The 288358-nt window shown below is 40.1% G+C and overlaps 12 protein-coding genes across 20 annotated transcripts in view; 4 read left to right on the plus strand and 8 right to left on the minus strand.

The window, feature by feature from the left end:
* Positions 1-2075: 2075 nt before the first annotated feature.
* Positions 2076-6095, minus strand: LOC124135422. The gene is made up of 6 exons (XM_046500736.2): positions 5750-6095; positions 5401-5561; positions 4920-4994; positions 3721-3808; positions 2852-3168; positions 2076-2314 (listed from the first exon to the last, which is right to left on the minus strand). Exons 1-6 carry the CDS (start codon positions 5895-5897, stop codon positions 2177-2179), a joined length of 927 nt encoding a protein of 308 aa, XP_046356692.2. The 5' UTR covers positions 5898-6095; the 3' UTR covers positions 2076-2176.
* Positions 6096-12487: 6392 nt separating this feature from the next.
* On the minus strand, positions 12488-14344 carry LOC124135420 (beta-1,4-galactosyltransferase 7-like). The gene has a single exon (XM_046500735.2). It carries the CDS (start codon positions 13935-13937, stop codon positions 12984-12986), a length of 954 nt encoding a protein of 317 aa, XP_046356691.1. The 5' UTR covers positions 13938-14344; the 3' UTR covers positions 12488-12983.
* An 8420-nt stretch (positions 14345-22764) lies between these two features.
* On the minus strand, positions 22765-45780 carry LOC124135419 (protein lin-9 homolog). Of its 3 annotated transcripts, XM_048386422.1 has the most exons (17): positions 45729-45767; positions 43148-43180; positions 37675-37715; positions 37151-37267; positions 35821-35957; positions 34319-34444; positions 33823-33980; positions 32412-32545; positions 31161-31280; positions 29479-29580; positions 28521-28601; positions 27797-27922; positions 26836-26934; positions 26430-26444; positions 24942-25028; positions 23775-23869; positions 22765-23259 (listed from the first exon to the last, which is right to left on the minus strand). In XM_048386422.1, the coding sequence occupies exons 1-17, from the start codon at positions 45751-45753 to the stop codon at positions 23157-23159; spliced, it is 1599 nt and encodes a 532-aa protein (XP_048242379.1). In that variant the 5' UTR covers positions 45754-45767; the 3' UTR covers positions 22765-23156. The 3 variants fall into 3 exon arrangements, with proteins under 3 accessions (XP_048242379.1, XP_048242381.1, XP_048242380.1); XM_048386424.1 differs by lacking the exon at positions 43148-43180 and having other exon boundaries at positions 45729-45780; XM_048386423.1 differs by lacking the exon at positions 26430-26444 and having other exon boundaries at positions 22766-23259.
* A 2934-nt stretch (positions 45781-48714) lies between these two features.
* Positions 48715-79412, plus strand: LOC124140587. The gene is made up of 15 exons (XM_046508236.2): positions 48715-48844; positions 49766-49831; positions 51045-51143; positions 57650-57773; positions 58964-59136; positions 62460-62591; positions 64057-64089; positions 68175-68228; positions 69518-69604; positions 71702-71884; positions 71966-72049; positions 73346-73412; positions 74102-74286; positions 78174-78200; positions 79047-79412. The coding sequence occupies exons 1-15, from the start codon at positions 48796-48798 to the stop codon at positions 79337-79339; spliced, it is 1656 nt and encodes a 551-aa protein (XP_046364192.2). The 5' UTR covers positions 48715-48795; the 3' UTR covers positions 79340-79412.
* A 7585-nt stretch (positions 79413-86997) lies between these two features.
* LOC124140586 (CD82 antigen-like) lies at positions 86998-116932 on the plus strand. 2 transcript variants are annotated; one of them, XM_046508235.2, is made up of 9 exons: positions 86998-87081; positions 102100-102185; positions 103488-103697; positions 104205-104279; positions 106016-106120; positions 107298-107363; positions 108783-108878; positions 110273-110356; positions 111849-116932. In XM_046508235.2, exons 2-9 carry the CDS (start codon positions 102117-102119, stop codon positions 111909-111911), a joined length of 768 nt encoding a protein of 255 aa, XP_046364191.2. In that variant the 5' UTR covers positions 86998-87081; positions 102100-102116; the 3' UTR covers positions 111912-116932. The 2 variants fall into 2 exon arrangements, with proteins under 2 accessions (XP_046364191.2, XP_046364190.2); XM_046508234.2 differs by having other exon boundaries at positions 87016-87141.
* Positions 116933-122358: 5426 nt separating this feature from the next.
* LOC124140585 (zinc finger protein ztf-16-like) lies at positions 122359-126139 on the plus strand. 3 transcript variants are annotated; one of them, XM_046508231.2, is made up of 2 exons: positions 122359-122426; positions 124434-126139. In XM_046508231.2, the coding sequence occupies exon 2, from the start codon at positions 124782-124784 to the stop codon at positions 125958-125960; it is 1179 nt and encodes a 392-aa protein (XP_046364187.1). In that variant the 5' UTR covers positions 122359-122426; positions 124434-124781; the 3' UTR covers positions 125961-126139. The 3 variants fall into 3 exon arrangements, with proteins under 3 accessions (XP_046364187.1, XP_046364189.1, XP_046364188.1); XM_046508233.2 differs by having other exon boundaries at positions 122374-122426; positions 124757-126139; XM_046508232.2 differs by having other exon boundaries at positions 122377-122513.
* A 9237-nt stretch (positions 126140-135376) lies between these two features.
* LOC124140584 (mediator of RNA polymerase II transcription subunit 18-like) lies at positions 135377-144781 on the minus strand. Its single transcript, XM_048385666.1, has 7 exons — positions 144634-144781; positions 142317-142506; positions 140435-140510; positions 139105-139227; positions 138452-138530; positions 137100-137239; positions 135377-136292 (listed from the first exon to the last, which is right to left on the minus strand). The coding sequence occupies exons 2-7, from the start codon at positions 142495-142497 to the stop codon at positions 136238-136240; spliced, it is 654 nt and encodes a 217-aa protein (XP_048241623.1). The 5' UTR covers positions 142498-142506; positions 144634-144781; the 3' UTR covers positions 135377-136237.
* Positions 144782-147597: 2816 nt separating this feature from the next.
* On the minus strand, positions 147598-153226 carry LOC124140597. Its single transcript, XM_046508245.2, has 6 exons — positions 153063-153226; positions 152804-152909; positions 152057-152412; positions 150623-150749; positions 149020-149135; positions 147598-147766 (listed from the first exon to the last, which is right to left on the minus strand). The coding sequence occupies exons 1-6, from the start codon at positions 153106-153108 to the stop codon at positions 147696-147698; spliced, it is 822 nt and encodes a 273-aa protein (XP_046364201.2). The 5' UTR covers positions 153109-153226; the 3' UTR covers positions 147598-147695.
* Positions 153227-158869: 5643 nt separating this feature from the next.
* LOC124140582 (zinc finger protein 501-like) lies at positions 158870-163274 on the minus strand. Of its 2 annotated transcripts, none has more exons than XM_046508227.2 (2): positions 163201-163274; positions 158870-160598 (listed from the first exon to the last, which is right to left on the minus strand). In XM_046508227.2, exon 2 carries the CDS (start codon positions 160453-160455, stop codon positions 159169-159171), a length of 1287 nt encoding a protein of 428 aa, XP_046364183.1. In that variant the 5' UTR covers positions 160456-160598; positions 163201-163274; the 3' UTR covers positions 158870-159168. The 2 variants fall into 2 exon arrangements, with proteins under 2 accessions (XP_046364183.1, XP_048241621.1); XM_048385664.1 differs by having other exon boundaries at positions 163216-163244.
* A 15690-nt stretch (positions 163275-178964) lies between these two features.
* On the minus strand, positions 178965-189497 carry LOC124140581. Its single transcript, XM_046508225.2, has 3 exons — positions 189196-189497; positions 184901-185757; positions 178965-180481 (listed from the first exon to the last, which is right to left on the minus strand). Exons 2-3 carry the CDS (start codon positions 185661-185663, stop codon positions 179925-179927), a joined length of 1320 nt encoding a protein of 439 aa, XP_046364181.2. The 5' UTR covers positions 185664-185757; positions 189196-189497; the 3' UTR covers positions 178965-179924.
* Positions 189498-198765: 9268 nt separating this feature from the next.
* On the minus strand, positions 198766-210807 carry LOC124140579 (zinc finger protein 808-like). 2 transcript variants are annotated; one of them, XM_046508223.2, is made up of 2 exons: positions 210758-210807; positions 198766-204310 (listed from the first exon to the last, which is right to left on the minus strand). In XM_046508223.2, exon 2 carries the CDS (start codon positions 204202-204204, stop codon positions 200506-200508), a length of 3699 nt encoding a protein of 1232 aa, XP_046364179.2. In that variant the 5' UTR covers positions 204205-204310; positions 210758-210807; the 3' UTR covers positions 198766-200505. The 2 variants fall into 2 exon arrangements, with proteins under 2 accessions (XP_046364179.2, XP_046364177.2); XM_046508221.2 differs by having other exon boundaries at positions 210733-210807.
* Positions 210808-286502: 75695 nt separating this feature from the next.
* Positions 286503-288358, plus strand: part of LOC124140596 — a 6724-nt gene continuing 4868 nt past the window's right edge. For both annotated transcript variants that reach the window (XM_046508243.2, XM_046508244.2), the window contains exon 1: positions 286503-286837. In XM_046508243.2, the coding sequence (XP_046364199.2) occupies positions 286519-286837 (319 nt within the window). In that variant the 5' untranslated portion in view covers positions 286503-286518. The remainder of the gene's footprint in view (positions 286838-288358) is intronic.

Here is a 288358-nt window from a genome sequence, read left to right on the forward strand (position 1 = left end):
ATGTAGGTAGATGTAATTTTTGCTGCAAGTCGGGTATGCGGCGCTAAACAACAAACAAACAAAACTTGTAAATTAGTAACTGCGGTTTCCTTGAAAATAAAAGTACATTAGAGTATGGTAATATTAACCGAAAACTGATATTATATACTTTTTGGGGGGATAAATATAGCATGGTAGTTTGGTGTCGTAATAACAAGGTCAGGGTTTCGGTTTCAAGTCATGCATACAGGTTCCGTCTTATTGGGCCGTTTTAGCTATAACCCTTATTCCTGTTACATATGGGACCCGTGAGGTGAGGTGAGGTGAAATGGGGTTTAACGTCGCGTCCAAGATTATTGCACTTATATAGCGACGTGCATGTGTGTGTGGCTGCTTGTTCTAGTCCGGACTGATGCCGATTTATAGTGCTAGCTCACTGAGATACCATGCCACAGTTTGACATGAATACCCCACTCAGACACAGTATACTGACTCCGAGCCGACCAGTCCTTGTTGTAGCCCCTAAATGCCGAGCGCCAGACAGGGTAACAACAAGTACCAAGTAGTAATGAGATCTGTGACATCAGCACCGTCATCCATTGTGGTATTTTAACATTATGTTTTTTATCTTTATATATGTCAAAGTAAAACACAGTGCTTGTTTATTTTTTATATTTTGGACCTTTTGTTCGTTTGTTCGTGTTGGACTACAGTTTACAATATGTGCCGTCTCGGTACAAGTGCGAGTACCTGGCCTGTGAAGATCGGGGCGACTATAGTTGTTGTAAGAGGCGTCTAACGGATCGGGTGGTCAGACTCACTGACTTGGTTCATGCCTGTCATCGACACCATTTGCGTGGATCGATGCTCATGTTGTCAGTCACTGGATTGTTTGGTCCAGACTCTTTTACTTACAGACTGCCATCATATAGCTGGAATATTGCTGAGTGCGACGTTAAACAACAAACAAAACCTCTATCAAGCTAGCTTACCCAGTTGCAGATCACTTGCTTGATAAAGGTGCAGTAAAAGCCACTATGCTTGTCGTAAGTGGCGAACGGGATCAGGTGGTCAGGCTCAGTGACTTGGTTGATGCATGTCATCATGTCTCAATTGCGTAGATCAATGCTCATGATGTCAATCATTGGATTGTCTGGTCCAGACTCCATTATTTACAGACTGCCGTAATATAGCTGGAGCGTTAACATGGTGATTAACAGTCTGATTTGAGCCTTTGGTTCTTATTGATCGTTAGTCGGGATTAAGTAAGTTACAGTACATGAGCAATATTTCAGCCATATTATGACAAAGAACTGAACCGGGTCTACTCGCAGCCATGGCAACAAAGATGAAGAGATATTGGACCACGTCTCTGTGATGGATCATATTCCAGTGGATGTCAACATTGCCATATCAATCCCTGCATTTCTCATAACAAGGTGAGTCCGTCTTGCAGGTGAAGTGAAATGGAGTTTAACGCCATGTTCAAGAGTATAGCACTTCTACAGCTATATGTGTGTGTGTGTGTGTGTGGCTGCTTGTACTAATGCCGGTCTTGTAGTACGAGAGACCACTGAGATAACACCGACACCCTACTCAGACATAGTATACAGAGTCGGAACAATCTGTTCTCATCAGCTGGACACATCACAGCTTTGTTTCTGTCCAAAGTAGGCAGTAAATGCATTAAAGAGTAATGCAGGAAAAGTAAAAAATGTAATAATTAGTTTAGCCATGCTATATACCGGTATAGAGTTGGTTGGATGGTTTGTTGTTTAACGCTGTACTCAGCAATATTCCAGCTATATGATGGCGGTCTGTAAATAACCAAGTCTGGACCAGACAATCCAGTGATTGATAATCATATCATGAGCATCGACCCACGCAATAGGGATCGATGACATGTATCAACCAAGTCAGCGAGCCTGAGAAACCCGATCCCCTTAGTCGCCTTTTACGACAAGCATAGTCGCCTTTAACGGCAAGCATGGGTTGCTGAAGACCTGTTCTACCCCAGAATCTTCACGGGTCCCGGTATAGAGATTCCCTTGTTGTCTGTGAGATAAACATGAGTGTATACACAAAAATCAACTGAAAATAAAACATGATTTATTAAACAAATGTACACATGATTTTTACTGCTCTTTCTACATGAATATTTACACACTTATTGCAATTCTTAGTCAATCTCTAGCTATCAGCTGGGTTTACTATCTGTAGGTATGAAAGTCTGTAGATACTGCCACTCTTGAGGTGTAAACTTGGGGGTCAGCTTGACATTGTCGTAGTCGAAGTCCTCGTCCAGACAGAAGGCCTCCACCTGGTCCGAACACACCTGTCACAGCAAACATGTCCACTCAGCATATTAAACACAGCGTATATTCAGAAAAGATTGAGCTCTACATTTTTTGCGTTTAGGAAGGTATAAATGTAAAAAACGGCATGCATGCTGTGTGAATCCGCAAAACGTATTTATGTTGCAAAGTGTGCACATTGGTTTTTTGCAAAGTGGATTTACTCAAAGTTGCAAAAACATATTGAAGTCAATTTTGATAAACAAATATGAACTGTTTGATTGGCATTTTTAGAAGTTAAGTAACAGTAAAGGCAAGATTTTTTTATGGATGACAACTACTCAATCTGCTTCCAGCATGTCCAGATGCAGTTTCTCTCCCAGCATGCAACATGCTTGTTTGAAAAGTGGAGATGTGAGTTGTCTCCCCTAGTTGGGTACTCCTGTCCCTGCATAGACCTAGAGTCCATCTAAACCCTCCTTGAGTCCTCAAGTACCCATCAGAGTTATAACAAGACAAAACCCTGGATGAAAAATAAACAAAGGTAAAAAGACAGGAGAAGTTAAGAATGTAGCTACCTGATCCTCTGACTCGGTCATTTGTGGTGTGTCCTCGCTGCTGGTTTTCCGTGTCGTGGTCAGCTCTAGACTTGTGACCCGAAGCAGGTCCAACTCCGTGGGAACATTGTCAGGGAGGACGTCAACCTCACCAGGGTTAAGCTGAGCAGAAACATCATCATCATCATTATCAACACTGTCTGCATCGTACTGCTGATCCACCAACATACTGAGGTCACACTCAGCAGCTGGCTGTGTTGCATGGGGCAACTGCTGCTCCTTCAACAAGAACTCTTCCTTAGACTGGGTTATCTCCCCTCCTTCACTGCCACATTTACCTGAATATTGTACAGAAAGCACATCAGATATTTGCCATTCCATTAATAACAAAATGCTGAATTCAAGAATGTTGGTATCATTAGAAGGAACATGCATGCCAAGTTTCATCTTCCCATAGTCCGGCTAATTCAGGGGGAAGGTTTGCAGAGCTAACACAACAGATACAATACACCAATATCTTGCAAAATATTTTTCAGAGGAAAATAAGATGGACCCAGTGTCAGGTGAGGTGAGGTGAAATTGGGTTTAACGTCGCATCGAAGATTATTGCACTTATATAGCGACGTGCATGGATGCGTGTGTGTGTGTGGTTGCTTGTACTAGTCTGGACTGATACCAATTTATAGTGCTAGCTCACTGAGATTCCATGCCGCAGCTTAACATGAATACCCCACTCAAACACAGTGTACTGACTCCGAGCCGACCAGTCCTTGTTTTAGCCCCTTAATGCTGAGTGCCAGACAGGATAACAACAAGTACCATCTGTTAGTTTCTACCATTTCTATCTCTATTTGTGACAATGAAAGTCAGAGAGAATACATCCCACTGACCTGTCTCTGCAAAGCTTGCACTGTATCCTCCAACTGATACATCATCATCACCATCATCACTACCAACATCATCAACAAAGTTGTCAAACTGCAACAGAACAATCACAAAGCTATCACCCTCTCTGAACATTCTCATTGACATGTAAATTACTAGGAAATACACAAAGAATAAGAAACTGATCACATATTAATGACATCCAACACAATTACTGAACACTGATATGATGGTCTCTATAGTTGTTGGTTGGTTTGTTGTTTAACGCCGCACTCAGCAATATTCCAGCTATATGATGGTGGTCTGTAAATAATCGAGTCTGGACCAGACAATCCAGTGATTGACATCATGAGCATCGATCCACCCTATTGGGATCGATGACATGCATCAACCAAGTTAGCGAGCCTGACCACCCGATCCCGTTAGCCGCCTTTTACGACAAGTATAGTCACTTTTTACGGCAAGCATGGGTTGCTGAAGACCTATTCTACCCCGGAATCTTCACGGGATGGTCTCTATAGACAAATACTTACCAGTGAAAGGAGCATCTACATCAACAGGCCTGAAGTAGGAGATCCACATACACCAGGCAATAAATATCAGTTACCATCCCATGGTTGTTTGTTTATTTGCTGTTTTACGCCGCACTCAGCAATATTCCAGCTATATGACGGCGGTCTGTAAATAATCGAGCCTGGACCAGACAATCCAGTGATGGACATCATGAGCTTTGATCCACGCAGTTGGAATACGATGACATGCATCAACTTAGTCAGCGAGCCTGACCACCCCTTCCCATTAATCACCTTTTAGGACAAGCATAGTCGCCTTTTACGACAAGCATGGGTTGCTGAAGACCTTTTCTACCCCCGGATCTTCATGGGTTTGAGATATATGTACTCATTCCTTGCCATATAGGCTACAGGATCTTCACAGATCTACCCTCCCATGCCCCACATTACATACATAATATAAAATCTATGGACAACTGATTTGATGTAATCTGAAAATTGTATGACACAGGTTAAGTTATAACACCAAATGTCTGTTATTATTGCACTTCTAGGAATTGAGAAAGCCCTAAGCATAACACTTTTTACTATGATATATCAATAAGTAATAAATCATGTAGTTCCAATACAAATATCAAATTGACATAAATTTATCACATCACACAATGTTGAAGAAGAAATATGAACTGCACTTTTCTCTGTGGTCTGCTGCCTCGGTGCACAGCTCCAGCAGTCATCGTGCCAGACTTGGTTCCCTCATCCAGAGCCTAAAACAAAGGAGTGTCACTACATCACATTCTCTTCAGGGTACTGTCAAACTCTTGGTTGGCTGTGCCTCTCAGGAAATCAACATATCTATAGTTTCTTGAAAACATTTTTTTTCGTGAAATTTGAATGCGATCATTCAAAGGTTTCAAAAGCACTATTTTGTCTGCTACAGTGTTGTGAGTCATTTGGTATGAATGCTGCTGGGAGCAGTATTACAGGTCTGTTATGGTTATCATGTGATGTGTGACGGACATTTTGGGAACTCATGGTGCCAACCTCTGTAATGTCTATGGGTAATCGTGTCCCCTCTCTTGTCAGGCATCTGAATATAGTGGCTTATGTCAGAATGGACGCTACTCTGCTACATGATCTACCGTAGTTCAGTTACACTCTCCTTCCCCTCACCTGTTCTTCTACACCGTCGTCATCTGTCTGAGTATAATGTTTTGTTGATGGAGTCGCCTCTGTTATCTCCTTCACTGAGGAAAGGCAGACAGGTTTCTCCATATTGCTTACAACAGGAGAGACAGTTGCCTTCTTCTTGGATTCAGCTTCAAGTACATGATCTGCAAAGAAATAACATCTATCATCACCACGTAGTAACTTAGAGTATTTATTGTATGGATGAAAATAATCCAAGAATTTCTGAGATTTTCATTTCAAAGGAACATTACCGATAGTCATTGTTAGACACAGACACTAGTCTGCTAGTCTTGCTTTCCGCTATCATAAATTTACAATAGGACATAATTACCGATTGTGAGATATGTAAACGAGTTGACCAGCGCTTCGGTTGTCTCCTGTGACTTGTTCACGAAGCTGTCAATCACCTGCCGAACCCCCTCATCTATACTTCGGTTGATTGCATTTTGTCTTTCAGGACTTGGCTCGTTCATATTCATGCTGTTCTTATTTCCCTTCTTCTTTTTTGTCTTACCGATACATACATGTGTTGGGGCGAATACTCCTACGTATATGTATTCAGATAACACATATCGAGAATCTAAAACATGTAACCGTATTGAAAGAAGTATTGCTTGCTTTCGTTTCAATGCGTCTTTGACGACAGAGCGGAAGAAGGAATGTTCAACCGGAAGTGGTTAAAAAGTTGAATCCACATACGGAATAGGATTAGATTTATATGGAACATTTTTTACGATTGTAATCAAGATTAAATGAAGTTAGATATTGGATGCAGATATTCACACAAAACGTCAAAATAATTAGATGTATATATTTCAAATAATTAATATGTATAACAGGCCTGTTATATTACGTAACAATACCATTGAGTGTACATGGCATCTGCTACCACAAATGGCTATCTGTTTCAATAATGAGATCACATCATTCCCGCACGTATGAGCAGTGAAGGTTTTCAGTCACAAGGTATGCTAGTATATTGTCCTTGACACTGATAATATGGGACAATAGGACATGAACATGGACCTTCTCTTCCCCTCACTCCCACCCACCCCCGCGCCGGACTACAAATATGTATAATTCACGCTACAACTATATCAATGTACCGTTGTCGACAAGAACCCACCTGAGCGCGAACGCTGCAGTAGGATGACACGCGATACACCGAGTATTGAGCGTTCATCTGCAACACTGGTAAGCCGATTGCACAACAAGATAGACACTATTGAGTTACGTTTCATTACTGTAGATAACGACTGGAATGTGAAATTTCTTACGTCAAAAATAACTCGTGAGATACAGAATTCCCTCTGCAACACGAAGAGCCCAAGCCTGGATACTGCTTGAACGGAAAAGGAGGGTTGAAATTTGTGTTTTTGTCAATTCGCGTTTAGTAATCGCGTAACTGTTTTATAACATATATTACCAAATGAGTCATTGTGTTGTTTCATGTTTACTATCAGTGTTCATGGTCACCTTTAAAACTGTCCAATGTGAGTATGGTTTTACGCCGCTTTTAGCAATATTCCAGCATTATCACGGCGGGGGACACCAGAAATGGGCTTCACACGTTGCACCTATGTCGGAAATCGAACCCGGGTCTTCGGCGTAACCACTAGGCTAAACCCCCACCCCCCAACCCCCAACCCCGCCGCCACACGACGGCTGTCTGAAAACAAAACCGAGTTTGGACTAGACAACCCAATGACTGACATCATACGCATCGATCTGCGCAAAAGGGACACGATGACATGCATCAACCAAGTCAGCGAGCCTGACCACCCGGTCCCGTTAGTCGCCTCTTACGACAAGCATTGATTGCTGAAGATTAGTTCTAACCCGGATCTTCATGGGGCATTTTAGGTACAAATTGGTATTGAAATGCATCAACAATGCAAAAATTACACATTGTGTAATACCAAAACGCGTGCTTATGTACTCTCGGAACACGTTTCACGAACAAATATTGAAAGCTCTCAACATCCCATGGCTTATTCGACGACATTGCGTGTGGAGATGATAAATCACTGAGAGGAGCTTTTGCACACTCGATGACCCCCGCAACCTTGTTGCTAGGCTGGCGTCACATGGCATTGTTTCGCCGATGGATCTTGCAACAAAATTCCACCAATAAAGTCATCGGGTATTGTGACGTGATTGTAAACTTTGAGCTGCAAGGCCCCGTTCCACAAGCCGATCGTATTGTAGCGCAACTACAGTCGTTAGTCTAAGTAAAAGTATGTGACTTGCGATAACCTCAGCGCTACGATAATTTTGTGGAACGGACGCATGAATTCTAAAGGAAAACCGTTGTATGGTATTAAATTCATACGTTTCAACTTTTGACGTGTTTGAAGTATTACTCAATATTGGATTATGCCGTGGGTCGTGTAGGTCTCAGCCTATTCACACTCAACAGTATAATTCGAAAAACGGTATTAATGGCAAGTAATAAATAAGATACTAAATTCGCTCCCGTGTAAAACCAATTTTATGAAACTCGCTCGTCAGATACCAGAACTATTCACTCGTTTTTATACCCCGACAGGGTGGATCGTTGTTAGTGCGTGCGAGCTGTCACACCCTGCCTTTAATCTTGCAATCAACCGCTATAACGCCGGAATACTGCTCACTAGCGCATAAAACTGAATTGTCCATAGACAAATCAAATACTATTTTCGGTGGAAATATCTCTTTATTGGCTTGCCAACAGCTTGTACAAATATACCGTACTCGCCGTGATAAGCGCCCTTGAAGCTTAGAAACTTGGCAAAGGGGTGGTTACATAATACACGAGATAAATTTGTGTTCAGAGATTGGGCGGATAATAAGCACCTGCGTTCAAACGTTCATGAAACTTCAAATAAGTCGATAACAGGGGACCAGACAACGGTAAGCGTTATATACAGTTTACCCTGTAATCAGTATTGTTTATTTTCTCGTACGATAACCCGGTTATACTGCAGTCACGTTGGAGCTTAGTAAACAGTAAATTTACTGCCCTGTAGATTGCACGAAGATGCTGAAAATGAGTAAATATCAGTCATGAAATTAGTGAGGTGAGGTGAAATGGGGTTTAACGTCGCGTCCAAGGTTATTGCACTTATATAGCGACGTGCATGTACGTGTTTGTGTTTGTGTGGCTGCTTGTACTAGTCCGGACTGATGCCGATTTATAGTGCTAGCTCACTGAGATACCATGCCGCAATTTAACATGAATATCCCACTCAGACACTGACTCCCAGCCGACCAGTCCTTGTTTTAGCCCCTTAATGCCGAGCGCGAGACAGGGTAACAACAATACCATCTTTTAACGTCTTTTGGTGTGACGCGGCCGGGGATCGAACCCCGGACCTTCCGCTCTCCGGGCGGACGCTCTACCACTAGACCACGGGATGGTTCAAAGAACCAAGAAATGAATCTGGAACTGTTATTGTACTACAAATAAAACTTTCCGACGTGTCGTCATTCCAGTTGCCTTTTTTTATGATATGTATCGCAAGTATAGCATTGATATATCATCGGGTAGGGTTTTTAACAGAGCTGTGTTTCTGTAAAAAAAATGCGTATTATAAACAGGAAAATATGGACGTCGTGTACACTTGCGGGCTTGGCACGGAGCGTTTATAAAGATAATTTGCAGATGGGTCTAAATTTTGTCGGGGGCGATTATTGGAGCGATGTTTCAGCAAATACGGTAACTTTACATTTATGCCAGTTCATTGTCATTATCTACAGCCTGATCAACATTGGATGGTATTATTTGCCAATCATAATTGTTCCGAGTTATGGTGTCTAGCAGTAGCATGATTTCATTGAAAACGTATAGGCCTCATATCTCACACGGGGTTGGAGAGTGGGGAAATGTGCTTAAAAAGCCAAGCTGGTGGTTAATGCATGTTTGAGACTAAAGCCAACTGAGGTGAGTTCAATATTCCATGAATCTGCTGTGGAGGAATCGATTTTAGAATTCATTACCAGTTATAGATTATTAAATCCTTTAAATGACAACTAAATAATTCAGATTGATTACTTTCCTGTGATCTTTCAGTTTTATGGCAGTCACATGATATTCATGATATACATCTGTATTCATACATGGAGAGACATCTTTTCCCCAAAATGTGTAAGAAAGTAAAAATATTATATATCTATATAGGATTTATTTAAGGGGCTGGATGGGGTGTCTCACAGTTTGAATTCTAAGAATTGGGGGTGGGGGTGTATCAGACAAGGATGGGGCAGATACTGATGTGTTTGTTTTTATTTCAATAAAACCAATGTCATGTTTCAGAAAAAACATTGCCACCGCACTTTAGCTCACCTGGATACGTAGTCTACAGTGTAAAATGTCAATAAAGACAGGCACAAAGGTTGCTATCAGCATTGATATTGGAATATGTTCTTCATAAATACTGAGAACTAAAAACTAACACTGAAGTCTAATGATTTGAACAAACTATGATGTCCCAAGGAGAGAGATACACACTCAAGTTCAACTCCCTCAAGTTTTCAGAGGCAAATATGACTTTTGAGAGAATTTAAGAGCATGTTCAAAAACTTAAAATATTGCACACACATAAAAACTCAAAATATGTGTTGGATCCTTCAACTAAGAAATATAAAATTTCATTACTTTTGGAACCAAAATGGCAGCGTAATGGCAATAAAAAAAAATTCAATATGGCTGCTACAGCAGGTTCGAACTTCTTTAACAAATTGGGGTGTCTTCATAAAAGATAACCCCATCAATGATCATGGTCAAAGTACAAAGATTAAAAAATTGCAACAAACAGGAAGCCAGAGTACTAACTATACCAGTACTCGGTGGCTGAGTGGGTTAGACTTTGTGTGCTGGCGATTAGGTGCCTCACTCAGGCAAGTGTGGGGTCGAATCCAGGATGGGACTCAACCCCAAAAAAGTATGAGAATCTGTACTTTACTAAGAAAGTGTTATCCCAAATATAACATTTGTTACATTTGACCACTTTCTAAATGGCATTGTGTATTCATAATTATACACTACTCCGTTATCATTGGATATATAATATATATCATATATTTAACCTTAAATTTACCATCACACACAACACCGATTCTCATGCGTCAAATGTATAATTAAACAGAATGACATATCTGATTATCTCTATCAAAAGCAAAGTAGTATAATAATATTATGTTATTATATATGTTATTAAATAGTTTTTATTGTCACAATATCATTAACCTGTATAATTCCTATGCTTCTAGGTGAAAACAATGACTATAATTTGTATGATTGAATGTTTAAGTTCTCTTCGAATCCTTCAAAGATGGAGATGAATGAGCTGGTTTGACAGTATTCCTGTTATGTCATGTCAGCTTAATGTGGAAGGAAAGCCCGAAGTGATGCTGGTCTGACATTCACCACTTTGGTGAGTGAGTGAGTGAGTTGGGTTTGACGCCGCTTTTAAAAGGCTACCAGTTATAACACGGTGTGTCAGCCTAATGTGTGAGGAAAGCCCGAAGTGAAGCAGGTCTCAGACGTTTACCACTTTGGTGAAACCCACGAGCACGGGTATGGTGCTGACAAACCTAGAAACATAATCGGGGCGAACCGGGATTCGAACCCACAATCATAGCTTTCTGGCATGCCCAAGGGACGCAACACTGCACAGCAAATCGAGGCGCCTTAGACGACTGGGCCACCCGTGCCCCCACAAGAGCATGGAATGGTGCTGACAAACCTACAAACAAAATGGGGGTGAACCAGGATTCAAACTCACAATCATAGGTTCCTGGTGCGCCCAAGGGATACAATTCTGCAGAGTGAATTGTGGCGTCTAAGACAACTGGGCTGATAATGCCCCCTTTGAAGATGGAGAAGTCCGACAAATAATATTAAAACAACATTACCAACAAACATGACAAACCGGGGCATTTTATAAAACATGTTTATTACCAGTCTCATAAAATATACCATCACTCGTAAAACATGTCAAAATTGGAAGATTCATTAAAGCTCTTAAACATGATAATTTGATAAAAAACTGTTAATATGTTGTTTTTTTGTAAAATGATCTTAATGACATTTATGTTCACACTGTAAAATAGTTTTGAGTTTGCTACTCCTGACCTATGTTTTGTTCACATGAAATGAAAGATCACACAAAACGTGGTACTATGATTCAAATACACTACACAACAATACAAGGTCAAGCAGAAGCACAAAAGTTTGGTTAGGCTTAAAAAATATCCTTGTTCAGAGCTCCAGATAAGCTGTGTAAAATACGCATCAGAAATGCAGATATACGCAGGAAAATAAAACCCAAGCGTATCAAATACGCAACGAACATTACCATGATTACAGATAAGTTACAAATATAAAACATGTGCGTATCATCAAAATATTGTGAAGTAACCCTGCGTATTCGATTAGCAAATCAGCAACTTATTTTGAAATTATAAACGGGCATTCCGTTAACCTTGCCAAACTCCACGATGACAGTTACATCACGATCATTTGCCATCACACTTTCTTGTGGAAGCATCGTGGTATTTTTGAGTCCTATAAAGCTCTCGAACCCACACGACACCAGTTTGCAGGGACTAGATGAACAGAGTTTTTAAATATTTAACTTAAATACCCACATGTGTAAAAACTAGTGGGTAACAGAAATTTGAATACCCAGATAGAATTACTGATACCCAATGATTTTAAAATGCATGGGTAAAATACCCACAACACCAAAAGCTTATCTGGAGCTCTGTTGTTTGATGACCAACTGACCCCTAAAATTACACATGCCCCTAATATAACATGAAAAATATTTAAGCACTAGTAACATAATTAAGAAACTGTTGTTTTTTTAACTCAATCTTGTTTTTACACAAGATCATAAAGTTTTGAACATGCTATTCGTCATGTTCATAGTGAGTGAGATTCACAGGGAGAACCTAAACATGGTCAATGGACCTGTCTCTTCATACATTATTAATATTTGTATAGTGCACTTTCCAATAATTCATAACTGGTCACATGTGTTTAGCCCATGACAGATGGATCAGCACGGACTTGATTTTGATTTTGATTCTCACTCCCTGGGAAGTATACATCAAGCTGAAGGGGGCATGTCAAAAAGAGGTCAAATGGTACACTAAAATCAAGTTCACTTTAATAGATTTGTGACCTAATAAGGAATTAAAATAACAAAATAGATTTCTACATCCCCGTCCGTCACTAAACAAACTATTTTTAACCGACCTTACATTATCTTTTCGACAAGGAATCTGCATACATCCACGACTGAGCTATAACCATAAAAGTGAGATAAATGGTGTAACTATTTTTAACAAGGTTAATATATGTAAGCTGTATTGAGGATAACATTGGAGATGTGCTATATACAGGTCTGAAACTTAGTATTGATTAACAATATTAAAACTTGATATATTCATATTCTGCACAGCCAAGTTACATGAGGCATAAGGTTGATAAATATGATTAATGTTGCCCTTGGAGACATTTCCACAAGTATGACCATCATAACACCAACAAAACATAACATTTAACGTACAAACATAACTTAGTGAACATTGTTCTGTGAATAGTTTTGTAAATACCACTCATGATCTTCAGGCTGCAAGCACCATGGGGTTGACTGGACGTCACACATTAATTTCACATTTAGTATTGTCACTGGGGCGTTGTCTATTGCTAATTCTCTCCTACTGGCAACCTCATATTGCACTGTGGACATTCCAGTGTCCCTGTCCAGTCTTCTCGTCTTGTTCCTCTGGTCAAAGTAACGCTTGTTATCCCTTGGCCTTCTCTTTCTGTCATGGACATGTCTGAAGGTTCTATTTCCAGTCGTAATATTCTGAGGTCTTTGAACAATGATCCCCGCTTTCCTCATTCTGACATAGAATTCATCATCCTCGCGACCCCAACCCCAATATCGGTTGGATAAACCATTCAGCAATTTGAAATCGGATGACCTCAAGAGGAGTATTCCACCAACGAAAGTCTTATAGTGATAAAGAGGATGAAGATTTGGTGCAGCAATATGAAATGGTCCATTTTCAGGATAGGAATAGCTGAGGGCAGGGTTCAGTGGTAACAGATCCACATCATGCATGGCGATGTAATCACACTCTTCACTGCTCTCTCGAAACCCAACATTGATAAGGGATGCTCGGTTAAACCTGTAATTGTCCACTTGGTTAACCACATAAATCTTGTGACGAACACTTTGATTGTTAAGGAAAGAATGCATGTGAGGTACAAATTCCATCAACTCTTCAAACCTGTCTCTCAAAGGCACTACAATTGCTAGGGTGTGGTTGGTTTTGTACCGGTCAGCTATAGCTGGTGTCTGGACAGTTCGAACATCCTGCTCGGACTCGCTCTCGCCCCTTGGGCACGCGCATGGTGTAGACTCTTGTAGAGGAAATCGGGCAAGATAGAAACAAAACACCAACGTTAGACCTAAGCACACTAGAAGAATGCGCGAGGTTGATAACAGCCTCCTGTTGGCCATCCATTAAGTTTAAAACAAAAGTCAACAAATTGTATGGCATCCACTTATTCCATGTCTGCGGCGTGTGTTCGTGTGTGAGACAATCGGCTACTGTTCACCTCAACTCCAAACCGACAAACGTCATCGTTTCGGACTTCTGACATATGGCTCACACATGGGCTGGTCGACCACAAGCCTAAATGAATGCTACCGACTGTAATGTACCGGGCAGGCTGATGACAAAATGGGGAAGACGTTTCTGTTCTGACTGTCTACGTCAGCTATATGACACACGCAGCCATAAAGAATGTCTTTGGAAATGCTTCTTTTTCATTTTTTAGCAACGACCACTGACTGTTCCTCTCCCCAAAAAATTGACTGACCCATGACAGGTCGTACTCAGCTCCCAACAGCCTAACCTCCGTAAACGCGCTGCTGTTGAGCTTACTTATATAAATTGCGGAATGTGTATAGCAAATACGAAAATGGAGTCTAACTGTGCCTACGTTACAAAATTGCTCCACATTTTAAGCATTGCACATTAGACAAAAATGGAGTGTTTTACAAAGCAACAAATCAAGTATCAATGTACCTGGGTAAGAATCGGGGCCATTGACAGCGCCATTCCCGACCAACTCGTGTTATTCCGGGACAAGCCGAATCTTCTTGCAGGTTACGGAAAGGGGCGTGGTGACGAATGTGACAGCCCTAGAATTAGTTTTGAAATAAATAAATTGTCAAATGCCGCATGATTTTGAGCACAAATTCATGTGTATACATGCTCATATCAGCAAAGGCGAAAAACGGCACCACATTTACCGAAAACGGCGTCTGTATTTTAAATATCGATAAGAACGATTTATGTGGTAAAGTTTTCGCTTTAGGCCAGGTTCCGTTTTCGCCAATCAATGCAGTTTTGCTGAGGTGACGATTTAGCTATAACCCCTTTGTTTCAGGGTGACCCGACCCAGTACGTTCCTCTAACAACCAGCATTAGACTTACACAAGTCTCATTTAACTTCTTCCAAACTGTTTTTTTTCATACCATGACTAAATAACGCCACTTTGATTTGTTAGTTTGTTGTGTAACGCAGCAACCATTAATATTCCAGCTATACGACAGCGGACTGCAACTAATAACGAGTCTGGACCAAGCAATTCTGTGATCGATATTGTATGAGGAATGATCCACGCCATCGATCCAACATCGTGATTCGAGTGAGGAGGGGGTTGGCACCCTCATTAACAGCACTTTAGTATAATTAATACACGAACACAATTAGAATTGTAGAATACACTTTAGTATCATTCTCCCGGGCGTTATTCAGTGGGACCGCACACAATCAACCAAGTATCCGGCTAACGTATTTGTGCGAAATATGCATAAAGTGGGAAAGCGCACGTAAAATCTCCAACTATAAGTTATGATAAAAAGTAAGTATTCGACCATGTCACCAAGTCTTACCACGCGATCCATTCGGTCGCCTCTGACGGTTGGTTGGTTGGTTTGTTGTTTAACGCCGCACTCAGCACTATTCGAGCTACATGACGGCGGTCTGTAAATCATGTAAATAATCGAGTCTGGACCAGACAATCCAGTGATTGACATCATGAGCATCGACCCACGCAATTGGGTCGCCTCTTACCACCAGTATAGGTTGCTGGGGACCTATTCTAACCAAGGATCCACACAAGCTTGGCCAATTTGAACATTATCCCTCCACACGAAGTGGGGCGGGGGACACAGGAGCGGAGTTCGTCCGCCCGTCCTTTTTGAGTTATGGTCCTTGCTCTGTGTTTTTTTTTTAACTTATTGCACACCACCTTAAATAGGGAAGCCATTTCTTGTTTCAGTTATGTATCAGCTAAATGGGACCCATACTCCACTGTCTGGAGCCTATTTTCAGTCTGTGTCTAGATGCTGTAAAACGTGTGATGTGTGAAACTAAAACATTGTCTGTGTAATTGAGTTACCCTTAGTTGCTGTAAATGATACATGTTAAGACTGCCTGTTTAACAACAAGGGGCACAACTCTGCATAGAAAGGACAGATTTTTTAAACACTTGTTTACAAATTAGTCCACTCAAAAAAACTTGAAATCTGAAATAAAATTAAAATAATGAAAAGCAGTGTTCTTTGTTTCACAGACCAGGAAGTAAAATGTATAAATAAATCATTTACTGTCCCTATCTATATAAATAACTTAAATTACTATAAACAAAATCTTAAAAACTTAAAAATTGAACAAATTATGACAAATCCCTATTCCTCCTGCCCCCACCTTCTTAACATTTTGAGGACATGAAAATATATATTTGAATTTGGAATTCATATTTTTTTATTTCTTCCACCGATCAACATGAAGATTGTGGCCAAAAATCTGTAAACCATAAAAAATAGACATGTTTGGCCTCAACTACAGCACATCTAATAGACCACTTGACTACCCATGCCTCGGTTTTCTTAAAAGAATTGGAATCTCATTCTTCTGGGTTAGAGTACAGTGCTGATTGAGTGAATGTTGTGTGAGGTGAGGTGAAATGGGGTTTGACGTCAAACAAGATAATTGCACTTATAGCATGCACACTTGTGTGTGTGGCTGCTTGTACTAGTCTAGACTGATGCCGATATATAGTGCTAGTCCACTGAGATACCATGCCGCAGTTTAACATGAATACCCCACTCAGACACAGTATACTGACTCTGAGCCAACCAATCCTTGTTTTAGCCCCTTTATGCTGAGTGCCAGGCAGGGTAAGAATAAGTACCATGTTTTAATGTGTTTTTGTATGCTCTACCCCTCAACCATGGAGCTTTGAGGTGGTCAAATGTTGTTTTAGACCAAAACTATTCCAGTTATATCATTGCATCCTGGACCAGTCAAACCAGTGGTGAGTTGCATGAGCAACCTTCCAGGCTGTCAAGTTCAATGAAACCCGATCGAACAAGCTACCAATCCTACCAATCCCGACCAGTTGATTCATATTAGTCAATTACAAGATAAGTTTCTGTTGATCAGCTCTAACCCAGAATCCCGAGGTGAGGTGAGGTGAGGTGAGGTGAGGTAAAATCGAGCTTAACCTCACATTCAAGAAATGCCAGTTTCCTACTGTTAGTCCACTGAGATACCATGTGGCAGGTTAAAATGAATACCCCACTCAGACACAATATACTGACACTGCGCTGACCAGTCCTAGTTTTAGCCCTTAATGACATGCGCTGGGCAGGGTAACATCTACTCTATTTTTACATCTTTTGGTATGACACGGCCGGGGATTGAACCACCGACCTTCTGCTCTCCAAATCCCCTAAGGGTATGCTAGAAACAGTAAGAAAGCATTAATGAACAGTAGGTAAGTTTCCACTGATCTGATGTTGAGGCAAAACATAAGACAGGTGAGGACTATGTACATGTTTATTTAAAGTCACACATGATGATATTGTGACGCCCTATGCAGTATGTACACTTTAGACACACACTCAAGTACACATTTACATACCAGTGTATTCATTAACATAACAGAGTACAAGAGAAAAATCCTTTTCACTGGCGTTACAAACCTGTTAGAATAGAAACAAAACATGATCATCAAGTTTCACTTATAGTGTGACCTTAAAATAATATAAGATCTCGTTATTTAGCTTACAAGAAAAAGACAAACAGAATAAATTATGAAAAAAAGGAACAGATTTATCAAGGTAGATGAGAAAAGAGACTTTCAAGATAGATGAGAAACCCGGCTTGTCATGATGATAAACAGGCTTTCCATGACAGATGGGGAAAAAAAGGCTTATCAAGATAGATGACAAAACAGATTTGTCTTGATTAGTGAAAAAGAAAATGGAGTGAACTCGCTCCAATTAGCCCATAAGACACTACCCCCCTGTCCGAGACATCTACATATGACACAATGTCACCACACTCATTGTCTAGGACAACATTACAGAATGTACACACAGTCTCAGCACTGTAGTTCCATCACTTGAGTAACAGCAGGCCAGCTGATGAAATGATACATACACATATTTCTGGTAACATGTTATATCTTGACTATGAGATAAATGAATAACAGTAACATTACACTTAACAAAATAAGGATTCATGTTGTCTGAACACATCCTTAGAGGTAATAGTTAAAAGGTTTCGTCAGTACCTGTATTTGTCATTCATACCTTCTTTCTCACACACATTCCTCCATGACACCAACAAATGGCTACCACTGGATCTTACAGAGTCATTCTCTCAAAGTAGGAGTGAGAGAGTGAGTTGGGTTTAACGCCACTTTTAACAGTATTCCAGTTATATCGCAGTGTGTCAGCTTAATGTTGGAGGAAAGCCCGAAGTGATGCAGGTCTTCGACGTTTACCACTTCAGTGAAACCCACGAGCACGGGTATGGTGCTGACAAACCTAGAAACATAATCGGGGCGAACCGGGATTTGAACCCACAATCATAGGTTTCTGGCGTGCCCAAGGGGCGCAACTCTGCACAGCAAATCGCGGCGCCTTAGACGACTGGGCCACCCATGCCCCCCTCAAAGTAGGACTTCAGTAAGTGGAACAATGATGTCAGCCAAACACCAGGAACAGTTGTACTGTTGCAGTTAAGAGTTATATTAGCTACATCATGAACTGTCATATTTCTGTAGCTAGGATCTGAAAGTTAGCTACACATCAGGAACAGTTGTAATCTGTTGTAGCTAGGATCTGACTGTTAGCTAAACATCAGGAACAGTTGTAATCTGTTGTAGCTAGGATCTGAATGATGTTAGCTGCATCAGGAACAGTTGTAGCTAGGACCCGTATGATGTTGTAGCTTTGAGCTTTGTCCCATTGATACACTTAATCCTCCCTACTGGCTACTCAGAAGCTTTGTGACAATTTATCTTATTACCGATAGGGTTAGAAATAACTGAGTTCATAAAAATTGAATGTGCACTAGTGCAAATATCACTTCATGTGCACCAGAGTACTGTTTACGTCATCCGGATGGCTTTGTTGAATCTGATAATTTGACCTAGCTTCGGATTGATGTCACATTAGAAATGATGTCACGGCAGAAGATTGTTTGACGTCATTCGACAATTGTTGTTTTCTAAGAAGGCAGTCATGATCAGTGCATTTTCCTAGAGGGGAGCTCAAAATGAAACAACGGGTAATAAAGAAATTCATTACACTTGCATGTGTGTCATACTGATTTTACAAAACTCATGTTTAACACGTTTCACCCTCGCTTTCGGTCGGGAAATACAAGAATTCAGACAACCATTTTGTAAAATCAGTATGACACATAATTATGCTCGCATAATAATCTCTATGTATGGAACATACAGTAAAGAGTGTATCACAAACAGCTACTCCAGGGAAATGTCCCTGCCGACATGCTTGTACCCCTTAATTTGGCATTTAGTTTACAATATCTTATGGCATGTTTCTTGGCTATAAAACATTGTTTGGTTGTGTTTGTGCAGACAAGCTCCTTTCACTGAAATTGCAATTAATTTTAAAAACAATCCACTGTCAATGATTTAAATTACTCTTATTGTCCAACAATTGTCCCTTATTGGGTGAGTGAGTGAGTTGGGTTTTACACCGCTTTTAACAGTATTCCAGTTATATCGCGGCGTGTCAGCTTAATGTGGGAGGAAAGCCCGAAGTGATGCAGGTCTTAGACGTTTACCACTTCGGTGAAACCCACGAGCACGGGTATGGTGCTGACAAACCTAGAAACATAATCGGGGCGAACCGGGATTCGAACCCACAATCATAGGTTTCTGGCGTGCCCAAGGGACGCAACTCTGCACAGCGAATCGCGGCGCCTTAGACGACTGGGCCCCCCGTGCCCCCCGTGCCCCCCTGTCCCTTATTGAATATTGTGATTAACACTTCCTATGATAATTCAAAATCAGTTTCAGTACCTCTCCAATAAACCTTGCTTTACAAACATGTTGCCATCAACTATCTCTGACTTTGCCATTAGTACAAATCCATAGTCTAGTAAATTTTGTTCAGTCGAGTAAGCTTAGAAAATAATAGTCCATGTGATAACACTAAAATCTACTGACAATGATGTCTAGAGAAAAGTTCAGGCTAATGGACAAAAAAGGTTTTGGCACAGTCAATATGGTTTGTATTTTAGTCTGGTTCGGTCTTCTGATGAACTACGGTATGACACAACTGATTTAAGCCATCTGCAGCTGTTAGAACCTAGCTCCTGTCTGTTGACAGCCACACAATCACATCACCGTCAATACTTCACGGTTCCTCCATCATAAGTTAACTACATACAGACACTATAGTTGTCAGGGATTTACATGAGATTCCAAATAAGAGCCCTTGGGCAAGCAAATTGTTCCTATGTTCTTAAGGCCTTTAACATTGTCATCCTTTAACATTGTATAAAAACTACATTCAATAATATAAAACCAAGCAGTATAGCCTCTACCTCTTTATTGGTCCTGATATTAATAAAATACTAGTCGACCGACCAAGCCATCACATTACGTGTAACTATAGTAACATGAATTGGGAACAATTAATTCCAATTGGAGTACTTTTACAGTCATTGCTTCAGACTACGCCCGACTACCAGCTTCTGAGCAAGTCTAGATATATCCCTGGTTGTAAGGGTGCTCAGATTAATGAGCTCAGCCATCATCACACAAACAGCAATGTCTCTCGCTGTGTGTGTGTGTGTGTGTGCGTGCTTTGTGTGTGCGTGCGTGCGTGCGTGCGTGCGTGCGTGCGTGCGTGCGTGCGTGCGTGTGTGTGTGTGACTACTTAAAAAAAGCTGTCAGGCTGCCATCACGGATCCACAGATCTAAGAAGCTGCAGGCCCCGACTAATCTCTTCGGGCCCTTGTTTATAAAATGCAGCTTACTGTTAAAATAAATCAATACATATATTTACTGCAGGTCATAAGGACCCATACAAATTTTAATCTACGGGCCCAACACGAGATCAGCCTGACACAGGCCTGCAGGCAGGCGCTTATTTCGAACAGTGGTCACATGTATTTGTGGTTGATGGAGGAACTTATCCCTGTCAGAACTTTAGAAAAAACCTGACCCTAAAGTCACAAATGTTGTATACGGGTTGAGGGGGAAATAAGCACACACCACGGTCAGCTTCCTGTAATGACACTGTATAAACATCCTTGTGTGATGAATATGACCCCATATTGACATCCTCGTGTGATGAATATGACCCCATATTGACATCCTCGTGTGATGAATATGACCCCATATTGACATCCTCGTGTGATGAATATGACCCAATATTGACATCCTGGTGTGATGAATATGACCCCATATTGACATCCGTGTGTGATGAATATGACCCCATATAAGACAATGAAAGTGGCCATGTCTCGCATGCATTACACCATCTGCAACATATGAGTCCTGTAACTGATCTGGGTCCTGTACATTTCTCTCTTCACACTCTAGAAGACCACCTCCCCATGCCTCAGTGGGTTCTTCCACACTCAGTATCACACTCACTGTCATGGTATATAAAATTATATCACATTTGCCAACGTTGAGAAATTTGTATTGTCATAAGACAAGATTGTTATTATTTCTTTGTTTAGAATTTGCAGATACAAATGACATTTCACATGAGATCAGATTTGGTTTCATCTTAAAAGAAATCTCTGAATTTGTTTACATGTGGAAGAGTTTTTTAGCTGGTTTTGCCTTTTTTGCAGTATGGGGGAGAAAAACAAGTGCTTTAATGATACTTTTGGAGGGTCAGCAGATCAGTAAATCAATCAAGAAACAAATGCCATGGGAAACTACTTCCAGTGGTACTAGAATGAGATCAGTGAGTGAGTTGGGTTTTACGCCGCTTTTAACATTATTACAGTTAAATGGCGGCGTGTCAGCTTAATGTGGGAGGAAAGTCCGAAGTGATGCAGGTCTCAGACGTTTACCACTTGAGTGAAACCCACGAGCACGGGTATCGTGCTGACAAACCTAGAAACATAATCGGGGCGAACCGAGATTCGAACCCACAATCATAGGTTTCTGGCGTGGCCAAGGGACGCAACTCTGCACAGGGAATTGCGGCGCCTTAGATGACTGGGCCTCCCGTGCCCCCAGAATGAGATGAGATGTTTCCCTTAAGAAACAAAAGATGTCGGACTCTGGAGATCGAGATATTGTACTTTCCCCATTATTTAAATTAACATACAAGGGATTTATCTCGGGCCATTCAGAGGCCGATATATTCGTCCCCAAGTCTGCAGCAGATGTCAGTTAATATTCCCAAAATGGAATTACAAATTTCCCAATTCATGTTACATAGTAACAACTAATGCTAATATTAACTCTTTGTTCAGGTGACTTGAATACCACTGACCAATTTGAGCAAAATAACAATTTCCCCCCAAACTGCCTGCCAAGGGCACATAGCACGGAATCCTGGATAAAACCCTGCCTACATTACAGTGGCTAGGGACTGAAAAAGGGTAAACTATCTTTTTCCATGAAAGCAAATGGAAGCTGATACATTTTCAAAGCAGTCTTGATGACGTATTTAGATTTCAAAGCAATCCAAATATATATATATATATATATTTACTACTCAAATAATGAGCTAAATCCACCCCATTCTTTCATATCACAATAACTGTTCAGAGTTGCTTCCCTTTGGGTACACGAGCAATATGAAAGAATGAGTGAGTGAGTGAGTTGGGTTGGGTTTAACGCCGCTTTTAACAGTATTCCAGTTATATCACAGCGTGTCAGCTTAATGTGGGAGGAAAGCCAGAAGTGATGACGGTCTCAGACGTTTACCACTTTGGTGAAACCCACGAGCACGGGTATGGTGCTGACAAACCTAGAAACATAATCGGGGTGAACCGGGATTCGAACCCACAATCATAGGTTTCTGGCGTGCCCAAGGGACGTAACTCTGCACAGCGAATCGCGGCGCCTTAGACGACTGGGCCACCCGTGCCCCCCTCAATATGAAAGAATCCGGTGGTGCTTAATTTGTTTTGAGTAGTATAGATATGAAAATCCATTCAACAATGCACCATGATCACAATCTGCATCTGAGACAATCCACTTCCACGTGATGATGTCTAACCAAGGCCAATCCATCCAGCAACCAGGTCCTTCACTACCTGTCAACAGTGGCTCCAGCAGGGGTAGCCAAGGCCACCTGGATGACCGATGTCCAGCAAGAGCACCATGTGTGTGTGAGGTGAGGGGGCGGGGCGGGGCAGGGCAGGCTCATGTTGGGTAGGACGTAGCAGCGAAGCGATGCAGATTGCCCATCTGTGACAGCCCACTCTGGATGTGGTTGATGTGGATCTCGACGTTGTTCTGGAAGGAGCTGCAAAGTTAGGGTGGTGGATGAAGTGATGGGCCACAACCTTGGGAACATTTCAGTTAAAGAGTCTGATATTTCACATTATTCGTTCGTTCGTTCGTTCGTTCGTTCGTTCGTGAGTATGGTTTTACGCCGCTTTTAGCAATATTCCAGCAATATCACGGTGGGGGACACCAGAAATGGGCTTCACACATTGTACCCATGTCAGGATTCAAACCCGGGTCTTCAGCGTGACGAGCAAACACTTTAACCGCTAGGCTACCTGACCGCCCCCCACTAGTATGAAGCCCAAATATGGTAAAAGTATGTTCGGTCAAGTACTATCACATAAAAAATGTAGGTAATATGGAGAATAACCAACTCTCCACTTGGAATAATGGAGTATCAGTCCCCCCTGAAAACTTTGATGAACATTGAAAGTCCTTCATGGACTTACAAAATGAAAAAACTTTGGGACAGAGAATCCATGAATCCTCGTACTTGTAGGTTATTCTCTAAATGTCTTCAACAGGACTTACTTGATGTTGTTTCCGTCCAGGGTAACCTTGATATCCTGTAAGCTGTCTTGAAGTGATTTGAACTCAAATGAGTTGAAATCGTTCTCTGAGAATGTCTGCAAGGCCACAATAGATTAATGATCAGATTTGAATCAAAGTTTGTGACAAAGGTGAGGGAGGGAGCCTTTACAGTTTTTACATGTATAATACTTAATGGACCATTCCAGGCATCTGTGTACAGTTAACCCCTGCTTATCTGGACACTTTTGTTTCTCAAGGAATCGTCTGGATAAACCAAATTCTGGATATGAGAATTACATAGTAAACTGATAACAGTGACCTCCCCTCCACTATCCCAACATATATAAGTGAGTGAGTGAGTTGGGTTTAACGCCGCTTTTAACAGTATTCCAGTTATATCGCGGCATGTCAGCTTAATGTGGGAGGAAAGCCCGAAGTGATGCAGGTCTCAGACGTTTACCACTTCGGTGAAACCCACGAGCACGGGTATGGTCCTGAAAAATCTAGAAACATAATCGGGGCGAACCGGGATTCGAACCCACAATCATAGGTTTCTGGCGTGCCCAAGGGACGCAACTCTGCACAGCGAATTGCGCCGACTGGGCCACCTGTGCCACCCCCCCCAACATATATAAGAAAAAGCTCACACACGCACACAGACACACTCTTTATTCAAGAAAAAGAAATAATAGGTTAAAATGCTGATAATCAATACACATTCTTGAATTTTCAAATAGATTCCATGTCCAGCCATTTTTATTTACACTTATTCTCTAATAATCTCAACTACTGTAACAGTCGTAACAAGTATATAACAATGTCATTCAAAGAATAGGAATTACACAATGTGCATCCGGTGAGTTATCACTGCCTGGGTCAAGAGTTCTTCCCACTCATGTCAAGGTTGTTGACACCTACTCCGCATACAAACTGTTGTTGGTTTAATTATTTTATTGCCCTATTTTATTCCTTAATGCCAGTCAACAGAGTAAACATAGGAAAACACTGTTCATTGTTTTTTACGGAAGTGCTCTACTCATTGCTAATAAGCGGTGCTATTTGCTGTTTGATTGGATTAAGCAGTCATATTAATTTGGAGACACATTAATGTCCAGATTTCCAGTAGTTAAATCAAGCCATGCTGACGTTGTTACACTTAGAACTCACCCTCACTTGTAACATGAGTGCGGTCAGGTTGGCCACCAAACTCAGTATCCTCTCATTCTTGGCCGTCTTCTTATTGTGAAACATAGTCTGAAAACATCACGTTACATTGCTGAAGAATCACATTGAGTTTCGTTATCTTCAGATGATCATATAGATCAAATACAAACATCAAATGGATTATTATGGTTCATGAAGTGAGCTATTTAAAATATTTGGTCCAATTTGGGATACATTTGCCAAATTACGGAGTGAGTTGGGTTTTAACATCGCTTTTGAACAGTATTTCAGTTGTACCACGGCATGTCAGCTTGATGTGGGAGGAAAGCCCGAAGAGATGCAGGTCTTAGCCGTTAAACACTTTGGTGAAACTCACGAGCACGGGTATGGTGCTCACAAACCTTGAAACATAATCGGGTGAACATTTTCCAAATTAAGTTTATATGGTTTGTAATTTACTCTCAAAATCATCATGATAGACAATCTTGGAATTGACGACAACAGTAACAGACAAATATGAAATGGTAAACATAAACTTGTAAAAGAACATGACAGCATGACAAACATTGGCCTAAATGACATGAACAAATGTTTCAACTTTTTCAGCAGGTTACCATATAGGAGCAATCTCAATCACCTGATGTATGGTTGTCACAGGTAACACTGCAGACATTGATTAATGATTCCCTCAATAGCTGGGAAGAAACCACTTCAGATAAGCCATCCACTCTGAGGAATGTCATGATTACTTGGTATACCCAAAGTTTTATATATATTGAAATGGACAGTCTTATATATTTCCTGCATTTCCTGCCAAGTCTATTAACTTATTTCAGTAACTAAACAGACTGTAAAGACTGTTTACACTTGTCAGAGGGGTACTCAAAGTAAGTGATCTAGACTACCAGTTGTCGGACTTTCATTTTTTGTGGAAGCCTCGGTGGCTGAATGGGTTAGATCGCTGACTTTGTGTGCTGGCGATTAGGTGCCTCACTCTGGCAAGTGTGGGTTCGGATCCCGGACGGGACTCAACCCAAAAAAGTACGAGAATCTGTACTTTACTAAGAAAGTGTTATCCCAAATATAACATTTGTTATGTTAGACTGTAAAGTGTTCACCATAGGAGGTAAAGTAACCCACTGACTTCATACTTGACTTAGTTGATGAATGACATCAATCCCAATTGCGTTGATCGATGCTCATGATATCAATCACTGGATTGTCTGGTCCAGACTCGATTATTTACACATCATACGGAACTGTCGAAGAGTTACTTCCCTTACTATCAACATGCAGCTGCTTGCTGTGAATGTGAGCATCAGAAAACACACAGCACTATTTCAAAGATGAAAACAATTTGTTTTAATTGATTGTGCCTTGTAACAAGGAAGATTTCATATTGTGTGGCCACATATATTTGCATTGAAATTGCTCTTATATGATAACGAACCTGCAGAACAGAAAATAACATTTCACCTGTGACGAACATACCGCAGAAGTCTGTGTCTGGAAATACATTGGCCTTCGTCATGCAAGGAAGGTACGAGTATCATCAATGAGCTTGACAGTGGTGGGACAGTCATCACAGCTCAAGAGCCATGGCAACAATCACACCAGCTTTCAAATCCACAATGTTAGTTAGCTATGTCATCATATTCAATATGTGAATCTGCACAGTGCTAAGTCCATCCCTAAGCATCCTCAAAGCACTAACACTATGACCCCAGTCATTTGATCAGTGTGCACTCCAATTTTTCATTCTCAGCTCCCTGGGGAGTATACATCTCAAGCTGCCTTGTGAGACGGACTAAGGTCAACAGTCAAAATACCATCTCATCCTACTGGGTACCCATGGCTACAGACAGGGTAAACAAGTGAATGCTAGCCTCCCACTGACCTGGCAAATCCTGCTGACCATAGATTGTGCCTCTTCTTCGCTCTTCTTTCTTATCTCGGACGGTTGGTCAATCGGCGTCATCCCAGATCCAGGGGCAAGCTGTAGATTTTGTCCATTATTATTTCGTAAGATAAATGTGAGTAACATTTCATCTTCCAGTAAGTGCTTACTATTATGTTGAGCATAAATTTTGTTCTGTTTTAAGTCATGCCACCCCAAGGTACGTATCTCCTGACAGAACTGCTGTACCCCCAGGTACGTACCTCCTGACAGAACTGCTGTACCCCCAGGTACGTACCTCCTGACAGAACTGCTGCATCCCACACCCCAGGTACGTACCTCCTGACAGAACTGCTGCACCCCCAGGTACGTATCTTTTGATAGAACTGCTGCACCCCCAGGTACGTACCTCCTGACAGAACTGCTGCACCCCCAGGTACGTACCTCCTGACAGAACTGCTGTACCCCCGGACAGAACTGCTGCACCCCCAGGTACGTACCTCCTGACAGAACTGCTGTACCCCCAGGTACGTACCTCCTGACAGAACTGCTGTACCCCCAGGTACGTACCTCCGGACAGAACTGCTGCACCCCCAGCTACGTACCTCCTGACAGAACTGCTGCATCCCACACCCCAGGTACGTATCTTTTGATAGAACTGCTGCACCCCCAGGTACGTACCTCCTGACAGAACTGCTGCACCCCAAGGTACGTACCTCCTGACAGAACTGCTGCACCCCCAGGTACGTACCTCCTGACAGAACTGCTGCACCCCAAGGTACATACCTCCTGACAGAACTGCTGTACCCCCAGGTACATATGTTTTGATAGAACTGCTGCACCCCCAGGTACGTACCTCCTGACAGAACTGCTGCACCCCCAGGTACGTACCTCCTGACAGAACTGCTGCACCCCCAGGTACATATCTTTTGATAGAACTGCTGCATCCCCAGGTACGTACCTCCTGACAGAACTGCTGCACCCCGACCAGGTACTCCGTCAAATCCTTGTTGAGTTTCTCCAGCTCCAGCACAATGTTGGCATACTTCCGCTGGAACTCCACCGTGATGGGCTGCTGGTACGACTTCTGAAACACACAGCAACTGTGAGGGGATGTTCCACAGTTGGGAGTCCGTACTGGGACTGGAGTCAGGAGACAAAGTTTAATCCAAGCCTTATTGATGCAAGTAAATACCAGGAACGAATTGGCATGAGATCATCCTCCTTCACAGACAATCACTATTTAGACATTTTCATGCAATCGAACTTGCAACTTCAAACAACAATAAAGTGGAATGTTTTGAATTTTTAAATAAACATCAGTCATCTTTTATGTTCTAGAGGCATAACTGCTGACACTACTCAAACATGACATTTCTCTCCTTCTTGACACATGTTAATTAATGCTAAAGAATATTAGACAAGTGCCCTCTTTGTGTTTAGGCAAGAGTGAATTAGTGAGTACAGTTTTTACGCCGCTTTTAGCAATATTCCAGCAATATCACGGCGGGGGATACCAGAAATGGGCTTCACACATTGTACCCATGTCGGGAATCGAACCCGAGTCTTCGGCGTGACGAGCGAACGCTTTAACCACTAGGCTACCCGACCGCCCCGTTTAGGCAAGAAACATCATGAGTGTTTAGGTTCTCAATGTGAAACATGCAGTTACTCAACAGACTCACCAGTTTTTCAGCTTGCGTGTTCATATCCTGCAGCTGCCTAATCCAGTCTTTTTTAATCATCAAAATTTTAGACAAACGCGTCTGAAACACAACACATGGAAAATCAGACCAGGCATTCCAGTTAATGCTTTGTTGACGAGCGCTTTATACATGAAACAGCCAGTCCTTAACTGTTGGTGACCATGGTGACAGGTTTAGTGAGCAGTGTATCATAAATACACTGATGAAATCTCTGAAGTTTGTTGTTTAACGCCGCACTCAGCAATATTCCAGCTATACATACAATCCAGTGATTGACATCATGAGCATCAATTCACACAATTGGGATACGATGGCATGCATCAACCAAGTCAGCGAGCCTGACCACCCGATATTGTTATTCGCCTCTCATGACAAGCATAGTCCCCTTTTACAGCAAGCAAGGGTTGCTGAAGACCTATTCTACCCCGGATCTTCACGGATATAAAAGTTGAAGAGTCAGCAAAAGAAATTTGTTCTTTCACTTGTCGTCCGAGTTTGTAGCTAGTTCTGCTTTGTCGAAACACAAAAGGGTTACCATGTTTACATTTTCTGTCAGTTTTATTCAGTTCAAATTTGTAGCAAAATTGATCCAATGAAAACTGGTCAGAATGATAGCTCTCAAATGGTCTTTAACTTATCTTCAGCACAATTTAGTAGTCTCAGGCAAGTGGACTAGTGTAATTTCAAAGGTTAAGAGTCTGATGCTTTGTATCTTTGGAAACTGAAATGAACCACAAGGGTTTTGTAACCTAGTACATGCCACCAGTCCTCTGAAAATGTCACTGTCATAGGCCAGCATGCTTTTGCTTATTAATAACAACGCCTGATATAAGATTATGAATTATATCTCAAACATAGACATGTTTACGATATAACACTTTCCAGCAGTGAGTTATCTCCCCTTTGTACAGAAAGCGATTGACATCTTTCTACTCACCACTAAGACTAAAAACTTGATAGGAAAACCACCATATGTTCCTCCGTCCAAACTCATCAGCCGACCCTTGAATGGTGAGCCACTCAGCAAAGGATCATCGTTCTGTAACCATGGTAACATGATTAATGTAATCTCATTGGATAATCTCAACAAAAAGCTACCAGGGCTCACTTTGTTGTGTGTATGTAATGACAGTAACGTTAGTGGCGGTAGAAACGGTTGTAAATATGTTGCAGAAATTATCAGTGACAGCAAATGATTGGAGTACAAGTGAAAGTGCGGTCGTGGCCAGATTTGAACAGCAGCTGACTGAGCCTTCCTGAATGGTTTTGTTCCAGAACTAGAGTTATCCCCCCTTGTTGTGTATACGAACATGACAGGTTTCTGGATGAGAGCGTTACTAGAATACTGGTTCAGAGCTCCAGATAACTTTTTGAGCAATTGAGTTTTTCCTACAGGTTTTCTATTTTAATTGGGTTATTACATTTTTCATTGGGTAACCAATATTTTTTAACTCATCTATTCTTCACACTATTGGGTTTTTCCTAAAATTAGTGAACATTTTAAGATTTAAAAAAAATAATGAAATAATGTTTAAGATGTTCTAAATATATTGGCTTGACTCGGAAAGTAAATTAGCTCAAAATTGTGTTTCAGAATGAATTAGCTCCTTTGTACGAATGCTGAAAAAGCTTCATTGGATATTTAAGCGAGCTGTTTTATACATTTCTTTTTTACATTTAATGCATTTGTTTCTGTAAGCAAGTTAATTGAAAGTAATTGGGTTTTAAATATTTTTTGGGGGTATTTTACCCAAATACGCTGCTTATCTGCAGCTCTGCTGGCTGTACCTATACAAGAGTGACATTCAAGGCCATTTTGACCTGACTTTTCTTAAGAAAATTCACACAACTTTATGAAGAACAATGTTTTGATGCAGATTCTTACATCTTGATAATGGTGTAAGAATATCCACATTAAAACGTCACTCAATGCAATAAACCAGAAGTTGTTCTTCATAAAGTTGTATGCTTTCCCATTTACCGTATTCGACATAATAAGCACCCCGCTCTAATAAGTGCCCATATTTGCTAATATATTGAATAGCTAGTGAACAATCCTAATTAGCACCCCTTCCGATTGATCAATGTTCACAAGACTTATTTATTCGTGTATAATATGCACTCGTGTGTTATATGCACCCTTAATTATGGGCAATGAAATTATTGAAAAAATATCTGTCGTGTATAATACGCACAGACTTTTCTTTTGTATCATTTCAGGCTGTTAGCATAAACACCCAATTCCTGCCAGTTTCCAACACTTGATTCAAGCCTGGAGACAGGTCTCTTTCAAGACATTCAACAGTAACAATAATTCTATTTAATACTATCTGCATAAATATCCTAAGAAATGCCTAAAGTTAGTTCACAATAATTTTTTATATTTTTTTTAAAGTGAATGTGTTCCCTGGAGTATTGGTGAAGGACAAAAGGACACGTTGTATCATTTATTCTACCATGATATGGAAGGTGTGATGGTTAATGAGCGATAACTACTTCTGATCGCATCACTGCACTGAATACATGCACAAGAAAAAGAGTCTGTTTTTCAGAACACATTTAGTCAATGTTTAATCAAAGATGTGATAAAGAGGTGGAGGAACACATTGCCCAACTCACCAGCTGCTGGCCGGGGGATCCAAGTCCTGGGACGAACCTTGGCGGAGAAAATATCCCATGTCGGGGTCGATGTTTTTGCTGAAACGCTGTGATTGGTATTGTTTCAGCTTCTTCGTTACTCTGGAAGATAAAATCATGAACTGTTACTTTTTCACATCAAACAATAGGAAGACCTGAGGGATTGCATCTTCCAATGGTAAGGGATTTAACCGACTTCAAAAGTCCAGTTTCCACCCTTGTCGAACTATGCTGGAATTCCCCCCCCCCCCCCCCCACACTGACCAATTAAATCCCCCGACCCATCACTTGCATTAGCTTCAAACAAAATGGCAGCCAAATCAAGAAGATTTTATGGATAATAAAGATCTTTACTAAACATGTTTTACCCCATGAAGTGCATCACATCACTTGTGCACCCTGATTAAAAACATGAACACATTTGGAAAATATCTGTCAATGCCAAGTTGACGGTACACAAGTTCTGCAAATCCTGCAATCGAATGAATTCGGCATGGCAGTTGCCATGTTGTTTATGAACTAGATGTCAATTTCGCTACAGGATTTTGATTGGTCTATGCATAGACTTTCAGTCAGGTAATGCCCTTGTCTCAGGAAGATGGAGTGATTGCTTCACCTGTATAATGTGACGGACCATTCATTACTGATCATGTGACTGACTTGTATATTACAGACCAAGGAGACAACGGACAATAAACCTCCAGATCAAAATGTGCTATGGTGAGTTGAAGTGAAATGGGGTTTAATGTTGCGTTCGAGATATTGCACTCATAGCGACGTACATGCATGTGTGTGGCTGCTTGTACTTGTCTGGACTTATGCTGGGTTTACAGTGCTAGTTCTCGGGGATACCATGCCGCAAGGGGTAACAACAACTACCATCTTTTAACATCTTTTGATACAACACGGCCAGTGGATTGAACCAGTGGACTTTTCTCCATGCAGTATATGAGCTATTGACAAGTTAGACAACTCACAGTGCAGTGTTTGAAGTTAAGGGGGGTCCTTGTGGTTTGCCCCTATGTAATTGAAATCTACAGACCCCCTAAATCTTTAACTGTCAAAATTAGGATTATGACAAGGACCCTATAAAACATTTAGAACACTGTAGTGTATGCCTATGCTGTAGCACTGTCATCTGGCATCAAAGGCTATGATAAACGTAATAAATAATTAACTTGTATAAAGATGAAAATTGACGTGTATTTATATGCAAAAAGACTTGTGACTTACTAAGACTTCATAGTCGGGTATTGATTGCGTCTCGAGGCCAGGTCGGTCAAATGTGATTCTGTACGTGCTGTCCACCGTGTCCAAGGCTTCGACCGTACCCGTGAACAAACCATCCTGGGGCTTGCGGAGTCGAGCTGGACACAAGCCAATATCTCAATAACAAATCTGCTTACAAAGTGAGTGAGTGAGTGAGTGAGTGAGTGAGTGAGTGAGTACGGTTTTTTGCAGCTTTCATTAATATTCCAGCAATCTCACGGCGGGGGAAAATGGGCGTCACACATTGTACCCATGAGGGGAATCGAACCCAGGCATTTGGCGTGACAAGCCAAAGCTTTAGCCACTATTCCTCTCCCACTACAAATAATAGTTAATGAAAATATGCTCTTCCTAAATCAGAGTCATATTCCAGAATAATCACAGCAGCATATAGATTACATAACCCAGGCCATGGAAACCAGAGTGAGTGAGTGAGTATGGTTTTACGCCGATTTTAGCAATATTCCAGCAATATCACGGCGGGGGACACCAGAAATGGGTTTCACACATTGTACCCATGTCGGGAATCGAACCCGGGTCTTCAGCGTGACAAGCGAACGCTTTAACCACTAGGCTACCCGACCGCCCCCATGGAAACCAGAGGTTAATAGCTTGAGTAAAATCCTTTCAATCAGAGCACAGTTACAAACGAGTTAGTGAGTATGGTTTTACGCCACCTTCAGCAACATTATGGCCAGGGACACCATAAATGAGCTTCGAATCATGTTCTTTGGTGTGACAAGCGAAAGCTTCAACCACAAAGCTACCCCAGTATCCATTAGTGGATAATGAACCAGGTCACATGTTGTAACCACCCAACTCTCTACTCAGCTTTACTACAAGTATACTGGAACCAATTCTGCCTTGGGAGGTCAACAGGATAAGGGAGAGGTGAGGTGAGGTGAGGTGAGGTGAGGTGAGGCGAGGTGAGGTGAGGTGAGGTGAGGTGAGGTGAGGTGAGGCGAGGTGAAATGGGGTTTAACTCGCGTCCAAGATTATTGCACTTATATAGTGACGTGCATGTACGTGTGTGTGTCTGCTTGTACTAGACCTGACTGATGCAGATTTATAGTGCTAGCTCACTGAGATACCATGCCGCAGTTTAACATGAATATCCCACTCAGACACAGTATACTGACTCCGAGCCGACCAGTCCTTGTTTTGTGCCCCTTAATGCCGAGCGCCAGACAGGGTAACAACAAGTACCATCTTTAAACGTCTTTTGGTATGACGCGGCCGGGCATCGAACTCCGGACCTTCCGCTCTCTGGGCAGACGCTCTACAACTAGACCACGGAGGCAGTCGGATAAGGCAGAGATGTTGTACTTTACTAAATACATTTATAGGAAAATTGTCCAGCTTTTGAGTGACCAACCTGTGACTTTGGTTCCTATGACTAGATGTAGAGGTATTTCATCGGGAAGATCTTTGAGGCTGCTAAATTCATTCAGCTTCCTCTGCTGTAAAAGTCGTATCTTTTCTCTCCGCTCTGCCAGGGCTGCTCTCTCCTCCGTGAAGAATGCCGGGGAGCACCTGTCAGGGAATACATTGAGTGAGTTAGTGAGTGGGTTTAAAGACGCTTTGGACAGCATCTCAGTAATACATGACAACATGTCAGCTTTATGACAGCTCAACGTTATGCAGATCTTAGACATTGATCCCTAACCCATGAGTATGATGCTGACAAACCCAGAAACATAATCAGGTCAAACCGTGGATTTGAACCAACAATGAAAGGTTTTGGGCTTGACTAAGGGACGCAACTATGCACAGTGAATTCTGTCACCTTAGATGACAGGAAAAGACTGCGGACTGGTCATCGTAAGTCCCCCTTTAACTCCAAACAGCCTTTGTATATCTGACCAACTCACCTACGAGGCTTGCCCATTAGACGTCTGATCTTACACCACTCGACTCTCCGTAACTTCTTGGTCTTCAGCTGAGGAAAGGACTCTCGGAGGCAGATGCAGAAATCATTCTCTCCCAGGAACAAGGGGCTGATAACACACAGTGGAACTGTCATTAGGACACATATTACTTAAATTATGTTCATCCATTTCTCGTGAGGCACTTCATTTATATCTTACTTCTTAAACAGAAGGCAAATATGTGTATGAACTGTTGACTGATCAATGTAATTCACATCTTGACAAATACCAACAAGCACATGTATTTGGAATGGCAAGCACTGACGAGTCATATGTAATGGCCGCCTGTGACTGTTCTCATGCCTGACTGCATTTTACTATTTTAAGAAAAAAGACAAGATGCTTATGAAGTATAAAGAGCTGGGTGATTAACAATCACGATAATGACATCTAATTACCATCTTCCTGAGGCAGGGGAGTTTACTGACTATTAAAGTCCAGTTTCCACCTTGGGCTGGAATTTCTAGGCTTAATCGTAGCTATTAAGAGTTATGTCCCTTCTATGTTCCTCCTATTGATCAATCAGATTCTACTCTTATATCACTTGTATTTGCTTCAAACAAAATGGAGCTGCCCAGAGAATGCAATCTGATCGATAATTAAGATCTATATTGTAATAAAATGGGTCTTACTTCACAAAGTGCATCAAATAATGTGAGCACCTTGATTAAAAACATGAAAACTGCTGTCAACTGAACGCAATTTTGATTGGACAATGCATAGACTCTTTATCTTTAGTCCAGCCAAAATATAGCTCCATAACTCCAGCCTAGTTCGACAAGGGTGAGAGCTGGACTTTGAAAGTCCCTGGCCTCGGGGAGATGCCTAATTACATGGAAATACTTTGAAAACATGAAAAAGAGGTTGAAAGTTAATCTATTCAAGGTGCAGGTTTGTCTTTTAATCCATCTCATTAAAATCAGATCTTAGTTCTCGCTACCGCTAAACAAAGATCTGAGGACATCCCATTAGGGGTCACGTCAGACCGACCTTTCATCCGACCAATCGAGCGTCACTTACCAGATCATGAAAGTGACAGTCGGAATGTGATTTCTCATCATGCAACCTCAAAAACTTTTAAATGGGGTATTCCGAAAGATAATTACGGGCTTAACGAATGAATCTATATAATCTAGACCATATATTAGCCATTCGAGAATGTTCTTTTGTTAATTTTTTTAAGCGAGAACTATGTTTCGAAGCGTAGTCGCCAATTTTAAATTAGTGCCGTAAAGCACAAGAAAGCTGTCTCTGATTGGCTAATGTCGACTTCTTGTCAGTAATTCCATTGGTCAGTCAGAGTTCGCGAAAGGTTGGCCTGACGTGACCCATAATGGGATGTCCTCAGATCTTTGTTAAGCGGCAGCGAGAACTAAGATCTGATTTTAATGAGATTGTCTTTTAATAAACCGAACAGCCGAGTGATTTGGAAGAAGGAAACTTACATGTCTAAATTTGAGTAGAAGTATTCATAGCAGACCCATTTATGTGCTTTGGGAAGTTTGAGCAAGTTTCTTAGCCTGACACCGATGGCCTGTGCTGCCCGCTTGTCAGGCGTTGTAAGGGTGGATCGGCCAACTGACTGGAAGACAAGAAAACTAAAAATGAACACACTAAATCATGTAAATTAGACTTATTCAACATCATAACAAAACATATACATGCAATACACACAAGAAAACATCAACATGACACCAAAGCAAACCTTTGTTCAAATTAAATTTACAAAAACATATTTTTCTCAAATTTTTAATCAACACAGCATGTTTAAAACAATATGAACAATATTGGTTTCAATTAATTCCGTTACGTCTTATACCACATTTTTGACTACTATGCGACTACCTCCCTTACATATTTAATTTGATAAAAAGTAACTGTCCACAGTTAATGAGAAGCTGTAAGCTTACAAGGCCAAACAGAATTGGACTAAGAGTCGGGCTTCAGAAGATGAGGATGACTTAGGTGAAAAGATATGCTGGCCACACACAAGCGTGACTGTTGCCGATAGAGGTGAAGGTTATACTAGTTAACTGTCTATAGGCGTCACAGTAACATGTAGTGCTCGTATCGCGCATATCACATACGATGTCACTTTAAGGTTGGACCTTCCGGGTTAGCACACCTAGCGGGTAAGTGAAGGGAAGATAAATTGAAAAATGTTGCCCATTAAAATCACAAAATGAAATCAACATCCGGTTCGTAAACTACTGTGTAGATTTTGGTCAATTGCAGGATTTGCAAAACATGTGTAGCGTCAACAGATATTTGCCAAATCTTTTTTAATTAAAGTGCTCACATGATTTGATGCACTTTACGAAGAAAGACCTGTTTTATTACAATATAGATCTTAGTAATCGGGAAGATGTGTTCCACAAAGTGAGTGAGTTAGGGTTATTGCTGCTTTGAACAGTATTCACAGTGTGTCAGCTTAATGTGGACAGAAAAGGCCAGACCGCTTTGGTGAAACCCACGAGGTGCTGGCATACCTAGACACATAACCCTGGCGAATCTGGATTCAAACCTACAATCATTGGTTTCTGGCGTCCCCAATGTGGGGAATCGAACTCAGGTCTTCGGCATGATGAGCGAACGCTTAAATCACTAAGCTACCCCACTTGCCCCTTTAAAAAATGCTTCTGCAATGCAAATTATTGAATCACTCACAAGAGCAAATGACAGAAAATGCACAAAGTTTAGTATATTTGGGAAACAATGTCTCTCATATGTTAACTGTGACTTCATGTTCTCTCTTTTGTCTATCGGAATACTCACTCCGGCTGAATTGGAAGATGTGGTGCGTGATTGTTTCTTTGGTGATCGTACAGGGGAATAGTCTGTCTCTTCATCCTCATTGTAAAACCGCTGGTTCTTCTTCCGTAACCGAGGAGGCTGAAACAAAACAACAGCTATCAGTGTTAATAACTCAAATACTACCACTTTTACATCATTGCCCTAAATCCTGTATTTTGGTTGTCATCACACTATGAAAAGCTCAGATTTTCAACAGAGGTCCCCTTCACAGTCAGCTATTCATAATAAGTTGTGCAAGTAATAGTACCATGCTACCCAGACTTCATGCACATGCTTGAGGTGAGAAAACCTCACCTCCTTTCAAAATCTGATATCTAGATGAGAAAAATTGGGTAGGTGGGAAGGATTACTCCTGATTCATAGAGGTAATATTTGCAAGAACTATTCAAGTTTGAATTGTTTTTATGTTCTACAAATATCTGCTAATGATAATTGAATTTCATGTTCATGATACCAATGTTTAAAACACAAGATCTAAGCCTTACATTTCCTCTTCTGGGAGGTGTCTTGTAGGAGTTGCCTTTTCCTGAAAACAAGAAAAAGGAATCAGCGTTTGACATGGAACATTGACAGACTTGTGGATCAACAATTGCCCCATAAGGTCAAACAATTACAATTTCAGCTTTGGGGAGACATATTTTTTATTGCAACGAACATAACCTCAAAGCAGGTACAACGCTTGACATTTTTTAAAGGTCAATCAACATGGTCAAGTATAAAATAAAGTTAAACAATCTGTTTCTACAAAATAATTAACTTTTTAATGGCAATGGTATACAGTGGCAATCAGTAGCAGTGAGTTGGAAATAAAATCTTATGACAATGTTTTGTTTGTTCTTTAACGCCGGAGGAGGCAACTTAAGGGATCGGGTTGTCAGGCTTGGCTGGTTGATCGATGCATCATCACATCCTAATTGGATAGATCAAAGTGCATGATGTCAACCACTGGATTGTCTGGTCCAGAGTCGATTATTTACAGACCAACGTCACATAGATGGAATATTGCTGAGTGCGCCATTAAACAACAAACAAAACTGTGCAAATTTGTTGTCCTTCACTATACATGCTATAGGTAGACCAATCACACACACACGCAAAACCAATTAGGATGGGCAGAAACAAGACACATCTAAATAAACTTGTGTGGAATCCTAGTTTAGAATAGGTCTACTGCGGTAAGGCCCTTGACCAGAGTAAGTGAGTGAGTGAGTGAGTTTGGTTTTACGCCGCTTTTAGCAATATTCCAGCAATATCACGGCGGGGGACACCAGAAATGGGCTTCACACATTGTACCCATGTCGGGAATCGAACCCGGGTCTTCGGCGTGACGAGCGAACGCTTTAACCACTAGGCTACCCGACCGCCCCTGACCAAAGTAAGAAGGCATGTCATCAATGCATGTGGATCACTGCTCATGGATCACTGCCTTGTCTGTTTCAGAGTTGAATATTAACAGGCTCTATAACATAGCTGGAATATCGATGACTGCAGAGAAAACCAACATTCAGTCTCTGTTTAACGCTGCACTCAGCAATGTTCCAGCTGTTTGACTGCAGTCTGTAAATAATTAAGTCTGGACAAGAGAATCCAGTGATTATGCAACGATCCACACCATCGCAGTACGATGCCACAAAATCAACCAAGTCACTGAGCCTGACCACCCGTTCCATCTGCCAACATAGGTTCCTGAGGAACTTTTACATCCTGAAATCCACACGGGGTAAATTGATATGGAAACTGCAGCATTAAACAACATTCATTCATTGCACACAGCCATAGTGTGTAGAAAACAACTGCCTGCCTGTGGCTGGTAACTTCCCTGTTGGGCTGCATGAAATTTTCCTCTACCTGCCAAACTGTCTGGCCGATAATTTTAAGCCAATTTACATATTCAGTTATATTCTAACTTCTTGCAGATTCTCAAGTAATTGTAAGCATTATTTCAAATGAATCAAGACGTAATTCTCTTATTTTTCGCGATTATCAATATTTATAATCTCTGAATGCAGGCAGGCAGCTTTGAAGATGGGCAGGCAACGTTTTTGGTCACCTGTCCGACTGTCTTGTTGGGTTTTAAAATTATTTCAAACACTGAACAAAACATGCTGTTGATTATTTCTGAAGCATGTTTTCGATTTAAAAATGTTGAAATCAATAACATGATAAACTAGTCCATTTAGACAATACTGACATACTGGTACATGTGTATTCCCTTTCATTATCTGATGTGTATCTATGCTTGTCATGAATTCAACAAGTATAACATGCATATCACCATGACGAGCGGTTGTTCATAGTTTACAAAGCAGTACAGACAATATGTTCGATGAAGGCAGACAGGCAACATTGTAAAATACAAAAATACAAAACAGTAACTTGTTCAAGTGCATGGGATGTGGTTTTCTTATCAATCTATCTTGGAAGGAGATCAAAAAAGACAAACTTAACATCAGGGGCTAACAACGGCAAAGATTTTTCAAGCCTTAAAATAAAAAAAACATTGCAAATGACAAACAAAAATGCAAATATGTTTAAAACATGGATGTCTCTAACATTATTATGCTCTAAAATAAAGTCTATTATCAAAACTCAAATAATCAGCTTCATGTATTCACCATGTTTAAAATCGTTTGAAATAAAAGTATTTTTGTAGAGATAATTCTTAATTTCAAAATTCTGTTCAGAAACATGATTTGCCATGGTGACTCATCCCTTAATTTCATGTTAATATATAAACACACATCTATTAAAACGTGACGGACATGTGACACATTTCAAAAGCTATGTAGATCTGCATACATGATACAAACATGCACACATAATCAGTTCACTTATGTGAAGTCTGTGCCTTCAGCTACTTGTCTGAAGCCCAAGTCTAGTAGTTCTGTTCAGTCTAGTGGACTCAAAGGTTTCTACCACCAACTGAATGTGATCAAAAGCTAAAATCTCTCCCAGAATATGACTTTGTAATAAAATACTAGTGAATAGTGTCTAAGCTTAAATTAAGCTAAAATGTACCCAAATAAGTTTGATGAAAGAGACTTCTTTTATAATGTTACAGATTTTTTAAAGTAAATTAGACCTGAGGTAAATACATCTTGCGTACATGGTGTACCCAAATACTTATTTCATCATGTAAAATTGTTTCAACCTGGCATGACCCCGCAGTTGCATAGGTCAGTTGGCTTAGCTGGGAAAACAAGAAATACAACTACAAGGCTGGGCCCCGTCCCACAAAGCAATCTTAGCACTGAGACAATCGTAACTCCCATACTTTAACACAATCTCATGAAAATCAGATCTTAGTTCTCGCTACCGCTAAACAAAGATCTGAGGACATCCCATTACGGGTCACGTCAGACCGACCTTTCGCGAACATTGACCGACCAATGGAATGACTGACAAGAAGTCGACATTTGCCAATCAGAAGGCAGCTTTCTCGTGCTTTACGGCACTAATTTCAAATTGGCGACTACGCTTCGAAATATATTTTGACAAATTCTCGATTAAAAATTTGAACAAAAGAACATTCTGGAGTGGCCAATATCTAGATTGTGTGGATTCAGTCGTTTAGCCTGTAACTATCGTTTGGAATACCTACACTATGAAAGGTCGTTCTGACGTGACGCCTAATGAGATGTCCTCAGATCTTTTTTTTGTGGTAGTGAGAACTAAGATCTTATTTTAATGAGATTGACCTTAACACGGTTGCAGTGCGGTCGTAGCTCTAAGATCACTGTGTGGGATGAGGCGCTGGACTCGTTTCAAGCAGAAATGGCAGATGAAATGCTATTTAAATCAGAGGCCCTAAGGTCTAATGGATATTTGCACCATATATATCAGAGCTCCAGATAAGCTGCGTATCTGCGTAAAATTTGCAGAAATACGCAGTAAAATAAAATCCAAGCGTATCAAATACGCAACGAATATTACAGATACACTACAAAAATAAAACTTGTGAGTATCATCAAAATATTGTGAAGTAACCCTGCGTATTCGATTAGCAAATCAGCAACTTATTTTGAAATTATAAACGGGCATTCCGTCAACCTTGCCAAACTCCATGATGACAGTTACATCAGGATCATTTGCCATCACACTTTCTTGTGGAAGTATCGTGGTATATTTGAGTCCTATAAAGCTCTCGAACCCACACGACACCAGTTTGCAGGGACTAGGTGAATAGTGTTTTTAAATATTTAACTTAAATACCCACATGTGTAAAAACTAGTGGGTAACAGAAATTTGAATACCCAGATAGAATTACTGATACCCAATGATTTTAAAATGCATGGGTAAAATACCCACAACACCAAAAGGTGCTCTGTATATGGTAGCTGCCTTGTGAATGTTTGGCAGGGAATAACCATGATAACAGTTTTTTTCAACATCAGCTGGCCATTAGATAATTTTCTTTCTTACATCTTAAGTTGCCTGTAACGCTGCTTGAAACAGTATTTCATTGATAGAACAGGATGTCAGCCAAATGTGCAAGGAAAGCCCCAAGCAAAGCATGTCTTTCGTTTTCACCACTTCAGCAGAACCCATAAGAAGACAAACCAAGAAACATATAAATCAAGGCGAAGCAGGGATTCACAGCCATGATCATAGGATTCTGGCACACCTAAGGGATGCTACTCTGCACTGCAACCAGAGACCATATAAGTATACTTTTGATCAATTACTACTGCATTGCTAATAATATAACAGGTATCATATTGCCCTTAATATTCTGATCTTATATTTCAATCCTTTCAAAATGGAACAGGTGCATGTGCACCCTAAGAATAAAATCATTTCTATATGTTTGAGGCGATGGGGAGACAAAAGTGCTGGTATACTTTAACGTCACAACAGTAAAAATAAGAAAGTCTTCATCCATATGGGTTGTCATAGTTACCAACTGCTTGTGATAGCAATAACAAAGATAATGCCTTACCCAAATCAAAGAACACAGCATAAAAAGGATCTGAATGTCTGACCATTAAAGTTTTATACACCTGATGATACAGCCTTCGATATTCACACTGGTCCCCTAGCCCAAGACAACTTAATTATGCTGAGGACAAATAAAAATACACTGATGGTAGTCCTCACTGAATAGTAGCCATTGAGAACTATAATTCTGAACCAGTTCTCAAAGCTTCAAATTAGCTACAAATTGGAACCAGAGCTCCAGATAAGCTGCGTATCTGCGTAAAATAGGCATCAGAAATGCAGAAATACGCAGTAAAATAAAATCCAAGCGTATCAAATACGCAACGAACATTACAAATACGCTACAAAAATAAAACTTGTGAGTATCATCAAAATATTGTGAAGTAACCCTGGGTATTCGATTAGCAAATCAGCAACTTATTTTGAAATTATAAACGGGCATTCCGTCAACCTTGCCAAACTCCATGATGACAGTTACATCAGGATCATTCGCCATCACACTTTCTTGTGGAAGTATGGTGGTATTTTTTAGTCCTATAAAGCTCTCGAACCCACACGACACAAGTTTGCAGGGACTAGGTGAATAGTGTTTTTAAATATTTAACTTAAATACCCACATGTGTAAAAACTGGTGGGTAACAGAAATTTGAATACCCAGATAGAATTACTGATACCCTATGATTTTAAAATGCATGGGTAAAATACCCACAACACCAAAAGCTTATCTGGAGCTCTGTGGAACGGAATAAAAGACACAAAATGTAAACATTATTGTCATGTTCAAACAGGACTAGCGACAAACACTGAGGATTAGTGAAATAAGGTTTGCACTAGACCTCTGGACTAGTCTGAAACAAAAAGAATTTCTAAAGCTGCAAATTTATAAATCTCAAGGCAGGATGATGAAACTAAAAACATGAATACAACAAAATCAGTTGACACAAATCATAAGTCCTGTCGACGGTGAAGGCATTACAAAGCTGTGATTGTGAGGGTGGCTAAGTGGATAGATATACATACCCTCTTTCAGACTCACAAGAGCATTGGCTGAGCCTACAAATCAACATGTACAAATACACTACGACATACTGGAAATTAGGTGAGTCAGTCAGCTGAGCTTAACACCGCTTTAAACAGTATTACAGTCATATCCATCAGCTTAAAGTGGGACGAAAGGCAGATGAAGCAGGTCTGAAACATTTTCTATTTTGGTGCAATGGATGAGCACGGGTAAGGAGCTGCCAAACCAAGAATCATTATGAGAGTGAAACTGGGATTTGAACCCAGAATCATAGGTTGGTTGGTTGGTTGGTTTCTTGTTTAACGCCGCACTCAGCAATACTCCAGCTATATGACGGCGGTCTGTAAAATAATCGAGTCTGGACCAGACAATCCATTGATTGATATCATGAGCATCGATCCACGCAATTGGGATCAATGACATGCATCAACCAAATCAGCGAGCCTGACCACCCGATCCCGTTAGTCGCCTTTTACGACAAGCATAGTCGCAAGCATGGGTTGCTGAAGACCTATTCTACCCCGGATCTTCACGGGTCCAGAATCATAGGACACTGGCATCCTGTAGATGCACAAGGTGATCAGCTGGTGATGACTTGGTCGCCCGTGTCTCTCAGAATATTGTAACTAGGCACACATAGGGACTCAGATTCAAACCATACATCTTTGGTAATCTGATGAAAAACAAATCTATCTGCCATTGTTGTTTTTTACATAGTTCTCATTATCATCATCATGAATATTTACCAGGGTAGGTTCCTCATAAGAAGGTAGGTCTCCGGCAACATATGCTTGTCATAATAGGTTACTACATGACTTTCATGGTCAGGCTCAGTGACTTGGTCGACTGCATGTCATCATATCCCAATTACATAGATCCATGCTCATGTTAATCACTGGATTGTCTGATCCAGACATGATTATTTTACAGACCGCCATCATTTAGCTGGAATATATCTGGGTACGGCATTCAACAACAAACAATGTTATTATACCTCTTATTAAGCTGATTCTAGTGACTTCGAAACATAACAAAGACGGAGTGGAGCCTTAATATCACCATGATCACCAGCATCTCAGCATATTATGCTTTCAAGTACTTGAGTTGGTTCATTATGGGTTTATTCTTTGTCTGAAATATTGATATGCATCTACATGTCATGTTATCAGTAATGAGTGAGTGAGTTGGGTAAAACGCCGCTTTTAACAGTATTAGAGTTATATCGCAGCGTGTCAGCTTAATGTGGGAGGAATCCCAAGGTGATTCAGGTCTTAGACGTTTACCACCTCGGTGAAACCTACGAGCATGGGTATGATGCAGACAAACCTATAAACACAGGTACTACAGAAATGTACCCTAGCCAAATTCAAAATAAAGAAACGTATCCTAGGATATGAGTCCATTCCACCGCAGGGCGCAATGCACGTAAACAGTAAACAGTTAAATTCATCATAGCAGTAGATCTACGTGTCCGCCAGGAAGAATATTTGGATTATTATTTTGTATTCCAGCGTATCATATAGGAACGATCATACACAGTGACGTGCATACATTAATATAATATTCCCCAATGCACGCATGCACTCGTAGTCGGGTGAAACAGGACTACAACATTACATGAACCAGTTTTGGATTGGGGAATATGGACGCGTCCGCCGTTTAGGGTACCAGATATGTTTCTGAATTTTGATTTTGGCAAGGGTACATTTCTATATACAGAAACGTACCTGGGTATACTTCTGTAGTACCTGTGCCAACAACGACCCCTTCAGCCAAACTGATTGACTACTAGCAAGTTTTCATTCACTTCCTTGAATCAGCAATTGTTGGATAGGCTACATGGTATAATATGCATGAACATGGTAAAACATCCAAATATAGCTTAGTTGACATTAGCATGATAAAGATATTTAGTTTTAGGGTGTTACTGAAATTGTTCCAATAAACTATTAACATGTTTACAAATAGATCTAAACAGTGAATAACATTTCGAAAATTGATTCATTCAACAATGTGAATTTTCTAAGCTTACTTCAAACACAAAATGTTGTTAATGATATGTTTATCTCAGGGAATAAAACTAATTTGTTTCGCACGTTTATTAAATTTGCTCCCGGTAAGCTCTAGCCTATCTGTATGGGGAAAACAATATATCTTAGTGGTGTCATGTTTATCATATACTGGGGCCCTGGTAAGGTTTTAAAACCCAATGTTGACAAATTAAGTCCTTCAAATCATGGAATGCGAAACATTTTAGTCAAAAATTATTCACATATAGTAAAGACATGTTTAGTGACCAAACCAAAACTTTTAATTGTCCGCACAAAATAAGAAAGTATCCATAAGAAAAAATAAAAAACATTCTGAAACGTATTTCATCATCACACCTCGAAACCTCAATAGGGCCCTTCCATTGACACTGTTGATATCGAAACACTATGCCGGTTCCAATAAACAACTGCTGCGAAAGGTATCAGTATGTATTACATGAAATTGTTACGATCATCACACTAATGATCCCAATTCACTCCAATCAGACACAGGGTCGAAATATACACCCACTTCGGTATTTTCACTTACTTTCGACAGTCTCATCTGCCGCCATTTTGCTGGCGCCTCTTTTTCAAACCGGTCTCTACGTCATACTTCCATTTCTGGATACTACACGTGCGGGATTCCCACTAGGGGGATTCCCAGCTTGACAACAGTGGAAAATATTTTCGGAAACATTTTTGTCATTTTATCCGTCTTTGTTTACTTTCCAGGTATTATTTTAAGTTAATATCTAGGGGTTTCGGCGAGTGTGAATTTATCAAGCAGCATTGTAATTATTGAAATATAATAACAAATTACACGAATCTGGGTTCAAATCCCCCCACCCCCCACTGAAGTTATAAATGGTCCAAGTGGACACCCCCTTTTATTGATTTCTTCTTCTTCTTTTTTTCAATATTATCATTTCAATTCAGTAGACATATATCTGTAACATAGGTACATGAGGTATATAAGTGCAGTTCATAGGATCATAAAAGATGACCAAGACGTGTTTAATATACATATATTGGATTGACTGATAAATTATAAGTAGGCTGATAATGCTTTCCATTTTCTGTCAAATTTATTATTACTACTATTTTTCATTTTAATATTCTTTGTTTCTATTTTACATACATCTTTCAATATTTTTATTAAGAAAGGAAAGTATAATTGGGTTTTCTTAATGCTGGATTGGTGAGTGTATATTTTTGCAAGAATTATATGGTTGAAAAGAGAATTATTTTTGTTGTAGCAAAATAATTTATATAGACTGGTAATATGAATATCACATCCTTTATTAGTATCCTTGATCCGCCCTGTATTTAGTCGTGTGCATTATTCAATATCAAAATAGTGTTTCCTCCCACTTCAATCATTAGGCATTGCACTATTGTACTGTCGGGAATAGAAATATATTGTTTGGGACCTCAGTGTTAAAGTTTTAAATACCAATCATGAACGTAACTAATACACAAAGTTATTACGATCTTTGGCTGAACAGGCTAGACAAAGAAAAAATAGAAAAACGGAACCCCCTGAAACGCTTTTACTCCTAAAGGAACAATTCTGAACCAGGCTATAACAATATATGCGCAAACGATAATTGATACATGAAACCAAATAAATTTGAGTTTGAAATATTATTGAATGAACAAGACATCAATCAAAATGCAACTGTAGTTTTGTGTTAATAAGTAATAAATATTGATATTTTTTCTTGTTGTCACTGTACCGATTTACCAATGAATCCTATTGTTAATGTGTTTTAAGGCCGACCTGCTGTGATCACTATTTCACATCTGTTAGGAGTGACACAATGCGCATCATGTACAACGCACACTACATGTATGGCCTGTTTCATATTTCGTGTCTCCGGAGAGGTATTTTTAGAGCACTTTTATGCCACTTCGAAATTAGTAGTATAGTTGTTATTTTGATATATGGTCTTATCCAATCGTGAAAACCGGGTATCCATCCCAGGAATCCAACACAACTTCGCGACCCTAAATTGATTCTCCTGGAACCCGTGAGGCTTTTTGAGAGTGATCACCCCCCTTTACTACACCGGATGCCATGTTGAGTTGTATTCCGGATGCCATGTTGAGTTGTATTCCGGATGCCATGTTGAGTTGTATTCCGGATGCCATGTTGAGTTGTATTCCGGATGCCATGTTGAGTTGTATTCCGGATGTCATGTTGAGTTGTATTCCGGATGCCATGTTGAGTTGTATTCCGGATGCCATGAAATTTTTGTCTGGTACGTGAATGTCAATATTCAGTGTTGAAAGACATTTTGCATCTAATTTTCTTGCAAAGGGTGATAAATCAATAAAATCTTTAACACTCAGCTTATGAGCGCGCACAGTCATGCTTTGTTTTCTTTGTTTGTTGTTTAAGGCTGCAATATTCAAGCTATATGACGGCGGTCTGTAAATAATCGAGTCTGGGCCACACAATACAGTGATTGACATCATGAGCACCGACTCACACAATTTGGGATACGTTGACATGCATCAACCCGATCCCGTTAGTCGCCTCTTACGACAAGCGTGGGTGGCTGAAGGCCAGTTCTAGACTGGATCTTCACGGGTTGCATAGTCATGCATTCCACGTGAAACTCCCAGTCTAAAAAAGTGCTTGTACATTATCATCGGTGGTGTCAATGTGTGAGCTGGCTAATAGGGTCATCGATCGTAGACCGACAGTGTTGGTCGCTGCTTCTGCTGTCAACCATGGTTTGTCTGGTCCTGATTCGATTGAATACGGCTGTCGTGGTTGGTTGTTGGTTGGTTTGTTGTTTACGCCGCACTCAGCAATATACCAGCTATATGACGGCGGTCTGTAAATAGTCGAGTCTGGACCAGACAATCCAGTGATTAATATCATGGGAATCGATCCACGCAATTGGGATCGATGACATGCATCAACCAAGTCAGCCAGCCTGACCACCCGATCCCGTTAGTCGCCTCTTACGACAAGCATGGTCACCTTTTAAGGCAAGCATGGGTTGCTGAAGACCTATTCTACCCCGGAATCTTCACGGGTCCTGAGTTAGCATGGTTTTACGCAGTTTTTAGCAATATTCCAGTGATATCACGGAGGGGGGACTTAAAAAATGGCTCTCTACCCATGTCTTGTATCGAACCCAGGCCTTTGGCGATCGCTTTAACCACTAATTTAAACTACCCCCAGGACCCAGGTGTCGTGATGTAGCAGCGGGGAAATTAACTTGACCTCGATCTCTGTCGATTCCCAGGATATTGATAACGTCATACGCACAGTCTATATTAGAGGGAAAGCAGTTCCTTTTTCCAAAATACATTTTTAAAATTATATACAAATTTTGAAGTATTTCCTATTTCGTAAAATTGGCCGATGGACTAGGAGACGAGTTTTGGTTTTGTCTGTAACTGTTTATCGTACAAGTACAACTTTCGTAATGCCGATGTCGCCTAAATGACCCAATGAATGTGCGAATGAGGCTGCGTTACGTCACTATATGTGTGACGTCACGTAACTATTGCGTCACCGTGGACACAGCACAGAAACAAATGCAAATGGCTGCCATGAACATGTGTAGAGAAGGATCGATTAGCGGTCTCTCACTGGAATGATTTTATTTGTACAATGTTTTCTGTTTGCGAGCATTTGGTGTCAGGGTAAGTTGTTTATGATGTGGAATTTCAAGTGCTCAGTCATGTTGTTTCATAATCCTTATCTGTTTATCGGCCATATCAGAATGGTTTCTAAAGTATTAGCACTACCAGTACCCACTGTCAGAAATTCCGTGTCTGGTGTCCTCACCCACCCATTCATTCACCCTCCAGGGTTAGAAACTAACAGTTTTTGTCCACTTGTCCTTATAATGATAACATATAGCAAAACCATTAAAATGGACCAATTTCTACTAGTCCTTGGCATACCTTTAGTATTGGGCAGTTTGGTAAGGACTACAGGACTAGTGCCAATTTCTAACGCTGCCCTCCAAACAAAATCGCAGTGGACACTGCCATTCTAAATAACAGAGGAAGTTATAGGGTTCATAACTTCTTTTTGTCCCTTCTGTTTGTTGTTCAACAATATTCCAGCTAGATTCTATATGACGTCAGTCTGTAAATAATCGAGTCTGGACCAGTGATTGACATCATGAGCATTGATCCACGTAATTGGGATACGATGACATGCATCAACCAAGTCAGCGAGCCTGATTTCCCGACCCCTTTAGTTGCCTCTTATGACAAGCATAGTCGCTTTTTACGACAAGCATGGATTGCTGAAGACCTATTCTACAGTTGCGAGCGTAAACTATCGAATGGGAACCTTTTTCTTGAATATAAACCCCTTTGAATCTACTGCAAATCTTACAGTCATAAAACTATTTTACTTTGAAGAAAAAGGAAATGAACATTTCACATATTTCCACAAGAAGCAGTGACACATTTGGTCATCGCTGTTACATATTTCCTGTATCGTTATCATACGAGAAAATGGTGCCTAGATATCTCGATTCAGTAGGCCTCCTTCACCGTGACTCTATCAACAGCATGTTATAGATGTACAAAGGCTCTGATCTGCTGCAGGTGTGGAATCTTACAGGATTGTCTTCACGTCGACTATCGATCACGATCGACTGCAGGATGATAAAGGTAATTTGTCTTTTACTGTGATTAGATGAATAAAAACGTTGTGGTTTTGATGATCGTACTTTGAAGTCGGTGTGAGCATTTTTCAGGGCTTATTTTTCAATCCCCGAGCACATGTGATAGAATCGATTGGGAAGTGGAACTATAGGGATTAGGGAATACAGCATAAAGATACGGAAACGTATCTGGGTATAACGGAACATTCTGAACATTCTGGTTTTTTTCAAAGATATAGGTATTTTTTACAATATCTTCCCTGAAATCTTGTATTTGGTATGTCTTGACTGAACTTAATGGAACAGGTGTGTCCTAAACCTCATGAAGTAACCTAGTAGTGCAAGCGTTTTTTCGCCACGCCCAAAGTCTGATATACCGTATTCGACGTAATAAGTGCAACGCTCTTATAAGCGCCCACGGCGATATTTGCTAATATATTGGCTAGTGGACAATCCCAATTAGCACCCCTTCCGATTGATCAATGTACACAAGACTCAATTATTCGCGTATAATACGCACTCGTGTGTTATATGCACCCTTAATTATGGGCAATTAAATTCTGGAAAAATATATCTGTCGTAGATAAACATTTCAGGCTGTCAGCATAAACCACGAAATTTATCTTTCAGCTCTGTTTTTTTAACCAAAATAATATTCTAATAAGAGCCCCCTATTTCTAATTTTGAGAGCGCCCTGTGCGCTTATTACGTCGAATACGGTATATATACAAACAGTAAGCCAACATCACTGATAGTGTTGTTTGTACTATATTACTATAACAAGCGGCGCAAAATGCTATTTACTCTACAATTAACGCTGATATACATGTAGTTGAGTTATAAGACCTTTGGGGCGGTGGGGTAGCCTAGCGGTTAAAGCGTTCGCTCGTCACGCATCCACATGGGTCAATGTGTGAAGCCCACTTCATTTATCATTTTTGGTGTCCCCCGTCGTGATATTGCTGGAATTTTGCTAAAAGCGGCGTAAACCATTCTCACTCACTCATTAGACCTTTAACACGGGCGGTTTTCCATCCATAAAAGACGTTGTATGTACTACTAAATCGATGTGTCATTTGCATATTATTTTACCCTCTTTTTATACAGTATATCTCAACTTGACACAAATATAGCCTAGGCATCACAACTTGTCCGGCATCTTATGACGAAAAACATGTCATTCAAAATTAATAATATCATCGAACGATATTTATTTTCAGATAATTGGTTGTCTGAAACAGAGATAGAGAGAAGATCAGAGAAAGGAGGAGGACATGAGAGGAGGAGACGGAAGAGCGGGAGACAAGAGATCAGTTTTGGTGAGGAAAGGATGTACACAATTAGCCTATATAATAGTCCCGACCAGCCGCCGGGGTTTTTCCCACCCCCTGCAGCCTCCAGCCCCTGTGTAGTGGATTATCACTGAACTACTCCACAGACGAGGGAAGGTGATGACGTCAGTGATTACTGTTTTTGCCGACATCACTATAAATGGACTTGTTTCTGATGTATTTATGACCAAGATGTGGTCATCAGCCACCAAGTTTGGTTCACCCTTGTCCCTGACGACTGTGTCCTTGTGCTGTTGCCTTGTTACATCAGTGACCGGCAACTTATTAGCTGCACTTATAAGTAATAGGTTAACATGTTTCCCTCAGCGTTTGCAAGGAACTTTCTGCTCATACTTTCATGTACTACTACTACTACTACTACTACCACTACTACTACTACTAGCTGCACTTATAAGTAATAGGTTAACATGTTTCCCCTCAGCTTTTGCAAGGAACTTTCTGCTCATACTTTCATGTACTACTACTACTACTACTACTACTACTACTTATTAGCTGCACTTATAAGTAATAGGTTAACATGTTTCCCTCAGCGTTTGCAAGGAACTTTCTGCTCATAATTTCATGTATCACTACTACTACTACTACTACTACTACTACTACTACTACTACCACTACTACTACTATCACTACTACTACTTATTAGCTGCACTTATAAGTAATAGGTTAACATGTTTCCCTCAGCGTTTGCAAGGAACTTTCTGCTCATACTTTCATGTATCACCACTACTACTACTACTACTACTACTACTACTACTACTACTGCTACTACTACTACTGCTACTAATTGTAGAGTAATATTATTATCATTATTATTATTATCATTATTATTTGTGGGGGCACGGGTGGCCCAGTCGTCTAAGGCGCCGCGATTCGCTGTGCAGAGTTGCGTCCCTTGAACACGCCAGAAACCTATGATTGTGGGTTCGAATCCCGGTTCGCCCCAATTATGTTTCTAGGTTTGTCAGCACCATACCCGTGCTCGTGGGTCCCACCAAAGTGGTAAACGTCTGAGACGTGCATCACTTCGGGCTTTCCTCCCACATTAAGCTGACACGCCGTGATATAACTGGAATACTGATAAAAGCGGCGTTAAACCAACTCACTCACTCATTATTATTTGTGATATTGGCGGTAGTAGTTGTAGTAGACTTGGTTGATGCATGTCATCGTATCCCAATTGCGTAGATCGATGCTCATGACATCAATCACCGTCATATAGCTGGAATATTGCTGAGTGCGGCGTTAAACAACAAACAAAAAGGCGAAACCGCATTATCGGTGGTTCGAGAAGGGAGCTAACTCCGTTTGCCTAATCGAAAGTTCGAGGTGGGCCCACATTCGAAACTAAACGCACTTGTTGTTGAGAATATATACTACGCAAACAAACCCGCATAACGAACTCATAATTTGTCTATTTAGAATAAGTATTATGACTTATAATTGGATTAAAATGTACAAATAAGATGGCAATACAGCAGAACTCACTTCTACGAACATCGCCAAACTAGGTCGTGGGGTCATTAATATTCATGAGTTATTCCTTTTATGGAACAAGTTCTCGGAAACGTCTGAGGCTTGTATCATGTCAGAGATCAATTCAAGTGTAGACATATGTTCAGGTTTATATCGCCACCAACACTTATGATTAGATTGATGTGTTATATTGGAAAAAGTAGAATGAGTGGTATTGCCTCATTAAATTTAATTTGAAGTAGATTTAAGTTTCTTGCTTGGTAGCTATTTTTGTAAAACTAGTGTGGTCAGCTATGACGCAGTTATTCAAACTTCAAAGACTTTTGTGCCTTTTATGGAATAAATGTCACACGAAATGATTTATAAAGATATTTCCCATCAATATTACAAAATATGAATAATATAAAATGTCACATAATGACAAACGTGAGCCCAATATAGCCTAAATGACTTCGTCAACCTAATGAAACCCAGCGATTTAAAAATGTGGGCCCACCTGTTTCGATCACTATAAGACGGGAACAATGTGGGCCCACATTTTAGAAAATGGTTATAAGTAAGCCAAGCTAATGAAGCTAGCGATTTTTTAATGTGGTCCCTCCTTTGGCAATCACTATGACGGAAGAACGTCTACCCACTACGGCCACTAGGCGATATACAAATGTGGGCCCACTTGTTTCGATCACCATATATGACGGGAACAATGTGGGCCCACATTTGAGAAAATGATTATCAATATTTAAGTAGAATTTCGCGATTAATAAATGTGGTCCCTCCTGTTGCAATCAATATGACGGAAGAACGTCTGCCCACATTTAGGGATTGATTATCAGAACTAACGAAACAACCTAACGAAGCTAGGCGAAATACAAATGTGGGCCCACTTGTTTCGATCACCATAGATGACGGGAAAGATGTGGGCCCACATGTTAGAAAATGGTTATCACCACTAAACCAATCTTAGAAGATGTACTGATGGAAACATAAATATATAATGCATTCAAACATTTAATTACCTTACGTTTTACCTCAGGGATAAGCTGGGCATTTAATAGCTGGACCAACAACGTGCAGCGTGGGTGACGCCATTTCTCGCAAATACGAAAACAACGGTGATAGCTCCCGTTTGAAATTAGAGTGACCTCCCTTTCCCAATATGAACCACTGATAATGCGGTTTCGCCAACAAAAAAGTAAAAAATACTGGTAGTAATAATAATAGTAGTAGTAGTAATAGTTATTTGTTTGTTTTTGGCCGCACTCAGCAACATTCCAGCTAATTGAGGGCGGTCTGTAAATAATCGAGTCTGGACCAGACAATCCTGTGTCTGGTTCCATGAGCATCGATCCACGCAAGTAGTAGTAGGAGTAGCGGTGGTGGTGTTAGACATCGGATGACGTTCACCTTTCCATGTGTATTCGTGTGTGTATCTCGAGTGGCCAAAAACATCGTCAAACCATGACCTCTTCAGATCTGGACTGACTACCCAAGTAGTTTGTGAAATTTCACGTAACTTGTTAATATCTACTTGGGTGTCTCACTTCTGCGGCATGAGAACGGTGATGGAGCATCTGTATCCGGCTGTTACGTTTATATCTCCGTAACCGTTAAAAATGTTTTGAGTTCTTTCTTATACATATGATACATAAATACATATGACCCATGTGCCAGGTCAGCACATAGTGGTAGTAGTGGCTGTGGTGTGGCCCGGAGCAACTAGCCAACCCCTCCTTAGGCTAATGGTAGCTTCAATACCATGGCATCGACCTTTGTGATGTTATATAACAAAGGGGTGATGCATATAAGGATTGTCGGGCTGGCTGCCTTTTCAGAACAAAAGAAGTTTAATGTGATTACAAGCATTTGAGTAAATACAAATTAGGAAATGAAAAATAGACGAAATAGGCGCATGTCATGTTTATTCATATATAACAATCTTTAACAATTTGTGTCACAGTTTGAACACATTTTTATTACAGTTGTCACAGTTCATAATAATATAAGCAGGTGGGAGGCAGCATCTGCATAAAAAGAAGACATCCATGTCAGCAGTCTGTGTTTAAGTAGATTCAGGCTTCTGCAAATCCCTGTATTGCTTTTTCTTTGGTGGCAATTTTTGCCGGGGCTGTATTGAATCAGAGTTCAAGGTTGTCGGCTGTGCTGAAACCCACGATATAGCGGGGGTCAACAGACACGGAGTAATATATCAAATATACAGCATAGTAATTAATAGCAATTAGAAGTGAAATAGTAACAGAGCTCGGTCATGTTCGCTGACAGGAAATGTGCCCACAGGGATTAACATTTGGGATTAGCGTCTTTCAATTAATGGCAGTTAAGTGGGTATAGAGTGTGTTGGGTTTAAGGCCGCTTGTAACAGTATTCCAGTTATATCACAGCGTGTCAGCTTAATGTGGGAGGAAAGCCCGAAGTAATGTAGGTCTCAGTCGTTTACCACGTTGGATAAACCCACGACTACGGGTATGGCGCTGACAACGCTGTAAAGTTAAACGGGGTGAACCAGGGTTCGCAGAGTGATTCTAGACATATACATGTCATGACTGTGGTAAACCCCTGAAGATCCGGGGTAGAATAGGTCTTCAGCAACCCATGCTTGCCGTAAAAGGCGACTATGCTTGTCGTAAGAGGCGACTAACGGGAACGGGTAGTCAGGCTCGCTGGCATGTCATCGTATCTTAATTGCGTGTATCGATGCTCATGATGTCAATGAATAGATTGTCTGGTCCAGACTTGATGATTTACAGACCGCCGTCATACAGCTGGGATATTGCTGGCCATTGCTGAGTACGGCGTTAAACAACAAGCAAACAAACAAACACAACTGCATAATATTTAGCCATTGGAAGTAAATGTTCTTTCCGACATTTCACAAAGATTGACATGAATAGGTTGCTATGGCGGGTGTATCACCTTCGCCATCAGTCAGCCGTAAAAAGTTCATCGATTTCAGACTTTTATAAAATATATAAATATCCTGACACCATTCACAGACCATCTTATTGTTTTGTAGAAATGTTGCGTATCTCGATCATTAAAAGCCCGGTATATATCGACCTGATATAATCAATCATTTCTGACAATGCTACAGAGTTACATGAATATTTCATCGTGTTCTAGTTGTTAACATAGCGAAGAGCACCATCAAGCGCATGGCTACATTCAGAGCCTCGGTGAATATTACTCCAGTAATGTTCACACACCGCGGCTTCAACCGCCAGTCTGTATGTGGGGCAAGACTTGTGATTGCCCTCGCTGAACCTGACATTAAACTCCGTGGAGATTCCTCGTTATAAATGGTCCACAACAACCTTTGCTGGTCTCAAGAGGCGACCAAACGGATTGGGTGGCCAGGCTCGGTGACTTGGTTGAATGCGTGTCATCATAACCCGATGGCGTGGATCGTAGCTCCCAATATCGATTACTGGATTGTCTGGTCATTGGTCTTGTTCTACAAAAGGATCTTAGTGTTACGATTATCTTTAGCCTATGTTAAAGTATGGGAGTTACGATCATCTTAGCGCTAAGATCGCTTGTGGAACCGGGCTCATTCAGACTCGAATATTTACATTATGTTGCTGAGTGCGGCGTTTTATATAACAATTATCACACATTGACCATTCGTGAGGGCAATATCATGTTTTATATTGTGGTCAATAATTGTTTTATTACATAATAAAACAAAAGAAAAAGAATATTTCGAATTCTACAATAATTGAATCAGATGTTACGGAAAGTCACAGAATGTCACAAAAATAAAATCTTCATCATAATCTGAAAAAACAAACAAAGATAACATGTACTTGTATAAAATGTTCGTAATCGCTGCTGATAGATCGAATAATATATCCCGTGATACCATAACGTGTGAGTATCGTGTGCTGTTATTCCCACGATTTCGTGCATATTAGGGTAAATGTTTCATTATTTACACGATATATCGTGCATATTATGGTTAAAGTTCTGTTATTTACACGATGTCGTGCATATTGTGATAAATTGTCTGTTATTTACACGATGTCGTGCATATTGTGATAAATTGTCTGTTATTTACACGATATCGTGCATATTGTGATAAATTGTCTGTTATTTACACGATATCGTGCATATTGTGATAAATTGTCTGTTATTTACACGATATCGTGTACATTGTGGAATATGTTCTCTTTATGTACACGATATCGTGCGAATAGACACAGCTCACAGGAGATGATGCACAACAAGCGTTGCGTTACGCACTATCTCATTGGCTAATTTTTTTCTCTTCTGTGAGTCCATTGGCTTAATCACGCAGGGCAATATCACTTGTGATCGCTGCACAGCAAGGTGTGTCTCGGGCAATACCATGTTTTAAGGAAGGTCATTTGACCCTTTCTCGTCCAATGAAAATACAGATATAATATGTAAATGTAATAACAGACCTTGTTTCACGCGTAAATATTGCTTTTAGACCTCGTCAGGACTATTGTAGATATTTTACCGTATAATCAACCCTAAACTTGGTAAAAAATGAGAAAAGAACGAACTTTTAATTCAGTTTTAGGAAATAACTAAGTAGGCAGATACAGTGAAACCTCTTTTGACTGTCCAGCAACCTACAAAATAGACATACATTTTAATACCAATGTACCCTTCCCAGTGACATTGTTTGTTTGTTTGTTTGTTGTTTAACGCCATCATCAGTAGTAATCCAACTATATGACGGCAATCTGTAAATAATCGAATCTGGACCAGACAATCCAGTGATTATCATCAGCAGCATCAATCTACGCATTTGGGAAGCGATGACATGCATGAACCAAGTCAGCGAACCTGACCACCCGATCCTGTAAGTCGCCTCTGACTCCAAGCATAGTCGCTTTTTACAGCAAGCATGGGTTGCTTAAGACCTATTCTAACCCGGATCTTCACAGGTCTCCCAGTGACATTCCCAGATTGACTTGTTTAATGAAAAATGAGTTTCGTGGACTTTTCTTCTGCAGAGAGAAAACAACCAAGATGTCTTAGGAATATCCAAATGATGAGACGAGGTGCTAATAACCTGCCCATACAGTTGGTCAGCATGGTGGAGGAAGGGGAGGCCACTCAGTTCACCTGCCACTATTGGTAAGGACGGTGGGGCAGTTTATTGGTCAAAACGGATTTGCCCCGGGGTACGGGCAAATGTTTGGTATTCATCATCAATTGAAATATCAAGAATGATGGTCATAATATCATTGACTATAATCGTTTTGTTCTAAATCAATCATTGATGTTCCAAATGAATCATTGATGTTCCTTGATAGTATAGATTTCATACTTTTTATGTATTTTCCAGAAATTTGCATTTTAAAGTAAGTTCCTGTTTGTATAGTGAATGATGGTAAAATATATATGATTCATGATGGATAAATATCTGATTGGTGACTATAATGTGTAATAATGTTATGTTTTTAATAATTGTTTAAAGAAAGTATTGAAAGTAAACAAACGTACATGTATATATTATTCGATTATTGAACTGAGCAATAGTGACATCAGTACACGTGGCAACTGAACCACAGATTATAAATGTGAGTCAGAAAGTGAGACGACGACGTGGATCATTGCGTATTATATCAATCACTGATTGTCTTGTCCAGTTATAGCTGGAAAAATGCTGAGTGTGGCGTTAAACAACAAATATTACTAGACCATTATTAGAATATTATTTTGGTGGGAAAAACAGAGTTAAAAGATAAAATTCGTGGTCTATGCTGACAGCCTGAAATGTTTATATACGACAGACATATTTTTCCAGAATTTAATTGCCCATAATTAAGGGTGCATATAACACACGAGTGCGTATTATGCGCGAATAAATAAGTCTTGTGTACATTGATCAATCGGAAGGGGTGCTTATTGGGAGTGTTCACTAGCCAATATATTAGCAAATATCGCCGTGGGCGCTTATTAGAGCGGGGCGCTTATTAAGTCGAATAAGGTAACAGTGTTTATTGAATAAGCCTAAACAAATTCAACCATTCCAGCCTTCCGGAAAGATGCTAGTGGCAGAAGGGAATTTTGACTGACACCTAATCTCGGAAATGAACACCTTATACTGATAAAAACAGTTGTTAAATTATAGTTATGAAATATAATAAAATCTCTTCATTTTCAGATACTGATACTGCTGTAATCTAGACTTGCTCAAAATTATAGACTTGCATGGGCTGTATTGGATATATTTGTTTCAGGGTCTGTATGACAGACTAAAGGGAATAGAAAACTATATAAAACGGTTCTTTGTCATGATAATGGATAATCTATGGTTTCAGTGGTGACAAAACAACAAAATTTGTGTCTATGGCATGGTATCGCTTGACTCGACAGAGGACATCAGGAAAGTACGCTCTCAAGGAGGTTGAACTGGATATGCATGACGACGAGTCGAAGAACCGAGTTTACATCGGCGCTGACCACACTCTCTACATCAAGCAGGCTAGGAAAGGTTAGCAGAACCGTATTGAGTTGGTGAAAATTGTACACTGCGGTCAGCACATAGTGTACATGTAACGACCGCTTCAAGACTTTTGTAGCTCAAAAGGCAGGAGTGACTCAGTGGTTTCAGGCGCCGGCAAAATCCGCTAATCGTGTTTTAGTCTGAAGACTCGGCTCGATTATGACCCTTGGTATGCCAGCAGAGTTGCGCCCAATACGCGTGCCAGAATCCTAGTTGACATGAGTTCGAATCCAAGATTCTTTGTTGATCAAGACCATATGTGTACTTTCGTGGTTTCAACAAATTTAAAGTGTAAACGTCTAGGCCTGCATGACGTCGAGCTTCCCTCGCATATCAAGCTGCCACTGTTGCACTATTGTGTTGCTGGAATACTGCGTTCCTGTGTTGCTGCATTACCGTGTTGCTGCGTTGCTATGTTGCTGTATAGCTGTGCTACTGTGTTCCTGCGTTACCGTGTTGCTGCTTTACTGTGTTGTTGCGTTACTGTGTTGCACTATTGTGTCGTAGGATTACTGCGTGACTGTGTTGCTGCATTACTGTATTTCTTCATTGCTGCGCTGCGTTACTGTGTTGCACTTCTGTTTTGCTGGTTACTGCGTGATTGTGTTGCTGCATTACTGTATTTCTTCATTACTGCGTGACTGTGTTGTTGCGTTACTGTGGTGCACTATTGTGTTGCTGGAATACTGCGTGAGTGTGTTGCTGCATTACTGTATTTCTTCATTACTGCGTGACTGTGTTGCTGCGTTACTGTGTTGCACTTCTGTTTTGCTGCATTACTGCGTGAGTGTGTTGCTGCATTACTGTATTTCTTCATTACTGCGTGACACTGTTGCTGCGTTACTGTGTTGCACTTCTGTTTTGCTGCATTACTGCGTGACAGTGTTGCTGCATTACTGTATTTCTTCATTACTGCCCTGCGTTACTGTGTTTCACTTCTGTTTTGCTGCATTACTGCGTGACTGTGTTGCTGCATTACTGTATTTCTTCATTACTGCGCTGCGTTACTGTGTTGCACTTCTGTTTTGCTGCATTACTGCGTGACTGTGTTGCTGCATTACTGTATTTCTTCATTGCTGCGCTGCGTTACACTTCTGTTTTGCTGCATTACTGCGCGACTGTGTTGCTGCATTACTGTATTTCTTCATTACTGCGCTGCGTTACTGTGTTGCACTTCTGTTTTGCTGCATTACTGCGTGACAGTGTTGCTGCATTTCTTCATGACTGCGCGACTGTGTTGCTGCATTACTGTGTTCTCGTTACTGTGTTCCTGTTGCTTTATTACTGTGTCGCTGCGCTACTGTGTTCCTACGTTACTGTGTTGTTACTTTGCTTTGTTGCTTCGTTACTGCTTTCCCGTTTTGTTGTTACTGTGTTTCTGCGTTCCTGCTGTGACACCCACTACTTTGGTGAGGGTACTACGTGATTGAAAATGAACCCCGGAAGAACCACCGGAAGAGATTTTAATGAGCCACATATCCGATTCATCAAAATCTTTTGAAATGATCTCGGTCATCTATAAATACAGCCTCTGGACAAATAAACCGTCAGAGGCCACCTGACCAGAGACAGTAAATTGACTCAAGGTCATTACCTTACTTTAAGCCATTACATCGGATCAAAAGATGTGGAAGAAATACTCCTCTGATCGATGCGGTGCAACCACTTTGCCGGCAAAAATACTCAAATTAGCGTTCTCTGTACTAACGAAGCATTTAGTGTTAAAAGTACAATTACTTTGTTCCACAATGTGAATGTCAATCCCTGAAGGAATCCGACGGCAGATAAAATAGCAGAAAGTGCCCAGGTTTCGGTATATGGAAACAAACATGTATTGTATAAAGCATTTACAGAGTCAGAGACATTTGCCTCGGAATTCGAAAGATTGTGTGTGTGTGTTTGTGCGCGCTACTATGTTTGTCTCTCTCTCTCTCTCTCTCTCTCTCTCTCTCTCTCTCTCTCTCTCTGTGGATCTTTGTTTGTGAGTGAGTGAGTTCAGTTTACGCCCCTTTGAACAGTATTGCAACTATCACGGTGCTTCAGTTTGATGTGGGAGGAAAGCACGAGGTGATGCAGGTCTTGCACACTGACCACTTTGGTGAAACCCTCGAGCATGATCAATATTCTTTTAGTTTCACTGAAACATTGTACTATTGTCACTACGTTGTCCCTATAATGATATATGAGAACTTTATTTATCCTATGTTTATTATGCTCATTGAATGAATAAGTGAATGTGTGTTTGTTTGTTTCGTGTTTAAAGCCGCACTCAGCAATATTCCAGCTAAATGACGGCACTCTGTAAATAATCGAGTCTGGACCATACAGCCAAGTGATTGATATCGTGAGCATCAATCCACGCAATTGTGATACGATGGCATGCATCAACCAAGTCAGCAAGCCTGACCACCCGATCCCGCCAGTCGCCTCTTGCGACAAGCATAGTCGCCTCTTACGACAAGAATGGGATGCTGAAGACGTATTCACGGTTGTATGAGTGATTGTTGCGCCGCTTTGGTGAATATTTCAGTTGTGTCAAGTGGGAGGAAAGCGCGAAGTGATGCAGGTTTTAGACGTTGACCACTGCAGTGACACTGACTGACCATTGGCCATTGGTTTGGCTCTGCGAACCTGAGACCACTTGCCAACCCGTATCTCCTTATGTATATTCAGCCTTGGGCTGTTCATCATGATTGCTCTGGTTGTGTGAACAGTGGCAGAGAGACTGTATACCCACGTTGGGTACCCGATTAGATTAGGTCCCCACTAACCTATGCTTGAAGGAGGCGACAAATGGACCCGGAGGTCATGATCAGTTGGATTTGTGACATGGCATCCCCACGACATGGATCATTTCTCATAACAACAGTCACTCTAGGGCGGATCCAAAATAGGGAGGATCCAAAATATCGAAATCCTCCCTCAGTCACCTTTACTGCCTACAAAATACTACATTTGGTTTTCAAAGGGGAGTCGCCCCCCTCTGGATCCACCTAAGCAGTCACTGGTTTGTCTAGTCCAGACTCGAATACTTACAGGTCGAAGTCGTACAGCTAGAATATTGGCGCTAAACAATAAACAAAAAAACGTGTGTCAGTTATGGACAATGTAGCATGTTAGTAAGTTAGAGTGATATAGTCAAGTTCACTACTTCCATACCCCACCGCAATCACATCAACACCGGAAACACACTTCCCAGATTTTAACGATTCGTGTTTTTCTTTCATCGTTCTTGACTCTGTCTGAGAACATGTTAACACAGATGGACACTTACAAGATTCGTTTTTTAAAGAATCCATGTTTTTCTCAAGGTGACATGGGCACCTATTTCTGCCGAGACTATACGAAGAAGGACGAGAAGATCCAGATGTCTATGGCTGACGAAAGTATTTACAGCTTCCTCTCTGACAATGGGACGTTCCGGTTCATGTATCATTTTGATGGTGGGTATATGCGGAGAATTGTTATACAGTAAAGTACGGTTATAACGAACTCAAAGGGACTACTAATTTTAGTTCGTTATAACCGAAGTTCGTTATAAGCATATATACAGCATAACTACAGCAAATAGTCGGGACCAAAAACTAAGTTCGTTATATCCGTCAGTTCGTTATAAGCGTGTTCGTTATAACCGTAGTTTACTGTATAAAGGTCATTGGAAGACAGACAGACAGACACATCATGTACAGCTATATATACATAAAATAATATACATCTATGATAAAACTACACAAGCCATTCTAAAACAATTGCAAGAGACCATATATAAACAGGTTATACATAATATATTTAAAAATGCATTCCCTGAAATAAAACAGAAATACATAATAAAATCAGAAACATAAAAGCGCTCCTCGTCGGGTTATTATTAATTACAAGGTATTGGCCGAATTTTGGAATGTGCCTCACAGTAAAAAACAAGGTTCGTTGATGGAAACGTAAACAAAGGCTGGTGGATTGGTTTATGAATAGTCGTTAAATAAATAATTGACTGGTTTATGAAATGTCGCTATATATATACTATTATTAATGGACTGGTTTATGAATAGTGTGCCGGTTTATGAATAGCTGAATATATAAAATGCCTCTCAAGTTACAATCCGTTAACATATGAATGAAGATCACGCGACGCAACACACACGACCAGTTATATACCCGTTTGTAAGCATTTCAGGATTTGAATATGTTTTGTGCTAAATGTGCGTATAGGTGGTACATAATTAATAAGAGGCTTTGCTCCGACTAGTAATATCCATCTGATTTACTCTACCCGAATACCGACTCTTTGCTATGTACTGTAAAGGCGTCATTCGTTTCCCTTTCTGAACTAACGAGATGGTCAGGCTCGCTGATTGGTTGATACGTGTCATCGATCCAAATTGCGTGGATCGATGCTCATGATATCAATCACTGGATTGTCTGGTCCAGACTCGATTATTTACAGACCGCCGTCATATAGCTGAAATATTGGCTGAGTGCGGCGTAAAACAACAAACTAACCAACCAACCGTTTCTGAACTGATATCTTTAGACTCGTACCTACACACACCGATGATAGTTTACGTATACAGTATTTTAATTAATTTTATTTTTGACTAGATCGTGACTGAAAGGAAACGCTAGGATATGAATATCATTTTATGAAGTCGCTACAAGATTTGTGAAAACACTACTCGAATAGAATAACCGAGTTTTCTATTTTGATTCTGGGGAGTGCATCATAGCACTGAACCTTATTAATAATACATTTATCAGTACTATGTTTCCCTTATTCCTTGTGCTTTCTTAATACACCACAATAAACAGTAATTGGCCGTTACCATAGCAAATCGTGACAAACGGGACTCCATAACTGTTTAAAGTGTATGTAAGATTCCACCTGACTCTGAGCATTGGTGTGTGTTGCAGTGTTGCTGACGTCGCAGATGGCTGTGAGGGAAAGTGAGTGGACAACTGATGCCGAGAGCGGCGTCAATGACGTACTAGTAATGAGAATCAATATACAATCAATGTATACAATCACGTCTTTGAGAATAACTGCGTCAAAACGTGACGAAAGTATTGGAATATACTGCAAACCGTTATCTTTAACACCCACACAGAGTTTAGTCTATTCTACATACATAATATACACAGGTATTTAATGGTAGATGTCAAATAGTGTTAGAGGTGGCGCCATATTTCAGTGACGTAGCCAGGCAACGGTAGGTCTCCAGGGACACTGGAATCAGTACGTACGTTTCATTAGTAAAAGCATAACTAAGGGCAGTACGCGAATTAAACCGCAGAATTAGAAATACAAAAAGGCTGCCACGAGATGGAGAAACACTCCAGCCATTTGTATTGCTATAACACAACTACAGGAGGTCAACGTGTGCTAGCTGCTATTGTATCTTTTCTATTTAATGCATGTAAAAAGATTATTTTTAATTTATTTATTTATTTATTTTTGCATGTAAAAGAATACGGTAGTTCTAACCAACGCGTAGACGATCAGAGATGCAAAGTCTCCATTAAAGTTGTATGATTGACTCTCAGGTATTTTTATCATCAGCCCAAAGTTAAATTTTCCTGACGCGTATCAGAATACATACACTGTAAAAAAATGTGATTAGACTGTAAACACAGACAAGACCTGTTTATATCTAAACATGATTAGGAATGTCCTAAACGGAATACACATATGATGTGTTCTATCTAAATGCATTTAGGTTGAAACACATGAAATGTTTCGTCCCGCAGTCTAAACAAAACAAACACAATGTTCAGGATTTAAACACGTTAACACATGTTTAGATTCTAAATATGTTTGAACATGTTAAGATTTAAACGTGTTTCCAATTTTAGGATTTAAGCATCTTTCAATAAAGTGCATATCATTAGGAAAAAAATCAAATATGGCTAAGATGCATAATATATATTGAAATTAGATGTGCAAATCAGATTCACATGTACTTGCATAACACATACACCAGCAGAAAGTAACATTAATTATGGTCTACAACTTAACCCAACTCGGTTAATGACTAGGAAAACTGACTCGTGTCTACAGTCTCCGTAGCACAGTTGTCACCTAGAAGGACTACAAATCAATAAGTTGCAGGTTCGTATCCCGCCGAAGTGTAAAAATCTATGCTTTCATAAATATGTTGTTGCAGTATGACTGGTAGTATTTCTTTCATACAGGAAGCTGACGATGAAAGTGTATCTGATTACGACAGACCCTTGAGTTAGCAGTTACCACCACTCATCCACAAGTTAATCCAAATTAAATTTATACTGCTAAAATTGCTTCCCAACCCAACCCCACCCAACCCAGCACACACACTAACACACACACACACACACTCACTCACTCACTCACTCACTCACTCACTCACACTTCTGTATCCCCATTAAATGCAATCCTAAACATGTCCAAATTTAGGGAGCAGTACCGTGTTTAAGTTTGTGTTTAGGATCTAAACACATTTTTACAGTGTACATACTATTAATTTCTAGTTGATCATATTCATCAAAATGCTTTTATTCATGACTATCAATAAATGAAACCCACGATGTCGTCGTTAGGAGTACCCTATACCTTACTGGTTCAGTAGGTATGGGCGACTTTGGTCAACGGAAGTTTGACGTTGGTCGAATAACAGAAGGGATTTTTCTTTTTTTTTAGTTTGTCACTAACGACAAATGAAATTTCATTTGTCACATTTGTTAGAATACATGTATCAATATCAAGTAGCCTCCAGCCATACATACCTGAGAGACACAAACAGCTGTATCAATCACATATAATCATACGGAACATCTTGTTAACGTTGGTCAACCAAACCTAAATTGGGTCATACCTTGCTAAGGCAGGTCGCTCAGGGGTTTGACACCGGACGCGAGCAGTGTATCGGCTAGGCACGCGGCAGGCAGACAAGCTGTAGGGATGACTGCACAGCTGAGTTCTTGGATGTCACATAAGAATCAAAGTATGGTCTACAAGTTGAAAAGAACAAGGCTATGGGGACAAATTAGATGATTTAAGTTTGTATTGGAACTTGGCAAAATATTTGATATAATTTGCATGCATTAGGGTTATTCTTATAAAGAACATGTTGGTAGGCACTATCAAATGTTTAGTTTGATATAAATGTAACAAACACACTGTAAAAATGTGTTTTGGTGTACAAGACATGCTAGATAGGCATAGGATTGTTAATAAATCTTAAACGGAGCAAAGCCTTACTACCCACAGTATTCCCCCAAATCAAACGTGTTTAGGACTTTTACGTTTTTATAATAAAAAGTGGGGAAGATATACTTAATAGTTTCATTCAAAACACGAGTGGCCCAGTCGTCAAGGCTGTTTTGCTGTGCAGAGTTGCGTCCCCTGAGGGCGCCAAAAATCTATGTTCGTGGGTTCGAATCCCGGTCCACGATTATGTTTCTAGGTTTGTCAGCACCATACCCGTGCTCGCCGGTTTCACCAGAGTGATAAACATCTGAGACCTGCATCACTTTCATCCCACACGCCGTGATAGAACTGGAATACTGTTCAAAGCGGCGTTAAAAAAACCTCACTCACTCGTATAGATACAGGCCAAGCGTATGTCTGTTTACAGAGTGAGTGAGTGAGTGAGTTGGGTTTATAACGCCGTTTTTAACAGTACACGGCGTGTCAGCCAGAAGTTATGCAGGTCTCGGACGTTTACCACTTCGGTGAAACCCATGAGCGCGGTTACGGTGCTGACAAACCTAGAAACATAATCGGGCCGAACCGGGATTCGAACCCACAATCATAGGTTTCTGGTGTGCCCAAGGGACGCAACCCTGCACAGCGAATCGCGGCGCCTTAGACGACTGGGCCACCCGTGCCCCCCTGTATGCAGAGAAGAACCCAGCCTCTATTCTACCATTTTAGGTAGGTTTATCTTATATTGGTGAAAACAGCAGTGTTATGAAGCGATTCTCTGGCAAATGGTGAGTGTCTACTATGGTAAAACAATCTATCTTGTCGAATCAAACTAGAGCCCGACCGGGCGAAGTGGCGCGGTAATACTAGCAGTGACAATCAGGGCAGTTGTTGAACAGGCTGAGAGGTTATTACCCGGATATCAGACGGGTAAACATTCCTGTCAGTGTTGAATCACTTGGTTTTTTTTGGAAATGTCCTATTGATTGATGGTGTGTAGGCATTATCGCCTAAGACGATGAACGGGTTGATTTGAATTTAATACGACGACCTTGCCCTCTGAACCAACGGTTTAACTCGAAGGACAAGGAAACGATTGCAGCAGTAAATATTTATTCGCTTGACAAAGAATGACTGTGTGACAAAATGACATGGTTCTGTTTGGTTGTATCATGCCTAAATACACAGAACAACTCAATTTGATTTTTGCGGCTGTTTTGTCAATTATTTATAAAAATTGGAATATGCATTTTTTTATTAGTATACAATTTAATTACAATGTTATACTATACGAGCACTGTTGGAATAATGCAATTGTTCTCATATTCACATCTAAAAAACTACCAATATACAGCTTGTCTCGTATTAAACTGTTAGGAGTTGTCTTTTGTATATATTATATATCTGTACATAAAATTTGACATTTAAGTCTACAGATAAGCGTGGGTGGTTTAATAATATTCTCAAACCGAGTTTCAGATGAGCCGTCAACCATTATTTGGAACTAACATATTGTACTAAATAATTTATTTTCGGTAGATATTAGATGGAAGTAACTTGAACTTGATTGTGTCTAAGCTGTCTTAGCGTTGATACACACTGGGTAAACGTACGTCAGTGATGGTTTAATATTTTAGGAACTTCACTTATTTTCATCCAAAATGTCCCAACTTTTTCTTTTCATAAATGGTTTTGATAAGGAAGAATTTCCTGTCGAAAGTTTATGTGCTCATGAAAATTTCCTAACGCCTCTCGCAAAAGCATTGTCGGTGTAAAGGTATACAAGACATGTATATTTTGACGAACGGTTGCATAATGACGGACTTGAAATGTCATTGTCATGTTTCAGTATCTAGGTCATCCAAGGACCCTGCGATGGTTCCAGCAAAACCAAGAAACTACGGTAAGTCAGAGAAACCATGAGAATCTGTTGATTCCGGATTCAAGTGATTTCTGCCTCTTAAACACTGTTATGGTTGATATATAGTTTCTCTATAACTTTGCGTAATGACCTACAGTTGCATCCTTTGTACAGCACAAAGCACGTTCAGAATCCATTGCCTTTAAATCTATGGCTCAGTATAAACTACAACAATAATAGTGTGACGTCATCATAATGGTATAATAATATAAAACAGGTTTGATATTAGATATCACCAACAAAGCCAAAGACCTACGGTAAGTAAAAACGTTAGGTATTACATGTACATTATCAGAAAAAGCAAGGACCTACGGTAAGTCAAAACATTAGGTATTACATGTACATTACCAACAAAGCCAAGGACCTACGGTAAGTCAAAACATTAGGTATTACATGTACATTACCAACAAAGCCAAGGACCTACGGTAAGTCAAAACATTAGGTATTACATGTACATTACCAACAAAGCCAAGGACCTACGGTAAGTCAAAACATTAGGTATTACATGTACATTACCAACAAAGCCAAGGACCTACGGTAAGTCAAAACATTAGTATTACATGTACATTATCAGAAAAAGCAAGGACCTACGGTAAGTCAAAACATAAGGCATTACATGTATTTTGTCAGAAAAAGGAAGGTCCTACGGTAAGTCAAACATTAATGAAGTACTTTGGTCAACAATGTTGAATGTCAGTAAGGTCCAATGAAGCACCCCAGTATCTGTGGATGGATGGAGTGGTCAGTTTTAGGGAAAAATATCTACTTTCTGAAAAGACGCTATCTAAAGACCATTTTCAAAACTCTACACCTATGACAATGACGTTAATCAGTGTGCCGCATCTATGGAAGCAAGCGAGCATCACTTAAAGGGGTTATATTTGGCTATTTGCCTATTTGCTTCTAAACGTTTAACACGATGTTATTTTGTCAACGCAAAAAGGAAGTAATCTGTTAGTGGAATCGCGCTGAAACAAACTGTTGTCCTACATTTTGACTCGGACATTGATATCTCACCTAGAGCGTAATTGTCGTTGCATAGTGTTGTATTGTCTGTACTAGTCTGGATTCATTGGAGGCATCACCACCATGTACACAGTGCTCTTCATCACTTGTAAAAAACATACTCAGTCACTCACTCACTGTTCATCACTGGGTGGTGGGAGAGGGGCAACATGGCTATCAACCTTGAAGCCCATTTCAGGTGTTTATTGCTGGAATAGTGCTAAACGCGGCTTAAAGCCATACTCACTCATTCATTCACCTTTCAGCCAATCACAACCTGGTGATGACCACATCCTGGGAGAAGTGGGGCGTGTGCAACGTGTGTGGTCGTGTCGGGAAGAAGAAGAGACTAGGTTGGTGGCAGCGCTTCACGCACCTGATTTCAGTACGCTGGAACCCTAGACAGTTCACTAACCTGTCATGCTGGTCCAGTCGTTGACATAACCGAGTAATCCAGACATACACCAGCCATATTCACATACGTCTCTTCTGTCAGCTAAACACGCTACTCCAACCTCCCTTGTCAACTACAACTCATGCATCCTTAGTTTTAAAATTACTGACTGACACTGAGTTACCCTTTCATCATATCTTCCTACTTCCTACCTGCACAAGTAGCTTTGATATTTGGTAATTTAATATTTGTTTCTTTGTTTGTTGTTTAACGCCGCACTCAGCAATATTCCAGCTATATGACGGCGGTCTGTAAATAATCGAGTCTGGAGCAGACAATTCAGTGAATGACATCATGAGCATCGATCCAAACAATTGGGATCAATGACATGCATCAACCAAGTCAGCGAGCCTGACCACCCGATCCCGTTAGTCGCCTCTTACGACAAGCATAGTCACCTTTTACGGCAAGCATGGGTTGCTGAAGACCTATTCTACCCCGGATCTTCACGGATCTGGTAATCTAATAACTGGAAAGTATTGTGCCAGTGGTTTACAATAGCCTTAACTGCATCTGGAACGTTTTGCGACACCCTGGTAATCTAACAACAGGGTGTCGCAAAACGTTCCAGATGCAGTTAAGGCTATCAAGGCAGTAACTTCACGGCGCAATACTTTCCAGATCTACAGTATACTACTCAAAAGAAGTTAAAGAACACCCGATTCTTAATTAAACTGTAGTTAATGCGGTATCATGCTATGGCAGTTTAACTATAGTAATTATGTTCTTTAACTTATTTTGAGTAGTATATCATTTTATTAAACAGTCGCTAAATAATGCCGATGTTAAAACTTAACTCACTCACTAAATGTAAACAAATGTAAAATCAGCCGTGGAACAGATAACCATTATCCCAACCTCCTAACAGACAAGATAACTTTGATCCAGAGGATCAACACGGCGCGAAGAACTCTTGTAGCATACCTACCTACTGATGCAAGTATCTGTACTGTCATGGAGCGCACGTGTGTATCCCAGAAGGTGGAAACATATTGTAATTTGCATGTGGTACCTTTAGAATCAGGAATGAGAACATGACACATTTGAGTTTAAATACATATGTAATATAAAAATAGAAAACAAACATATCTTTACATAAAATTGGTAATTTGTTTTCATAGCAAAGACTTCCTGAAACATGTTATTGTTTAAAGGAACAAGAGGTACTGAGTTGACACAATCATAGTGGTATACATGATAAATGTTTGAACTGAAAGGAATGGCATAAAACCATCTGTTGCATTGTCTAGAATTGAACGAACAGTTATGGCAGTGATACAATGGCTGGACGGAATGGCATAAAAATATTTTGTATGTCTACACTGGTAAAGTATTCAATAATTTTTCATAATTAATATTTTTAAAGTAATAGTTACATCGTGGTAATATTATTTTATAATTAACTAGATGAATGGAGACACGAAGTGGGTGCGTAGTTTTTAAATAACCATGAATCATACTTACCTCCCTGTTAATGAGCGACCTGTGTGTTTACTCCAGTAGGCTGACACGTCAACTATTCACGCTGTACAAAGGTGATCATACCTTCCACAAAACAGGGTCAACGTTTGCCGCCTGTCCCCGTGGCAGAGACTGAGAATGTGTTTTGTGTTCTGCAATCTGCAGTTAAAAATGTTTTAAAAAATATTTTCATAATGATTTATGCATTTCGTATGTACACATATCATTACACAGGTGTGAGACAAAGATATGGCATTAAAAAAAACACACACAAAAACTGTTCACATCTATCTAACAATTACTCATATCATATATTTTGTTTCCAATTGATCATTGTGCTCGAATAACACAAACATGTTTCGTCTAATATTTTACATCTAGGAATGTTTTAAAAAATATTTAAAAATTATTTATGTATTTCGTATTTACACATATCATTATACATGTGCGAGATAAAGATTTAAAAAAAAAATGTTTGTTTACATCTTTTAGACTATGATGTTGAATTCTAAAATGACACTAACCTGTTTTACAGGTATTTGCTACATCAAGAAGATCGATCAACAGAGGAAGTGCAAGCCGTGGTATATCAACGCCGTAATGACGTCATATCCTGTCGGTGTTCCGTGTCGATCATCACTGTTTCACGGACATCAGGCAATCAAACCGAGGCCAGATGAAATCGAAGCTGAGTTCTGCGAAGTACCCTGCGTTGCAGGTACTTACTTACTTACCTACTTACCATTAACAGAAGACTAAATCTATTTCAACTATGGTGTAATCAAGCGTTCTTTTTCAGGCTTGATGGGGTTGAATAACACAAACAAGGGTGCAATTTCTCCCGATGGAATCAAAACAACACTCTCCTTTGGAAAAGGCAAAGGTAATCCTGTAATAGATATATTGTCAAATTCGAAATAATAGTATGCACCTAGTTTGGGTTGCAAATAAGGACATTACCCAAGCCTGCCCTAGACTAGTGCTAATTGTGAAAATACCTGCCACAATGAGTTTCATTTTGTAAAACTACATGCTTAAGTTTTAGGCTGCCTGTCCGCAGATAAAAACACGATTGCCACTTTGCACAATATAAACAACTAAAATGAAAACAAATACGTGATCAATCAACCCCTCATGAGTTAAATCCAACACAGTCATAGTGGCTTATGTGATATATCTAGAATTAGGGAGAAAAGAAGTGGTCCAATAAGAGCTTCACAGGCCTTGGGACTGCAGGACAAATGGCTGTATCTGGGCCAATGACACACGAAATAGTCAGACACTTTAAATGTGTCAAATACTAGATAATAGATATGATATTGCCTGATAGTGTAAGTCGATTGAACATGTTTTTTAAGAGTTCTGGAAAAGAAAGAAGTTCGTTAGTAACCATCTTCTCGGGGCAAGAGAGTTAACCGACTTAAAAAGTCCAGTTTTCACCCTTGCCGAACTAGGCTGTAATTACTGGGCTCGACTGTAGCGCCACCAGTGGCTATTACCAGTTAGGTCCCCTATGGACCAATGAGATTCCACCTCTCTATCACTGCGTTTGCTTCACACAAAATGGTGGCGCCAAATAAGGACGATCTGATCGATAATCAAGATCTATATTGTGATAAAACGGGTCTTACATCGCGAAATGCATCAAATCACGTGAGCACCTTGATTAAAAACATGAAAAGATTTGGAAAATATCTGCTGACAACGAGTTGGCGGTGCACATGCTTTGCAAATCCTGCAATCGACCAAAATCTGCATGACAGTTTACGAACCGGATTTCGATTTCGGTGCGCGATTTTGATTGGACTATGCATAGACTCGTTAGTCCAGCCAAAATGTAACTCCATAATACCAGCCTAGTTCGGCAAATCTGGAAACTGGACTTTTATAGTAAGTTAAATCACTTGCCTCGGGAAGATGGTTAGTAACATACCTTCGTGGGGATTCTGGGTTAGAACTGGTCCCGGGCAACCCATGTTTGCCGTAAGAGGCGACCAAATGGATCGGGTGGTCAAGCTTGGTGACTTGGTTCATTGAGTGTCATCGTACCCGACAGCGTGGATCGTTGCTCACAATATCAATCCAACCTACCATCCTAGCCACATACATATTGGTATATTAGTTGCTATCAATGCCAGATTGACGAATAGTTATCACGGATACTGCTCTCTGTTTGAAGCCAAGGTGAAGAAGTGGCGGGCAATGACGAAGGACGAAGGCTCTTCAGTGAACCTAACTTGTCATGAGTGAGTGGTACCCAGAACGTTCCTACTTCTCAATCTTATTCTCAACCATGATGAATCGATGACAGGCAAATATAGCTTTTGTAGATATATAGATTATACTGCTAATTATGTCACATATGGTTGAAATCCACACGACTAGTTGTGGAATGCTTACACAGATGTTGGACAAAATAGGCTGTGGTTAAAGTTATCTGAGACTGGGGGCCAGTGGTAATTAATGCCAATGTGTCAGGTTTCTTTAAACGATCTAACCCTTGGACTTGGTAACGCCATACCTCAACAGAAACTAACGACACTCGAAGTGCTTTGCTCGCTTCTTTTAAACAATTATAACGTCACAGTAGTGTTCTTGTTCATTCTGAGGCAGTAATTCACTAGACATTGTGAACGTTAAAATGTTTGTGGTTGGATTGATTGCGTGCCATCATACACTGACGGCGTCATTTGTCACAACCCGCCACTTTCCGTAACATGCTTTCGGCTTGTTCCGGAATGACACGAGTTGGTCACCAATACGACGGCGGGGAACCATGCTCATACTATCAATCACTGGTTTGTCTGGTCCAAAGTCGAGTATTTACAGGTCGCCGTCATGTTGTTCGTGTATTGGAGTGCGGCGTTAAATAGATAACAAGAGATCCATTCCCTCCCTCACCGACTGTAACGGGGAATAACATTAATGTCTGCAGCGTTCCCGTGGATACCCCGGTGGTGTGGCTGAACAACTCCCGAGTTATTGACGTCAACAGCACTGATGACAGAGTCCTGTTCCACGCCGACAACGTTCTACAGATCTCCCCCATCGCTCTGCACGACACCGCTACGTACCACTGTTTGGCTGGTGGAAAGGTCAAGGCTAAGATCAAGTTGACAGGTCAGCAACGCGCACGTGAAACTGGATATTAAGTGAACTTATTTTATTCCGCAATATATAAAACCAGTGTGTACAGAACACACTTAGCAAAGTCCACAAGCAAAGTGATCACTGGTTCCTGTATATTGTATAGCTGAGTTCATGCGATCATGTTCCATTTTCGCTCACCTGACCTGAAAGTCAAGTGAGATTATGTCATGGCCTGGTTGTCCAGTGTCTGTAGATACCTTCTCCTCAGACACCACGAAACCAGTAAACCACTTCACACGCGTGTTTCCACCAATGATGACTTGACCAAGGAATCGAATCCGCGACTATCCAGACTATCTCAAAGATCTTATATCTCTGTACACTCTAGAGCGTGCTCTCCGATCCTCTGGTGGAACTCTACTGTATCAGCCTCTGTCTACTTCTGCTATGTCTGACCGTGCCTTCTCCTTTTGCAGTCCACAGTTATGGAACGCTTTGCCTTTGAATCTGAGAAACTCTGCTTCTAAGGAAACATTTAAGTCTCTCCTCAAAACCCACTTCTTCACCTCAGCTTTTCAATAGATCTCCTAATTGTTGGCATATGTACATAGATATTACTTTTTAACCTTGTCACAGCGCCAGTGAGCAAATGTCGATGGATATTAGGCGCTTTACAAATCAATTATTATTATTATATGTATATAAACACCTGTTAATTGCCATTGCTCAAACTGTTGTGAATTTCTCTGTAAGTGTAGTAAGCAGTGGGGCTCCAGATGTATGTTTCGGGTTTTTTTTTAACTTTGGACCCTGATTTGAGCTGGCTGCTCTCTTCCAATGAGCTCCGGGCTCTGCAAACAGAGTTTCTTCAGAATACACTTAAGCTGAAACCTGAAACTTCACATGCTTTTCACTCCTGGGCCCACTTGCACAAAGTGATCTTAGCGCTAAGATGATCTTAAGTCCCATACTTTAACATAGGCTTACAATAGTCTTAGCGCTAAGATCGTTTTGTGCAAGTGGGCCCTGATGATGATACCTAAGTTTGTTCAAGAGGTCCGAATCCGATTTTCAATATGGCCAATCCACGCATTCTGTTGTCGTTTGGGAGAAAGACGGATGCGAGGTAGGCGGATTAATTGAAAGCTTTAAGTTTAGAGACTTAAGATGCAATCTCGCTCGGAGAGCGATTAGTATCATTTACATAACAATATTTGTTAATTCCGAACCAAGGAGGAGAAATGCCGATTGTTTCAAAGTGAAAATGCACACAGAATGTATGTATATATAATAACCCACTTATATATTTGCCCCGCATTGGGATTCCTGGTTAGAATTGGTCCCCAGCGTAAGGTCGTAAGTTGCTACAAAAAGGATCGGGTGGAAAGGCTATCTGACTTGATGCATGTCATCGAATCCCAATCTTCATAGATGCTAAAGGTGTCAATCATTGGATTGTCTGGTTCTGACTCAATTATTTACAGACCGTCGCCATATAGCTGGAATATTGCTGAGTGAGGGGTTAAACAACAAACAAAATGTAACATATATCACGTTCAATTCAAGAAGTTTCAACTAGGGCTAAAGGACAGACCAATTATCTTCCAAGCAAAAGGATTTTGTTTCACTGGGGAAAAAACCCAATGAACTGCCACATGTTATAACAGAACGATAACCTGAATGTCAGCAGTTATGAAATATGAAAAACATGAAGAGTAATGTCGCTTATCAGGACTTGGTGAATATTTCTCATTATCTATCCATAGAAGCTGGTATGTAATTATATAGAATAATGACGAAATCAGCCACTTGAGGCAGTGCGAGAATTATGTGTGCTATTACATGCGGTACAAGTGAAGCGGGACTTTGATGATGAGGTCGTGGCTGGACGCCCTACTTCGTGAAATGTCAGAACTAATGGCATGTGCTGTACTGTGAAGTGCTGAGAAATACAAAGTCCAGCCCAACAAATGTATGCAAAGCATCGCCGCTGTCGAATCGTAGAATATAACAATTATAATCTAAAAGTTCAACTTTGGAAAACTTGCAATATGGCTGCGTTTACTGGTGTGTGTGTGTTGTTTTGCGCCGCACATGACACGTGCCTGTAAATGATCAAGTCTTGGCCGCTGTCGAACCGTAGAATATAACAATATTAATCTAAAAGTTCAACTTGGGAAAACTTGCAATATGGCTGCGTTTACTGGTGTGTGTGTGTGTGTGTGTGTGTTGTTTTACGCCGCACATAACACGTGCCTGTAAATGATCAAGTCTTGGCCGCTGTCGAATCGTAGAATGTAACAAAAATAATCTAAAAGTTCAACTTTGGAAAACTTGCAATATGGCTGCGTTTACTGGTGTGTGTGTGTTGTTTTGCGCCGCACATGACACGTGCCTGTAAATGATCAAGTCTTGGCCGCTGTCGAACCGTAGAATATAACAATATTAATCTAAAAGTTCAACTTGGGAAAACTTGCAATATGGCTGCGTTTACTGGTGTGTGTGTGTGTGTGTGTGTTGTTTTACGCCGCACATAACACGTGCCTGTAAATGATCAAGTCTTGGCCGCTGTCGAATCGTAGAATGTAACAAAAATAATCTAAAAGTTCAACTTTGGAAAACTTGCAATATGGCTGCGTTTACTGGTGTGTGTGTGTTGTTTTGCGCCGCACATGACACGTGCCTGTAAATGATCAAGTCTTGGGCCAGACAAACCGTGCTGGTAATTTCCAATGACCAGGATTGAATGAAAAAAATTCAAGGAATTGCCTAATGGTGAAATCGTTGATCTCATAGGGGCATACACACAAAACACTTGCGTCAATTGAGTAAAATAAGAAGGGGTCTATTAGCTTTGGAAACATGACAAACTTGAGGCTTTTTAATTTATACTGCCTGTGTATCTCGTAACATTGGCCAAGCGTCTATATGAATACACGAACATCACCTACAAGCCATGCATCGTGACATGGGGAATCCTTCTGATCACTCGATCTTCTCCGGTGTATATGGGCTTCTTGTGACGTCACTCATGAGGGTATCGGTACAGTGTGTGCCCTTGGTGTCACTGTACTGGTGGCGTGAAGTGGAATGGTGATGACTCTGCCACAAACAACATTCACTCAAGGACATAAATAATCATGATCATAAATTATAATAGTGAGTGAGTGAGCTGGGTTTAACACCGCTTTTAACAGTATTCCAGTTATACCACGGCGTGTCAGCCTAATGTGGGAGGAAAGCCCGAAGTGATGACGGTCTCAGACATTTACCACTTCGGTAAAACCTACGAGCACGGCATGGTGCTGGCAAACCTAGAAACATAATCGGGGCGAACCGGGATTCGAACCCACTTTCATAGGTTTCTGGCGTGCCCAAGGGGCGCAACTCTGCTCAGCGAATCGCGGCGCCTTAGATGACTGGGTCACCCGTGCCCCCAATCACATTATGAAACACAATCAGCAGAATGAAGGCTTTGACGTCCGAATCCAGTGATGTACTACATCTGCATTTCACGGAATTGTCAAAACCTTCTGTAATAGGCCAGTTCAATTGTATACAATCTCAATAACCATGGGGGGGGGGGGGGGGGGGGGGGCGCGCTGGCGTCTAAGGCAGAAACCTATGATTGTAGGTTCGAATCCCGGTTCGCCCTGATTATGTTTCTAGGTTTGTCAGCACCATACCCGTGCTCGTGGGTTTCACCGAAGTGGTAAACGTCTGAGACCTGCATCACTTCGGGCTTTCCTCCCATATTAAGCTGACACACCGCGATATAACTGGAATACTGTTAAAGGCGGCGTTAAACCCAACTCATTCACTCACTCACTCACTCAATTACCATGTAAATGATACCATCAAAAGATATGAAGAGGCGAGATGAAGGCGTCACTAATCTCAAGTGTTTTATCTTTCAGTGGTCCCCCGTGTGCATCTTGATACAGGTACAGTATGCCGCTTTCTTCATCCGGCATCATTGCCCTTTTAACTGATCAGTTTCTGAAACCAGACTTACCTTGCACGAAACCCGATGGTTCGGATGTCCCGGAAGGATCAAAGACGTCACCTTGCATTTGACTTCATTTGAACCACAAAAACCTTCACGGTCTTTTCGCATCACATACGATGTGTTCGAACTTGCCGCAAGATATATACACGGTATAAGTTTCTCTTTTTAATTTCTTGAATTTCTGTATCATATGCCATCATGTGGACTGAGATTACGAGATTTTTTAAAATGTCAAATATTATCTTACCATGTCCTGTACACAGTTGCACGGCAGCGCTTTGCCTCGCTGTAGCCTGTGTAGGTTTACTACGAAGACAACTTGACTTATGACGTTCCTCGGTACTTAATGATTGTCGTTAGAGCCGGCCAAAGCTATGTATCAACTTGGCTGTGTGTCATCGTTCCCTGAAGGCGTTGGTCATACTATCAACCACTGGTTTTCCTTGTGAAGACTCGATTATTTCCAGCCGCAGTGATAAAGAATATTACTAGCAGCGTTGAAACAAAGAAAGAAACAAACAAACAATATATTATTACCGAAATCTTTTCATGAAACACCTTTTTGGATGTGTGTCATTGTTCCCAGAATGCGTTGGTCATACTATCAGCCACTGGCTTTACTGGTGAAGACTCGATTATTTTCAGCCGCAGTGACGTAGAAGATTACTGGCAGCGTAGAAACAAAGAAACAAACAAACGATATATGATTACCGAAAACCCGTCATAATACACTTTCTTGTGGATTCAGTCATTACATGACCCTGCGATGTGTTTGTTGTAGCCTCCTGGACGCACGCCCTGCTGACCTCGCTAACCTATCCCGCTGACCTGGTCTTGTTCCTGCTTCTGATGGTGATCAAGCACCGACATCGCCAGACAGGTCAACGCCTGACCAGGAAGCAACTTCGGGAAGTGGAATCTGCATCCAGTCGGGTCTCCAGTCGGGTCTCCAGTCGGGACCCCATCCTGGTCTTCGAGGCCGTCCCTACAGAGGACTCCAGCAGCAGCAATGGACACACTCCCAGCTCCTCAGGAAGTGGGACTTCTTCCTCAACATCATCTGGCAGTTCCTAGCAGATACGAATATGCTATATTGAAATGTTGTTTTCTCTATAGATGCCAAGGAGAATACACCCAAGTCACGAGACTTGATGAAATCATACACTCTTTCAGGCAACACTGATTAGATTTTGAAAGGAAAGGAAAGGGAAGCAAATACAGATCAGATGTAATTTTCCCACCCATTTCACATGTAAATTAATAAATATTTTGTAGAGCTAAGGAGTAATTCATTCCTACTTATCAATCTGAAAGTGACTAAAACCACATCATTATCAAGTTTATGTTTTTGCATGTTTAACTTTGGACTGCATCTCATATTATTGTAATATATAAATTTGGTTACAACTTCTCACACTGTCCCCAAGTTTACTATATGGTATTCCCGGTTTTGACATAAAAAAAACAATAACGTATAATAACAATTCACAAGAGAGAAAAAAGAACTTTTCACAGAAAAAAGGTTAATTGTTTTACAAACTCACGATAACTGGACTGTTGATAACTAAGGTATCACAGCTAATTGTACCCCCGACCTTTTAGGTCGGGGGTATATAGTTATACCAAGGTTCCATCAGTCCGTCCGGCCGAAAACTTTGTCCGCGCAATTTCTCTTAAACATTTAGTGGATTCATCTCAAACTTAGTACATATAATCTGTGTCATATGAAGGGGTGCAGTCAAAAAATTGTTTTTATTAATTTTCCATCTTTTTATGCATTTTTCAAACCCTAACCCTATCCTAGCTATTTAATTTGAAACTACTGACACACTAGGCGGGTCGGGGGTATTAGTGAGCCACGCTCACTTTTGCTCTTGTTTCTTTGAAAATATCGAATCACGGCAAATTAAAAGAGCCAGATACATCTAACGAAATAGGTATTCCCTTCCCGCTTCAAAGTAAATAGAGGGCCCTGTACTATTCCAACAAGGGCCACAGACATGTCATATAATATCCCCACGCCTTAATCTTTCTTTACCCTTTCATTCATTCAACAGTCACTTTAAGTCCAATGAAATATTCATGGGTCTTGACTTGTCAGGTTCAGTATCCTCTATACATTGCTTATGTTATCCTTAACTCTGCATTTGGTGTTGTCACCCAACTAGATGTATGCATTGAAAGAAAGAGTGTCTGTGTTCGGTTTAACAACCCCTTGGGCAGTATTCCAGTCATATCACTGGTGTATGCTTAATGTGGGAGGGAAGCCTGAAGTGATGCAGGTCTCAGACGTTTATCTCTTTGGTGAAATCAACGAGCACGAGTATGGTGCTGACAAGCCTAGAAGCATAATCGGGGCGAAACGTGATTCGAACCAACGAGCATAGGTTTCTGGCGTGCCTAGGGGACGCAACTCTGCACAGTGAATAGCGGCGTCTCAAGACAATTCACTCGTCACAATTCTTCTGAAAAGAAGAAAGCATCAATGCTTGCATGTGTATGGACACTTCTGACAACTTTCATAAAGAGTTCAAAAATGAGACTTTTTACTTGCGTTGTACAGAAATTGCTAGCCAAAAATGACCTGATCATACCTTGTTCTTTAATCTGGAGTAAATCAATGTGTTTGTATTTATACACTTGTGCATCTCCTGAATAATGTACCGCATCTGCGGAGTGTTCGATCTAATTTTCCGTGAACAGTATTTACGTAACAGTCCCGCGACAAATGACATGGCAGATGTTAAGCAGAACACCAGCAAACCATCGAATATACATTCTCGTACGAGACCCGTGAAGATTCCGGGGTAGAATAGGTCTTCAGCAACCCATGCTTGCCGTAAAAGGTGACTATGCTTGTCGTAAAAGGCGACTAACGGGATCGGGTGGTCAGGCTCGCTGACTTGGTTGATGCATGTCATTGATCCCAATTGCGTGGATCGATGCTCATGATATTAATCACTGGATTGTCTGGTCCAGACTCGATTATTTACAGACCGCCGTCATATAGCTGGAATATTGCTGAGTGCGGCGTTAAACAACAAACAAATCAACCAAAAGTGTTTTGTTTTTCTTTTGTTTCTCTGAAGAATGAACCAGGATACTCCAGGACATTGGCTGCACGTGATGGAAAGAAGTCATCGATATAAAACGGACACACACACAACTCAGTCCCACAGCGCCCATCCTCGTTTATCCAGTGGATCATATATCCATGATGTCGTGACATTATTAACGCATCTTGTAACAGAATGGAGATATAATTATCTGTGTAATCGGGGGAGTGGAGCACCAGAAAGATTTGAATAAACGTGTCAAGAACACTGTGTGAGAATGAACGCTGGTTGGGGGCATTCAGGTTGGGGGCATGGCAGACCCAAAGACTAGTGGTGTCGCGTGGTGTGTCATGATCATGTACCCAGATAACATGAAATTGCAGTGTCCAGAACAACACAACGCTGTGGTATGGATGAATTCGTGGTTTGTTTGTTGTTTAACGCCGCAATCAGCAATAGTCCAGCTATATGACAGCGGTCTGTAAATAATCGAATCTGGACAAGACAATCCAGTGATTGACATAATGAACATCGATCCACGTAATTGGGATACGCCGACATGCATCAACCAAATCAGCGAGCCTGACCACCCGATCCGGTTAGTCGCCTCTTAGGACAAGCATAGTCGCCTCTTAGGCAAGCATAGTCGTCTTCGTGGTTAAGAAAGTGCCAATTTGATGCATGTTTCCAAGTAAATGAAAAGTAGATTTCCGTAGATTTAAAATATAGACATAGGTCAGTACCGTGTATATAGCTCGCTGACTTTTGATACTAGCAAGCTTTCTGCTATTTCTGCTTTCCGAGGAAAACCAGAATGACCACCAGTAAAGTAGTGTATGGCGCAAGGGACTTGTAACACCAACCTATCGATTTACGAAATTTGTAAAAAAGGACAGTATATATCTTGCCATTATGTGCCTTTAAACCGATTAGTCTACTTTGGGCGTATGTACATTACACAGGGCGTGTATGTAGAAATGTGGTATGAATCATACCTAATCGTTCACTTTGCTTACCGTGTATGTATACAAATACATCGAAGAACATACTTGTTGTTTCAGATTGCGTCATTTAACGCGAATGTGTGGGCACATTTCAGTTGATTGTGAGTGATAACATTACTTGCATCGAGTAACCCCAAGCTTGTTAGACCCTACGCCACGGGGATCGATCTTGCAACACATGCACAGCTGATCAAACACTGGAGCATGTTGAGGTCTCTTGGGTCGATACGCAGAACAATGTACACGGACATTTTGTCAGTACTCGCACAAATACATGCAAGTGTATGCGTAAGCCGTTAAAGCTTTGATTTTGGGGGAACATGTATTAGTTTTCTGGGATATAATCTTAGTAATAAATATGTATATGTGTATAGAATGTGGTCATAAACATAAAGTACACATATATGTGTAAATATGGTAAAATAATTACGTTATCATATTAAATTAGGATACGTAGGCTGTGCCTCGAAAGTAACTCGTTCGCATTTATTGGATTGCTTCTTTGGATGTTTGTTGTTTAACGCCCTACTCAGCAATATTCCAGCTGTATGACAGCGGTCTGTACATAGTCGAGTCTGGGACAGACTATCCATTGATCGACATCATGAGCCTCGATCCACGCAATTGGGATAAGATGACATGCATCAACCAAGTCAGGGCCCGTTTGCAATGAGCATGGTATGGCATGCTCAGCGTCTGCAATTGTTCCAGTGCCGTAGCCAGCTGCCCCCCCCTGGATTTTTTTTTTATAGAAAACAGTTTTATTTGAATCATGAAAATACAAGTTGGGGACAAGTGATACTTGTACAAATATTTGCTGTTGTGTAAACTTGACACAGTCCATAAAACAGATTTCATTGTCAATCTTTAGTACTTGCTTTTACAATGCTCAAGTTTGTGACTTTGTCCAAAGACGTATATATACGTCTTTGCTTTGTCTTACTGCAGTATACCTACCTGAAATGTTACTTGTATTTTAGGGGAATTAATATCTGTCCTAAGTGGCTCATCCAATGAACGTACTTAATGTATATGACTATTTATGCCAGGCTTGAATTTGGGCGCTTCTACGTAGCATCAGTTTTCAGTATTACTTTTTGTTTTGTTTACGCTGTTTTCAAGTCGCTGGGTTCAAGTCACGTTCGCTGGGTTCAGATTTCAGAAGAATGAAATAGGTCGGCTACTTATAGGTGAATCATCTGCATAAAACGTGTCATGGTGTAAGGAGATAAGGTCGCGACCTCTAACCTTGAAATACTGTAGGAACAAACCACAGGAGCAGTTCAAGGTCGTCTGTGGCTGTATGAAGATGCGTTAACATTTAGTGTTTTCTAGTTATATATCGTCTTTGAAATGCAGGTTGTGGTGAAGGTAGTGCATACATGAGAAGGTATTAATGATGCGTATCCAAATAGGCTTCAAATGTAAAGGAGGCGCGTCTTTGATTAAGTATAGGCTCATGTACATATATTATTGCCTGTCAACCACATAACCTGCTAAGCTTTAGAAATTTCCGATGGACAAGCACATCATCTTAACATCTGACAAAAAGGAAGAATTAAATCTGATTGTCTTCCTTGAATTCAATGTTATTTTTGCATGGAGCGTTTTCAATGCGCTGAGCAAATGTTTAACTGCACAGTACATGCAATTTCGAGATATACCACGGCGGTTAGTACAGATAATCGCATCTGGGCATTACAAACCAGTGGTTGATATAATGAACAACGTCCCACTCCGTCGGGGTATTCAAAGACACGCAATCCCCCTATAACCTATATAGTCACCGAGCCTGACATCCCTTTCCATTAAGTCGCCTCTTACGACAAATCTTAGAGTGCTGTGGACCTACACTCTAACCCGGTGCCTACCAGTTTCTCCTCGTGAAAATGAACTGAAGATTGTTTTTACTTTTGTAATTGATAATTTATTACTAAAACCCTGATACAACTGTCACGTGTCAAGAAAAAACCGTCTAATCTAAAAAAAAAACGGAAGTGTTCAAGAACAGGTAACTAAAGACAGTAGCTGCATGTTGTAAACAGCGACTGCAGTTAACTATTTATAACGAACACGCTTATCACAAACTGACGAATATAAGGAACGTTTTTTTTTGTCCAGGCCATTTGCTGTATAATGAGCTACTGTTAATACAAACTAACATTTGTGGTACCTTTGAGTTAGTTATAACCGTAGTTTACTGTATATGGTATAAAGAATGCAGAATGGCGGTAAATGTACACAAACTCTGAATGGGTGAGTTTGTATTACCTAAGTCAGCAATATTCGATGTACAGGGAATCTCTAGGTAAATAGGATGAACAACGATCCACTTCGTCAAGGTAGCAGGTCAGCCACGTGATCACACAATATTACAATGTCATCATTATTTAGGAAAAAACATGTGGCACTGGGGACCTATATTCTACCCGGGACAGCACCTATGTGGCCTAAAACATTCCGGATTCAGTTTCGAACCGTGAAAATCCAGGGTAGAATACGTCTTCAGCAACCCATGCTTGTCTTAAAAGGCGACTAACGGGATTGGGTGGTCAGGCTCACCGAATTGGTTGATGCATGTTATCGTATCCCAAATGCGAGGATCGATGCTCATGATGCCAATCCCTGGATTGTCTGGTCAGGACTCGACTATTTACAGATAGCCGTCATATAGCTGGAATATTTTAAAGTGTGGCGTTAAACAGACAAATAAAATTTGTCTTGACCCTCCGAAAGAACATCTCTTCATATAACCAACACCTGAATCTCTTCGAGTTCTGCGCCTCTCCGACACTGTGATCTGCATTCAAAACAGATGGGTAACTGCATGATAATATTCATATAGCTATATAACGCACATTCGTGAGTAAAATAAGGATCCCCCTGATGACTACGGAGGTCTCGGGTCAACTGGAATTCAGTGTGAATCCAGTCATTCCGAAACAACTGTTTGTATGTTTGTTGAACCCGAAGGCCTTTCATTTCTTATAAGTTGTCTTAAAAAAGAAATTGCCCGAAAATTCAATGTACGAGTCGGGGAAATAAAATTACCAACTTCAAGATTAGTACTCAACTAATGAATGAAAAACAAACATAGCAAGATACAGAAAAATAATTGTTTTGTTTGATTTTTGTTAGAATATTGATTTTTATACCATGTTTACAACAAATAACAGATTGTTAAAAAATTCATGTTACTTTTGTTCATTTCGTCTAATTGTAAAACAGTAGGACATACTCTTTTTGGTCAAAAGTCATTTTAATTTATTTTCTAATTTCAGTTGTTTTTATGGTCCGTCTCGGAACCAACTAAAACAATATACATATGTATGAGGCCTTATAGATGCATAATATATACATCTAGCAGTTAACGACTTGCCTAATCACACAGAGATGGCGCCCGTGTTTCACAGGGGGCACTATTTACTACGTCTCGATCTTGAATGGAAATAGACACATACCGTGAAACATAATCACTCGAAATCACAAGAGGATGGGAGTTCGTATAACGACAGCAATCTGAAGCTCTGGTGAAAACAAAACCACAACCTTGGATTCGTGTGGCGTAACAGGTGCTCACATCGGCAGTCCTTACACATGTTCCTATGTGCTTTTGTAATACCATTAATCATGTGTGTATAATCCTATATGTGAGATGCAGCGGTAGAAACTAACATTTTTGGTCCAGTAGTCCTTATATGATAATATATAGCAAAACCCTTAAAAATGGCAAATATCTACTAGTCCTTATGATACTTTAACTATTGGGCAGTTTGGCAAGTACTACAGGACTAGTGCCAATTTCTAACTCTGGAGATGAATGTCAGATCTAAACATTACACATTTGGAGACTCGTCATTTTTAGGGGGACTGCTTCACCTTTATAGGAATGTTATCCCAGGTGCAAAGATATTCCTCGGCGAAGGAAATTCTTCACCATGTTTACCTTGGTCTAGACAAGTTGATGCAAATTAGATAAAAATTACGGGTCATAAATGTCAAAGATAGGGAATAATCCGCGCTAAGTTTACATCATATAGTCACTGTACTATAAACATTTATCAGATAACGTGTTACAATTCTTTTTACATCAATAATATTAATGTCTTTCTTGTATCAGAGGCAAGCGATCCTATTTCAAATTAGGCACCTATATGTTTGTCATCAAATGAATTCTAATAGTGTAAGGTTATATTTATAAATAGCCCCGCGAAAAGGGCAAACGCTTAAGCTATGTGGAATTATGTTAAATCCCCTTTCGCTTAAGAAAAATGACACTTTTTTCTTTGATGAGCGAAGAGAAAAAAATATTCAAACACCTTGTAACAGGAATGTATTAATTTGCTCAGTGTAGTCTAACAATACGTATACTCCCTTAAACAACGGATTAGCCTGTAGAACAACCTGCCCTTCCCTGCTACGCGCTTCTCTGTTGACAACAAGTGCCTGACAGTTCTCGCCTGTTTGCGAACGAAAGTGGAAACAGTTTCCCAAACAACTATTTCTATTCGCCAGACAATATAACTATTATTCTGAGGAGCATGTTATTACCAACATATCGAAATAATAAGTGTATATGTGGGCATCTCTTATTTTAAAATTAGTTCCGGGAAAAGTAACAATTCGGGTAATATTACTTGAAATGAACTTGTGGAATGTTAAAATGTTCTCCACCAAGCAGTCTCCGAATTGATTACTGAATCGTCCACTGGAGGTCGCTGTAGCGAAGACGCCGTTTTCATTTATCTATCTACAGGTGTGGTGTTGTGATTTTACTAATTTGGGGAAAGTAAGAAGCTTGTCGGCTTGACGTAAGGTATGGCTGTGTAATAGATGTATCGAAGAAGCTGTTTGCGTAATTTGCAGAGCAGCTACTCGGATGAGTTCCGTGCAAACTTGTTGCTTGGGGACGGCGTCCTTGCAGACAGGCAGTACATTAGCAACATTGAAAAGCTGACAGTTAGCCTGTCTATATACCAGATACTGATTGTGTTATGTGTCAGTCATGTAATCAATGGTATGTTTTTGACAAGTTATACTTTATGTGAAGGGCCTTGATTAATCAAATGTACATGTCAGTGTCTATAGTGCTAGTTGTAGAGAAATGCCATGAATACAAGGGTTGTATCGGTTTGTATACAATTGGCATTCGGTATGAGATCGTTGATATTCACCATTATGTGTTTGAGCATATTGATAGCATCATGCCATTGTCACTGTAATTTCATGTGTTTTTGATATTTTGTATTATTAGAATGTTATGGTAATATCTATGTGTGATTACATTATAATTTAAACGGGTATGCCTCTGAAAAATTACAGAGCCTGATTGTGTACTTTTTTTTCCATTAATTTGCAAAAGATATTATGGTATTTCACCTTGTCATCTGTTTATTTTGACACCCTTTCTGCCAGGTCTGATTCAAATATATCGTTGTCATTGTCAGTCAACATTATCTTCATCCTGATAATGATCAACTTACGAATTATGGTCGTGTGTGTTCATTCATAATCATATTATTTAATGTTAACACTAAGCATTAAATCCTTTAATACATTGTAATGAACATATTGTGGCTATTGATGATACCAAAAATAATTTTTTATGTACACCTTCATTCAGCCCTCTAAGTCGCAACCATTTCGGTTGCCAATACGACTTAAATCTATGATTGGCAGCCTAAATCTACTGTTGGCAACTTGGCTTCCTAAACATATACATGTACAATACAGGTGATATTAATTATTTCTGGTATGAATAATGTTGACTTGCGTAATATTGCACATGTACTTGTTCTGGGGAATTTTGTACCCTGTGGAAATTCCATCTCCATCAATTTAAGCCTTACAAAAAATATCTTATGATTCAGGTTACCCAACTGACCCGATCAAATGCTTCCGATCCTAATGTTTTTTCACCATTAATTAACTTTATTGACATTTGCTCTGACATTTTCGCAATTGCCAGTTTCATGATTGCAATGACATAACCGCACTTATTGTCTGTGTCAGTGAACAGTTTGATGGCTCCATGCATTGGTGCGAGGATTCAGTTACGCTAAACATGCTAAATGATCATGCTGTTTGCAGTGCATTGAGTTTGCAAACTTCTGACATACGTACACCATTTTGCATTACTTGACAACATCCTGTACTTTTCCATCTTTGCACAGCAAAAACACAATTGTTCCACAGAAAGTTGTGAATGAAAACGACAATGACAGTTACGTTTGAATTAATAATAGTGATGGTGGACAGAATTCCAAGCCGATTGATGCAAATGAAAACAGCAAGAAACCGTCCACCCAAGTGACAGTCAAAAGAAAATTTAAGAAAAAGTAACAGCTAACAAAGTATGCGTGGCTGAAATATGATTCCTGAACTAATGCTATGACTTGCACATATTGTTCTACACAACCTGCATATGCTGGCAAGACAAACTTCAAAGTTTGTAGATTTACTTGCCTATACTCATTTACTATTAATACATTATATAAATGACAAAAAGGAAAGAAGAGAAATAGAGAATCATATGTACATTAACGTAAACAATTGCTCACTCAAACCTTGTCATGAACTTCAGGAAGGTCCATTGACATTTCCTTGTGGACTGGCACTTTTACTAGTTTACCAGGATGTGCATTGCAACTCTGTAGCAAATTATTTTTGCACACTAATGAATTTATTTTTTTCTGACAAAGTAACATGATACGTATTGGATCACACAGTTGGTGTATTGTCCCATCCCCTATTAACCATTAGGCTACCTCAGTGTCCCCACTGCCCATACTTAATCAGAAGGCAATGAAGATGATTCATAGTCACTGCTCTGTTAAGTGACAATGAACGTATGAAATCTATGGTTTTGATAGTAATGAAAATTTTGAAGTCAAATACTTTTAAATGCACCTCAAAATGACTGTGGTTTGAAACTTGTTGACTATGACCATGATGACTTATTTTTAAGTTTATAACAGCAGTGTTAGAAGTTGAGGGTGGGGTGGGGGTGTCCTGCGATCCTTAAGGATCCCTGTCTTAGCATTTCAGTATAGGGACAGCACTGAATCTTACTGTATAACCATGATCACTTCATTAGTTATCATGGTTCTGCCATTGACCTGGATCCCATGACTTTATTCTTAATTTCACACCTTGCAACCATGGTAGTATTAACTAGGACTGGGACGGGTAACTCGGGTACTTGGGTCGGGTTGGTACTGAGTAGGACCTGGGTACCCACAAGACTACCCGGACCCATAGTTAGTCACGGGATATATTGTTTAATGACAAAACATATCTATGTTATCTTATGTTTAAACTATAAGTCACTAATTTCCGCAGTTCTTTCTGACTACTACACCCATACATTCTGACTTTTGTATTTTTGGATAAAAATAAAACTTCAGTCAACTTCAGTGTATACACCAGATCAAGTGCAATGATAAAGTGCTCCTGTCACTGGGTTGACTTTATATGTAATCTGCAACTTTTGTTGTAACTTTGTCATATTCACTTTGACAATGATACAATACACTGAATAATTCCGGATGTTAATGGTAATATATATGTCATGACGTTGTTTGTCAGTCAGGAGTGACAATCATGGACAATGCTTCACTCCTCAGGAATGTCTACTATGTCTAATTAGGCTACAGTTCATACTCAGCTGTCTGTGATAAAGGGGGTAATTCTGTGTTTGTGTTAACAGTAAACACTGTCCCAGCTTTTGATCGAGTTTACGTTTAGTACTGCCTTGAACGAGTTGTGTAACATGCATGAATACAGAATGTCATCCTTGATCATGCTTAAGGTATCCTACTCACTAATGCTAAGACACTAGCCAATATGATCAAGCTGTGGCCATCACGTTAGTATTGATGTGGTGTTTGAAAACTTGCCTGCGAACGTGGAAAAGGCAGCCAGCTGTGAAGTGTACTCTTACGAATGTCTGACAGAAGTTGATTGCCTGGTCATAGATTTTAGTTAAAACACATCAAGGATGATTTTAAACTTTGTCTTGAACATGTTGAGCAGTTTTCTAAACAACTTTTTTTTATGATTTAACTGTATATCATGTCAACATGGTCAATATGGTGTTGTTTTTTTTGTTTTTTTTTGGGGGGGGGTACAATGTTATAAAGCAGAGTTAGTGATGATATTATTAATGGTCATATCTCTCACAGTTGTGTCATCATGGTCCTTGTACAGAAACCTAAGTGAGTGAGTGAGTTGGGTGTAACGCCACTTAGAACAGTATTCCAGTTGTATCACTGCTTGTCAGCTTAATGTGGGAGGAAAGCCTGAGTGACGCAGGTCTTGGACGTTTACCACTTCGGTGAAACCCATGAGCAAGGGTATAGTGCTGACAGATCTAGAAACATAATCGGGGCAAACTGGGAATCGAACCCACAATCATAGGTTTCTGGTGTGCCCAAGGGACGCACCTCTGCACAGCGAATCGTGGCGCCTTAGACAACTGGGCCACCTGTGCCCCCACAGAAACCTAAGCCTCTGCTAACATGGTTATGTTAGGAATTTTCATATATACTTCAAAACTAGTTAACTTGTTCAGGTATGAATAATTCACAGTTTGATTACCAGGTAACCATGGTAACATTACTCTCATTGTATATTCTTTGCAAAAATAGATCAGTCATTTTATGAACATTGTAGTTACTGAGAAATAATTCAGTGTCATTCAGAATGTTTAGATATTTACATGATTTTGATTTGCTATAGTGGTGGTATGTGTAAATTTAATGAAAGCATATGATAATCTCTGATGATATGGTGATTATTATACACTGTAGGAGAAAACTGTGAAGAATGTGGGTCTTGTAACTATGCAAGACGTGAAGTAAATACATACATATATTATTAGCCCTGTCAGCTGCAGTCATCGTTTTTGACTGGGTTTAGCATTTTCAGACTTACTTATTTACAGATTTACAAGCACGATGCTCTATACTTGCATTATCATGTTACCTTTTTACTGGAACATGTTGACTGCGTTACCATGGTAGTGCATAAATATTCTCTGGCAGCTGAGACTACTGTTGGTGATCCTTGTGTAAAATGATCCCTCAGATATGTAAACATTGTAAAGGTAAACATAAAGGGGATGAAAGAGGCTGGTCTGCCACGGATGCAAATTGGAACAAACTAGTCGCCATCATATGTCTCATGTTAAAGGTATCCTGAGGGCTAGTAGAATTTCAAGCTTTTTCCGTTGTGTCCTTGTGTTATGTCATTTTTTGGCCTGGTAAATGTTTCATTTTAACATGTTTTAGGTTCAGTGTTCCCCCCAACTTCTATTCAACACCCGACAATTTTCTGTCTGACATATGCTTTTTTCACTGTGTCTGCTTTAATCAATTTTCATGTGTTTCTATTTTAGGGGTCATACCGATAAAGTGCATCTTTTTTCATGTTTGCTGTTTTCCATTGATAAACTCTGTATTGGGTTAGAGAGAAATGCCTTCACCATGTTCACTGTCAGACAACTTGTTTTTTGGCTTGTAATGTCCTGTGACTGGCATGATTTCATTACTTTCGTATTCACTGATGTTGCATCTATGTACACGTTTGATATGGTGAAAGTCTTGTATTTCACAGTAGGAAGAAGTTAGAGGTGTTACTGTGCATGTTGTCAGTATTTCATCTCAGTTTACATCTGTTTTCCAGACTTAGTAGTAAGTAGTACCAGTGTCAATGACATTATATTGCACCAGGAGTTATCCAACTATTACACATTTGCCTGGCATTTTGAAACTGATATTAGATCGTTAATTTACCAGGTTTTCTCATGGGTTTTTTAATTGACACATCATGCTAATGAATTGACCATGTCTGAAGAACAGAACTGGCTCTGTAAATATTTAACATCTGTTTATCTGTTATCATGTTAAGCTTGTTAAGACCAGAGCTTGTTTTCCTTAACATCCAACATCCAGTCATGTGATTAAATAGCCTAATCCTTCTCAGGTTTGTAATTAGCATGGCTGGTATGTGTCCTCTTAGGCGGCCCTTATTCTGTTATGGCCAGTAGGTTAGGATGGACAATTTTGATGAATGCCAGTTATTTGGTTGTATGAAATTAGTTTATATAACCTAGTCTGTGGTCGACAGTACAGCATTCAGTGACCACATCAGGGACCTCCCCGCACATATGTTTAGCAGTGATGTGGACTGTTTGATAATAATACTTGAATGGGTAATATATCTTGACTGATCGCCATGATCACTTCAAGTTTGCTGTCCAGTCGATGACCTTTCCTTATCCGGATATAGATCTGTTCTAGTGCTTGTTTCCTGTCTGTTGATGATAGGGTAAACAGAGCATGCAGAGTGGATTTTAAATATATTTTTCTTTTCTTTTCATTTTTTAACTTTGATGGACATTGGTCAGATGATTTTTCATCAAGCTGGTGATGCTTTCCTCCATTTTTTTTTGTGTAACTATAAACATAAAAATTGTTTTATTTTTATTTTCAATCTGTTATACAAATGACTCCTAAAGTGATGCTAATGTGAGTGTTGGGTTTTTTTTAAACGTAAAAACTGTTTCATTTTTATTTTCAATCTGTTATGCAAATGACTCCCAAAGTGATGCTAATGTGAGTATTTGGGGGGGGGGGGGGGGCTGTTATTTGGGGGGGGGGGGGGGCCAAAATTAGTTCAGGATGGTCGGTCGAAATCCAGTTCCCCCCACATTTTGTTTTATATTTCCTCAAAATGTTAAGTAGGTAGGAACATTTTTTAAGATAGATTTTCAACAGTTTTTAATACAGTATTTTTAATAATTTATATTTGTAGTGACAGTAAATGAGTTGGGTTTTTTTTAATTGTTTTTTATTTTTCTGCTCGGCAGAATGAAAAAGTCATCTACTTTTCATATTTTTATTTTCCACGTTTATATTTTTGGGAGTCTGCGGATTCGTAAACCAAGTTTTATAAAAATCTTTTTTGAAACTAAAAGCATAACATTTGACATACAGGCCTGAGCATTGCATCAACATATTGATGTTACTTGGTGATGGAGTAAACAACAAACAAACAAGCAAACAAGTGCACTCTGTTTGAAGTTTATATAGAAATGTCTATTCTCTTATTAGCTTTTCATGCATATCATGGTTTGATGGAAATATGGAGGCTTTCTTATGAGTGCTTATTGTGGTTAGCATGGTTAGGTAGACACATTTGAAACTATCAAATTCCTATTCTCACTGTTAACATGTTTTTGCAAGTTAATCTATTGAGCACATAGAACCACTGATGCTTCAATAGTACATTCTAAGCCTGGGTTTTTCTTCAAGGAAATCAATTTTCTGATATCAGTGTAATTTGAGTTGCCATTTTGAATTTTCTTTCCTTGGCAAATAATTGCACTACACATGTCACAAAGAATGATAAGTGTGTAGTAATAAGCAACACAGGATATACACGATGTGGTGTCTGAAAAATTAAAGCCAGGATTACTATTGACACATATTTTCACAGAAAATTTCAATCTACTGGAGGTGGTTTGAGTGCATGCTGCAGATTTTATGAGTGTGACACTTGCAGCAGGCTGGGATGAGATTATGTAGTGAAGCAGCCACGGGCTACAGGCAACGTGATGGGCAGATTACTGTACTGCTAGTTCTCCCACTCAGGATATGGATAAAGGTTGCTCATTTAGCAATATGCTAGCTGTTACACTGTGTATTGTATACGGCAAGGGATATTTGCTGGGCAGCTGGTATATTTCAAGTTACGCTTACATGATAACAGCTGGTAGTTGTTGCCTTGTGGTGATTAGCAGCTGGAGGTGGCACAGATGGTCGTTTTTGTAAAAACATGCAGATATTGCAGATATGTGATGATAGAGTGGTTGATCAAATTAATTTGGAATATTGGATTTTGGATAAAATATCCTTTCATCATTGTTGACATATATGCCAGAAAAGATTTTGAAAATTAACATTTATCATGTTTATTACCAATTATAAGGTTTCTTGCACATGATATATTAGTAATCATTATTGTTAATTTATAACTTGATTTAGTATTGTCATGTTTATAGTGTCATAGAATGGAGGGTACTATTAAATTCTTTTCTTTGATAGAACTCTTTGTAGACTTGCATGCAGCAGTGTGCACAAAATTATTATTGAGGTTCACGTAGTTACCATATATTCAATATTACTCCTCATTGAATCTGGCTAGTTGTTTGGCCAGTCACTGTTTTGTACATGTTGTAAGAACACAATACAAGTTGAGTGGCCATGTTATGGTCTATTATGTATTTCATCATGATCGTGTAGTATGAGTAGATTGTTGGCTGCCATAATTATTGTCAGTGCTGGGCTAGACTATTTCACTGAACAGTGCTGAAAGTGAGTGTTATCGCCTTTGGGTATTCTGGGTTGGTCCCCAGCAACCTCATGATGCTGGTCGTAAGATTTGACAAAATGGATCCATGGTACCCTGATCACATGGATTGTTGCTGACAGTATCAATCACTGGATCGTCTTTCCAGACATGCTTATTGAAAGGCTGCCATCAGCATGATCAGATGGCTTTAATACTGCTGAGTGAGCCGTTAAACAACAAACACAACCAGCATGACTAGTGGTTTGTGAAAAATTCTTTACATGCAACTTTCACATCGCAGAGCTACAGATAAGCAGCGTATTTGCGTAAAATACCCCCCCAAAATATTCAAAACCCAATTAAATTAACTTGCGTACAGAAACACATGCATTAAATGAAAAGCTCAAATTATGAAAACAGCTCGCGTAAATACCCAATGAAGCTTTTTCAGCATGCATACAAAGGAGCTAATTTCCGAAACACAATTACGAGCTAATTTTCTTTCCGAGTCAAGCCTATATATTTAGAACAGTTATATGCATCTGAAACATTTCATTTTTTTTTTTTTAAATCTTAAAATGTTCACTAATTTTGGGAAAAACCCAATGGAGTGATGAATAGATCAGTGAAAGAATTTTGGTTACCCAATGAAAAATCTAATAACCCAATTAACATAGAAACCCTAAAGTCCCCAGTTGCTCAAAAAGTTATCTCTCTGCATTGTTTTCCTTCAGTAGTTCAGCTGGTAAAACTCTCTGACCATGTAGCTCCTAATCTTGTTATCATTTGTGTGTGGAAATGAACTTTTAAAGCTCTCATAACACGATAAGGCCCAGCTAATTGTAATGAATGTCAAGAAGTTCTTCTGAAATCAATAATTCAACTAAAAGTAGGTTATGTATATATACACACAGGTACTAATGAATATGCGTGTAGCATTGCACAGCTAGTGAGTGCCACCTGTTCAGTGTGGGAAAACCGTGACATATGATGCAACAGTGAACATGGTGGTAGCAGCTGATACAGGCCTCCAGTACAACATCCATAACCCACTCACAATGAATCATGTTGCATTGTGCAATACGGACAGATCACTTTGATGAGCTTTGTTGAGTCACTGACAGTAATTACTTATTAGCAGTTTAACCATGTTAATGTCCATGGTCACATGATATATGGCTTATGTGTATTTATGTTTTATTGTAGATATTACCTGGTAATATAAACAGGGTCAACATGGTCAGCGTTAGAATTTAGTTGAAAAGCTTTGCCTATTTTTGCAAAGGCTTCTAACATATCTAAAAGCTTAACCCTAATATCTAAACCCAGAGAAGCCTAAAACATGACAAGGCTGGATCTTTAATTATCCTGTTACTTATCATGCTTGTGGTGTCTCTCAAATGTCACTTTCTTTTCTTTCCATTTCATGTACATAATCATAATGTGAACGGTCATGATATCAATCACAGGATTGTCTGGTTCAGATACAATTATTGGATGTCATGTTGCTGCAATATTGCTGAGTGTGGTGTTAAACAACATACAAACAACTTTATAGCATGATATGACGGATGTATTGGGGTTTGGCTAGTGAATCATAGGTAGATTCTGTACATGATGTAGATAACATAAGTTTTCTTAATTATTTTTCTTTTGTGTTTTTTCCACTAAAACCAATAGAGCAGTATTCACATTGAAAAATTATGTTTTTGTCATTTGCCCTCAATTTTCATGTTTAACCATGTATACTCCCACAATCTGTATGTTCTAGACTGTGTATTATGTAGGTAATGTTCTGGTTACATACAAGTACTATTTGAAGCATGTGGATACTATTTATTTTAACAATTTAAGTTCCTTCGTCATGATAAATTGCAACCATAAGCTCTTTATTTGTTTTTATTGAATACATTTCACATCAGGTTTAGGTCACTGACAGTATGATGGATGATTTATCAATAGACATTGTAAAGATCAGGAGTTAAATACCTGTTTCCTAGCATTCATTTCTGATTTGTCTAAAACTTTAGCTCCAAGCAATTCAGTCCTGTGGCATCATTTATAAAAAAAACAAGTATAGCTTGTGTCTGTTACTAGTGTTAGTGTTACATTGCAAAACTGTTATGCCAGATACAGTGGTTTGATGTATGAATTCAGTTTTAGTTTTAGGAACAGGTGATAAAAGAGAGAAAGGTACCTATAAATTATCATGATTATGTTTGCTTCATGTCTCCACATTCAATCAACAATGAATCTACACCTCTCTATGATCTCACTTAGTTCAGTTTCTGACTCCACTGAGGCATAGTGGAGCTGTCTGCTACTGTTGAACAATGACAGGCCACGATGGTATCTTTTAAATAAGAAATAGAATGTAGATGGGAAATTGTTCACAGTTGACAAAAGATCTATGTTCTGTGATCGATAGTTCACCTTCCAGTGATGCAAGAATCATGTCCAAACTTGCAGTCTTCAACTGAGTACCTGGTTCCAAAAAGATTGCGTTCAACATGTTCAACTGAGTATGTACACCAAATCCTTCGGCTTGTGTTCAAAGCTTTAATCCCTTGGTTAGTTAAAAGAAGGGCTGTGACCCAAGTTATCTTAAAACTGGTTCGTTTATTATTGATTACCTATCAGGAGTTCTGTTTGACCGACATATTTGCAGTCAAGTGGGATATTGACCTACATTTGAACATGTCTGATCACTGTGCATTGGATGACTTCCAGCATCTGCTAGTTGCATTTGTAGTCACGCCCCACTGGTGATATGCACCCAGCTGGGAGAGCACTGCTGGCTTCTGATTCCTTTCTTCATCTTTCTGAGAGTAGGACTCCTGGAGTGTTCTTGAATACTTCTCATAAAAAGCATGTACCCCGGTATTATTTTGTTCCAAATAACCCACAAATCATTGAGAAGGTGTTTCAGCTAAAAATATCAGTCTAAATATGGTTTGGAGGTATTTGAGTGCTGGGAAATATAATCGTGACTAGATATATTGGACTGGAAAGTGTCCTAGTGAATTATACACATGGCTGGTGTACATTGTACTTTGCATTCTTGCATAATGGATGCATTTGTGGCTCATCTGCTATAGTCCTGGCTGTTTTATTGATTCTGATTCAGTGTTGCCAGGAAAAGCAGTTAAGTTCCTTTTCATCCATGTTATTAATGATACTGGGGGTGAATGCATTGTACTGAGTCAACATAGGCGTTAGACATGATGGTCTTGATGGAGTCTTACAGAGTCTTGCTTAATTCCGTTGGATACAGTCACACGACCCATATTGATTACCATGATTACACAGTGTCCTACAGGACAAAACATTCATTATGTCATATGTTATACACAACTCTGACTACACAGTTATTACTTTGATGGTAGACATAATTGAATGCATGAAAAAATGTTCCTGATGCAGTCAAAGACTTAATGATTAAGCAGTTCATGCTTCAGGCATGGGACTTGTTTTAGACTAGCATTAGACTTTGTTTTTTTCCGAACCAGAAGTGGTATCATTAAGACTGAAGTTCCTATAGGCTCTTGAGATGCATGTTGAGGTTGCAAACAACAGCCGTCTAGTTTATTCTAGGTGTGTGATAAATGATAAGGGGTGTGTCATGTCACGGTTCAGCATGTTCATTGGTAAGAATATGAAAATACTGGTTAACAGTTTGGGGAGTGAGTAGACAAATAAGACAATTGTTTTTTATTCTGTTTTTGCCTGTCCTTGTTATGGTAAATGATTTGGTGATACCAGGTCTGTGAACATGGTGAGTCATGAAATAGAGTGATAGATGATAGACATCAGCAGGAGAGGGTTGAGAAATACACATAGCCAGAGGAGATGTCATCAGTTAAGTGCATGATCATGATAATAGGTGTCAGGAGAAACAATTGGTCTTTCCAGATTCACTTATTTTGGGACTAGTAACCGTTGCCATGATGGAATTAGAATGTATTGGCAGGATTGGAGAGAGTGTTATTTTTTATTTACACTTCTTAAATATCTTGAGTGTGTTCAGCATATTTTCAGCCCAGGTAATCATGGCCATTCTTTGTTTTATTATGTACTTCATATTTCAGGGATTTATGAAGTGTCTTTAGAAAGCAAATTTGGAAACAATCCATATTTTGTTCAAAATTGGAATCAGGCCTTGAAATTCTAGCCTAGTTTGGCAAGGATGGAATCTGGTCAGTTAACGCCCTTGCCTCTGGAAGATGGATTATCCATGATTAACATGTATAACTATGCAGTATACTTTAACATGAAATTGCAACTATTTAGTTCTTTATTTAGGAATTTTTACTGACATTTGCTGCAGATTTGGGGACAAATATCGGCCTTGAAGCAGATAAATCACTGTGTATAAAAAATAATGACCCTTTTTGTACACATGGGCAGGAATCATTTGAGGATCCATAGATTTTGTGTTTCTTTTATGGGAGAAACATTTCCAGGCAAAGGGTTTATGACTGCACCAGCTGAGCCAGCAGCAGCTGACGAACTGATATTGACTATCGTCAATCATGTGTCAATATCAGTGTTGTCCATGTTGCACTGCTGGTGTTGACTTCCAGTGCCGGATCAGACACTGGTGGAATGTTGTGTGATGTTATCATGCTTTCAAACATTCAACAGGATCGTTGATTGCAATTGTAACTAAATTATTAGGTTGTTGATTGAGGAAATGATAAACAGTTTACAACTGATTGTTGTGTTTTTTGTGTTTTGTTGTGTGTTTGGATGCTCAAAATGAAAGAGGACTTATGGATTGCAAGAGAGAGTATTTTCCCGCAGATCTGATAGTTTGTCATGCCATTGGAGATCTATAACTTTCTCATCATATGTCACAATGTTTGAAATTTCATTAAATTAAGAATATCATAATAAATCTATTTGAAAACAGCAGTCCTGTTGAAAAGTAGGATCATTTCCTTGGGAACGTCTTGAAACGAAACAATGTATAAACATGATAAAAGCCTTAAATTTGGTTAACTGGGATAGAGAACTTTAAGCATAGTAAATTATTTTAAGCCTATCTACACAGTGTTTTGTGTGAAATGGTATGTGTAGTGTATCATATTGCAATCAGTGCATCCTTTTCAAAGCTCCTAACCATGCTAAATGTGGTCATACCTCATCATGCTCATCTGCGTTATGACCTGTGACGTTTAGGAAGATGTCATGCAATGGGATGGAATTGGCTTCGTAGCATGTCATATGTTGACTTCTAATTTTCAATGATAAATAATATCAAGAGGAGTAGGTGGAGAATTTTTGTCATGTTATGCTTATGATATTGTGTAGTTAAACCATTCTTGTGTCGAAATTAAAGAACCACGCTACAGAATATGTATTTACTAGAACAGCCAATCGAGAGGGTGTAGTTGCTGGTAATATCAACAATGAAATTCCACTGGAACTTCAGTGGAAGTAACACCTTTGTAACCATGTCAACTCTCGCTTAAGTAATACATGAGCTCATGTTGAATGAAATTTTGAATAAAGTTTATAAATATGCTACAAACATAAGTCCAGATAAACAACGAACATGTTTTTATAACCATATATCATCAACAGTGTAATGATAGGACAAAATTGTCTAAATAGACTTCAGTTCGGATTTATTAATTGACATTTCCGGTGTTGCATGCTCGCAGTGATCAGCTGGTAATGTTTTATGTGATGTAGAAAAGACATCATGTTATTGCAAAACTTGAGTTTACAAAAAATGTTCATAAATTTAGGGAGCCAAGCGTTACCTCGCTCTATATTGAAGGGCGCAATAGCGAGGGATCACTTTACTGAACATGAATAAATAAGACAAATGGGTCAGTTGCATTCTTTTATTACAGAAAAAATCCATGGAGGACAGGTGTATCTCTGATTGTCAGTTCTGTAAATGTAACATTTTACTGAATTTATCAGCTTGATTTTGGGCAGGTGCATTTTAAAATAGTCATACTTGCCCTTGGTCAAGTAACATTTTTCATAAATTTCAACAATGATACAACCAGGCAATTAAAAGGTATGACAATGTTTGTTTAGATCAGACATTGGGGAACCACATTCACTGAACATTTTATGTAAAAAAAACAGTCAGACTTGGTGATTTGTTTGATGCATGTCATCGTATCCCAATTGCGTAATTCAATGCTCATGATTTTTATCACTGGATTGTCTTGTCCAGAGTCGAATATTGGAATAATGGCTGCAGCATTTAACAACAAACAAAATATGATAAATATTCTTTTGCTGATGACTTTAACAATAAAACTAAACTGCAGGGTTAAAAATTTACACTGGCCTGCTAACTCGGCACTAGCACAAATTCCTGCGGGCTTGTACAAAATTCCCAATTTCCCCATTGTTTTAACATTCCTAGGGCAATTCATCTTTACCTGGCCTAGTAAAACTTTTAGGTCTAGTTCTAACCCTGAACTATAATGCATGTTGTGTTCAATGACATGTGTTGCCCCCACAAGACGTAAATCAATATTCTGAAATGTCAAAGTAATCATTATGATACGGTGGTTGAGTATGGCTGTTAGTACTGCATATATAATAATGTTCATTCCTGGCTTGACCAATGTTATTGCATGGGCATTTCTGAGATTCTGATCAATGTCATCAATGATAAATAAACCCACTCCTGCAAATTCATTGCTACATCTTTTTTCTTCTTTCGGGATAATAAAACATGATAAAACATGTCATACATTTTGTGTCTGATTTGAGTCAGACCCGTGAATGAACTTTTACACAAATCAATTCATACAGCATGTCCAGTGTTCTCAGATGAATATTGTGACCTGATTCTGCAGCACTAGTTGAAGGTTGACCTATTGTGGGGATGGTGAGAGAAGATCTTTGGTTTATTAATCTCTTTTGATGACTCTCACTTCCAGAGCTGTTACATTTTTGGTTGGTGGCGAAATCGGAACCTCAGTTTATATTTGATGCCTTAATTGTTAATGTCTCTACTGTTTGCAGCTGTATTAACATGGTTATAATATGACCAGACACACATGGAGTCTTGAATGATAGGGGGGGCACGGGTGGCCCAGTCATCTAAGGTGCCGCGATTTGCTGTGCAGAGTTGCGTCACTTGGCCATGCCAGAAACCTATGATTGTGGGTTCAATTCCCAGTTTGCCCCGATTATGTTTCTAGATCTGTCAGCACTATACCCTTGCTCATTGGTTTCACCGAAGTGGTAAACGTCTGAGACCTGCATCACTTCGGGCTTTCCTCCCACATTAAGCTGACAAGCGGTGATATAACTGGAATACTGTTAAAAGCGGCGTTAAACCCAACTCACTCACTCACTCACTCACTCACTCACTCACTTGAATGATAGCATGTCAAGCTACTCACTTAACTCATTCACTCACACGGCTTCACTGTTGTTTCAGAATACTGCCACTGAATCATGGGCTGCGGAGACTGTCTAGCCGGCTGTGCCAGAGTGTTACTCATTGTCTTTAACTTCATCTTCTGGGTAAGTCATTGCCCTGTGTTGGGCAGGAATTTGTATGTTAAGAGATATATATCATTTCAAGGCTTGATGGAAGCCTGTGTATTTAAGGGTGGGTTATGTCTATGACTTTCTGTGTTCACAAATACTTTCCAGTGTGTATTCAACCCCCTGACAAGTCAGATGTTGCCATAACTACACATGCTAATATCTGACATTGTTCAATATGTTCAAAGGAAATATGCACAAATGTTTCTTTATTTTGTCAGAACAAGAATAATGAGATACTGTAATTTATCATCCAAAACTGGCTCCCATAGGAGATATGGATATCTAGATTTTGTTACTTGCCCGTGAAGAGATCACTTGTTTAATAAACATACAGCTGTATTACACTGTGTGTAGTTCCAAAGCATGTGCTAATATACTGTGGGAACAAGTTTCACGAACAAATATTGAAAACTCTCAACATCCCTGGGCTTATTCAACGACATTGCGTATAGAGATGATAGATCACTAAAAGATGCTTATGCACCCTCGATGACCCAGGCAACGCTGTTGCTAGGCTGACATCACATGGCATTGTTCCGCCGGAGGATCTTGCAACACCAATTCACAAATTACGTCATCAGGTCATAGGGTATTGTGACGTGATTGTAAACATGGTGCAGGACCCCGTTCCACAACGCGATCATAGCATCATGACAATTGTACGCCTAGGTTTATGGGAGTTATTGACAACCTTAGCACTACGATAACTTTCTGGAAGGAATCCTGAATTCTAGAGGTAGGCGGTTGCATGGTATTAAATTAATATGTGTCAACTTTTGACGAGTTTGAAGTATTGTTTTGTTAAACTCAATTGGATTATGCTGTGAATCGTGAAGATGTCTGCCTTTATTCACACACTGCATTGAAATTATTAAAAAAAAGTTTTAAACGGCAAGTAATAAATAAAAGTAATAATGCAACTCTTGAATAGTTCTGGTATTTGACGAGCGAAAACTCATCAGATACCAGAACTATTCACTCGTTTCATAAAATTGGTATTACACAGGACTCTTCTACTGAAGCTGTAAGCAGTACTTTTTGCACTTAAGACACTGCTTTTTACTATATCTACAATAATTAATCAATTAAAAAGTTGGACAAATGATGTTGGATGATAAATCTCACCCTCGTGTCTTTTTATATCAAATATATCAACACAAGTTGCTAAAAGTGGAAAAACTCCAAGGTTTTTAGAAATTAAGATTGTCATCCATATCATCGATCTATATGATCCTGCATAGTAGCTTTCAGTATATGTTGTTTTCTGCTCCTCAGCTGTCTGGGGCAGCCATCTTGGGTATTGGGATTTGGTTCCTCGTTGACCCCAACATCCAGTCGTACCTGGATGTCATCCAGGTCAAAGGTGAAGGCGAGCTACTTAAATATGCAGCATATATCTTCATCGCATTCGGTGCTTTCGTCTTTGCTGTTGGATTCTGTGGATGCTGTGGGGCCATCAGAAACAGCCAGTGTCTGCTTGGCTTTGTAAGTTTGAAAAGTTCCTTCTTTGAACTTATTCACTCAGGGAGGAAGTACAGTAAACTACGGTTATAACGAACACGCTTATAACGAACTGACGGATATAACGAACTTACTTTTTGGTCCCGACTATTTGCTGTATATATGCTTATAACGAACTACGGTTATAACGAACTAAAATTAGTAGTCCCTTTGAGTTCGTTATAACCGTACTTTACTGTACTTTCAACTCTGTTGTTTTTTTCACCAAAACTTTATTCTAATAAGAGCTCCCTATTTTTAATTTTTAGAGCGCCCTGGGCGCTTATTAGGTCAAATACAGTATATTCAGAGAAATCTTGGTAGCTCAAACTCACTTTCCCATGTTATGTAAATATGTCTTTTCTGACTGTGGAACAAGAGAAAAAAATAGTTGAAAAAATTACCTGTCTTCTTTTAACATGTTTGTAAAGATGAGAATAAAGACATCATGCAGGGAGTTGAAGCCTGATGTCAGTGTGTTTGTTGTTTCAGTACATCTTCTTCCTGGTGGTCGTGTTTGCTGGTGAGCTAGCTGCTGGTATCCTGGTGGCTCTCTACAGAGGAGATGTGAGTTGGCATCACACATTTTCCCTGCTTATATGTTCAACTGTACTCAGAACTTGTTCTTGAAATCATTTGTGTCTATGGCTAAAACCTGGGCTGACCTCTTGCACACTGAATCCAAACAACAATCTGGAAGTACGATATCACTGCTCATTTTGGGTATGGCCATTTCACAGAACCCTGACTTGTCTCAACAAAACAATTTGCTCAAGTGACTCAAATATATGCGTCATCATGTAATGGGGGGCACGGGTGGCCCAGTCGTCTAAGGCACTGCGATTCGCTGTGCAGAGTTGCGTCCCTTGGGCACGCCAGAAACCTATGATTGTGGGTTGGAATCCCGGTTCGCCCCGATTATGTTTCTAGGTTTGTCAGCACCATACCCGTGCTCGTGGGTTTCACCGAAGTGGTAAATGTCTGAGACCTGCATCACTTGGGGCTTTCCTCCCACATTAAGCTGACACGCCATGATATAACTGTAGTACTGTTAAAAGCGGCGCTAAACCCAACTCACTCACTCACTCATCATGTAATGTCGACAACATTGTTTTTTTCCTATTACACAATGACTTCTATGTGAGGCTGAGAACTTGTCAATCAACCCTTGCAAATACTTAGAAGAGACAGGAAATGTTTGTGGAAAGAGAGGGAGAGAGAGGGAAAAAGTTGTTTGAAGGGGGAGAGAAATGCATTGGTTACTACTGTACCAACAGCAAACAAAATAAAATGTTTGTGTGATGCCTTACAGTTATTATGGATGGGTATTTCCTTGTTTGAATTGAAACTTGGCCTCAATTTTCTGTGCAGAGTTACGTCCTTTGGGCACGCAAAAAAACCTGTGATTGTGGGTTCGAATCCCAATGTTTCTAGGTTTGTCAGTACCATAATCATGCTTGTGGGTTTCACCAGAGTGGTAAATGTCTTGAAACCTGCATCACTTTGGGCTGGAATACTGTTCAATATGGTGTTAGAACCAACTCACTCATGCACTTTAGGACCAGTGAAACCCTGGTTGATGTGCTGCACATGTCTGTTGGTTCATGTGAAGTAGACCATTAGGACTATAGCAGTGAACTGGAGACCAATGGAATGGACTAAATGACTTTGCATCTGGACAAGGAAGAATAATAATGAAGTCAAGTAGAGATACTTTATTCTCATCACTATGGTTGGCTGAAATATAGCAGATGTCACATTAAATGTTAAGTTACTCACACTCAATAGCTTTGTATTGTGTATAAGTGGGACTTGTTACCACTGGGATGTGGATCACTGGGATGTGGATCACTGGAAGCCATATCTTTCCTGGTTATGACCTTTTTCAGTAAGAGGACCGTGTGGATCACTCTTCACAATATCAATCACTGGATTGTCTGGTGCAGACTCAATTATTTACAGGACACTGTGATATAGCTAGAATATTGCTGAGTGATTAAACAACAACAAATAAATTAATTCAGTAACTTGTTTATAGCAACCTTCCCAGTAGGGGAAGAAGGCACCCTACAGCTTCAGGGAAAGTTGGCAGAAAATATATGTTCTTACAGGATACGATTGCGTTAAAGTGTTAAATGAGCATTCTAAACTTTCCCTTTTTTATGAGGTTGTGTCATGAATATACATGCAATGTATTTTGATTGACACATTTTCATAATTGAAATTGTGAATAATAAATACAATATTCAGGTAAGTTCACATATTCCACTTGAAGATACTGAACCATATAGTTTTTCTTGTAGCTGGAAACCAAGCTAGAAGCGGAACTGAACAGGAAAATCAAGGAAGAATATGATTTCGCCAACAGGTCTTCAGTTGGAGATGCAATTGACAAGGTGCAGATAGAGGTAAGCCTGTCATTCTATCAGCTTTGTCCTCATCCGAGGTAGAATAGCTCTTCAGCAACCCATGCTTGCCGTAAAAGCAACTATGCTTGTCAGAAGAGGTGACAAACAGGATTGGGTGGTCAGGCTCGCTGACTTGGTTGATGCATGTCATTGTATCCTAATTGCGTGGACCGATGCTCATGATGTCAATCACTGGATTGTCTGGTCCAGACTCGATTATTTACAGACTGCCAACACATAGCTGGAACATTGCTGAGTGCGGCGTTAAACAACAAACAAACATGATTAAAACTGAATCTAAAACTATAACTGACGACTATAAATGTAAATATGTATTGTAGCACTGGTGTTTTACACGGCAACTGGTAATGAAATACACTCGTTCATTGAACAACTAACTGGTAAGACTGCCTGCATGGTCTAGTGGATAGAACATCTGCCCATAGAGCAGAAAGTTGTTGGCTCTATCTCCGGCCATGCAAACCAAAACATGTTAAAAGATGGTGCTTGTTGTTACCCTGCCTGGCGCTCAGCATTAAGTGGATAAAACAAGGACTGGTCGGCTCGAGTATACTGTTTCTGAGTGGGTACCCATTGTAAACTGGCAATGTTTCTCTGGATTAGCACTAAGAAATGACATTAGTGCAGACTAGTACAATCACACGCACTCACACACCTGTTGCTATGTCAGTGCAATAATCTTGAACAAGACATTGAACCCTGTTTTTCCTAACCCCTACTTCTACTCCTACCAGTAAACATGTTAATTTCAGCTATGTCATATTGAGTACAATTGTGCCTGGTTTTCTAGATTCTTGTTGCTTTAGATCCTAGTGGAGGGCTGACAATGTTACTGGGTGGGGGACACAGGTGATGCCGTCGTCTAAGGCACCATAATTCAATGTGCAGGATTTGTGCCACTGGTGTGCCATGATCCTGTGATGCTGTGTTCAAATTCCAGATTTGCCCACGTTTTTAGGTTTGTCAGGACCATACCCATCTTTGTAGGTTTCACCAAACTTGACCCTCATCACTTCAGGTTTTAGTCTCCTCTTACGACAAGTATAGTCGCCTTTTACGGTAAGCATGGCTTGCTGAAGATCTATCTAGAATGCTGACAGCAACTCTAAAATCAGATGACCTTTTTGTTGTCTTCACTGCTATGTTTTTGTTTCAGCTTGTGTGTTGTGGTGGAACAAACTCATCGGATTATGTTAACAGCAAATGGAGCATCACTACAAAGGTAAGTATTTGAGAACCATCATTAAATATCCTTTATATAAACTATGTTGGATGGGTATTATTATGATGACCCTTATTCACATAAGATGGTCAACCAGTCTTCAGTCCTTGGGATAATATGAACTTGAGCATTTTGAGATGAACATGTTATTCTTCTACCACTAGGACAATGTAGTAGTGTAACGGTATAATCATCTATCAGTGTCTTGCAATTGTTTGGTCTATGATTGTACTATATGGACAGGAATGAAAATTGATATTGCCAATAATATGCATAAGAATCGATAGTTTTAATTGTTGCAAATAGTTACAAATAAAAACAATTTTGCTTCAGAAAACTTTTTAACGGTCAAATTTCAAACCTGTCGTTTGTTGATAGCAAGGATTACGCCAACTTTCAATTAGAGTTACTTCTCTTTGGAAGGGTGAAAAAAGGCAAACTTTGAGGTTGGGGGAATTACTTTATTAATTTGTGTTACATTGATTAATATAATTATCAAGAGTTAAAGTTGGTTTAATACCATCTACAACCAAGGAAATTCAGAATTCTTTTCTTTTCCCACCAACAAAAACCTGCATTAGGACACATTTGAACTGATGACCACATAACCACTAAAGAAGGTATTTTTTGAAACCACACATTTCCCAAACACTAGGCAATTCCAAATGCTGATAATTAATATTGTGAAAATATACTTTGTATTTCCCCGAAAATAGAATTTATTTGTGTACTAACATAAAGATCACTCAGTGTTTGAAATTAAGGGATGAGGGTCTGGGGTGGTTCTAGCAGAGACCATATACCGATATATGGTCTCTGGTTCTAGGAATCTGTTCCTAAGTTATTTGAATCGAGGCACCTGCTACATTTTCACCTTTAAGCATTATGGTTATGGGAAATTGTTTGTCCAATGTGAGGTACCGGTACTTATTTTTTAGTTAAAACAGCGTTAGTACTTCAGACCATTTGTAGACTAAGGTGACTAAGGTGTTGGTCATTTTATATTTGAGCAAGAATACAGAATACTGAATACCTTTGGCTGTATTGGTAAAGAATGTGTAGCTCCTTCCTTAGCCTTGCTAAAATAACAGGGGTACCCACCAAAGCAATGAAAAAAAATTTGTGGAAATGTGGCCATCATGGATGTAACTGGTGAGATTGCCGCACGCAATTATGGAACTTCTATTTTCAAGTAATGTTTCCATGTTAATGCCCAATAGATGTTTGTGAATTGCTTTGATATTAAATTTTGAGGTTAAATCATATTAAACCCTACAAATGCATCCATAGTAATTTCTTTCTGCATATTTTGAGTTTCAGCACCCTTTTCTAAAACTAGTCATGCTGCTGCATGCCATAACAAACATGGCAGATAGGTGTCTGGTATTCTGTAGATGTATTGTGTGATGTTGCTTTCAGCTTGTCTACCCTGAATCCTGCTGCACCAGGGGTGTTAACGACGAGGTGGTCGACAAGACTCAATGTCAGGCAGGGGCAAGCTCCTACAATAAAAGGGTTGGTACTTCATGTAGTGCATTGGAAAATGCATAAGAACCTTGAGAACTGATGCACAATGCTATTTGAGAGTAACTCATATTCTGGATCCTCTAAAACGTTGGTGATAAGAAATATATGATTAATTTGGGTTTTAATGCCAAAATCATTTCAACCCTTCTCAACCATGTGAACATCCAAACTACCATCCTTTTTGTTAAAGATATCCCGGCATACATAGAGGATATTTCATGTGTTGAGTGTAATATCATGTTTCTCTCATTGAGTGAGGGGGGGGGGGGGAGAAGATATTTTCACGAGTGGTGTAGCCATGAGTTAAAATATACGGAATTGCAAAAGAAACATCACCATGGATAGATATATGAGAAACTTTATTTGTCCGAACACTGTGAACATGCTTTGAGACATTTTAAAAAGATGAAACTTGGCAAAACTGAACATCAAGGTTGAAAATAAAGTGTCAAATGTTCTTAAAGTGAAACACAACACTAGTCTCTGAGAAAATGGCATCAAAAGTCAGTATCTCATGTGTCCGCCATGTGCATTGATAACTGTCGTGCAAGGTCGATACATGGAATGGATTAGGCGGTTGATGAAGGCCATAGGCACTTGAGCCCACAGTCTGAGGAACGCCTGATGCAGTTCAGCTGCAGTTGTCGGCCTTGGTCGGACATCATTCAGCTGCCTTTGAATCTTGTCCCACAAGTGCTCAATGGGATTTAAATTGGGATCGAGGACAGGCCATTGCATGGTTCTGATGCCATTCTTCTGGAGGAAGTCTCTTGTTGCTCTCGCAGTGTGGGCACGGGCGTTATCATGCTGAAACTCGTGGTTGCGGCGACGTGCCAAATGAGGCATGGCGTGTGGTCTCAAGACTTGATCAATGTACCGAGCTGCTGTGACACCATTTCCTCTCCCTGGACCGATGTTCAGGAAGACCACAGGGCCGACCTTCTGTGCAAGACCAATTCCAGCGGAAGGTTCGGGGTTCGATCCGTGTCATACCAAAAGACGTTAAAAGATGATACTTGTTGTTACACTGTCTTGCGCTTGGCATTAAGGGGCTAAAACAAGGACTGGTTGGCTTGGAGTCAGTATACTGTGTCTGAGTGGGGTATTCATGTTAAACTGCGACATGGTATCTCAGTGTGCTAGCACTATAAATCGGCCTCAGTCCGGTCTAGTACAAGCAGCCACCCACACATACATGTGCATGCACGTCGGAATATAAGTACAATAATCTTAGACGCAATGTTAAACACCATTTCACCTCACCATACTGCTATAGTTAATCTGTCATTCCATGACTGATTAACTATAGTAATATGAAAAATATGTTCTTTAACTTCTTATGAGTAGTATTTTTAAGACATCCTACTATTATTTGTGTACAGGGATGCAAGGCCAAGCTGATTGAATGGATGCAACAACACAGCACCATCATCATTGGTGTCGGATGTGGCATTGCTGGAATACAGGTAACATTACGCACACAAATATTCTAAATCAACTAATTATGTGGCAGGTTTATGCAGAATTATGTTGGTCTTTGAATAGAAACTTAAGTTCTTTCTGCCAAAAGTATCAATAATGCTCTATGCTGGGATTCCAAGTCAAAATAGGTCCCCACTACCGAATGCTTGTACTCGCCAACTATAAAGGGAATCTTGTGGTTCTTCTCTGTGACTTCAATGACTGTGTCGTGCCATGATGGTGTGGATTGTTTGCTCTTTCTTTCAAGACCCGTGAATATTCCGGGGTAGAATAGGTCTTCAGCAATCCATACTTGCCGTAAAAGGCGACTATGCTTGTCGTAAAAGGCGATTTACGGGATCGGGTGGTCAGGCTCTCTAACTTGGTTGATACATGTCATCGATCCCAAATGCGTGGATCGATGCTCATGATTTTAATCACTCGATTGTCTGGTCCAGACTCGATTATTTACAGACTGCAGTCATATAGCTGGAATATTGCTGAGTGCGGCGTTAAACAACAAACCAACCAAACCAACTTTCTTTCAATAACTGCTTTGCATTGTCCAGATGTAGATGTTGCACAATTTTACTCTCTTGGGGTATGATTCTTTTCATTATACATGTATTCATGTGTGGCAGATTAGATCCACAGTTCCATGTTTAGGATGACTAAGATAGGCATCAGGTCACTGATGCTACTGAATGGTGTTCTTTATGTGTGATGCCAAGGCAAGACTACACTTCCTATGTGGCCTGGCTGTTATCCTTCAAAGTATTGTTTGTGTCTTCCTGAATATTGTTTTCCTTACCTTAGACATGGAGGAAATTAATAATATATATTACTTGAATGAACTTTACAATTCTTCCATATTGCTATAGTTAATCTGTCATGGTGGCATGTGGTCCTGAGCACAGCGCACAGGTCACAAGTCAGGTGAAGATAAGCAAAGTCGGTCTCGGAGAGTAGTTGGATGGATCACCGCTTTGGGCAGTGTGGCTCCTAAGAGTTTCTAGGACTTTGATCCTGCCCCACACTGAAGCACATGTAGCACATGTGGTGTCTCCTTAGGAAGTGACTTTGTTCAAAATGTGCCTCTGTTCACTAAGCAGAAAAATGGGTACCCTTTTGGATGAGATGGAAATATGACTTTTGACCTTCTTCTTCTAGCGCCTGACAAGGCAGCTGGGGTTATGGAATGAAAACTGATCCTTTGCCCCGGGGAATAATGTTTGCGCTTTGTGCTTGCACTGCAATATACGTACCCTACATTTTTATGACAGATTAACTGTAGCAATGTGAAAAGTTCAGGTGCTCTTTAAATTCTTTTGGTAGTATATTTGATTAACAGTGAACAGCAAGTGGTAAGATTAATTGACAAGTTGGATACATTTGGTGAAAGTATTTATGTCACATAAGTTTGTATCTTCAGTTCAAAAGACATAGTGATTTACCTGTTCTGTAGGTTATATATACTTCCATATGTTGTCCTTACAGATCATTGGCCTGGTGTTTGCCATCGCACTGTGCAGACAGATCCGCACAGAAGAGAAGTGCTAAATGTCTGTATTAGACTTCACAGTGCAAATCAGCATTGGAGTTGGACAGAGGATTATATCTTTGAGGACACCAGTGAACGACAGTAGAAAATGCCTTAGTAGACAAAACATAGCAAGAAACATAGTGCTCGGCCTGTGACAAGTCAGACATGGAAAGGCCTCACCTCTTTTGTCATAGATTGTAGTTACAGAAAAATGGCATCTGTACATTTTCCATGACAGCTGTTAGAGATTTTTGCAGGTAGAGTCCATTACCTTCAATTAGGACATCACCTATTGTTGTAAGCTTATATTCCGATATTCTTTTTCTGATTTCTGCTTAGCTTGGACTGTTTTGTATGTGTAATTGTTTTGTTTTTTTGTAATTGAAGTCAACATTTACATCTTAACAATATTTCTGTGGCTCAGGTTTATAAAATTGAGTGGTTGCTGTGGTATTTTAGTGAAACTAGGAAAATGATTTAACAACTATTGGATATGATGGAACTAAAAGGCACTGACTGACCAATTTGAATGTAGGGATTTTGGATTTGTTAGGGTTTAAGATGTCCAAGCTATGCAGAGACTATTTCTCTCATCCATTGACTAATCAAGAGAACTGTTTTATTTGTATATTACAGTGGTGTTATTTATATCGATGGTGAATATATAGTGGTGTCTCATTCCATTCCTCAAAATATCCTGACCTCAGTAAACTTACCAAATGCATTCTTTTTCAATTTTATCAATTGATAATTTATGCACTTTGTGTTGTTGGTGCAATTTTCATATGGTTGTTATTTTCCTGCACAAAATGAACTCTCTGAAAGAGACTTTTGCGTAACTGTTATTACTTTCATGATAAACATGCAGTTAAATGGTATTTGGGAATCTAGAGGAATTCACTCACCTAAATACTTCAGCAATTTATCCAGAGACATGGTAGAACTCTATGTGAATCTAGTCCTTCATCTCAGTGTGTACATGTTACCATGGTAACTAGTCCATTTGAAGACAGGCCGTATTCTTGCTGCTGATTGTATTTAATGCTACATTGGTGTTTTTTCTGTACCTAATGACATGTTATTCTGTGACTATCCTAGTTTGCATATTGTTAGGTTGATGTCACTTGTTGACGACAATGGTATTCAAGAGTTATATAATAGATAGTTGTGATAACCATTAATGGTCTGATTGAAAACTTACACAGATCCAGTTTGGATATCTAGATTATCATTCATTATTTTTTAATGATTCTAATCAGATTTTGTTTTAATCTATAAGTTTGAGCCCAAAATATATATATACCTTTTAGTTTATCATATTCAAATATATAGCATTGTTTAGTTCACTTGAAAAAAAAATATCTTTGTATTAATACACAGATTTGGTTCATTTGCTCAAGTGTTTATTTCTTTATCACTGATATGTTTTTTCATCGTGAGATGTGGAGTATTTTCCTTGCTTTTAAGCACTAGTGGTATTACAGTGCTATGACCACTCTTGTTTGATCATCGTATAGAAATATGTGCAATATGCCTGATAAGTATAGATGGATCTATCATGAGCTTGGTTCTTGCTTGTAATTATGTTGATCATGATAATAGGGTAACTGTGGTCCCCAACATACAATTAATCATGTGACACGTTATGCAGTTTGTGTTTCTGGATTTGGTACCTGGATAAATATTTATGATTCAGCTTATATCATGCTTATAGGGTTGTGGCATTGTTTGAACATTTATTCCATGCTATTAGGATTGGGAGCTTGTGAATCCAGTGAATCTCAAATGCTGCAGTTGCTGAGAAAACTTGACATCTATGATTTGGAGCTGGGTTTGAGAAAGACCACCTCATTGTTTAAGTCATATGTTCATCCTTTGATTAAAATGCTTTGGAAAAAATGGAATGTGAAATATGTGAATATTTAGATATTGAGATGAAGTATGGCCTATTTGTGCCCCGTGGTATGGCCATGACAATGGCTTCAGCCTAAATGTTGGACCAAGTTACGATAATCCTGCAAGCATATTTGCAATAACAAAATTGTGAAGTGAACTGAAAAAATGTAGACATGATATTTTTGCTTTATGATAACTTTTTTGTTTGCGTTTACAGCGTAAAAACAGTCATTAATTGTTAAATTTGATGTTTATGACCCAATTGTTAGATTGAAGCTTTTGAAATGGCAGCAGAATGTCTTCTATAATGTTATTGTTGACTGTAATTTGTGGAAGAGTATTCCATGTTTGTTGATTCTTCAGTGTTATTCCTTGTTGGTTTGTGGTCATCATGTCACGAAGTCCCATATCTCAGTTGATGTTCATGTTACTTACACTTGTGGTGAAACAGGACACCTTCATGACATATTTGTAATAGTTCACACAAAGGCACAATTAACTATAAATATGTCAGTTTCTTTCGTAGTTCGAAGCTTAAAAATGTGCCTTATTTTGGTATCAGGTTTCACTGAGAAATTGGAAATGACCAGGAGTCTACAAAACTGGACTTACAAAAACAAGAAATGGCAGAGATGGACGGCTTATGAAAATTTATTAACGTAACCAACATGTGTTTTTTTTCAAGTAATGGCAGTAGGTTTGAACTTGTAGTAAATGGTTCAATAATTCATGTTGTGATCTTGATACTAGCTTGCTCTAGCTTGACCCATTTGTCTGCAAGTTGGATTATTCTAACCTTTTCTCATTGTGAATACTCACTTCACTTTGTTTATGACATTGCTATAAATATTTTTTGTTCATTTCAGAACAAACACATTTAAAGTAGCCTAATCTTCCAAAGCATGATATGTCCTATTTGCAGTATGTCTTTCATTTTCAATGTAACTTTTGCCAGTTCACACTATTTAAATGCAACATTTTTCTCATTGGGAGTCAATATTGGCACTTCTTGTCGGCTTTAGACATGGTAAATGGCTTTATTTATCTGAACACCCATGTCCTTACAATTTGTATCATGTATTTTAGCTATTGTTACATGACAGTCTTGTTAGTGCAGATTATTTAATCTTTTGGAAGTCACAGCTCCACATGACAGCCTTTAAAGAGGCGACTAACAGGATCGGGTTGGGGCATGTCATCGTATCTCAATTGCGTGGATCGATGCTCATGATGTCAATCACTGGATTGTCTGGTCCAGACTCGATTATTTCCAGACCGCCGCCATATAGCTGGAATCTTGCTGAGTGCGGCGATAAACAACAAACAAACAAAAATGTTTCAGGCTAGACTAACATTTTCCATGTTTTTCAGATGGGGCTAATTGTAGTTTAAATGAAAGTACTAAAGTGGCATTTAAGTTTTAAATGTTCTTATCTTAAACATCTACATTTTAGAATGTTGATTGTTTCTTTCTAACAAATGTGTACTAAGAACTGAATTCTAATATTTGCATGGAATGTTGATGTTTTTTTCTGATTGATCACATGCTCAAGTTATCACTTGCCTCCCACACTTCATCATATTGGACAGCTGTGGAATAAGAAATGATATTGGTTTAGCCCTGAGACAAAAATAGTTACAATTCTGAGACAATGGTAGCACTATTGTATACACAAACAAAGATTTCCAAAGACAGAAAGCCTACCTTCAACATACCGTAACAATTGTCTGAATAATCTGAGAATCATGGGCAATTATTTTGGGACAGACCTTTTGGTATTCTGGGGGACAGTCTGGGATGTATATTTCTAAATATAATTTGTTCAGAAAATATTGTAAAATGAGTTGTGAAAAAATAATATACTGTTTTGGCTCTTCCTTTTAGAGAATTTGGTTTTTATGTCTTGAAGCATTGACTGAAAATAATAATGATGGTAGGCCCCTTAGGTCCTTGGGTGTCTTATGCCTCCACATCTCCTATGTCATCTTCCCGAGGCAGGAGAGTTAACTGACTATAAAAGTCCAGTTTCCACCCTTGCCGAACTAGGCTGGTATTATGGAGTTACATTTTGGCTGGACTTAGGAGTCTATGCATAATTCAATCAAAATCGCGCACCGACATCAAAATCCGGTTCATTAGCTGTCGTGCAGATTTGGATCGATTGCAGGATTTGCAAAGCATGTGCACCGCCAATTCGTTGTCAGCAGATATTTTCCAAGTCTGTTCATGTTTTTAATCAAGGTGCTCACGTGATTTGGTTCTGTTTTATCACAATATAGATCCTGATTATCGATCAGATCTTCCTGAAAGGTCGCCACCATTTTGTGTGAAGAAAACAGAAGTGATACGAGAGGTGGAACCTGATTGGTAGGCTTAGAAGGGACACAACTGGTAATAGCCACTGGTGGTGCTACGATCGAGCCCAGTAATTCCAGCTTAGTTTGGCAAGGGTGGAAACTGGACTTTTAAAGTCAGTTAACTCTCTTGCCTCGGGAAGATGCTCCTATGTTGTCCAAATTCCTAAAAAACTTTTACAAGTTCCATTCCTGTTGCATATGCATCATTGTGCTTTGATGTAAAATGTTCAGGCCTAGAAAGGCAGTACCACAACTGATCATATCTATCCTTTTGAAACTACTATTTTGTACTTGAAAAATAGTGTTTGGTACCTTTGCAGCAAACTAACAAAATGTTTTATCAATGGTATGGTTGACAAATTTGATAAAACCTTTTGTATTTATATCTACGTATATCAAAAGGTTTGAAGGAATATTCATCCAAGCATTTAAGCATTGAACTAATCATCTGAGCTTTCAAACATGTCCATTTCTTACAGGTATATATATTTTATCAAAATTTCCAAGGTGAAAAAAATAGATTTTTTGTAGTAGGTTTTGAGCATTTTAGGTATATTTTGAGTGTTATTTTGTTGTCGTATAACAGATACTCATCATATTGTGATGTATTGTATTGTTAGTTGTAGCTGATATTTGGAAGGATCGATCTGTAGCCAAGCAGTTTGTGTGCAGTTTGTGTGCATGTTCTGCCTTGTTTTCTATACTTTTGTGTAACCAATGTTGTAAATTGATATTTTGTAAGATTAAATCATCTTATATTCCGTAATAAAATAATTCAGTGTAACATAGTCTCATGTTCTTAAATATTCAAGAAGGACATGGGGCAGTGTGATAGATATATTGTCAGCTGTCATGCTACTTGTCTGTCTCACCTCTGGGCTGGACTTCAGAAACAAATCTGAAATGAAGAAAGCAGAGCTATTAGGGTACTTACTCCTGCTTCCCCCGCAAGGCACAGGTGGTTTAGTACCAAATTTGGTCCAGTTACTGCTAAATGTCCCAGACTCTAGACGTATCGCATGTATGAACACCCACAACATTCCCTTTCGAAAAGGCATACCCATGAGGGCACCTGAGCTGATTTCCTGCCAGATCCCATGTCTGTGGTCTAGTGGTAGAGCATCCACCTGGAGAGCGGAAGGTCTGTGGTTCGAACACTGGCTGCAAAATACTAAAAGCCATTAAAAGATGGTACTTGTTGTTACCCTGGCTGGCGCTTGGCATTTAGAGGATGAAACAAGGACTGGTCGTCTCGGAGTCTGTTAGACTGTGTGGGAGTGGGATGTATAGTCCAGACTGGTACAAGCAGCTACAGATTAGTGACCAAGTAGGTGACTTTTATCTCTCAGTACCAAAACTGTTTTATCAGTCTGATGTGACGTAACATTACACATGTCTATATTAGTTTGTGGTTGATGTTTGGGCGAAGTCTTGTATAGGGAACTTGAAAGATTATACCCAAAATAGTCTATATTATATATTAGTTTGGGAAATCTATACAGATTTCAGGACGAACAATGAGTGAATCTCTGTCCATTTGAAATTGGACAAAACTTGTTCAGTGCTGGAAATGGTAGGTTGGTGATGCCCCACACATTCTTTAAAGGGGGGAGATCGGGGATCAGCGCTGGCAATGGTAGGGTGGTGATGTCCCACACATTCTTAAAGGGGGAGAGATCGAGGCTCATGGTGATGGGGGAGGGGGAGGGTTCGGGGCTCAGCGCTAGCAGTGGTAAGAAGGTGATGCCCAACACATTCTTAAAGGGGGAGAGATCGGGGCTCAGCGCTGGCGATGGTAAGATGGTGATGTCCCACACATTCTGAAAAGGGGAGAGATCGGGGCTCATCGCTGGCAATGGTACTGTGGTGATGTCCCACACATGCTTAAAGGGGAAGAGATCGGGGCTCATGGTGATGTCCCACACAATCTTAAAGGGGGGATATCGGGGCTCAGCGCTAGCAGTGGTAAGATGGTGATGCCCCATACATTCTTAAAGAGGGAGAGATCGAGGCTCATGGTGATGTCCCTCACAATTTTAAAGGGGGGAGATCGGGGCTCAGAGCTAGCAGTGGGAAGATGGTGATGTCCCACAAAATCTTAAAGGGGGGAGATCGGGGCTCAGCGCTAGCAGTGGGAAGATGGTGATGTCCCACACAATCTTAAAGGGGGGAGATTGGGGCTCAGCGCTAGCAGTGGGAAGATGGTGATGTCCCACACAATCTTAAAGGGGGGAGATCGGGGCTCAGCGCTAGCAGTTGGAAGATGGTGATGTCCCACACAATCTTAAAGGGGAGAGATCGGGGCTCATGGTGATGTCCCACAAAATCTTAAAGGGGGAGAAATCGGGGCTCAGCGCTAGCAGTGGGAAGATGGTGATGTCCCACACAATCTTAAAGGGGAGAGATCGGGGCTCATGGTGATGTCCCACACAATCTTAAAGGGGGAATATCGGGGCTCAGCGCTAGCAGTGGTAAGATGGTGATGTCCCACACATTCATAAAAGGGGAAGAGATCGGGGCTCATCGCTGGCAATGGTATTGTGGTGATGTCCCACACATTCTTAAAGGGGGAGAGACCGGGGCTCATCGCTGGCAATAGTATTGTGGTGATGTCCCACACATTCTTATAGGAGGAGAGATCGGGGCTCATGGTGATGCCCCACACAATCTTAAAGGGGAGAGATCGGGGCTCAGCGCTAGCAGTGGTAAGATGGTGATGTCCCACACAATCTTAAATGGGGAGAGGACGGGGCTCAGCGCTGGCAATGGTGGGATGGTGATGTCCCACACATTCTTAAAGGGGGAAGGATCGGGAATCAGTGCTGACACAGGTGTAGTTGCATGCAGGGCGCACATCGTGGTAGGCGTTGTCGCGGTAGTACTGTCCTGTGACCCTCAGATGGTCAATGCGTACTGGCGTCTTGACCATCAGGGGATCCCACCCTATACCATCACTGAACCACCAATATACCCGTCATGCAGGTGGACATTGAGGCCGACGTTACGTCCACTGGTACACCTCCAGACACAACCATACACCTGTCAAGGAAGTCGAGGGTACATCTATTTTCGTCTGAGAACATAACATGCATCATCCTCTACTCACCCACATGCAGTCGACTTTGAATTATCTGCTCGGAAACCCCATTAGCCCTGCACATGCAGTTGACGATCAGACCCCTTGTGATTCTGCATGTGTAGAAAACTATACATGGCCTCCGCAACCTATGCTTGTCGTAAGACCCCAGTAAATGACTCGATGACTTTGTTTGTTGCTTGCCATCTTATCCGAAATTCTGTAGATTAGTGCTCGTTATGTCAATCACTGGATTGTCTGTAACAGACGCAAATATTCACATGCTGCCGTCATTCAGCTGGAATATTGCTGAGTGCGGCGTTAAAGAGTGAGTGAGTGAGTTGGGCTTAACGCTGCTTTTAACAGTATTATCACGGCGTGTCAGCTTAATATCGGAGGAAAACCCGAAGTGATGCAGGTCTCAGACGTTTACCACTTCGGTGAAACCCACAAGCACGGGTATGGTGCTGACAACCTAAAAACATAATCGGGGCGAACCGGGATTCGAACCCACAATCATAGGTTTCTGGCGTGCCCAAGGGGCGCAACTCTGCACAGCGAATCGCGGCGCCTTAGACGAATGGGACAAACAGACAAAGAACAAACAAAACAGATACAAAGAGTTTGTCCCGAGCTTGGAGTGAGTGAGTGAGTCAGTATGGTTTTAGGCCGCTTCTAGCAATATTCCAGCAATATCACGGCGGGGGACACAAGAAATGGGCTTCGCACATTGTACCAATGTCGGGAATCGAACCCGGGTCTTCGGCGTTACGAGCGAACGCTTTAACCACTAGGCTACCCGACCGCCCCTCCTGAGCTTGGAACACCGATGAGACGATCATGAGACTTTTGGATCTAAGCACGGATGTATATACGTCTTTGATCTAAGGCATCTTGATTGTCAACGTTTTGTGTTTGACGGAATCTGTTCGTTTTCTGGTGTCTCTCACCGTGATATTGCTGGAATACTGCTAAAAGCGGCGAAAAGCAATACTAACTAAGTCACTCACTCCTTCTGAAGTGGAGACATATTGAGCTAGCCCACACTCCGTCGCAGTGGTGACTCAGCATAACACCACTGCCACAGGCTAATTTGCATATCACGTGACAGGACTTTTCTCTTGTTTGTAAACAAACGCGCTTTTTCAGAAATCAGTATAGAACGGACTAATGCAAGTATTTGGGGGCGCTTTACATATTGTTTTGCATAACTATATAGATATGCTACTACAACTGCGACAGTGAGTTGCATGACAATATATATTTATGCATCAAAGTGACCGTGTCGCTAGCTCTCCGTTGGGCTTCGATGACAGCACGTGGAGCTGTACAACCAATGTAAACATAGGATAACTACGCAAAAACAAGTAGATTTTTACGCATTTGCATACTTTCTCAATGAAAGTTAACCATTCTTTGACCTTTTTTATGAAAATGTGTAGACTTGTCAAACAAGAAACGGATTTAAAGCATATGCAATATCTTGAATGGACTGTGAAAGATGTGACGAATCGTCACATGGCGCTGGCCTGTGGCAGAGGTACTATGCTAGCTGGCTGCCGGCCGCTTGGAACTCTGGGTAGGAGAGTGGAGCTAGACGTTGATGACAAATATCACCATCTTGGTGTGCTACTGACAGAACACCAAGACGGCAGCTAAAGCCGCCAACAGGTCAATGGGACTTCTTATGTCCAAGTTCCGAGGCTAGGTTGGATGCTGTATAATGATGCACTAGACTGTATGGCACCATAGTGTGGTCCGTGTTAAGCTATGGAACGCCAAAATGGGGCACTGCAGACACTTAGCAGTGAATGATGCTGATCATACAGCAATACGCTTCTACCTTCGGCATGGAAAGTACACCCCAAACACAGCAATCAATAGAGAAGTAGGATGGTAGCCTCCCCTTGTCCGAAATTGGACAAGAATAATGAACACGACGGATTCGAGAAATCGTATCTACAGAAAATTGGCTTCGGTCATTTAACCGAAATAAATACAACATTGGAATTAAGGCTGTTTTCATTTCATGTGCAGGAAGTGATGACGACAGAGAATATATCTGGCTGGAAAAAGAGACTGAATACAGTCGATGGAAAATGAGGGAGAAACAAGTTTAAGGAACTATACATTGTTTAAAGACAAGACTGTCAATTCTTACCCGGATTGCAACCACGTTATCAAAACCATTTCTATTTTTTATTCACATGATACTCACACCATGGTAAACATAACCATTCAAATCCGCCTGGTCAGGGGCTACTGGTCTTCCAAATTATACATTTAACAAAGTCTTAAATGTGCAGATCAGTTAATAACTTGTCAAGGTAGTGATATTGTTTCTTTTATATTTTATCAGTACGGTGGCGCGTACCCACCACTGGTGAGATCATTTTTCACTCTATATTTTATCTGGCTCAATGTATGAAAGCTCAATCTTACGGATACAATCTCCAACCTGTTAATTGCCAGGGCACTGATCTGGAAGTAATTATGGTCACGCGTGAAATGCCAACTTGAAACGAAAAGTATCTGGCAAAATATAGAGGCACACAGTGAAAAATTATCTCACCAGTGGAAGTATCTGACGGCCGCCAGATAAAATATAGAGGTAGAACTATACAGGGAAAATGATCTCACCAGTGGAAGTATCTGGCGGCCGCCAGATAAAATATAGAGATATACAGGGGAAAATGATCTCACCAGTGGCGGGTATGGGCCACCGTTAATCTCATTAAAATCAGGTCCTAGTTCTCGCTATCGGTTAACAAAGATTTGAGGACATCCCATTAAGGGTCACGTCAGACAGATTGGGGCCACCGTATATCAGTGACATTATCCCTATATAATTATTCTACCGACAACTTGGTATTTGCATAGTCAATGATGATGTTCATCGCTGAAAAAACTGACGTTTCTTGAAAAAGGCACTTTGCAATTTTTATCATTGCTTTAAATAATATTGCTTATTAGTGGAATGGCTTGTTTTCACTTTATAAGTATTAGCACACATGCAGCTATCTTCGTTAAGTAATCATCGCGAAATTTCGTTATTCTATTTCAGGTGGCGGAGGACTAATAGATATAGTCTTCGGCTGCTTTCCGATCCGACATTTACATCCTACTGTAAAGGGGGGTAACTCTGAATTATGATTGGCTCGGGAAGAGGAAGGGTCATGATAGTTTTGGTTTCTGAATACAGGTGATTCTAAACTGACGCTTAAATAATTAGGCAATTTTAAACATATAAATGAAAAGGTCGGGTCAATTGTGCTTTCGCAACTGTAAGGTAAAAGAGACGTTTTCAGTCACAATTTCGTATCAGAATATTGTGTTGCCTTTCTCTCGGGTTGCTAGTAAATATCACTTTGTCTTGCAAACTGAATGAGAGGGTCTCACGAATGCTGACTATGAAACTTGTAGTGTGAGATGCAGTCACGTGATCTGTAACTAATGACTAGTCCACGTGCATTTTTATTTCATTTTCCCGAACCAATAAAAGTTAGTATGGTCCAACTCACCAAATAATACTAGCTTGAATCGTATTGGCGTGGACTGAAATTTTGGAATTCGGGTGAAAATAATAATAGAAATCTGAGATATATTAGAATCTATTATTTTCTTCATCCCTGATGACAATGTTTCAGGATGTATAATTTAAATAAAAAGGAATTGGCACTTTGTTTGTGTGATTGTTTAATTTGATTAGGTTGTGCGAGACATTATTTTCATTTATTGATATCATCCTGACGTACCCTATTTTCGAACAGTTTTGATGGCATTGCTGATATTTCGAGGGATGAGGGAATTCACCTACTTTTCAAAAGAGTAAAGAGTCCTTGATAAAAGGTGTAACCTCCATTGCCTTGTCTGAATTTCCACTACACTTGAGTGACGTCACATATTTTCGAACACCTGATTGGTTTGGTACTTAAGCGCGGTTTCCATGAATGAACAGATGTGTTTTGGCACTGTTCTCATCATAACTCTTTGCAGGTTGGTTTTTAAACTCAAAAAGCAATTGAAAGTTTGAAACCTATTCACAAAATATGAATATTTGTCAAATTATCATGATTATAGTGTTCACACTTCCTTTATTACTTGGCCGTGAAGAGAGCACCCGTTTAATAAACATACTGCTGTATTACACATTGTGTAATACCAAAACGCGTGCTTATGTACTCTCGGAACACGTTTCACGAACAAATGTTGAAAGCTCTCAACATCCCTTGGCTTATTCAACGACATTGCGTGTGGAGTTGATAGATCACTGAGAGAAGCTTATGCACACTCGATGACTTCCAGCAACCTTGTTGCTAGGCTTACGTCACATGGCATTGTTTCGCCGATGGATCTTGCAACAAAATTCCACAAATTACGTCATCGGGTATTGTGACGTTATTGTAAACTTTGAGGTGCAAGGCCCATTCCACAAGGCGATCGTATTGTAGCGCAACGACAGTCGTTAGTCTTTTTAAGTATGTGAGTTGCGATAGTCTTAGCCCTACGATAATTTTGTGGATTCTAAAGGTGGACCTTGTATGGTATTAAATTCATACGTTTCAACTTTTGACGTGTTTGAAGTATTATTCTGTTAAACTCAATTGGACTATGCCGTGGATCATGTAGGTGTCAGCCTGTTCATACTCAACAGTATAATTCTAAAAACGTCATAAATGGCAGGTAATAAATAAAAGACTAAACTCGCTCCCGTATAAAACCAATTTTATGAAACTCGTGAATAGTTGTGGTATCTGACTCGCTTTCGCTCGTCAGAAACCACAACTATTCACTTAATTTATATAATTGGTATTACACGGGAGCTCGTTTAGTATACTATATTTTCATCATGACAAGGGCACCAACTTTCGAAATGACGACAGAATGTTCTGACAGGTGTAAACTACTTCACATGAACCCAATAGTGACAGGCCAAACATGTGCATTGTCATGTCAGCAGTCTTGATGACGCCACACCTCTCGTTATAATGCAACAAATCACGTTCAATGGGGGCTGTTCGAAAATAGGTGTTGTTCAAAAATAGTGTACTCGACGATACACTCATATATTGACTGCTCCAGTCTTCATGTCCAAGCTTGATGTGAACTATGTTTTATCTGGGGTTTACTGAAATAAAAGCAACATGATCATCATGTATATGTATAAATACAACATTCTCACAATACTGAACATTATTCCTGATTTCAGGTGATGTTTTACTAGCCAACAGCTATAAGACCCTCCCAGCTCCCACCAAGAACCTTTCTGGCTTCACTGTACAATTCTACTCCTACAGGTTCCTTGTCCCTACAGTATCCACACTCACTGTCTGCATCCATTGTTCATCATCTTTGAGGGGCGGTTAGGAAAAGTGTTCACCCGAAGGCCTGGATTCAAATCTCCACATGGGGCCACTGTGAAGCCCATTTCTGGTGTCTGCTCCATGATATTGTTGGAATTATTTGGAATATTGCTACGGGTGGTGTAAACCCCACACTCACACTCACTCATCATCTTGGATGTTATTGCAGGTGATGATCAAATTAAGGTTCCCCGATGGAGGCTGATACAGCACATAACCCAGGTCCGTCAGATCTGCCCATCAGAGAGCTAGCCTCCCCTCTGAAGGGATGGGAGTGTGAGCTGTGCGGCTTCCAGTCCTCCTTCAGAACAAGCCTCATCAACCATCAGGCAGTCCATTCTGATGCCAGGCCCTTTGAATGCCAGATGTGTGACTATGCAGCCAAACGCAAATATGATCTCAAGAAGCACGTCATGCTGAAGCATAGGAGAGATGAATCATTCCTTGGCGCCAGCGTGTTTGACCATTCCTCTCAGCTGGAGAATGTAAGTGGGGACATGTTCAACATGGGCAGGTCATTGTCGCCATACCAGGCACAGGATCACTGTCAGCCGGGGGTTCAGCTTTCCTCAAAATACAGTATCTCTCCCATTGAGAAAAGGGAAAAGTTCAGTTTTTCCCCAACTGAGAAAAGGGAAAAGTTGCATCAGATTGAGATAAAATTGGAACCTTCTGATGTGGAGGATGATGAAAACGTTAGCAGGACTTTCCCATCCACTCACCACATGAAACAGATGTCTTCTGAAAAAGAGTTTTTAAGCAGAATTGACAGCCAAGGCTTTGGGGGTGTTCAGCCCAAACAGCTAAAAACGACACTTGTTGTCAACAAGAAATGTGATTTGTTGCATCTTGGAACTCATGGTGCTCAACCCAACAAACAAGATTCTCACACTACCTCAGTTCTGTCACGGTTGGAACATACTCAGGCAAAACGCTCACTAGAACAATTAGATGCAGAAAGTGATGGCAGCAGACGTAAACACAGACAACCTTCTTTACCTTCAAGCGAAACACCTGGAAAGTCGGCTGTAGACAATGTAGGTGGCATCCCTCAACAACAGTTATGGAAACCGTCCAATCCAAGTGCTCGTCTCTTTGAAGAAGCCCCCTCCAGCCAATCAGAGATTCCGACACATTCTGAAGTTAGCTGTAGCTCAGTGAAGGAAGACAAGTCATGTGAGACCAAGAAGTCATTTTTGTGTGGTCATTGTACGATCCTTTATTTTGACCATGCTCTGTACCTGATGCACATGGGCCTGCACGGGCGGGGGAACCCCTGGATGTGTGCTGTGTGTGGGGAAGAGTTCGGGGAGAAGTACAGCTTTACTTCCCATTTCATCAACCAGCACAGCCAGGCCTCTTCTGGGGAGTAGCTGGAACACAGCGAGTCGCCAGGGACCATTCAGTGAGGCGAAGATGAGGAGATGTCTATCTATGCCTTGGGGACCAGTCATTTACCATGTTTCTGTGGATACAGAACTATGTTTGCCATCATGTTAACTTGGCAAGAATAGGGAAGTAATATACACTGATATATACTACTCAAAAGAAGTTAAGGATCATCTGATTCTTTCATATTACTATAGTTAATATCTCATGTCATGACAGATTAACTTTACCATTATGAAAGAATCGGGTGATCCTTAACTTCTTTTGAGTAGTATATATCAGTGTATATTACTTCCCTATTCTTGCAGCAGCAATAATAATAATAATAATAATAATAATAGGTGACAAATGTGGGTGCTCCTGAACATGTTGATAATATTATGTACTGTGATCAATAATAATAGCTTAATTAGTAATAGTGAGGATGATAATACTATCAAGTGTGGGTAGAGTTACTCCTGATAAACATATTGACAATAACATCTACAATAGGATAATAATAATAATGTTATTGTGATGTAGTGGTGAAACGGTGCAACATCTGTGAATCAACTTCAGTGTTGGATGAGATTCAGCATGAATCGTCGAGCAAACATCTGTTTGATAAATCAATTATTCAACACCTCATCCCATACAACGATTAATAATTTGATCTTAATGAAGTTGTTACAATTGTTGTTAATTTGATTTTCACGAGGCCATAGCCTGATAACCTTTCCCCTCTTTTTGATGTGGATATTTAGTTTTTAACTATTTCAGATGCATTAGAAATACTAGATTCTGTCTCAAGCGAAAGTTTACTCAGGTGTAGACTTTGGTTCGGAGTAATGAGATCATGGCCGGTGTTGTCTCCGTTGCTGTCACGATATGAACACAATTTTGTTAGATACAAGAGTCAGTCCCCTGTATATTGTTTCAGAGCTCCAGAAAACCTGCGTATCTGCGTAAAATACGCATCAGAAATGCAGAAATACGCAGTAAAATAAAATCAAAGCGTATCAAATACGCAACGAACATTACAGATACGCTACAAAAATAAAACTTGTGCGTATCATCAAAATATTGTGAAGTAACCCTGGGTATTCGATTAGCAAATCAGCAACTTATTTTGAAATTATGAACGGGCATTCCGTCAACCTTGCCAAACTCCACGATGACAGTTACATCATTATCATTTGCCATCACACTTTCGTGTGGATGTATTGTGGTATTTTTGAGTCCTAATAAAGCTCTCGAACCCACACGACACCAGTTTGCAGGGACTAGATGAATAGTGTTTTTAAATATTTAACTTAAATACCCACATGTGTAAAAACTAGTGGGTAACAGAAATTTGAATACCCAGATAGAATTACTGATACCCAATGATTTTAAAATGCATGGGTAAAATACCCACAACACCAAAAGCTTATCTGGAGCTCTGTTGTTTACAAGTTAATTAAAAGAAATATCCTTACAAACCAGTGATAAAGCATCATACGTATGATATAACTCCCACAGTGTGAAGAACATGAGCATGACACTGGAGTGTCTTAGTGTAAGCAGAATGGTGGGATAGCCTAGTGGTTAAAGCGTTTGCTCTATCACACATGACCCGGGTTCCATTCCCCACATGGGTACAACGTGTGAGGCCCATTTCTGGTGTCCCCTGCCACAGTACAGCTGGCATATTGCTAAAAAGCAATGTTAAACCATACTCACTCACTTAGTTGTAAATTACAATAGAAACTAAGTACTTAGCTGTGTGTTTGCGTCCCTTGGGCAGGCCAGAAACCTATGATTGTGGGTTCGAATCCCGGTTCGCACCGATTATGTTTCTAGGTTTGTTAGCAGCATACCAGTGTTCGTGGGTTTCACTGAAGTGGTAACCGTCTGAGACCTGCATCACTTCGGGTTTTCCTCCCACATTAAGCTGACACGCCGTGATATACCCCGGGTAACTGGAATACTGTTAAAAGCAGCGTTAAACCCAACTCACTCACTCACGTAGCTGTGTTTGTTGTGGAGCATTGATTATAAACGCTGAATTATTGGATTAAAGATATGGTGGAAAGAATTTTGGAGCGGTATTTTAAGTGATCCAGATTAGCCAGGGTCTGGTTTTGACCGATTCCATTGTTCCTATTACCATGATCGCCTTGCTGAGAAATCAGCTGGCGGGACTGAATTGGATCACAACACAGGCTATGGCACCAAAAGAAATACAATAAGTATCGTCATTAGAAACCCAGCACTTCATGAAATGCCAAGCTAGAGAATATTTCAACATAAATCAGGATGAAACTTAGTCTGCTGTATATTTTTTGGAAAATTATGTATGATAAACAGAACACTTTTCCCACAGGCATGTTGGGGATGGTAATATTGTTGTGCACTTGCGTTAATAACTAACAATCTTTAAAAAAAACAAGGTTCAAAATGTTTTAGTTATGCATAATAGACATTTTTTTTGTTAATGTTTATGAAAAGGTATAATCTCTGGCCTCGTTTTTGTCTCTGCCTACCCTTTAAAATTGAAAAGTGGAAGAATAAGATCTGAAAAGCATTATTTTCTTAAACACAAACTGTGTGTTCACAAGAGAAATTGTACATAAAATGGCGGAAACTGACGTACTAGCTTAACCAACACAAAATATTCTGATATCTTTTCAGTCTTGTTTCATGTAGTGTTATTTCCCAGTTAACAGGGTTAGCAACCAGGATTGTAAAAAAAACATCTGTGAGCCAAGAAATAAATTGTTTTCCAAATGAAGCAAACAAACAAACAAACAAAACCTCCCACAGAAGGGAAACATTGTTCCTGTATATATTTTTGATCAACATTTTATAGTTTACACCCCAAGTATATGGTTAGCATTTATTTTTCCTGCTAACCGCACTAACCACGCCAACTTGTACGGCCAGCAAAGTGACATGCCATATGAAACAAAAAACATCATCAGGTACATGAGTTCATACTTATTATATTTTGGATCTTACATTATCATGGTCATGTGTGGCATCAAATGTCTGTCATATTCAGGGTATATAAAATAAGCCTAAAAACTATAAAAAACCCTCCTCATTTAGAAGTTCATTTCACACATTGATCAGTCATGTGAAAGGTCAAGGTCATAAGGTCGTAGCCTATAAAAACCCTCAAAAACTCCAGAAGGATTTACAGTTGATCACTGAAACTTAGTACATGCAATCCATGTCTTGGTCAAGATAGGAAAAGGCTGAGAGTGACCTACGTATGTCCAGGTCACAGTGAAAGTCATTTCAGGTGTATGTAATATGCCTTTTCCTGCAGATATTGTGAATTCTTATGCATGCATTTGTTATGTATTGGAGAAAACACGCTCACAAGGTTTTTCCCTCTCCCCAGGGCATGCTCTGTCTACCAAAACCGAGGGAAAGTGTTTTTCCATGTTATAAACCGAAAAAAGAAACTTAAAACAACATTTATCAACATTTTTATGTTTCGAACATACTTTCCATGAACCTTAGGAAATGCGGGTAAAATATCTGTTGCTGGCGTACGGATCTTGAAAAGGACATTCTAAAAACCAGTGAGGCTTATCAACACCTCTGTAACCTCATGGTACACTCACTGGGCTACAGATATGAAGGTTGTGAGTTCGATCCTCGGGAATATAAAGAAAACATTTGTCATTTGATTTTACATTTCATTACATGTTACAATATGAATGGAAGTTATATTAATAAAATACCCAGGACATTATATAAAATCCCAGGGACAGGTTTTAATGCCTATAGAAAGAAGTCTCTTACTTAATAGCGATCCCAATGAATAGGTTTATAAATGATTTGAATGGTAATGTATGCCATGTGATAACAATCTTATGAGAATATTAGTAGGTCATTGTTGCCAAATGCGATATTTTTTGTTACACTGTATTCCACCGGGCGTATCAAGGTATTCTACCTGCACAGTTGTAAGATTTCTGGGGCCTTCTGGACACTCTTCAAGTAAAATAGCACATTTCAATGTGCCCATGTTTTCTATTAAAACATGTTCAGAATACATGAATGGGTTCTATTTTTTTAATTCCTTCTCAAGAATATAATGAAATTAAACCAGTGTACTGTCTTACAATGGCTATTGAACTATGTGCGCCAGAGAAAGTTTTGTTTTCTCAAGTACCTTAATGTTAATGTGAGTTTATTTTTTCTTATTTCCGCTACTCAGTCTAACGGACAAATCAAAATGAGAGTTACAAACAAGCCTCAATGTTGGGTTGTGATATCAACAACATGGTGGCCATTCCCGTTGATTAGAATAGAGAGAACACAGAAAAATTGACTGACACGTAAAAGCAAGCCGTCAAAAGTCTTTTTGATTGAAAGGATGACTTCATGACCATTATGTCAAGTCCTCCCTTACCCCTTTGGGGGCGGTCAGGTAGCCTAGTGGTTAAAGCGTTCGCTCTTCACACCAAAGACTCGGGTTCGATTCCCGACATGGGTACAATGTGTGAAGCCCATTTCTGGTGTCCCTCGCCGTGATAAGACTGGACAATATTTCTAAAAGTGGCGGAAAACCATACTCACTCACTCACTCACCTTAACCCTTTTCCTTTTCCTTATTGATTGGTCGCTGAAATGTTGAAAGTCAAGGGCGGATAATTTGATATCGCGAGAACAACAGGAATGGATCGAGGGGTTACTGTAGTGGTTATCTTGTTCTTGAACAATGCTGAAACAGATTGTATATTTGTGAACATCTTTTTTGGAATAATAGTCAGATTGAAAATTATTTATATACCTTGAGATACACCAGATTAGCATTACTACATGAGTGTTTTAGGACTGTTAGACTAATAAATAGATGAAATTGTTTTTCAATGATTCTAGCAGTTGGTTTCTTTCTATTTGTATATTTTCTGTCAACTAACCTTCATTGCTCCTACAAAGAAGTGGCATGATATTAATTCGTGTATTATCAAAGGTTGTCATTGAGCATTATTGGACGACTTCCAGACCTAACATACCATTCAGTGTAAATATATATTACAATGAACCCGTGAAAACCCAGGTTTGAACTGATCTTCATGAAACCATGCTTGTCATAAGAGGCGACTATCAGGATCCGGTGGTCAGGCTAAATGAATTTCCTTCTTGCACACAACTCACTACTTAAGATGAGGCTGAACAATATTTATTTTTCATTTCATGGGCCCACCACCCCTACTGAAAAGTAACCGGTCCAAGAAATGAATTAAACATAATAAAATATTAATGTTTGTTTTGTCTCCTGATAGTAATATAGAACCTCTTATTCAATCAAAAATGTTATATATATAATTTCTATGTCAATAAGGGTCAGTCGTGTAGCTTAGTGGTTAAAGCGTTCGCTCGTCATGCTGAAGACCCGGGTTCGATTCCCGACATGGGTACAATGTGTACTTTCAGTGAATCAAAAGTCAGTTGGAGTTTTAACTCTGCGGCAGAATGACTTTCATATAAATTAATGATTGATTGACGTAGCTATTTATTTTTACTTTTATTTTGATTGGCCTTGTGTGGAAAAGCAGGAATAAATCCGTGAAACATAAAATGAAAAAAGTGTGGCCTGAGTAACTTCTAAGAAACATGTACCAGGGGTATGCTGTACTTAGCTACATGATCTACAAGACTCGTGCTTGGACACTGATGACTTCATTTCTGGATACTGTAGTTTGTGCAGAGTTGACTCCCTTAGTTTCCCTGATCTCCTGCTTGTGGGTTTGACCTGCGTCGCCAAGGGCTTGCAAATATACATGTACTTTGTTTTATGTATACAGAGCTACAGATAAGCCGCGTATTTGCGTAAAATACCCCACAAAACTATTCCAAACCCAATAACTTTCAATTAACTTGTGTACAGAAACGCATGCATTAAATGAAAAACTCAATTGTTTGAAAACAACATGCATAAATGAAGCTTTTTCAGCATGCATACAACAGAGCTAATTTTCGAAACACAATTACGAGCTAATTTACTTTCCAAGTCAAGCCTATATTTAGAACCATTATATACATCTAAACCATATTTTTCTCAAAATGCTTACTCATTTTGGGGAAAAACAATAGAGTAATGAATAGATGGGTGAATAAATATTGGCTACCCAATGAAAAATGTAACAACCAAATTTCAATAGAAACCTTTGTGTAAAAACTCAATTGCTCAAAAGGTTATCTGGAGCTCTTTGTATATAAGCAATAACTTCACTTAAAGAAAATATGTTTTCAATTAGCTCGCTTCTCTATCTGAAGAGTGGGGCGGTCGCGTAGCCTAGTGGTTAAAGCGTTCGCTCGTAACGCCGAAGACCCGGGTTCAATTCCCGACATGGGTACAATGTGTGAAGCCCATTTCTGGTGTCCCCCGTCGTGATATTGCTGGAATATTGCTAAAACCGGGGTAAAACCATACTCACTCACTCACTATATCACACTGTGTCAATGTAATGTTGGAGGAAAGCCCAATGTGATGCAGGTCTTGGATGTTTAGACTTTGGTGAAACCCACAAGCATTGGTTTGTGGTGACAAATCTAGAAGTAATCGGGGAGAAACAATGATCACAGGTTTCTGGGGCACCAAAGGGATGCAACTCTGCTCAACAAAGTGTGGTGCCACCCTAAGAATAGCCAAACCAGGCCTTTGAATTTAAAAATAACGGAACATAGAACCCACCTGACATTCTTTATATTTTTAGAAAACCTATGTTTTCGCTGGGCAAAATATTGCTTTGTCATTTTGCCCTTTTTATGGCATTGAGTCTAGTCGTAGAACATACACAATTTGGGATTTTCCTTGTTTTATTCCTGCATACATATTTGGAAGATGTTTATTACTGAATATTGCATGTATACAGATGAAGATTGTTTTTGTTATGAAATAAATTTCACAGTAAAACAAAATGTCCTAGAGTTACGTATATTTTATTTACACATTGTTGTACCATTGTTACCATGCCGACCACTGGAAGTGAGATGAGGTGAAATTGGGTTTACATCTCGTCCAAGATTATCGCACTTATATAGTGACTTGCATGCAAGTGTGTTTGTTTGTTTGTTTGTTGTTTAACGCTGCACTCAGCCATATTCCAGCTATGACGGCGGTCTGTAAATATTCAAGCGATTAAAACCAGTGATTGACATCATGAGCATCGATCCACGTAATTGGGATACAATGACATGCATCAACCAAGTCAGCGAGTCTGACCACACGATCCCGGGAGTTGTCTCTTACGACAAGCAAAATCGCCATTTATGTCGTGCACGTGTGTGCGTGTGTGGCTGCTTGTGCTAGTATGGACTTGCAGATTTATAGTGCTAGTTCACTGAGATACCATGCCGCAGTTTAACACGAATACCCCACTCAAGCACAGGATACAGACTCCGAGCCGACCAGTCCTTGTTTTAGCCCCTTAATCCCCAATGCCAGACACGGTAAGAACAAGTACCACCTTTTAACATCTTTTGGTATGACGCTCTACCGCTAGACCACAGAGGCGGTCTACCACAGGAAGTGGCGAAACCTATCAGTAAATGCATTCTCTGAGTGTCAAACATTTTATTTTTGTTTCGTTATTGAATGCAGCCCTCAGCAATATTCCAGCTGTATGACGGTGGCATGTAAACAATCATCTCTGGATCAGACCAACCAGTGGTTGATATTATGAGTAACAACCCATGCTGTTGGGGTATGTTGACATGTTATCAACCAAGTCAACAGGCCTGCCCACCCAATACATTAAGTGGACAAGCATAGGTTGCTGGGGACCTATTGTAACACAAAATTCCATTTTGTTTGTGATAAACGTAAAAACCATGTTTACTCACTGATAACCACTGTGTCTGTGGAAACCAGTGTTAAGTTTCACTGGCAGTACAATGCAGTGATAGTTTATTTCAGTTATATCAGCTGCACTTCGAACAGTATTTCAGTTATATTAATTTGTTCCACGTCTGTAAGAACCATGATGAGTGAGTGAGTGAGGTTTTACGCCGCTTTTAGCAATATTCCAGCAATATCACAGCAGGGTACACCAGAAATGGGCTTCACACATTGAACCCATGTCGGGAATCGAACTCGGGTCGGGGCGGTCGGGTAGCCTCGTGGTTAAAGCGTTCGCTCGTCACGCCGAAGACCAGGGTTCGATTCCCGACATAGGTACAATGTGTGAAGCCCATTTCTGGTGTCCCCCGCCGTGTTATTGCTGGAATATTGCTAAAAGCGGCGTAAAACCATACTCACTCACTCACGAACCCGGGTCTTTCGGTGCGACGAGCGAACGCTTTAACCACCAGGCTACCTGATCGCCTGATGAAATACAAAATAACATATTCTTGGTCACAAAAAATGATGTGCCTTGTACGTCTATAGTTCCCAGGTCCAAGATTTAAAGAGCAGGATTTATTGTTGAAATTGTCACTCTGTGAGTATCTGTATCATGACAACCTCAGACTCCCAGTTAGAGCTGATCCCCAGTAGCAAAGTAGGTTGTCGGCATGTCATATAGTACCCTTATCCCGGGTAGAATAGGTCTTCAGCAACCCATGCTTGCAGTAAAAGGCGACTAACAGGATCGGGTGATCAGGCTCCTGACTTGGTTGATGCATGTCATCGTATCCCAATTGCATGGATCGATGCTCATGATGACAATCACTGGATTGTCAGGTCCAGACCCCATTATTTACAGACCGCCGTCATATAGCTGGAATATTGCAGAGTGTTGTGCTAAAGAAACAGGATGGCTTATAAAAGGTGTACATAGGGATATTCCAAGGTGCCCATGGGGTCCGGACACCCATCCCCCATCTTTTGGAAACAAATTTTAGAATGTAGGATTTTGATATTTTGGACCTCTCCCTTTTATAAATGCTGGATCCGAACCATCGTATATATGCGTTTTGAGTGGGATTTCCCTTGCCAAGATCAAAAGTTTCGCATTTACATAAATTTGTTCTAAAAGCTGCATTGGGTCCAGAACCCATTATCCGTAGACTGGTGATGGAAATTCCCTGTGGTCACCTGACACAACCTTCTATGCAGGTGTCGGCAGGTCTTGATACAGAGAGGTATCATATTGGTGTAAAAGATGAAGACGTGCGACGGCATAAACTTATATGGACTTTTATAGGTATATACGTCCGTGGGTGAGGTAACAAGTCCACTCTAATAGTGAGTGAGTGAGTGAGTGAGTGAGTGAGTGAGTGAGTGAGTGAGTATGGTTTTACGCCGCTTTTAGCAATATTCCAGCAATATCACGGCGGGGGACACCAGAAATGGGCTTCACGCATTGTACCCATGTCGGGAATCGAACCCGGGTCTTCGGCATGACGAGCGAACGCTTTAACCACGAGGCTACCCGACCGCCCCTCCACTCTAATAAATAACAATAGAACACACGACTATGAATACTGGAAAAATCCCTTTATTACAACATCAGGAGTCCAACACATCAGGAACTGCTCTTGGGAGCAGTAGGTGGGAAACAGGTATGTTCCTGATCAGGTTTCTTTATGACACAGTGAGTGAGTGAGTTGGGTTTAACGCCGCTTTAAACAGTATTATAGTTATATTGCGGCGTGTCAGCTTAATGTGGGAGGAAAGCCTGAAGTGATGCAGGTTTCAGACGGTTACCACTTTGGTGAAACCCACGAGCACAAATATGGTGCTGACAAACCTAGAAACATAATTGGGGTGAACCGGGATTCGAACCCACAATCATAGGTTTCTGGTGTGCCTAAGGGACGCAACTCTGTACAGCGAATCGAGGCGCCTTAGACGACTGGGCCACCCATGACACAGAAGACACTGACGAACTAGCACAAATCTCCCGCTCCATGTCATTAGATGAGAGGTGTGTCATCTGAAAAGTTCTTGAAAAACTATTAATTGTTTACCATGTCAATATTTCACAGGAATGATAGATCATGGTGGATTTGATTTCATATTGCTGAACTGTCATCATAAATTTTAGTTTAAACACACTTTCTAGATGTGTGGTGTTGACTGCAGAGAAAAGTGTCTGTTAGCCTTCAAGCACCTCACCGGCTGTTGGGTTGTATACTCCCCATGGAGCTGAGAATTAAAATCGAGTGCACACTGATCCATTGATGAGGTAATAACATAGTCTAAGCACATTTGAGCAGTCATAAATTGGAAAGTGTGTGACACCAATCCACAATTTTATGTAATTTCCATCTTCCTGGATGCAGCATCTTCTTGGGTGGCAGATGTTTTCTGACAGGTGCCCTCGTCCACTTAACATCACTGAGGGGTCTTGGCCAACATTCTGTGGTCTATTTTCTCCAGATGAACTAATCTGAGAAGGTCAAGGTCAATCAAGGACACTGATACCCACGGCATATACATCCTCACCAAAAGCCGTATCAAAGAACTGAAGAAGCATGAATTACCTATATCTCCTGATGTGCGAAGAGATTGAAAAAAATATCTCTTGTTCTTTGAAAATAATATACACACCTGCCAATACATTTTCAACCCAAAAAAGTTTATATTCGCATGATGTTTCCAAGACACATGATGTGGTGACGTCAAAGGATGAAAATTGGTATAGACAAGTATCTCGCAAAAATCAGACAATAAAGACATGTAATAAATAGGGATTGGGTTTAATGTTGAAGTTGTGAAGTCAAATTCAAACTGAGAAAGTATGACTGTATAATTGCCGATTGCATTAATATTCTTCATGGAAATATGACACACTGTAAAGAAGTGATGCAAAACATTTGGAGAGATTTATATGAAAGGGATGTTTGATATAAAGGCCTTATGAGGCCAATGTTTTGGTACCCAACTTATAAAATATAATAGGCCTAAAAAGAGCAAATAGTTTCGTTATTTTTATCAGAACTTCACATTCCTTACCTAAGTGTAACCCTACCCTCAACTTTTGGCTTCACACATCGTACCCATGTCAGGAATCGAACCCGGGTCTTCGGCGTGACAAGCAAACGCTTTCACCACTAGGCTACCCGACCGCCCCCTCAACTTTAAAGTCAATCCTTACAACAAGCCTGCTTGAGACCTTTTCTGACAAAGAGTCCCTTATGGGGTCATATATAAGGGTTTCAACATTTTCACAGGTATGGAAGCATTGGAAGGATACGGTTTAAGTTGTTCTGAAAAGTTCTTCATGTCTTCCCCAATCTGCTCCTGTCCTGCAGGTGCAATTACACTCAGCTCCACCAGCTGCGACTGAGACAGCGGCTCCAGACTGTTGTTTTCTGTATTACCAGACTGCAACATCTGGAAACAGAAGATGGGGGGTTAATGTGACCGAGACAGCCTGTAACATGTTGAAACAGAAGATGGAGGGTTAATGTGACTAAGACAGATTCTAACATTTGGAAACAGAAGATGGAAGGTTAATGTGACCGAGACAGACTGTAACATCTGGAAACAGAAGATGGAGGGTTAATGTGACTGAGACAGACTAACATGTTGAAACAGAAGATGGAGGGTTAATGTGACTGAGACAGACTGTAACATGTAGAAACAGAAGGTGGAGGGTTAATGTGACTGAGACAGCCTGTAACATGTTGAAACAGAAGATGGAGGGTTAATGTGACTAAGACAGATTCTAACATTTGGAAACAGAAGATGGAGGGTAAATGTGACCGAGACAGACTGTAACATCTGGAAACAGAAGATGGAGGGTTAATGTGACTGAGACAGACTGTAACATGTTGAAACAGAAGATTGAGGGTTAATGTGACTGAGACAGACTGTAACATGTAGAAACAGAAGGTGGAGGGTTAATGTGACTAAGACAGACTTTTAATATTTTGAAACAGAAGATGGAGGGTTAATGTGACTAAGACAGAATCTAACATGTTGAAACAGAAGATGGAGGGTTAATGTGACTGAGACAGACTGTAACATGTTGAAACAGAAGATTGAGGGTTAATGTGACTGAGACAGACTGTAACATGTAGAAACAGAAGGTGGAGGGTTAATGTGACTAAGACAGACTTTTAACATTTGGAAACAGAAGATAGAGGGTTAATGTGACTAAGACAGAATCTAACATGTTGAAACAGAAGATGGAGGGTTAATGTGACTAAGACAGACTGTAACATTTGGAAACAGAAGATGGAGGGTTAATGTGACTGAGACAGACTGTAACATGTAGAAACAGAAGATGGAGGGTTAATGTGACTGAGACAGACTGTAACATATAGAAACAGAAGATGGAGGGTTAATGTTACTGAGACAGAATCTAACATCTGGAAACAGAAGATGGAGGGTTAATGTGACGGAGACAGACTAACATTTGCAAACAGAAGATGGAGGGTTAATGTGACTGTTATTGAGAACATGGTCCACATCAGTCTGTTGACTCCAATCCCCAGAAATGGAATTGAGATAAATAGCATGGCAGGTTTTGGGAAAGGAAGTTTATGTTAACTATCCCGGTTAAAGTTTAAACTCAGAGAAAATCAATTTAAGGCCTCTTACTCTGTAGAGTTTGGACACTGTCACCTTCATCCTCCCCTTGTGAAAGAAGCAGCCACGCACGACGTACTCGTGATCCAACCTGCAGCAATGTTCAATACATCCCAGTGATATCAACGGGTAAACAGTAGCAATAAGACAACACAGGTATGTGAATACACTACGCCACGCACAACGTACTCGTGATCCAACCTGCAGCAATGTTAAATACATCCCAGTGATGTCAACAGGTAAACAGTAGCAATAGGACAACACAGGTATGTGAATACACTATGCCACGCACAACGTACTTGTGATCCAACCTGCAGCAATGTTCAATGACGTCCCAGTGAAATCAACGGGTAAACAGTAGCAATAAGTCAACACAGGTATGTGAATACACTACGCCATGCACAACGTACTCGTGATCCAACCTGCAGCAATGTTCATTGACGTCCCAGTGATGTCAACAGGTAAACAGTAGCAATAGGACAACACAGGTATGTGAATACACTATGCCATTTAGAAAGTGGTCAAATTCTCCCTGCAGTGATTTATTGTATGATAAGCAACTCTCACTCGTCATTTATTTCCTAAATACACATATCATACCAAGGTTCTAGTACATTTGTATGTTACAGTTAGTCTTTCTTCAGGTGTAATTTGAGAAGACTTACCTGAATCCCATTTCATTCAGAAACTGAACAACATTTTCAGAGCAAGCCACATCAAAACATGCTCTGACAAGGGTGGGCCTTGTCTTGTCTCCAATCTCTGTCTGACCGCAGTACCGAATATACCTGGTTAAATAAGAATATTTCATGACAAAACACAACCTCTGGTTCACGTGAGATATACATTCATGCATGCAGTACCGAATATACCTGGTTAAATAAGAATAGTTCATGACAAAACACAACCTCTGGTTCACGTGAGATATACATTCATGCATGCAGTACCGAATATACCTGGTTAAATAAGAATATTTCATGACAAAACACAACCTCTGGTTTACTTCAGATATACATTCCTGCATGCAGTACCGAATATACCTGGTTAATTAAGAATAGTTCATGACAAAACACAACCTCTGGTTTACTTCAGATTACATTCATGCATGCAGTACTGAATATACCTGGTTAATTTAGAATAGTTCATGACAAACCAACACCTCTGGTTTACTTCAGATATACATTCATGCATGCAGTACTGAATATACCTGGTTAATTTAGAATAGTTCATGACAAACCAACACCTCTGGTTCATGTGAGATAAACATTCATGCATGCAGTACCGAATATACCTGGTTAATTTAGAATAGTTCATGACAAAACACAACCTCTGGTTTACTTCAGATATACATTCATGCATGCAGTACCGAATATACCTGGTTAATTAAGAATATTTCATGACAAACCAACACCTCTGGTTCATGTGAGATAAACATTCATACATGCACATAAATAGTTGCAAATTCATATAAAAACATGCTTAAAAAAGGGTTTGCTTCTACTATCATAGAGAATGCCATATAAAAATTATTTTTTAGAAATTCTAAAGTTTTACTGCCACTGAACGATGACATACAAATTATTACAATCAGCCATATCACCCATCCCTGACTGGCAAGCTATGTCTTCCCTTCAATCCAGCTGCACAAACCAGCATATACTATCCAGGGAATATTTCTACTAACCTTTAGAAGTGATGAGGCTTTATGCCATAATAATTAAATTACAAATACTTCATGGCAATTGATTGGCTGATCATGCAAATGATTTTGCGTTAACGCTCCCATAAACTGAAAAGAAATAGGCCATGTCCACTAATGGACAACTGTTTCCTTTTGGGCTGATAATAGAACAGATTTCACTTCAGTTTCTCTTTACTAATTAAATGAGCAGCTTGTGTGATCATCTGTTCTTATTTTATGGATCCTTGCAAGAGCTTAACCTTTGTTACCTAGGTTACCATACAACAGATGCCAACAGTAGAATGATGGTTTACCAAGGAGTGTCTGTATGATCTAGTGAGCGTCGAACTCTGAATAACACAAGCTGACTGCTGGGCTGTGCTGACCCTTCTGAAACAATATACCATGTAAAAAATAACAGTCAGACTGTAGGTTCAGAAAGTATGAAGTAACAAAAAAGAGAACCTATATTTCCATGACAAACCCCGGTTGTAGATTATTATGGTTAAAATATACACAAAAAGAATCACGTAGATAAGTTCCATAGAGTGAGTAAGTTGGGTTTAACGCCTCTTTTAACAGTATTCCAGTTATATCACGGCATGTCAGCTTAATGTTGGAGGAAAGCCCGAAGTGATGCAGGTCTCAAACGTTTACCACTTTGGTGAAACCCACGAGCATGGTTATGGTGCTGACACACCTTGAAACACAATCAGGGCGAACCGGGATTCAAACCCATGATCATAGGTTTCTGGCGTGCCCAAGGGATGCAAGTCTGCAAAGCGAATCGTGGAACCTTAGACGACTGGGCCACCCGTGCCCAAAAGTTCTATAAAGGTGATAATACTGGAAATATTACTGATTCCTCTTTCAACAATTTTCTTTTTAAAAGCAAACAATAAATAAATATATGTGTACATCATGGCATATTAATTCTTAAACACAAAAGTTTTCAAATGAATTCTTGACATGCTCATAAATTAGTAATTTCTCAAAGATGTTCTCAAGAAAACTAAAGAAATAAATAATTTATCTTCCTGCCAAAAAACAACAACTACAATATTAGCTATTTAGAATAAGTAGTATCATCGTAAGAATTGTTAATATCGATAAAGTAGGAGCAGTATGTTCATGGTTTTCATGATGTTGGAAGAGAGATTACCACGAAAGTTGTTTTGTTTGTATGTTTGTTTGTTCTTTAATGCCACACTCGGCAATAATACAGCTACATGATAACGGTCTGCAATTAATCTACTCTGGACCAGACAATCTAGTGATTGACATCATGAGCATCACTCCACACAATTAGGACACAATGACATGCATCAACCCAGTCAGCGAGCCTAACCACCCGATCCCGTTAACCGCCTTGTACGACAAGCATAGTCGCCTTTTACAACAAGCTTGGTGTGCTGAAGACCTATTCTGACCTGGATCTTCACGGGTGCCCAGGAAAGTTAATATGCTCCCACCATGCCCAGTAGTGACACATACATAGCAACATCCATATTATGTTCTGAGAATGTTTATGAATGAACAGTGTTTGAAATTAAGGATGAAGATCAAGGGGTCCTTGTGATAAGCCTACTGCAGAGCTCCAGATAAGCTTTTGGTGTTGTGGGTATTTTACCCATTGGGTATCAGTAATTCTATCTGGGTATTCAAATTTCTGTTACCCACTGGTTTTTACACATGTGGGTATTTAAGTTAAATATTTAAAAACACTATTCATCTAGTCCCTGCAAACTGGTGTCGTGTGGGTTCAAGAGCTTTATAGGACTCAAAAATACCACGATACTTCCACAAGAAAGTGTGATGGCAAATGATCATGATATAACTGTCATCGTGGAGTTTGGCAAGGTTGACGGAATGCCCGTTTATAATTTCAAAATATGTTGCTGATTAGCTAATCGAATACCCAGGGTTAATATTTTGATGATACGCACAAGTTTTATTTTTGTAGCGAATCTGTAATGTTCGTTGCGTATTTGATACGCTTGGATTTTATTTTACTGCGTATTTCTGCATTTTTGATGCGTATTTTACGCAGATACGCAGCTTATCTGGAGCTCTGCTTATTTTTAAAGCTAAAGATTTAGAGGTCTTCAGATTCAAGTACCATGTGTCAAGATCTCAAGGACCCTAGGACTCCCTCTTATTTCAAACACTGATGAACTCATGGAAACAACAACGTACTTAGTGCAAATACCAACTCATGATCGAGGAAAGTTTCTGGGGTGGTCTCAGCGTTGTCACACAGTCCTCGTAGTCGATGCAGCAGCATCTCACGATAGTTGTCGCTGATGCTACCTTGTAGAAGGAACTCCTGCTGTGGGGTGATGTGGTATTTCATACCAAGGTTGTATGTGCTTTCCATGACTAGTAACTGAAAAGAAAGCATCATCAATACAAATTTGCAAACAGTATACCATGTTTGGTTTGTTTGTTGTTTAACCCCACACTCAGCGGTCTGTAAGTAATTGAGTTTGGACCAGACAATCCAGTGATTGACAACATGAGCATCGATTCACACAATTGGGATTGATGACATGCACCAAATCAGCGAGCCTGACCATCCGATCCTGTTAGATGCCTCTTTCGACAAGCACCACACAATTGGGATTGATCAATCAAGTCAGCGAGCGTGACCATCCGATCCTGTTAGATGCCTCTTACGACAAGCACCATGTAAACAATAAGCAGTTAGCTCTACACACCAACTTTGGTTGTTTTTCCTAATATTTAAGAGCAGATATTAAAAAAGGTAGATGTGTGAATGAGTGCAATAGTTGGGTTTAATGCTGCTTTTAACTGTACTCCAGTAATATCATGGCATGTCAGCATAATGTGTGTTAACCACTTTGGGACATGGTGCTGACAAACCTAGAATCCTACAAACTGGGATTTTAAAACCACAATCATAAGTTTCTGATGTTGCAAAAGGACACAAACCTGCACAGCTAATAGTGTCACCATAAACATATTGACGACTGGGCCACTCGTGCCCCTCAATGGTGGCTCAAAAAAGTTGATAACTGATCATAATTATTTATCCTCTTTTATCGAAGTAGTCGTTCTAAATATGTGGACCAAAGGTTGTTGTTGTTTTTGGTTTAACGTTGCACTCAGCAATATTCCAGCTACATGACGGCTGTCTGTGAATAATCAAGTCTGAAGCAGACATTCCAATGATTGATATCATGAGTATTGATCCACACAATTAGGATATGATGACATGCATCAACAAAGTCAACGAGCCTGACCACCCGATCCAGTTAGTTGTCTCTCACCCAAACAGGGCGGTCAGGTAGCCTAGAGGTTAAAGCATTCGCTCGTCACGCCGAAGACCCGGGTTCGATTCCCGACATGGGTACAATGTGTGAAGCCCATTTCTGGTGTCCCCCGCCGTGATATTGCTGGAATATTGCTAAAAGCGGCGTAAAACCATACTCACTCACCCACTCACCCAAACATGGGTGTCTGAAGACCCAAGGGTCTGACTCAAGGGCGGGGTGCAGGGTTTATACATGTATACATTATTTAAACAAAATGTAAATGCAATAAAATCAAAATAATTTTAGGGGAGTAGTGCACTTTACCGTAATGTAATCAGTGCTCGTTTAATGATTTATTAGCACCCCATTAACAAACATGCATAATTCAGTAAACAATGAATTGTGCATGCGTGTGACGTCATGGTCTGCTCTCCCATTCATCTTTTCCTGAAACCACACCCGCCATTGTTTATGTCAACATGACCGACCAATCAGATTAACCTGATTAACGCTTGAAAAGGTAAGAATTTATGGCTAACCCTTGCCCAAAGCAAGCTAACCCTAAGGAACGAAAAGGGGTGTTGGATCTTAAAGATGTGTAAGTTTCCCTAAGACCGAAAACGGGTGTTGGATCGTGAAGCGAGAGTCACCGGAGCGTGAGGCACGGTAATGGTATAGCGAGACAGCGGTGGCACTATAGCGCAGTAATTGAGTGGATGGTAGAGCTCGGGCTGTGCGCGATAAACTGCATTATTGCCAATTTTAGGCCTAAATCATTTCAGATGATTCAAAGAAAAATAATATGACCATTAACCACAGACTGCATTTGCATTCATCTAGTATGTTGTATGTTAAGTGCAACTCTCCTGAATCTGCTCTTGACACTAGTTGCAGGCTTGTACTACAAATGAATAGTGCCGGCGGCAACTTGCCCTAATGTAGCCGAAAGACGGGATGCGGTCCTGCACTGGCTACAGTCAAGACATGTCTACTGTAGACTTCGAGGCTATCGGCTAGGCCCACTGTCAATATTGATAAACTCTTTAATTCAACAACATGGGGAGGATGGCATATGTGAAAACAATGCTAACATCTAGAATATATATTAACTGAATTGAGGACCATATAAAGAGAAAAACATTCTGAAAAATTATTGGGGACACTTGTAAGGCACCAACCAAGTAAGAAAGAAAAGTTCGACCACATTGTAATTCCGCTATATATAGCTCATAACTAACCTTTCCTCGACTCCAAAAGACAGATACTTGGGGAAGGCTCACTGGAAGCCGATGTAAAACCAGAAAAACGCATGCAAAACACACACGTTCTGATCTTTTTGTTTATTTTGGTCGGTAGAACGGAAATGAGTGTATGTGTATCTTTTATCGTTGAAGAATTCTGCCAGGGGAGACAACTCTTCATTTCCTCGCAAATACAGACTGAGATGAGGACTACCGGCTTTTATCGGCGTAACATTGGAATCAGTTAATTTAAATAGAGATAATATATTGATATATGTCTCTGATATCAACAAACTTCAAACTTTGACGGTGCGCAGTACCGCTCTTGATAGCAGTTGTTTTCTTTGATACACGATATGACGCCGTATCTTTGATTACGAGAAACGCATCACGACACCACACGTTTATCCGACTCTTCATATACGTTGTAATTATAACAATATATGTGTGTGATTTACCTATTAGGTCTAATTAATCAAGCTTTCACACTTTGTTTATTTAAAAAAAACCCAAAAAAACATGTTCCAGAAATGTTTAAACAAAATAATTTGTCTTCAGATTAAAAATTAATCAAACCGCTTGACATGCCTGATGTCACGCTAAAAGTGGTTTGTGAAAAATAATGAAATTGTTCAGCTTCCTTTATTCACAGGAAAATGCATGTTTAGAATTATCCTCTTGCCCCCATCCCCACCCCTGTGAAGAATGGTCGCCCTTAGTCATAACATGCATGAGATTTGAAAACTGGGACCTTTAAACTGATTTCCCAAATCCCACAACCACCTCACACAAACGACAAAAGATTTTGGGGTAAATAAAACCATTCTCATGCTTTAACATTATTTAAATACGGGTAAATATTTTCAAAGCTTGTAAATTTTATGAAAATCCTTTAAGAGGCTGTACATAATGTTGATATCTCATATAAGAAAGAAACGACTCGTGGTCGATAATTTATCGTACAATACAACACTGCAAGGAAAATAAACCATGAGGGGCTGGTACATATCCAGAATTGTAACAATCTCTTGCACATGGGACAAAAGCGTATTAACTTCTGAGGAATGTTTCTGCTGACAAAAGTACATATGGCCAACTGATCCAGTTTGTTTGTTTGTAGTTTAACGCCGCACTCAGCAATATTCCAGCTATATGGCAGCTGTCGGTAAATAATCAAGTCTGGACAAGACAATCCAGTGATTGACATCATGAGCATCTATCATCTATCCACGAAATTGGGATCAATGACATGCATAAACCAAGTTAGCGAGCCTGACCACCCGATCCAGTTAGTCGCCTTTTACGGCAATCATGGGTTGCTGTTCTACCCCGGATCTTCACGAGTCTCAACTGATCCAGTAAACCAAGGGGTAGTTTGTGCATTTCGTAAGGTGTAATACTGGTACATTTTTGTTTGTGTATATTACTGTTTTCTACGGGCAGTACCTGAACCGATATTGTAGAACCAAATCGTCTCTGTATGTGCATCATTGTCCACGTGGTCTACAACACCATGAACCCCGTGGGTTAGAATTTGTCTTCAGCAGCCCATGCTGAACCCAGGCGACTAACGGGATCGGGTGGTCAGGCTCGTTAAATTGGTTGAAGCATGTCATCGTATCCAAATTGTGTAGATGGATGCCCATGTCAATCACTGGATTGTCTAGTCCAGACTCGATTATTTCGAGGCCGCCCTTATACAGCTTGAATGTTGCAGAGTGAGGCGTTAAACAAGAAACAAACAAGACGTCTTCAATGCTTGAGTGAGTGAGTGAGTATGGTTTTACACCGCTTTTAGCAATATTCCAGCAATATCACGGCGAGGGACACCAGAACTGGGCTTCACACATTGTACCCATGTCGGGAATCGAACCGGGGTCTTCGGCGTGACGAACGAACGCTTTATCCACCAGGCTACCCCACCGCCCCTTCAATGCTTGAGAGTAAGTAATCTGCAATAGAAGTCAGTAGTAGTCTGTCCTGTTGACAGAAGAGACACCTCTCTTGAATTTTCGTGATGATCGACGTGCATAAACAATTTGAACAAGACACATTTGGTGGCGGACAAGTTATGGTTTGGAGAGGAATGAGTTTGAACGAAACTTTATATAATAAGGAATGTAACTTTGATGCCAGACATGGTGATGAGATTGTCAGCCAAATGTGACAACTGCGTGGATGATAATTTCGTCCGAGTCTATATGTGTGTATGTATTAACCTTAATATTCCTTAGACTGAGCGGCTGGGTAGCCCAGTGGTTAAAGCATTGGCTCATCAACCCGAAACCCAGGGTTCGTTTCACCACATGGGTACATAATGTGAAAATGGGTGTCCACCCGCCATGACATGCTCGGAAAACTTTAAACAATGGCGTAAAACATCTGGCCAACACATTAGTGTTAGAAAGTAAATTGATTTAAGCAGTGATGCGGAATTTGATGGTAAGCTTTCCACGACATTCTTAAAGCGTGACCAAGGCCCGTGGAGATCACGAGTCGTGAATTTATTTTTGACAGGGGTTTCAGTATGTGGAATTGTCACCAAGGTCTTTATACCAAATGATAAAGTCCTCAATATGTCCGATAGTTTCATAGTGATTTCAAGCGATTATCCAAACGCCAATCGCACACAGAACTTCGAGGCATTATCATGCACACTGCACTCATCTTGGTTGTGGGGAAGCTAGACAGCCTCAGACAATTATTAATACTTCAGTTCTATGCAGTCACACGTGTAACTCTGTACATCGACCTATACGAAGCCTATGTGTACTGGGCAACCGTGCCCACGGGAAACACGTGTGACTCTGTACATCGACCTATACGAAGCCTATGTGTACTGGGCAACCGTGCCCACGGAAACACGTGTAACTCTGTACATCGACCTATACGAAGCCTATGTGGAATGGGCAACCGTGCCCACGGGAAACACGTGTGCTAGAAACAGAACACAACATGAGGTTTGTCTTGTTTAATCTATTTAATGCAATTCAGGTATGTAAATATTGCACATACAGCTGCCGGGACTACCGGTCATCGTTGATGGATGTCCCGACAACTCACAGGACACTGGCGGACCACAGGGAGACTAGAAGTAAAGTGAGAGGCGTCGTCAGCGTTGAACTGGTACCTGCAAAGACAACATTGTTGGAGTGAGTTGGGTTTTACGCCACTTTTAGCAATATTCCAGCAATACTACGGCGGGGACACCAGAAATGGGCTTTACACATTGTACCAATATGGGCAATCGGATCGGGGCCTTTGGTGGACTAGCTCTGTTTTGTTTGTTTGTTGTTTAACGTCGAGTACCGACCAGACAATCCAGTGATTGACATGAGCATCGATCCACGCAAATGCATGGGATACGATCACATGCATCAACCAAGTCAGCCTGACCACCGGATCCCGTTGGTTGCCTCTTACGACAAGCATATAGCGCCTTTTATCTTCAGGGGATCTTCAGGGGTAGTCAAATGTTCCTCAAACTCGTTCTAGTTATATATGTCTCTAAGATTGTCTTGAATCAAGTGAACAGCAGAGATACAGATAAGCAGCTTATTTGCGTAAAATACCCCCCCTCCAATATTCAAAACCAAATTACTTTAAAAATGCTTGCGTACAGAAACGCATGCATTAAATGAAAAACTGAAAAGTATAAAAACAGTTCGCGTAAAATACCCAAAGAGCTAATTTACTTTCCGAGTCAAGCCTGTATATTTAGAACAGTTATATACATCTAAACCATTATTTCATACTTTTTTTCAAATCTTAAAATGTTCACTAATTTTGAGAAAAAACCAATCGAGTGATGAAAAGATGAGTGAAAACATTTTGGTTACCCAATGAAAATTGTAATAACCCAATTAAAATAGAAACCCAAGAGTAGAAACTCAATTGCTCAAAAAGTTATCTGGAACACATGCAGTACTCTTTTTTATCAACTACCGTATTCGTCGTAATAAGCGCCAGGGCGCTCTCAGAATTAGAAATAGGGGGGCTCTCATTAGATTATTTTGGTGGAAAAAAACAGAGTTGAAAGATAGTAAATTTCGTGGTTTATATTGACAGCCTGAAATATTCATATACGACAGATATATTTTTCCAGGATGTAATTGCCCATAAATAAGGATGCATATAACACATGGGTGCGTATTATACACGAATAAATAAGTCTTGCGTACATTGATCAATCGGAATGGGTGCTGATTGGGATTGTTCACTAGCCAATATATTAGCAAATATCGCCGTGGGCGCTTATTACGTCGAATACGGTATTCTTCTTGCCTCCAGAGCCTACATTTGTCAGTAAAATATCCAATCTGTTAAAACGGGTTACACTCGAGCGAGTTGGGACTTTCGAGATAGCATTCCATATACACTGACCGACTTCGCACTCCTTATCAATGATGTTTACAGATGATGGAAGAGAGGTCAGGTTTCTTAACTCAGGACAGTCGCCTTTATTCAGCTCAAAACAATCTTCAAACTCCAGAAGCGCTCTGAAAAGACAACGTTTTCTGTAAACACTATACATGTAAGGAAGAGAATTTATGGATGTCAACTTCTTTAAGTCCGTAGAGAAAAGGTCTTCAGCAACCTCTCTTCAAAGACTATACGTTTGTTTTTTAATGCCACTCCGCAATATTAGTCTGTAAACAGTCTGATTCTAACCGGATCCTCACGGGGGTCTCGGGTCAATGATACTAAGCGTACTTCCTAATCATACAAAACGATCATGCAGATCCGTTGTCAGGTATATTACCCTGTCAGACGAATCGTGCTATATCCCGGCTGATGTGATGAGCAACGACCCACGGGGCCAATGGCGCAACCAGCCAGGTCACGTGCACATTATTACCATCCGAAACTCACTAACCCACTTACGAAAAAGGCCCAGAACCCAGTCAGTGAGCGAGCCAATGGTATGCTCCCCTGATTGATATACCGCGACACTGTACCAGGGCCCTTTTCCATTAAGCGACCTATGGTAACGGGGCCTGGTTACACTAGAACTCGACACAACAGAACACCAACCTCGGAGTTCACGACAAAACAAATAAATTTGAAGTGATTCCGTGGCACTTGATTGGCTATTCAAGAAATGTATTCATGCGCGTAAGTTTCCGTGAACCGAAAACATAGGCCACGCCCACCAAACGACTACCGCTTCCTGATAATAAAATGGACGCGGCTTGCGTTGCATTATTAGTGAGTGAGAGTATGGTTTTACGCCGCTTTTAGCAATATTCCAGCAATATCACGGCGAGGGACACCAGAAATGGGCTTCACACATTGTACCCATGACGGGAATCGAACCCGGGTTTTCGGCGTGACGAGCGAACGCTTTAACCACTAGGCTACCCGACCGCCCCTGTTGCATTAAACTGAACAATATCACCGATTCCATATTGTCATCTACAGTTGGAGCGTTAATGCTTAAATAAACAGTCTAAAAAGGTATTGGTGTTGTATTTATTTATAAGAATTAACTTCAATGTGTTATTTTTAATCTTTTTACCTTCATAAACGCAGAACTATTATTGACGTATCCCAATGTTATGGGTTTTCGGACGCTTAAGATACATTCGTAGTTTTCTCTCTAATCATATACACAACTGTAAAACATCTCATTCATTTATAATAGATAACTTTCTCTAAAAGAAAACAAGCAATCATCTGAGTATTTACAATGTATATGTGATCCTACATCCCCCGTTATAACCCGAGTAATCGCGATGAATCATTCGTGACCAACTCGTGTTATTCCGGGACATGCCGAATAATTCAATATCTTCTTGCAGGTTACGGAAAGGGGCGAGTGGTGACGAATGCGCGATGAATGTAGCCGTCCGAAAAACCTATGACCCGACGATGTATTCTCAACAAGAACAGCCATAGGTCGCTACTACGATAAACATGATATGCCGGCATCCCATCACCATGTTCATGGACGACGGTCCTAAGAAAAGCGTACAGATGTACTCACGGACATGGGAAGTAGGTCTCAGAAAACTGGGCATAGGGTTTGAGAGCCAGCGAACAGTTCGCCAGTCCGCCACACCCTGTCTGCATACTCAGGTTCTGGCGGAGATACGGGTAGTACTCGAAGCTCGCTGAAACAGAACAAATACTTTTTTTGGTTTGGTTTGTTGTTTAACGCCGCACTCAGCAATATTCCAGCTATATGACGGCGGTCTGTAAATAATTGTGTCTGGACCAGACAATCCAGTGATTGATATCATGAGCATCGATCCACGCAATTGGGATTCGATGACATGCGTCAACCAAGTCAGCGAGCCTGACCACTCGATCCCGTTAGTCGGCTCTTACGACAAGCATGGGTTGCTGAAGACCTATTCTAACACGGATCTTCACGGGTCGAACAAATGCTTAGTTGAATCGCAGTGTATCAGTAATGTTATGCTATATGTTCAACTCCAGATATTAAAGTTATTACCGACTATTGTTTTGACGGCCAGTGAAGTAAACGATGAGTGAGTGAGTTGGGTTTAACGCCGCCTTGAACAGTATTCCAGTCATATCACGGCGTGTCAGCTTAATGTGGGAGGAAATCCCAAAGTGATGCAGGTCTCAGACGTTTACCACTCTGGTGAAACCTACGAGCACGGGTATGGTGCTGACACACCTAGACACATAATCGGGGCGAACCCACAATCACAGGTTTCTGGCGTGCCCAAGGGACGCAATTCTGCAAAGCGACTGGGCCACACATGGCCCGTATTAATAAGATGAACCCGACTCATCATTGGTTGATAGCATGACTTATGTAATACGTCTACTGCTGGTTACCCGATGACACAAACGTAGCCTTTCGACAGTAACCATCCCTTCCCATATTTTAGTCAGCTGCTCATACTGGTTCACTTGGTAGGTTGCGCTTGCGCTCCATCGCACAGCCAACCTAGGGAACCAGGCTGTCCGCTCCTCAGACCAATTTTGTTTGTTGTGTAACGCCGCACTTATCAAAATTCCATCTACCGGGGTATATGACGGCTGTATGTAAATAATCGAATCGATCTACGCAATTGGGATACGATGACATATCAGACATATCAGCCAAATCGGCGAGACTGACAACCCAATGCTGTTAGTCGCCTCTTACGGCAAGCATGGATTGCTGAAGACCTATTCTCTACCCGGATCTTCACGTGTCCCTAAGAAAAGAACGAGACTTCATTCTCGTATGTCGACAGTAGTCATGTGTGATGAATCGGTTCAAAGCCACATGCGTCACATTTTTAAAAATGTTCAAACTTATATCACAGAGTTTTGGAAAGTGTTTGGAAAAGTGAAATTCAGTAAAATATACCCCATTTCCTTTCAAAAAATAGGTGTTGGAGTAATTTCAAAAGACTACAACAACCACCTCTTCCGGTTAGAGCTAGGTATATACAGTTACCATAACGTTCCTTCTTGTTATAAAACTGGTCGAAGAGATTGCTGTAGTTGGCCGGAATGGTTATAACACCAGGCTCCTCCTTTGAACACAGACTTGCACGGGCTGCCTTCATCTTCACCAGTTGTTCCTCGTTACTATCAGGGTGGGTATGCTCAGTCGTATCTGGTGAGGACTGGGTGGGGGATTCAGAAGTTGGCCCTGAGGGAGAAGTTGGCCCTGAGGGAGAAGTTGACTCCGTGTCCGCGGGTGGCCCAGTGGATGTTTCTGTCGAGCTGCTTTGGTCGACAGTGGAGGTCGCAGCCCCATGGCATTCAGTCACCTTGTCCTCAACACATGCCAGATAGCGGGCATATTTCCTGTACACAATAATATATACCAGTGAGTTCCCCATACAATCATCAATGTGACTTCACCAGAAACAAAACGTTTTTATTAAATATATTTCTTTCAAAGGGAATATTGATCAGATGATTTACTTCAATAAGGATACAGGCTGCCCTGTATTTGTGGGAAAATAATCCAAAAGTATATCCCTTATTACGTTGAGAGATCCTTGAAAGTAAATATTTCCCTCGAAATACTACTGTGCACATTGACATTTAGATCTAGTTAAGAATCGGTCTGATCAGTGATCACCTACCTACGGAAGCCTATTGGAGTCAACAACCTGACATTCTGTTTCTTTTCTGAAGCAGGAGATACTAAACTCGTAATAAAGTTTTGACTTTAATAGGCTTTCAGACCTACCCGCAGTTCAGTTTTCGTTCATGTAGCAGTTGCAAAGTCAGCACGAATTTGCCATTGCAGTGATCAACCGCTGGGCATTCTTTGGTCAGTGGGGCGCTATGCAGATCTGTTAACACGAAAACAATAAATAAAAATAAACATTACGGTAAGAAGACGACCATCATGTCATGCTACAACATATGCAGTGTCAAACTATACATTCCGTACAGGGGAAATGCTATTAGCACATTGAAAAGAAAAATGATGTAAGATTTCTTACCTGAGAGTTCTAACAGGAGAAATAAAACTACAATATATGTTGACATATTCTACTGGAATCGGCTACACAATAGTTTCAGTTGATTTGTTTCAGTTTAACCTTTCACGTCCACAAGCCACCAACACTGCTGCCCATGCGCATCCTGCGCACGTGAAACTCGTGCGACATTCAAACTGGCGCGTTTCTACGCCATGTCCATATAAGGTAGGAAAATAGTTCAAGGGTAAATCTATATATTTTTAATCAGGTATGCTCTAAATTGCCCATTTCGGTATCCAACGCGCACTTTAAACAGGTTACACGCTATTCAGGTAATATCGTGTTTTACTGTCGCACACAAAACCTATTTTGTTTGGTTTTACATTGTCCAGTTGAAGGATATTCACGTTAACAAGCTCGGGGGAGGGGAGGGGAGGGGAGGGGGCGCAGTTATGATGGAAAATCTATTTCATTCTTATTTAATTAGTCCGCCTTGGGATTCAGACATGATTGCTATAAAGACAAACGCTCGCATATAACTTGTCTACAGCAGTGCAGATAACTTGTTTTCCAACACAGACACCACGTTGGAAATCCGGGTGAGAATTGGTTCCCAGCAACCTGGGATTGTCTGAGAGGCGTCTTATTAGATCGGGTGGCCAGGCTCGGCGACTTCGTCAGTGGTATCGTGACGGCGTAAGACGGTACTCATAATATCAATCACTATATATTTTATCTGGTACTCACTCGATTGTTTACAAGGCGCCTTGATAAAACTGGAACTTAGCGGCGTTAAACAAAACCTACAATTTAATTAGTGGCAAGCATAACTCAATAGGAAAACAATCAGTTCTTATTCTCTAAAGTATTTGGCGTTGTTAACTTGGGACTATGGGACTTGATTTTTGTTTGTTTGTTTAACGCCGCGCTCAGAATTATTCCAGCTATATATGACGGCGGTCTGTAAATAATTGAACCTGGGCCAGACAATCCAGTGAATGATATCATAAGCATCGATCCACGCATTTGGGATACGATGACATGCATCAACCAAGTCAGCGAGCCTGACCACCCGATCCCGTTACTCTCCTCTTACGACAAGTACAGTCGCCTCTTACAGCAAGCATGGTTATACAGCAATTCAAACAAATTATTGTTTGCGTTTCCAAGGCAACACGTCGAACATAGTTTCAAATAAGAGGTGAACGCATAAGCTGTAAATGTTCAATCATACATGTGCAACTTTGCATAAAAAGTCAAACAAGTGTTGTAGTGTGTAGATATCGCTTGATCTCATCCAAGCGATATCTCCTGTGGGAGCCAGTTTTGGATGATAAATATCGTATTGCTATTTTGTGCCAATCATAGAGCTGCTTAATCTCCGTATTGTTTGGTTGCAATTGCTCCATTTAGCGTTTGATTACACTTGTGAAATCTGTCACTATTTGTTGAAGTTGTTATCAAGAAACAAAATGTATAAATGCACTAATTTACTTGTACCAACTGTCTACACTGATATGACTCACGAGTTCTTAAATTGGATGCGAAGACAAATAAAGTGGTATGCCAAGAAGTGGGGGATTGGCACCCTCAACCAAGTGAGCGAGGGACTGAGAGTGTGTGTGTGTGTGTGTGGGGGGGGGGGGGGGGGGGGGGGGGGGGTGAGGGGGGGGTGAGGGTTGGTTGGTTTGTTGTTTAACGCCGCACTCAGCAATATTCCAGCTATATGACGGCGGTCTGTAAATAATCGAGTCTGGATCAAACAATCCAGTGATTAGTATCATGAGCATCGATCCACGCAATTGGGATCGATGACATGCATCAACCAAGTCAGCGAGCCTGACCACCCGATCCCGTTTGTCGCCTTTTACGGCAAGCATGGGTTGCTGAAGATCTATTCTACCCCGGATCTTCACGGGTCGGGAGAGTGAGTGGAGTGAAGAAAATAATATTTTGGACAATACACCTTTTAAAAGCCCATGCTACAAGGCCTAAAACCTAATTAGTTTTAAATATTTAAAGAGACATACTTTTTGACATCCCAAGGTACATCAGGTAAAACCCTGAGGACACCTGCTCGATTCCAATGTTTGATGCTGCAGTCAAATCTCCTCCTATGGAAAGGTAAGGTCTGCATTAACTCATCGACATTTGTTTTAAGTGATCAGCACAAACCAACCAAATCCTAGACTCTTGGCTTTTCAACAAAGTGCACATGCCTGGAAATCTGTGAAGAAAGTGTTATTTAAACACACACTTGAGAAACATTGGACAGTCCTTATTTCCTGTTTTAACAGGTATGCTACTGGTAGGGAAGGACACGATTACCCCTTTTGCGAACACCTGGTGTCATCGCTGATTTTCAGTGATCCATTCATATAATTTTCCCTTTTATTTCGTCTGTTTCGTGGAATATTCGAAACAAGTTATTCTCTCGCGTTGACCTTATATATTTACAGGCTTCCAATATTCAGTAATATTAAACTAAGTATTAAGATTGTTACAAAGTATTATATATAAATCTAATTTCCAAACCGGAAATTCTTTATTCCAATTTTTAAATTTTAGGTTCTATGTTAATCTTTAGTAATGTCAGTAAATTCTGAACACATGGACTATTGTCAGCTAACTAGATATACTATACATGCTACACCAAGTTGAATTTTACTAGAATAAGGTTCCAGATCTCTTTGCTCTTGAAACCATCTATTGTTGTTGCAGTTGATCCTGAGCCAGGAATTCACTGGCCATGGTGTAGTTATGGCATTATGATGACGTCACTAGTGTTGTTGCAGTTGATCCTGAGCCAGGAATTCACTGGCCATGGTGTAGTTATGGCATTATGATGACGTCACTAGTGTTGTTGCAGTTGATCCTGAGCCAGGAATTCACTGGCCATGGTGTAGTTATGGCATTATGATGACGTCACTAGTGATGTTGCAGTTGATTCTGAGCCAGGAATTCACTGGCCATTGTGTAGTTATAGCATTATGATGACGTCACTAGTGATGTTGCAGTTGATTCTGAGCCAGGAATTCACTGGCCATTGTGTAGTTATAGCATTATGATGACGTCACTAGTGTTGTTGCAGTTGATCCTGAGCCAGGAATTCACTGGCCATGGTGTAGTTATGGCATTATGATGACGTCACTAGTGATGTTGCAGTTGATCCTGAGCCAGGAATTCACTGGCCAGTGTGTAGTTATGGCATTATGATGATGTCACTAGTGTTGTTGCAGTTGATTCTGAGCCAGGAATTCACTGGCCATGGTGTAGTTATGGCATTATGATGATGTCACTAGTGTTGTTGCAGTTGATTCTGAGCCAGGAATTCACTGGCCAATTCATAACATGCATTTTAACAAGTGAACACTACACAACTATAGATGATTATGCAAATTTATAGATGTAACAAATGTTATTATTGGGACAACACTTTCTTAGTAAAGTACAGATTCTAGTACTTTTCTAGGTTGAGTCCCATTCGGGATTCGAACCCACACTTCCAGAGTAAGGCAACTAATCGTCCACACAACAAAAGTCAGCGATCTAACCCAGTCCAAAAACTGGTATCCCAAATATAACATTTGTTACATTTGACCACTTTCTAAATGACATTGTGTTCATAGCTTTTGGCCATGCCAACTTACACTTGTCAGATGGGTACACAATGTATGTTTTTTAGACTACTGGATCTAGCGATTGGGTGCCTCACTCTGGCAGTTTGGGTTCGAATCCTGGATGGGACTCACCCCCCAAAAAGTACTAGAATCTGTACTTTACTAAGAAAGTGTTATCTCAAATATAACATTTGTGTCACATTTGGCCACTTTCAAAATAGTATTGTGTTTTCACAAATTTATAGAGAAATTACATATCAACCAAAACCTGGTTTATGTGGGAGAAATCACTCAAATCTGTTTATTCCGTGTGTAGAAAAAACTTTCGGAATCAATAGTTTTCCGTGAAGATCCAGGTTAGAAGTGGTCTTCAGCAACCCATGCCTGTCATGAGAGGCCCATGGTCAGGCTCGCTGACTTGGTTGATGCATGTCAGTGAAGATCGATGCTCATAGATTGTCTGGTCCACACTCGATTATTTACAAGACCGCCTTGCCTTCATATAGCTGGCATATTGCTGGATGGGGCGTGAAACAAACAAACAAACAAACAAACAAACAAACAGTTATCAATATTGCTCCATTATTACTGAATACTGAAGACCAAGCCATGGTGATCTCAAGCTAGCAATCTGACTTACAAGAAAACAAGCACTGATTTTGTATGTTTATAAAAAAAAGTAATTATGACATGGTCTTGAGACATTTCATTTTTGTTACATATCATTCATGATAAAGTGATCAACACTGCCTACAGTTGTGACATGGACATACAAAGATAAAGAACTACCCGACACCTACAGACTACCTTTTCTACAAATACACAAGCGCAATATTTTACCCTACTGCCTGTACCCATCACTATAATTCCCAGTATGAGTGCCCCCATATTCTTTTCCATGTCATAATAACAAGTTCATTTATGAATTACGAAAAGTATATAAACTCTGTAATATATTATGCGATTTATTCAAGATAACTTTAAAAAAATAATTTTATGTTGAAAACATGAGGACTGATGTCTGGAATACCTGTCTTGAATAAACTCAGCAAAATGTGTAAATGTCCAAAATTTGTAACAAGCACCCAAACCTTGCATCGTTTGACTTCTGACTTAGCAAAATGCTCAAAATTATGTTACAGTATATAAACAAATCTTTTATATTACAGTTTAACACATAGAAGTGAAAAGACAGGTACAGTTGGCAGACTTAGTATGAACCTCTGAGGTAAACATGTGAAACACTACATTGAACTGTAGTGCAAAGCCCTTTAGTTTAATAGGTCAGAGGGGGGACGGGTGGCCCAGTCGTCTAAGGCGCCGCGATTCGCTGTGCAGAGTTGCGTCCCTTGGGCACGCCAGAAACCTATGGTTGTGGCCATCAGTGCCCCCAACATTACCCCCAGTGTTTCAGTATTGAGTTTGGATGAGGAAATAATATTTCAGGTTGGCAGGAAAAATATTAGCATCGGTCTGGGGGCTGTTTATTGGAAAAGAAATGTATTTCAATACATTGGGGTACAGGTATCTGTATTGAGATATGTGTTGTGAATTGTTTGTGAGCAAAAACATTTGACAGTGATTGAAACGGATTGTACATGCAGATCCTATTTTCTACATACTAAAGTAAGTATTATTCATCATGGACACTCCCACCATTTTGTAGGGGACAGGGGAGATAACAATGTGAGAGAAAAATCACATTCATGCTTCCTCTGTTTTGTCAATCTATTTCGGAATGAATTTCTGTGTAGATGATAGGTAAAATGATAATAATTTCAGGGTTCACTCTGCAAATTTTCTGACATGAACCTTTTATGTGAAACTTTCAAATATTCCAGAGGTACACCCACACTTGCCCATACAGCACAATGTTAAAATGTCCCATTGTATTTGAAAATGTGGGCTTTCTTTCAAATTTAGGGGCTAAAAGCACAAGGCCTCACCCTAGAGTTATCCCTGTAATTTGACATATTCTTTTACCCAATATACTGACAAACATCATTTGAAAAAGCTTACTGCGGTATACCAGTCATACTGTGCAATCCTGGGGGCATGGGTGGCCCAGTCGTCTAAGGCGCCGCAATTCTCTGTGCAGAGTTGCGTCCCTTGGGCACGCCAGAAACTTATGATTGTGGGTTCGAATCCCGGTTCACCCCGATTATGTTTCGAGGTTTGTCAGCACCATACCCATGCTCGTGGGTTTCACCGAAGTGGTAAACGTCTGAGACCTGCATCTCTTTGGGCTTTCTTCCCACATTAAGCTGATACGCCGCGATATAACTGGAATACTGTAAAAAGCGGCATTAAACACAACTCACTCACTCACTGTGCAATCCTAGTACTGGGAAACATGAACAACAACAACAACAACAAAAAATCATGATCATGCATACAGATGAACAACTTGTATGGATGATAGTTAAAGACCATCTGGAATAATCCTTGTAGACATACAGTGTAGGGGATTATTAGGGGAAGGTAAGGTGTCATTTCTCATTCATTCATCATCTCTTTCCACTCTTTGTTGTTACATTTTCACTGTTTTCATACCAGTCAATCTTATCCGCAATGTCAACTGTGTAAACATTGTCTTCTTTCACATCATAGTCAACCAACTCATCACTGTCAACCATTTCCTTCTTGTGAGACATGTCATCATAATTATCATCACCACTGTCAACCTCATCATAAATATTACTATCATCACAATCATCATTGTCAACCACATCATTTGGATGGATGTCATCATCATGATCATACATATTACTTTCATCAACATCCACATTCTGGCTTATATTGCCTTTGTTGACAACACAGTTCTCGGAAAAATACTCCTCTACAATCCCCTCTTCATCAACATCAGTGACAACACTGTCAACAACAGCATCATTATGCAGACCACCATCACCATCCACAATATTTCCAATGTCAATATGGCTGCCAGTGATGTCCTTATTGCTTGATACAGCCTTGACCTTGGCTGGTCTTCCCCTGGTGCGCGGTTTGCAAATCCCCAACATGATCCTGGTGTGATCCTTCATATGTTTACGGAAGTCGGAATCCCATTTGAACTTCTTGCCGCATGTCTCACACTTATGTCTCTCTCCTGTGTGTGTCCTCAGATGTTCCTTGAGAATGGACGTGCGTGAAAACTTCTTGCCACATTCCCCACAAATGAAGGGCTTTTCTTGCCTGTGCTTTGCCATGTGCTGGTTGATGCTTGATGAATATGCAAATGACTTGGGGCACAATGTGCACTTGTGAGGGCGTTCCCCCGTATGAACACGCATGTGTTCAGTCAGGTTGCTGGAGTCACTGTAAGCCTTCTCGCAAAGTGAACATTTAAACGGTTTCTCTCCAGTGTGGGACCGAATATGTCTTGCAAGGTTATCTGAAACTGTAAACGCTTTTCCGCAAATTTCGCACTTGTATGGCTGAACCCCGTTATGGTATTTGATATGTCTGGTTAGGTTGCCGGAAGTCGAAAACGCTTTATCACACAGGTGACATTTATATGGCTTCTCCCCCGTGTGCACTCTCATGTGTCTGGTCAGGTGTCCCGACACCGAGAAGCGTTTATCACACACGTCACATGTGAAGGACCCCAGCCCCGTGTGCAGTTTCATATGTCGGTCAAAGTTCGCTGGGGTTGAAAACGTTTTATCACATACAGTACACTGGTGTGCCACCTTCTTCCCATGCTTCTTTAAGTGTTTCTGTAGGCGCTGATTGCTGCTGAAGTCTTCGCTGCAGAAGCTACACGTGTACTGTGTCATGGCGTCAGTCTCCATTCTGGTGCTGTATTGACCCTGGATCTGTGTCGTTAAGCTCTATCACAGAAAGTTCTATACAGGATGACAATCCTCTTTATTACCATTGGTAACGTTGGTGAGTAGAATCCTTGAAGATTTTCCAGAATGAACTCACAGAAGTTCTGAAAAAGATTATGAATATACAAATGAATATTTACGAACATAATTATCATGATCATGGTTTTACGTGACACACAAATGTGTGTCCAGTACACACAAATGTAGAGAATGGACACAGAAAAAAAGAAATACTGTGTCCCGAGAGACGCACAATAACAGGGCATCAAGACCAGTTATGGGTATCTGTTTTTTCATCCTTCAATCCTGACCACTGTCCACATGATCATTGAGTCATTCCAGGCTCTGAAGTAATTATCTAAATGTACAGTACACTACAATAATACATTACTTTACAGGACCCTCATATTGCCTGCAAGGACCCTTAAAATCAATTATAGGAAAGCCCACTTGTGTAAGTCAAGGTAAAAACCCTGCATGATTATACTGGAGGTGAGGTGAAACAGAGTTTAGTTTAATGTCGTGTTCTAGGTTATTGCACCTTGAGTGGGTGAATGAGTGTTAATCTGTGTGTGTGTGTGTGTGCGTGTGCACGAGTGTGTGTGTTTGGACTAATGCCCCAGTTTAACATGGATACCCAACTCAGACACAGTATACTGAATCTGAGCCGATTAGTCCTTGTTTTATTCACTTAATACCCCTCTACAGGCAGACACGCTATCCACTTGACCACGGATGCAGTTTGATTATACTAGAAGTGTACAGGGATGTGAAGATTCCGGGGTAGAATAGGTCTTCAGCAACCCATGCTTGCCGTAATAGGTGACTATGCTTGTTGTAAAAGGCGACTAACGGGATCTGGTGGTCAGGCTCGCTGACTTGGTTGATGCATGTCATCGATCCCAATTGCATGGATCGATGCTCATGATATTAATCACTGGATTGTCTGGTCCAGACTCGATTATTTACAGACCGCCATCACATTGCTGGAATATTGCTGAGTGCTGCGTTAAACAACAAACCAACCAACCAACAGGGAAGTGAGCAGGTTTCCCCCAAAAAAGAGGATAAATCTAGAAATTTGTAAAACAAATGATTGCATTTTAACCAATTATAAACAACATTCACACCAAGAAATGTAATAAGTCAATGACAAAAGTCAAGTGACAAAAACAAAACACCACTGCAAACATAAGACATATATCCCTGTGTTATTGGTTTTCGGACGCTGAAAAAACATTTTCAGTTTTCTCGTTTATCACATGAACAACTGTAAAACATATCATCCACTTATAGGCTAAAAGACAACTTTATCTTAAAAACAAACCATCTTCTGAATATTTACAATTTCTGTGTGATGCCACATCCCACATTATAGTGCAAGTATTTGTGATAGAAAACGTATGATCCGACGATAATAGTATTGTGTCATAAATAACAATAAAGGTATATATGATGCTGAAAGCTCTGATCAAAAACAGCATAAACTGCGAGGGTTGTCCGGAAACATGATAATATATTTTGGAGTATTTTTTTAAAAATCTTTGATTATATTTTTACGAGGAAGATGACTTTTTCCGAGGACTACTGTTTTAAAAAACGTGATTTTCAGCGCTTCCGCCGAGATTTCACATCCCTGAAACTACTACATGCATACCTAGGCATGGCTCCAGGCATCAATGAAAACGAGGATGCTAGAGGTTGTGTACCTATCATCATCCTAAACCACACACGCCTAGGACAGTGAAATGTTTGTTAAGGGGAACAAAAGGGATATATTACTGTGTGTAATCAGGTAGGGTACCAGGTACCTTAAACGGCAGCCGAGTCCATATTCCCCAACCCAAAACCGGAACCGGTTCATGTTGTAGTTCAGGTTCACCTGATTATGAGTGCATGTGTGCATCGCGGAATATTGCAGGAATATTCGATTACTGTACGTACGCCACGAGACATTCAACTTCAGAAGATAATCCAAAGTTCCTCCTGACGAATGTGTACTGCCATGTTGAATTGAACCACGGTTCATCATACAGGAAGTGATGAATACCTAAGGAACAGGATACCCGCATTGCGCCCTGCTACCCTGCAGCGGAATGGATTCATCCTAGGGTACGTTTCCGATTTTGATTTTGGCTAGGGTACATTTCTGTAGTACGTACTTGTGCAGACAACGACCCCTTCCGCGATAGTGGCAGCTTACTAACACAGCATGCATAGGACTTGTACGTTTGTTGATGACATATGATATTGGCAGTCTAAAGTAGTTGTAAAAGAAAAACAACCCAACCCACAAATTAACTCAGCTAAACTTTTCAAAGTCTATTAGTATGAGAATCACTAGTAAGACGCTATCAGACAATGGTAAGCGTTCATCCTCATTAAGCTTTTCTTTTCAATTCTCACATTATAAATAAGCCGAATTGTAATTGTTGAAAGTAAATACATGATTATACTTTTTTTTTCTTCATAATCTTTAATCTAATCAGTGATGTAAATGCCTGATCATTCATTTGCAATATTATTCACTGCTATTTGATGAACGAAAATAGGACAACTAATGATATTGATAGTTAATATGACGACTACGCTTCAGCGGCGCAGTGGTTTGTCAAGGTGCATCCTCCATATAGTGAACAGTAGAGAGATTACTTGTGTTCACATACATCCATTCGCCTAAGGCTTAAATCGATACACAAATCGTACTTAGTCAGTCGTTACCATCCTGCTGCCCTGTCCTGTAATGATGGGGAGACAATTCTGTCAGCACTGTAGTGTTTCAAAATCTGTTGTCATTGCACCGTTTCATCGGTACGCGTAAGTTCGATTCCCATATGCTTTGCGCACTCCTTTTGTGGTTATTGAATTGCGTTTTCCGAATGACATCATTCGCCACAAAGCTTCTTTGATATAAAAATAGTTTTATTTTTTTATGATGCATTTTATATTTGAACAAAATATTTCTTTAAATTGATGCACGTTGAATTTGTATCCAAGAAGGGAGTTAATAAGATCTATTTATCACTGTTGTTGTAACCCTTTATATAACAGATTCCAGGGTGGTTAATCGTCCGTCCAGTCTTGAGATACGCTGTGTTCCTTGCGTAACATAAGTTCGATCACATAAACAATCCCGCGCAGTTCTAGCGGAAAACAAAGCAAGCATAAACAAAGAAAACAAAAGCTCACCTAAATTACTGTTTCTTAGCCTCAATTTTGGCAAAGTTCCATTGAAATCCACTGTCAGATCGATCGATACTTCGCCCGCCATGTTTCCTAATTCTGTGCTTCAAAATCGCTTACCCTCTCTTCCAAACATTACCGAAACATTGCGAGTTTTCCTGGAATGCGTGCATTAATATTTATAACGTCACAGGATGTGTCAGTCGGACAGTGACAATAGCCAATATAGTTCCAACTGAAATCTGTTTCTTATTATCTTATACAGTGCCGTCGTCACGATATGGCTGAAATATTGCCGATGTGACGTAAAGCATTAACTCACTCGCCCACTATACAGTGGCGAAGCAACATATACGCAAAACAACAATTGTTTTTAATTGCCTTTCGCGGCAATCCATCGGTCTGTCCGCTAGAGTAGCTGCCCTTTGTCAAAGGGAAGCTACTCTAACCCTAGTTTATGAGACGTCACGGCCACGGTCCGACGTTGTTGACAGTCGGTCTGTCCTGTCACAACGTTAAGAAGTGTACTTCCCTTTGACAAAGGGCAGTTACTCTAGCGGACAAACCCATGATTGCACTGAAATGCAAGTAGGAACACTTGTTGTTTTGGGTATTTGTTGCTTCGCCAGTGTATAAGAAACAGATTTCAGTTGGAACTATATTGGCCACTGTCACTGTCCGAGTGACACATCACTTACCCTGTGACGTAATAAATATTAATGCGCGCATTCCAGGAAAACTCGCAATGTTTCGATAAGGTGTGAGAGAGGGAAAGCGATTTTCAAGTACAGAATTAAAGAATGACATAAAAGGTTGGCACGCTTGTGTGTTTGGGGATGATAAATATCCTGTATTAGGAATAAACATTATGTATTTAGCTTGCCAAGGCTAGCTAAATACAATGTTTATTCCTAATGCAGGATATTTACCATCCCCGAACACACTCGCGTGATAACCTCTATGTCCGTGAATACATTTTATCAATGTCACATTGTATATTTGCAGGGAGTCAAATTGTCGTATATATTTATCAAACTGCAATGTCTAGGTCGCTTCCTTGATTAATTACACAAATAATTAACAATCACAGATTAAATTGTTAACTGTTTAGGTATGGTCGTTTCAAAGTGATTGATTCTATTACCCAAAATAGCCACCCCCCATGAATGGAATTGATGGCCCCATTGTTAAAGAAGGGAATCGGGAAAGACTTATCATGTGTGATTTACTGTTAAATGCAAAGGTCCTTATAAAGCTTTATGTTTCTCGAATGACACCTGTTAATCCTGCTTTTCGGGTGCCATAGAAAGTCGGCAAGGAAATATCTAAAATCACCTTGAATGAGAAGAAAACTTTCCCTTACACTAAGACCTTATCAGAATATAACATGTATATACATGTTTAGCGTTTTTTATTCATGAACATCGACTCGATGTATACATGACAATGCTCATCCACAGCAGTCAGTATCATGTGATATGGTCCAACCTGGAACCTTTTTATCTTAAACTGTTTCTTAAAGTTGATTAAAATCACATGCAATATTATGTCCCTTGGAGAATGTAGTGGAGCTCATCTGCAATTAACTTACATGACAAGAGCTGTGAAATACACCTAAGCTCAGATAGACTTCCATACCATGCAGTGTTATAAGACGTTAACTGCATAATATGATACTGGCCGGGCCATCTAGACCATCCACATTTAGACTATTCTATGTGACTTTTTATGCTTGTATGGACAACCCAGGATATTGGTGATAAAAGAATCTTTATATCTATGTTCAAATATAGCCTTTTTTGACAACTACAACAAACCCAGTGCAGTAAAGTCAACAAACTAACCAATTCATATTCTTATAAACAATTCAAATGACTTTTAAATTTTGAAACTTATTGAAATGTGTCTGTGCCTGTTCATCTAGGACTGTTCATCTTATCGTCTTCCACCTCACGTGTCCTCTGTCCATCGTATTGTGACAGTATTATCCTTCTGTTGTCATTACTTACTCATGTTATCCCACTCATGTATGCAATTGTTGTTACTGTTAATCCTCCACTGTTAATCCTCCACCTACTATAAACGCTCTGTGCCATGTTCACCATTCAGTCTTGCTTGACAAGGGTATAATGAACTGTCGCCTTTACAGTAATTAAAGAACTTGTTAGCCATAAATTGTGTTTACTTTGTATTAGATATTGTCTTATTTGACCCATTTCATTTTTCTATTTTAATCCCTCACAGTCCAGATGTGAAACAGCATTGTGACAATCGTTCTCTGGTTTCTGTTAGGGAAGACGTTATCTCGTCTCCCTCTGGGGCGGTCGGGTAGCCCAGTGGTTAAAGCGTTCGCTCGTCACGCCGAAGACCCGGGTTCGATTCCCGACATGGGTACAATGTGTGAAGCCCATTTCTGGTGTCCCCCGCCGTGATATTGCTGGAATATTGCTAAAAGCGGCGTAAAACCATACTCACTCACTCGTCTCCCTCTCATGGATATAGCCTTGGTTTCCATACTTCTTCTTCTCCTACGGTGGCATCAAACTATGTGGATTGTGATCACCGTATTATCCTGTCCAACCTGCAGTATCTCAATGAATCTCGACCTGATTTGTGGCGTCGTCTCACCGCTCAGAGATACTGGTATATTATTGTACTTCGTGACAAAGTCATCTTTGCTGTTAATGATGGTTGGTTGAATGCAAGATTGACGTATGGTCTTAAATCGTGAACTTGTACCCTGCAAAAACTAAGTACTCTTAGAATGGTGTGTGTGTGTGTGTGTGTGTGTGTGTGTGTGTGTGTGTGTGTGTTTTTGTGTGTGTGTGTGTGTGTGTGTGTGTGTGTGTGTGTGTGTGTGATTTGTCATTGGAACTCAATCTTAGTTTTTAAAACATTGAAGTTAAAATCAGTTAGAAATATGTAATATTTCATTAATTAACAAACTATTTACTATTTGTTGTTGACCAGCGGGGATAACGGGGTTATGTGAGCTTTGCTCACTTCTTTCTTGTTATTATTCTGTATGATGTGTGTAATTTTCACCAAAGGCTTTTATACTGATTAAAAGGTAATTATTATTCTGTATGATGTATGTAGTTTTGACCAAAGGCCTTTATACTGATTAAAAGGTAATTATTATTTTGTATGTGTGTGTAATTTGGGCCAAAGGCCTTTATACTGATTAAAAGGTAATTATTATTCTGTATGTGAGTGTTATTTGGGCCAAAGGCCTTTATACCGAATCTTTCTGTCTGACCGTCCGTCCATCCGTCCGTAATTGAACACAATTGTACAATTGTATTGGCATATTACAAAATCCAGAAGTAAAACATCACTGGAGTATGACGTCGACGCCAGTGCCTTCATTTAAATCAGCTGATCGTGTTTTAAAATGAGATTATTTACGTCCGTGAGTGAATATTGTTTTATGGCAGTGCCATCAGTGTTCAAGTTCTAACACACCGCCGGTCCAGTGACCCGCGGGGCACACGCTGTAACCAGACCCTCATTTTAGTCGGGGTGATGGCGACCTATTCTGTCAAGAAATATATAAAAGTTAAAATAAGTTCTACTTGCCAAAGACTTCATCTGGTGCAGAAGTGATCTATAATTAACCCTCTCTGTATGACCTTGTCTTCGGTTGAACAAAGTGTTTACTTCATGCAGGGTGATGAATGACTTAAACCTCTTGCTGCATTAGTCTTCTCCATGTTTCACAGAAAGCAAAATTATGTAAGATGAGCTATACATCACAAATAGCAAATAGTTCTAGATAAGTGATCTCATCTTCACTTACATTTTATGAATGAAAGTATGTATAGTTGTAGCATGTATATGCTGAGTTGTACTGTATGGCTGTGTTGTGTTGTACTGTATGGCTGTATTGGGTGGTTGTACTGTATGGCTGTGTTGTTTGGTTGTACTGTATGGCTGTGTTGTATGGCTGTACTGTATGGCTGTGTTGTATGGTTGTCCTGTATGGCTGTGTTGTGTTGTACTGTATGGCTGTGTTGTGTTGTACTGTATGTCTGTGTTGTGTGGTTGTCCTGTATGGCTGTGTTGTGTTGTGCTGTACGTCTGTGTTGTGTGGTTGTTCTGTATGGCTATGTTGTGTTGTACTGTATGGCTGTATTGGGTGGTTGTACTGTACGTCTGTGTTGTGTGGTTGTCCTGTATGGCTGTGTTGTGTGGCTGTACTGTATGGCTGTGTTGTGTTGTGCTGTATGGCTGTGTTGTGTTGTACTGTATGGCTGTGTTGTATGGTTGTACTGTATGGTTGTGTTGTCCTGTATGGCTGTGTTGTATGGTTGTCCCGTATGGCTGTGTTGTGAGGTTGTCCTGTATGGCTGTGTTGTATGGTTGTCCTGTATGGCTGTGTTGTATGGTTGTCCCGTATGGCTATGTTGTGTTGTACTGTTTGGCTGTGTTGTGTTGTACTGTATGGCTGTGTGGTTGTACTGTATGGCTGTGTTGTGTTGTTCTGTATGGCTGTGTTGTGTGGCTGTACTGTATGGCTGTGTTGTGTGATTGTGCTGTATGGCTGTGTTGTGTGGTTGTACTGTATGGCTGTGTTGTGTTGTACTGTATGGCTCTGTTGTGTGGTTGTTCTGTATGGCTGTGTTGTGTGGTTGTTCTGTATGGCTGTGTTGTGTGGTTGTACTGTATGGCTGTGTTGTGTGGTTGTACTGTATGGCTGTGTTGTGTTGTACTGTATGGCTCTGTTGTGTGGTTGTTCTGTATGGCTGTGTTGTGTGGTTGTACTGTATGGCTGTGTTGTGTTGTACTGTATGGCTGTGTTGTGTGGTTGTTCTGTATGGCTGTGCTGTATGGTTGTACTGTATGGCTGTGTTGTGTGGCTGTACTGTATGACTGTGTTGTGTGGTTGTACTGTATGACTGTGTTGTGTGGCTGTACTGTATGGCTGTGTTGTGTGGCTGTACTGTATGGCTGTGTTGTGTGGCTGTACTGTATGGCTGTGTTGTGTTGTACTGTATGGCTCTGTTGTGTGGTTGTTCTGTATGGCTGTGTTGTGTTGTACTGTATGGCTGTGTTGTGTGGTTGTACTGTATGGCTGTGTTGTGTGGTTGTTCTGTATGGCTGTGTGGTTGTACTGTATGGCTGTGTTGTGTTGTCCAGTATGGCTGTGTTGTGTTGTACTGTATGGCTGTGTTGTGTGGTTGTACTGTATGGCTGTGTTGTGTTGTCCAGTATGGCTGTGTTGTGTTGTACTGTATGGCTCTGTTGTGTGGTTGTACTGTATGGCTCTGTTGTGTGGTTGTTCTGTATGGCTGTGCTGTATGGTTGTACTGTATGGCTGTGTTGTGTGGCTGTACTGTATGACTGTGTTGTGTGGTTGTACTGTATGACTGTGTTGTGTGGCTGTACTGTATGGCTGTGTTGTGTGGCTGTACTGTATGGCTGTGTTGTGTGGCTGTACTGTATGGCTGTGTTGTGTTGTACTGTATGGCTCTGTTGTGTGGTTGTTCTGTATGGCTGTGTTGTGTTGTACTGTATGGCTGTGTTGTGTGGTTGTACTGTATGGCTGTGTGGTTGTACTGTATGGCTGTGTTGTGTTGTCCAGTATGGCTGTGTTGTGTTGTACTGTATGGCTGTGTTGTGTGGTTGTACTGTATGGCTGTGTTGTGTTGTCCAGTATGGCTGTGTTGTGTTGTACTGTATGGCTGTGTTGTGTTGTACTGTATGGCTGTGTTGTGTGGCTGTACTGTATGACTGTGTTGTGTGGTTGTTCTGTATGGCTATGTTGTGTTGTACTGTATGGCTGTGTTGTGTGGTTCTTCTGTATGACCGTGTTGTATGGTTGTACTGTATGTCTGTGTTGTATGGTTGTCCAGTATGGCTATGTTGTGTTGTACTGTTTGGCTGTGTTGTGTTGTACTGTATGGCTGTGTTGTGTGGTTGTCCTGTATGGCTGTGTTGTGTTGTACTGTATGGCTGTGTTGTGTGGTTGTTCTGTATGGCTATGTTGTGTTGTACTGTATGGCTGTGTTGTGTTGTCCTGTATGGCTGTGTTGTGTGGTTGTCCTGTATGGCTGTGTTGTGTTGTACTGTATGGCTGTGTTGTGTGGTTGTTCTGTATGGCTATGTTGTGTTGTCCAGTATGGCTGTGTTGTGTTGTACTGTATGGCTGTGTTGTGTTGTACTGTATGGCTGTGTTGTGTTGTACTGTATGGCTGTGTTGTGTGGTTGTTCTGTATGGCTATGTTGTGTTGTCCAGTATGGCTGTGTTGTGTTGTACTGTATGGCTGTGTTGTGTTGTACTGTATGGCTATGTTGTGTTGTACTGTATGGCTGTGTTGTGTTGTACTGTATGGCTGTGTTGTGTTGTCCTGTATGGCTGTGTTGTGTTGTCCTGTATGGCTGTGTTGTGTGGTTGTCCTGTATGGCTGTGTTGTGTTGTACTGTATGGCTGTGTTGTGTGGTTGTCCAGTATGGCTATGTTGTGTTGTCCTGTATGGCTGTGTTGTGTTGTACTGTATGGCTGTGTTGTGTGGTTGTTCTGTATGGCTATGTTGTGTTGTCCAGTATGGCTGTGTTGTGTTGTACTGTATGGCTGTGTTGTGTTGTACTGTATGGCTGTGTTGTGTTGTCCTGTATGGCTGTGTTGTGTTGTCCTGTATGGCTGTGTTGTGTGGTTGTCCTGTATGGCTGTGTTGTGTTGTACTGTATGGCTGTGTTGTGTTGTCCTGTATGGCTGTGTTGTGTTGTACTGTATGGCTGTGTTGTGTTGTCCTGTATGGCTGTGTTGTGTTGTACTGTATGGCTGTGTTGTGTTGTACTGTATGGCTGTGTTGTGTTGTCCAGTATGGCTATGTTGTGTTGTACTGTTTGGCTGTGTTGTGTTGTACTGTATGGCTGTGTTGTGTGGTTGTCCTGTATGGCTGTGTTGTGTTGTACTGTATGGCTGTGTTGTATGGTTGTCCTGTATGGCTGTGTTGTGTGGTTGTCCTGTTTGGCCGTGTTGTGTGGTTGTCCTGTATGGCTGTGTTGTGTGGTTGTCCTGTTTGGCCGTGTTGTGTGGTTGTCCTGTATGGCTGTGTTGTATGGTTGTCCCGTATGGCTATGTTGTGTTGTACTGTATGGATGTCTGGTTGTACTGTATGGCTGTGTTGTGTGGTTGTTCTGTATGGCTGTGTTGTATGGTTGTCCTGTATGGCCGTGTTGTATGGTTGTCCTGTATGGCTGTGTTGTGTGGTTGTCCTGTATGGCTGTGTTGTATGGTTGTCCCGTATGGCTGTGTTGTGTTGTACTGTATGGCTGTGTTGTGTTGTACTGTATGGCTGTGTTGTGTTGTATTGTATGGCTGTGTTGTGTGGTTGTTCTGTATGGCTGTGTTGTATGGTTGTCCTGTATGGCTGTGTTGTGTTGTGCTGTATGGCTGTGTTGTATGGTTGTCCTGTATGGCTGTGTTGTATGGTTGTCCTGTATGGCTGTGTTGTATGGTTGTGCTGTATGGCTGTGTTGTGTGGTTGTGCTGTATGGCTGTGTTGTGTGGTTGTACTGTTTGGCTGTGTTGTGTGGTTGTCCTGTATGGCTATGTTGTGTGGTTGTGCTGTATGGCTGTGTTGTGTTGTGCTGTATGACTGTGTTGTGTTGTACTGTATGGCTGTGTTGTGTTGTACTGTATGACTGTGTTGTGTTGTACTGTATGGCTGTGTTGTATGGTTGTACTGTATGGTTGTGTTGTGTTGTCCTGTATGGCTGTGTTGTATGGTTGTCCCGTATAGCTGTGTTGTGTGGTTGTCCTGTATGGCTGTGTTGTGTGGTTGTGCTGTATGGCTGTTTTGTATGGTTGTCCTGTATGGCTGTTTTGTATGGTTGTCCTGTATAGCTGTGTTGTGTGGTTGTCCTGTATGGCTGTGTTGTATGGTTGTACTGTATGGCTATGTTGTGCTGTACTGTATGGCTGTGTTGTATGGCTGTACTGTATGGCTATGTTGTGTTGTACTGTATGGCTATGTTGTGTTGTACTGTATGGCTGTGTTGTGTGGTTGTACTGTATGGCTGTGTTGTGTTGTACTGTATGGCTGTGTTGTGTGGTTGTCCTGTATGGCTGTGTTGTGTGGTTGTCCTGTATGGCTGTGTTGTGTGGCTGTACTGTATGGCTGTGTTGTGTTGTACTGTATGGCTGTGTTGTGTTGTACTGTATGGCTGTGTTGTGTTGTACTGTTTGGCTGTGTTGTGTTGTACTGTATGGCTGTGTTGTGTGGTTGTCCTGTATGGCTGTGTTGTGTGGTTGTCCTGTATGGCTGTGTTGTGTGGCTGTACTGTATGGCTGTGTTGTGTTGTACTGTATGGCTGTGTTGTGTTGTACTGTATGGCTGTGTTGTGTTGTACTGTTTGGCTGTGTTGTGTTGTACTGTATGGCTGTGTTGTGTGGTTGTCCTGTATGGCTGTGTTGTGTGGCTGTACTGTATGGCTGTGTTGTGTGGTTGTGTTGTGTTGTCCTGTATGGCTGTATTGTATGGCTGTGTTGTATGGCTGTGTTGTGTTGTACTGTATGGCTGTGTTGTGTGGCTGTGTTGTGTTGTACTGTATGGCTGTATTGTATGGCTGTGTTGTATGGCTGTGTTGTGTTGTACTGTATGGCTGTGTTGTGTGGTTGTGTTGTGTTGTCCTGTATGGCTGTATTGTATGGCTGTGTTGTATGGCTGTGTTGTGTTGTACTGTATGGCTGTGTTGTATGGCTGTGTTGTGTTGTACTGTATGGCTGTGTTGTGTGGTTGTGTTGTGTTGTCCTGTATGGCTGTATTGTATGGCTGTGTTGTATGGCTGTGTTGTGTTGTACTGTATGGCTGTGTTGTGTGGCTGTACTGTATGGCTGTGTTGTATGGTTGTACTGTATGGCTGTGTTGTGTTGTACTGTATGGCTGTGTTGTGTGGTTGTCCTGTATGGCTGTGTTGTGTTGTACTGTATGGCTGTGTTGTATGGCTATGTTGTGTTGTACTGTATGGCTGTGTTGTGTGGTTGTACTGTATGGCTGTGTTGTGTTGTACTGTATGGCTGTGTTGTGTGGTTGTCCTGTATGGCTGTGTTGTGTGGTTGTCCTGTATGGCTGTGTTGTGTGGCTGTACTGTATGGCTGTGTTGTGTTGTACTGTATGGCTGTGTTGTGTGGTTGTCCTGTATGGCTGTGTTGTGTTGTACTGTATGGCTGTGTTGTATGGCTATGTTGTGTTGTACTGTATGGCTGTGTTGTGTGGCTGTACTGTATGGCTGTGTTGTGTGGTTGTACTGTATGGCTGTGTTGTGTTGTACTGTATGGCTGTGTTGTGTGGCTGTACTGTATGGCTGTGTTGTGTGGCTGTACTGTATGGCTGTGTTGTGTGGCTGTACTGTATGGCTGTGTTGTATGGCTGTGTTGTGTTGTCCTGTATGGCTGTGTTGTGTGGTTGTTCTGTATGGCTGTGTTGTGTGGTTGTGTTGTGTTGTCCTGTATGGCTGTGTTGTGTGGCTGTACTGTATGGCTGTGTTGTGTGGTTGTGTTGTGTTGTCCTGTATGGCTGTGTTGTATGGCTGTGTTGTGTGGCTGTGTTGTGTTGTACTGTATGGTTGTGTTGTGTTGTCCTGTATGGCTGTGTTGTATGGCTGTGTTGTGTGGCTGTACTGTATGGCTGTGTTGTGTGGTTGTGTTGTGTTGTCCTGTATGGCTGTATTGTATGGCTGTGTTGTATGGCTGTGTTGTGTTGTACTGTATGGCTGTGTTGTGTGGCTGTACTGTATGGCTATGTTGTGTTGTACTGTATGGCTGTGTTGTATGGCTGTGTTGTGTTGTACTGTATGGCTGTGTTGTGTGGTTGTTCTGTATGGCTGTGTTGTATGGTTGTGTTGTATGGTTGTACTGTATGGCTATGTTGTGTTGTACTGTATGGCTGTGTTGTATGGTTGTGTTGTATGGTTGTACTGTATGGCTATGTTGTGCTGTACTGTATGGCTGTGTTGTATGGCTGTACTGTATGGCTATGTTGTGTTGTACTGTATGGCTATGTTGTGTTGTACTGTATGGCTGTGTTGTGTGGTTGTACTGTATGGCTGTGTTGTGTTGTACTGTATGGCTGTGTTGTGTGGTTGTCCTGTATGGCTGTGTTGTGTGGTTGTCCTGTATGGCTGTGTTGTGTGGCTGTACTGTATGGCTGTGTTGTGTTGTACTGTTTGGCTGTGTTGTGTTGTACTGTATGGCTGTGTTGTGTGGTTGTCCTGTATGGCTGTGTTGTGTGGCTGTACTGTATGGCTGTGTTGTGTTGTACTGTTTGGCTGTGTTGTGTTGTACTGTTTGGCTGTGTTGTGTTGTCCTGTATGGCTGTGTTGTATGGCTGTGTTGTGTGGCTGTACTGTATGGCTGTGTTGTGTGGTTGTGTTGTGTTGTCCTGTATGGCTGTATTGTATGGCTGTGTTGTATGGCTGTGTTGTGTTGTACTGTATGGCTGTGTTGTGTGGCTGTGTTGTGTTGTACTGTATGGCTGTATTGTATGGCTGTGTTGTATGGCTGTGTTGTGTTGTACTGTATGGCTGTGTTGTGTGGTTGTGTTGTGTTGTCCTGTATGGCTGTATTGTATGGCTGTGTTGTATGGCTGTGTTGTGTTGTACTGTATGGCTGTGTTGTATGGCTGTGTTGTGTTGTACTGTATGGCTGTGTTGTGTGGTTGTGTTGTGTTGTCCTGTATGGCTGTATTGTATGGCTGTGTTGTATGGCTGTGTTGTGTTGTACTGTATGGCTGTGTTGTGTGGCTGTACTGTATGGCTGTGTTGTATGGTTGTACTGTATGGCTGTGTTGTGTTGTACTGTATGGCTGTGTTGTGTGGTTGTCCTGTATGGCTGTGTTGTGTTGTACTGTATGGCTGTGTTGTGTGGCTGTACTGTATGGCTGTGTTGTGTTGTACTGTATGGCTGTGTTGTATGGCTATGTTGTGTTGTACTGTATGGCTGTGTTGTGTGGTTGTACTGTATGGCTGTGTTGTGTTGTACTGTATGGCTGTGTTGTGTGGTTGTCCTGTATGGCTGTGTTGTGTGGTTGTCCTGTATGGCTGTGTTGTGTGGCTGTACTGTATGGCTGTGTTGTGTTGTACTGTATGGCTGTGTTGTGTTGTACTGTATGGCTGTGTTGTGTGGTTGTCCTGTATGGCTGTGTTGTGTTGTACTGTATGGCTGTGTTGTGTTGTCCTGTATGGCTGTGTTGTGTGGTTGTCCTGTATGGCTGTGTTGTGTGGTTGTCCTGTATGGCTGTGTTGTGTGGTTGTCCTGTATGGCTGTGTTGTGTGGTTGTCCTGTATGGCTGTGTTGTGTGGTTGTCCTGTATGGCTGTGTTGTGTGGTTGTCCTGTATGGCTGTGTTGTGTGGTTGTTCTGTATGGCTGTGTTGTGTGGTTGTCCTGTATGGCTGTGTTGTGTGGTTGTCCTGTATGGCTGTGTTGTGTGGTTGTCCTGTATGGCTGTGTTGTGTGGCTGTACTGTATGGCTGTGTTGTGTGGCTGTACTGTATGGCTGTGTTGTGTTGTACTGTATGGCTGTGTTGTGTGGTTGTACTGTATGGCTGTGTTGTGTTGTACTGTATGGCTGTGTTGTGTGGTTGTACTGTATGGCTGTGTTGTGTGGTTGTACTGTATGGCTGTGTTGTGTGGCTGTACTGTATGGCTGTGTTGTGTTGTACTGTATGGCTGTGTTGTGTTGTCCTGTATGGCTGTGTTGTGTGGCTGTACTGTATGGCTGTGTTGTGTGGCTGTACTGTATGGCTGTGTTGTGTGGTTGTGTTGTGTTGTCCTGTATGGCTGTATTGTATGGCTGTGTTGTATGGCTGTGTTGTGTTGTACTGTATGGCTGTGTTGTGTGGCTGTACTGTATGGCTGTGTTGTATGGTTGTACTGTATGGCTATGTTGTGTTGTACTGTATGGCTGTGTTGTGTGGTTGTACTGTATGGCTGTGTTGTGTTGTACTGTATGGGTGTGTTTTGTGGTTGTACTGTATGGCTGTGTTGTGTGGTTGTCCAGTATGGCTATGTTGTGTTGTACTGTATGGTTGTGTTGTGTTGTCCTGTATGGCTGTGTTGTGTGGCTGTACTGTATGGCTGTGTTGTGTGGTTGTGTTGTGTTGTACTGTATGGCTATGTTGTGTTGTCCTGTATGGCTGTGTTGTGTGGCTGTACTGTATGTCTGTGTTGTATGGTTGTCCAGTATGGCTGTGTTGTGTTGTACTGTATGGTTGTGTTGTGTTGTACTGTATGGCTGTGTTGTGTGGCTGTACTGTATGGCTGTGTTGTGTGGTTTTTCTGTATGACAGTGTTGTGTGATTGTGCTGTATGGCTGTGTTGTGTGATTGTGCTGTATGACTGTGTTGTATGGTTGTACTGTATGGCTTCGTTGTGTGGTTGTACTGCATGGCTGTGTTGTGTGGTTGTACTGTATGGCCGTGTTGTATGGTTGTACTGTATAGCTGTGTTGTGTGGTTGTACTGTATGGCCGTGTTGTATGGTTGTACTGTATGGCTGTGTTGTGTTGTACTGTATGGCTGTGTTGTGTTGTACTGTATGGCTGTGTTGTGTTGTACTGTATGGCTGTGTTGTGTTGTACTGTATGGCTGTGTTGTGTGGTTGTTCTGTATGGCTGTGTACTGTGGTTGCACTGTATGGCCGTGTTGTTGGAGGTTATAGTCTGTTGTTGAATTGTGTTCACCTCACGGACTAATTTTCAAACATGTTGATGTAATCAGTTTTATTGATCTCAGAGCTAGACAGGCCCAGGATTCCAAGACTGTATTGGGGACGACCCGAACTGATAACCAACGATTTCAACGACACTCATGGTCGTCAAGCGACGCTCAGAGGTTTCTTCGACAAAACAAATATTACACAAGGTCTTGACCTGCAACGTATTCCAGTCGCGTTAAACGGTCACGATCAAAGTTATTTCTTTCTTTTCGAAACAGAACTTGTATGCTCGACAAGAATTTTAGCGGCACTTTATGATATTTCTGACCTCACACCTTGCTTCCTAGCCTTGCTCCTTGTCTATACTAAATCATAAGTCCATGGATGTATAGTAATTCTATCCTTATAATAGGACAGAAAACCCCGAACCATTCGACATGCTATAGTTCTTACATTGGGTTAAATTATATATGTACGTTAATTAAGGTAATAAGCAATTACTGTTTTCATTTAATTACGACAAAGTAACGGTAATCAAGTAAATACTTAAGTATTTAAGTATGTTTTATACACACATGTTGTATTACAGTGGCGAACGTGTTATGTAATCTTATTTTTGATCGTACACTCTTCACAAACGCTTTGTGGGCATACGGCCCCTGGATCCTTGAGGTGAATGTTCCGTGCTTCGAGAGTCACAAGGGGCGATGCTTATGGCTGGAGGTTTTACGTGATTTGATAGTATCTTTGAATTGTTTATTGTTTTTGAAAATAAATAATAGTTATGTTTTAAATTTTGACATTTTTAGCATATCGTTATGTTTAAAACCATATACTTGCATTGGGTTTTGTTTGTTTGTGACATTCTCTAACTCCTTTACCTGTTGGATAGATACCGACAGCAAGATGGTTCACACCCATTTTACAAACTCTCGCATATCGTGTTAGGACGCGATAAACTTTATAATACTATTTCAGTATTTCATTGTCAGGATAATGACAGCCATAAGCTTATAAGTTCGGTAAATGAATAACTATCAAGATCAAATGACATCCGGGATAGGATTGGTCTTCAGCAACCAACGCTTGTCGTAAGAGCCGACTAACGGGGTCGGGTGGTCAGGCTCGCTGACTTCGTTGATGCATGTCGTCGATCCCAATTCCGTGGATCGATGCTCATGATGTCAATCACTGGAATGTCTGGTCCAGACTCGATTATTTACAGACCGTCGTCATATATATATCTGGAATATTGCTGTGTGCGGCGTTAAACAACAAACCAACCAACCAACAAACACGGGTAACACCACAAGTACATATAATACAATACAATGTTGCACTGCGACCGACCGCGCGCGTGTGTGTGGTGTAGTTCTATGAGTGTTTGTAGTCTGTGTGTGTGGTGCGCGCGCGTGTGTGTGGTGCGTGCGCGTGTGTGTGGTGTAGTTCTGTGAGTGTTTGTAGTCTGTGTGTGTGGTGCGTGCGCGTGTGTGTGGTGCGTGCGCGTGGTGCGTGCGCGTGTGTGTGGTGTGCGCGCACGCGAGAGCACTCCCAGAGAACAGTTTGAACAAGCTTCGGGGTTGGGGATATTCTGCCTGGAATCCCAACGGGGTCTCCACCGCATGAATGCTGAAATCATGTACATGTGTGTTATAAGTTTCAGAAGTGTATTTATTTATCATAACAAAACATGACTTTTTAAAAACATATTTTATTCATATGGTAAAACATTATTCTTACATTTGAGATCAGGTTCTTCGAGAAAATTAATTCATATAAGAATGAATAATTTACTTATCAATCAACACCTGCTGTATTGCGGAGTGGCCGAATATTTTGCGGAATTGCACTCTTCATACAGAATTGTACCCATCTTGCAGAAAATCACTCTTTGTGCAGAATATTGCATTTTCAAATTTACAATGTAAATCATAATGTGATCTTCAATATTTAAAAGTCGCCGTTCTAACATGTGAATTAATTGTCTTTGTATTTCTGTAGCTTCAAATAATTAATTTAACATTTTGAAAGTGTTCAAATCAATATTCCGGTTTTGTCTCCAAGTGTATCCAACCTTTGTATTCTGATGACAGGAAGCACATGTTTTACGGTTTCATGCTGCGACTGTCAGTTAACAAATCAGTGGATAAATATGTCCAAAAATGGCTTTAAAATAGCTCAAGAGAATGCAGAACCTTGTACAGAATTCATGAAAATTGGTTGCAGAATTTATCAAACGTAACTGCGGAATATTGATTTTTTTTGGCCGCGGAAATCAGCAGGGATTGATTAATTTTTCCATCGGCTTCGGTGGTGCGAATATAGGAAACCTTTTGTCCAATAGTGAGTGAGTGAGTTGGGTTTAACGCCGCTTTTAACATTATTCCAGTTATATCACGGCGTGTCAGCTTAATGTGGGAGGAAAGCCCCAAGTGATGCAGGTCTCAGACGTTTACCACTTCGGTGAAACCCACGAGCACGGGCATGGTGCTGACAAACCTAGAAACATAATTGGGGCGAACCGGGATTCGAACCCACAATCATAGGTTTCTGGCGTGCCCAAGGGACGCAACTCTGCACAGCGAATCGCGGCGCCTTAGACGACTGGGCCAGCCGTGCCCCCATTTTGTCCAATAAGATATGATACATCCCTCTCTGAGCAACATTTTATTATGTGATATTATCTACACCACTTTCTGTGCAGCTGTGTAAAGTATCTTATCAATATTTCATTACTAGACACAGGTGCACCAGTAGTCTAAAGCGCCGCCATTCGCTGTGAAGAGCTGCGTCCATTCGACGCACCAGAAACCTACGATAGTGGGCCCTGATTATGTTTCTAGGTTTATCGGCAACATGGCTGTGCTCGAAGGTTTTACCGGAGTGGTAAACGTCCAAAACCCGCTTCAGTCGTACTTTCCTCCCACATTAGGCTGACGCGCCGTGATATAACAGAAATACTGTTCAAAGTGGCGTTAAACCCAACTCACTCACTCACTGACTACAACTATTGTACGTCCCAGTCTGTCCAACAGTGTGAACTATACGACTAATCCCAATCCCAAGCCAAGTGTGTAACTTGAGACTTAAGAGCAAACATTGCCGGCCAGAATGTTAAATGCATTGTATTTGAAACCCAAAGTCGTAAATAGAATTAACCTATATATTGCACTAAAGCTAGTGGGTCAGAACGCTTTCACCACAATCACAATAGAGATGCATGGCTTCACACACTGTTTGCTACAGCAGCGATTATCCAGTGTATGATGTCGTCATTCTCTCAGGATAAATACCATTGGCACATTCGCAACAGATTCCATTGGGTGTAAAAGAACCGTGGAAATTATATGAATGGATAAGTGAAAATCAGTGATGTCACGCGGCTAAAAATAGTCCAATCAGGTTATACTGGTGAGCAAGAGAAAGTATGTGCTACGTTCGTGCTAAGATGGTGACGTCAGCTCCGAAACTGGTCTTGAACAGGTCCAGCAGAATGGCGATATAACGACAGAGGATAATCGAGGTAGTTTTTTTGGAATGCAAATTGATATCTAGTCCTTGGCATCTAGCTCGGCCATTGGCCATTCACCATTCATTTTGGCCTTGGAGCTCCTTCAGATAGTTCAGCAGCAATTGGACTTTGGCTGTCGTGACACCTAAGCCATAATGGGTGCCGTCGAAACTGATGGTGGAACTCGTCATGTTGAAAGTATCAAACACTGGAATACCGAGAGGCTTTAAGAGTTTGTGCATCCTATAGTTTGCCATTTTCATATGTTTTAACCCTTGAAGTTCATAAACTGGCGATTTGAGAAGACCAGGCGCGTGGCCGTTAGCCCACATCAACTTCGGCCATTTGAAGGAGCCATTTTTCACAATATTTATGGCTGGCTGGAGATATTCCATAAACTTGGTCACGTTGTTGTCTTCGCGGGCGGCCAGGGAAACCATCACAAACGTTTTCTTTCGACGATCAAGTGCTTTGACTTTTTTATATAGGTCCACCCCATCCGCAGCTCGTGTGTGGCTGACATACTTCAGATTGAACTTGCCTTTGCACAGAGGTTTAGCTCTTAGTTCGAGAAGTGGTCTGCATTCCTTGGATCCGAACTGGTAAGGGCCAGAGCATTTCGCTAGGGTGTCTGTAACGTGAAAGCAAACATGTAGGTTTAGAAAGTTACAGCAATCGTTGTTTCAATGTACAAACACACACAAACACGCACGCACGCACGCACGCACGCACGCACGCACATACACACACCAAATAGATATCTATGACATGAATTGAATTCATTGAAAGAATTGACAGAAGCCGGGCTTCCCGAGACTCGACTACAACAAATAACCAGTTGTTCCAGACCGGAGAACGCAACACTTTATTACCATCATGCCATGGTCTAGTTTTGTTAATTGATCATGTGTCTTCACTTGGGCTGGGACCAGGAACTGGAGTACTCGGGGGTCGGATGGTTCCGGATCCGGATACCTGATCCGGATACTATCGGAACCTGTGGTTAGTCACGTGATATATTGTTTAATGGCAAAAATTGTTCGCATCTCTTTCTGACTTTATAAATTTGAATGGAGATGAAACTTCAGTCAACTTCAGTGTATGCATGACCAGATCATTTCATACGAGTATCTAAAGACATTTTGCCAGGGCTACGGTCAAACTATTCCCAATTGGACATTTGTACCTATCTCTTGAGACCTACAACGGGTACCCGGGTAGGGTCGGGTAATAGTGGGGTGGGTATCCGGGTAGTAAATGTGGACTCGTCCCAGCCCTAATTCTCACTGAAAAAGATTTAAGGGGTCTTGAGTTTCCTTTCCGCAAGTTGTTGGCTCAAGTACTCAATCGGACATCTTATATCGCATTTTTATTTTTAAATTTAGCTTATATTTGTTTTGTAAGGGACCAATCATTTCATATGTTATGGGAGGGGGGTTTGGTGTCAGCGGGAATCAGGGGCGGGTCACCAAAAACATGACCGTCTCTAGTGGTGGGTCATAAAAAATACACATATTTGGGGAGGGTCATGTAGAAATGGACTTTGTAAATAAGATTTAAAGTGCTTTTGCATTTTATATTTTCAGGGTAGTCAGGAATAATATGTACAAGAACATGGGGAGGGTCATCTAAAAATATGACTAGCATTAGGAGGGGGTAGGTATTTTCACTACATTAGTGCATCAATAGGCTCTGACCTAAACCACCCCTCTAATAATGACCGGTCCCTAATTATGACGAAAGGGAACAGCTTTTCGGAAAAGAGGATTTTGTGATTTGGTAATTCGCGGTATGGTGATGTTACGCGTTTACATTTAGTACTAGTATATTATCACCTGTAAATTGACTGACTAATTTGACGTCATTCAGCCTAAGCAACTGAACACATGTAGTGATTCAGGATAAATAGGACTTCGTGTTACCTACCAAAAACAGACACTGCTCGTTTCATCATAGCTATCGTTTGAGCAGAATACTCTCCAAAGAAGGTAGGGCATATTCGAAAAACCCCAGATGATTTCGGAAATACAAAGATGTATCGCGTGATGGTAATGAATGACTAAGGGAAAGGACAGACTAGGTGTAACATGACAATCAACAGAACATGTTGGCGGTGTATTATAAGAGTGAAAAATCACCCCCAAAAACCTAGGCCGCTCGGTGCCGGGCCGATCATTGACATGGTGTGTCTGCAGAAACCTGTTCCAAAGTCTGCAAATTACAGACACATGCACCTTATCCGCGTGCTCGACGACCACGTGTTGTGGCACCCCTTTCAAATCGTCATATTACCAACAGGCGTCAATGGTGTACACAACGTCGAAATTTTTTTTAGGGTTATCATCGCCGGTTACGTGTCATTCACGTGTCATGACCCCCTTTCACTTCCTTGATAGGCATGGCGTGTCTGGTGACGTCAAAATGAACGTCAAGCCAATGTCAATCTGAGGCATCATGACATATGTCGCGGTTGATCGGTTATGATGCGGGATGGCATCGCTGTAACATAACGAATCCCACTCCATATTGTGCAAGGAAGGGCCAATAGACAGTGCTATCCCATCAACATACTGATATTCTTTGTTCGTTTGAAAAGGGTGTGGATTGACGTTTTGTCAAGGATCGCCTCCAGCAGCCATAGAATATCATGGCTAGCAATGAGCCTTTAGCTTTCTCCCATTGAACACGTCTGGGACACGATTGGCAGACAGTGTACGTCAACGTCATGGTCCGCCGACCACGTTGGCTGAACTTTGCCAGGCGCTGTGAGAAAAGTGGGGCAGACTCAATGGAATCGCGTTTGGGAGACTCATCACAGTATACCTGTGGAGTGAATGAATGTTTGACAAATCGTGGCGATACTACAGATAAAAAAACGTCAACTTTGAAATTTCCCATCTCACCCCAATCGTCTTTAAGATCGTTTGCGGTCATAACATCTTCTGTCATACTTCACAACCGGTTGTAGAATGTTCCTAAGTCGTTCATTAGTATCATACAACTATTTCTAGAAACTAACATATCTCACAATTTTGGAAATTGTAAGTTTGTTTTGTGGAAAGTACCACACGTCATTTTTGTGTGTTAATAGTGACAATGAAAAGAGTGTTTGATGTGCTCAGTAAATAAATAGTGTCTTGGATACAGCTGAGAAAGAAATAGATATTTCTCATGAACCCTACCCCCTACAAATCGAATGGATTCTCCCCAACTCTACTGTAGGAAAAGTGTCAGAGATCGTGTCATCTCTTCTATATTAATAAAACTTTGAACTGGTTCACACGGCAACGCCCATACACACAAAGCCGCCTTACATCCAGTGAAGATCTTGTACCGCGTATCTACCATAAAGAACGTATGGCTGTGCATGGCGTTTCATTTTCAAACACTTGTATAGTCTATCAGTCTTGGCGATTACCAGGAAGAGTGTGCATTGCATCCCGGATAGACTATATGCCATGAAAGCTTCATATTCAAGACCTATAACACAATTCACTACTGGAGAATCTCATCCGAGTGTCTTGAGATATCAAAGATATAAATGAGTGTTGATATATTTGATATCAAAAGATATCAATATTAATTCTTAAATCGAAATACGCGAAGTAAAATCAGTGATTTATAAAAGCGATATCTACAATGTAGTTATCGACTGATCTCACCCAAGCCATATCTCCTGTGGGAACCAATTTGGGATGATAAATAGAGATTACTACACGAGTGCCTGCCAGATACCATTGATCTTACAACGAGTTGTTTCAAAACGTATCTATGAACGAGCGAAAGCGAGTTAGATACGCTTTGTACCAACGAGTTGATAAATAGAGATTACTACACGGGTGCCTGTCAGATACCATTGATCTTACAACGAGTTGTTTCAAAACGTATCTGTTAACGAACGAAAGCGAGTTAGATACGCTTTGTAACAACGAGTTCTTAAATGGTTTTCTCACCCACAGGTGTGTAAGAAATATGTTTATCTAACTCACTGTCATATTATTATTCCCCGTGAAGATCTTAGTTAGAATATTTCTTCAGTAGCCCATGCATATCTAAAATGCGACTAACGTGGTCGGTAGGTCAAGCTTGCTGACTTTGATGATGCACGTCACCGTATCCCAATCACTGGATTGTCTGGTTCAGACTCGCTTTTTTTACAGACAGCAGTCATATAACTGGCATATTTAGAAGTGCGGCCGAAGGGTGTAAAAAATCTGATTTTCGAACTTCAAACAATGAGCACATTTGGAATCTGAAATGATTTCTTTCACTATAAAGTTCTACCGCTGTATGTGCCATCAGCTTGTATCAACATGCTCGTGTTCAAAATGTTTTAAATGTGCTTCCTTTAATTCCTTTTCAGCTTTTGAGGAAACGACGTCACATAGCTGGAATATTCCCGAGTGCGGCGTTGAACACCAAATAAACAAATAATATCATTATTGTTACACAATTGCATGCCTAATTTACAGCCAATGTTAAGTGTAGAGTTGGTTGGTTTTGTATATGCGCTGAAGATTTCTTATTCTACTGATGAATTAAACCGCAACCCACCCCTGTGTAAGATCCCTATTCACAACCTGCAAAACAACGAAGTATGCGGTATATAATTTACAGGGATGTGACTCAACAACTGTAAAACATCTCATTCACTTACAGGCTTAAAGACAACTTTATCTTAAAAACAAGCCATCATCTGACTCTGAGTATTTACCATTTCTGTGTGACGCCACACCCCACGTTGTAGTGCAAGTATTCGTGATAGAAAACGTATGATGTCCGAAAACCTATGCTGCTGAAAGCTCTGATCGAAAACAGGACAATCCGCGACGATTGTCCGGTTTTCGATCATATTTTTCGGAGGTTTTTTTTAAAAATCTTTGATTATATTTTTACGCGGAAAATGATTTTTCCCGACGACTACTGTTTTAAAAAACGCGATTTTCCGCGTTTCCGAGGAGATTTCACATCCCTGCATTTAATTGACAATGGCATTCATAATTATTTACTATATACGTGAATAATATTTTTCTCTTTTTGTCTAACTTACCATTGTTACTGTGTTTAAGTCCACCACCGATCGGGTCGTTACGCATCAACATAAGCACTGCAGTATAAATGTGACGAAAATGAGAATCTCCAAACAAATACAGTGTCGAATTTGTCACAATTCGACAGGCTTCCTTCCTTGTGAAAATATGAAACGAGCACCTCTTGTCCGCCGGTACCCACGTGGCATACTCCGCATGTACACGTTGTCGTACGTCGTAGCAGTTGCTGCAGCGACACTTCTTCTCAGGTAGCGCGACACATCTACCGTTGAAACAACAAGGTCTGTTACCGGTTGGGTAGCACAAAGATCTAGCTTGACGGTTGTAGGGGAGAGTCACGTTCCCACACAGCTGATCCTTTCTTGATATTGGAGAAATTATGTTTATTTGTTGGCGAGAATGATTCAGGAACGTTTCTTGTTTTAACACTTCTTGCTTTGTCAGAACCCATTGCTTCCAGTGTCCTTTAGACATATTGTCCAAAACACTCGGGCAACGGGTTTCACTTCCGGTGCGCACTCTGGACTTCCGGTTTGGACTTGAATGCTGGATTTCAGTTTGTACTATATCTGTTCCTATAATATGAACTTTCCGCTCCCGAGTGCCCGACGGCGCTGAATAGACAGGATTCTGGTGGTACATGTCCACAATGATTTTATTCATCATTAATGTGGTGAAACTGAGAACGCTGATAATGGTTAAACCACATTTGAGTGAAACACATGAGCATTTCTTAGATGAGGGGGAATGGTGGACTTTCATCGTTGTACAACACTGTACTCACAAGCATAACTACTGTCGAAAACTGCTAACCAAATCGATCTCTTCGTTATGAAATAAGCAGCATGCACCTCACCTGTGAATAAAAAAGTGAAGGGCTAAATTAACAAGGAAATTAAATGAAATACGAGCATACCTCCCTAAACAACGGACTTCTTAATATTGCTTAGTGCGAAACTTCCACCTTTTTGCACAGATAACCCTGTGTTTAATCCTCTCAAATAAGTTTTGAATAAGGGTGGGGATTAGCTCACATCGAAGGCGAAGAATAAGTTGACTCCTAGCTAATTTGATATTCGGGAGCTGTGATTTTGGATTGAGGCCAGATATTGTTTCTGCAAGACCAGCCTTTTGTTTGATTTTAACTATGAGACAACGTTTGTTTCTTAAGAACACATTGCAACAATGTAATTTTTGTGGTAGACATTTTCTTTTCTCCCAAAAATATAAAATCGATTAAATCCCACCCTCTTGTCAATTAAACAAATACAATGTCTGACAGAAATACGTCGAGCAGTGATTCCAACTCTACCACAAGGTCCAGCGAGCAGGCACATGCTACTCGCGGCTGTACAAACAGGTGCTGTCGAAATACCACATTGACTACATGTACATAATAGTCACACGGTGACTTAATAGCGTTCTGTTTTGGCAACGTAAATATAGTTAACTGTATATTATTTGTGAATAATAAATTTGGGACTACTTCACTCTTGTACAATGTTGACTTACACATCGTTAAGGGAATCTGGACTCTTTTAAATACTGTAGTCTATGCGTGTACAACCGTCAGTTGTGCTATTATCAACATGGTAATTCATTACTTAACATTATGACATTTATAGCCGTAATCTATTTATATTGACAGTGTGATTGTGTGTATTTGTTGTTTAACGCCACACTCAGCAATATTCCAGCTATATGACGGCGGTCCGCAGATAATCGAGTCCGGACCAGACAATCCAGTGATTGATGTTGTAATATCTGGAATTGAAACACAGTAGTTTTAAACCAGCTAGTGTATAATGTTATGATAGGCCAACAGATGTCCGGTCTTGTAATGTTATTATTTGCAGGTAAGCGCAATCACGTGCTGTTATGTAACATGCGACAATCTTGAATAAACGGACGGTCAAGTTGCAGGCTCGTCTCCCTGCTCCCGCATATGTCGTTCCTCCCTGATGACCCAACAGATATCAAGAGCATCGATCCACGCAATTGGGATGATGCCCATCTTCCCGAGGCAACGGAGTAAACTGACTATAAAAGTCCAGTTTCCACCCTTGTCGAACTAGGCTGGTATTATGGGGTTACATTTTGGCTGGACTAACGAGTCTATGCATAGTCCAATCAGAATCGCGCACCGAAGTCGAAATCCGGTTCGTAAACTGTCGTGCAGATTTCGAACGACTGCAGTATTTGCAAAGCATGTGCACCGCCAACTCGTTGTCAACAGATATTATTCCAAATCTTTTCATGTTTTTAATCCAGGTGCTCATGTGATTTGATGCATTTCGCGATGTAAGTTTTATCACAATATAGATCTTGATTATCGATCAGATCGTCCTGACTGGGCGCCACCATTTTGTGTGAAGCAAACGCAAGTGATACGAGAGCTGGAATCTGATTGGTCCATAGGAGAGGCTTAGAAGGGACATAACTGGTAATAGACACTGGTGGCGCTACGATCGAGCCCAGTAATTCCAGCCTAGTTCGGCAAGGGTGGAAACTGGACTTTTAAAGTCAGTTAACTGTCTTGGCTCGGGAAGATGGATGATGACATGCATATCAACCAAGTCAGCAAGCCTGACTACCCATCCCGTAACTCGCCTCTAACGACAAGCACAGTCACCTGTTACGACATGCATTGGTTGCTGAAGACATATTCTACCCCGGATCTTCTTAGGTCAACTCCCCTCTCCATCTACACTACGGCCCGCGAAGGTCGTGGCCTTACCTGGATATGCATGAACGTGTTCGAGGACCTCATACCACAACACAAAACAGCCTTGTCGTACAAGTCACGTCAAATATGTTTGCATTTAACCTCTCCGCCCATATACATTTCACTTTGGATGTTACACCTAACTTCAGTTTTAATTCTGATACATCGTAAATTTAATCAGTTCATTTCTAAGAGAAATAGCATGTTTGGCATATGAAGATTAAACATGACAGCATTATCTTTTGAAGAGTGAAGAGAAAACAGGAGAACTTGACATGTAGTGTTCTGGTATAAACAGACCACTCCCACTGAACGACTCGATTGTACCAGTTATCTAGGTCAGACCATTAGCCCTACCCGAATATTGTGTCCCTTTGCACTGAGACCATAGAGACCATATACATCGGTGTCTTTGAAGACAAGCCGCTGTGAACTACCCCCGCTTGTTACCGGGTTACATGAGCTCAGTATAATGATTGCTAGTCGCTGAAGCGATCACGCCCGCACTAATAACCTAACACAGGCATACACTCTGTAAGATGTACTGCTGTGTAAAATCCCCACAGCGGAACATTTAAAAAAAGCGTCAACGCAGTCTTGTCTCTATCGCCTGCCGAAACAGATTCGACGGTTGGCAAAATGGCGGTGCAAATGACAGCAAACACCGCTAACAGGGAGAGGAACTCCTAATATGTCAGGCATCATATTGCTAGAATAGTGCTGGGCAAACAAACAAACAAGACATACCTCCTAAGGATCACTGACATATTTCCAGGTCATATATCATTAGGCACTCGATAAAAGTGGTGAATGTGTATTACTAGCTGACACTTCTCCAGTGAGAAATCGATACATGTACCCAACTTTATAATGTAATCGATACCCGTATATTGACAGAAGATAATACCTGAAACTCACTGATTGTACTTAACACATGAAAATTGGCAAAGTTAGTTTAAACACATTTTATTCAACTTAACTTGAAAGGGGTTTGTAAACAAGCCAAACTGGCTTGTGTAAAATACCGCTCCCTGTTACATAATTACATTTATGTTGACATCAAAACTCGCCTCGGGGCAGATCTTGGTGGTAGTTGCAATTAATCAAACGTTGAAAGTCGACATGTAGCCTCACATTAAACAATCTCCCTAAATAGCGAGAACTAAGATCTGATTTTAATGAGATTGCACATATAAATTAATAAATACCGTAGGTAACTGGCGAAGAACAATGATGGGTACTTCTTATCGGTGTTTCATAACTGAGGAAGCCCTTCTCTGATTTTGTTCCCCTGATTTGTCTGCTAGTAACATATGAGGCCATGAACTCGTCAGGGATATAACCATCTCGCCTCACTGGGTGGACGCTAAATACCAATCTTCAGTTGATGGTGGTTCGTCCATTGTTCAAAAGCCATAGCTCGCTTACCTGAAGCCGCGTCATGAAGTCACATCGCGGGACTAGATTGGACAACAAGCAACAGATTTGTTCTTGTAAAAAGAACTCAGATGAATTTATTATACATTTTATCGTGTTAGAATAAACCTCGTCAATAAATCAACAGCCTACCTTAAATGTAGTTACTATCCGTTGTAAAAGTTTACAAATACAGCCGAGTTGCAGGACCGGTCGTGGCCTCGGAGGAAGGTAACACCCTATGAGGCGTTGGCGAGAACCGACACAGTTCGGGAACGTCAGTCAACAATCGGCGTTGATTGAGGATAAATCTGAATGTTCGGTGTTCGTTTTAAATCCTTCAAGGTTATAATCAGGTTTTGTTCAATGACCGCTACCGTCCAGGGTGCCCCCCCATTGATATAACAACAGCAAGCAGTTGACTGGAGGACAATGAGGAGATTATGGAATTGTTATAGTCAGTTTCAGGGGTATCGCCTATTGCCTACAATGCACTTTTCACTTTTTATCAAAACAACTCCACGGTTCAGGGCACGCAATAGCAAAACTTTTATCCCTATTTCGTAATAAACCTTATCAATGCACTGCTATTGTCAACAAACAAAGAATAAGTGTGTACTTGTTGCTTGTTGTATATACATTAATTTAAAAAACTTCTCACACTGTAAAATCCTTATAATTGACATTTGGTCAGATGATACGATTTGACACATTACGACGTGAGAGGTGTCAGGTATAGATTGAACAACAGACGTCTTACATGCTTACATACATCCACTTGAAGTGTGTTACTGCTGTCCTGTATTTCATATTTTCATTGTAAGGATTTTATAAATTATATATATAAAATATTTCAAAATGAAAGAAATTGACATGATTTTTATAAAAATATGTTTATATCAAATCAGAGACGCTGCGAGTGCTAACAGTAATCACTAAGAGAGGCTATCGGCAGACAAAAGCAGAACTTGCAAAGAAAATGGAAGAAATGGAAAATGTGCAATTTATATAAAGTGGAGGGATTGGCAAACAAGCAAATTTTGCTTATCCTTAGCAAAATGCCTCTCCCAAACATGATACATATACAAATTACAATGTATTGAAAGTGACATAAGAAATAGCATACATTGTATAATTGACATTAAAGATAATTATTGTTAGGTAAGTGTTTTATTACTCGAGTATCTGTCGTAACTACAGCTACGAAAAGAAAAGACTCTAATTCAGCAAGAAGTTAGAATAAATGGACACCTTCTGCAGTTGAGATGTTTTAAAATTGTACACTAATTTCAAAATTTCAAGGCTTGTTACAGTCGTTAAATGTGAATTACCATTTAAAACTGAATATTTAAATCATAGCTTTTTACAAAATAATACATATTTTGCCTTAATGTACTGTTTAAGGGACAAGTAAGAAAGAAATGAAGTGCAACCCACGGGTTTTCGGATATAAATCTGGAACATTTGTCGGCGTTAAGATCAATGCAGCCAAGTCTGAGACAGGAGTGTGTAACCTGACAAAAATCTTGATCCATAATATACATCAAAGTATATACCATTCGATCATTTATTTTATAAATGTTTAAAACTTCCTAAACTACTGGCTTTAGTGGAAAACCTATGGGTGACCATACATAGTCTGAAACAAGCCCACTCAAATGCGGCAAAACCTTGTGTTTTATAACACCCCAGAGGGACAAGATGAGAACTCAAATTACACTATAGTGACATTCTGTAAAAAGCATCTAAAACTAAATGAAGATCGTGAGATCACTATGGACAGAGATCACATGTCCCTTTAAAACTGAGTAAGTGTGGTTTTACGCCGCTTTTAGCAATATTCTAGCAATATCACGGCGGGGGACACGAGGGCCCTGCACAAAGCGATCTTAGCGCTACGACTACCGTAAGCCTATGTTAAAGTATGGGAGTTACGATAATCTTAGCGCTAAGATCTCTTTGTGCAAGTGGGTCCAGGAATGGGCTTCACACATTCTATCCATGTGGTGAATCAAACCCGGGTCTTCGGTGTGACGAGCGAACGCTTTTACCTCTACCCGACCGCTAAAAGTATTACGAATAAATGATTATTGTCAATTGAATCTATCTTTATGAAGACCGATTTGATGTATATATGGTATTCACATTGTTTTGATTCTGTCCATTCACTAAAATGCATTGTGTGAAATAGATTACAAGATCAGTGTATTTACAAATATGGTCATTTGAAATGTTTGAATCATCAAAAGCCGTAACGTATAGATTATTTAGGTCCGAACTTGAAGCTGAACAATATTTTACTAAATTATGCAAAAAAGAATGGTTCTCACTAACTCAAAGGCTTCCAGTTATTTGGGTTTTCTTAAAAGTAAATGGACACTTCGCATCCGTATGGAATAACTGGTATAACTATACTGTCACAAAGCCTCAATTGACATTTAAGTGTTAAATCTAATTTCCATCCTTGGCATAAAACATATAGCGTATCTTTCGTTGCTTAAAATTTGTTCTATTATCTTTTTATAGGGGAATAGCTTTGTCATAGTGAATTTTGAATTTATTAGAAAGAAAACACCAAAGGAAGTTATAGGAATCACCTGTTCCAAAACAAAAGGACCAATCTTGAAATTATGTTTATAATCGTTTTTTATCAACAAAAAATACTATTTTAGTTTTGGTCATATTAATCTTAAGCCTCCATTGAATACTATAGTTATGAAATGATTTTAAAATATGTTTCATATCATAAGCATTTGTGGCTTATAACACTGCATCATCTGCATACAATAATACAAATATTATGATCATATTTCGATTCGAAACTGGACGCCTGTATTTGAATCCTGTAAAGTGCCGCTTCGAGATAATATTTTTTATTGCTTCTCTTACTCAACATTTAATAATTAAATTTTCGTTGTGTTCATGGAAATTCCTGCATTCTGATTAGCTGAATTGGTCACGTGTTATTGCATTCATTTCCCAATGAATGTAAAAAATTAAGCCACGCCAACCGCGGCGCACTACTTTTATAACTGCGGAATGTCGGGGAATCCCAATATTACATGTCGAGGGAATTCCCTTTCTGCTCACGTGTATCGTCATGCACAGGACATTTACCGACTTTCATGCCTATTCATTGTCCAAACTACCCTTTGAAACCTAAGGCCGAGAATGAATGAAACATCAAACGTGCTGACAGGTCCATTGAACATTGTTTTAATCCCACTCTCCGTTGATTGGCTACTGACTGTGTAGTCGTGTCAAATTATGTGCATAAATTAAACGATCACCTGACTCATGTCAAGCCACTGTTAGTATTCCTACACCTGGAATGTTTATCAATGTCGTCATTTTTGGCTGTTTTGATATATGCAACTGTTTTGGGTTAAACTATTGTAGATAAAACATGTTTTACGTCGTCGAATTTAATTATAAGCATTGACTGTGTATTTTTTTCGGTTCATTGAGGTATGAATCGAAAGACCGATGTGCAAACTGTATGAATCCGCTACTACAATCCTTAACATGAAAACGAACTTGAACATTACCATAACAGGAACGCTTGATTTGATATCCTGGTACACAAAAATAACGATAAAACATGTTCCAAATATGTTATTTTGTAACAGTTTTTGCCAAAGTCCTAAGACCCCTATCGCCAAACTGCATCAAATACTTTCTGAAAATCTACAAACGCACAAAATCATTTCTTTTTCCTAGCTTTTATTAATTCCGAGAGGATATATAAAGCAAAAATGTGATCATCAGTAGAATGTACCTTTCTGAAACCTGCATGAGCTTCCGACATTAAAACCTCTATTAAGTATTAATGTTAACACAGAATTTACGACGAATCTTACACCTTTTAACAAATCCGAACACTTTACCGGCGGGATGAAGAAGCACATCACTTATTTTGTCATATACTTTTGTAATTACATTAATGGGGTTACAATAATCAGCACAAAGTAGCTCAAATTAACTTAATTGTAGAACCTCTTTGTCAATAGAGTCGACAGTTTAATAAGACGGGTGCTTGTGTCATTCTTTGGGCTTAAAGCTTGGGGTGAAAGAGGCTTATCGATGTTTTTTGTTAGTGTTACAGTAATAGGCGAGGGGATGTCTGAGAACAATGCCTCAAATTCAAGGTTAAGAAAACATTAGCGGTCAACCAAGCTTACTCCTTCACGTGTAGCTTTGCAAACTCCTTTGTCATGACCAACTCGGCCATTTTTTGTTTTCCCTCTTCTACTCGCTTATAGTGTTTTCTTTAATCTGTAAATGTTTTACACATTTTAACGACTTCAGTGCGTCATACGTCATACTGGCCAGGCATTGTACGCATCTACCCGAACTTCGTAACAATTTCTATGTTGTACAATGCGTCACACTTTAATAAAAAATATTATTTGTATATATTTTTGATTTTGCATAAATCAACCAACTATGTGAGGTTGGGTTACCCAAATCCTGACTTGACCTTTCTAACAATATATTAGCATATTTTAGTCTTTCAGCATCATTAATATTATCCACCAAATTGTTAGGGAGTATCGTTATCTACGTTGATAGAGCTTGAGTTTAAGCATGGACCTAAGTCCGTGGTTTAAGTAAGGATAAGAATTTATGGATGAACAACTTCTTTATTACAATTAAGAGCGACGTTTCGGTTTGGCTTCTTACACCGTTATCAAGCACTTCTTTATTACAATTAAGAGCGACGTTTGGTTTAAACATATTTTTATTCATTGAAATGAGTTGGGATTGGTGAACAAGCTTTACAGCTTATGTTAACACCGCTCACATACAACATATATTACATATTGAAATGAAGGATGTGACGTCATCGATATAGACATTATTTAAATAATATGTTTGTACATATTACAACAAATACAAATACAAAGTGAACATAAATAGAAAGTTACAGCTTGTGTGTGTCTAACAAGTCGTTTGTAACAAAAGTAATAGTCAATCATGAGGTTATTGTCCGGTTAATTTAATTATTAATTTGTGAAGAGCTGAAACGTTTTGTCTTGATGAAGAAATCGTGGACGGATTCAACTAATTTCTTGTTTTCAGAGTGAGCAAGTTCATTGTTTCCGTTCATAATAGTATCCAGGTTATAACCGGTAGTATAAAAGTGCATATTAAGTCTTATCTGAGTAAAGTTACAGCAAGTAAAAAAATAATGGAGGGCGTTTTCACTCTGATATCCACAGGAGCAACACGGACTGTCAATTAAATGTCTGTTATAATACTTATCGGCGTCTAGGTCGCTACAACCGAGTCTGAGGCGGCAGTGAACGATTTGACAGAATCGAGTGCCATAGCTAAGGTCAAAATAAGTCTTATTTTCAGTTTTCGTAATTAGGTTTTTAAATTCTGACAGGCTACTTGGCTCTTTGGACTTTGGTAGAGCATTCCATAAGTGTATTGTGTCTGGTAAAAAGGATTTGGCGTAAGAAGAAGTACGGCTATAAATTCCTTGTATTTCAGAACTGTTTCTTCAATTATAGTTTGTAGTTCCGGAGACAAAGTTTGGGATCAAATCACAAAGATAGCTTGGGAATTGGTTGTTATACATTTTAAAGAAAAAAGTTAATTTTTGGCAGTATCTTCTATCTTGCAAGGATTGAGATTTAGTTTCATTATAAAGTTTCTTATGACTTGTGCCAGGAACACAAAGTGATATATGCTTCAAACGTTTATTGACATCTTCTGCTCGTGACACCTTTCGTTCCGTCTTATGACGCCTTTTCATTGTTCCCCTTTGATTCTCCGAACGATGGCTGCATCGTCGACGTCCACGTGTTGAACACGTTTTTTCCTATTTCATGGTACTTCTGTCCTGTATACATTTTATTTATTTTTTAAATGTTTTTTATTCAATTCAGTATATGAATACATATGTATACATATACATTTTTCATTTGCTTGTCTTTCTAGTTTTGGACGTACACTAGTAGCAAATATTTCCTGAGACAGAGAGATGATCTTTGTACCCATTTCATCCCCTCACAGTTTCTTCCGCTGAAAATGGTTTAAATAGATGCATTTACCATTATTTTTTATAATCCGTCATCCTTACCTTCACCTACAAAAAAAACAAAACAGTTATCGCAATGATATAAGAATTACTTCAAAAAGGACATGGATCAATTATAAATGCGTCATAATAGAGGCCAGGTACTTTTACCAGTTGCTTACCTGATAATTGAATGTCCTGTAAAATAAAATGTGTCTGTGCGTGTGTGTACACTGATAATTGTTTCATAGGCGTTACTTAGAAGTTAACGGATGACAAGGTAGACACAATTTTATGAATAACAACTTCTTTAATACCGTAAAAAGCGACGTTTCCTTATACTATTGTCAGAGCCGTCGCTTTTTACAGTATTAAAGAAGTTGTTATCCATAAATTGTGTCTACTTTGTCACTGATAATTGGATAGCAAATAATACTAATGCGTGTGTGTGCATGTTAGACGAACATCTAGTCTCTTAAATGAGCATAGTTTACAGAAAGAAAAGTTGTTAAATTATAGGAGCCAAGAGACTTTCTTCATTTTCTGAAGATACTGCAGTAATCTAGACTTACCACGTATTATAGACTTGCATGGGCTTTATATTGGATATATTTGTTTCAGTGTGGTATGCTTTGTGTGTGTGTTGCCACCTAACAATAATTGGTATGCTGTGTGTTAGAATTTGAATTAATAGAGATTATTTAAAAAACCCATTTACACTGACATCACACCAGTCTTATAGAGGACAAAAGCCATGTCACTTTTCCAGATTTTTTACTAAAAAAAACACCCCAAGATGATATTTCACACACTACACAAACAGATAACAAGGTTGTATATCAACATGATATATGATTGTTCAGAAAATAAAAAGCCATTTCTAATATTCTCAACTATTATATGACATACCTATCAACCAGATGTAGCTTCAAAAGAATATTCTGGTGATTATATAACGTTGTACAATCTGAAAAATCCGCACCAGCAAAACAGGTAAACATTGAAGCTCAATGATAATATTTCATGTGGAAAAACAATCGTGAATTATTACATTTATTACCTTGCATTATGATAACACAACAAAAAATCCAATATGGTAGTAGCTTAAAATGAGATTCATCAGATCAAATACGGTATTTCCTTGAGTATAGTGCACACTTTGTTTTCAGAAAATGAAACCGTGCAGAAGTGGGTGCGCATCAAACACGCCACCATAAGATTTCAGGTATTTTCCCCTCCATGGGTATACAAAACATCCAGCATGTACGACGGGATTCGAGTGTCAACGGGATTCGAGTGTCAACAAACAGAATAAACTACCGATACATGCATCTGTACTATTTTTATATTTATATGAACATTGAATACTATTATGTGAATTATTACATGTGTATATTTACTTATATTTACTTATATCGGGGGGGGGGGGGGGGGGGGGGGGGGGCACGGGTGGCCCAGTCGTCTAAGGCGCCGCGATTCGCTGTGCAGAGTTGCGTCCCTTGGGCACGCCAGAAACCTATGATTGTGGGTTCGAATCCCGGTTCGCCCCAATTATGTTTCTAGGTTTGTCAGCACCATACTCGTGCTCGTGGGTTTCACCGAAGTGGTAAACGTCTGAGACCTGCATCACTTCGGGCTTTCCTCCCACATTAAGCTGACATGCCGTGATATAACTGGAATACTGTTAAAAGCGGCGTTAAACCCAACTCACTCACTCACTCACTACTTATATCGTTTTAACATAGGCTATAAAGTCATTCAAACATGTCATTTTATGTGAAATCCTGTGTGAGGCAATCCCACTGGCTCATCGTTATCTACAGCTACACCAACTTGACTAATGCCATCTGCGACTTGTTGTTGATGAAGAACGAATAAATATATATCATATCAAATATGTCGACCCATAAGAAGTTGAAATTGTTGTTATTTGTTCTGTTATGGTCAATGTTTTGATTTTTTTCATTGTGGTAGCATGGCTTCAGCACATGACTCAATCCAAGTCACTGATTGGTCTGACCGGTGGCTAGTGAAAAAATAATAAAAAAAATATGATGCTGTGCATATACTACCAAGAACCAGTCTTTGGAAATATAGTTCAATTTCCGCTTGAATAGCATAGGTATAAAGGTTAAATACTTGATAACATGTAACTGGAACAATATTACAGGTAACTGTTACTAGCTGTTTATAACAGTTAATAACAGTTAATAACAACATATGCACAATCATGCAGTCTTAACAATAACAAACAGTATTAACATTATACATTACAAGCAATAGTAACATTAACATACACATTGTGGTTCAACATATACTGTTAAACTTGTAAACTTATATGACCTTGGGAAGGAGTCCTCTGAAACAGGCATGTTTGGAACAAAAGATATGTATTAATCTCCCCCCCCTTAAAAAACCCAAACCCAAACCAAACAACATATGCCATAAACATGAACATATAAAAACAATGGGTTCTCTTTAAAAGTTCAGACAAACTGCAGACAGACCTTTTTGTGTCTTAAAATACCGGTTGAACAAGTTCAAAATCATAAAAGTTCAAATAGCTTCCCAATAGCTTTGAAAAAGAACCCCATTACCGGGTAATATTGCTATTTGAAACTGAAAGTATGTTAAAGGTAGAGTATACCTTATCATCTTGTACTTGGATGACTTTAATCCCAGGTTGTCCTCACAGACCGGTCTGGCAAACTCCTACTATAAAAATTATCACTATTTAAACCGGGATGTGTCCAACACATTAAATTCTCAGTAGTTTCAAATTCCATTTATAGTTCCAAGATTTAAAAATATGTTAAAAGTTACTCTGATAACTTGAACATAATGCTTAAACACATCCTTGCACAAGTTAAAATTTGGGTCAAGTATAAAGGTCTAAGCACAATACAACATGAAACATGAAACACAGGCCACGGTTGACTGGCCTGAGTAAAGGTGGCGACGATTAGGGGTCTTGACATGTTCTTTGATTGTTTGTTTGTTGTATAAAGCTGCACTCAGCAATATTATATGACAGGGTTCTGTAAATAATCAAATCTGGACTAGACAATCTAGTGATTGACATCATGAGCATCGCAATGCAATTGGGTTACGATGACATGCAGAACCAAGTCAGTGAACCTGACCAGCTGATCCTGTTAGTCGCCTTTTACGACAAACCTAGAAACATAATCAGGGCGAATCTGGGATTCCAACAATCAATCTTAGGGTTCTGTCACGCCTAAGTAACTGAACACTTCACCCATTCCCCTTTTGTCCATCTTCCCGGGACAAGGGAGTTAACTGACTTTAAAAGTCCAGTATCCACCCTTGCCAAACTAGGCTGGAATTCCTAGGCTCGATAGTAGCACCACCAGTGACTATTATGAGTTATGTCCCTTCTATGCCTCTCCTATGGACCAATCAGATTCCACCTCTCATATCACTTGCATTTGCTTCAAACAAAATGGTGGCACTCGGTCAAGAAGATCTGATGGATAATCAAAATCTATATTGTGATAAAACGGGTCTTACATCGCAAGGCGCATCAAATCACGTGAGCACCTGGATTAAAAACATATAAAGATTGGGAAAATATCTGTTGACAATGAGTTGGCAGTGCACTTGCTTTACAAATCCTGCAATCAACCGAAATCTGCATGACAGTTTACGAACCGGATTTCGATTTCATTGCGCTATTGTGATTGGACTATGCATAGACTTGTTAGTCCAGCCAATATGTAACTCCATAATACCAGCCTAGTTCGGCAAGGGTGGAAACTGAACATTTATAGTCAGATAACTCACTTGCCTCAGGAAGATGCCCTTTGTCACGTTTATCAATATTGCAACAGGCATACCAAAAATGGTACAGTAGAATCGAACCTCAGTCATCTGATGGGCAAACACCTGAACCACTAGGCTACCTGACAGTCCCTCAGAAGTCTATCATGTCATTTGTTTACTATTTTGAGGAGTAAAAAATATTGTAGCTTCATATAAGTGACATACGCCTTTGGTCAAAGGGAGGTAATAAATAATCATTCCTAACTGGATAAATAAATGTCATTATCAATTGGCACATCCCGAATCTAACCTATTACCAGTATCATGAAAATTTTCAAACAACTGATTTACTGGCAAAACTAAGCATAAAGGATACAAGTGTTAGCTGTACAAATTATCACAGGGGTAAAAAAACATGTAACATCATCACAATGATATAAAGCAAGATAGAGGCAAAATGTGACACATAACCTATCTTCAACACTAACTCATAAAGATCATGCAATACTTAGGTGCTTTCACATGTGAATAATAGTAGAATAATAAAAGAAACTTCCAAATTAGTCACTGATGGAAGTGAAAACAAACAACCCTTTGACTTTTCATAATATCCCAAACCTTCACTAAAAGTGAAAACAACAACACATTTTCTAGGCAAATTATAGATTTTCTTTGTGTCCTGACACAACAGTGATGTAAAACAAGTGATTATATGACAGTAGCCTCTGAGGATTCTATACTGAAGCTGCACCATGACATTCTTCACAACAATATTGAAATGTGGAACATGTATTGTCAGAACCTGACCTACCCACAGCATGAGAACAAAGAAACACGGTAAAGTACATTTCATGTAGTTTTCTCCACTTAAGTATTATTATTGCCAGTATCGCCAGTAAATATTGCACTTTGGAACCACATAGGTTAACAATTAACAAGTGTCTTATGTCTTGTGTTTTTTCTGAGTGATATAAGTTGTTTGTTTGTTGTTTAAAACTGCACTAAGCACTATTTCCAGCTATATGACAGCGGTCTGTAAATAAACAAGTCTGGACCAGACAATCCAGTGACTGATATCATGAGCATCGATCTACGCAAATGTGATACAATGATATGCATCAACCAAGTCAGCCAGCCTGACCACCCGACCCCGTTAGTTATTCTTAAGACAGGATAGTCTTTTATAGCAAGCATTGGTTGCTGAAGGCCTTTTCTAACCTGGATCTTCATGGGTCGAGTGTTACAAGTACATTTGAAGAAGAGCTTATCACAATGTTCCAAGACAACTATCCCTTGATGAGTGACCACTAAATATCCTTGGGGAGGCCTGGGATGTTTTTTAGAGCCAGGATATTTTATCAGTTTGCTGCTTCAATTTGAAGAAATGAATTAAATGCTTTTGACATAGATCAGTGAACATCTTTATGAAGTTTACTTTCATTGCTTTGATCACCTTTGATAACATTGAGTGAGTGAGTGAGTATGGTTTTATGCCGCTTTTAGCAATATTCCAGCAATATCACGGCGGGGGACACCAGAAATGGGCTTCACACATTGTACCCATGTCGGGAATCGAACCCGGGTCTTCGGCGAACGCTTTAACCACAAGGCTACCCGACCGCCCCACCTTTGATAACAAAATATAGGCAGCCTCAATAGTAGTTAAACATGGCCGGAGCTAAAGTATGAATCTGCAGATTGTCTGCAGCCTGTTGATACTGCTCCTGAGGTGGATGAGGAGGTGCAGCACAACCAAGACCTGTTGGAGGAACAAGTGGAGGAGCTTGAAGAGGAACATGAGGAGTAGCTTGAGGAGGAGCAGAGACAGATGTAGACAGGGTAGGTGGAGCTGAGGGATGACAAAGAGAAGAAGGAAGGGCCTGTGGAAGAGTTGGAGGTTGTATAAGGGGAGGAGCAAGTTCACAAGGCTGGGGAAGAGTCTGAGGCTTCTGCATAGTCTTCGGGTTCATCTTGTGAGTGTCTATCATATGCCTCTTTAGGTGACTGGGTCTGATGTAAGCCTTGTCACAAAGCTGGCACCTGCAGTTCCTCTCCCTGTTGTGGTATATCATGTGCCGCTGGAGGTTCTTCAGGTCAGGGTAGAAGTTGCGGCACACTTGACACTGAAATTTCTTCTCCGGACGAGACTTTTCCTTCTCATGGAACTGAAGATGACGTCTGAGCCCATGACCTTGGACAAAACCTCTGCCACAGATCTCACAGGTGAATGGCTTCTCGCCTGTGTGGAGACGCATGTGAGAAATTAGGTAATACTTACTTAGAAAATACTTCCCACACACCTCGCATGTCGCTGGTTGCTTTTTGGTGTAGACTTTGGGAGGTATGCCTTGATGGGCAAGGCGATGATTGCGGAATGTCCCATACATGTAGAAGGCTTCACCACATATCTTACACCTGTATGGCTTCTCTTGGGTGTGAATACGCATGTGACGTTTCAGGTAAGACTGATTGGCAAGAATCTTAGAACACACCTGACATCGAACTTTTCCGAGCTGGTGCAACTGGCGGTGCTGATGGTACCCAGACTTGGCAGCGAATGTCTTGTCACAGTCCATACATTTGTAGGGGCGCTCACCAGTGTGTGTCCTGGTATGAATTTCCAACTTGGACTTGCAGCCAAAGATCTTTTGGCAGTATTGACATGGAAAAAGCTTCGGTGCAACATGAGACTTCTTGTGGCGTGTCAAACCACTGAGTCGATTGAATGACTTGCCACACATCTCGCATGTAAATGTTGGCTCAGGAGGTGTGTCATGTTCTTGTCGATGCAACTTCAGCCGTTTTGCAGAACTATAGGCTTTACCACAGATCTCACAGACTTTATTTTTGGGAGCTTTTTTGTATTTTCTTTTGCTATTTTCTTTATAAAATAATTGTTTATCTGTACTAGAATTATTCTGATCTGACTTTGAGCTGTCGTCACTAAGAGGTCCATTAACATTGATGCCACTGTCTGAATTACTTCCCTTGGTATCATCAGTTTCTTTATCAATATTCCCTGTCTCCACCTTCGTATCAGAATCCCCATCCTGGGAGCCACTGTCACATTCATCACATACATATGGTCTTTGAGATCTTTTGCTAAGGATATCCTTCCCACATCCACCACATGGAACAATCTGGCATTTACCTTCTCGATGCGTAAGTAAATGACGTTTCAGAAAACGTTTTTGCTTAAAAGTCTTCTCACACAAATAGCATTTGAAAAGGATCCCTTGTGTTTTGTATTTCATATCATCATCCAGGCAGTCAGCACCTTCTTCATCCCCATCTTCTAACCTTGTTGACCCAACATGGCCTGACATGTGCCTCCTTAGCTCATCCATGGTCAACATGGAGTTCCCACACAGGTCACATTTGAGACTGGAACCTATGTCTCTGGCAGACCCTGATCTCAAGGATGAGCGAGTTCTCAAAGATGAAGGTCTCACATGGAGCTCAATATGGTTCTTCAGGCTGCTGTAATCACTAAAGACCTGGCTACATAAGTCACACTGCAATACACACTCTCCTTGTTTTACTACACCTTTCCTCATTTTTGATTTGGCCTTTTTCTGTTTATGACGTGACTCAGGCGACTTGTCAGTTTGACTTTCATCATATGTATCGAACCCGTCAGTTTTACGAACATGGCGTTTAGCTGCTGCTCGAGGAAGTCTAGCCCGTCTCCGAATGTGTGTAGATTTTGTCAGGTTCCCTGCTTGCATGTCAATCTTCATCACCATCTCTGTGTCAGACTCTCCATCTTGCTGATGAGTCTTCTGATGCCTCCGAAGGTTGCCCAACTGGTAGAATCCCTTGTCACATATGTCACACAGAAACTGCTGATCACCATGGGTTCTCAAGTGCACACTCAGGTTGGCTGAAGAAGCGAAAGTCTTTCCACAAGTTCCACACTTTACCCTTTTACCAAGATGCTGTCTGATGTGGTACCTGTAACTCTTAGGATTACTGAAGTCTTTACCACATTGCTCACACTTATGGGGACGCTCACCAGTATGAACTCGTTCATGTATGATCACAGTTTTCCTATCAGCATACTTCTTCCCACAAACTTTGCACTTGTATGGTTTTTCTCCACGATGCATTCTCATATGCCTGGCCAAGTTGCTCCCATTCTTGAAATGTTTGCCGCACAATTCGCAGTCTGACACGAAACCGCCAGGATGAGTGGCTTGGTGTACTTTACGGGCTCTCGAACTCTCAAACTCCTTATCACATATTTGACACCTGAGAACCTCCTCATCTTTAGCATCATCACCTTTTTCCTCTCCAGACTCATCTTCGTTTCCATGGCTTCCTGTCTCTTCAGAATCAGACTCAGAATCATTTTTGTTGCAATATTTCAGATCTATATCTCTGTGTCCTATGGCTTTCTCATTTCCACCTTCACTACAACTTGAGACATCTGAAGAAGCCCAGTCATCGTCTATTCCATGGTGGTCCTCCTCCTCCTCCTCCACAGCTGCTTCATTCTCTTGTTTTCCAGCCCCATCCTTCCAGTTTTCACTCACATCTTCCTGCAAAGAATTCTTTAGCATCTCCCTGCCATTTTTGTCAACCACCTCACAGTCTCTTATCCTGCTCTCTTCAATCTTCCCTTCACCCTTTTCCTCATCCATAACAGTTTGGTCAGATCTTTCTTCTCTCTGTGTCTTTGTATCACACCAATCACCACACACACGATAGTCTGGTAACATATACCCCAACAAATCCTGATCCACATTTTCTTCTAAACCATCCTGATTTCCATTTGCCTCTACATGAATCTGACCATGCTCTGCAAGATTCTTGTCACTCACTCCTGTTAATTCTGGAATCTGACTGGACAGTATTTCCCTCTTATCCTCAAATATAGATTCTCCTACTGAAGCACATACCAGCAATCCTCCAGAATCAAGTCTACCCCGAGGTCCGTCTTCACAAGCACCTGCCAACAATACTCCAGGATCAAGTCTGCCTGGACATCCACTTACAGAAGGTCCTGCCAACAGTTCTCCAGAGTCAAGTCTACCCCGAGGTCCGTCTACACAAGCACCTGCCAACAAAACTCCAGGATCAAGTCTGCCTGGACATCCACTTACAGAAGGTCCTGCCAACAGTTCTCCAGAGTCAAGTCTACCCTGAGGTCCTTCTACACAAGCACCTGCCAAAAATCCTACTGGGTCATGGCTTCTGCAGGAGTGAGGTAAAGGACAGGCTACTTCAGGAAGGAATTCTCCACATCTGTTGCACTGTTTTATACATATATGGGTTACGATGTGTTTGTACATTTCTTCTTTGTTTCCAAAAGAGGTTTTACAAAGTCCACACACAAGTATGCCCTCCATCCTTTTTTGTCCTCAGTATTTGGTTTCAGGAAGGTGTAGGAGATTCAGCATGTTCAGAAGTATACTTTCAACTGGAGTCCATTTCTTTGCATGGAATCCATGGATCCTGTGAAACAAGAACAAAGTAACAATAAGGTTGGTTGGTTGGTTGATTTGTTGTTTAACGCCGCACTCAGCAATATTCCAGCTATATGACGGCGGTCTGTAAATAATTGAGTCTGGACCAGACAATCCAGTGATTGATATCATGAGCATCGATCCACGCAATTGGGATCGATGACATGCATCAAACAAGTCAGCGAGCCTAACCACCCGATCCCGTAAGTCGCCTTTTACGACAAGCATAGTCGCCTTTTACGGCAAGCATGGGTTGCTGAAGACCTATTCTACCCTAGATCTTCACGGGTCAGTAACAATAAGAATTAATGGTAATGATTTGCTCTTTTTATTTAAAGAACCATGCCTCCTCTCATATAATGTGCCAATAATAGGCCACTGTGCTGACAAAAATACTGGTACCTTATAATCACAGTGGTTTGATTTGTTTGTTGTTTAACGCCTCACTCAGCAATATTCCAGCTATATGACGGAGGTCTGCATATAATCGTGTCCGGACCAGACAGTCCAGTGACTGACATTGTGAGCATCAATCCATGCAATTGGGAAACGATGACATGAATCAACCAAGTCAGCAAGCCTTACCACCTGATTTCGTTAGTCGCCTCTTACGACAAGCATAGTCGCCATTTACGGCAAGCATGGGTTGCTGAAGACCTATTTTACCTCGGGTCTTCACAGGTCTATAATCACAGTGACTGAAATTAAGTATATTGAGTAAAAACAGTTATGGAGGATACCCTGATGTTTGTTGCATAAAGCCAGTTATTTACAATGTATCTAGGATTCCAAACAAAGTACCCTTGGCCGCTTAATCAGTTAAAAAAACTTGATTTTGTTCAGAATTGGGATTTTATCAGCTTTTAGTTTCTAAATTTCAACTGCTGGTTTCAGTGTCCTTTTTAAATAGAGGCAAATTAAAGAGAAAGCTTGTGTGTTTTTCTTACGGCTGAATTACTAAATGCTACTTGCTAGCTTGATAAGATTAGAAGCCAGTGTTTATCAATGCCTAGGTTACAATTTATACACCTCGGTCGTGTAAAGCCAACTGCACTCCAATCCAGAGTTCCTTGCGGCCAGCCGAGTGCATCTGTCACATTGTCATATCTTACGCAGTCCATTCAATTTTTTTTCATCTGGGGGACGGTCAGGTAGCCTGGTGGTCAAAGCGTTGGCTCGTCACGCCGAAGACCCAGGTTCGATTCCCAACATGGGTACAACGTGGGAAGCCCATTTCTGGTGTCCCTAGCCGTGATATTGCTAGAAAATTGCTAAAAGCGGCGTAAAACCATACTCACTCCCTGTTTCATTTTGGACAAGTCTACAAACTTAGATAAACATGCATCATAAAATGTTTAACTTTCATTGAGAAAATATCCCCAAAACGTGAAAAGCTATTTCCATTTGCATATTTATCCCCCATGTCTTGTCATCAAAGCCCTATGGTGAGCTAGCTATATGGTTTCTTTGATGTTTAAATCTGTATCGTCATGCACCTTACTGTCGCAGTTGTGGTAGTACTATCATGATATAACATTTATACTAAGTTTTCCTATAATAATTAGATCCACATCAAGTGCTTTTATGAGTTATCATGGTGTAATATTTATACATCATTTCATATAATTGTAGTTTAGCAAGTAATACTTATCATCAGGTAAAATGCATATATAAAGTATCAGTAGTTTCAGTTATAGCTTTTTAGATAGATGCTAGCCTAAGGCAACGAGAACACATCTCCCAGACATACTATTCAATAAGACAAAAGTTATGTCTACATAGTTTAATAGATTTAAAGCTTTTAGATAAATACTTGCCTAAGGTATCAAGATCCCATCTCCCAGACATAATATCCAATAAGACAAAAGATATGTCTACATAGTCTTATAGATTGCCTTGAACTATTTTATTTCAGCAAATCTGTCATCACCTATATTAGAATAACATTCAGCAATAACTTCGATTTAGACTCATTAAGGATTAGCCCCCATACAAGCTTGTCTATAGTGACACCATAATCTCTTTCAAAGCACCCAGTAAATATGTCAACAAGATTAGTGCCAGTCCAACATGATTAACAGGATTAAGTATTCCCCTCTGTCCAGCCATTCATTAACCATAAGGCACAGCCCATCGTGTATCAACCAATCATATTCCTTTTTATTGTTCTAAGTATTGTTAAATCGATACAGAGGCAAAATATTAAGCAGAAGGGGTTTGATGCTCATACCAAGCAGATCTCTCTCCCACAGCCCAGAGGGTTGTACCGACTCTCTGTGGCATCAACAGCTATGTTTTAAGATATTGTAAATTGTTCATTGTTAATTGTTCTTGTAAATAAAATTGTGATTAGTCTCCTGTGACTCTGGAGTACCAAAAGGCTTGCCTGTTCTTATCGGCTATTGTTCACAACGAAAGCTTCAAAATGGTTGACATCCTGTCTGCTTAAAGCACATAAATCAAGATTGTCTGTGCTATCTGGTCCTTGGAGAGTTGGGGGTCATAACAAATAATTAGTGCTCCTTTACCTCGTTATCGCTTACTGATCTTGTGTGCATCTGGAGGGCTATTTGTGTTGGGGATAGGGTAGGTTACGCAGACTTAATCTTTAGCCCTAATCAAAACACCCCTTTACAAACTTAGGGTCGTTCACCTCCTGCCTATCAACACCCCTTCACAAACCTTAGGGTCGTTCTCCCTCTGCCTATCAACACTCCTTTACGATCCTTAGGGCCGTTCACCCTCTGCCAATCAACACCCCTTTACAATCCTTAGGGCCGTTCACCCTCTGCCAATCAACACACCTTTACAATCCTTAGGGTCGTTCGCCCTCTGCCAATCAACACACCTTTACAATCCTTAGGGTCGTTCACCCTCTGCCAATCAACACACCTTTACAATCCTTAGGGTCGTTCCCCCTCTGCCAATCAACACCCTTTTACAATCCTTAGGGTCGTTCCCCATCTGTCAATCAACACCCCTTTACAAACTTAGGGTAAGGTTGCCAATCCGTTTTATGATCCATAAATTGTGAGTTAACATTTGGGTTTGTTATCTCACCTCATTGAACAAATTAATCCAATGTAATTTAGGGTAAATCAGTTCATTTTTTTGGGGAAACAATGGCTACCTCATGTGTGTATTAAGGTAACCAATTGGGTGCTGGTGAGTAGATAAACAAGCACTAATTATAGGTGATAGTGCCGGAGGTCTTGTGGTGAACTGAACTTGATTACTCAGGCCATAGTTTGTGGCATTAGAGGTACAATATGTACAATGTAATTATAAAATATGTTATGTCCAGTTTATATAGGTGTACAGATCTGCGCTTGATGGTAATAAATATATACACATGAAATACATACAGAATATAGAATAATACAGTGTTCTAACATACAATTAATTTTTTGCCTGTAGATATCTTTCAATCAAGAATTGACAAGCATTTTAATCAGATAAATACTTTGAAAGTTCAGTGATGCATACATATATAAATTACTCCTGGTTGGTAAAAAATGCCTTTTATGCAAGTTAACCATTATGTGATTACATTTTCCCAAAATACTATCATCATAAATAAACTTATACACTAAAGAGATACTTTTGCTGCTCTTCCAGTCATAAGTTTACCCCCAAAACAAATAATTCTACTTTTACCTATGTTGGCAAGTGGGAATCTCCCAAGCTCTCCATAAATCATAAAATTAGGTGTACTTTCCTAAGTTAACATAGTCCTCCATATCCAAGGAATCGTAAATCCGTGTTAGTGGTATTCGGACGTTTAAGAAACATTCATAGTTTTCTCTCTAATCACATCAACACCTGTAAAACATCTCATTCACGTATAAAAGACAACTTTCTCTTTAAAACAAGCCATCATCTAAGAATTTACATCTGTGAGATGCTACACCCCCCATTCTAGCATGAGTAATCGCGATAAAAATGGCCGTTCGAAAACGTATGAAGTCCGAAAACCAACTACATATTTTCAACACAAGACAAGTAAAGTGTTGACTATATGAATTATCCATTCGCCTAGCTTCAAGCTAGCAACACTAGTTCAACCCTACACACAGTGTTAATTGAAATCCGAAAAAATGCAACCGGTAAAGTTCAATTCACTCTATCAGAAGTCTGTCCAACTATTGGGTAACCTACCTTAACACAACTAAGCTACCTAACCTTAACACAACTAAGCTACCTAACCTTAACACAACTAAGCTACCTAACCTTAACACAACTAACCTACCTAACCTTAACACAACTGACCTACCTAACCTTAACACAACTGACCTACCTAACCTTAACACAACTGACCTACCTAACCTTAACACAACTGACCTACCTAACCTTAACACAACTAACCTACCTAACCTTAACACAACTAACCCATTCTTATGATGGTCCTCCACGCAAATAAGCGTGACGTAGCTGCTCATATATCCAATATACAGTAGTTGGTCAGTGGTCACTAACATGAAATAGGCCTGAGCCTATTGAACTGTCCGAAATGCTAGAAAGATGCTTTTTGCCTGTTAAAAAAGGACATAATTTTTCACAGACTGTTGTTATTGAAATATCGAGTAACTACCGATCGACCTACCTGTGGTTTGAAGTATTTCAGTCACGAGGAGTCCTATCGACAAGTTTACAGGAGACAAATTCGAACGAAAACAGGAAGTTAACATTCATTTTAAGTCCAATGATGGCAGTCTGAAACGGACTTATGCGTATGCATATAGAAATATGCGCATGTGACTCCGTTATGTTGATAATAATGTAGTCTTCATAAAAAATCTAATCCAAACACAAAAATCATTTTGAGAAAATTCTCGATGTGCATCTTCTAAAATGACAAATGATGCTGCGTTTGCTTTGTTAACATTGCTCCCATGATGCATGTTACATAACACTTGCATAGCCATAACCATGGTACACGATATGGAGTCTGTACTGGGAAATGTTTATAAGTTCTTTACAGTTTTGAGAGATAGAGGGAAAACATTTATTTATTTAGATAGGGTGAATTACCTTACTGCCCAAATTATTGGGTTTTCAATTCATACCATCAAGTCTACGGTATGATAAATAAAACAAAACAGGCATAGGGGTGGTCTCAAAAACAAAACTGGGACGTAAAAGGATATTAGACAGCTTTGATACAGGATGATTAGGCGTATAGAGTACAAGTTTAATGAGCAGAAAGTATCCCTGACTTGTAGTAGAATTTGGGAGGAATTAAAGATACAATTAATGTTAACTGCACTAACTATTGCTCTCCAAGAGATGGGATTTCGATACACTGCACGTGACAATGACCGAGCACTTTTTAGGGGAAAATATTCCATCCTGTCTGTGAGGTCACATTATCTCCGAACCATTCATAACTATCACAGTCAGGGCGTCCAGATAATTTACCTTGATGAATCATTCCACTGACTACATGTGGCTATTGGCAGTATACAAAAAGCGCCCATGGTACCATCAGGTAAAGGTCATCGTGTCATTGTTTTGCACGCTGCAACCCATGATATTGGGCTTATTGTTTGATGTGTGCAAGATTTTGAGGCAAAAAAGAAAACTGGTGATTTTCATAAGGAAATTATAGGAGGTGATGTGTTCATAGACTAGTTGCAACTTCAGCTATTGTCCATTTTAAACAATGTCAGTGTCATTGTCATTGATAATGCCAATTAATATAACGCCCGGGAATCGGATACTGTCGCCCAGATTCATATTCGTCATCAGCGGAGATAAATGCTACCTCAGGAAATCATCTGTAGAACATCAAATCCTTCTGGATTCCAAAACCTCAACCTTCCAATACTCAAACCATTTCATAGCTCTTAACTATTCCATCATGTTTCCAAGCAAATATAATGCAGTACATATCCTTAATTGCTACCCCATCAACGCACATGTCAATTAAGTACAATAATCGCAATATTTTGAGACCTCCCCCAACTCGGTGACATTTGCACCTGTGAGAATGCACGGGACGGTGTGAGGTCATCACCTCGGGACAGGTGTTAAGTAATTACCTCAGGTTATAGGCCATTTCATACATGAATGACAACACGAATATTTTCTAAGTTGGATCTTCATTTTACCTGTAAAAGTACATTTTAAGGGTAATCACAGTGTCAGTTAGAACAGGCTAGTTTAGGGCAATTTGCGTTATTTTGATATATGTTCTTTTTAATAGTCCTATGACTCGTATTTATTAAATGAAGCCAGAAAAGCAGTTTTCTAGCATTTCCGACAGTACTTTAGCAGCCGATCATCTACCGACGACAGATGTCAAATATCACACTCGGCTGTCGAACACTATAACCTTCTTGACAGTGAGATATCTTCAACCTATTCACTGTAAAATGTTGATTACACTGATCATTTGGAATTTCAACTCACAATAAACTCGCATTTGTAAACAAACCTCAGGAATTTTGACATTTTTCATCGTTTTCACACAAGCGGAAGGTTGCAAGTTACGATCTCAAGCGAATGGAGAACCACTAATGGGAGGTAACTCTCCCCATCTCATTTAGTCAGCACTCGCGGAACAATCTTAACGCTGATCTAAAGCACTTCCCCGGGACTGGTTGTTGCCTTTGTTTACACTATTTAGCCTTGCAACACAAAGTAAATATTTCACCTGAGCATAGCTTATTTTATCGTGCTTATGTCGCGTCAAAATGTGCAAAATTTTCACTTAGGAAATTTATTAAACGCCTAAATAGTTATTTTACAAATTGATTGAAAAATATGTCCACCTGTCTCTTATGATAACAAATTCCAAACATTTTTATGTTTAATATCATCACCAAGTGGCTGAAAATGTTAGGATTAAAAGTACATTTCGATATTGTTTGGCTTCTAATCCTAGCATAATTAATCTATTGTGATGTGTTGACGCCCTTTTGATCGTCGTAATCAGTTTTAGTCATTCTGTTAAATAAAAGGACAGATTTGTCAGTCAATTTGTAAAATGACTGACATATTCAGACATTTTATAAATTGCCTGAGTGAATCACATTTTACAAATTGACTGTAATATATACACGCTTAAAAAGGAAAATACTTGTGAAAACGTCTATCGCGCATGGAAGAACTTCCCAACCAAGACGTAGAGGAACAAGAATTAATCTGTTCAATGCTACAGCAAATGAATGAAAACAAAATGTAAATATCATAATTACAACCTACCAAATTTATATGTATAATTTTAGGCAACTTTCTTGTTCGAGGAATGTATCCGTGAATATCCACATAAAGGAATAATATCCCACACGTCTGAAGTTGTACAAAGAAACTTTTTCAATATCACGTGTCTCTGTAACAATCAAATATTTTAAAATATATATATCGTGTCGGGATATTATAACCCGTATTCATTTATCAAATGATCACTTAGTTTGTTTCAGGTGTTTCACATAGGTGTCAAGTCTCAAAGATCAACTGAGAAAGTCCACGTGACAACTATTTAATAATGTCCACGGTTCTTAAAAAAAATCCACTGAGTTAAATAACAATGAGCAATCAATCAACTTATCATCGTTAACCCTTTGAACAAAGTATGTTGTTTTTACATCGGCACTTCACGCCATGATATGAGTGTATTCCCTTTGCTTTAGTAAACCTACACACGTAAACACTTACTTTTGACATATCCACTGTGAAAGATAACAGTGATGAATCAATCAACAAATTTTCTGTTGATCCTTTGATGGCTCAGTTGTTTTTCAAAAAAGTAAATCAACTGATCATTCATCTCTTGCTGGGCTGCGACGTACATATTACATAACACACATTTCACCTCACTTCAACCTGGATTTAGAGTGAATAATTACCCCAGACACAATAAATGCCAAATGGGAACCTTTATCGGGTAATCCGAGTGGTGCTGCCACTAATTATACCTGTAATAAATACATTAACTGAGCATCAAGTGAATGACGACAAATACTCAAGTGTAGGGTTATACCAGAAAACGTGGATGACAATGTCGGATTAACGAGTGTGTCTGATAAACGAAATTAGGTAGTATAAACGTTCGTGATCGAAATTGGACAAATACACGATAGATAACGATACGAACACGTAGGAAAATGAAAATGAAATATTCATGTACACCACAATGAAATATTCATGACGATCTTGCAAGTAAAGGTATACGAGTATTTCCTTCTATACATTCAACATAAAACGTAATGATATTTTTTCAGCGTCATCCCTAGTCATTGTATAGAAGCTTCAGAAGAGTAGATAATAAATTTATTGTGGCCTTACTGACGCGTAAAGTCAAATCCATGAGGATCTATAGCCGAGATTTTACGTGCGCATACAAAATAAGGCCAAAGAGAAACCAGAGGTTATTCATTTTACAAATGATTAATTTTGTTTTTTCAGCCTTGTTGTCTACTGTTGATAAACTCGTCAGTAAATGTGTTTGTGTCAAGTAACCTTCTGTGTCACTAATTGCGATAAAACTAAAACATCACCAGGCAGATTTTAAGATATCAATAATTTCATTTATATTGATATCTAAACATCACATTTATGATATATATTACAGTAAAGTACGGTTATAACGAACTCCAGGGACTACTAATTTTAGTTCGTTATAAGCATATATACAGCATAACTACAGCAAATAGTCGGGACCAAAAAAGTAAGTTCGTTATATGCGTCAGTTCGTTATAAGCGTGTTCGTTATAACCGTAGTTTACTGTATATATAAATCTGTGCCACATATATATGTGGGTCTACGTCTCAAAAATAAGGAAATAAAATTTTCTATCCAACATTGAATTTTCTGCTACCCCCAACCCATAAAAAAACCGTATGCGTGTTTAATGCGCGTGTGTTTGTTTGAAAAGTTTATACTATTTATAAGGATGACATAATAAACAATTTTTGACCAAATGAATCTCATTTGCAAATGGTACCAGGCAAAGGACTCTACCTAAAGTATTCATAATCCGATCAAAGTTAGCTAAATCGTTGTATTTTGGCTGGATCAGTATACTGACAGCATGGTACAAGTTAGCAGTGATTGTTCGTTACATTTGAACACAATGTTGGTGTAGTATGCGACCAATATACACTCAGGAAGAAACGCACAGGTAGATTTTAAGTAAATTTATTGCACCCAATAAAGTCGATATATTTAATTTAATATCAGAGATATAAATATAAAATTTTGGAGCTCGATAGTCACATGTTGTCGTTTTACAAAGGCATTGAAAACTGTTCATTGTCATGTCACATAAGGCCACAAGGTTGCACTGAACTCAGTATCTCGTGTGACCGCAGCAATCACGGCTCTGCATCTCCTCGGCACTGACTGGATAAGTGTACGAATTTGATTCATGTAGCCCCCCACCACCACACACACCATGACACTACCGCCACCGAAATTGTCGAATTCACGTACACAATGTGGGGCAAAACGCTCATTTCGACGACGATAAACACTAAACACGTTGTCTTCCATCTCGCCGGTGAAGAAGATATCGTGATTCATGGCTTAACCACACTCGTCTCCAGTTTCTCAAATTCCATGGCTGTAAGGTATGGTACCATCGCAAGCGTCGCCGTCGACGGATCTGTTGCAAAACAGGGACCATTACTAGTCTTCTGGGTCGGTTTCCAGCCTCGCGAAGATGGTTCCTGACAGTCTGGTCCGATATCCTCCTCAAACCAGGGATGCGTCCTGCAGTCCTGCAGACGTAGGTGGAACAGTCGAATGTAGCGATCCTGTGCAGGGGTGGTAACTCTTGGTCGACCGGTTCTCGGACGGTCTGCTGTGGAATTGAACTGTGAAGTGGCGTTCAACAGAAGACTGCGATTCCCCTCTTTGGATACGATCGGCAGTGCTGAGTCTCAACATTTTCGAACTTGAAATATGTTGACAATTGAATGACACATTATTGGCTCATGCTTGCCTTTATATAGCCACTACCACGAGTTACGAATGCCATAACTTGCACGTGCATTTTGCTGTACTGTTTTCCTCTATTTGAACAAGTGTGAAAACAATGCCGTTTAAGACATAGGAAATCGACAATGGCTGCGTTTTGACGCACCGTTTGTCGAATATCAGGCCACCAACATTTTCCAATAACATATATCCAATTTATATACCGGATTTTTTTGTGTAGTCAGGTTCAATGAGCTACATACTACCTGTGCGTCTTTTGTAGAGTGTATTTATATCGAAAAGAAATAATAACAGAGACGGTAAAACAGATATGATCATAAAATATTCTGATCACATGTGAATAAGAAACTGGACAGGCGGGCATTGCAGATACATGTATGTGTCTTCGAAGTTCAACCCCGAGCTTTCGCATGTTTGTTTAGGTGAGGTGAGGTCAAATAAGGGTTCAACGTCGAGTCCATGATTATTGCACTTATATAGCGACGTGCATGCACGTGTGTGTGTGCGTGTCTGCTTGTACTAGTCCGGACGGATGCCGATTTATAGTGCTAGCTCACTGAGATACAATGCCGCACTTTAACATGAATACCCCACTCAGACACAGTACACTGACTCCGAGCCGACCAGTGCTAAGATTTTAGCCCCTTAATGCCGAGCGCCAGACAGACTAATAACAAGTACTATCTTTGAAAGTGATTTGGTATGACGCGGCCGGGGACACAACACAGTCGCAGTTTGTACTCCAAGCTAGCAACACCTCTCCAGCTTAGCAAACCCAAGCCATCCAGCCACCAAGCCAACCTCACCCAGCAAAGCCTCCCAAGCCAGCACAGTTCCACTGATAGCCAGCCCAAGAGCAACACATCGGTAATTATCACAACACACCCATACAATCTAGGTTAAAACCACTCACACACAAGCCCACTTAAAACACCAAACCCTCAAACCCTCTAGTTACTACCAAAACACACCCTTTCAAACTTAGGCCAAAGGTAACTCACCCCAAGCCCACTTAAAACACCAACTCTCCAAAATCTCCTAGCTAAACAAACTAACTCACCAGCCAAAACCCAAATAGCGTAGAAGCCAGCCAAACACTACTCACCCAGTCACCCACTCTACACACAAAGCCCCCTCTTAAGCCCAGCTCACTCTCCTCCCCCAAACCAAAACCTACAAACCTACAACAGCTACACTACCACAGACATGACCGACACACGCATTATCACCCAGGCAGACATCCACCGCACAGACACACCCACACCATCGGAGGCCCACAACACCTCCGATCGGACACCTGAAACCCTCATCCCGCACGAATTCGGAAAGCAAACCACAGTCGCTTCTCCCACCAAAACTCCGGATTCGCCTGCAACCACAACAAACCCAAAGAAACGGAAGCTAAATGCTTCAAACACAACACCTGCATCACCTTCCACCCCCGCATCTATAGTCACCTTCGCCCTCTACTTCTGCGCGGCTGGCCCCATAAACATCCTAAGTAAGGTACTCTCCGCCAATAAAGTAGGATCATTCTTTAAAAAACAACAAATACTCTTCGATAAAATCAGGGAAGCCCACAAAGGATTTCAGATCATCTTTCCGGACCAACAATCACTTAACGCAGCCAAAAAAATAACGGAAATATTTCAATACACAGTAACCCACCAAACCCCAAACTGGCAACTATACACTAGAGGAGTAATTAGAGTTAACCCTAGAGAGTCAGAGGAGGACCTAAAATTCTACAGTAACGAAGCAAATCTAAACACAGGCTCCTTCCCCCAACCTAAAATAACCAGCACTAAAAGAATTACATCAAATAGGAACGGTAGAATAACCAACACGCCGATAGTCATCATAAACTTCCAAAAATCAGAAACGTATCCAGAAGCCCCTAAACACATCTCCTTCGGAGCGTCATCTAAATTAGAAGTTAAACCCTATATCAAACAAGTCAAACAGTGCACAAACTGCCTCCAATACAATCACACCGCTAACGGATGTAAATATCAAAAAACTAAATGTAGAAACTGCGCTCAACCTCAATGTCTAGGGCCATGCGCCCCCTGGTGCATTCACTGCAAAACAAACACCCACTCCTCACTATCCAACAAATGCCCCCACAAACACACACTCACCCAACAGGCCAACCGACACATAAACATCGACTCGGCCAAACTACAAACACGAAAACTGACACAGCATCCAAGAACACCCCTACTACCCACACCACAACCAAACAACCAACCACACCTACAGAGCCCGTACGACGGCGTCCTCATGCCAACACCACAAGCATCAGCCACAAACACCCAAACCCAACACTACCCGCCAACATTCGCCACACCCAAACCAGTCGCCGCATCCACACCCGCACCTAAACCAAAACTCACTAAACCTACCATATCTCACCCCAACACCATACAATCTACAGCCACCAGGGCAACAACAACCACACACGAGCAAGCAACACACGAAAAACTAAACATTACTAAACCCATTGAAATACCCAGTACACCTACTCCAACACAACCAAACACCCACACAACTCCCATGGATAGTGAGGAAACCAATCTAATTAACCTAGATGACTCCCAAACCACAACTGATCAAAACATAAATGATAAAACATTTTCAGCCCCCAAAACCCTGAAAAATCGCAAACGCAAACCCCAAACTCAACCTGAACCCGAAACTTTAACCACCAAACTAAATAGCTTCACACTCCTACTAGTATACATGCTTAAAGAAATCAAACCAGACCTTAAAGCCACTAACCTACACCAGGTAGCACATAGACTAAATCTAACTACCCAAACCTACCAAGAATTCTACGATAGTTACAACCTAGCAATCGCAGGACTATAAACCAAAAACCAAACCAAAATCGTAATCTCCAAACACTAAAAGCCCACATAATGACAGGCCTAAATATCTTTCAGTGGAATGCGGCCGGGCTTAACTCCCACAGCCACGAATTAAAAGCTAGATTTAAACTAAAACAAGGACCACACATAGCGTGCATCCAGGAAACTAAATTCTCCAATAAATCCAAATTTCACCTACCAAACTACAACATAGTCAGACATGATCGACCTAAAAACAAAATAATAAGAGCATCAGGTGGCCTACTAATACTAATTAGAGAAGACATAAGCTACGAGGAAATCAAAATAAACACCCCAAACCTAGAAGCCAATGGTATCCAAATCACCCTTAAAAACCAAAAAATAAACATCATAAACATCTACCACTGGCAACAACAGAAAATCCAACCGGAGGATCTAAACATACTCACAAAGATAGGCAACAAATCTACCATCTTTCTAGGAGACTTCAACGCCCACCACCCTTCCTGGGGCACGGGGGATAAACTAGATAATCACGGCAAACTAATATCAGAATGGATAGAAACAAATAATTTAGTACTACTAAATAACAACCAACCTACCAGATACGACAAAAACAATAAAAACATGTCGGCTATCGACCTAACCATAAGTACAGCAGACTTAGCTCAAAGTACCCAATGGGAAGTTCACGACGCCCCCCTAGGAAGTGATCACTTCCCCATAAACATAACCATAGGAAACACTAACGTCCCAAATCAATCCGAAAGTTCAGAACCTAAATTTAACTACAACCAGGCTAACTGGGATAAATTCCAAGACATATGCAACCAAGCTAACCTAGTAGAACTAGAAAATAGTGACCCAGAAATATATTGCCAAAACCTAACGGACTTCATAATAAACGCAGCCAAAAGCGCAATCCCCTTTAAAAAACCCAATAAATCGGGTAGGCCCTCTGTACCCTGGTGGAACGAGGAAATAGAACTAACTAGACAAAAACGTAAAACAGCCTTCAACAAAGCCAAACGCGACCATAACCACATACCAGTAGCTCACCAACTAAACCACCAGGTACAAAACCTAGTTAAAATAGCAAAAACTAGAGACTGGAAAAAATTCTGTGAGGGATTAAACAACCGTACAGACGCCAGAACGGTCTGGCGTAAAATCCACGCCGTTAGAGGCCTAAAACGTCACCAAAAGACACCTAACATAAATAACTCAACAACCCCTAGCGAAAAAGCAGACAACCTAGCAAACCACTTTTCGGCCACAAGCAGTAATAACAATTTCAGTGACAAATTCCAACTAAAACTTAAAACAGAAACCAAACCTAGCCAAGACCCAAATAATGACGCCCTAGAAATAAATCAGCCGTACACAATAGAAGAACTCAATTATGTACTCCAAAATAGGAAAAAGGGAACAGCCCCAGGACTAGACCTAACCTCCTACCAAATATTAAAAAAACTCCCCCCTAAATTACTCCAGACACTACTCAAACTATATAACCTAATCTACATAAAAGGCCATGTACCAACCCCCTGGAAAGAGGCGCTAATCATACCTATTCCCAAACCCGGTAAACCAACCAACCAAGCTAACTCTTATAGACCAATCTCTCTTACTTCCAACCTTTGCAAAGTAATGGAATCCATGGCCAAAAATAGACTTCAACACTATCTATCTCAAAATAACATAATAAACTCAGATCAAAGCGGTTTCACTCCTGGCCGCTCCACCCTAGATAACAAATGGGAACCTTTATCGGGTAATCCGAGTGGTGCTGCCACTAATTATACCTGTAATAAATACATTAACTGAGCATCAAGTGAATGACGACAAATACTCAAGTGTAGGGTTATACCAGAAAACGTGGATGACAATGTCGGATTAACGAGTGTGTCTGATAAACGAAATTAGGTAGTATAAACGTTCGTGATCGAAATTGGACAAATACACGATAGATAACGATACGAACACGTAGGAAAATGAAAATGAAATATTCATGTACACCACAATGAAATATTCATGACGATCTTGCAAGTAAAGGTATACGAGTATTTCCTTCTATACATTCAACATAAAACGTAATGATATTTTTTCAGCGTCATCCCTAGTCATTGTATAGAAGCTTCAGAAGAGTAGATAATAAATTTATTGTGGCCTTACTGACGCGTAAAGTCAAATCCATGAGGATCTATAGCCGAGATTTTACGTGCGCATACAAAATAAGGCCAAAGAGAAACCAGAGGTTATTCATTTTACAAATGATTAATTTTGTTTTTTCAGCCTTGTTGTCTACTGTTGATAAACTCGTCAGTAAATGTGTTTGTGTCAAGTAACCTTCTGTGTCACTAATTGCGATAAAACTAAAACATCACCAGGCAGATTTTAAGATATCAATAATTTCATTTATATTGATATCTAAACATCACATTTATGATATATATTACAGTAAAGTACGGTTATAACGAACTCCAGGGACTACTAATTTTAGTTCGTTATAAGCATATATACAGCATAACTACAGCAAATAGTCGGGACCAAAAAAGTAAGTTCGTTATATGCGTCAGTTCGTTATAAGCGTGTTCGTTATAACCGTAGTTTACTGTATATATAAATCTGTGCCACATATATATGTGGGTCTACGTCTCAAAAATAAGGAAATAAAATTTTCTATCCAACATTGAATTTTCTGCTACCCCCAACCCATAAAAAAACCGTATGCGTGTTTAATGCGCGTGTGTTTGTTTGAAAAGTTTATACTATTTATAAGGATGACATAATAAACAATTTTTGACCAAATGAATCTCATTTGCAAATGGTACCAGGCAAAGGACTCTACCTAAAGTATTCATAATCCGATCAAAGTTAGCTAAATCGTTGTATTTTGGCTGGATCAGTATACTGACAGCATGGTACAAGTTAGCAGTGATTGTTCGTTACATTTGAACACAATGTTGGTGTAGTATGCGACCAATATACACTCAGGAAGAAACGCACAGGTAGATTTTAAGTAAATTTATTGCACCCAATAAAGTCGATATATTTAATTTAATATCAGAGATATAAATATAAAATTTTGGAGCTCGATAGTCACATGTTGTCGTTTTACAAAGGCATTGAAAACTGTTCATTGTCATGTCACATAAGGCCACAAGGTTGCACTGAACTCAGTATCTCGTGTGACCGCAGCAATCACGGCTCTGCATCTCCTCGGCACTGACTGGATAAGTGTACGAATTTGATTCATGTAGCCCCCCACCACCACACACACCATGACACTACCGCCACCGAAATTGTCGAATTCACGTACACAATGTGGGGCAAAACGCTCATTTCGACGACGATAAACACTAAACACGTTGTCTTCCATCTCGCCGGTGAAGAAGATATCGTGATTCATGGCTTAACCACACTCGTCTCCAGTTTCTCAAATTCCATGGCTGTAAGGTATGGTACCATCGCAAGCGTCGCCGTCGACGGATCTGTTGCAAAACAGGGACCATTACTAGTCTTCTGGGTCGGTTTCCAGCCTCGCGAAGATGGTTCCTGACAGTCTGGTCCGATATCCTCCTCAAACCAGGGATGCGTCCTGCAGTCCTGCAGACGTAGGTGGAACAGTCGAATGTAGCGATCCTGTGCAGGGGTGGTAACTCTTGGTCGACCGGTTCTCGGACGGTCTGCTGTGGAATTGAACTGTGAAGTGGCGTTCAACAGAAGACTGCGATTCCCCTCTTTGGATACGATCGGCAGTGCTGAGTCTCAACATTTTCGAACTTGAAATATGTTGACAATTGAATGACACATTATTGGCTCATGCTTGCCTTTATATAGCCACTACCACGAGTTACGAATGCCATAACTTGCACGTGCATTTTGCTGTACTGTTTTCCTCTATTTGAACAAGTGTGAAAACAATGCCGTTTAAGACATAGGAAATCGACAATGGCTGCGTTTTGACGCACCGTTTGTCGAATATCAGGCCACCAACATTTTCCAATAACATATATCCAATTTATATACCGGATTTTTTTGTGTAGTCAGGTTCAATGAGCTACATACTACCTGTGCGTCTTTTGTAGAGTGTATTTATATCGAAAAGAAATAATAACAGAGACGGTAAAACAGATATGATCATAAAATATTCTGATCACATGTGAATAAGAAACTGGACAGGCGGGCATTGCAGATACATGTATGTGTCTTCGAAGTTCAACCCCGAGCTTTCGCATGTTTGTTTAGGTGAGGTGAGGTCAAATAAGGGTTCAACGTCGAGTCCATGATTATTGCACTTATATAGCGACGTGCATGCACGTGTGTGTGTGCGTGTCTGCTTGTACTAGTCCGGACGGATGCCGATTTATAGTGCTAGCTCACTGAGATACAATGCCGCACTTTAACATGAATACCCCACTCAGACACAGTACACTGACTCCGAGCCGACCAGTGCTAAGATTTTAGCCCCTTAATGCCGAGCGCCAGACAGACTAATAACAAGTACTATCTTTGAAAGTGATTTGGTATGACGCGGCCGGGGACACAACACAGTCGCAGTTTGTACTCCAAGCTAGCAACACCTCTCCAGCTTAGCAAACCCAAGCCATCCAGCCACCAAGCCAACCTCACCCAGCAAAGCCTCCCAAGCCAGCACAGTTCCACTGATAGCCAGCCCAAGAGCAACACATCGGTAATTATCACAACACACCCATACAATCTAGGTTAAAACCACTCACACACAAGCCCACTTAAAACACCAAACCCTCAAACCCTCTAGTTACTACCAAAACACACCCTTTCAAACTTAGGCCAAAGGTAACTCACCCCAAGCCCACTTAAAACACCAACTCTCCAAAATCTCCTAGCTAAACAAACTAACTCACCAGCCAAAACCCAAATAGCGTAGAAGCCAGCCAAACACTACTCACCCAGTCACCCACTCTACACACAAAGCCCCCTCTTAAGCCCAGCTCACTCTCCTCCCCCAAACCAAAACCTACAAACCTACAACAGCTACACTACCACAGACATGACCGACACACGCATTATCACCCAGGCAGACATCCACCGCACAGACACACCCACACCATCGGAGGCCCACAACACCTCCGATCGGACACCTGAAACCCTCATCCCGCACGAATTCGGAAAGCAAACCACAGTCGCTTCTCCCACCAAAACTCCGGATTCGCCTGCAACCACAACAAACCCAAAGAAACGGAAGCTAAATGCTTCAAACACAACACCTGCATCACCTTCCACCCCCGCATCTATAGTCACCTTCGCCCTCTACTTCTGCGCGGCTGGCCCCATAAACATCCTAAGTAAGGTACTCTCCGCCAATAAAGTAGGATCATTCTTTAAAAAACAACAAATACTCTTCGATAAAATCAGGGAAGCCCACAAAGGATTTCAGATCATCTTTCCGGACCAACAATCACTTAACGCAGCCAAAAAAATAACGGAAATATTTCAATACACAGTAACCCACCAAACCCCAAACTGGCAACTATACACTAGAGGAGTAATTAGAGTTAACCCTAGAGAGTCAGAGGAGGACCTAAAATTCTACAGTAACGAAGCAAATCTAAACACAGGCTCCTTCCCCCAACCTAAAATAACCAGCACTAAAAGAATTACATCAAATAGGAACGGTAGAATAACCAACACGCCGATAGTCATCATAAACTTCCAAAAATCAGAAACGTATCCAGAAGCCCCTAAACACATCTCCTTCGGAGCGTCATCTAAATTAGAAGTTAAACCCTATATCAAACAAGTCAAACAGTGCACAAACTGCCTCCAATACAATCACACCGCTAACGGATGTAAATATCAAAAAACTAAATGTAGAAACTGCGCTCAACCTCAATGTCTAGGGCCATGCGCCCCCTGGTGCATTCACTGCAAAACAAACACCCACTCCTCACTATCCAACAAATGCCCCCACAAACACACACTCACCCAACAGGCCAACCGACACATAAACATCGACTCGGCCAAACTACAAACACGAAAACTGACACAGCATCCAAGAACACCCCTACTACCCACACCACAACCAAACAACCAACCACACCTACAGAGCCCGTACGACGGCGTCCTCATGCCAACACCACAAGCATCAGCCACAAACACCCAAACCCAACACTACCCGCCAACATTCGCCACACCCAAACCAGTCGCCGCATCCACACCCGCACCTAAACCAAAACTCACTAAACCTACCATATCTCACCCCAACACCATACAATCTACAGCCACCAGGGCAACAACAACCACACACGAGCAAGCAACACACGAAAAACTAAACATTACTAAACCCATTGAAATACCCAGTACACCTACTCCAACACAACCAAACACCCACACAACTCCCATGGATAGTGAGGAAACCAATCTAATTAACCTAGATGACTCCCAAACCACAACTGATCAAAACATAAATGATAAAACATTTTCAGCCCCCAAAACCCTGAAAAATCGCAAACGCAAACCCCAAACTCAACCTGAACCCGAAACTTTAACCACCAAACTAAATAGCTTCACACTCCTACTAGTATACATGCTTAAAGAAATCAAACCAGACCTTAAAGCCACTAACCTACACCAGGTAGCACATAGACTAAATCTAACTACCCAAACCTACCAAGAATTCTACGATAGTTACAACCTAGCAATCGCAGGACTATAAACCAAAAACCAAACCAAAATCGTAATCTCCAAACACTAAAAGCCCACATAATGACAGGCCTAAATATCTTTCAGTGGAATGCGGCCGGGCTTAACTCCCACAGCCACGAATTAAAAGCTAGATTTAAACTAAAACAAGGACCACACATAGCGTGCATCCAGGAAACTAAATTCTCCAATAAATCCAAATTTCACCTACCAAACTACAACATAGTCAGACATGATCGACCTAAAAACAAAATAATAAGAGCATCAGGTGGCCTACTAATACTAATTAGAGAAGACATAAGCTACGAGGAAATCAAAATAAACACCCCAAACCTAGAAGCCAATGGTATCCAAATCACCCTTAAAAACCAAAAAATAAACATCATAAACATCTACCACTGGCAACAACAGAAAATCCAACCGGAGGATCTAAACATACTCACAAAGATAGGCAACAAATCTACCATCTTTCTAGGAGACTTCAACGCCCACCACCCTTCCTGGGGCACGGGGGATAAACTAGATAATCACGGCAAACTAATATCAGAATGGATAGAAACAAATAATTTAGTACTACTAAATAACAACCAACCTACCAGATACGACAAAAACAATAAAAACATGTCGGCTATCGACCTAACCATAAGTACAGCAGACTTAGCTCAAAGTACCCAATGGGAAGTTCACGACGCCCCCCTAGGAAGTGATCACTTCCCCATAAACATAACCATAGGAAACACTAACGTCCCAAATCAATCCGAAAGTTCAGAACCTAAATTTAACTACAACCAGGCTAACTGGGATAAATTCCAAGACATATGCAACCAAGCTAACCTAGTAGAACTAGAAAATAGTGACCCAGAAATATATTGCCAAAACCTAACGGACTTCATAATAAACGCAGCCAAAAGCGCAATCCCCTTTAAAAAACCCAATAAATCGGGTAGGCCCTCTGTACCCTGGTGGAACGAGGAAATAGAACTAACTAGACAAAAACGTAAAACAGCCTTCAACAAAGCCAAACGCGACCATAACCACATACCAGTAGCTCACCAACTAAACCACCAGGTACAAAACCTAGTTAAAATAGCAAAAACTAGAGACTGGAAAAAATTCTGTGAGGGATTAAACAACCGTACAGACGCCAGAACGGTCTGGCGTAAAATCCACGCCGTTAGAGGCCTAAAACGTCACCAAAAGACACCTAACATAAATAACTCAACAACCCCTAGCGAAAAAGCAGACAACCTAGCAAACCACTTTTCGGCCACAAGCAGTAATAACAATTTCAGTGACAAATTCCAACTAAAACTTAAAACAGAAACCAAACCTAGCCAAGACCCAAATAATGACGCCCTAGAAATAAATCAGCCGTACACAATAGAAGAACTCAATTATGTACTCCAAAATAGGAAAAAGGGAACAGCCCCAGGACTAGACCTAACCTCCTACCAAATATTAAAAAAACTCCCCCCTAAATTACTCCAGACACTACTCAAACTATATAACCTAATCTACATAAAAGGCCATGTACCAACCCCCTGGAAAGAGGCGCTAATCATACCTATTCCCAAACCCGGTAAACCAACCAACCAAGCTAACTCTTATAGACCAATCTCTCTTACTTCCAACCTTTGCAAAGTAATGGAATCCATGGCCAAAAATAGACTTCAACACTATCTATCTCAAAATAACATAATAAACTCAGATCAAAGCGGTTTCACTCCTGGCCGCTCCACCCTAGATAACCTCGCTCGTCTCGAACAGGATATTAAAACCGGTCAACTAAACAAACAATACACAACAGGCATCTTTCTGGACTTCTCTAAAGCCTTTGATATGGTATGGCATAACGGATTAATCCAAAAACTTAAAAAAATAGGACTTAAAGGTCAAATCGTAAACTACATCCAAAGCTTCCTCCAAAACCGCAAAATTACAGTGGGTATAGACCAGGCCTTGTCAGAGCAGTGTCCCCTGGAAAACGGCACCCCTCAAGGCAGCATTCTTAGCCCCACACTTTTTAACATAATGATAAACGACCTATTTGATGGCTTATCCCCCAAAATAAACACCTCAAAATTTGCGGATGACGGAGCCCTATGGATCCGCTCCAAAAGTATCTTAACATCTCAGGACTTACTACAAAAATCCCTAAACAAAATACAAAACTGGGCAGACAAATGGGGCTTCTCCCTAAACTCCGAAAAAACGACAGGAATAGTATTCAAACACAAAAATATGAGACGGGCCTCCCCTCTCCTCAAACTAAACAATAAACCAATCATATTTCAAAAGCAAACTAAATTCCTAGGTCTAATCTTCGACGAGCATCTCTCCTGGGATGCTCACGTCCAAAACCTAACCACCAGATGTAGCAAAGATCTAAACACACTAAGATGCCTAACCGACTCCAACTGGGGAGCCTCTAAAGATACCCTCCTCAGCCTCTACACATCCCTAATCAGATCTAAACTAGACTACGGCTGTGCCATATACGATACCCTAAACGAAACCCTAACCAAAAAACTAGATTCAATACAATATCAAGCCCTCAAACTAGTAACACGTACTCAACATGGCACCTCCCTCACATCACTTCAGGCCCTTACAGGAGAAATGCCACTAAATTTACGTAGACAACACTTAACACTAAACTTCTGGGCAGCATCTCAATCAAACCCCCTTCTCCAAAACATGCTAAACCAAAACATACGTCCCCAAAACCAGGCACTTACTAGAAAACACCCTCTACTCACCCCAATATCCCAACGAATAATAAACTACCATAACGAACACCAAATAGGAAACCAACAACAAAACTGCAAACAATCAAACGTATTCACCCCAAAACTTAAAATCCCCAAAATAGACACATCCCTAGCCAACACAATAAACAAACAAACCGACCCAAACCTAGCTAAAAGCACATCACTAGCTTACATCCATCAAAAATGGCCAAATTGGTGTCACATATACACAGACGGATCCGCTGATCCGATCACAAATCACACAGGTTTCGGAGTCCATATAGCCCAACCAGTCAAAAATACTCAATCCTTCCGACTCCCAAACAACCAATCTATATTCACCGCAGAGCTCATGGGTATCGCCACGGCGCTCCACAGCCATCACACCAAAAACCAAAAAAAAATCTTAATACTCTCAGACTCACTAAGCGGACTTCAGGCCCTCCAAAACAAAAACACCAAAAACCGCCCCAAATTAATAAACCAAATTCTCAAAAGCGTAAACAAACTAACAGAGGCAGGCAAAAACATACAACTTATCTGGATACCAGCTCACGTAGGAATTTACGGGAATGAAAACGCAGACAGAGCCGCAAAACAATCCCTAAAAATACCAGACATAAGCCTTAAGCTACCAATATCTAAAGCAGAAATCAAAAGTATAAACAAACGTAAAATCACCCAAAAATGGCATAACCTCTATCAAAACACAAAAACCCAAATCCTAAAAACCCTCAAAAAACCCCTCACCAAACCAAAAATCCTCCATCCCTCCAAAAAAATCGATAGAATAATCACCAAACTCCAAACAGGACACACCAAACTAAATAACCACCTTCTAAAACTAAAAAAACACGCAAACGGGAAGTGCCCACACTGCACTCACCCAGAAACAATAGACCACGTACTACTACATTGCACCCACTACCTCACACAACGTATAACATTACAAACCAACCTAAATCCAAATAACGCTCTTACCTTAGAAGCAATCCTTAACCCCCAAAATAAAATAGAAAACTTCAAAGCCCTAGGCATTTACCTAACCAAAACAGAACTAATTAACCGTATTTAAAACTTCACTAAACCACCAACACTAAACATCCAAAAAAACATCAACTCACCCCCACACACTCCCTTAGTCCCAACCACTCCCCCAAGGCATGTATTCCAAATCTCAAAATTTCAAAACTTTATATAAGCAACCACTAAACCCCCCTCCTTGGTTGCACTCCTCTCGCTACCACTTTTATACCACTAAATGGCCCGGCCGGGCCCGTGTGCGAAATACGCTCCAGTCGGAAAGCGCACGTAAAATCTCCTAATATAAATAAGTAAGTAAGCAGTACACTGACTCCGAGCCGACCAGTGCTAAGATTTTAGCCCCTTAATGCCGAGCGCCAGACAGACTAATAACAAGTACTATCTTTGAAAGTGATTTGGTATGACGCGGCCGGGGATCGAACCCCGGACCTTCCGCTCTACCACGATCTACCACTAGACCACGGAGGCGGTCTCATGTTTTTTCAGACCTAACTTGTTTGACCAATATATAATAAGTTGTAGCAGGATCACGGGGGGTACATGGGTTTTTATGCGTCCCGGTTAGGTTTTTACCACGAGGCGGAGGCGAGCCTTACTAGGTTTTATACCACTCGCCTCCGTCTCGTGGTAAAAACCTAACCGGGACGCATAAAAACCCAATGTACTCCGAGTGATCCTGTTACAACGAATTTATCTTACCGACATGTTTTAATATGACATTGTAAAATAATTAGAAAGATTCAAAATTGACAGAAAACGGCTGTTCGATTGAGCTGAGGTGAACGTGTGCTATGTCACGTGACTTCTATTGACTCGGAAAAAGCTCGCTTTTTGCTTGGAAGCGTGGTGAAAGGGATTTATCCGAAATCCACGTGTAGCCTGAATTGCTCGTGGCGGGGTATAAGAGATTTATTTCCCCTCTGAAAAAATTATATCCCTCCAAGGCGGGTAACACAGTATTTTATCAAGATCACGTGGACCAATCAGATCTGGTCATTTTGACATGGAGGTATGATAAATTCTGTTATGTGCAGAGCATTTTTCCTCTTATCAGGGGGCGGTCGGGTAGCCTAGTGGTTAAAGCGTTCGCTCGTCACACCGAAGACCCGGGTTCGATTCCCGACATGGGTACAATGTGTGAAGCCCATTTCTGGTGTCCCCCGGCGTGATATTGCTGGAATATTGTTAAAAGCGGCGTAAAACCATACTCAGTCAGCCCTCTTATCAGGAATGTTATCTTATCAGCGACATCTTTTCACGATCTACCTCTGAAAGCCACAGCGTAATTGAAGCAGACTGAAAGTAGTTTCTGTATTAAGGCTGAAATATCGATTTTATGTTCTAAGATAAATACTGAATTTCATCGTTAAATATATGCAAAATCTGTAATCAATAATACCCCTTGAGACAGGTCGGGCACACTTCGTCATTATGTCCCTGAGAGTGACACGAAACATCTAATGAAATGTAGGTAAATATATAACCCCGTCTTAACATAAACTACTTTTTTACACCTTGCTTGAAACACAATGTATTCCGAGAGCTGTTGTCTCCTTGTAAATGTAAACAGAACGATTATCTGACAAACATTTGTCTCTTATGTCAATAATCAATAATAGAAAGTAGGCACAGTGTAAGTATATCATGTGTTAAGTATTTAACGATCGTCTCATGATCTCATGATAGTAGTCCTTCGCCGTTCATGTAGACGAAGACCGCCTCTGTGGTTTAGTGGTAGAGCGTGCGCACACATTTGCGCGATAATCTCTACAACTTGTAGCTGCATGAGATGAGAAGAGTTGAGGCTGCTAAACGAACACATTTAGCTCGTGCTGTGGATGAATGTACAAAACATTTCGACATTTTTCACTGGACTCGGCCACAGCACACCGTACGACAAGACCGCCTCCGTGGTGTAGTGGTAGAGCGGAAGGTCCGGGGTTCGATCCCCGGCCACGTCATACCAAAAGACGTTAAAAGATGGTACTTCTTGTTACCCTGTCTGGCGATCGGCATTAAGGGGCTTTAACAAGGACTGGTTGGCTCGGAGTCAGTATACTGTGTCTGAGTGGGGTATTCATGTTAAACTGCGGCATGGTATCTCAGTGGGCTAGCACTATAACTCGGCATCAGTCCGGACTAGTACAAGCAGCCACACACACACACACACACACACACACACACACACACACACACACACACACACACGTGCATGCACGTCGCTATATAAGTGCAATAATCTTGGACGCGACGTTCAACCCCATTTCACCTCACCTCACCTCATGTAGACTAACATCGAGTCTTTGAAATGAACATATCGTAAAGAAAAAAACAGTTGTTCAATTATCTTAATCAAAATATAATGAAAAGGAGCCTAGAGAATTTCTTCATTTTCAGATACTACAATAATCTAGACATGCCAAACATTATAGACTTGCATGGGCTGTTTTTATATCTTTGTATCAGGGTCTGTAAGACAGACTACCGTTCATGATATGTTCACGTGTACGACATGTCGTTTGTCAAGTTATGTAAACTGTACGCGCCAAGTCGCCAAGCAGTGAGAATTGTACTACTTTGGAAACAACAAGCTGATGACTTTCAGCTGATTGCTGACCCCCCTCCTGTCACATCTAACATCGGGAATCGAATAAAGAAGAAAAAACAAACTCGTCGGGAACCCTTATGTAACTAGTTTTCTGGCCGTACCTTTCAAAAACACAGTTGGTTTAATATCAATTCTCATTTTAATCCCGCATGTTCTCTACAAAAGACATTCGGCATTTCAGTAACATAGGTTTATAAATGGTGGTATTTTTAAATTATTAACCCAAAACAGAAAATTCAATGATATAAATGATTTCACTGGATTTATAAAAAAAGGACAAAGAAGGTTGTATTTATCATTTTCCATGACGCCCTCTACATATTCCGGGTCGTACCATAATGTACTTCTGTGTCAAAACCACAAGCATGGCGAAGACGGTAATATGATCGAGCCACTCAGCATGTCGCTTAAGATACTTTCTTTGTGCCAAAGCTGGGCATCCACTGACAATGTGTTGGACAGTCTCATTAAATTCATTGCATAATCTTCTTCTTATTAATGACATGAATTACCAATTTGTAAATACATTCACATTCGATTTAACAATTAATAATCCGGTTTATCAAAAATATCAAACTACATAAGAGTTTGGGGAAGCCTCAAATTCTCAAATCATATAAAAACATTGCGAATGATCCAGTCTGAAAATCGGTGATGACACCAGGTGTATGCGTGTACAGTTGGCTATGTGAATACATGTAGTGAGATTTCTTACTGAAAAGGTGACTGTTCAGAAGGTGATTACCTGATCTGTATCCCGGGTTAGAATTGATCTTCAGCAACCCATACTTTTCGTAAGAGGCGACTAGCGGGATCGGGTGGTCAGGCTCGCTGACTTGGTTGAAGAATGTCATCGATCCAAATTGCTTGGATCGATGCTCATGATATCAATCACTGGGTTGTCTGGTCAAGACTCGATAATTTACAGACCGTCGTCATATAGCTGCTATATTGCTGAGTGCGGCGTTAAACAACAAACCAACCAACCAGACTCGATTATTTACAGACCGTCGTCATATAGCTGGAATATTGCTGAGTGCGGCGTAAAACAACAAACCAACCAACCAGACTCGATTATTTACAGGCCGCCGCTACAGCCGGAATATTGCTGTGAGCGGGATATTTACAAACAAACAAACAAACACAAACATAATTCAGACGTCCCACTTGAGACCACCATGGCTGTAGAAAACAAACAAGGACAAAATACTGTTTCGTTATTAGTACTGTAATATTGATGACTCGAAGATTCGTTAGGATCTGGAAATTGGTGTTCCTTGATAATTACATTTCTAGTTTATAATTGCCGAAGAAATACGACATAATAGCTCAGGCTATGTGATTGCATTCGAGAATAATAAAACAAACCTGATCTGTGATGTGGATGAGTGAGTGAGTGAGTGAGTGAGTGCGTGACTATGGTTTATCGCCGCTTTTAGCAATATTCCAGCAATATCACGGCAGGGGGACACCAGAAAAGGGTTCACACATTGTATCCATGTGGGAAATTGAACCCTGGCGTTCTGCGTGACGAGCGAACGTTTCAACCACTAGGCTACCCCACCGCCACAAGAGCCGTTCCATGAAGCGATCGTAGCGTTAAGGTGATCATAATTTATACTATAGTCGTAGCTGCGGCCGCTTTATGGAACCAGACCCAGTGAATTTCACTATGCTTCACGGCTATTTCAGGAAGGTATTATTGTATGATTGTATTGTATTGATCAGTATGTTTTCAGAATATGAAGGCACGGTCGCGGGAAAATGATGGATAAAGTGTCATAAAATTAATCACCGTTTCAAGAAATAAAGTATTGTGCCAGTTTGGTTTAACGTTAATTTGAACCGTATTTATTGCACTGTGTTGCACTGTCTATGATGCTGCACATATTGGTTTTTTGAGCTAGTCGGCATCGTCTTCGTGACCTCGCACTGACCAAAAAGCATTTGCTGCTCTTTAAGCACAGTTACGAATTATCTGGTGATACGTGGTGCTATTGACAGCCGAGCTCGCTGGTGCATTATACCAAGCGGTTGAGCTCAAATAGCAAGTGTCAGTGCTGTGCTTATAGTCCGCGGTAATACAAGTGAAACCCGATTCCGCCTGGCACAGACTGATGCACGTTTCTATTGTTAGAATGGAGGAGACGGTCTTGTCGTTGTAACCATTTAGGACTTTATCGTGAAAGACGGTGAAGCCAGATCCGTATCCAGATCCACCACAATCTGAAATGAAAAGCGAATCGTTTCATATGAGTGAGGCATGACGTCGTTCTTTGCCATTACAGTCGTGATCCCAGTGGAGTGAGTGGGTGAATTGGGTTTAACGCCACTTTTGACAGAATTCCAGTTAAATCACGGCGTGTGACTTGATGTGAGAGGAAAGCCTGAAGTAATGCAGGTCACAGACGTTTACCACTTTGGTGAAGCTCACGAGCAAGGGTATGGTGCTGACAAACGGGCGAACCGGGATTCGAACCCACAATCATAGGTTTCTGGCGTGCCCTAGGTACGCCTCCTTATCCGAGTGGAGGTTCTAACGGTAAAATGGATCTAAGGGATCATTCTTGTCTCCAGGTCCGAAGAATGAGGATCGTGTAGTCACAGCGGTTTAGGCTGCATACAGAAATGTTCCTCAAAAGCGAGCAGGGAAAAAGGATTCATATTTGTTTTATTGAAAAGCATAGCGACGAGGGAGAATCGCCGTCTTTTCCCCCGACCCACCAAGAATACCAACTAAAACGAGTGGCCAGACATTAAACTCGGCTCTCTGATACAATTTGAACTGTATGGGCACGGGATCTGCACTGTCCTGAAATCCCCACGGAGTTACTTTCCCAGTTTGTTATCGATCGGTATGATGGTGCCTTAGTTATGTTAAATATCTACTTTGGACACAACAGCTGCCAAGCTTGACATACATAATGTCACACACAGACTTGTTATGGATCGTTATGATGGTCTGTTATTTATGTTAAATATCTACCTTGGACACAACTGCTGCCAAGCTTGACATCCATAATGTCACACACAGAATTGTTATGGATCGTTATGATGGTGTGTCATTTATGTTAAATATTTACCTTGGACACAACAGCTGCCCAGCTTGACATACAAATGTCACACACGCACTTGTTATAGATCGTTATGATGGTGTCTTAGTTATGTTAAATATTTACCTTGGACACAACTGCTGCCAAGCTTGACATACATGATGTCACACACACAATATCCGTTATTGCAGACCACGTTCGTGCCAGAACAAGAGGAGGTACACGTGCCAAAGTGTGTCGAAGGTGCTGAAAAAATCAAGATAATCACTAAAGTAGCGTTAACTCACTCAATCTCATTTGATTAATTTGAAACTAATTAATTACCCCCTCTTTTATCTGTAGTTTGCAGGCATATATGATAAAACTAGTAAACACGAAGCTTTTGTCTGATCAGTCAGCCATTGAATAGCGGCAATTCCAGCAAGAAGTGCTCATTCCATGAATCTACAGGTCTTCAATTTATCTGCAGACGTTAATCAGCTGTTTTATTATGTACGGCACGACTGGTTCAGGTTTCTGAAATGACATCGACGAGTGAGTTTTTTGGGCTTTTCGGGTCTGTAATGTACTGTGGCCACTGGATTGTCGTGATCCGAATTATGTTCGGTCGCGTGTTCATAGAGGCCAGAGCACAATGATACAAAATCATCAAAGGTATAGTGATCTATACATTTTTAAGTGAGTGAGTGAGTGAGTGAGTGAGTGAGTGAGTGAGTGAGATTTGGTTTAACTTTGAACAGTATTTAAGGCACACTGCAAGGGTGTCATCTTGATGTAGGGGAACAGTCCAAAGTGATGCAGGTTTTAGACGTTTACCACTATGGTGTAATTCACAAGCACGGGTACGGTGCTGACAAACCTAACAACATAATCATGGCGAACTGGGGCCCGAACCTCCCCAAAGCGACACGCCCAAGAAGCGCATCTCTGCACAGGGAAGTGCAGCGTCTTAGACGACTGGGCCACCTATGTCCCAGCGATTTAAGAAAGAAAGAATTGCAGGACCATACTATGCCTTGGCGGATTCATTCAAGGCATGGAATTTATAAACGCATTGAATGTATAAACGTAAAGCTTTTGTCTTAAAATTGAAAAGGAGAGAAGATGTTTTAAAATTTAAAACTAATGGAGACAAAATTTTGTGTAGATGATAATAACCATAACTATCTGCACTTTACTTCAATATTTAAGTGATATTTTACACGAAATATTGTCACCATAACAATGTTTTTCATATGAAACGCAACCCAGCCCTCTGACATCACATGACGTCGCACAGATTCCATTACACAAAAAGTTAAAAAACCATCATTTCCCTACTTGATGGCAACAGCTGTCACTACATTGAATGTCTCAAGTCAGCCGACCCCTGGAGATCCGGGGTAGAATAGGTCTTTAGCAACCCATGCTTACTGTAAAGGGCGACTATGCTTGTCGTAAGAAGCGACTAATGGGATCAGGTGGTCAGGCTCGGTTGATGCATGTCATTGAATCCCAATTGCGTAGATCGATGCTCATGATGTCAGTCACTGGATTGTCTGGTCCAGACTCGATTATTTACAGATCGCCGTCATATAGCTGGAATATTGTTGAGTGTTGCGTTAAACAACAAACAAACCAAACTCAAGTCAGCCACTGTACATTGACACTATTTTAGAACAGTTCTCTTCTTACCTGGACAAAGAGAGTACATTCTGTATCCACTGTCGTCATAATAGATGACGCTTGACGGGTCTGTGAACGTGGAATTGTAGGCTACACAGACTCCTGTGTTTTGGTTGTAGCCACACATCTCGGCCAGGTCATGTTGGCCACATCTGGCAGCACACTCATACCGTCTGGTCATGTTCTGTTCCGTCCACATCACATGGTCAGTCACTCTCTTGTCTTCAAACCCGGGCAAGTCCTTAACATTACAAATCCCACAGTTCCCATTGACATCAACCACTCTAGTCAACACTAAAGTTGCGCATAAGGCCTCAATTGCCCACATTTTGACGTATTATTCCCTGTCTGAAAAGATTCCTTGTTAAAATATAATGTGATTGCTCGTTATGACGTCTTCTTCAATGTTTTTTTCTTGAGACTATGAAAATTGTTCCTTACATCTGAACACAACGCTGGTTTTGACAGCTTTCGATGCGTGCCAAAATATTTATATTGTCGAAAACAACTAACAAACAAAGAGATGGTTAACCTTATTTGATTACAAGACATCGGGAGGTTCATGTCAATATCGGAGAAATGTGCATAGTGCTTATAGTACAATTCGTCATGATCATATCGACCTACAATGTTGGACAAATCTATATATTCTGGGCCATCCAGGAGTCCTGCTATTCCTCTGTGACTCTCAAAGGTTTATCAGAGGTATCATGGTGATTTTTGTCTAATATCTTCATAATCAATAAGGACAGTTAATCGAAAGATGCTTGGAATAATCATCAGGATTTGAAATTAGAAACTATTTGATGATCGTTTCATTGTCAATGTCTACAGACCATTCACTAATATGGTTTAAGGAGGAAATACAATTGCAATAATCCTTTGCCGTCATTAGAATACATTTTATACATATTTCAACATTTTAGGTAAGGAGGTTTGAACATAGGTCACGGTCATATGAGAACAGTTAGAAATTTGGTGTTGAATCGTTGAAATATTACAGTCTTTAATGATTTCAACGATTAGGCACCGGGTCGTTTTGAACATATATTCAAAGAATTCAGCGATCGACTGTGAAAACACTGTGTGAGTAAACCATGCATGATGCACGTGAACACGTGTTTCCCGAGCCTTTCGAACGTGTACATCGCCCTTCCGGGGCTCGGGTTATGAAATGCATGTTCGGGGCGATAATATAATTCATGTCGGACCAGCTTGAGCACATGTATTGAATTACCTTTTCTATAAGTCCGTTTCTTTTAACGAAAGCTACATAATCATTCACACGTTCAAAGTATAGAATAACATACTGAATAACATATTCATGAATGGATTAACTAGTATTCAAAAGGAAATATTTAATTGTCCACTTGATTTCGTCCATGACGCCACGGGAGGAGACTATATTCGTTAGTCTATATGGTGCCTACTTCAAATCACGGTTTTCCTCGAAGTGTGTTATTATCAATGAATCAATTTCTTTATTAACTCAAACCACCAGTCGGTGGTATATGAGCACCATAATAACATACATATATATAAAATACAATGTGATCAAATGGCAACACTGGTTTACTTGAGTACAGAGAGTATTATTTTTACAAACTTAGATAGTTTTTTAAGATTGTATGTTCTCATATTTGACATCAAATGCTTAAAAGAAATAATGTTTGACCAGTTTAGATATCTATTATCAATTAAGGTTTTTTTTGCTGGTTAAAATATTCACATCTAAAGAGGTAGTGGAACTCGTCGGCTATGGCAGGGGAGGTACAAAGCTTACATGTACGATATTCGCGTGGGATGCCCTCCCAGCGGCCAGTCTCAATCGGTAAATTATTATTTAGGATTCTGAATTTAAAAATTGGAGTAAAGATTTCTGGCGATAAGAGAAGATATTGTTCAAGTTTGAAATTAGTTTTGTAAATTCTATAGTTGCAAGATTTGGAGCTTGTAGTTAAATCGATATTCAATTTTTGAATAAATTGATCTCTTAAAATGTTTTCAATTTTTGAGACTAACCAGCCGTGACTTACAGAATCCGGTTGATTAAAAACTACAGAAAGACCACACCTGTTTAATCAGCTCGAAATGGACTCCATCCAGTTGTTTCTATTGTTATTGGTATTATTGATAGAATTTATGTATTTCAATATTAGGGTTGAAATTTTTATAACAGGTCGATTATTACTTATATGTTTGTGCCAAAACGAAATCATTCTCTTATATATGATTATACTTATTGGAAATCTCCTAAATTCACCATACAACATATATCTGGTGTTGAGTTTCTAAGATTGAAGCCAAGTTTATTGAATTTCAAATGTACTCTTTCCAATACTGAATGATTTTCGTATGCCCAAGTTTCACAACCATAGGTTAAAATAGACAAGATTAGAACATCAAAGTCTTTGAGAAGACAGGTAAATTTAAATTCCGTACTCTTTTTAATATACAAAACATGGCCTTTGTAGCTCTATCAGCAAGGTTTATAATTGCACATATAAAACGATGGTTTCGATGGGATAAAATACCAAGATAGACATAACTATTTACGATTTCTAAATCAACAGAGTCAAAATGAAAGTTCCAATTCTGGGGTATTTTGGTTGCTGATCCAAATATTAATATTTTAGTTTTGCACGTGTTTACCTCTAATTTCCCTTTCTTGCAATATTTGTGAAACGATTCAAGGGACTGTTGAAGTTCAGGTGCGTTGTCAGCAAATAAGAATGTGTCGTCAGCGTACGGGATAATAAGGAATTGTAAAATTATATCAAAATGTCCTTCTGCAAAGTCATTGATAGCACAAAAGCGATGTTCCGCCATCGCTATGGAAGTTTCGCAATCAATTCAGTTAGTTCATGCCCTTTCCGTGCAAAGACAAAGCAGACGTCATCAGACATTTATATCTAACTACATGTGCTACCTGAGGACTTGGTGATTTGACATCCTTCAAGAGTTTATGCTCCAGTGAGTTGGAACTCCATACGTGGATCCATGTCCGTAATCATGTTAACTGAAGCATAACTGGATCATTTGGTGATATGCTTTCAACATAAATAACAACTATTCGAATATGTTTTGCTTTACAATCGCAACTTGTTTCCCAAATGAATGATTTGCATTTATCGAGAATTTGTTTCAGCGCAAATTTTTTTTTGGAGACTATTTTGGAGGAACAATCTGGGCCCTTAACTGCATTTCTGACGTCGAATGGTGTCTGGCAATTCTCTGCTACTTCAGCGTGCCAGCGCATGATGCATCTTGTACTAAGTGGGGCTGTCGAAAGATCATGTTTTGGTGTATCTGGAAGAGAGTGTGTCTGCCCGATGAGCATTGTCTATGTTGCGTGAGATGTTTGAGGGATTGGCATACTGGATTGTGCCGAGTATCTTGGTTTCTCAATTTCAGCTGATGGCGTAGGTCCTGATAGCAAGGATATCGGAATTATCATCTTCCAGGTCATTTCTTGGCTTGTCGTCATACCCAACTGATTCTCAATTTTTCGGATATAGTTCAGCCACGTAGTTGCATGGTTGATTCTCGTGCGTATGTTTGGCATAGATGTGAACAAAGCGCGTTTGACAAAGTTAAGGCTGTTCTCACTAAAGCGCCAGTGTTAGCACATCCTGACGTTAGTCCTTCAGTGTTTTATTGTCCACCCTGTTTGCTATGCTTCAAAGAGGTTTTCAAAAACTGAACGCAATTATTCCACTTTACATGGGGAAGCTTTGGCACTTATCTGTGCAGTACATTTAGAGAGTATGTTTATATGTAACCAAAACAAAGATGGGACGTCGGTCATGAATTTTAGGACTTCGTGGATAATTGGGGTAACATGCTCAAGCCAAACATGAACGTCAAGAAGAAATATGAACGTGACAATCGAGAAACTTTGAAATAGGTAATAACATTGCAGCTAAACTTCCTAGTGGTCCTAAATTTGGCAAGTAACATTTCCAGACAGGTTTTGTTGTGACAAAAATCTTTGGTGATCTTTTATGTATAACTTTGCAAACAGTTGCTACGTGAGATAAGAACATTTTGGGTAGTAAAGATCTTGTAATCTTAAATACCTGTGGAGGGTGAGTGAGTGAGTGAGTTTGGTTTTACGCCGCTTTTAGCAATATTCCAGCAATATCACGGCGGGGGACACCAGAAATGGGCTTCACACATTGTACCCATGTCGGGAATCGAACCCGGGTCTTCGGCGTGACGAGCGACCTGTGGAGGGGAGGACTGTGAGATGTAAACATGAGATAGTCCCTTTAAATAGAGCGATACCATTGGATCACAGCACATGACACGCCAAGCCAATAAGGGCCGAGTACGGTGAACGGGTCGTCCGTACTGCATGTGATCAGTCTTGTCTCGTCTTCTGTCCTGTGTAGTCGTGCAGGATAACTGCTTTGCGTGCCGACCGGCAGTATCTATTGTTATGTTTATTTGTTCTTTAACGCCGCACTCAGCAATATTCCAGCTATATGACGGCGGTCTGTAAATAATCGAGTCTTGACCGGACAATCCAGAGATTGACATCATGAGCATCGATCCACGCAATTGGGATACGATGTCATGTATCAACCAAGTCAGCGAACCTGACCACCCGTTAAATGTCAAATCCTAGTTAGTCGCCTCTTACCAGCATAGTCGCCTTTTAGGGCAGGCATGGGTTGCTGAAGACCTATTCTACCCCGGATCTTCCCAGGTAATTTATTGTTATGCCTTGTTGGTGGCAATGTAAAGTCCACGTTCTGCAATAAGTTTTTATATTTGAACAACTTGGATAAAATTGTGTTCGCATAGGAAATTGAAACTGATGGTGGTTCTTGAAATTAAACAAAAATATCGTGGTCTATTTTGAGAAACTTATTTTTGTCTGGACATGGTTTAAAGTCGACTGCATGTGAGGCTATAAGACAGATGATATTTTTTTCTCTAATATACTTTTACTTTCATGCAATGGATGGAATAATTTTTAGAATTGATATGTTGGTGGACGCAATTGGAAACATTTCTGTTGATGCCTGACCCATGCTGTCTAACGAGTATCAAAATTTTCTGTTTATCTCTCCAACATATATCGGGGGCACGGGTGGCCCAGTCGTCTAAGGCGCGGCGATTCACTGTGCAGAGTTGCGTCCCTTGCGCACGCAAGAAACCTATGATTGTTGGTTCGAATCCCGGTTCGCCCCGATTATGTTTCTAGGTTTTTCAGCACCATACCCGTGCTCGTGGGTTTCACCGTAGTTGGAAACGTTTGAGACATGCATCACTTCAGACTCTCCTCTCACATAAAGCTGACACGCCGCGATTTAACTGGAATGATGTTAAAAGCGGCGTTAAATCCAACTCACTCACTCCAACATAAATCAATTCATTCAGTAACCATGTCCTGCTCTATCGGTAGCAAACTCCACTCAAAATATTTTCATTAAAAAAGTCAAAGTGAGTGAGATGTGAAAATTCCACGTATAGGCAATAGAATGGGATAATGGCGCACAACATATTTGGTAATTTCGGCTGAATGTCCATCGTAAATTTTCTGGAATTACTTAACACGTCCTTTGCTTGCGAAACCTTGATATTAATAAAAATAATAAAGCGACAAAACCCTTTCCATATCCAATGGAAATCTCCGCATAAAGCAGAGTCGATTGTACAATTGCGACTACATCATGAGCATGTGTTTATGAATCACTATCAAATAGTAATGATACCAGGTGTTCGCGAAAAGGTGAGCGTATCCTGCCCAAGCGGTGGCTCCCGTCACAAACACACGAAAAGGCAAGTCAATTCTTCACCTGAAAAAAAACATAGGAGCATATGGTACAAGTGAAATAGGGATTTTTTGTCACAAGCGTCAAATTTGGAAATGTCCTCCACATGCCTACCTTAAACCCATGCTACATACGTGTTTGTTCTTATACGCATTGACCGCCTCCGTGGTCTTGTGGTAGAGCGTCCGCCCGGAGAGCGGAAGGTCCAGGGTTCGATCCCGGGCCGCGTCATACAATAAGACGTTAAAAGATTGTACTTGTTGTTACCCTGTCTGGCGCTCGGCATTAAGGGGCTAAAACAAGGACTGGTCGGCTCGGAGTCAGTATACTGTGTCTGAGTGGGGTATTCATGTTAAACTGCGGCATGGTAGCTCAGTGAGCTAGCACTATAAATCGGCATCAGTCCGGACTAGTACAAGCAGCCACACACACACATACTCGTGCATGCACGTCGCTATATAAGTGCAATAATCTTGGACGCGACGTTAAACCCAATTTCACCTCACCACTCTTATACGCATTGCTCAAACGATCATAACATATTAACTCTGTAGACCATACGCATCTGCCTACCACAGTTTGGCATTTAAAGGCATGTATTGGGTTTTATTTCACTTATGTAGGACAAGGTATGGACAGGCTCGCTGGCTTCCAATTGTATCGATCGATGCCTATGATGTCAATCGATGCCTCTCAAAGACGTTAACAAACATAACTCAAACGTCCCACTTGAGACCATCATGACAGCTATTGTACTACACAAACATCGACAAAATACGGTTTAGTAATTGTAATATTGATAACACTTAAGGTGCGTTAGTATCTGAAAATTGATGTTCTTTAATAACTCCATTCCAGGGTATATTTGCTGAAGAAATGGGAATAATTAAACAAACCTAATCTGTGATGTGAGTGAGTGAGTGAGTGAGTGAGTGAGTTTGGTTTAACGCCGCTTTTAACAGTAGTCCAGTCATATCGCGGCGTGTCAGTTTAATGTGGGAGGAAAACCCGAAGTGATGCAGGTCTCAGACGTTTACCACTACGGTGAAACCCAAGAGTACGGGTATGGTGCTGACAAACCTAGAAACATTATCGCGGCGAATCGGGATTCAAACCCGCAGTCATAGGTTTCTGGCATGCCCAAGGGACGCAACTCTGCACAGCGAATCGCGGCGCCTAAGACGACTGCGCCACCCGTGCCCCCAAATGTAAGTGAGTGACTAAGGGCATACGCCGCTTTTGGCATTATTCCAGCAATGTCCAAAAGGGGAACACCAGAGATGAGCCTCACAGAGTGTATCCATGTGGATAATCGAACCCGGAACTTCGGCGTGACCAGCGAACGTTTCAACCACTAGGCTACCCGACCGCCCTGTGATGTGGTGTTTCAACTCTATTTAAGAAATGTCGACTGCAGAGAGATGCATCAGTTCTGTTTTCCCATAAATTTCACGTTTGACTGTCTTGAAAAATACAGTCTCAGTACTATTTAAAAGTATCTGTAAAGCGACTTCGATGTGCAGATTGTACTTCTTGAGGCGCTTGTTGTGATATGTTTTGTACGTCTTTAGGTGATATTCCTCCATGAGAAGAGAATGCGCTATTCACTTTACAGTGTGAAGACCTCTAACGGTGTACATTTAAGTGAAATTTTCTTTTTTTTCATGATCATAAGACTGAAATCATCTCCACCAAAAGCAGACGCCACTGTACGATTTCGACTATATCATTAACATGGGTTTATGAACGAATAGTGATGACAACAGGTGTTCGAGAAAGGGGAACATATCCTGCCACGCCGGTGACATTCATCACAAACACATGCAAAGCCAAGTCAATTGTTCACCTGAAAAAGCACAAGAACATTTGGTAGACGTCCAAACACGGAATTGTTTCGGACATAATTGCTGTCACTGATTTGACAAATTTGGAAACGTACTCCACACATCTACCATTACGTCTCAATAAACATTGACCAGATAATAATCAGTCCCGGTTATCTGCTGAAACAAAGACAAAATAGTGATGACAATTATATGATCACAAAAAGCAGTACACCTGCCAAACGACGATGGCGTCCTGTAAACTAATGTTACTGATTCTTGAAATTCAAAACGATATGCTATTTTTAATTGCATCTGTCGTGTACAAGTTTAGAGATTCTGCTGCTTATAACTAAAGAGAAACGTTTAAGAAATATGTTCGTTTTGCAACACAATGCAAAAGATGCTGTTAAAATTGATTTTATCCGAAAAAATCAATATCTTATTTCTTGTACCGGTGTATAAGTGTAAAAGACTTCATATATAAATGTTCAGTGTCCTTATATTCTGATAATGTAGTGCCACGTGTTGTTTTACTTACAATACCTTCCTCAAATCACAGTGAAGCGTACGTGAAACCGGATCACGTCAACGGGGGAACAAATCTGACGAGCAAAAGAAAGTGTACAGAGTTTGTTTTTTAATGTTATTGAAATTGAAAACTGTTAAATTTGATCATGTCCATTTAACCATCACGCATTGCTGTAGCAGTGTGTAAAAATGTAATCTGTTGCTGGATAATTGTGTGTAAATATAAATTGGTTCAATGAAGACTAAGGTAAGATATGAATGTGCAACCTCATGACCCCTTCCATGTTTGAAATTAAATTAATGTAGCAAAAAGCAAATGTACTGATTTTCAAAGAAAAGATGTCTAACATCAACAGTTGTGTTATATGCGAATTGTTTTGTTTTATTCAAAATACATTCTAAAAAGTGAAACAATGTAGAATTATTCTTGAGTGCTGACTAAGCGTGAAGATCCGGGGTAGAATAGGTCTTCACCAACCCATTCTTGCCGTAGAAGGTGACCAGCTTGTCGTGAAGGACGACTAACGGGATCGGGTGGTCAGGCTCGCTGATCGATGCTCATGATGTCAATCACTGGGTTGTCTGGTTCAGACTCGATTATTTACAGAATAGCTTGAAAATTGCTTAGTGCGGCGTAAACCAAGACGCAAACAATAAACTAAACGCAAGCGAGTACAGTTCATCAAAATATTGCTAACTAAAGATGTATTTCCAACTGAATTTAAATTGTCAATGCAAGAGAATAACCAGCCTAGATTTTCGGCCGAAACATATTCAACTCGGCGTAGAGGACAAATGCAGTGGAAATTATATGAATGGCCCACTGAAAATCAGTGATGACACCTGGTCTTCGCGAAAAACAAACATGAGAAAATCAACTGAGAGGTAAAGTTTCCTTTGCTCCTCAGTTTATAACGTTACTCGGCATGGACATCGTAAACCTCGCACTGACCAAAAAACATTTGCTGCTCTTCAAGCACAGTTACGAATTATCTGGTGATACGCGGTGCTATTGACAGTCGAGCTCGCTGGTGCATTATACCAAGCTGTTGAGCTCAGATAGCAAGTCCCAGTGCCGTGCTGATAGTCCCCGGTAACACAAGTGAAACCCGATTCCGCCTGGCACAGACTCGTGCACGCTTCTATTGTTAGAATGGAGGAGACGACCCTGTCGTTGTAAGCATTGAGGGCTTTGTCGTGAAAGATGGTGAAGCCTGATCCGTATCCAGATCCACCACAATCTGAAATGAAAAGCGGATCGATAAAGTCGTTCTTTGTCAATACAGCCGTGTATCCAAGTGGAGGTTCCAGGGGTGAATAGGATCTCTAGAGCCTATTCTTGTTGTCAGAGCAGTGTGTGATGATGCAGATAATAAATGTTTCTCAAACGCGAGCACGAAACATATAGTGATGAGGGAGAAATACCTTTATTTCCTCCACCAAGTATACCGAAAACCGAAGATTAAATCATACATTAAACTTGGCTCTTTAAAACAATTTCAATTGTCACTGTGTGCTCCATATGACACGGGGAATTTGAAAAAAAAAGAAATTTTGGCAAGAAAAATGACTGACCCAGGAACATTAATTATCATTTTAGCCACATACCGTACCTGATCCATCTATTCCAAAATAAGGGTTTGACACAGGGATGCGGACGGGATATGTTTTATCCTGAAATCCTCAAGGAGTTATTTTCTTGGCATTCTAGTTATGACGGCATGTAGTTATGTTAAATATTTATTTTGGACACAACTGCTGCCAAGCTTGACATACATAATGTCACATACAGAGTTGTTATACATCGTTATGATGGTGTGTTATTTATGTTAAATATTTACTTTGGACACAACTGCTGCCAAGCTTGACATACATAATGTCACATACACAGTTGTTATACATCGTTATGATGGTGTGTTATTTATGTTAAATATCTACTGTGGACACAACTGCTGCCAAGCTTGACATACATAATGTCACATACAGAGTTGTTATACATCGTTATGATGGTGTGCTATTTATGTTAAATATCTACTGTGGACACAACTGCTGCCAAGCTTGACATACATAATGTCACATACAGAGTTGTTATACATCGTTATGATGGTGTGCTATTTATGTTAAATATCTACTGTGGACACAACTGCTGCCAAGCTTGACATACATAATGTCACATACAGAGTTGTTATACATCGTTATGATGGTGTGCTATTTATGTTAAATATCTACTGTGGACACAGCTGCTGCCAAGCTTGACATACATAATGTCACATACAGAGTTGTTATACATCGTTATGATGGTGTGCTATTTATGTTAAATATCTACTGTGGACACAACTGCTGCCAAGCTTGACATACATAATGTCACATACAGAGTTATTATGCATCGTTATGATGGTTTTGTTATTTATGTTGAATATTTACCTTGGACACAACTGCTGCCACGTTTCACATACATGATGTCACACACACAATATCCGTTATTGCAGACCACGTTCGTCCCAGAACAAGAGGAGGTGCACGTGCCTAAGTATGGCGGAGGTGCTGGAGAAAAACAAGATAATCGACAAAGTGACGTTAAAATAAACTCACTCACTCTCATTTGATTAATTTGAAACTAATTAATTACCACCTCTTTCATCTGTAGTTTGCAGGTATATAAAATAAAACTAGCAAACAGGAAGGTTTTGTCTGATCAGTCAGACATTGAATAGCGGCAATTCCAGGAAGAAGTGTTGGTTCATGAATCTACAAACATTTAATGACCCATAAAAATATAGTTTATCTGCAGGCGTTAGTCAGCTGTTATAATATACATCACGACCTATCACAAAGCAATCTGGTTCAGGTTATTGAAATGACATCGACGAGTGAGTGAATTATTTGGGCTTATTGGGTCTGTAATGTTCTGTGACCACTGGATTGTCGTGATCAGAATCGTGTTCTGTCGTGTGTTCAAAGCGGTTAGCGCATAACGATGCAAATCCATCAAAGGGAGAGTGATCTACACATTTTCTTTACAAATGTATCTTGTTATGGGTAAGTGTGCACAAAAATTTGAAATCAAAGGACAATTGATTAATAAGCTCGGACCATTCGGAATGACTTGTGTCCCTTTCCTTGACATTTTTTTAAATAGGTTCTTCTTTGGACATGTGGGCATAATCTAGGTTGGCGACAAAACTGTGTTTTTACATGATTATTTTAAAACTCGCACAATTGTATTCACATGTAGTTTGAACTCTATGTGATACTCAGTATGGTTCAACTTTTAGCTGTAAATGTGGGTACATTATAGACAAAAAGTATACATCAATCAAAACTGAAGGGTATGAGGATTCTTGAATGTTACGGAAATGTTGCTGAGTGTTGGCCGCTTTGTTGCCATCGACATACCTGGGACACATCCCCTAGAAACGTGGGAGAAGACAAGCGCCGCATTGCAGACACATCCCCGATTCATGCAGACGGTGTCGGCCATGGTGCAGTCGCTGGGTGAAGAGCACCATCCCAGAGGGGTGGCTGGAAAAAATAATGTTGCAGACGTCAGACCACGAAAGACACGACGGTGTGCCACACCATCAATACATTATATTAATTATATTGTCAGGAAGTACACCCTAAAGAAACACAAGTAACGTAATGTCTAAAAGATAAAAAGCTTTCAAGTTTTGTGTGATCTTCAGTATGGTTTAACACTTTTCGTTGTAAATGTGGCTACATTATATACTACTCAAAAGAAGTTAGAGAACACATATTCTTTCAATTTACTATAGTTAATCTGTCATGCCATGACTATATTACTGTGGTAATATGAAAGAATTTGGTGTTCCTTAACTTGTTTTGAGTAGTATAGATTAAACGTATACCTGAATCAAACCTGAACACTGAGGGGTCCTCCATATCAGTACTTATAATCCCGCACACGTAGTGTTTTCGCACAAACCATGTATTGAGGAGGGTATGCGTATTCTTGAATGTGTCTTGAAACACAAGTAACGTTATGTCGTTATCACGTTTCCAAAAGTAGTTACACAAAATCTTAAAGAAAAGCTCATTCTGTTTAAAAATAATAATGCCCGGAGAGTTGGACTTCAGTGGTTTGCGTGTCATCTTGATGTGGGGGAACAGTCCTAAGTGACGCGGAGCGGTTGGGTAGCCTAGTGGTTAAAGCGTTATGTTTTGTAAACACTTTTTTTTAATCATGCCAGCATTATTGTTTGATATTCATATCATAAGGAAGAGAATTTATGGATGTAAACTTGTATTATGAGGAACACAACATTTCGGAGTATATGCTTACTCCTTCATCACCAAAACACATTGCCTCAATAATTTACATTCACCTGATGAAGGCGCAAGCACATACTCCGAAACGTTCCTCATTATAAGGGGCGGTCGGGTAGCTTAGTGGTTAAAGCGTTTGCTCGTCACGCCGAAGACCCGGGTTCGATTCCCGACATGGGTACAATGTGTGAAGCCCATTTCTGGTGTCCCCCGCCGTGATATTGCTGGAATATTGCTAAAAGCGGCGTAAAACCATACTCACTCACCTAAGTGGCGCGGGCTTATGACGTTTTCCATATTGGTGCAACTTACGAATAGGTGTACGTTGCTGACAAACCAAATAACAACATAATCATGGCAAACTGGGGCTCGAATCTGCGATCATAGGTTTATGGCACGCCCAAGGGACACGCCCAAAGGACGCAAATCTGCACAGCGAGTTGCAGCGTCTAAGACGACTGAGCTACCCATGACCCTGGGGCAGAAGTGCAAGAACATACTGTGACTTGGCGGATTCGTTCAAGGCATGGGTTTTATATTGGAAAAGTGCATTGATGCTATTTTAGAACAATTCTCGTCTTACCTGGACAAAGAGAGTACATTCTGTATCCACTGTCGTCATAATAGATGACGCTTGACGGGTCTGTGAACGTGGCATTGTAGGCTACACAGACTCCTGTGTTTGGGTTGTAGCCACACATCTCGGCCAGGTCATGTTGGCCACATCTGGCAGCGCACTCAGCCCGTCCGGTTATGTTCTGTTCCGTCCACACCACATGGTCCGTCACTCTCTTGTCTTCAAACCCGGGCAAGTCCTTAACATTACAAATCCCACAGTTCCCATCGACACCAACCACACTAGTAAACACTAAAGCTGCACATAGGGTTACAAATGCCAACATTTTGACGTATTATTCCTTTTCTAAAAAGATAAAAGTTTGAGACTTGCAGTGATTGCTCCTTATGAAGTTTTCTTCAATGTCTTTTCTTGAGACTATGAAAATTGTTCTTTACATCTGAACCCAAAGCTGGTTTTGGCAGCTTACAATGTGCGCCAAACTATTTATATTGTCGAAAGAAAACCTAACAGACAAAGACATGGTTAAAATAATTTGATTAGAAAACATCTTGAAGTTCATGTCAACATCCGAGTAGTGTGGAATGTGTACATTGTAAACTTGAAGCTTCGTCATGATGATATCGACTTACCGTGTTGGATGGATCTATATATGCCCCGGTTCCTCGATGACTCTTAAAGAGTTAAAATGAGAATATTCATTAAGAGAATGTGAATTAAATTACGATCGTTTCGTTGTCAGTGTCTACAGACCTTTTAGGTAGGGAGGTTATTGGAATGTAGGCCATGGTTTAAATATATTAGAGCGGGTGGGGCTGGGGTTAGCTGCTTGTACTTGTCCGGACCAATGCCGATTTATAGTGCTATCACACTGAGATACCATGTCGCAGTTTAACATGAATACCCCACTCAGACACAGTATACTGACTCTGAGCCGACCAGTCCTTGTTTCAGCCCCTTAATGCCGAGCGCCAGACAGAGTAACAACTACCATCTTTTATCGTCTTTTGGTATGACGCGGCCGGGGATCGAACTCCGGACCTTCCGCTCTACCACTAGACCACGGAGGTAGTCTTGTCGTACGGTGTGCTGTGGCCGAGTCCAGTGAGAAATGTCGAAATGTTTTGTACATTCATGCACAGCACGAGCTAAATGTGTTCTTTTAGCAGCCTCAACTCTTCTCATCTCATGCAGCTACAAGTTGTAGAGATTATCGCGCAAATGTGGGCGGGACAAAAAAAACCACGGTTCATGTAGGGCAGCCATACAGTCTGGGACAGAATGGGTTTATTCCAGTTCTGTTTCATTTTTCAGTTTGTGCATTCTACCAATGATTTCATCGCGCACTGACTTAACCAACTCTGAAAGACATTCAACAGGTTCATCTTCAGTCTTAGTCTATTTTAGGCAAATGCTTTGATAGCATCCTTAATGATTTTAAGGTATTGATCCCAAATGGTAGGTGATTTGTACTCATATCTGAATAACTGATAATGGTTGTTATTGTCAACATCAGAGTAGTCACCTGTGATTATAATGCCAACAGGTTGGTGGCAGCATGATGAGTCTTGGCAGCCACAAGTAGTGGAATTTACATCATGAGCTGCCAAGACCACGTTCTGCAACACGTATCTATCATTGAACAACTTCGTATAAGAAAATGAAAGTGTTGAGGTTCCTGAAATTTTAAATATTGTGGGTTTTTTAAAACCTATTTTTCTCTTAAAATGTTACTTAAAAGTTTAAAGAATCAATTCCCTTGTATGCAGATTTCAAATTCGGGAACATATGGTCTTTTTCTGATTTAGTGGAGTCTGGAGAAGTGGAGTTTCTGGTTTGGCCAAACGTTCCCATACAATATCAAGTGCTATACTCTATAGTCTGTACTGTGGGCTCCTGGTGTTTGTTGACCAATCCGTCAGCAGAGGTTAATGGAGTTGAACGTTTGTTAAAGACACAAAGGATAGTGTTGTTCTGTGGAGTCCCAATGGTCCCGGAAGGAGATGCAACAAATTTTCCAAATCAAAGGTATTATCCTTTGGAACGATGGCAACAGACTCAATACACTGACGTTGGCAGTTCGTTGTATGCCAGTTATTTTGCCATTACAGCTACATGACATTGCTGTACATAAAAGATTTGATATAGACATCATGTAAGGTCGACTTCATTTAAGGTTATTAGATGGCATATTCTTTCTATTATCCAACTTTCTTAGAAAGAATGGAGTGATTTTCAGAATTGATATATTGGTAGACACAACTAGAAACATGCAAGATCTATGCTGGCTAACTTGTGTCGATAAATCATGTTGTGCCTCTCCAACATAAATCAGTCCACGAAGTTTCAGCTTGATTGGTCCACTGGTAGGGCTGGGACGGGTAACTCGGGTACCTGGGTCGGGTTGGTACTGAGTAGGACCCGAGTATCCACAGGACTACCCGTACCCGTGGTTAGTCACGTCATATATTGTTTAATGACAAAGATTATCTAGAACTCTATGGTTACACTACAAGTCACTAATGTTTGTAGTAAATTTGGACTCGCCCCAGCCCTGTCCAGTGGTTTCTGCAGAGATGATGCTTAAGACGTATGAGGCATGATTTGTTTGTATTTTCCGATATGGCTGCATTTTCAGCTAAACCCATCAAGCCATTTCCGGGAAGAGGTCGAAAATGCAAAAATGTTTATGACGTCGAGGTGAGCTAAAGATGGGGATCAGATATTGACAGATAATTCAGATATTGCCATTAAGTTCTGTGACACGCGGCCTAAATATTTTTCCTAATCGAACTATACTGAACCGCAAAAGAAACGTCACCAAGGATGTATATATGAGAAACCTTATTTGTCTTAACACTGTAAACATACTTTGAGACATATTAAAAAGATGAAACTTGGCAAAACCGATCATCAAGGTTGAAATTAAAGTGTCAAATGTTCTTAAAGTGAAACACAACACTAGTCTCTGAGAAAATGGCATCATAAGTCAGTATCTCATGTGTCCGCCATATGGATTGATGACTGCCGTGCAACATCGATACATGGAATGGATGAGGCGGTTGATGAAGGCCATAGGCACTTGAGCCCACACTCTGAGGAACGCCTGACGCGGTTCATCTGCAGTTGTCGGCCTTGGTCGGACGTCATTCAGCCGACTATGAATCTCGCCCCACATGTGCTCAATGGGATTTAAATCGTAACTGAGGGCAGGTCACTGCATGGTTCTGATGCCATTCTTCTGAAGGAAGTCTCTTGTTACTCTCGCAGTGTCGTTATCATGCTGAAACCTCTTGGTTGCGGTGACGTGCCAAACCGAGCTGCTGTGACACCATTGCCTCTCCCTGGACCGATGTTTTGGAAGACCAGAGGGCCGATCCTCTGTGCAAGACCAATTCCACCCCGCACCATGATGCTCGGACCACGAGTCTCAACAACACAAGCATCCGAATAACGTTCTCCACGGCGTCGCCAGACTCTCTCTCTGCCATCTACTGTTGTGATACAATAACGGCTGTCGTCTGAGAAGAGGACTCTTCTCCACTGCTGGTGGCGCCAATGCTGGTGCTGTGTTGCCCACTGAAGATGGTCCCGGCAATGACGTGGTGTCAGAATGGGTCCTCGGTGTGGCCTGTGAGAGTGGAGGTGTCTGCTCGTCAATCGTCGACGCACGGTGTCCGCACTAATGTGTCGCTGGTGTGTCCCCATAGTGTGTCGAGCAGTTTCCGCAGCAGTAACAAAGCGAGCTTGAAGATGCTGTCGCAGAATCTAACGATTCCGACGTCGGGTGGTTACCCTTGGTCTTCCACTACGTGGTCGGTCATCTGTGGTTGTCTGGTACCGTTGCTAGAGCCTGTATATGGTCCTTACGTGGACTTGAAATGCATTGGCTACTTGTTAAATTTTAGAAACTTTGACAAAAATTACCCAGATATTTAAATGACAACTTTTCATGCAATGTTACTTGGGGTGACGTACATTTTGTGGTTCAGCATATATGTCCTTCAGTACCCAAACTAATTAAGAGCAACCAGAAAAAAACCTTACTTTCAATGGGGGAGAATATATGGACTATTTTCTTTTCATGAGCTCAATGTTGCCATAGGGCAAACTCATAATTACAAACACAATCATGTTCTCAAATACTATTGACTATTTTTGATGACACTTGGACCGTAAGACAAAGGCTTTTTCATTGCGATGTTGTAGTTGCTCCAATACTTAAACCTGGACGAAATTATACTGATCCTTCAAAATATCGATCAATTATATTGGCAAGTTGCGTATTGCAAATCTATGGAACTCGTGATCAATAATCGATCAGCATGGTACTTAGAAACCACTGTTCTGATAACAAATACACAATGTTGTTTCTGTAAAGGACCATCGATCATCAGAATCATTTGTTCAAATTGACACCATAAGCAAACAAGATGCAGCATCTATTATTTAGGAACTGGAAAAAAACATTTGACAGTATTTATAAAGATTCACATGAACGTGGATTGTGAGGCTGGCGTCTCAATGTCCCATCCAAGTTTTTAATATGTAAACAATTTCAAGTTTTGATAAAAAATAACTTTTCAAGTAGACATTTCTGAATTTGACAACAATGACGTGTGATTTTACTCCCTGTTTTGACTTGTACCATATGTGTTTAATTCAGGTGAACAGTTGCCTTGCCTTTGCATGTGTTTGCTACGAGTGCCACTGGTGGGGCAGGATACACACACATCGCAAACATCTGGTATTATCACTATTAGATGGGCATCCTTTGAATTGGTGACTTTTGCTTTTCAAGAATGGTATTCATTTTTATATTTGCGTTTCCAAGGCTACAAGTGGAACAGGTTCAAATGAAGATAGGGATCGCGTGGGGGAATAACAGATGAACGGTTCATTGTTTCTTTGTGAAACATTATATACACCCCAAGCATGCCCTGAACGGGTGCCTTTTGTTAATCTTTTTTTTACTTAAATTTTTAGGATCCAAGAGACGAGATTCTAAAAAGATCATCATGGTGTCACACGAAAAACACACGGTCGGTGGTGTCAGTAACTGAAAGATTGGTCGGAAAGGGTTTTGTCGCTATTATTTATATGTGATTGATGAGTGGCAGAAATTGATATTTTGTGATGCGAGTAAGATAGCCATTGGAACAATTAATCGTGTTTATGGGGGAAGGACAATGAAGTTAACATTCCCCATTTGATAAGCCTTCCCTCATGACGACAGATGATTTGGGGTTGCATTGGGTCTTCAAGGAATTGGAACATACATGCTCTGAAATACATTGACATAATTGATGAAAATCTGTGTCGTGTATCGATGGACATTTTGGAAACGGATACTATGTATTTTGGATGACAACGCTCAGGTATACTACAATCAGGTCGCAGTTTAACATGAATGACCCCTCTCTGTCACAGTATACCGACTCCGAACCGACCAGTCCTTGTTTTATCCCCTTAATGCCGAGCACCAGGCAGCCTAACAACATGTGCCATCTTTTTTACGATTTTAGTATGATTCGGCCGGGGAGATCTCTTCTGGAACTGACATCTGTCTACCTAACTTTATTGATTGAGTTCCACAGTATGTATACTCACATGTATGTATACTGAGTGTCCCGGCTAATGTGTCGATTATGTGTTCCTATGGTCTGTCGAGCACTTTCAGTTAGGAACGGATGTCGCTGGTGTTGACGGGTAATCTGCCGATCTTGTCGAGGTGTGGTGACCCTAGGACGACCGCTCCGAGGAAGGTCATCTGTGGTCTGTGTAGCATTGTATCGATGCAGGAGACGGTAAATTGTGGTTATGTTAACGTTGAAATGACGGGCAACATCTTGGACTCTCCAGCTTCCAAACGTCCGATAGCCTGGTTTCTCTGAATTTGAGTTAGGCGTGGCATTGTTGACCAAGGAGTGGTAGGTCCAAGAATCGGCCACAGTTTTATACCCACTACAGTTCGTGACAGTTCGTGCATTTTCGATTTCTCGAGAAATGGGTGCATGATACCCACATATTCATTGAAATGGCGATTCGTTTTTAATGTTGCGTTTTCACTCGTGGCTTCCAAAATGCAACCAAAAATATTGATAACACTATCAGGCTTCACTACATGCTAAAACTCGTATCAATTTATGGTTCCGTGTTTGTTACCTACATGTGTGAGTATACATGACTTATGTACAACGGTGTTTCACATGTAAAATCAACTTAAACATTGCCCATAAAAGTATAAATAAATACCTGAAATATCAAAAACATATTAAGCCTTGTAGTTTCACAACAATATAGACCTCAATAATAGAACAAGAGTCATCAGAAAATGACAAATCCCCCCGATTCCCACAACTTCGAAAGAAATAATCATCTGATCGTTACAGAGAAAGTCCTACAAGAGTGATCTGTCCAACTTCATGAGACCATTCCTATCTAATCTATATGTCCGTATACACGAGTAGATATTGAGCTATCAAAACAATACCATGGAATTCGGAATCGGAACATTTGTATTTGTATTTCAGTATTTGTTTCAAAGATAGGAGTTACTGGATGTCATACAATTGGTACATGGCTACTGCTGTAATCTGTTGTATTACCAACTGGAGTTATAAACAGTTACTGAAGCTCACCGTTAAACTTATTAAATCTCTTATTTTGCAGTTTAATAGTAATAATAGTTATATAGATATATGTGTAAAGTGTCCTATGGTAATCGATAAATTGTAAATGTTGTAAATTCATATTATTGTTATTAATTACACGAATGGAGCATCTTGAGAATACAGTACCACAACTTCTCGAGAGGATGATCTCTGCCGTAGGTCACATGCCTCAAAGACAAGCAACCAGTTTTTGTTTGAATCCGTTGGACGCGACCTCGACCGACTTCGATGGTTCCCGTTCGTTCCGAAACTGAACCATAGGTGACGGACACTTACGAAGGTTACGGGTAGGCATGGTGTCTCGTGACTTAAAAATGATCCCGATGCCATTTGGCACACTCGTCCCATTCCGTAATGCACAAGATACCGAGTTGTGAGGAATGAGCCGATATGGCGCGAACTGAAAACGGCTCCAGGCGTCAGACGTCAGACGTCGAACTCGCGAGTACGCATGAATCACATGGTATTTAATGATTCGTCGGGTGATTTTTGTGACAGAGAAGTGTGGTAGGGAACAATGTAAGGATGGTGTGGATAACAGTACGGAAAGAGGGAGGCACAACGGTGAGCTCGCTTTTGGATCAGTACTGAAAACATGAAGCCGGTGAAAGTTCCAGGACAGTTTCCAGTAGCCAAAGCATTCGACACAAAACCAATTCATCCTTTTTCCTTGATGTTTTTGTGTGAAGAATACTAGGAGCCGCTATAGAATCTATAATAGCCACTAAACGGGTACCTAACCTTAATGATCGTAAAGGGGTGATTGGTCGTAATGATGATCCAAGGGCTAAGGACAGAGTTCGGGTATTCTCATAGCCTCTAAAGGGGTACCGTTCAGTTTACTGTAGAATGTATCTTCTTTGCTGTGTTCCATTTCCCGGTCTGCAGCAAGGCACCATTTTACGTCACAGCCTGAGTTGACTTTTAGTTTCGTATCTCGCATTTCGGGTATTCAGTAGCTTCAACTCAATTTATTATCATCTAAATATTTGTTTTAATTATTCTTTTAGAGACTTAGTTCAATTAGGCTTTTATTGCTTTATACTTTACTTTATTTATTTGACTTTGTTTCGCATTGAGTTCGTTGATCAACTGATGCGGTCGGGTAGCCTAGTCTTTAAAGCGTTCGCTCGTCACGCCGAAGACCCGGGTTCGATTCCCGACATGGGTACAATGTGTGAAGCCCATTTCTGGTGTCCCCCGCCGTGATATTGCTGGAATATTGCTAAAAGCGGCGTAAAACCATACTCACTCACTCACTCGTTGATCAACTGATCAACAGTGACAGTTGCGGATTTGTTTTCATCACGACCAGACGCTGATTTTACGACACTTCGGTTTGGGTACGTTTACAGCTTTTAAGTTTGGCCAAGACTTAATTTATTCTATTGTAATAACTATTGCTCATCACAATATATCCCTCTGGATGCCGAGTTTTTTTTCTGACGCACACTTTCCTAAGATCGGAAAAGTGAATGTTGTGCGAGAATTGCGCTCACGCGGCACTGGATCTACTTCTGGCTATAAAATTACCCTGAGGTGGAGAATATTAAATTTCCTATTTGATGGTGTATATTTAACTGCAAATATTAAACCGTTTTAAAAAAGACAGTACTAACTGTTGTCCATGAATTTATTCTGCGATGAAAAATGGCCCCGCTTTTTATCGTACACCGGCAAACGTACTGTGCGACGATATTTTTTATTTGGAAGCTTTACGGAAACTCTGAGGGATCAAAATACTGCCTAATATCTGAAAGACATAACTATGTATCAAAAGGAGTTATATGCTTATGTATAACGACATACATTCAATGCCAAAAATAGCATGCCGTAAATGACGAAAAGGGGGCATAACCCCGCTATACCTAGCACTAGTTAACATTGTAACTCAGGTCATTTGGTGAGAATTAGCTGTGGGTTAGGACAATTTATTTTCGTGGTGTTTTGTTCACGAAGAACCAAACTATTCCAACACAAATATCGATATTGAAACTGTGTACGTTTTGTTATGCAAAAAAACCAACCCAAAACCCATAAGAAATGATGAAATCGTACTTCATTTAAGAGAGGTAACAGAGAAATGGATGGCCCAATCTAACCTTTAACTTAGTCCTTAGATTCCAAAAGTCTCCTGAATGTTCAAGTGTACTAGCCTTATCATCAAATGTAATGAAATAACAAAAGAATAGCACCATTCTATTTGACGTCATGGCTGGTTTTATGTCTTTGATAACGTCGGAGAAAGACGACACTGGTATTTTGATTAATATATATCTCCCCTAATTTCCGTTCATGGTATGGAAAATCTCGATGTGTAAAACGGAATTTGACGCCTTTTCGACACAACTTAAAATAACTGCTTTCACCAAGTAAATAATGTCTTGAATATATGAACAATTAGATAGTTTATCGTGTATCGTAATTGGACTAGACACGCACCTGTTTGGCATCAATTTACGTAATGAAATACCCCAAAGAATAGTTCAAAACAACCAAAGTTATATTCAATATTGGACATATATTTGTTCATTATTATGTTATTATTTCTCTTCATCTCGTCTCAGAATTACACAATAAAAGATGCGAAGAAAGCTCTATTGGTATAGAATTATCAGGACAATCGTATAAGGTTGAACCAACGGGTTACATGGCATGGGTTTAATTTTTTTACTTTTTACAAGAAATATAGTAAACAGTTTTATATCCTCTGATCATAATATTGAAAAAAAGAATTAACCCATTGATTATAATAATGCAAAACGAGAGGAATATTTCGTATATTTTGTTTGTGACTAACGCGATCCTGGCGAATCGTTAGATGTCACTGTTCTGTGTATCAAACGACATAAAAAAACAATTCCAAGACCAAGACAATTCTTTTAGAAATGTGTGCATATATTCTAACGAAATATATTATCCATTTTGTTAAAGTAAAATATTCAGTATTAGTTATGAAATAAAATGAAACGGCTATTCATGGACATTATTGCATGGTTATATGAGCTTATAATATTCACTATAACACATCTTTAGAAATACGTACATGCTGCAGTTACATTTACACTTCATCTTGTAACACTTGCTCAAAGGAAAGAAATATCGTATCCGACACTATAAACCTATCAATTGTTAGGTAAACAATGTTCAAACAAACAGGAGATTATCAAAGGTTTGTTCATACATGTTGTGGCCCATATTTACGTATGATATCATTTTGACGATTGACAAATTTCCAAAGTGAAATTAATTGTGTGAAAAAATGTATAAAAGATATGCAAAATCTACACCATAACTGAAACTGTAAACAGCATGATACAATGATCGTGTGCACTCTCATTCAAGGACCTTCACCTCAAAGATATTCCCAAATATGTACAACAATGTTGACGTATGACATCACTACCGGTGACCGCTTTTACAAAATGGCGTGTTCAGTGTCAACAGTACACGGGATTTTACGAGGGGACTTTCGTTGGTTCAGGGATCGCATATGCATAAATGTGACATGTAAGTAATCAGAAACATTCTGACAATCTATGTAATGTTATTTGTTGTTATATTTTTCATTGAAACCAACGGAAATAATCAGAAATTCCGAAAAATACCGCTGTCGTTGTGCGTGATTTTGCGTCAGTCATGACGTCACACAGAACGGAAAAATTGACAATTTCTGTTGAAAATATCAACTATTGCAATGTATCTATTTTTAGTTCCCCAATTCTTCAAACGATTCTCTTCCCGTCCATATTCTTAAATTGTTGAGCCAATGTATTCAACGGATAGACGAATGGATAGTTCAAAATAGGAGAAAATGTTACACCGTGTAAAAAGTGAATTTTGCTTTGTTAACATTTCAAACAATTGTAGTTTTTCGAGCACAGCGTTCGTTTTCACACCTAATTTATTTTGCTTGATTTCATCGTGACACTTTGTATAGGTGACAAAGACATTATGTCATTTGCTTCTACTCTGTATGAGGAATTCAAGGATGTGTGTATCGCAGCTGATTTTGAAATAAACGTGATGTTACAGGCATCTCATAACCGGTATACGTGAAACGTGGATTTTTAAACACTATCCACTACGGCGGAAAGTTCACTTCGGCGTTCGTGTTTGCGTATTTTTCCAAAACATTCTAAACGATTCCAGAGTTATCGGCGACGTTTTGGAATTATCATTGGTGATTTGATCAAAGACAGATACCCGTGATTACTAATATGCTTTTTTTGAAATTCATTTCTCCGTGTAAATATGCGAAATTTATAATTCAAAACATGCTGTAAATAACGCAGTGAGTAGTGATTTAGTAATGTGTAAAAACATGGCGACATTTACTATGTACCTAATTTTGCTTTGCCCAAACTGATATGACCAAACAGGGAATTTTTTATCAAAACTGTGAAGAGTATCTGTGTGCGTGGTGCAGTTTGAATTTTATTCGACTTCAACGTGAGGGTTGAAGAGGAGGGACATACATGTCCCTCTTGCATCCTGGAGGAAAGCCTGTGACAGTTTCTCTACTTCATAACAATTTTAGGAATTTTGTAAGCATTATGGACAAGGTATAAATGGACCGCGTTCCCCGAAAATCTATAAAACCTTCAAAGATCAATCAATCAAACAATCATTAATCAAACAATTGCAGTCTACTTTTTATGTAATATTTACTTTAACTGATCTTAGGACATTGTTGCCCTGTGTGATTTACGACGCATCTCAGAATAGCGACCGTGACAGTTACATTGTACAGTGGTGGTATGGTAGAAGTTGCCTCTTTACATTTTCAAGCAAATACAACATGAAACATTGGGGTACCAATAGTGTGGCAACTATCCATGAAATGTGATAGCTTTCTGTACTCAGCAACAAAAGTTCCTGTGACACATATATATTAGACTAAGTGTATTTTTCAACATATATATACACTGTCTGTGTAGTTTACAAAATGTACAGCTCGGAATCGCTTCTGTTGTCTCGCATTAACCTCTGGAACCATGAAAGCGGCGCTCGGCCTAACCATGTACGCCATTTTGTTTCAAAGATAACCAAGGTGTTAGGTATTTAACGGAGGTCGGGAGGTGTGTTAACTTTAACGGGTGTTTAACGAGTCGTTAAAGATAACCATGCTTTGGAAAACAACATAATCATTTGGTTAAATTTAACGGGGAGTTAACACTGACTTAACGGCTGGTTAAGAGTTAACCGGGTTTGGAACCCCCAGGGAGGTAACTCTAATAAATAACAAACGCACTCACAACATTGTGGGTTCAATTTTAACAATATCTGCATGTCTCCATGTGCAGATTTACTTAAATATAAAATAAGATTTTAACATTGTAGCCATTACTTTGAAAAGGTTAAATACGAACAAATATTAATAGGTGAGGTGAAATGGGGTTTAACGTCGCGTTCAAGATTATTGCACTTATATAGCGATGAAATATTAATAACTTTACCACTGTAGATATATCATTGTCAACATGTAAACAACCATGATTGTGTCAACTTAATACCCCATGTTCCTTGAATACAATAAAAAATGTTTCAGGAAGTCATTTGTTGTGAAAACATATTACTAGTTTTGTTTTCAAATTTGACAACAGTTCTTTCAACTTTCATCTACATAAAAGAAAATCGACTCGATTTATGCAAGTCATCGTATCCCAACTGCGTAGATCGATGCTCATGTTGTAAATCGCGGGATTGTCTGATCCAGTCTAGAAGCACAAAGGGCTAGCAGTGACCGCAGCGTAAAACCCAACTCACTTACAGCGCTTGTGCTAGTCAAGGCCAACAACATATAACCCATTAAAATTATTCTTCAATCAATGTGTCAACAAACTACACTTACATATGCAGGGTATAAAAATAATCACTCCACGAGAAAGCCTCTCTACTATCAATGTTCTACTGCTGTCAGGGAAACAATGATTTTTTTAACAAAGAACCCAGAGAACTTGAAGCTAGTCATAACTAGCACAACAATCAACTTAAGGCCGATATCTGACCGAAGAAAGAGGTAACAAGTTACCGTAAAACCTTGAATAAACGCTCGGATCTCATAACCCCCTGCCTTGAATAAACACCGAGTCGTATTTTAGTGCAGGCTTTACTGACACTTTGAGAGAGTAAAATACCGCGAATCCTTCCAATTAATGTCTGCATGCATCCATACCGTACACGCATCAGTTTGAGAGAATGTGAGAAAATAACCCAACAATTTTTTAATATTAATACTCTTCTGAAAACAAATAAACGCCGGATCTCGGGACCTTCCGCAATAGATAAACACCGGACGTTTATTCACGTATTTACGGTACATACCTGACAGTAAGACATCACAGCAACATCGCTTCAACAACCACATAAACACACCTTTGATTACGATTTATAATTCAATTTGTATGGACTTGCTAACAACCGAGACATGCCTGACTTGTTAAAACTATGGGTGATATTGGTTCATTACCAACTGATCTATACTTTAGACATTGTCAAGGAATCTCCTTTATGCATTGGAATCGGTGCCCCTAAATGATGTATGGTATTGTCAGTGTCGTGCAAACAAAAGAAGTGTTGCCGGGGGAGACAGAAACGGGCTACGTCACGTTTTGTTCTCCACTCACAAACCGTTCATTATTTTTCTATAGAACTTTGCAGACACAACAGGAACTGAACTGGCAGCCTGTGCTATCCAGGATGTCTTGAATCATTATTTTTGCTTTTCCAGACCAACACGTTGGACTTGGATTCACTTAGATTAGTTTTCGTTTCTGGATCCGGAGTGTAACTACAAATGTACATTATGTCTTTGTGAAACATTGCATACACGTAAGGCAAATGCACAACGTTTGCCTTCTCCAAATCAGTTTGATTTTTAAATATTCGATTTTGCGTTTCTGAGGCAGTAAGTTCAAATGTGGCTTTCATTTGTGTTACAGAACTCATAATATAATAATTATTTCTAAATAAAGCGACAAAATCCTTTCCACATTTAAAAGTGTGAGTGAGTTGGGTTTAACGCCGCTTTTAACTGTATTCCAGTTATATCACGGCGTGTCAGCTTAATGTGGGAGGAAAGCCCGAAGTGATGCAGGTCTCGGACGTTTACCACTTCGGTGAAGCCCACGAGCACGGGTATGGTGCTGACAAACCCAGAAACATAATCGGGGCTAACCGGGATTCGAACCCACCACCATAGGTTTCTGGCGTGTCCAAGGGACGCAATTCTGCACAGCGAATCGCGGGCCCCCCACATTAAATAGAAATCTCCGCATAAAGCAGAGCAGATTGTACGACACCGACTATATGATGAGCATGTGTTTATGTATCACTATCAAATAGTAATAATACCAGGTGTTCGCGAAAAGGTGAGCATATCCTGCCCCACCGGTGGTACCCGTCACAAACAAGAGCAAACTTTGAGCAAGAGTCGTATGACGCTCTTTGAAATCTTGTTAGAAAGAGCCTGCTCGGTTGTATCTCAAAAGTTGTGAAAAACCATTCAATATTTCTTACCTTTTATGAACATAATTAAAAGTGCGGGGGATACGGATGCCTATGTCTTGTTATTTCGGAAACGATATGACAATTCAGAAATGACCTGCAAGAATATTCGATACTTAGATTCTAATCTATTAATCAATCAATTAATCAATTAATCTATTAATCAATGCTGACGTGTTTGTCCATAAAACAAACGAGGGATTGTGTTTACAGCGGGGACGAGACGCCATGGTCCTTCGATACATGGTGCAGGGTGTACGGAGATCAATGAGTCGAGCGGAGTTTCCTTAAACTAGCAAATACAATATTACTGTTGAGCTTTACTTACACTACGTGAGCTTTATAACAGAACGAATGGAGACAATGTGATCAATTCCTCGATACCGAATTTGATCAATGGAAATGAAATAGGATGGCAGTTTTCAGTGTAAATAATACGCCCCTCAAAGCGATCGTCGCTTCCATACTTTAACAAGATTTACGGCAATCGTTGCGCTAAGGTGGTGTACACAACAGTGTTGTACCAGTGCTTATAGATAGTGTAGATTCAGTTGTATACCAGTGTGCACAGATAGTGTGGAATCAGTTGTAAATCAGTACTGTCAACTTTTGACGTGACTCTAAAACATGAAGACATGTCCATTCCTCTTCTGTACTGGATTCCAAAGCCCAATAAAAAAATTCGTGCAAAGAGAGATATATTGTTTGGTCAAGTAAATGTACCACCAAATCCTTGGCGCAAAGACTAACCATAATCCTTAATACAATCAAGAAAGGACTTTCTTTATATTCACACCATGCATTTGAGACAAGTGGAATTAATACCATGTGCATTCGTAAGAACTAAAATGATTTGCTTGACGTTCAGCAATCTCAGAACAAAACCACGTTCCATACTGTCAAACCATTTGATTCAACTTTGTACACTGCTGTCCCTGTTATCGATCCCAATTGCGTGGATCGATGCTCATATTAATCACTGGATTGTCTGGTCCAGACTCGATTATTTAGAGACCGCCGTCATATAGCTGAAATATTGCTGAGTGCGGCGTTAAACAACAAACCAACCAACCACTACGTACTGTCCCACATGACAAACTTATGGAAAAACTTCATTCCTTGACCCAGGGGGCTTTTGTTACAAAACGTGGTGAACACAGATACAGTGACGTATCTATATTCAGAGGTTCAGTACAATTTGTTAAAAATGAAAGCAAAGGCCACCTGAAGTTTACTGAGAAAACAATATGTGAAATGCAGGACTTCCTCAGTGATAACATCTATGTAACATGAGGGGGTAAGACATTTAGGCAAGAAGTAGGCATCCCAATGGGCACCAATAATGCTCCCCTTCTCGCGGATCTGTTTCTTTATGCATATGAATCGGAATTTATGTTCGGATTAGCAAAGTCAAAACAAGGTGATTTGGCAAAGAAGTCTAACTGAAGCTTCGGGTATATCGTTCAATAATAATCAAATAGCCAATTCCCTTCCACTGATTTACCCACCTCAACTAGAAACATATGACACCAGTGTTACCGCCTAGCCTGTTTCATATTGTGACAAAGCACTCTCCACAAGACTGTGATCGTCACGATATGGCTGAAATATTGCCGATGTGACGTAAAGCTTTAACCCACTCACTCACTCCACAAGACTGTATGACAAGAGGGATTGACTATGGTCAATTTTCCTTTCATGTCGAGCAATGTTCCAGAAGCTCTGGCCTTTGGTATTTACATTTCGCAAGTTATGATACAAACGAGCATGCTCTTTCTGTCAAGATTTCACAGGCCGTCATACGACTCTTGCTCAGAGGTTGTTTGATCAAGGTTACAACATTCAATGCCTCAGTAAAGCGTTCAAAAGGTTTTATGGTGGACGTGTCGAGGACATTTCCAAATTTGACGCATCAGTGACAAAAATGATGTCCGATGCAATTCCCTATTTTTACTTGTACCACATGTTTCCTTGTTTTTTCAGGTGAACAATTGATTTGCCTTTGCATGTGTTTGTGACGGGTGCCACCATTGGGGCAGGATACGCACACATTTTCGTGAACACCTGGTATCATTACTGTTTGATAGAGATTCGTAAACACATGTTCATCATATAGTCGGAGTCGTTCAATCGTCTCTGCTTTATGCAGAGATTTCTATTGGATATGGAAAGGGATTTGTCGCTTTATTATTGTGTACCATTGATCCCAGATAGTGTATTAACAGTTGTATACGAGTGTTCACAGATAGTGTATTAACAGTTATTTTCCAATGCACACAGATAGTGCATAAGCAGTTGTATGCTTGTGCTCATAGTGTATAAGCTGTATAGTTAAGGGTGTTACGATAGTCACCGAAACAGTACTGGTATAGTTAAGGGTGTTAGGATAATCAACGAAACAGTACTGGTATAGTTAAGGGTGTTAGGATAATCAACGAAACAGTACTGGTATAGTTAACGGTGTTACGACAGTCACAGAAACAGTACTTATGAGTAAGTTAGTTTAAATTTAACGTCACATCGGCAATATTTCAGCCATATCGTGACGAGAACATTTATAATACATAAAACATAGACGAATAGAAAAAAAACTGTCGTCGACGGACAGTATAATAACCAGACTATCACAGTTTAAAATTAAAACTAGTTGCGAACAATTAAACGAATAATCTATGATACATTATTAAAACGGGCTATATATCACCTGCAGGGGGCACGGGTGGCCCAGTCGTCTAAGGCGCCGCGATTCACTGTGCAGAGTTGCGTCCCTCGGGCACGCCAGAAACGTATGATTGTGGGTTCGAATCCCGGTTCGCCTCGATTATGTTTCTAGGTTTGTCAGCACCATACCCGTGCTCGTGGGTTTCACCGAAGTGGTAAACGTCTGAGACCTGCATCACTTCGGGCTTTCCTCCCACATTAAGCTGACACGCCGTGATATAACTGGAATACTGTTAAAAGCGGTGTTAAACCCAACTCACTCACTCACTCACTCACTCACTCATGCACTCACTCACTCACTCACTCACTCACTCGCATCCAAAGTTAGGCCACCATACTAGGGACCGTGGGGACTTACGATACTTCTGCTACCTGCACGGTTCCCCAGCAGGATTTACACCATCGCTTCAGCTACTGGTGATTGTAGTCAATTTTAGCCACGAATTTACAAATATTCTACGATTAAAAATTACGGTAGGAATAACAAACTGAATAATTTGGTCTTATGAGACCCTCTCAGGAGGACAATAATTTTATGCTACTTCAACCCCCTTCGAGGGCAGAGCCACAAACAATCTAGGTTAACAATCATACACTACCATTTCGTAAAAAAATAACTATGTACATCAAAATTTATCAATTAAGTCTACTTCTTTTAAAAAACTTATTATTAAATGAGAACTTAGATTAAAAAGATCCTTAAGCAATGAAACTTTGAAAAAATGATCCCTTGTAATGGCAAAATCAATACCGTCAAGCAGTATGTGCCTGACTGTGATTCTCTCATCACAAGGGATACAAAACGGAGGATCCCCACCTTTTAAAAGATATTTGTGTGTATATCGTGAATGGCTAATACGACATCGTCGTAAAATGACCTCTTCAAATCTGGACTGACAACCCAAGTAGGTGTAACCGATAGTTGGCTTAATTAGATGTAATTTATTTATACCTACTTGGGTGTCCCACTTCTTTTGCATAAGGTCTCTGATATAACATCTGATCACAGGTTTATAATTACTGTATGGAATTAAAAGTGGTGTCAGATTTGTTGAGTGCTGCTTTAGCTGCAGCATCAGCCATTGTGTTGCCTTTTATGCCCACATGACTGGGCAACCAACAAAAGACGATGTCGTATTGGCGAGTTGAAAGATCATTATAAAGTTCTAAAATGTTTAAAATAATTGGATGATTTGAATAGACTTTTTTCAGTGCCTGAAGACAAGATAAAGAATGAGAAAAGATGATAAATTGTTTATATGCGGACTGTTTTTGAATGTATACCAAGGCTATAAGGATAGCATTGGCCTCAGCAGTGAAAATATAGCTATTGTCTTGTATTCTAGAAGATAAATGTTTTGATCCAACGAAAGTGGCACATGCTACTTTGCCACCGTCCTTGGACCCATCAGTAAAGATAGAACGGCGTGTGTCGTATTTATTTCTTAAATGTAAATATTCCTGTTGATATACTAGTTGGCTTGTGTCAGCTTTTATAAAACGGGTTAGAGAAATGTCTACTTCTAGCTTCACCAGTTGCCAGGCAGGTTGGTTGGTTTGTTGTTTAACGCCGCACTCAGCAATATTCCAGCTATATGACGGCGGTCTGTAAACAATCGAGTCTGGACCAGACAATCCAGTGATTAATATCATGTGCATCGATCCCCGCAAGTGGGATCGATGACATGCATCAACCAAGTCAGCGAGCCTGACCACCCGATCCCGTTAGTCGCCTTTTACGACAAGCATAGTCGCCTTTTACGGCAAGCATGGGTTGCTGAAGATCTATTCTACCCCGGATCTTCACGGGTCTTGCCAGGCAGGAGAAGATAAGAGCCGATATGGAGCGATAATATCAGATCTATATTTATAGCAATAATGTGTGATTTGATTCGAATTCCCAATGGTGGATTGACCGAGTGAGTTAAAATTTAAGTCACATCGGCAATATTTCAGCCATATCGTGACTATCAATAGTTAAACATAATACATATATTGAAACATGTATACAAACCTGCCAACCAAGGACAGTAAAATAACTAGACTTTTTACAGAAGTAGATTTAAATTTAGAATGGAATCATAAAAGTGCTAGCACTAAACATAACATCACAGTATAAAAACGGGCTGTAGATCGCCAGCAACTGAATGTAGATCACCAAACTAGGGACCATGGGGACTAACAGTACTTTAGCTTCCTGCATGGAACCCAGCAGGATTTACACCATCCCTTCAGCAACAAGCGATTGTACGCAAAGCCACTACAAACATACTACGTTTAAAAGAGTAGTAGGCGGAACTATTCAAAGATGACATGGACTTACTATATCCTCCCGGAGGGACAATAATTGTACACTGCGTCAACCCCCTTTGAAGATACAGCCAGTAACAAACTCAGATATAAAATTCATTCTACAAATTTTAAAAGGTCATTCATTTTATACAGGACATATTATCAAAATTTACTATACATTTCTATTTCTTTTAAAAAACCCAATAATTAAATGAGAATTAATATTGTTAAAAAGATCCGTAAGAGAAGATGATTTGAAATATTTATCTCTTGTGATGGCAAAATCAATACAGTCAAGCAGGACATGCTCGATTGTGATTCTCTCATCACAAGGGATACAAAATGGAGGATCTTCACCTTTTAATAAATATTTGTGACTATATTAACTATGGCCAATACGACATTGTTGTAAAATGACCTCTTCAAATCTGGACTGCCAACTTAAGAATGAGTAACCGATATTTAGTTTAATGTCATGTAATTTATTGATACCTACTTGGATGTCCCATATCTGTTGCATTTGATCATCTCATCTCTAGATCATCACATCTAATAACAGGTTTGATATCGCTGTATGGGATCAGAAGTGGTGTCACAGATAACTTGTTGAGGGCTGCTTTTGCAGCAGCATCGGCCATTGTGTTCCCAGTGATTCCGACATTGCTGGGGAACCAACAGAAAACGATGCCGTATTGGCCAGTAGCAAGGTCATTAAACAATTCAATAATTTCTATGAAAAGTGGATGCGTGGAAGACATGTTTTTAATAGCCTGCAGCCAAGAAAGAGAGTCTGAAAAAATTATGAACTCTTTATGTTTAGTTTGGTTTTCGATATATTTTAGTGCAGTTAAAATTGCATTTGCGTCTGCTGTGAAACTAGAACAGTTATCTGGGAACTGGGATAAGACAGTCCTGCATCCAATGACAGTGGCGCTGGCAACATCCATCTGTAAATATAGATTTGTAAGTGTCATAAGTGCTTCGTAATTCATTATATTGCTGTTGATAAATTAGTTGATTTGTGTCGGATTTCTTGAGTTTAGTTCATGTTAGGTTTATCTTTGGCTTCACTAACTGCCATGGTGGAGAAGTGAAAAGTCGAGTTAGGGCAATGTTTTCAAGATTGATTTGAGCAGCAGAAACATCTGATTGTATTCTTATTCCAAGTGTTGGAATAAGAGATGTCTTTTTATTGTAGAGATGTTTATAACGTGGATTAAAAACACAGTCATATGCTGGGTTGGATTTAGTGGAACGTAATTTAGTGATATACTACAAAGATAATTTGATGCGACATTGTTGAAGGGGTGGCTGGCTCATCAGCCTCCACATATAAACTGGGAATAGGTGAAGTAGGCGCCAAGACAAAGCCTCAGGCCTTGGTGATCAATGGTATCTGATAATTTTAAATTGCTTTTACAAACCCCACAATAAATGATGGAGCCGTAATCAAGTTTTAGGCGGATTAGTGTTCGATTTTGCTGGAGGAGGGTTTTCTGATCCCCTCCCCACTTGGAATTAGAAACAACTTTTAACAAATCTAGGGCCTTCAGACATTTATTCTTTAAGTATTTAATGTGGGGCAAAAAGGTCAAATGATGATCAAATATTATGCCTAAAAATTTGGCTTCTTGTAAACTTTAATGGGAGTTTTATCTTATATTAGTTTTGGGTCTTTGTGAGTGTTATAACTTCTACAAAAATGAATACAGTTTGTTTTAGATTTTTAGAACTTAAATCCATTTTCTAAAGAATTTTATTTAAACAAAGCTGTAGTTGCCTTTCAATAGTATTCATGCTTTTGCCACGACAAGAAATGTTAAAATCATCCACAAACAGCGATCCATCAATTGAATCACTTAAAACCTTTGAAAGACTATTATTTTTTATACTAGATAAAGTGACAGACAAAATACTGCCTTGTGGGACACCCTGATCCTGATTATGATGATCAGACAGGGTAGAAGCCACGCGGACTTGAAACTGCCTGTCGGTTAAAATCTCAGATATGAATTGAAGCAAACGGCCTTGAAATCCAAAATCTTTTAAAATACCATGTTTCCATGTAGTGTCATATGCTTTTTCAAGATCGAAAAAGATAGACACTGCATGTTGCTTATTTATTATTGCACTTTTAACAAATGATTCTAAGCGAACCAAATGATCGATGGTACTTCTGTTTTTATAGAAACCACATTGTATGTTAGTAATGAGATTGTTGGTCTCCAAGTATCAAACTAATCGATTATTAATCATGCGTTCCATGGTTTTGCAAACGCATCTTGTTTGTGATATCGGTCGATAATTTGAAGGGTCTGTATGATATCGCCCAGGTTTGGGTATTGGGATAACTACAGCATCACGCCGTGAAGTAGGTTTTGTTGTTTAACGCCGCACAATATTCCAGCTCTATGACGGCGGTCTGTAAATAATCGAGTCTGGACCAGACAATACAGTGATTGATATCATGAGCATCGACCCACGCAATTGTGATACGATGACATGAATCAACCATGTCAGCAAGCCTGACCACCCGATCGTTAGTCCCATATTTAGACAAGCATAATCGCCTTCTACGGCAAGCGTGGGTTGCTGAAGACCTATTCTACCCCGGATCTTCACGGGTCTGAACATTATACATATTAATATTATACAAAAAGGCCTGTCCCAGATTGACAGAATAACAACCAGCACTATAGATTAAAGTTTAGAAATAGTTGGTTGGTTGGTTGGTTGGTTGGTTGGTGTAGATCGTCAGCAACCAAAGTTCGGACACCGCACTAGGGACCATTGGGACTTGCAGTGAGTGAGTGAGTGAGTGAGTATTGTTTTACGCCGCTTTTAGCAATATTCCAGCAATATCACGGCGGGGGACACCAGAAATGGGCCTCACACATTGTACCCATGTCGGGAATCGAACCCGGTCCTTCGGCGTGACGAGCGAACGCTTTAACCACTAGGCTACCCGACCGCCCCTGGACTTGCAGTGCATGTGCTACATGTCACAAAACTACCGACAAAAGCTATCGATAATGTTTGAATTTTGTTACTGATTGGGAGAAAAAGGACTTGCCCATAAAAACGAAGAATGGACTAAATTACACTTGGCGTCACATAAAAGAAACAATGGCTTATATCTGGTCTGACATTAAGGCGAAATTGGATACACAAATTACGATGTGTATTTCATTAAACACTATCTTTGTGTGAAAAGGAAGGAAATTGATCCAACACATGGATCGTGACTTAACAATGCTATGCTTTTAAGTTGAGTTGTTATAAAATTCATGAGTTTTATTGATTGACAGTCTATTAATGAACACTGAAATAATGCTGTTCCAAGCGGCAGGAGACACTTGGATAATCAATAGCATGCTCTGAAAACATCAGACGCAAATATTCTTTAAGAATTTTGTGTTTGTTTTCTCGAAACAAACAAGCGAGATATCGCTTTGGCATATACATTTCTTTAAGCTGTTGCTAAGTTAAACTAGCATGGCAAAACCTGTTCGGTCATGTTCTGATGAGAAATCCATACCTATTCATTTTCAGATCCTTCATACAACACAAATGAAAAAGTCAATCACATGAAATTCAAAACATATCGACTGTGTAGTGTTTCATTTTAATAATACATTAATAACCTAGGTTTTATTATAAACAATAAGAAAAAGAAAAGCGACTAAACCCTTTCCACAGTAATGAGAAATCTCAGCTATTCTAGATTTTTCACTGCGCAGAATACTTTCCTAGATTTCGTTTTTCCTCTTTAATTTGAAAAAATGGCATCGGCTTGGCGAAAAGGATACCGCAAGCATCACAAGGGTCAATCAATATTAAAAGAAGACGTTAAGCCTCAACGATCGCTAAATAACGATCAAACAAGGCGTTTTCTGTTTCACGTAAAGCTATATGACCACGGTCTGTAAATAATCGAGTCTGGACCAGACAGTCCAGTGATTGATATCATGAGCATCCATCCACGCAATTAGGATACGATGACATGCATCATCCATTTCAAGGAGCCTGACCACCCGATCCCGTTAGTCGTTGTTGAAGACCTATCCTATTTCGGATCGGGTCCGGATTTTCTTTCAGTGTAGGTGAGGTCAGTGCGTGATGTCGTCATTGGTAGAATGCAGAAACTGAAAAATAGGAAACAGAACCTGACTTCTTTACATGAAAAGTTTGTTGTAGTTGGCCTCACATATCATAACCACATGTTATAGCTATAAATTATGTTAGCATCACAACATTAATAGTTTGATCTACCCGTGAAGATCCGTAAATGGCAACTATGTTTGTTTTGAGTAAATCAAGTGTGTCTCGAGGCTTCTATTCTACAGGACCCGTGAAGATCCGGGTTAGAATAGATCTTCAGCAACCCATGCTTGCCGTAAAAGGCGCCTATGCTTGTCATAAAAGGCGACTAACGAGATCGGGTGGTCAGGCTCGCTGAATTGATTGATGCATGTCATCGATCCAAATTGCGTGGATCGATGCTCATGATATTAATCACTGGATGTCTGTTCCAGACTCGATTTTTTTTACAGACCGCCGTCATATAGCGGGAATATTGCTGGGTGCGGCGTTAAACAACCAACCAACCAACAAACAAACCATTCTACGGCACTATTAAGGGTAATTAAGTATTGGAGTAAGTTACTTGGAATGATTCCTGATAGATACCCATATCAGTGTTCCAAAATGTTAAACTTACTTGATGATACTTGTAAAAATAATTGGATACAGATGTGAGAAATCGATTATTTGTTGGTGGCTTTTCATATGTATGGATTTTCAAAGATGTGGGAGATCCACAGTTACTTTTATATTCATTTAAGCAAAGACTAAAGGATATATTTTGTCAACAGTGGCACCAAAGTATTAAGGTATCACCTTATCTTAGCAATTACAGCAAAGTTAAATCATTGTTACAAACTGCAAAATATTTAACTTGTTTAAACGATAAAAGTATAAATCAGAGCTTATTGTAAACTTAGATTTTCTTTGCAGAATTTTAATGTGAATGTATGTCGCAGGTCCAAAGACGGTGATATTGTGAACTCTGTTTGTACAAATTCATCCGGAGAAGTAGAGGATGAATACCATGTCTTACTTATATGTGAAACGTATTCCCATTTAAGGTATAAATTTCTCCCCATGTTGCAGGGTATTTTTAAAGACCGTCAGTTAATGATAAATCGGCTAAACTCCGAAAATCCTGATATGATCCATGCTGTTTCTGTATTTTTAAAACATGTCTTTGTAATGAGAATGTGTAACTTGATTTAAAATCTAATCATGTACATCACGTGACAAATGTTAATATCCAATCTGCACTGTATTATGGGCCTTGATGCCTAAATTACTGAATAAACTGTCTGTAAATGCAATATTCACGGTCTAAGACAATATAACTTTTCCCTTGGAGTCACGAAACTAAGGTACAGACAGGTTTCTACAGAATTGGTAATGTGCCAAACTTTGTCGGTGCAGTCGACGGAGCACTTATTCCTATAAAACGACCATCACCAAACGACGAAGCGGCCAACATATGCCGCAAGGGACACCATGTCATCAATGTGCAGGCGATATGCAGCAGCTCTCTCCGGTAAAACGTACAGTAGATCTAAATTTATTCATTATGTATACTTTTATATATCAATGCATAAATGGCAATCAATTTCTAAAGAACAGCGATAGCTGTGCCGTGATCCGCAACTTACGCAGCGCTTACAGCGAGCCGAAACTACTTTCCTGTCAAATGAGACCAGCGTCTTTCATTTTACCATAGCTCCATTCAATCCTTATTTTAATCTATATGTAATTTGCCATATATTTTACAACCCATATATTTTATACAACAATATCTTCAGGATTATTTTCTGAGTCTTACTTGAACTAATTTATTTCAGAATACATGTAATGTAATTTGTTACTTTTAACAACCATTTTACTTATACGTTCTAGCAGAGACCATATAATAAACTATATGGTCTCTGGTTCTAGCGACTAGTTATCGCCGAGGACCTATTATCGCCAATTCCCCGTTATAGCGCGTACGTGATCGCATCTCATTTTACTTTTGCTCGTTTTCATTAGAAGAGAGAATTATTTATCCGAAAATGATGAAGAAGACTCTTGTGACCTTGCTCAAATACAACCTTAGAAAAGAGTGAGTGAGTGAGTGAGTATGGTTTTAAGCCGCTTTTAGAAATATTCCAGCAATATCACGGCGGGGGACACCAGAAATGGGCTTCACACATTGTACCCCCGTTCGGGAATCGAACCCGGTCCTTCGGCGTGACGAGCGAACGCTTTAACCAGTAGGCTACCCGACCGCCCCCTTAGAAAAGACATGCGGGCGGTGCCAAAATACAATTCCTAAACCTATTTGAGCTATATTTCCAAAAATGCATAACCTGTATGTCGCGAAATCCATAGTACATGGTGTACTTGTAAAGATCGAATTTGATAAATATATTGTTTTTTTTTGTCAGTTTGTCAGACGACAAATTGATAAGAGCATTTCTTAATCATTTTATTGAATAAAAAGAATGAGTGCGATACCCGAGATACAAAAAAAAATTAATTTGTATAACTGAGGCGTTGCACGTGCTGTTAAGACGATGGCGATAACTGGTACACTAAGTCGACGGGAAAGTTCTATTTCCACTTTTTTGATTCCCTATCGTAGTGTTATAACCGAAATAAACTGAATCCCATTCCACGGACAGAAATAAGCACATTTGCTCATAGTTTCACAAAAATCAAAGTTATTAGTACAGTCAACTTTGTACACGGAATATGTCAGAAATAACATGAAACATGGCGATAGCTGGTCGTTAACCAGTGATTTAGGGCGAGGTCTTCATTGGACTGATTTGACAGATCAAAAAGTAGTGATTGCGTATATTAATTTGCAATGTATTTGAAATGTAGGAATATCAGTATGAATGTAATGAAATTTAGCAAAGCTGAAAGGTTTAAATGGTCTGATTATAACAGATTGTTCACAATATATAATAGATTATCAATAAAAAATATATTTTCATTACTTTATTGGAAACAAATGAATTGTCATATGTTTAATGTGGAAAGTATTACTATTAAAGCTTTACCAACGTAGTGGCAATTGGCCAGGTTCGACTCCCGACTCCCTGATATGAAGTAGTGGTCAAGTTGGCATGAGGTTTGAAGAAACCTGATGATTTAGGATAAACAAATTTAACCTTATCCGTATTGCAATAAATATATGTAAAAACTTGAGTGTTTGGAAATTAGAATTGTTATGAAATAATATGACACTTTTGTGTAACTGTCATTAATATGTCTGATGTTACTATATAAGGAATTAATATCCTACATTTGTAAACGAATGCTATTTGGCTTCTACTATTTGTACAGATATCCATCCAGACACCATCCGCATATCCTCAGACGAAGCCAGAACAAAGATACAATGCAGCCCATATCAGGACACGGTACACTGTAGAAAAGGCCTTTGGAGTGCTAAAGTCAAAATTCAGGTACATGTATATTAAGATTACATGTAACCAGTTTTTAGAAATGTAATGGCAAACCAGATAAGGGACAGTTCACTTATTACAAAGAGCAGACATAGTCCATGAGCCAGACCAGATATTGGTACCACCTGGGGTGGCAAAATCTCAGTATGGTTTTTGAAAGTCATATATCCATAGATGAAAACAACACTTTGAAATCAATCCGGGACTCACAGCTTAGTGGTAGTAATCACCACATAAAGGGGGACCCCAGAGTCGAATCCACGGGACTAGATTTCAGGATAGGGGAAACCAGAAAGTGGAATAACTTTACAAGCAATAGTCATATGGTGAATTATGATCACTCAAAATGTTGGTAACCTGATGCTCTACATGTTGGTATGTAATATAGGACTAATACCGTAAACGTGTAGGTCACCAGAGGTCAAAAGGTCACAACATTTGACCTCTGCTTAAAATATTATCACCTACCGGAAAATATATTGCCGATGCCACACCAATGGGACTTTCTTAACCTAAATGAGCTAGGATTGAAGCCAAGCAGTACCTAAGTCTGTTTATAGTCTGATAAAAGGAACTTTATTGTCTTTTATGGTGTGGTACAGAACGGTTTTTGGTACATTTTAAAACGAATGTCATCATGCGCTTAAAAGATGTAAAATTGTATGAGGTTGGGCTGCTTGAAATAAGTTCACATGAATTTTTAACCCTCAACTCCAAATTATAAAGGCCATGTGCTAGATGTAGTCAGAAGATGTTTTGAAGATACATTGTTCTGTTTTTTGGGCTCACAAGATTAAACTGAAGGTGTCAAATAGGTGTCAAATTGGATATGCTAACCGCAATAACATAAAATGCAGTTATCTGTTGCATAATGAATATAAATATATTTGATAAGATCACACAATTAGACACAAAAACTATTTTTATCACATTAGTGTTAGAAACTTAAGTCTTGATTATTGTAGACCGAAACAAGGGTGGTCACATATGAGTCTACATTGTACACTGTTGATTACTCATCATCTGGACCATCATCAACATCACTCGCTTCAAATTCAACCTCGTCCTTAACTTGCTGAATGCTACACGTCTGTAATTTGCAAAGGTATGTTTATTTCATGTTATACTGAAGGCAGGTACAGCTCTCCTCTAAGCCCTTCTTTAAACAGTTAAATGCAACCAATTCCATCACTGTCGCAGGGGCAGGTGGTGCATCCCCCCCCCCCCCCCCCCCCAGTCAATAACCAAGGCTCCACCCTCCTCCATTCCAACCATGTCTAGCTATCGTGATAAAAATTTACATCTGTCGGCATAGCATTTACATTTATAGGACAGTACTATATCTAAGTAAATACCACTTAATAGTGTCACTGTCCAACGTCTTTAAAGCAGACACGTTGGTTAAAGTAGACCTCTTCTCCCCATACTCTCAACAGTCCCACAAATGTGTTTACATCTATAGAGTAGTATTATATCTACCTATATACCACTGTATAATGTCACAGTACATCGCATTAAAAGAAAACTGATCCGTTAAAGTCAAACACTTTTACTGTATTTTCTGGGCTGTCAAAATCAACTAAACCTCACAGATGTAACATCAAATGGTTTCACATCTATCAACTAGTATAATATCTACCTATATACCACTTTCTAATGTCTCAGGTCGCTTGTGTTGGGTCCGACTTGACCTGGGCTGTCAAAATCAACTTTAAGCACACAAATGTATCATCAAGTGTGTTTACATCTATAGACTGATATTATTTCTACCTATATACCACTTTATAGTGTCACAGTACATCGCATTGAAAGAAAACTGATCCGTTAAAGTCAAACACTTTTACTGTATTTTCTTAAGAAAATCTTTGCCAGAAGTGTTCGTTCCGACTTGACCTGGGCTGTCAAAATGAACTTTTAACACACAGATGTATCATCAAATGTATTTACATCTCTAGATTCGTATTAAATCTACCCATATACCACTTTCTAATGTCCCAGGTCGCGGTATTTAAAGGAAACAAGGTGCTCAAAGTGAAGCCCTTTGCCCTCTCCATTCTCAACATAGTCTCTATCAGAAGTGTTTGGCTTGTGTTGGGTCCGACTTGGTCCGGGCTGTCAAAATCAACTTTAAACACACAGATGTATCATCCAACGTGTTTACATCTATAGATTAGTATTATATCTGCCTTTATACTACTTTATAATGTCACAGATAGCGGTATTTAAAGAGCGTAAGGAGCTCAAAGTGAAGCCCTTTTCCCTCTACATTCTGAACATAGACTCTATCAAAGTGTTTGGCTCCATTCTCATATTGTTTCCACATCATAATAATTCACTTGTTTTAAAATAAACTTGTTATAATGTGCCTTCTCTGTATGTTGAATGTACTTGTGTGTTTTGCACTTATTGTATTTTGTAGTTTGTGATAGTGTAATATTGCCTCTGTTTCTTTATGAAATGTTACGCAATACATATCTCATCTTCAACATCTTTGTTGTATGATAGTTTGTTACAGTTGTGTACGGGGGCACGGTTGGCCAAAGTCGCCTTATGCGCTGCAATTCGCTTTGCAGAGTGGTGTCACTCAGAAACCTATGACAGTGTGTTCGAATCCAGGTTCGCCCCGATTATGTTGTCAGCACTATACCCGTGCTCATGGGTTTCACAAAAGTGGTGAACGTCTAATACCTGCATCACTTCGGGCTTTCCTTCCACATCAAGCTGACACGCCGTGATATAACTGGAATTATACTATTCAAAGCTGCGTTAAACCCAACTCACTCACTCACTACTCTTGTGTACGGTTCCGTTTGGTTAACTGGGTTTGTGTTGTGATTACTTCCGGCTTAAATTTGAAGTATGTTTAGAAGAATGTTACTATGTTCAAGCCAAACATCGTGAATATAATCATGCAACCGAATTATTTTTCAGGAGAATAATTGCAAACTAAGGGCCAAACATGTTGATTTCCAATGTATCCAGAAGCAAAGATCTTATACGGGTGTATATTCTCTGCAGGAAGTAAAAACAACTGTCAATACAATAAACCATGCAGAACCATAAACCGCCGTATGAAACGGTATGAATCATATTTTACATACAGTGAACTACTTGAAACTGTGCTTAAATCTGCACAGCAAGCACCATACATGTGATTGTGAAGACAACTTGTTTATTGAACAAAGTGATGCTTCGTAGAAGCCTGGTATTTAATCGTGTTGAACAATAATTTGCAATAGCAGTGTGAAGGGAGAACGACCGAGTGCGCGTTACATGCTTGACCTTAATTCCCCCCTGGAACCATTCTCGCTGGCTGCCTGAATAACATACGATACATTGCAAAGGTAGTGCGCAAAAGAGCTATTCGGGTAAGGGAGATAATCACTCACTCTCTGTGATACAGCTTGAATAAGATACGATGTACAGCATTGCAAGGCCACGCGTGATAGAGCTCTAAACTACGCATACAGCTAAAGGAGATAATCGCTCAGTGCGTAAAAGGTAGATTTGTTAGTAAATTTATTGAACCTAATAAAGTCGATTTATTTAATTTAATATCATAGATACAAATATGAAATTTTGGAGTCCGATAGTCACATGTTGTCGTTGTACAAAGGCACTGATAACTGTTCATTGTCATGTCACATAAGGCCACAAGGGTGCGCTGAACTCAGTATCTCGTGTGACCGCCCTTGGCAGCAATCACGGCTCAAACACCAGCTGTCAATATACAAAACAGAATAATACATCAAGATGACAGTTTTCATGTAAAGATTAAGTATTTCTAAGCAAATTAAAAATACATATAACTTGGTTGCTAAGAAATACTTAATCGTTACATGGAAACTGCCATCTTGATGTATTATAAATGTATTGTATATTGACAGCTTGTGATTAATTGCTACCAGATGGCTCCAGCTGGGGTAGCAGACGACACACTTTCCAACAATGGGGAACAGGGTAAAAATATGAGTAGGCTGGTTATCATCGAGCAGACGACTCACCAGTCAAAGATGTATTGAAAAAACACACACTTAATTCTCAACCTCATCTAATGTTAATTCAACAATTTATCATATACTTAGCAGTGGGATATTCTGTTAATAATCTCTCATAATTCTATTGAATGGTTCTGTACATTCTATCAATGTTTATTTGTACAAAGCTGTTTATATACGTACAGAAGTGAGACACTAATAAGTTATTGTCTGTCTGTCTGCAATGTATACCGTTCAATTTAACCGATTACACACAAGAGCTTCACTTTGAGCTCCTTGTTTTCTTTAAATACCGCGATCTGAGACACTATAAAGTGGTATTTAGGTAGACATAATACTTGTCTATAGATGTAAACAAATTTGATGTTACATCTGGGATGTTTAAGTTGATTTTGACAGCCCGGTCCAAGTCGGACCCAACACAAGCCAAACACTTCTGATAGAGACTATGTTGAGAATGTAGGGGGAAAAGGGCTTCACTTTGAGCACCTTTTTTTCTGTAAATATCTGAGACACTATGAAATGGTATATAGTTAGATATAATACTTATCTATAGATCTGAATCCATGGCATGATACATATATGAGGTTTAAATTGATTTTGACAGCCCGGGCCGTGTCAGGGCAAACACATGTGACAGATTTTCTTGAGAAAATACAGTAAAAGTGCTTGACTTTAACGGATCCGTTTTCTTTAAATGCGGTGTTTTGTGACATTATAAAGTGGTATATAGGTAGATATAATACTACTCTATATATGTAAACACATTAGATGATACATTCGTGTGTTTAAAGTTGATTTTGACAGCCCTGGCCAAGTCTGACCCAACACAGACAAAACACTTCTGATAGAGACTATGTTGAGAATGTAGAGGGAAAAGGGCTGTGTTTTCTTTAACTACCGCAATATGAGACACTAAAGCGATATATAATTAAATATAATACTAGTCTTTAGATATAAAGAATGTTAGGAACTTTAGAAGTGCTAGGACAGTTCTTAACACGTGTCTTGTCAGCCCTATGACATTCGCGAATATCCACTTCCAGAAAACATCCTGTGTTGGTTTAACATGAATTAGTAAAGGTTAATTAGGGATGCCCAACACGTTAATTAATGAAAGAAGAGTAGTCAAAACACTGTCGTTTCCTGCCCTGGACATCACACCCCTACACGCTAAGGTCGGTGAGAAACTGTCTCATCAAAGAAAACACACAGTCAAGACACTGACTTTTCTACGAGGACTCACGGTATGTCGTCATAATTATCAGTTTATTACATTGTTGAAGATGCATTTTGATTCCAACTCAATTAAATGAGCAAAACAATACGTTTGTGGACATTTGCGATCTGCCTTGATATGCACGTTTCGTTTTATTATTCTGCAATCCATTTTAAGTATTACCCGCTGGCCCGGCCCGGCCCGACTTTTAGGCAATTGCCTTGTTAACACATGCAGACCCAGAAGGCCTGCAGATTTGTCAAGGCATTGCGTGTCAGCAACTTTCTGGACGTCAACATATTCATTTCATGTCCTGGTTCCACCCTTCATGTAAATTGAGGATGGTAGCTGTGATGGTAATGCCAAGCCAATAATAAGGACATACATATCGTATCAGACACAATCACAACGGCAGTAAAGCCAGAATCAGTACAGAGCTTCGCATGAAGGAGGAGTCTGGTGTCTGCCTCTTCTTGGCTACATCTGAGGACTTTAACATTGTTGACTGGCTCCACCGTTAGTCTTATGAAAGTCTGCTTCTCCGTTCATCTTCAGTACTTAAATCAGGTGTGCCTTGTTCTCTAGGTTCAGGAGGACATTCACTGTATGACCCAATGTTCGGATGCAAGGGTGCTGAATGGTATGCCATGCTGGGATCCTCTGTTTGCTCTCTCTGCATTTTTGATTGATTCTTCATGATAAACATCAAACACCATGTCAGTATACCCACAGGATATTCCTTCTCGCAAGGCTTTGGGAACTTAAGTATACGACATATTTAGATCCGCCAATTACTCTGTACTTTGCAGTAAGGTAATGTCTGCTGATGGCTCCAGGCTTCAGACTGAAACCTTTGGTGCCTCGTTGTGCCTTCTAGGTACAAGATATCGACAATATCAAAGTGTGACATCCAAAATTGGTGATGAAGATCATTCTGATCCTGGTAGAAATACTGTGCCAAAGATATAAACTCTGGAGTGCTAAGTGCTTCATAGAAGGTCTCCTGGCATATGTCTTGTGAAAACGCATTGATCATCTCTTTTATCTTTTTGGAGGCCTTCCATCAGTTAAACCCATTCCAAACAAGCCGTTGCAGTGCCTCATATAGCAATTTGTGGAATCTAACAGCACGGTTGTATCTTCAACCATCAAGTACACCTTCAACAGAACCTTCAGCGATCACTCCAGTTTCTATGCAGAGGTCTCTTAACCCAGTTTTTCTACCACACCTAACAGTGTGTACACTGTGTGAAATACGCCTAACCTAGGAACGATTCAGAGAATAGCTTCTTCTGTTTCAAAATGTTTTCAGTGGCCTTTGCATACAATGCTTGGTCGCAAACCAAAACAATGCTCCCAAGGGCTAGTGACATTCTAATCTTCTGGGACTGACAAAAAACCTCATGGACAGTGAGTGGAAAGCCAATCACAACTTTAACATGGACATGAATATTGAACCCTTTCAAGCTGCTCGCAGTCTGGTTTGCTGAACAATGCAACCGAGTTATCATCCGTAGTAGGGTTTTCGTGTTCACCTCCTGTTTCAGTTCTATGTCGTCTACTTCAATGTTATCACGAGGTGGCGGACCAGCTCATACCCCAGCATTGTAGATAGGAAGCTGCGACTTGACAACCTTGATAGTTCCATGCTTCTGTGTTGGTTCATTCAGGACATCCTTCAAATGATGTGGACCACTCACCTTTTGCTGCACGTTGATTCCATTCACTTAGTGTGATGTCCCTCCTACACTTAGTGCCTCTTCAAGTCAGTCGATGTTATCAAACGCCAATGTTACTTGGACATTTGGTTGTATGCATCCTGGTAGTGTAACACTTTCTTCGCTCAGTGACAATTTATGAAGACAGAGTGCTGTGTCAATCTCTTCAATTTGGGAGTATGAAACGACATGTCCAATTCGGTTCAGAATGCGAATTAGTTCCACACACCCAGTGACTAATTTCGCAACATATGGCAGCAGGATTTGTTTTTGGAGTTTCACCTTGACACACATTTGCCATCACAATGTCCTACCCTATAGAGTCTGTGAATATGGTCTGATACAAGAATTGATGTGTTAGTGTCTCAAGTTAAAAGCATTTTCAAGAAGAGGTTTAATGATGCAGGAATGTAGGCAGATGCATTTTTCATTTCTGTTGATACTGTTGGCCAAGACATTGTAACATCTTATCCCTTGACTTCATTTCTAAGCATAACAAATACATTCATCTTCATTTTATCAAAATGAGAAGTGTCTTGCTTGGCAGCTAGGAGCTGTTCCTTCAACTTCTGGTTTTCTTTGACTAGCTCAGTCAATGTTTGTCAGGATAATCCGAAGGTTTGCTTTTCTCATCAGGTATCATATGGATACTCTTCAATTTGAGTATATGTTTGGTCAAGGTCGCACGAAACAGAGTCTGTGGAAGCTGCCGCAGCACTAGATTTGGCTTGTGGCGTCTTTCCAAGCTTAGTGTATAGCCAGAGTCCATAAAATAAAATGCCTCACTGTAAGTTTTGGTGGGATTGTAGGTCCAAGATGTTATGTTGTGAATTATTCATGGTTCCGTGTGTTTTTGATGATTATATATAAAAAACCCCGATAGAAATGTAGTCTCACATTCAGGAATAAGAAAACTTAAGTGCTTCTTGGTTTGATATTTCATTTTTCTTTCAGACATGTCATGTTTGTGTGTCTGCAATCAGACAATTTAGAAAAACATGGCCAAACTGCACCAAAACATTTCTCTTACCTATTAAGCTAAAAGTTAAATCTTGTAATATTCAGAATGTACACCTGAATAGAACTTTCAAATGTTTATATTAATCTGACGATTAATATGTACAGTTATGAACAGGAAAGCATACATACGATAAAATATATGATACTATGCATGGTTCTACACTTTATTAGCACAGATTAAAAAATGTGAATTTTATCCATGTTTCATGTACAAATAGACAATGAAATTATTATTCATTCCAATTTGTATTATTTTATATTATCTCATTTCTCTTTATTTGCAAAACTATAATTTATGGAGTTTTGACATTTAAAATAAATTAAATTGTATGAATATAGTGTTTATGTTGTAATTGTTGAAATTAGTACATAATTTGTTACAATAACCAGAATTTGATAATATGACATTTTCAGATCGATGTCTCTATAACTCCACCGGGTGTTTATGGTTTAATCCACAAAGGAGTGAAGCTGTCATTATGGCTACTTTCAAGCTGCACAACACCTGCATTGACAACAAGACGAACAACATCCCCAGAGGAAACTGACACAGAAGTTGATCATGTTGATGTGGAAAACTATCCTTAAGCTAGGCAGTGTCAGGAGGAAGCAGATTACTGAAGGATTTACATAGGTTGTAAGAAAGCAGCACAATAGGCAACAATTGAATACATGTTTTTGTCTATTTTGATAACAGCTTAACAGCTGGGCAGTTCATGAAAAAATATATAGAAAATAACAAAAACCAAGGTTGTATTTGATAAAGATTTAACTGTCTCAATACATTATGCGTATTAGTCTTACTTAACATTTTACCTTTAAGACACCAGTCAGCTTGGGCGTTGGCACGGCTAGGAAGATAACATAGATTTGATAACTCGGGACATAAGGAGATCTATTTTCTTGATTCATTAACAGATGTTGCAACAGTTCAAATTTGAATTTCTCCCGATCAAGCCTTTATCTCTCAACAGCCAAGTGTTCATCTGATATGCTGAGCATCCTCTTATGAGGGCATCTGCTTTAGTCTCCACATCAATTATTGAGGCAATGTGTTTTGGTAGCTGCCATGAGTTTTCTGTAAAAAATGTTAGAAAATTCAAGTTATCATATTTGTTACATTATCATGATCAGTACGTGTGGGTTATTTGAAACTAAGTAGTAATCAGTGATGGATATAATACATTTCATGATCATTTAGATGAAAGAGTACTGTACTGGAAAATAGAAGTTAAAGCCCAATATATGACTCTTATAAAACATTGTTTTTACTAAACTTTGTGAGAATTATCATTCCATTATGGTATGAATAGTCTTTGAAAGGCATTTAGAAGTGATACACATAAGGAAGAGAATTTATGCATGTCAACTTCTTTATTATGAGGAGTGAGTGAGTTTTACGCCGTTTTAAGCAATATTCCAACAATATCACTGCGGGGGACACAAGAAATGGGCTTCACACATTGTACCCATGTCGGGAATCGCACCCGGGTCTTCGGCGTGACGAGCAAACGCTTTAACCACCAAGCTACCCGACCGCCCCTTATAATGAGGAACGTTTCGGAGTATGTGCTTGCGCCTTCATCAGGTGAATGTAAATTATTCAGGCAATGTGTTTTGGTGATGAAGGAGTAAGCATATACTCCGAAATGTTGTGTTCCTCATAATACAAGTTTACATCCATAACTTCTCTTCCTTATGATATAAATATCAAACAATAATGCTGGAAATATTAAAAAACAGTGTGTACAAAATATATAATAATGTCATACCAAATATTCTTTGTCTGGATCTGTTCATCCTGATATCCTTAGCTGTAACAATCAAGAGATTTAGATGTTTATGTTAAAAGCGGCAATTTATCATTGCCAAAATAAAGATTTAATCATCAATGTATCATAAGCTAGATAGCCTATACATAGTCATCAGATGATTTGCCATTAAGTATGATTTTATATTAATGTTGATTTTTCAAAAACAGGTTACTATTTAAACTTTTACCATTTGTGACTGAATGCTACTCTCATTTCTGCTGTTTTCGCAGGTTGATCCTCATCATTTCTTATCTTCCCGGCCCGTGAAGATCTGAGGTAGAATAGGTCTTCAGCAACCCATGCTTGCTGTAAAAGGCGACTATGCTTGTCGTAAGAAGCGACTAATGTGATCGGGTAGTCAGGCTCGCTGACTTGGTTGATGCATGTCATCGATCCAAATTGCGTGGATCGATGCTCATGATATTAATCACTGGATTGTCGGTCCAGACTCGATTATTTACAGACCGCCGTCATACAGCTGGAATATTGCTGAGTGCGGAGTTAAACAATAAACTAACCAACCAACCAATCTTATGTTCCCAGACATTAAAATAGGACCTGCAAGTTTGATGAAATTAGGTTGCATAAATACACATGGTAATTTAATATATTTGAGAATGTTGAACTGTTATTGATTGGCGTCATGACTAAATGCACTGGGAATGATATTTAAAAAAAGTAATAAATACGTATTCATGGTGTGTAATGGGTCTGTCTCTCTTCACTTTTGATGATTAAATCAAAGAAGAGGAGAGGGAGAGGACATTTTCACTATTAAGTTTCCTATTCAGATAGTCTTGAAATAAAATCCTTTAAAGGAAATTAAATTTATATAACACACAGTAAACTACGTTTAAAACGAACATGCTTATAACGACCTGACGGATATAACTTGTTTTTTGGTCCCGACTATTTACTGTTTATACTTGTATATATGTTTATAACGAAATACGTTTATATGGAACTAACTTCAGCGGTCCCTTTAAGTTCGTTATAACCGTAGTTTACTGTACTTTGAATTACAGATCAATCAAAGGTGCTGGTGTTGGGCCGCCACCTATTTTGGACGATTCTTTGCGGACACTAGATTCTTAACTGACAAATTACTACCAATTTATTCAATTGTTTATGCATTTTGTGAAAAAATATAGTCGTTAGGTATAAAAAAATAATATGTTTGGTACCAAACTCTGAACAGAAACTATAATGGTACCTTCAGTGACGATTCGAGATACCCAAACATTCGACATACCCTTACATTCGACGAAGCGAGGCATGGACAGCCAGCCAGATCACGTTCACAGTATTATACAACCATATCGATACTATTGCATACACGGGAAGCTGCAACACAAGACGAATGCGATGACAAATTGAATGTTTTTCGCAGGCAATAATTAATAACAGCTGTGACAAAATTTGTACAGTGCGCCTGTATTACGTGTAGGATTAACAGAACAAGGTGTTTTGTTTGTTTGTTGTTTTACGCCTCATGCGGCAGTACTCCAGCTGTATGACAAGTCTGTAAATAATCGAGCCTGGACCAGACAATCCAGTAATAGACATCATGAGCATCGATCTACGCATTTGGGATACGATGACATGCCTCGAGATAGCGCTATATATGTGAATCTTGAAGTCGACGTATGCGGTCAGATTTATATGTATTTGACTAGGGAGGCGGTCGGGACCGGTGAAAAGGTTGGAGATATCAGTACGTTCGAGATAACGGATCTCGAGATAACGAAGTCTGACTGTATCTCCAGTTTGGCTTTTCAGCGAAAGTAGCTGGTACCACTACTCACAGCCACTCACAGCTGACAGAATGGTATGTCTATAAATGGAACTGGTCTCGCCTGCATAGGTTCTCCGCTTGTTGCAAACAAAGAAAACACAACAACGCATGAAGTCAATCTGCACACTAACGCCTGGCTTAGTATTGATATTTTTCATACTGTTCCCATCTAATGAAAATAGGTTAATTAAAATGTATGTCCAAACATTGCATACGATTGGTGGAATAAATATTTTCACCACATACCTCCCATTCATGTTATATGCACACCTTTCCTCTACTCTTTTCAAAGCGTATCACTGATGAACATGTTTACATCAACTGTCTTCGTAATTAATTACAGTCTAATTGCTTATGTTTACAGCACAAGTCGGATGTGCTATGTTATGAGATTGCCCGGGTTTGAAGACAAGCGAGTGACTGACCATGTGATGTGGACGGAACAGAACATGACCAGCCGGTTGAAGTGTGCTGCCAGATGTAACCAGCATGACCTGGCCGAGATGTGTGGCTACAACCAAAACACAGGAGTCTGTGTAGCCTACAATGCCACGTTCACAGACCCGTCAAGCGTCATCTATTATGACGACAGTGGATACAGAATGTACTCTCTCTGCCCAGGTAACAAATAATTTCTTTTCTTGTTTTGATTATCTTTTCTGATCAGTAGGTCACCACAGATTGGCTTCACACATTGTACCCATGTCTAAAATCGAACCCGATTTTGGCATGACAGGCGAACGGTTTATCCACGAGGCTTTCCAAAGAACACTTACAAATATGTTCTCGGTATATCATTTTTTTAATGAATTTAGTTATGTAATAAATCACACTGTCTTGTCATAAGCTTTAAAATGATATGTCACAAGCGGAACACATTTCAATAAACATATTGCATATTTTTGAAAGTGTGTATTAATAACTAATTTATTTAGAGTCAAATTAATATATTTCCCCTCGATGGATGCACCAAGGCTTTTAGTATAGTGTTCACTGATGTTGTCAGAGTACAAAACAGCTGGAGTTATTTCTGTTGCAATTTGTTTAAGGTCAAACTCTATTCGGTTAAGGTTTTCTTGCCATGCACAATGTAAGTTTGATTTCGCTTCAATATGAACATAATTATGAAACTAATTTTGTGCGATGGAATATGTATACTTTGGGGAATATGTTTTAAAGTGTCTTATCTGTCTGTACCGTCAACTTACTGCCATCAGTCCCCTGCAGTTCTACAATAATCCGTGCCAAGCCTGTCCCCTCAATAATCCACATGGTTACTGTTAACGGATGAGCAAAGGGAAGGTCCCCCTTGTCCGGTTATATAATGCCTAGCATGTTGAGAATGAGTAGCCTTGCTGTGGCTTCAAACATTTATGAACTATTTAGCAAGCTGTGATATATAAATACTAGTATACACTATAATTCCGTTTTGTGTCATCTGTATATATCAGTTTAAACTCACTTATTGTGGGAATTTTATATGTAATATATCTATATAAGTCATTAAGGGATCTAGCATGAACATAATAAAATACTAAGCAAGTCTACGCTCATAATCCCCCCTATTCCACCATGCGGTTGATCCTACATTAAATGTTCCTCATGGAAACTGTAAATCAAGAAATTAGTCACCAAACTGGACTAAAATGTGTCATGAAATTTATGCGAGTCTTTGAATTGTAAAGACTAACCAAAAGCTACGGCAAGACTGTAGACTTTTAATTCCATGGTGGAAGTATTGAATGATGGAAGTTCGATTGAAAACTATCGTTTGCTATCTTCACAAACCTAAGTTCAAATGTTGATCTAACATGTCATATTGCATTGGCAATTCGTAAATCTAGTTTGGCTTCTTATACCTAACTTTTGGTTCATTGCCATTGGATACCTTTAGTTCAGTGAAAACGACACTAACGCTGCCCAGTATTTTTAAATATACAAAATCATGAAAAGCCTCCAGTTCTCCACAAGAATGATCTGTATAGCAAGTTTCATCTAGAACTACTAGTATTCAACTATTTAACGGTTTTGGAGTTCTAAAATGTACAGTCCCTGTGCTTAGAAGTAAGCTTTCGGTTGTTTTTGAAATGCGTCTTAGAATTGTGTGACGTCTGAAAAGACTAGCTAGTGCCATATGGTAAC

The sequence above is a fragment of the Haliotis rufescens genome, unplaced genomic scaffold, assembly GCF_023055435.1.
Source record: "Haliotis rufescens isolate VD_foot unplaced genomic scaffold, xgHalRufe1.0.p SCAF_6, whole genome shotgun sequence".
In the NCBI taxonomy this organism is placed as follows: Eukaryota; Metazoa; Mollusca; class Gastropoda; order Lepetellida; family Haliotidae; genus Haliotis; species Haliotis rufescens.

What these genes read in the sequence shown, in the direction of transcription:
- LOC124140582 (XM_046508227.2), bottom strand. Translation starts at nt 160,455, where the DNA reads ATGGAGACTGACGCCATGACACAGTACACGTGTAGCTTCTGCAGCGAA.
- LOC124135422 (XM_046500736.2), bottom strand. Translation starts at nt 5,897, where the DNA reads ATGAATATGAACGAGCCAAGTCCTGAAAGACAAAATGCAATCAACCGA. An exon ending in GTTTACATATCTCACAATCG is followed by an intron (nt 5,562 to 5,749) that starts GTAATTATGTCC and finishes ATTTCTTTGCAG; the next exon opens with ATCATGTACTTGAAGCTGAA. An exon ending in TGACCGAGTCAGAGGATCAG is followed by an intron (nt 2,315 to 2,851) that starts GTAGCTACATTC and finishes TTGCTGTGACAG; the next exon opens with GTGTGTTCGGACCAGGTGGA.
- LOC124140579 (XM_046508223.2), bottom strand. Translation starts at nt 204,204, where the DNA reads ATGGAGGGCATACTTGTGTGTGGACTTTGTAAAACCTCTTTTGGAAAC.
- LOC124140586 (XM_046508235.2), top strand. Translation starts at nt 102,117, where the DNA reads ATGGGCTGCGGAGACTGTCTAGCCGGCTGTGCCAGAGTGTTACTCATT. An exon ending in TTGACAAGGTGCAGATAGAG is followed by an intron (nt 106,121 to 107,297) that starts GTAAGCCTGTCA and finishes TTTTTGTTTCAG; the next exon opens with CTTGTGTGTTGTGGTGGAAC. An exon ending in GTGGCATTGCTGGAATACAG is followed by an intron (nt 110,357 to 111,848) that starts GTAACATTACGC and finishes TTGTCCTTACAG; the next exon opens with ATCATTGGCCTGGTGTTTGC.
- LOC124140587 (XM_046508236.2), top strand. Translation starts at nt 48,796, where the DNA reads ATGATTTTATTTGTACAATGTTTTCTGTTTGCGAGCATTTGGTGTCAG. An exon ending in GCAGATGGCTGTGAGGGAAA is followed by an intron (nt 64,090 to 68,174) that starts GTGAGTGGACAA and finishes GTCATGTTTCAG; the next exon opens with TATCTAGGTCATCCAAGGAC. An exon ending in CGAAGTACCCTGCGTTGCAG is followed by an intron (nt 71,885 to 71,965) that starts GTACTTACTTAC and finishes GTTCTTTTTCAG; the next exon opens with GCTTGATGGGGTTGAATAAC.
- LOC124140581 (XM_046508225.2), bottom strand. Translation starts at nt 185,663, where the DNA reads ATGAAAGTCCACCATTCCCCCTCATCTAAGAAATGCTCATGTGTTTCA. An exon ending in ACTTAAACACAGTAACAATG is followed by an intron (nt 180,482 to 184,900) that starts GTAAGTTAGACA and finishes TTCACGTTACAG; the next exon opens with ACACCCTAGCGAAATGCTCT.
- LOC124140597 (XM_046508245.2), bottom strand. Translation starts at nt 153,108, where the DNA reads ATGTCAACATATATTGTAGTTTTATTTCTCCTGTTAGAACTCTCAG. An exon ending in TCTCCTGTTAGAACTCTCAG is followed by an intron (nt 152,910 to 153,062) that starts GTAAGAAATCTT and finishes TCGTGTTAACAG; the next exon opens with ATCTGCATAGCGCCCCACTG. An exon ending in TAACAAGAAGGAACGTTATG is followed by an intron (nt 150,750 to 152,056) that starts GTAACTGTATAT and finishes GTTCTGTTTCAG; the next exon opens with CGAGCTTCGAGTACTACCCG.
- LOC124140584 (XM_048385666.1), bottom strand. Translation starts at nt 142,497, where the DNA reads ATGGAAAGCACATACAACCTTGGTATGAAATACCACATCACCCCACAG. An exon ending in CTGAATGAAATGGGATTCAG is followed by an intron (nt 138,531 to 139,104) that starts GTAAGTCTTCTC and finishes ACATTGCTGCAG; the next exon opens with GTTGGATCACGAGTACGTCG. An exon ending in CAGTGTCCAAACTCTACAGA is followed by an intron (nt 137,240 to 138,451) that starts GTAAGAGGCCTT and finishes TTCTGTTTCCAG; the next exon opens with ATGTTGCAGTCTGGTAATAC.
- LOC124140585 (XM_046508231.2), top strand. Translation starts at nt 124,782, where the DNA reads ATGGAGGCTGATACAGCACATAACCCAGGTCCGTCAGATCTGCCCATC.
- LOC124135419 (XM_048386422.1), bottom strand. Translation starts at nt 45,753, where the DNA reads ATGGCGGCAGATGAGACTGTCGAAA. An exon ending in CATCTTCCAATTCAGCCGGA is followed by an intron (nt 35,958 to 37,150) that starts GTGAGTATTCCG and finishes CTTGTCTTCCAG; the next exon opens with TCAGTTGGCCGATCCACCCT. An exon ending in CACTCATGTTACAAGTGAGG is followed by an intron (nt 23,870 to 24,941) that starts GTGAGTTCTAAG and finishes GTGGCCTTGCAG; the next exon opens with ACATTCTCAGAGAACGATTT.
- LOC124135420 (XM_046500735.2), bottom strand. Translation starts at nt 13,937, where the DNA reads ATGGCCAACAGGAGGCTGTTATCAACCTCGCGCATTCTTCTAGTGTGC.